Raw genomic sequence first — 246,634 nt, forward strand, 5'->3', positions numbered from 1 at the left:
GTGTTGCTAGCTATATATCGTAAGTTTGTAGCTAGCTATAAAATCTACAAATCTTTAGCTCGTTGATAGCTACATATAAAAATATTTTAGACAGCGGTTATTACGGTATGACGCTATTAGCGGTTATTACAATATGACGCTAGCTACAACAGCCAGTGGGTCTTTAGTTTATTAAGCTAGCTGTCCTCTTGGCCAATTCACTGTCTTTATCGTTACGATTATAGCTAGCTATTCGCCATCGATTTTCCACTCGGTATAAACTACTGTCAAAATGCATAAAAGTGCTTGTAAGTGGCCTTGAAATTAAAAGTATTATATAAACAGAAAAACTATTAGATAACCGGATATTTTTTATATTGACTAAATTAACTGACTAAGAAATTTTGTACAAAAGTCATCCATAATAAAAAAAATTATAAACTAACTTGTTTATTATAATGTGAAAAGAAAAATTTTTAATCAATTTTAGTTTTTCTTATAAGCAAAGATTTATACTATGTATTTTTTATACGTATACCAACGTACTGATGACTAAAAAATTAGTTAGGACATTTAATATTTTACTCGTCTAATTTGTTTTTGTAAATATGAATGCCATCACTGATCTCGAAATATAACTTTTTTATAGATATATAGTTTACATATTTATATACCTTTGATATTTAAATTGATATGTTGAGATCAGTGAAATGTTATGTTTAATTTGCTTTGTGCATTATGCAAATTATGAACACTTTTAGTCATGTTTTAAAGTAGAAAAAGCACATTGTTATTTCAAAAACTTGAAATTTTGAGGTGTCAGGCCACAGTTCGGGTTTTAACATTTTGTTCGACACTCAAACCAACTGAGCTATCCAGCCACAAATGTGACAGCTATACAACACAAAAGTGCACATTCACCTCACTAATAACACAGAACACACTCTTAACGGGTGATGCGGAAGTTATCGGACAAATCCTAATTTCATTATTTGAGCATAATAATTAGTTTTTGTAGTTTTATGCGTAGGCATAAACGTTCTATAAAATATAAACTTTATTATTTGAAACACAATTATTTAAAATGAGGTTAAATGCAGCTGAACGAGAATCTTTTCGAAAGCGACTAAAAATATTTTTTGTAAATAAACCTAATATAAATGATAACCTAAAAAGACTTGAAACTGTTCAATCGTTTTCTGATAGAAAGCACCCTGGTTGTCCGACATCCTGGACTAGAGAAAAGAAAGCCGAATTAACGAGACTTGTCAACAATCGAAAAGGGGTCAGTCAGAGAAAAATAGGTATTAAATTCGGTGTAAATCAATCGACAATTGGTTGTCAGTTAAAAAAAATGAATATTAAATAGATAAAACGTGAAAAGACTCCAAAATACACTATAGAACAACAAATAAAGGCAAAGAAAAGAAGCAGGAAACTAGTTAACCAACTCTATAACACAAAATCATTTCTAGTCATCGATGACGAAAAATACTTTTGTTTTGCAGGGGACAACAAGCCTGGAAATTCTGGATACTACACAAACAACAAAAAGACATTCCCAGAAAGTGTTCGTTTTATAGGAAAAGAGAAATTTCCAAAAAAATTATTAATGTGGATAGCCATATCTGACCGTGGTATGTCCGAGCCATTGTTTCGCACTTCCAAGGCTGTAGCGATCAATTCATCAATCTATATTAATGAATGTTCAGAAAAACAACTTCTTCCATTTATTCACAAGTATCACGGAAACTTTAACTATTTATTTTGGCCAGATTTAGCAAGTTCTCATTATTCTAAAGATTCTCTAAATCGGGTGGACCAATACGTCTATTACGTTGATAAAGAACCCATTCCCCCAAATGTGCCTCAAGCACGACCAATTGAAAATTTTTGGGGACATTTGGCACAGAAGGTTTACGAGGGAGATTGGCGAGCTTCAACAGAGCAAGTTTTGATTGATCGCATTAAACTAAAACTACAAGAAATTGATTTAAACTTTTTACAGTCGCATATGAAAGGCGTCAGAGCAAAATTGAGATCAACTGCAGATGGGGGTGTTTTTTTCATATAAAAAATAACATATTTTTATCAAAAGATAAATGCTTTATTTAAAAAAAATATAATAGTAGTTTGTTTTTTTATTTATAAATAAGTTATTGACGTTTTTATTTTATCCGATAACTTCCGCATCACCCGTTATAAAACACTTATAAAACGAATAATTCTACTAATTAAGCTACACAGTAACAGTTAAACTGTTGAAGACAAATAATATTTTTATTGTTCTTTTGACATCGTTAAATATATCGTAGTCAAAAAACTCAATCAACTTTTTTGTTTCACTATTATTAAAAAGGGAGCTCAAAAATATTCATAAGTTTATAGTATTCTATAATTTATGGTATTAATAACTTTTACTTACTTTGTTTGATTAATCCAAAAAGAAAACTTTTAGTTTTGAATGTTTGAAAATTGTTTTGAAAGTTTTAAAATTGAAAAAGAAGTTGAATGAAACTTAATTAGCTATTTTTATGATAAAAGCGAATCTAAAAAAAAATCCTAGAATTTCAGATAGTATGCAATGGACTTTAACCACATTAGTACTACATAGTTAAATACGCTAGTATTTAACTATGTAGTACTATGTAGTATTTAACTATGTAGTAAACACATAAGTACTACTTAGTTAAATACGCTAAAACAATTTCAATATATATATATATATATATATATATATATATAATATATATATATATATATATATATATATATATATATATATATATATATATATATATATATATATATATATATATATATATATATATATATATATGAAGGCCTCAACGGAAGAACGATCAGAGTCACAAATTTGATTTTTTTGAGTTATTGCCCTTTTATTGTAGCCTTGGGTTCATACTTTGTCGACCTGAAGTGACTAATCGAAAAACGATTGAAGTCTTGAGTTATGAGTTTTTCTACCCATCTCGAATAACAATAAGTAAATACAAGACCTTCGCTTATTGTTTCATTGCATAATAAGTCAACTTCAGCATTTGTAAGTCTTAGTATTTTTTTAGAATGCTGTATTGAACTAGAAATTTTATTCGAGCCGTGCGAAAAATGTTAAGCTGTGTTGGTTCTCTCTCTCTCTCTCTCTCTCTCTCTCTCTCTCTCTCTCTCTCTCTCTCTCTCTCTCTCTCTCTCTCTCTCTCTCTCTCTCTCCCTCCTATCTCTCTCTCTCTAAAATCCTATTCATGCTTAGAATAAGAAAAGGGTTGGCCAGTGTTTTTATTCTAAAGAAATTTCTTGAGTAATTTAACATTAAACTTTTATGTAAGACTAATTATCTTAAACCTGTGTGGAGCATTCTCAGCTGTTTTGTTGATTAATTTATGTGTATTAGGTCAGGGTAAAAATAATTGGGTCAATGATATTAAATTTACTAGTGTATAGAACTTCTGTATAGGATGGAAAGTTCTTTTATTTCTTTTTGGGGATTTTATTATTTAATATAGCAGCACTAGCATATTTTCCATATTCTAGATTATGACTATTCTAGGATCCTGTAAAATAGTATAAATATAGGTTCACCAATCAACACAGGCACGCTCCATCTTAGGCAGATTTATTTTATTATCGACATTGTGTTATAGCCTAGGCTTACGTGTGCTGTGAACTTTGTATATTACTGTAAGTTAAATTTGGTATAACTGTGTTTACAGTTATACCAAATCGTGTTTACGAGCCATTTTAAAACTAATTAAAATTAATAACGCGGTAATAACAGATTAAACATAATTTTGTCACACAAAAGGTATTAATTGTAGAGCTAAAACAATGCCTTATATTAGATATCTGGCATTAATTTTGTAAACATCCTACTAAATAATAATAACATCGAGTAAAAAAATAATGCACTCTTATTGCTCTTGATTCTTGAAAACAAGTGAGCTGATTTTTATTTAAAGGTAAAAGCAGTGGAGAGGCAACAACCTCGCAAAGATGAAGAGAACGCCAAATTCAGGGACTTATTCTATGAGTACAAGGTCCGATTTATTCGAGCTGGTGTGCCGTTTAAAGCAAGTGTGTGTCACAAAGCATTCATTGCTCTGTTTGGAATAACAAGCAGGTGGATTCAAACTATAAAATCTGCTCTGTCAAAGACTGGTAAGTTTTATTTTATTTGTTATAAATCTATGTGTCACAAAGGTTGTGAAATAATGGTGAGTGATTGGTTACTCGTTTACTTTTTTTTTAAACTGTAACTTAAAAACAAAAACTATATAGACTTATGCTGTGTTGGTTTTTCAAATAATAATACTATTTAGATATTGCTGGTTTATCTGTTTTACCACAGGACGTCCACCTGTAGACAAAAAAGGGAGACATTCAAATCAACCTCATCGACTAAAGCTTGAAGAGTTGCAAGCAGTGATTTACCAAATCGGATCTTTCCGTGGCAGAAAGTCATACTATGCCATGGGTGCTACAAATAAAAAATATTTGCCAGAGGACTTGAATGTTGCAAAGATGCATCAAGTGTTTGATTTTTAAAATGCCCAGCACGTGAAGTTTCTTATGAAAAATATAGACATATCTTCAACACTACATTTAATATTGGATTTGGATATCCAAGAAAAGGTACACGTTTCGTCTATAATGAGCTGAAGTAGAAGATGTCACATGAAGAGCCAGAAAACAAACCAGAAAGTGACAGAATGAACCAAGAACGGGAACTTCATCAAAGAAAAGCTGCAACTTTCTACAAAAGAAAACGCGAAGCGAAATCTTGCTTAGATAGATAATTTTACAAAGGTAGTCGTTTTCGATTTTCAGAAAAATCTATGCACTCCCAGCAAAATTTCCAACGATGTTTATTACAAGCGTCAACTGACCTGTGTCTTGTTTAATGTTCACATGCTGTCAACAGGTTATGTATACTTTTACGATGAGACTGTTGCCAAAAAGGGTGCTGATGATGTGTGTTTCATGCTTTATTACTTTATATAGACATACATCCCGCAAGTAGTGACAAGATTGGGTTTGTTTTGTGATGGGTGTGTAGAGCGAAACAAGAATTATACTCTACTAAGATATATGCATTGGTTGGTAAACACAAAAAGGCAATTTGAGCGCATCTTAAATATGACCGTGACATGGCCCAGATCAAACAGTCAACAGATCTGGATCTTCCCAGCCAGTGGGTTCAAGTGTTCAGGAATGCACGTGTCAAGCCATCTCCCTATACAGTAATCCCCTGTGACCAGAATATGTTCAAGGTATTCAAAGATTTCCTAAAGCCAGGCTACAAGACATCTCGTCCCTTTAAAACAAGACCTTTACGAGAAGTCTACATCGAAGCCTTTCATCCGCAATACATCAACTTTAGAGATTCCTGGAACGGCATCATTAAAACTGCGGTTATAGCATTGAGACCTAAAGGTAAATAAACAATCAACCTTCTGAAAACAAGGGCATTTGAGTGTTTATACACTGCCCCGATACCAATTAGTCGGGAGAAATTCAAGGACTTGCAGTGTCTGAAAAAACTATGCAATCCTGTGAACCAGGAATTCTACAACAATCTTCCAGTTGTTGGACCCTCTGATTGTGAAGATGGTTCTTCAACAGACACGTCATATTATGCTGATGATTGAATCAATCAATCTATAATTATGGAGTTATTGCAACATAAACATTAGTTTTTATTATTTCCTCCTACTTTTTTTTATTCTTTGGTTTTGGTTTGGTTTATTATTTCCTCCTACTTTTTTTTTGGTTTGGTTACTTTGGTTTGGTTTTTTTTGTTTTTTTTTGGTTTTTTTGGTTTTTTTTGGTTTGGTTTCTTTGGTTTGGTTTATTATTTCCTCCTACTTTTTTTTATTCTTACCTGCAATAAAGATGAGACTCATGTAATAACAGTACTATTGTAAAGCATTATTTTAGTACGTTTAAATTCTTTTGTGTTTAGTATGAATAGTAATCAATTAAAAAAACCTGTTATGAGAATGAGTCTCTTGGAACTAACCTGTGGAATATTTTGGCTTGTATTGGAGTGATGCAACGGAAAAACGATCAAAGTCCGAACAGCAGTTCCCTCTCTTACAGTATCAGTATCAAGAGTATAAATCAATATTTTCACTTGAAACTTTGAATTGCTATATTGAGAAATATATGTTTTCTAAAATAAAATGATTTTTGGGGTGACTTTAATTCATTAAACTACATAATGGTGTTTTAAATCTTAAAAATTGATTTTCTCAAAACAGCAAAAGTGTGACTCTGATCGTTCTTCCGTTGAAGCCTTCATATATATATATATATATATATATATATATATATATATATATATATATATATATATATATATATATATATATATATATATATATATATATATATATATATATATATATATATATATATATATTTATATTAAGGTGGAGCGATTTGCAAAATTTTTGAAATTTGATTTGCCTGAGCAGCAAATCAATATCTTTTGGTGAAAAAAGAACCTTACTCTTTTTTTTTTAGTTTAGATGAGTTCTTGAGGTTCCTCTTTGGATTCTAAATTTTTGATGGGTCCTAATATTGTTTAATTTTTTTTTTCTAAACTATATCAACTTGATACTTAAAAGAAGCAAAATAATATGCTGATTTTGAAAATAATATTTGTTTTTATTAAAAAATTAAAATTAAAAAAGTAAAGCTGTTTTTTTCATTAAAAACCCCGGTCTTTAACAAAACGGGGGTTTTAAGGTATATTTTTGCAAGTATTTTTTTCACTAAAAATTTTTTTTAATAAAATAATTATTTATGAAACAAGCATTTTTTTCTGCTTTTTTTGAGTCCAAGGTTGATATGGTTTAGAAAAAAAAAAATTTAAAAATATTAGGACCTGTCAAGAATTTAAATTCCAAAGAGGACCCTCAAGATCTCATCAAAATCAAAAAATATTTTTTTTACTTTTATCTTATAATTAATAGACATTGATTCGTGTCTCAGTAATATTGGTTTTTAAACTCTTTTTTTTTTTGCTATGAAAATCGCTCCACCCTAATATATATATATATATATATATATATATATATATATATATATATATATATATATATATATATATATATATATATATATATATATATATATATATATATACATATATATATATATATATATTAGGGTGGTTCTAAAAACAACTTTTTTTGAAAAAGACTGCTGGCACCCCCTGAATATGTTGTGTATAATAAAAAAATGCTGGATTTGAAAAATTTTTGAATATAAAATATTTTAAGGGGTTGCTACGGACCCTCGAACATTAAATAGGACATAATATTATTAAAAAAAAAGTTTTTCAAAGTATATCATGTTGGGTCTCAAATGAAATTATATAAAAATTTCAAAAATATGAATCATTTTATAAAAAAACGCAGATAAAAACAATTATAGTTGAAAAATCTTGTTAAATTCCCTATTTTTCATTTTTAGTTAAAAAACGTAACTTTTTGTTTACTAAAATCTAAAATAAAAATTTAATTATAAAATGATTAATATTTTTAAAATTTTTATATAATTTCCCGTCATTTGAGACCCAACATGACATACTTTTGAAAAACTTTTTTTTTAATAATATTAGGGACCTATTTAATGTTCGAGGGTCGGTAGCAACCCCTTAAAATATTTTATATTCAAAAATTTTTCAAATCCAGCATTTTTTTTATTATACACAACATATTCAGGGGGTGCCAGCAGTCATTTTCAAAAAAAGTTGTTTTTAGAACCACCCTAATATATATATATATATATATATGTATATATATATATATATATATATATATATATATATATATATATATATATATATATATATATATATATATATATATAAATTAGTAAAAAACACTTATCTAACTTTTTTACTAATTTTTTACTAATTTATTATTGTTCTGTTCTTTAAGAACATTGAGCACTCTATTTGTAAAATACACTAACATAATTTACATATATATATATATATATATATATATATATATATATATATATATACAACAATACAGCATATAAGCTGATTTTTGACATACAAACTACATATACTACGCTACCATAATTATAGCATTTCACTTTTTAGCAACTTTTTATATTTCACCAGAGGTAGCAGAGTGAAGGTAGCAGAGTGAGATAAAAGTACAAAAGGACATAGTTCTTTTGTACTTTTATCTCACTCTGCTACCTTCTTTTGTATTCTTTTTGCTTTTTAAAGGCGTTCACTACTCGGTGCCGCTTCACTAAATTGAATTGCCTTTACTAAAAGTAAACATTTAAATTTGCATACTTGTTTCATGAACATTATATGTATCTATTATAGAGATTAAAAAATTTCTAATAAAGATAACTTTTCTCGTTTAAAAAAGAAATTGATTTTTGGGAAAAATTCAAAAATCAAAAAAGCAGAATTTTGTGCTTGTTCATGTTTGTAGCCTAATTAAGTGAAAGAAAATTTGTTAGAAAAGAATACTACTGTAATTAAAGGAAAAAGTTAATTAATTAATAATTAAAAATTAAATGTAATTACTAAAGATAAAAATTGTTAATGTCTTGTAAGCTCTTTTTATTTAAAAGTTGTGTATCACTGCTAAAATGCAATGAGTGTAACAGTACCTTAACAGATAATCTTACATCTGGAATGAGGTATTGTCATTTTAATTAGTTGTATTTGTTGTGAATGATTTTTCATACGTATCATTAAAATTTTTAAAAAGATGATGCATCTCAAAAACAAAACGACTATGAAGCTAAACCTGTGTTTTTGAAGCTGAACCTGTGTTTTTGAAGCTGAACCTGTGTTTATACTTTTCGTGAGATAAGAGAAGGTTTTAGTAGAAAAGTTTGCAAAATGCATAAACATGTTACAAATAACTATGTGTTTATTTATAAAAAAAGTTGCAAAGGTGTATACATGCAACCATTGTGTCCAAGAAAAATAAAGTTTGTAAAAAATGAGACATTGTTAAAATGAGCCAAAAATAAAATGTATTATTATATATTATATTGATGGTAAGTTAAATAATGTCTTAATTCATAAGTGTGGCAAAATTAAATTTGTCATATCATTTTAGATTTTGTTACCAAATAAGATTGTAAAATGGCAGTATGATCTGCAGTCCTAAACTTTGTGATCGGGAAAAAGGTGTCAGAGAAAATTTGTTATCATTTAAATGTAACAGTTTTGTAGCTGTTGCAAAAACAAACAATTGTTCAAAAAACAACGTGACAAGGTAACTAGTGCGATTAACATGTGTGGATAACAATTCTAAACAGCCTGTTAATTAAATTTTGATCTACAAAAATTTTGATCTACAAAAGAACAAATGGGCTACAATGCTCAGGGAGGGGGTGGGGGTTGATATGTCTATTCTAGTTGGAATCGTTTAAATATAAAAAAAAATTTTGAAATTTTTTCGATAACTGGTTTTTGCAATTTTTTGCAAAATTCAAAACATTATAACTTTAGTTAAACAGATGCTTTTGACCCGAAATTCTCAGCATTTGTTCATTATAGTTAGAAAATTCATTTGTGTCTTGGATGGCATATGATAATGATGATGACAAATGATAGTTTAATGCAATATATTATGTAATAACGTTGATTTTTAGTGCAATCTTTTCAAAAAAATGTAATTGTAAAGTCATTTTGAAAAGGTTTTTGAAAAGATAAAACGCGTTTTTATTTAATCGTAAGTTTTCAATTTGATTTTTTTACTACAGACAATCGTTTCACTGTAGTTTTTATTTTTAAACGTTAGTTTTCTGCATTTTTCCTAATTCACTTTTTTCCATTGCTATTTACATCTCAATTTTTACTTTTTTACTATTTACATTTATATTTCCTCGGTTTGAGGTGCTTTAAATAATTTTGAAGTATTTTTTTTTTTGTATAAATTTGCTTAACTTATACACCTATATTTATATACGTATATATATATATATATATATATATATATATATATATATATATATATATATATATATATATATATATATATATATATATATATATATATATATATATATATATAACGTATTGTAAACATAGTTGGACCTGCTCTTGCAGCGATTCTTTAACCATTATCACATCGTCGTAATGTTGCTTCTCTTTCTCTTTTCTATAAATACTATAATGGGCACTGCTCTTTCTTTCATTCTCATTCTCGTGTTACTTGTCATTCAATTAAGTCTTATCTTTTTTCTGTGGCTGTTCCTAAGTGCTCTAAAAACTCTTATTTGTCCACTATTTTTCCTCGAACATCAGTGCTTTGGAATTCGTTTCCTTCGTCTTGCTTTCCTAATTCATATAATTTGCAATCTTTTAAGTCGTCTGTCAATCGTTATCTTGCTCTATAAACTTCATCTTTCGCTTCCAACATCTTCGCTTCCAACAAGGCTTGCAGCCTTGTTGGAAGCGAAGATGTTGAAAGAAAAAAATATATATATATATATGTATATCGTCGTGGCGCAGGTAATACCGCCTATGTGACAACTTTTTCAATATTGAGATACAAAAACAGTTTTTCGTCTTTAAGTGACGCATTTGTTGGTATCATCATAACTTTATATATAGCCACCAGAGGCGCTGCAACCGAAGTAATGTAGGACCACCAATGTGAAGATTTGCGCGCAACATCGTCTATCTGAGCCCGTGTCTTTTCTATTTACTTTATTTTTAAACTAAATAATTGCGTTGTGCTTTTAATGAGTTTTGTAATGGCTCATTGACCATATTCTATTGAAATTAATTGTTTTATTGATTTATCCTGAAGACGTAAAGCTTCGTTTTACTGACTTATCCTGAAGGCGTATAGCTGCGTTTGAATTGTAAAAAATATGTTTTTTTTTAAAAAAAAATTATTAATAATGTGAAACTATTATTAAAGCTGTTTTACCATTCGTTTTATCATTGATTATCATAGAATTATATAACTTTAAGTACAATCTGATTTTTAGAAGTCTAGTTAACAGATTATTATCTTAAAAGACTTGTAAGTTTTCGAAACAACGATACAATCTATTTTTGCAAGTAAAAACTGAAATAATTTTTCAGTGCATCTACAATATGGATCATGAAGTATTTACTTACGACTTACTAACTTAGTTTGAAAGTAACTAATGATAGTTTTTCCCTTGTGTTACCGGAAATGATAGAGTCAACATAATTATGCCAGTTCCATTTATGAAGAAAGAAGCAATGCTCAAGTAATAAAGCTGAAATTGTTTCAACACTCAGTAGTGACAACAATTTTTATACAGTGTACAATTTTGATACAACTCAAATGAAGAAATTGAGATGAACACTTTTAACGTAGCTGATAATTCCATTGCAGGGAGTTCAATTGGCAATCCAGACTTAAATTGTGAGTTGGGTATTAATATCGATGCTGAGATTATTAACGAGGTGGAAATCCCTCAAAATGAAGACCCTAATCAGAATGATGAGGAACAACCTCTGAGAAAGGTAAAACTATCATCATTAGATTGGAAAAGAGAAAAAAATAAAAGACTAAGATTGGAGGGCTTGTCATATTTTGATGCTCCGAACCGAAAGGAGAAAATAGTAGGCATGATACATTGATGGGAGGAAAATAGGAGTGGCCTGCACATCACGAAAGTGTGCTCAGGCGAAAAATTGGGACTGTGAAAAATTTACGAAAGAAGATAGAAAAGAAATGTTTTCCGAATTATGGACTGAAATGAATTGGGGTCAACGGAAAGTGTTTGTTGCAAACTTGGCACAAAATGTAGATAAGAAAAGAAAAATGATCAAAAAGAAATTTCTAGATGGGAAGTAAGCAGAGAGTTTCACCTTTTCCTTACAAACGAAAGGGTCCAAGTCTGTAGGACTATGTTTTTAAATACTTTCGGAAGCAAAGCTTGGATAGTGAGGCAGTGGCTTGCTAATTCAAGTGGAAGTGGTATCCACAAATGCAAGGAGGTTCAAAATATAAGCAGGTGAAAAAATCCTCAAAGGAGGAAACCTTCAAAAGACTTGGCACACAAGTTCTTGCAGTCCTTGTCAACTCTTCCCTCTCACTATTGCCGAAGTTTATCGACTAAAACGTACTTAGAACAATATCACACTTCTCATTCTGGACTATACCAGGTATACAAGGAGTTTGGTGATGAAAAAAATATCAAACCAGTAGAAAGAAAACTATTCATGAAAATTTTTCAGGAACTGAATTTGTATGCACCTAAAATGAACAAATGCAATGTCTGTTGCTCGTTTGAAGTGAATCAAATTGACAAAAAAAACTTATGACAGGCACATTGTAAAAAAGAACCAAGCTAGAGAAGAAAAAAAATGACAAAGACAACCTAAATAAAGATAAGACAGTAAAGAAGATTAAACATCATGTGTTTACTATGGACTTTCAAGCGGTGAAAATCTAGCCTTTACGCCAGTGCCCTATACTACAAAACTAAGTTGAACTGCCACAATTTCACTGTTTACAATCTTTCCACTCAAGGAAAAACCTCCTGTGATTTTATATTCAGATGAATGTACGTATCAGGACCGCAATAGCATTATGTAAAATGCCATGATTCATTTAAGTATAGAGTTAAATATTGACATCTACCAGAAATTTTTGGAAAAGGGGCACACCCAAATGGAGTGCGATTCAGTGCGATCCAACGGTGACAAATCTTCGATGTCTATAGTACAAGCCCGATGGAAAATGTTCTACAAACTGGACTTTGAAAAAGATTGGAAACTTCTGCCAAGAAGACCAAAGAAAATTAACTTTCCGATCACTTTCAACCTTCGCCATCAAGACAGGCTAAAAACAAAGCCAAAGAAATACCAGCATTTTCAAGAGCTCAAATACGTTCTGTCGAGTGACTGCCACGCTTTCTATGATAACTTACCTCATTGAGCCTCTATAAACGTGTTTCAACTGCATAGGACCTTCCTTTTTAATATGATATTGTAATATGAACTTGTTTGTAATAGCGTTTTTTCAAAAGTCAAAATATTTTTAGTTCTTATTTTAGCAAAATAGTGTTATAAAATGTAAGCCAGGAAGTTCCGTTAAGAACTGGCATTTTCCATTCACAAAGCGTACTGACATGTCAATAAAACAAATTTTCATTTAATGTTCAAAATTTTGTTATTCTTTTTACCCTAAAGAATATAAAAATTAGGAACTGAACCATTGATAAATAAATTGATTTATCTTGTTTTTTTGAAGAATAAATTTAAACGTTAATCAAAACATTTATATCTTGCAGAGTCTTTTTTACTACTTGTAAATATTACAGTTTTGACAGAAAATAGGCAGATATATCCTTGAAGTTCGTAGTAAATAGTTTGTTTTGTTATTGGTAGTAGCAACTAATTTAATTTCAAATCTAGAAAACTAGTTTACATAGAAATTTAATTCAAGGCAGTAACGCCTATGTGATATAAAATAAGGCAGTATTGCCTAAGTGACACAATTTAATAAAAAACTCACTTTCTTAAATATATTTTACATAATAGTGTTGTAATACATATTTCACATATAAGTAAGCAGCTTATATGCCTTTGGAATGAAAAATGCGTCTGTGATTCAGTTTTTTCTTCTTCCTGTAAACTTTGGAATTGATCACATGGGCGGTATTGCCTGCGCAACGACGATATATATATATGTGTATATATATATATATATATATATATATATATATATATATATATATATATATATATATATATATATATATATATATATATATATATATATATATATGTGTGTGTGTGTGTATATATATATATATATGTGTATGTATATATATATGTGTATATATATATATATATATATATATATATATGTGTGTGTATATATATATATATGTGTGTGTATATATATATATATGTGTGTGTATATATATATATATATATATATATATATATATATATATATATATATATATATGTGTGTATATATATATGTGTATATATATATATATATATATGTATATATATATATATATATATATATGTATATATATATATATATATATGTATATATATATATATATATATATATATATATATATATATATATGTGTGTATATATATATATATATATATATGTGTGTATATATATATATATATATATATATATATATATATATATATATATATATATATATATATATATATATATATATACCTGTATTTATATAATAAGATATAACTAAACGACGGTTATATTTTAAATAGATGAAAGGGTTTTAAAAAACTTTAACTTTATTATTACTTTTAAAACTTGAGTATTTTTAGATCTTGAGTATTTTCAGCTTTCTCTTATTTTTTTCAAAACCGAAAACTGCACTTGGTTTTCTAATCTGTTTGCTACTTTGGGATTAATTTAATTTTTTTGTTTTAACAATAAGCTAAATTTGTGCTGTAAAATATTAAAAGTTATTATATGCTTTTGGGCATATAACCCATGCTCGCTCAACAGGCAAAAACTTGATGAATTAGCTGCCAGATTAAAAACAACATCTAAAAACGTAATCCCGGATATAATCTTTATCGCAGAGACTTGGTTTAATGAATTTTTACAAGCAGAATTGGCAGGTTATAACCAGGATTGACATTATTTGGGGCTCTCGCGAAGTTGGTGGAGTAGGCACAGTAGGTCATGTTTCCTAAAACTGGCATAGTGATACGATTTTTCAGGATAGCCTTGTGGATAATCACCTATCACAAGTAATAATTTTTCGATATATATACACTCCCTGCTAAGCGCACCAAAAAATATAGAATTGTATTGTCGACATCAAAGAGGAAACACTACAGCAAAAAAACAAGAACACGGCTTAATCTCGGGCATTTTTAAGACCATGAGCGTTGAAAAAGGGCAACAATTAAGTACACGGACATGCTATTTATGGAATAAAGCAGAGTACAAGGAAATATAAAAATTCATAGAATCGCTCGACTGGAAAATTTTATTTAGTGGCCTCTCAATGAACAAATGTTACCATGTTTTTTGTCAAAAGAGAGAATACACTTGCAAGCTTTAGTTACCAACTACAAACAGTCCTTTTGTTAAAAATACTAACCCATGGTAAACACAGACAATTATAGAGGAAAAAGTAAAAAAAGAACTCTGAGGGCAAAGTACCAAGCGGTTTGGTGCTTTACGCACGAAATTCTTCGTAAAAAATATAACGAATCTTGCAAACAGGTCGCGAAAGAAGTTAAAAAAGCAGTGCTAGAGTACGAATCAACAGTAGTTCAAGCCTCAAAGAATAATCCAAAACTGATTCACGTCTATATTAACAAAATGCAAAAAGTTAAACACTAAATACGAGTTTTAGAGGACAGTACAGGTATAAGCACAGTTGATTTTTTTAAAATTTCATTTAATTCGCCGTTAACAATATATAGAACGTACAAATATAACAAAAGGAAATGGATGGACCAAGAAGAAGGCATCAATTAGCCTTATCACCGAGCCCCATTACAATCGTATTTTACAAATCCGTAAAATATTAAAAAATCTTTACAAAACGTCAAGTATAAGAAGTTAAGAAACAAAAAGTACTAAAAAATTAAAAGTAAACCTAGTTAAGAAAGATATGAAATCCATAACTATATATGTGTATATACATACACACATACACACATGACACATACTCACATACATATATATATATATGTTGCCTCGTATTGTCGTTTTTATAATAAAATGAATTAAATTCCATCCACAACAACATAAAATATAGAAAAGTGTCAAAAGTAAAATAAATATAAGATAACTTACAAAAAGATACTCCATGTTTAGATTAAATGAAACAAAAAAATAAAACTTTTTAAACTTCAAGACTAAATATTCAAGAGTAAGCATTTTTAAAGAAGTGTGATATAGACATTGATATTCTTAATTATTGTGATTACCAAGATAATGTAAAATCTGAATATAAGGTTTTGGTCAATACCCAGAATTTCAGTTGTTTGTTTATATGCTGCAAAAGCACGCCTTGAGGTATTGCCATCATTACTTGTTCCAGAACCACCACTTTTAGGGAAATCAACAACAAGTCCCATTTTGTTCATAAAATCAGTCTGAATCTTTTGTTTAGCTACAGATGCCTTTTCTTTGTGTTCTTTAGATCTTGCTTGCCACTTTCTTGTTTCTTTTTTATATGCAATGTGCAATAACATCTCAAAAAATCGAATCCATGCATGAAGACTGGAAAGACCATATTTGAACTCTCTGTTAGTATAATCTATATTAAGGATATCAAGACTATTCATATTTTTTGGAGAGACACCACACACTGAACAGCATTGGTACGAGTTATTTTTTTCAGATAATATTGTTTGAACCTTCCCATCAATCATTGTAAGTTCAATAATACAATTCACTTCAATAGAAGATCCGCAAACCTCTAATAAAATCATACCCAAGCTTTCTATCTCACTTTTAATGTACTGATCTTCTTCAATCACAGATTCCTTGGATTCCATTTTGTATGCAAATCTTATGGGTCTACAATAGGCTGTGGAGGACGACTTTTGATTTCTCCAAATAGGCACCTTTTCGTTGCTGTTGTTAAATCCAGTCAAATCCAATGGGACAAGACAAGTAATAAATAATGATTCTTCACGCTTTAAATCTCTGTTAATGTCGGGTTCTGATAAAACTTGTTTATAAATGCTTTGGCCAGTAGCACCATCAAAACCAGCCTTACACGTTAGTGTCATTGTTTTTATTACTTTGTCGTTCAATATCAAGTGCCTTAGCACAGGCTCCTGAACTGCACAGATTCTTTGCAAAGTATGAGTCATTAAATCTTTTAAAGGAACTGAAGCTGAATAGTCCTCCACTGTTATGTTTGCAGGATAACATTTCAATTTTGCATCTCTGACATCATTGTAAGCAGGGTAGATGTTATATTCTTTCTCCAAGGCTCCGCTTCTAATCAATTGATAGGAAGCTTTTGTCAGACTTGCATCAGTTATTAAAGCCAGTGCTTCGTCTGCTGAATATTTAGTTGCTTTATCTGTATTTGATATATTTAAAACATTCTTGGCAGCAATAACAACAGATTCATCTCTAAATTTTTTATTAGCAGCAAAAAATAATTCATTGGATGAATGAGATTCAATTAAACAAGATACACGCCGTTTTTTAGTTTTATTAGAACTATTATCAAATGCAACTGGTTTTCGACCACGTCTACTTGCAGTTGGTTCATTGTCTTTTTTTCTGACAATTAAATATTCATTAAGCCAGTTCACAAACTTCTTTTCAAAATTTTTCACAGTATAGTTTGCAGATTTCCACTTTTTTTTATAAATATTTTATAAATATTTCCACTTTTTTTATAAATAAATATAAGACAACACATGGCAAATTGTGGTAATTATTAGTTATTGTGCGGCAAAAAATAAGTTTCTTAAGAAATTTTTTTTTTTAATCTGTGATTTTCAAAGTATAACTGAGATAACATGCTATAACAAATTTATTTCACACATTGGTTTTTCTTATCTCTAAATACTCTAGAATAACATGTACTAATTTTTTGTTTCAAAAACGTAGATGTAATTGAAATATAACACAACGTTGATGTCACCGTTAATTACTTATTTATAATTTTTTTTTATTTTTATTTTATCTCAATATTCAAATGCTTAGAGTCCTGGTAACTAAGGGATTTAATATAAATAAATTATCAATAGATTTCTCCTAATATATGTAGATACTAAAATTAAATAGGTTTTCAAGATTAGACAACTAAAATTTTTCCCATTTTGTCCACCTACTGGCCCACTGTGCACTGATGAGGACGCCATAATTGATGAGGAGGAAATATGTCGAATTTTAAATGACTACTTTCAATCGGTTTTCGTAATCGAGCCGCAAGGTCCTATGTCAGATTCCAAACCAAAGACGGAAGTGAAATGTACGGTGCAGTTTATCACACGTGATAAAGAACAGAAAAAACTTGAAAACCTTGACGGGAACAAGACAATAGGCATCGATGGCGTCCATCCAAAGCTACTCAAAGTGTGTGCAGTAGCGTTTGCCGTTCCATATACTCTTATTTTTCAGACTTTATTTTCTAAAGGGAAAGTGCCAGACGATTTGAAGCGCTCAAGTATTACACCGATATTCAAGAAGGACTCCAAACTAAATGCATCTAATTACAGACCAGTATCACTCACTAGTATCCCTTGTAAAGTTATGGATTGTTTCGTTCGAGACCAGATTTTAAATCATTGTATTATAAACGGTCTCATATTAAAAAAGCAACACGGTTTTGTTTTCAAAAAGTTGTGCTTGGCAAACCTTCTGGAAACACTTGATCTTTTAAAAGAAGGTATAAATAATTGAAAAAATTACTTATACTAAATTGTTTTTTCACCAAGGATACGCTACAGACGTTATCTTCACGGACCTGGCCTTTAAAAGCCTTTGACAGAGTTCCACTCAATTGACTTCTCCTCAAAATTCAAAACTACGGAATCAAAGAGGAGCTTCACGCATGGATTAAGGCATGGGTCATGGAACGCTAAACACTTCTTAGGGAGGATGAAAAAAACTTTTCGCAGCCGTAGTTTTTTATTGTGGAAGGAACTGTACGACACGTATGTTCGCCCTCACCTTGAGTACGCTATTCAAGCGTGGTCACCGTACCAACGGGCAGACATAGAAGCGCCAAAAAAAGTTCAAAATCGTGCTACAAAAACCATTTCTGAGAATAAGCATCGCACCACTGAGCAGCGAAGATTTATGTTAGGTCTTACGACACTTGAAAAAAGAAGAAAAATAGATGATTTACTTCTGATGTTCAAGTTCATGCGTGAAATCGATGAAATAAACGTACCATTCAATTATCCTTTGTCGTCAAAGTATATTATGCGTGGCTATAATCAACGATAGCTCAGCGAAGAGTACTCAATTTCATGCTAAGAGAGAAATTCTTCACAAACCGAATTGTGCTGCTGTGGAATACCTTGCCGCAAATAGTCTTTGATTTCGGTCAATATGTTCAAAGATCGACTTGATAAATATTTAAATTAGTTAAAAGAGAATTTTTAAACGATAACTGGAAATAAACTCTCTTTACTTATGTTTCTAGTTTTCTATAATGTTCTTAAAGTATGGTACTTTCGTCGCAGATGTGCACGAGTATCTTAAGACTGTTAGTATAGAGATGCTTGATGCAACACATCTCAGGGCCGACAACACCGGGGGGATGGAGCACTCCCCTCCCCCCCCCCCCACTTTTTTTCTAAAGGACTTTTTTTTTAAAGAAAAATCTAGGACTTTTCTAAAGGACTTTTTTTTTACAAATTGATGATTGTGCCACCACTTCGAAACCCATGTCGTCGGCCCTGCATCTTCGTTTATAATCTAAACATAGCGAGCATTTGTGATTTGGCATACTTATATCTAACAAAAAATATTTGTTGTAAATATTTTAAATTATTTACCACTACAATAAACTAAACTATATTATGGTTCTCCTTTTATAGGTGTTTATTTACGCGCAATAAAAACAAAAATTCACTCAATTTGAACAAAAATTCACTCAATTTGAATAAGTTAAATTTTTTTCCGCAGACAAAATTTCAAAATTTACATCACTGAGTACCATGTGTAGGTCATTTTTCCAGATGAGTAGCGTTTTTGGGTCAGCTAGGTTGACATTATCAGGATCCATGATAACCGTGAAAATACAATTTAGTTTAAGTAATTTTTTTAATTATTTATATGGCTCATTATATTTATGCAATAAATCATTAAAAATACATCGAGATAAGAAGGCTGTATGCAACTTTTCGGTTATATTCTACATAAAATTAAAGTTTTATCAGAAGGGAAAAATAGATCATACAACCATGTTACTTATAAATTAGTTAAAAATCTACTATAACTAGAGTATAGCCAGGGAATATAGCTTCGTAAAAATAAGACTAAATCTAAATTTCATATGAAAAGCGCGTATATCCACAAATTCGCGTATTTCCACAAATTGACATTTTTTATATGAAATTTTGAAATGAGCATACATCGAGACCTGAAAATAACACAGTATACTATGTTATTGTCCCGATTATGTTCAATAAGCTCTCAAGAGTGGTTTTACTACTAAGGCTTTTAGTGGAGCCAGAGCCAATAAAAACTACACAACACCTGCTAAACACGTGCTTTGGTAATAATAAAGTTCGTGCTACAACTAACTTCCTGTATATTTGTTTTCTGAATTTTTTAACGATTAAATGGAAAATTTAATAAAGAGAAAAAAAATCAAAACAAAAACATTGTTGTATATAAACTCAAAAAATAAATGTGTTATAAAAATATTTCACTTATAAATTTGTCTAACCAAAATAAAATTTTGTAAAAAATATACAAACAAATATAAAAAAAAATATTCTTGTTTTAAAAAAGTTTATTAAATCAATTAAAGTCAATGCAGTGTACATACTAACATATTCAGACTGTAATAAATGTAACATTTCTTAAATCTTTTTTTAAAATTAGGATACTATTAAGGTTCCTTTTTGAGATCTGTTAGAGAAATTATTATTTCTTGAACACATGTAGTTATATGTTCCAGTTTTAGTCATCTTAAACAATGCTCCTTGAAAAGAAGCCGGAGCATTATTAAGTAGATTATCCATGTTTGGTCCAGCTTCCAAAGACTGAGAACATGTTGATGTCTGGACACACATAAATTTACCTGACGTAGCAAACATTACCGAACAATCCATAGAATTAAAATTTTTTAGCGAATCTGTTGTTGGATATAAGTATGTCCAGATAAGTTCGGCGTTGTTGCAAAAAGTTGTCATATTTTCAAAAGGCAAAGGATAGTTTGTCAAGCGGTCGCCAATGGATAACATGTTGTTGCGATCAGTGCCTGTTAAAAAAAAAAAAAATTTGTTTTAAAAAAAGTTCAGAAAATCTCTCAACAACAAAACTTCTATTGCTGAAGTTTGAAATCTTGGAAAATAGCATCATCATCTTGGAAGATTGGATCAGAAAAATTATCAAAAAAATTCATCATTTATCAATGCTTTATAAAAATCATTTCTAATAATGGTTGAAACCAAAAAATTATTGATTTAAACATAAAAAATATGCAGATTAGACCTTTGATGAATGTATCTACAGTTTTTAAACATTTATGTTGATACTAATAAGTGTTAAACTTTTTTTGTTTAAATAGACTAGATTAAATTAGAAAAAAATTTAAGTTTAATTTTTTAGATGTAGTATTGTTCGAAACATTATTATATAGTTAATAAAGAGATAGTCTAAACACTAAAATTAGTCGTCAAGATTGATACATAAAAAACTTTACAGAAGCATGAATCTCGTACTTTGCAATAAATTAAATTCAACTTTGAATTTATGATCATCTTGACATAAGAACATACATATGTACGTACGTAAACCAGTGTTTTTACTGCGTCAGTACATACGCAGTAAAAACACTGGCTTAAGACCTCCGCCCCCCCTCCTTTTATGTACCTGTATGCTTTCAACACCTCTTCTGCATACATACACATCATTTATCACAAATATAAACTGTTACTACAAAGACAAATACTATAAATGCTATAAAATTTAGTAATGAAAAAGTAAAAATTTTAATATATCACATAAGCTTCTTTTCTTTCTAATAAATTTTGACATAGATACTTGGCATAGACTCAATGAGTTTCATGCATGATTCTTTTGAATTGGATTGTTGAATCATGCATGATACTCTTGAAGTGGATCATCAAGTTAATTAGACCATTTAAAAAGTATAAGTATCTTTGACTAGATGATTGCTGGTAAATATGTTATCAGTCATCCAGCCATCCAAGCCCTTCCACACTATAATAGACCTGAACCTAGTGATTGAGTATACCAAGAAAATGTTGTCATATGTTTTGTTTCAAAATACTCTTTATTGAATTTGCTGACAAGAATTTATATGTAAAAAATTGGTTCTTGATCCACCATGAAATTTAGATATGAATGATTTCTAACAAAGTTTTAGTGTTAGTTAATGAAATAGTTTATTATAAACATTAATCTACTTTATATTGTAAAATAACTAAAATCTTTCTAAACTAAAAATCTAAAACTAAAAGCTACTTTAAGACTGCATATAATTACACTATATTTATGCTTGATGTAAAATTGCATTTCTGATTTATTTGATTAATGTTACAATAAATTCTCCTGCAATAATGATAAAGAAAATCTGTTTTTGAACTTAGAACACATTTTTTTGTTCATTTTGTTCATATTTTTTATAGACCTGCCATGTTTTTTTATAGACCTGTCAGACCTGGATGTTTCATTGGTTTAATATATATACTTTAGGTTTATGCAACCCATGTTCATCTAATACATGCTCAACATCTACTATATTGGAGTTGCTGATAATTGCTCCTTCCACAAGCGCATTATTTTCCAACAGGTTTTTTTGGAAATACCTTTTCTGACCATTTTATTTAATGAAAATTGTGAAAAAACCACTTTTATCTATAATAATCTACAATCTACTTCTACAATTCAATAAACTTAAAAATAAGCACAATTCTTTTTGTAAGAATTTGGTCAGCAATTCTTTTTCTTTTTAAATGACAGTCCAAAGTTGATCCATAAGCAAATAAACAATACAGATAAACTAGGATATAAAATAACAGATGTTACACATAAAAAAAGACAATAAAGAAATGTCAAGTAATAAAATATAGCTATGCTTCTTACGCTTCTATACTGCGCTTCTTATTCTAAATTCTAAACCAATATTCTATGCTTCTCAAGTATGAAATGAAATTAATTAGTAAATATAACAAATCACTTTTTTACAATTTTATCACAACTTTAATAAAAAAAAAAACTTTTGAAAAAAGTAAAGAAATGTTGCATAGTCTTAAAAATTAGTACTAAAAACAGTATATCTAATTTTTTGAATATTTAAATACTTAAATTTACCTAAAAGTTAAAGAAAAATTACTAAAAAAAAACAAACTAATAAAATGTTTATTTAATAGTTTTTTAAAAATGCACCTGTGGTCCCTTCGCCTGCATCACCACCTTGGCCATCACCACCTCCATTATTATTATGTGTGTTTGAACCTTAAGAGATAAATTCAAAGTTATTAACTGATTATATTCCAGTTTAATCAAATATATATATATATATATATATATATATATATATATATATATATATATATATATATATATATATATACATATATATATACATATATATATATATATATATATACATATATATATATATATACTTATTTTTTTTTTTAAACATCTTCGCTTCCAACAAGGCTGCAAGCTACCACTAATTAAAGTTGGAAGTTACTGAAAGAGAAAAGATGAAGATTGTAGACCAAGATAACAATTGACGGACGACTTAAAAGATTGCAAATTATATGAATCAGGAAAGCAAGATGAAGGAAGCGAATTCCAAAGAGCTGATGTTCGAGGAAAAAAACTAGACGAATAAGTGTTTTTGGAGCACTTAGGAACAGTCACAGAAAAAGGATGACACTTAATTGAATGACGAGTAACACGAGAATGAATTATAGTAGATGGCACAAGAGACGCTAGCTCTTTAGAGCAGTGCCCATTATAGTATTTGTAGAAAAGAGAAAGAGAAGCAACATTACGACGATGTGATAATGGTTGGAGGTTGGCTGCAAGAGCAGGTCCAACAATGTTTACAATGCGTTTTTGCACCTTGTCTAAAAGAGAAAGGGCATCATTAGAAGATCCGCCCCAGATATGGCAACAGTATTCTATACAAGGCCGGATTTGAGATTTATAGAGATAGAGAATAGAATCCGAAGTAAGAAAGTGACGAGCTTGATAAAGAGATGCAACCTTAGCAGATGCTAATTTTGCAAATGATTTGATATATGGTTTCCAAGAAAGATTGGAAGTAAGAGTTAATCCTAGAAGATGAAGAGTAGGTGACTCATCGAGTACATCACCGTTCATAAATATAGGAAGATCTAAATTATTGCGATAACGATTGGCTGAAAAAAATTGAGTTTTATCTGAATTAAAGTTCACCAGCCACTGTGAGCCCCATGCTGTAGCAGAAGTGAGATCCTTTTCAAGCTCAAATGCCCCCTCCAAGCAATCAGAAGGTGTTGGTTTCTTATCACGACAAGAGTAAATGGTAGTATCATCAGCAAACAATGCCACCTTAGATGTGAGAATATCTGGAAGATCATTAATGTAAATTAAAAAGAGTATAGGGCCAAGGATAGAACCCCTGAAGTTACAGAATAAGAAGAAGAGTGTTGTCCATCAAGGACAACTTTTATGCTACGATTGGAAAGGAAGGATTCAATGATCTTAAATATGTTGCCGGATACACCATAAGAACAAAGCTTATGGAGAAGACCAGCATGCCAAACTTTATCAAAAGCTTTTGAAATATCAAGAGCGATGGCCTTAACCTCTCCACCTTTATCTAATGCACGATAAAACCTATCAGTTATTACTGTTAGCAAATCAGCTGTAGAACGAGAAGATCGAAATCCATATTGATGGTCAGAAAGTAAGTTATTAGATTCAAGATGAGAAATTAAGTTTTTGTTAATTAAAGATTCAAAAACCTTGCTTATGATAGGAAGAAGACTTATGGCACGGTAGTTAGACGAATCGAATCGCTCTCCAGAATTTTTGAAGATAGGGATAACAGATGCCGCTTTCCAGCAGGCTGGAAAGCAAGACTATGATAAGCACTTGTTGAATAGTTTTGAGAGTATAGACGACAGCTCTGGAGAGCACTTCTGCAAGACAATAACAGGTATGTTGTCCGGGCCACAAGCTGTAGAAGAGTCTAGGCAGGAAATCACTTTAGATACAGATGCTGGAGTGATATGAATGTCAAGCAATGGATCAACCTGTTTGTTGGCAATATCAGGTAGAACGCAACTAGTGGAATCAAGAGATGATATTGATGAAAAGTTTTTAGCAAACAGTTCGGCTTTGTCTTTAGGTTAGGTGACAAAGTCTGAACCATACAAGAGAGGTGGAATTATAGATTTGCCCTTATTATTGATATTATTAAAGATTCTCCAGAAGTCACGAGAGCCTAATTTTTGAGATGAGATACGAGATTTCATGAACTGAGAATAGCGGGTTTTGGCGTTAGACAAAACCTTTTTACAATTGTTTCTAGCAGTAATAAACAGATGTCTGTTTTCTGGAGAATCGTTTTGCTGATAAATATGGAAGTAGCGGTTTTGATTGGCAATCGCAGCAGCACAGTGTGAAGAAAACCATGGAGGAGAGTGAGGCTTGACCTGGAATCGTCGAGAGGGAATAAAAGATTCCATGCCAGCCTGAATCCACGAAGTTATGTAAGAAGCACATTTGTTGACAGGAAGACGAAAGATTTCTACCCAAGGGCCATCACGAAGAAAATCACAGAAAGAATCCCAGTCAGCTTTACTGTAGTTGTAAGAGGTACGATAATAGAGGGATTCAGGTGATGAAGAAGAATGAGATATTAGTTTTAGAGAGATCAAACTGTGATCAGAAGAACCTAAGGGTGAATGTGGAGAAACTGAGCACTGACAAGGATCAGAAACAAGACATAAGTCGAGTAGAGAAGGTGAATGATTCGGGTTGTTTGGAAAGCGAGTTGGAAAGTTGACTATTTGAGTTAGGGATTGAGAAAGGCAAAAGTTGTGGGCTTTAATGCCTGCGAATCACTGACACTAGAGCCAAGCCATTCAGAGTGGTGAGCATTAAAGTCACCAACAACAACTATATTAGCTGATGGATAAAGAGAGAGGGCTTGGTCAATATGATCAGAAATAACATCAAAAAGAGTGCAGTCTTGAGATGAAGGAGAGCGATATAGAACAAAGAGAAAGGCAATAGAGTGAAGTGGTGCTAAACGAAAGCACATAAAAGAATAGTCTGTGGATTCAAACCTAGTTTCATGACAAATGGGTGAATTCTTACGAATGTAAATGCCGAGGCCAAGCATGTGACTATTGGAGTCTTTACGAATTAGAGGAAGATAACCATCAACACTAAGATCACAAGATGAGACAGCCGAACTCAAATTAGTCTCACAAAGAGCAAGTAGGTCTGGTGAACTTTGCAAGAGATAAGACTCAACAGAAGAAAAGTTACTTCGAAGACCACGAATATTAGTGAATGATAGGTTTAGAGAACTTGGTGATGATGATGGTTTTTTGTGTTTTATGGTTTTTGGTACTTTATTCATTTTAAATTAGATTGAAGAACTTGACTCAAAGCATAGATAGTACTCAGAACACTGTTTAATAGCCCAAGCAATTGCCTCATTACTACTAATAAACCCTAAGCCGTAACAAAGGGCTCCAAATGTGGCCTCCGCAATGCACACCAAAAGTACAAACAGGGACACCATCCATGCGCAACATGGCACTGTTAAATACTTTGATATTTTTCAGCTGTTGATGGAATCAGCCTCTCTGAGAGCTACCTCAGAGTTCGGGAAACCTGACTATCAGCCGGCCTCAGAACCATAAAACTGAGTTTTAGAGCTGTACCCTCATAAGGAGATAATAGAATGAGTTGCCTAGTCATAAAAACAGAGACACAAGCAAACCCATGCATTGAGTCAAGAAGATCCAGCATTCAACATCCTAAACTGGAAACAATGTATTAAAATACATCTGCGCCAGCCTAATAGATGAAGAAGGGGTGCGAGGCTGGTCAACAGATAGAATCTGTTTACCCCTTAAGTCTTTGCCTAGGAGGCCTTCTACAAGACAGTAGCTGGGTGCATTTAACATCTGCCTAAGATGAGTATTTTTATCGAGACACCATCTCTAGCCTTTACTCAACCAAGAGCCCCAAGGCAGGGGGTGTTTTAAATCGAAGTTGGCATCTCCTAGCCTTTGCCTAAAAAGGCGTATCCTACAAGGCAGCAGGACATGAAGCAGATTGTACTGGGTTACATGTTACCAGTAGCAGGATAACCTGATCTGACTGAGGGCTGATATATATATATATATATATATATATATATATATATATATATATATATATATATATATATATATATATATATATACATATACACACACACACACACACACACACACACACACACACACACACACACACACACACACACACACACACACATATATATATATACAGCCCTCGGAATAAGGGTTGACATTCAGCAATGCCGACCTAACTACCGAATCTTAAAGTGTTTGAGGTCGACATAAATTGCCGACCTTGTTTCTGGTTTTTATGGTAACTCCTTTGTACTAAATTCTTTTTGCCGACCTCTAACAGTGTAAGATAAGCAATAAATTGCTAATCTCATTTTTCCGAATTCCGAGGGCTGATATATATATATATATATATATATATATATATATATATATATATATATATATATATATATATATATATATATATATATATATAAGTATAAAACAAAACACCATAAATATCAACACTTCAATTTAAAGTTGAAGTGAGTTCTGAAATGATCCTCTGTCTTTAAATTTAAATTTGTTGAGTTGATTTTACATATTAGTTTATCAGATTTGTATTAAATTTCTACTGCTTATACCGATGAAAATCTCACATTTAAATAGCTATTATATGCTACCATTCCCTATTATATGGTACCAATTGCTATTATATGTTAATAATGATTCTAAAGAATAAAAAGACTAATTTACAATAAAAGAGTTTTTTTTACAAGTGTTAATAGTTTTTATATTTTATATTTTGATTATATACATTTAATACTTAAACCAAAATATCAACATAAAAAAATCATTTCTAGTTAAAAATTCAAGGAAATAATAGGTAGAAGATCAATCAAAAATTTAAACTTTTTAATTTTTAAAAACCCATTATTCCTATTCTTAGAAACATTTCCTGCAAACCAATTGAAACTGATTTACAAGAACCCAATACCCATTAGTATTGTTACAGATTTACAGAGTCAAAATTTTGTTTTTAATAGAAGATAGTAAACTCCTAACATCAACCCTGTATCACTAACACTTTTATTATGAAATATTACAGAAAGTTTTATATATAATCATATATAAACTTTGTGCTAACACCCAATCTAATATTCAATGTTCAACAAGATTGTGCTTATAAACAAGGTTTTAAAACTCATCACAACACTAATCTTATCATGCTGGTGTGATACATACAATCTTTGTATAAGACTTTTTTACAAATCTTCATATATTACTCATATATACTTAATCTTTCATATAAATTTTTTGTTCGTGTCAAAGTTATTACTATGCTCATTTGTATACTCGTAACGTAATTAAAAATTGATTTTACAGATACAACTAAATAATATACTAATAATATACCTGTCCATTGTGCATGTATGTAATCAGCTGTCTTTACCTTCAAATCAGTAGGTACGAAGTCATATTCAACAGCTGGGTATGTTTGTACAATGTTTCCTCGTTTACCACGAACATTCAAGTTCCATATGTTCACTGTATTGGCTACACTTGAAGGTCTATTTACTAAATTAAACATATGCGTCCTATCTTCAAATGTTCTTCCATATTGGGCTGTGTTAATTGCAAGCTGCAGTGGTTGGTTTTGTATACCAACATCTACCAGTGGATTTTGTTTTAAAACGTTTCTTTTGTAAAAAAACAAAAATTTTTTTTACTAAAAACAAAACTTTTTGAGGATATATAATTTAAATACTATACATAATGTAATAATACTATAATGTTATATATAATACTATATATAATGTTTAAAACATTTAATAATATATGTTATTTCTATACATTTAATAAAAAAAATCTTACGGATCATTGTTGCTTGCACTGTTGGTATTATATGGATCATAATCATCAGTTGAAATATTGTATCTGAGAAAGACAAAACCTTATTAAATTTTATAATACTTAATTTCTGGTTAGTTCTTGATATCAAGAACTAATCAAAATGGACAAAAGAACAATTGAAAAAGTTTGTATTTTATTTTTAATGCAAAAACTATTCCAATCTCATCGTTATAAAAACCAAATTTTATTTTTTCATAAACAAAGCATACAAAATGTATATATTTCAACAACTTATTCCCACAAATATAATGTTTTAAATATTTTCCAGTACAAATATTTAACTTTAATATTGATATAAGACAATCCAACAGTTTCAAAAAAAACTGATATATCTTTGTAAAACGATGTATTAAGGTTAATTAATTATGTTTATATTAGTCAAATTATCAAAAAATATACTAAATAAACAGATACTATTATAAACAGAAATTATATATATATATATATATATATATATATATATATATATATATATATATATATATATATATATATATATATATATATATCTATATATCAGCCCTCGGAATTAGGAAAAACAAGGTCGGCAAAAAATTGCCAACCTAAAAACCGTTTTTAAAAAAAATGGTCTTGGCAAAAATTTTTTGCTTTTTTAAATGCTTGCTTAAAAATTTGAAAAATAAACAAAAGTTTGCCAATTTTATTTTAATTGTTTTATTTATTATTAATAAAACGTTTTTTTTTTCTGTTTTTGTCTTAATTCTTTTGTTTGCAATTCAAACAAATAATTGCTTTTTGGAATTTTAAAGTAATGTTCATTTTGCCATTTTATTTTTATTGTTTTATTGGGAACACCAAAAAAAAAAACATTTTTATTGTAATTTTTTTATATAGAATTTAAATAAAAAGTTTGTTTGCTTTTTTATTTTAATTTTTTTGTTGTTGAAATTAAAAAAAAACAATATTTTTTTAAATTTTATTTAAATTATTGCGTTTACAATTTAAATAAAAGGTTTGCATTTAAAATTTAAATAAAATGTTCGTTATGCCAGATTTTTTTGGGGTTATTTTATGATTTATTTATTATTTTAATTAAAATTAAAAGTTTTTTAATTAAAATCAAAACATTGCTTGATGCCATTACATTGACTGAGGGTTAGGGTTGTTGGGCTTCGTTTTTTCTACTTTTTCTCAAAATTTAAAGCGTGCATTTTAAGAATTAAATAGTGCAAAATATAACCAAAATCTTAGTGACATTAGTAAACCCTTAGTTTATTTGACACATCACCTATATGTGTGAACAAAAAATTAATTGTTTCTAAAACAGTCAAATTACCTTATACGCAAAACACACTGTTGTGGAGTGTTGCTTGGAAAGTATGGTAAAGTCCATGTGTAGTTTAACATGTTAAGGTCAGCTCCATTGCCAAGATGGTTGGCACGAGAAAATTGAGCTTCCTTGCAATCTGGTTCCTTTAATTTAATCAAACACTTTTTGTCTTTGCCATACATTGGGCGACCCCAAAAGTAAGTAATGCCTGAATTTCTTTGAGCATTATTTTTAGCAGAGCAAGCATTTTCACTAGATTCTGTGTCAATTTCTAAATAATTATTAAACTCTAACCATTGTTTACCTGCTGCCTCACAATCTTTCTGATTATTGAATTTAGAGTAATGTTTGACATTTTTTTCATCGAACATTTCCACGCATTCATCTACATAAAATTTATAAATATTTTTAAACACAATGTAAGAAAATAAATAATAAACAAAATTTTAGTATCAAATTTAATAATTAGTATCAAATTTAAAAATTGAAAAAAAAATATTAATAAACATCACATTTGGATTTGATATTGAAGCTTTCTGATGTATAGTAACTACACATTGAAGCATTTTGAGCAAGAACAGCAATATCTTTCCAGTCTGTAGGATGCCAGTATGGATAGTAGTCTCTTTCTTCAGGACATTCATATCCATATTGATTATTATTTCCGTTAGGACTCTGTCGTGTGCATCTAGCATTTTCACACTTTAAACTTTGATCAGCAGTAAATAGCCCTAAAATTAAATTTTGATCATATTATACTTGATTATAATTAAAAAAATAATTTATAAGATAAAACTATATATATATATATATATATATATACATATATATATATATATTATATATAGTATATAATATATATATACATAATATATATATATACATAATAGATATTGCCAGTATCTGCCAATATCTATTATGTATATATATATATTATGTATATATATATTAGATATGCCAATAGATATAATTTTAAATGTTCAAAAAGCATAACTTTTAATAATTATTAAGCTAATGATAAAAATACTTATAAATAAATATAAAATATTTTTGGTAATATCTACTGGCAATATCTATTATGTATATATATTATGTATATATATATATATATATATATATATATATATATATATATATATATATATATATATATATATATATATATATATATATATATATATATATATATATATATATATATATATATGTCATAAATACTTTTTTAACAATTTAATGATGTGTAGGGAAGTTATAATTTTAAATGTTCAAAAAGCATAACTTTTAATAATTATTAAGCTAATGATAAAAATACTTATAAATAAATATAAAATATTTTTGTTAATATCTACTGGCAATATCTATTATAAAAATGTTTCTTTATTTAAAAAGATATTATACATTTATACAAAACCAAAGTTCTAGGCGAATTTATGAAACAAAAATTATTTAAAAGAATTTTAATATGAGCTTCATATTGCTTGCACACAGATCATCACAATTTCACAACATCAGTGCCATTCAAATTGTACTTAAACCTACAAATAAATTCTTTTTCCCATTTAAGGACTTTACTTGGCCAACAATTATTGTCTTTAGTTTTTAACATTAATAAAGATGCCTTTGTTTAGGGTGGGTTTGAACCTCGGGTCTCTTGATTGTGAGCCAAAAGTTCTATTACTACTGCGTTATTCCTTGGTACATAATTAAAAATTATTCCTCGGTACATATTTAAAAATTATTCCTTGGTACATATTTAAAAATTATTCCTTGGTACATATTTAAAGTGTCAAGTATGACACTTGTGTGAATCTTCTTCAGTTTAAAATTTTAAAAACTAATTATGACTTCTCTGCTCATTGAATATTGTTTTTATTTTATTCTATTTATGCACACATTATGAATAATGTGTTTCTAATGAAATTTTATGATTCAGGCATAAAAATTATTATTTAATTTCAGTGGATCAAAGTTAAATTACACTATTAACCCCCCCCCCCCTCATCGCTCAACTTATTTCTCAATTGAATGAAATTAAAATTTAGACAATTCAAGGTTAGATGCCCATCCTATTTAATAGTTCAGATGACCACTCTATTCTCGACATCTTTGTTAAAACATGTTTGACTTTTTAATCATGCTTTAATTTCTTAAACTATTAGATTTTACATTTGTTCCACACTTTTGTAATTTAAATATTTTAAATGATTATCTGTTTAGTAAACTTTACAAAATCAGCTTATTAAACTTGTTTACCTCACCTCACAACTGTTACCTAAACTAAACAACTGTTACCTAAACTAAACAACTGTTACCTAAACTAATACTAATATTAATGTACATTTATTTACTCTATTTACTGCATTTTTTAAAATAGCATTCAAGAAGGTATATCAATCAGTTCAATTAGATTAAAACCAGGTTAAAAATAAATACTTAAACAAATCAATAACTTTTATTATTTTTTTCAATATTTTGTACAGAAGCTAATGATCAACTGACTAAAATAATGTCAAATGTTGCTAAGTTATATAATTTTCAGATTTGGTGATAAATGTAGGAAGGCAAAAGTTTTAAGTTTTGAGAAATTGGTTACCCAAAAACATCATCATGATCTCAAGAATATCATTAGACCTTAAGAATATCAACCATATTATGAAAAGAAAACTCCAAAGCAACCTCTTGATAAAGAAAATAAAGCAATTCATTGTTCGAAAAAGCTATATAAAATTTGAAACTGAGAAAACTTGTGCATAATTAAAGATGATGAAACCTATTGCAAAAATAATTTTTTACAATTGCCAGACCAGCAATATTTTTATCAGTTAAAAGATAGATATGCCACCAAAAAGTTCAAGTAAATTCAAACTCAGAAATTTGCTCCCAAGTTTCTTATATGACAAACAATCTGCTACTGTGGTTTGAAAAGAATACCACACATTACGAAAAATTATAGAAATCTGTTAAGTAGTTTTCGAGTAATTAACAATTGAAGAAATTTCATCATGTTCAACCAATACAAATGCTAATACTGGGAAAAGAAGTGACATGATCAAGTGAATAATGAAACATCTTTAAAGTGTTGGAAACCTTTCTATGCTGGTTGTCAGCACAGTTGGTTGTCATATTATATTGACAATTAAAGTTACGTCTGGATGATTTTTTTGGAGGTAATACTAAATCGCCTGATATGTCATATTATTTTCCTAAAGCAATAAAATATTTTCTACATATTGCTAACATATTAAAGCAATATGCTTTAATATGTAAGCAATATGTAGAAAATATGATCTTTACTTTATCAACTTTAAAAATTTAAAAATCAATTTAAAAATCAAACTTTAACAATAGCGGCATACAATTGAAGAAGAATATACTGACATGGAGAGATAACATGCAGTTTTGATACATCTCATTATCATAGTAAAATACTTTTGGAATAAAAAAAAATTTCTCTAATAACTAAGCCAGACGGAACTCTCTTGGCAATTATTTAATTTTTTATTTGCTTTTTTTGATGCCAAAAACCAATAAAATATTAAAACAATGCTATAATTTGCTAAGAAAATAGAGAGTTGAGCTCGGAGAATTTGTGTATAAATGAATTAATGTTCCAATATGGGTTTTATATGGCTCTGTTATTAAGCCACTCCTGTTACTTATCTCCATTATAGCATGCCAAAACTGCTCCTCCAAAAAATACTTACTTGTTAGTTGATCTATCTAGTAATGGATTCACAAAACATAAAAAAAGATTTTTTATGTTTTGTGAATCATCATCATAAACATAAGTTGAGCGCAGTACTACCAGGGAAGTGGTAGGGATCGAACTCCGAACCTCTCGTTTATTAAGCAAATGCTTTACCACTACCACATATATATATACCACACACACATATATTTATATATATACAACTATAAATGCGTGTTTAGATAACTTGTCTGACAACACACTGAAATAGCCTGCTGCCAGAGGCTTTAGTACATACATCAACTTTCTTATAGCCTGCTGCCGCAAAGGAGTGCCACTACATCTACTGAAGAATGGGGCAGTAATCTTTACTTACATTATTTTTTGTTTTTTTCTTCTTTTCCTAAAAAAGCTGTATGCTATAAGGATAAGCAAAACTAGTAAGCAAATGCTGATCTATATACACTAGAGTAGATATATATCACGCCTTCTGAGGAGACGCGTGCAATCGCAACTCTTATTTGACCACGCATATAATTTTTTTTGTTGATAACTTGGCCACAATTTTTTTTCATATATTAAAAATGGCACGTTTTAAAAAGGCGCTGAAACTCCAAACTAAACTAAAGAGAAAATTAAAATATAAATTAAAAAATTAGATTAAAGTGAGATTAAAAAAAAATATTAGGCTTATAAAATAAACTTTAAAAAACAAATCTTTTTTTAATTCTTTTTTTTTTCAACCTATCATTAAGATTTTTCTTTTATAAAAAAAGTCTTTTGTAAAAAGTCTTTCGTAAAAATGATTTTAACGATACAAAAAGACATGAAAGCTAATTTTTTTGTGCTAATGTTTTTTGCTTTGAAGTTTCCGATTCCTATTGTTGCAAAAAATGAAATAACTTTGCAGCAAAATGTTTAAACTTTTAAAGTAATTTTAAATTGAGACATTTCAAGTTTTGAATAAAGTTGTTGTTGTTTATAATTTTTTTTAACGACTTTAATCAATGCGTTGATTAAATGTTCTTTATAAAATTAATCATAGAAATAATTATAAATGATTTAAATTAGTAAAAAAATTTTAAGATTCAGTATAAAATAATGCAAATATTTATGATTTACTGATTGTAGATGAAAAAATAAAAAATAATTAAAAAAAAAGAAAAGGTTGCATCTATTAAAAAAAATGAAAAAAAAAAAAAAGCGAAAATAAGTTTTTTCTGATGAAGCGCTAAATGTTTTTCACATTAAAAAAACGGAAATAAATCAAATTATAGAAATATTTATAAAATTAAATCTATATAAAAAAACATAAACAAAAAAAATAAAAATATAATTACATATATTATATTTTTTACTATTAAAATATATTAAATTGATTATAAGTATATATAATTCCTTAATTTTAATGTGTTTATTGTAAACAGAAGTAAATTGTAATGTTAAAACTTTATTTAAAAGTTTCGCGTAAAATAAAAACATTTATAAAGATCAAAGTTATCTATTAAATAAATATATATATATATATATATATATATATATATATATATATATATATATATATATATATATGTTTTTATTTAAGTTATTTATCCAAACGTAATTATAAGCATAATTATAATTTATAAGCATCATTTCATTTAGATTTTCAGAGCTTTTCTAAAGCCCGCTATTTTTAATAAATGCAAAAAAATCGTGGCCAATTTATCAACAAAAAAAATTATATGCGTGGTCAAATAAGAGATGCAATCGCACGCATCTCCTGATATATATATACACACAACAACATCAAAACACTTATTAATTTTTTGAATACCTTTGTTTCTGTCTCTTACAGCACATTTGTCATAAAATTCAAATGGTTCTTGTAATACTCTATCAGTTCTAACTTTTCCTTTTTTTCGATTAAGGTAATCATTATAACTGTCTGTACCTAAAATATATATACACATATGTGCATTCCACTGCATCAATGGTTAAATTAAAAAATAAATAAAAATCACTTCATTACTTTGTGGATCTTGATAGTCAGGAGTGTCTGTTGTTGTTCCATCTCTTATCATGTCCAGATTAGGATCAGTTATTGAAAACCCTACTGGTCGACACAAATATTGTAAAACAATGTTACAATTCAGCTCATTGGGATTGTTATCTTCATTACCCCCACAACCATGTTGAGCAGTCCATTCAATTAATAACTTTGTTGCACCTTGACTTTTATCACCCATTTGCGCATTTGGAGAGCTTTCAAAGTATGACTAGTGATAGAAACAGAATAGTATATATATATATATATATATATATATATATTAGGGATATGACTTTTTTGCAACCTACTAGGCCTGTATCGTAATTCAATGAACTTTTATGTAAAAAGAACGAATAGATGTTTCATTTTGACATATTTTGAAAAAAGGTCACCCCAAAACCAAAAAATCGAATTTTCAATAGATACACTTTTGTACAGTAAATGAATATTAAAGGCTGAAGATGTTGTAAGAGTCATACTCCTGTTGTTATTTTATTTATTTATGCAACATGTACTGTGATATAACAAAAAACATTATGTGATATATAATTATACAAGTATTACAAAATTAACAGTATCAAAGCGTCTAGTACAACAATATACATAACTGTCTGTGTCTATAGGCCTACTGTGTTTAGTACATGGGTCACATGATGCTCACGTCTCATAAAGAGTCTAGCGCTTATTACTTAGAATGAATCGAAGTTGCAGTTTGTCTTTCTTTCTGCAGGAAGCATACAGGTCTTGCATCACCTTGATTGCACGTTCAGCTATCTGATTACTTCGTGGTATGTCGATGACGGATGGCTCTTTCTTCCAGTGATTTTTGAATGACTGCAATGCCTTTTTGTAAGGCTTCAATACATCAGATAAATTCTTGAAGTCATTGTCATTGTACTTTTGACTACTAAACCAATGTTCTGCCCACTCATATGAAATGAACCTGCAAACCTTCTCCAAATTCTTTCTCGCTTCAGGCATAAGAATGAACGCCAGAATGGCGAGAATGGCTCTTGAGTTCCATCTGGCATTGCTCATATTAGGAATGTTCTGAAAGTGAATCAGAGGGAAGTTTCTTTGTTCTTCATAGAACCTAAACACTCTTGTTAAATGGTACAAAAACTTCATATCGTCTCTCCACCCTGATTTATCAAGAATTTCTACAGTTCCATTCACAAACTTATCCTTCAGTTCATCATACTTATTCAACAGTTCAGACACAAATGGGTATTCAATGTTTGGAGATTTGGTATCACCCCCAAGTTCTTCGTCCATCACCAGACGGAGAATCCTGTCTAGTACGTGATGCTGACAACCGATAAATTGTGGTATTGTGACACCCTTTAATTTAAACATACGTTGCAACTTCACAACAACTCCATTTCTCTTCCCAGTATTGACGTTTGTTGTATCAGTAATGATCATCTTAATTGAATTCCACAAATTGTATTCATCAATAAGTTTGGCAATTTTTTCAGCAACAGTTTCAGCTTTGCCATCTTTTAAACGCAGTGCATCAAGTTTCACGTCAGTTCTTTCATTCTGAAGTACAACTACCTGATATTCCTTATCATCTATTCGTTTGCCGTCAAAGTGTAAGGACCACTGTTCCATTTTAAGTTGTTGTATCATTTCTTTTTTTAATTTACCTGCCTCTTTGAATATGGACTTGTAAATTGCTGATTGACTTGGAGTTGGAATATCAATACCTTGTTGTGATAATACATTGCATATTTTAGCAGCTTTCTTTGTGGAAACTCCACTTGATGTAACCATACTTACAGCAAATTTACTTTTGTAGTGCTTTCTAGTTTTTTTCTGAGTGTCCTCATCATCGTCTTTATCACCGTCGTCGTCTTCATCATCTTCACTCTTACTTTTGCAGTTTTCAGATTCAGTACCACTGTCTGTGGTAGACAGGACTTGTGATGTGGAAGGTATTGCTGTTCCAGACTGGACTTTCCTTCTCTTGGAAGGGTGAATGGTTTCTTTACTTGCCACTTGTCCTGTTGAGTACCCCACCTGTCCTTTACTTTCTTTTTGTAGGTGGTATAGACGTTTATCTTCCGAGGATAACCACTGGCCATTCACTTTCGTGATGTCAAATAATGCATTGAGAACATCATATTTTCCACGCTTGACACATTCATCATAGACCTTCAGCACCTTCATAAGCTTTGCTCTTATCACTTGATCAGACACACGTGAAAAATTCAGTTTATTGTCTCACAATTTTGTAATTTCCTTAGAAATTTGGTCTATTCGTTCTTTTCTTCCTTTAACATATGCTCCGAGAAACTGGTATCTTCCTACGATCTGCAATTGAAGTGGTAATCTGGATTTTTCATCGAGTGAATGTTCTTCTACAGCCACGCTTCCTCTTCTTCTGTGTGACTCTTGAAATCTCACCAAATTTTTAGTCCAAGTCTTCTTGTTCTTTGTTACTGTGGTATGACTTTTCTTGTGAGACATCATATAATATTGTTACGACTTTACGGATAGCTGAGCGTAAATATCCGTTTAATAAAGTCGTTTAATTAATAAAATACTTTAACTGTATAGTAATCCAATTATAGTTCGATAATCCAGTCAATGTTGATAACAGTTCGATAATCCAGTCCGAATCCTAACGATAATGCTACAACTACTTATACTTCGTACACTTACAGCGTCTTTAGTTCGCTCGTTTATATAATTATTTAGAGCTTCCAGAATGTTCTACTAAGTTCTATAATCTTCTACAGTCTGTTACAGTCGTCTATATCACCGTGGTAACACAATGACGTCATCACATAACAGTTCCAAGTATTTGCCGGCACACGGCCGTTTCGTTGCCATGGTAACGTGTGGCGTTATATTTATAAATTCATAACAAAATAATGAAATAAATAGAATTAAGCTGAGAATTAAGCTTAAGATTAAAACATCGGTCAAAAATGAATGTATAAAAATGGTAAATCAAATTTTTATTTTGGGGTGACCTTTTTTTGTTGCAGAAAGCTATTTGGGCCTTTTTTCATGATTTTAGGTAAAAGTTCATCGATTTATGATACAGGAAACATTTTATTTGAAAAAAAATTAAAAAGTCATATCCCTAATATATATATATATATATATATATATATATATATATATATATATATATATATATATATATATATATATATATATATATATATACATACATATATATATATATATATATATATATATATATATATATATATATATATAATATATTTATGTATATATATACATATACATATGTATATATGTATATATACATATGTATATATACATATACGTATGTATATATATAAATATATATATATATAAATATATATATATATATATATATATATATATATATATATATATATATATATATATATATATATATATATATATATATATATATTAGCATGTAATTAAAAAAATTGAAAAGATACAGAAATGATATTATCAATTTACGTATTTCTTAGGATATCAACTCATTGGGTACCTAAATTTAACTGTTTTAATTTAATTTTGATCTTAGTAATGCAGGAATTAGTTAGAAAATGACACTCTCCATCTTGATGGACTCCATGATTATATGTTCTTCTTGTTGCTATTACTTTTTTTTTTTTTAATAATAATTTTTTAATATAATTTTTTAAAACAATTATGATTTTCTCATGTTTAAATAAATTTATTAAATACCAAGAACTATTTAAAAAACCAAAAACACACAAAACACCAGGAACTAGAAAAAACACCAAGTGCCACTCAGTAGTGATGTAGTCCTAAAGAGTTCACTTAAAGCATATGGTGTAGAGATCAAAACCTACTACATTCCAGGAGGTACAAATTGTTTCTTTTTCAGTAGTTTTTTTATTTGTAATCTTTTTCTCATATACTGTATGAAGAAAATCTATAAAGAAAACCAGCAACTCAGACATTTTCTAAAGCTGTGATATCTCAATAGTAATTGGCCTTGTCTCACTTTCTCTTTTAAATGAACTATATAATAAACTCTCAATTAATACCATTAATAAATCAACAGTAAAAAACATAACCAAAACCCATAATGACTGTTAGAAAGTAATTAGTTTAAAATGAAATATTATAAAATTTTTATTAAAAAGTGACCGAGATCTCTCTCCTTGCAATGCAATGCTCCTTACAATGCAATGCTCCTTGCAATGCAATGCTTCTTTTGCAAAAATTTTGAAATAAAAATGTCTAAACCTAAATAAGTAAAAATTAAAATTAAAAATTATCCATTGAAAAAACAAAAACAAAATGTTTTTTTAAATGTAATGATATTTTTTTACACAATTTTTGTGGAACAGATTGAAAGATTAATTTTTTTTTTCAATTATTTCAACATTTTACTTATAAGCATCATCCTACTTTTATTGATCTGTGGTTAAAGCTCAGTTTAGATTAAAATATTCACAACTGTTTATGGGTTTAAAGTTTTATGCAACTGTTACTTTTTAAGTAACAAAAATTGTAACATTTTTTCTTTTTCATTTCTATTTTCAAAAATTAATTTGTCTATTTTGAATAAGTTCTTTAAAATAGGCATATAAAGCAGGAATTATTTTGGTATTATTAATTCCTCTTCAATTAATTTTTCTTCCAATCTTTATACACAAAATATTTTCTCTCAGTGAAACAAATACATTTTGCTGACTCATTTATCTCCATAATACTTAAAACTAACACTTAAAATTATACATGCACAACAAAAAACAGTCAACATTCTTGCATAATGAGTAAATATTATGATAGTACAATATTTACATAAGATTTTCTGTAAACAACCTAATGATAAATATACCTGATTATAAAATACCTGGTTATAAAAGATCTCAATAAGAAAAACATAATTTACAAAAGAATATTACCATTTGATATTGGCCGTCCTTATTATTTGCAGCTGCATCAGTTCGATCTCCTACATTGTAACCACCACGATCATTATTCTAGAAAATGATTAAAAATAAACAACATTTCCTTACAGGGTTGTTTTGATTTATATCGATTGATTTAAATCAGTTGATTTAAATCGATTTAAATCATGATTTAAATCAGACGAATAAAAATCATGATTTAAATTGAGTTTTTTGATTTTAATTATTTTTAACGATTATTTATTGATTAATCAAATTAAAGTAAATTGTACTAGCTAAATATAACTACTGAATAAACTAGTATTAGTTATAATAGTCAGATGATGCATTATAAAATATATATTAGTCATATAAATCATTAAATTTTTAAATTTATTGTAAGATTTTTATCCATATATGTAATTTTTTTTCTTCATGCTTTAACTTATTGACTAATTACATTAATTTCTGTTTTTGTTATTATTTATAAAATAAATATAAATATATTCCTTTTATGAGTATATTCAAATTTTTTTAAATTACAGTATTCATTTATAATTGGTTGTTATTTAGTTGTAAAATAAAATTAATATAACTAGAAACAAAAATGTCTGGTGCCGGTAGAAAAGGAGATGCAGTTTGGACATGGTTTAAAGAACTACCTGCAAAGTTTGGGAAAAAGGGTAATAAAGCTAAATGCAAAAGCTGTGGTGTACAAATGCAAGGTTTGGTTACTCAAATGAGAAACCACAAAAGTGCTGGTAAATGAAATTTTCTGAAAGATGTTCAAAATGACAAAAACATTATTATTTGTCAAGAAAATATCAACCAGACAACTGAAGAACTACAAACTAGTCAATGTTCTGTTAAGAAAACTGAATTTAGTTTGCTGTAGATAAAACAAGTTTTTTGTGTAAAATTAAAAAGGCAGTGATGTTGCTGTTAATTCTATTAACAAGTGTGAAAAACAATTTGGTTGTAAAGTTTGCAGTGTAGTAACTGATAACGCAGCAAATGTGTCGAAAAATGAGACAATAATTGGAAACTCGAGATAATGTTAATGCTATTACATATGGATGTTCCGCTCATATTCATTATTTTGCTGCTGCTACATACAAAGCAAAAGAGGGGCTACAACTTATGTCAGATGGAACATATTGGCTGATTGTCTTGAATATTATTTAAAACACTGGCCGATTCTGTTAACAATTTGTGAAGAAAACAGAACAATAATTGATAAGAATATTACAAATATTATAAATAACCTTGGTGTAAAGCGAAGTGCAGAAGAACTGTTACAAATGCATAAACCAACAGCAGGACAGTAGTACTATTGGTGACAGTATAGTGATATAGAAAAATCTTCAGAAGGAATTAAGTCCTAAGCTTAGCCAAGACGCTAAGAAGAACTTATTCAAAAGAATACAACAGGCAATGACCCAGCTCATTTCTTGGTTAATATTGTTAATCCTAAATACAGAGGTAAAGAATTAACTGATAAAGAAATAGAGATTGAAATGGACTTTGCAGCTTCAAAGAATCCAGATTTTCTTTCACTTTTGGTTAACTTTAAAGCAGAAGCAGCACCATTTTAAAAGTTTATGCTCCATGATAACATTGTTCAAACTATTAAGCCATGCGATTGATGGAAATATCATAATGATCGTGTGAATCAAGAATTACTGAAAGTTGTTGAACAGTTACTTACTGCTGTTGCTTCATCTGCAGGAGTTGAAAATATTTTCATCATTTGGTCTTGCGCATTCAAACATTAGAAATAGACTCAAAGTTAAGAAAACAGGCAAATTGGTTTTCCTATTCAAACTATTTAATCAAAAAGCATAAGAATCAATAAGTTTAATTGATTGAATCTTTGAAAATTTGTAAATAATCAACATTAAAAAAGATTTTTCAATGTTTTATATTAATTTAGTTATGATTTCATTATATTTTTAAAAACAACTTGATTAAGAGTTTATTTTTCCAAAATCCGATTTAAATCAAAAAAATCTGATTTAAATCAAAAAAATCGATTTTATTTCAAAAAAAATTGTGATTTTTATCAACTCTGCCTCCTTATTCTTTCTGGCAGAATTTATTACAAGTGGAATAAATTTATGCAGAATTTACGCTGTGGATTTACGTTAGGAGGGTACTAATGTATTTTACATACTCTTTAATAAAAGAAAATGAAAATGAAGAAAAAAAAGAGAGTTTTACGATGACATCAATGTTTCATGCATAGCTATATTCACATAGATATTTGTGTGTGTGTGTTTATATATACATATATATATGTGTATATATATATATATATATATACACATATATATATATATTATATATATATATATATATATATATATATATATATATATATATATATATAAAGAGAGACTCTTCCTGATGATCCAGCAATGGTGAAACTTCAAGTCGAAGATAAAAGTTAGATAAGTGTTTTTTACTAATTAATTATTGCTCTGTTCTTTAAGAACATTGAGCACTCTATTTGTAAAATACACTAACATAATTTACATATATATATATATATATATATATATATATATATATATATATTATATATATATATATATATATATATATATATATATATATATATATATATATATATATATATATATATATGTATATATAAACACACACACACAAATATCCATGTGAATATAGCTATGCATGAAACATATACCAATACCCAGGGCCCTCAAAAATATATTGAATGAATTATATAGTACATAAATAGCATTAAACTGTTTATTATTTCCTTTTGTATCTTCAATTCTTTATTTTAGCGCTATGGCTTTTATATAGCCCTGTTCTAGAAATCCCTCATGCAGAATTATTTTCCAAGAGATTTTTGAGACCTGTTTGAGGGGGTACTAACCATTGTTCATTTTTACTAAAAAAAAGAACAATGATTTGTTGCCCTTTTCTAGCAGGTCTCAAGAACAGTCCAAAGGGTGTATATATATATATATATATATATATATATATATATATATATATATATATATATATATATATATATATATATATATATATATATATATATATATATATATATATATTATACACACACACACACACATTGAAATGAAATATATATACAATGAAACTCACAAAATTTCCAATAAATGATTTTAATTTTTTAAATAAAATTGATTAAAATTTCAAATAAATGCTGATTTTAACTGTTGTTTTTATTTTTCAGATTTGAAATTATTAATGAATAAAAATCATTAGTTTAAAGTTAGGATTTTATATAGAGAAGTTATATAGAGATAAAACCCTACAAGAATGCGCAAGCCCACTTCTGCAGACAGTTAATTTCAACACTCATCCTGGAAAATCCCAGATATTCTTATGGTATCACAACTTTTAAACCTATAAACAGTAAATAAATCAAGCACCAGAAGAGGTGCTTAAGAGGCCAAAATTTTCAATGTATTTAGTTTTAATAACACACCGTAATCGAATTAATGGGTTTTGTTTATTTTGGAATATATATATGTATTATTATTAATATTATTATTATTATTATTATATATATATATATATATATATATATATATATAAATTAGTATTATATATGTTAGTGTATTATACAAATAAATATACTATTATATATGTATATATATACGTATATATATATATATATATATATATACATATATATATACATATATAATATATATATATATATATATATATATATATATATATATATATATATATATATATATATGTATTACAGAACTTTAAATATGTACATATATATATATATATATATATATATATATATATATATATATATATATATATATATATATATATATATATATATATATATTACAGAACTTTAAAAATGTACATCTATATATATATAAATATATATATATATATTTATATATATATATATATATATATATATATATATATATATATATATATATATATATATATATATATATATATATATATTACAAAGTTTTAAATATGTACATATATATATATATATATAATATTTATATATATATATATATATATATATATATATATATATATATATATATATATATATATATATATATATATATATATATATATGTATATATATATATATATATATATATAATTAGTAAAAAACACTTATCTAACTTTTATCTTCGACTTAAAGTTTCACCATTGCTGGATCATCAGGAAGAGTTACTAAATCTCAAAAAAAATTCAATTTATATAAAAAAATATTTTACAGGAAGTTATAAATTATTATAAAAAAATTTTTAATTACTATATTTTTTTTGTTAACGGGAAGTTACAGAAAGTAATTATGAAATAATTTTCTTTGGAATGGGGATAGTTAAATTTGGTCATTTGTTTTTATAATTTTTTAAGAGGTATTTATTTTCGTGCCTACATTTAGAAATTATTTTAGATTTTTTATTTAATAAATTTTCTTGATTTAAATTTAGATAAGTGTTTTTTACTAATTAATTATTGCTCTGTTCTTTAAGAACATTGAGCACTCTATTTGTAAAATACACTAACATAATTTACATATATATATATATATATATATATATATATATATATATATATATATATATATATATATATATATATATATATATATATATATATATATATATATATATATATATTACAGAATTTTAAATATATACATATATATATATATATATATTACAAAATTTTAAATATGTACATATATATATATATATATATATATATATATATATATATATATATATATACATATATATGTATTACAGAATTTTAAATATACATATATATATATATATATATATATATATATATATATATATATATTACAGAATTTTAAATATGTACATATATATATATATATATATATATATATATATATATATATATATATATATATATATATGTATATATATTACAGAATTTTAAATATATACACACACATATATATATATATCTATATCTATCTATATATATATAAATATATATATATATATATACATATATATATATATATATATATATATATATATATATATATATATATATATATATTACAAAATTTTAAATATGTACATATTATATATATATATATATATATATATATATATATATATATATATATATATATATTATGACAAACCTGGGAATTAAATACTCTTTTTGCATTTCTTCGAGTAGCTGTGTTCTCATTTAGCCTATTATTTGAACCACGTGGATTTTGCATGTAAATATCTCCATTTACTCTCCACAAAAGCACAGAAATAAATAGATAGAAAGATTTTAACATCATTTTTAGTTTGTTACTTTATTATTGGAGTTGTAAGCCTAAATAAAAAAAAAAATTAAAGTTACTAATTTATAAGTAAAATAATAATGTTATGTTGAGGACAGGAATGTGGGTTTTCAGTGAGTGAGATCACTATAATGCAACTGTACATAATGATAAAATCCCAAATCCTTTAAAGTAATTAGGGGTGAGTAGTTGGTAACAGTTACTATGACGATATATGAAAATGTCACAACAGCAATCAAAACAAAAGAAGACATCAACAGTTTAAAATATGTCAATGTGTATCCAGATTTAGTGCTCAATTCTTCATTCAATTAAATGTTTAGTTTTTAGTGCTGTTAATTCATTTTAGTGCTCAGTCTTTTTTTTAGATTTTCATTATTGTTTTAAAAGCTCTCTTTAAAGGGTTTCTTCTTGATTTTCCTTGGAAGGTATTCTAGGCAGATGATTTACGCTTAATTGAAGAGGCAGGTTAAGAAATAATAAAATTCCAGTATTGAAAAGATAAAATAGAAGTAAAATAGCTTCTCTGCTCTTAAAAGAACAGAGAAAATGATGATCAGATGGAAGTGTGGTGACTAAAAAAAAGATTTAATGATTTATAGACAATAAGTAGAAACAGTGAAAATATCTGATAAGGTGCATCAGAGAAGATTAATATAGTTTGGGCATGTCAAGCATAGTAATGTAGATGATTTAATGTAAGTACATGCTTATATTAATTATATACCTCTTTTTTATTTAAACTAACTCTACATAGAGTTAGTTTTCATAAATAAGAGGTAGAAGCTCAAAATTGTGTATAATAAAGAAACGGTATTATAAAAAATGGGATGAAAAACTAAAAGCATTATTTTTTCAAAACTTTTATATTAAACCATCATGAGCTTACTTTAGACATTAATAATTATATAATAACGAACTATATTTAATATGCATGGTATTATCTAAAGATTACAATGACTAATAGAATTAAACCTTATGAACAAGTAACAATGCAGTATATTTAACAAGTAACAATGCAGTATATGATATGATTAAATAATGTATTTTAAACATTCGGAAATATTTAACTTTATTTATTTATAACTTATATCTTTATAATTTATTTATTTTTATTTATTTATTTATAATTTATATTATAATTATTACTATTTATAAATAATTTTTCTTTTTTAATGATATTACATATAAAATATAAAATGTTACAAAAAAAATTGTATAAAATTTTACCGCACGAGTTTTTTTTGCTTTTTTTGTAAACCAAGAGAACGTCCATTTCTTTGTGTTTCCGAGAAAATCATGTTTTAAAATTTAATTTGTAAAGACTTGGTCCGATTAACTTTTTTAATATTTTAAAAAGTTGTATCATTCTTGAGACTAGATTTATTGGACACATACCCCATTAATTGTTGAATAATTATTAATAATAAACAGAAAAAACACAAAATACGGACATACTATAATATTATAATGTCTCTTGGTTCTCGGCCGACGATTTAACTAAAGGATGCAATGTAGCTGTTATGTATTTGCAACTTTTGGCACGCTACTATCAGAGGCGGATTTAACAACGTCATGTTCTGCAAGTGACGGGGTAAAAAAATAAATATAAGTATTATGACGTTTACCACCCGCCTTATCTGCCGATCTTTATATTTTTGTATAAAAATGTCTTTTTTTGAAAAAAGTCTACAGAGAAAACAACTTTACAGAGGTTGCAAAATTTATTTTACAAAACTTGCTAATGTATTTTATACTTTGCATTATATGAGAAAATTAAATAAGTTAATAGGTTCCTTGCTGTTAAAAGCAATCTTATTCGTTTAAAAATGATTTCTACAGTGTAAACTATACTTTACAGCATCTGGCATTTTATTAGTTGCAAATGTACTTCGTTGTATCAAGATTTAACAAAAGTATTATCAAAAAAGTATGCGTTCGATAAACGTGAAGAGAAGAATAAAATTTGTGCTTCTAAATTTTAAGATCAAAACATGGCTAATAACTTGATTAAAAATGTATTTTTAATAATTCAAAAATAACTGTAGTGTTTCACCAATTTGAACCAAAAGTAGCTTGTCAAACTTTGTAATTTTTTTTATTTAACATTTTCTGAAAACAAGATTAATATGAATTTTAAATAGAAAGATATAAGTATATTTTATCTTAAATTGAAGCATTTGGATGCGAAAAAAATGTACGGTGCGACACAAATTTAATTTTTTAATTTTTATGTTTAATAAAAATAATTTCTTTCCACATTTGAAATTTTTTTTTAAAATTTAAAATTTTTTATTAAATTAATATAGGGGAACATGGGGTAAGATGACGAATGGGGCAAGATGACAACCTACAGTTATCTCTTAAGCAAAACTAAATATAACAGTTGACTTTAGCTGAAAGGGAAGTAAATTAGTTTTACTAGATTTATCAATGGTTTCTTTTTAATTATTATTTTTGTGACGAAAGTTAAGTATTAAAAAGTTTTTCCGACATTGAGAAAAAAACTTTTTATCCTCGTTTTACTTGATTTATTACATCGCTACATCACCAGCTAAAGGTAAGCGAGAAATTTTTATTTAATTTGATGAAACTGGAAGCCATACAAGAAGTATTAGGCTATGATAATTTGATTATGTACTGATTCTGATTCATTTTAAAGATTGTATTAGCCTGGGGCAAGATGACCGGGGCAAGATGGCTTGTCCGTAATCTATATTAAACGGAAGATTACTTGTACTGTTTATTATTCATGTATTGTTCAGTAATTATTTTATTACGAAATACAATATTTGTTTGACAATAGTTTTATTTTGTTGCGTTGGAGTTTGCTACAAACTGATTACTAGGTTGTTACTGTTTTTTTTTGCATTGACCGATATAAATGTATAATTTATTAGTTTTAAAAGTTACACCTTTATTTGTATTACTTTTTTAATAAAAAAGAATTTGTGATGATGGTTTTTGAGGCGTTTATAGCTTCATAGAGTTTTCTTTTCTTAAAGTTTTAAACTTTGTTAACTCAAATCGTTTAATGAGTTTTTCCTTAGCTATTTTCTACTTTTAGAGTGGTTTTTTGATACATCAGTGACGCGGAATGATTTTTTATCACTTTTAAATCAAGTTTTAATTTTTGGGACAGATATTGACTAAGATACAGGCGTTTTTCGAAACGTTCGTCATCTTGCCCCATGTTCCCCTAGTAGTATAGAAAAGTAATATAATATTAATAACGGTTTAACTCATAAAGTATTTTTAAAAAATTAATATAAACTATGAGAAAGTTTATATTAACTTTTTATCAAATTATTTATAACTTTAAGTCTTTTCTAAAAGTAGTTCTATTTGTCACAATACATGAATGCCTCAGACAGATAATGTCTGTATGAGGCTATTAACAAAAACATGATTTTTTTTGTATGTTGTTAATTTTTGTTGAAAACGTAACAGGTTTCTCAAAACACAAGCTCTTTTAGCAAAAAATCGTAGGGTTTCTTCTAAAATTATCTAAAAACTATAAAATGATAATCTTGCATTTTTTATTAATAAAAACTAAAAAAATAATCAAACTATTATTATATAATAAAAAGAAATTGTATTTTAATGGTTTATTAGCAAAGATAAAAACCAAGGTGTGTAACTAAAAATGAGAGTTTTGAAAAAAAAACGCTTTAACCACAGTCATAACAATAATTCATTTTTGTTTCCTGTATTCATTTTTTTAGTTTTTGATTTTAAAGTTTAATAGTTATTTTAACGGCATTTATTTTAACGGCATTTGTAAGGCTCAAAAAGTTATTTTAACAGCATTTGTAAGGCTCAAAAAGTTATTTTAACGGCATTTGTAAGGCTCAAAAAGTTATTTCATAAATTTTTGGACATTGATTTACTAATATTAGACAATGTCTTATAGACATGGGACGATGTATTTTCAAGTAATTAACGATGAAAAGCTTGCATGAATAACAACAAAACGTATTTTATTCAATTTACTAAAATAAATCACAGAAATTTAAATTTAACGTTAAAAGTAACTCGTAAAAAAGAGATCGGTACTTATACTATAAGACTTTTTTGTTTATTTGATTTACTGTGCACCATCTGTGCACCAATGAGAACGAGTAATTTCATAAAACAACCAAAGCCCTATTGTTTGTTGCGGACTGTTTATTCTTGTGACAATAGTTTAAAGTCTTTTCTCTTTTAAACGTTTTAAAGGAAGTTAAAACTTATCGTTTAAGTGATTTAATAAAATTGTGCAGTGTGAATTTTAAATAGTATTATTGGGAAACCGTTAACAAAAATGAATGATCTAAATGCAGCTAGAAAGTTGACACAAACTATTCTCTGATTTAGCCTGTCAATAGTGTAGAAATGAAAATTAATTACACCCTCTGATAAAATTTGTTCAATTGTAAACAATTTAATGAAGATTTTGTAATAAAGTTGTAACAATATTTTGTATAGCCTCGTATCTCTGGGTCATCCAGTAGTAAAAGCAAGAAAATTTTTAGAAGGAAAGAGTTACTTAGATATTTGGACACAATGTTACCTTAATGAAGATTTTTCTTTTTTGTGTGTGTGTGCATTGTCATCTAGCTTTTTAATTGACTGTTTTTTTTTGGAAGAAAAAAAATGTTAACAATTAGTTTAAAGATATGTAAAGCTATAACCACATATGGTTGATGTCATCGACGGTAGAATATATATCACGCCATTTTTCAAACTATAGATTTTTTAACTACTTTTTCAAACTGTATACTTAAGCTACTCAAAAAGCTTAATGATTCTTTGTTTGTTGCAATAATGTGTTATATATATGACTTATTTAAATAATATGTTATATATATGACTTATTTAAACAATATGTTATATATATGACTTATTTAAATATTTTTGTCAAAGTATTTCTTGATATTCGCAATTTAACATATACCATTTAAACATAATTCTGACCATAATTGGTCAACAAAGGAAGAACTACAACACTTTGACCGTATGTCGGTTAAAGCATGCCTTAAAAATTTGGCCATCTTTGACTATCTGTGCAGAAAACATAGTGATTTTTTATTAGAATGCTAGGGTCAAAAATAAATTAAAATTTAGTTAATTGTGGTATTGTTAAACCCTAAATATTGCTTTCTAGAGTAAAAGGATGCTTTTTATGTGTCCATAGCGAAGAAGTAGTTTAATAGTGTCACCCAATTCTTGTTATGAAAAATACTCAATATTTGTCTTCTCTCCTGGATCAGGATGCAAACGCTTACCCAAATTATATGTTCCTTCTTTTTAAGGAAATAAGTCGTCATATTTAGTGATCATTTATTTAAGAGATACAGGATACACAATTATTTGAATTTTAAATATCAGTTATATATTTTAAGTATATTTAACAATTTCTTACTTTTTTTTATTTGTTAACAGTTTACATAGCAAAAATTGTAATAAAAGTATAAAATGTTTCATGTTTCTATCTTTATAACTAGTTTGCTTAGCATTACAGTATATCATAAAATAAATTAGATAGTAAAAAGCTCTTACCTTTATCTAGCAGTATTGGTTTGTTAATACATCTTTTAGAATCCGCTGTCTCTTTAAATACATTTAAAACAATAAAACATCCTTTGATAATAAGATTTCAGTCTAACAATAGACTTAAGACTGTTTCTGCGGAGGTATTACTTGGTTCCATTAAATCCGAATAAATTCAAACAATTTATAGAATTTAATAAAAAGATATTAGTTAAATTTAATTTACTGCTCCATAAATAAATCCACCCACAATTGCAGCATTGCATGCACATAAGAATGTGCATATCATGTAGGGCTTCTGGCAGCCAATTAGGTTCAATAGATTTAATTTTTGCAGGTATAGCGATTAATTTTTTTTATAAAGTGATTTTAAATAAAAAAAGTTTAAAATTTAAAATATATTTATTTGACCCAGTGTCTGGGCCCAAATGACTTTAGTCTTTAGGGTCGTGGAATTTGAAAGTTCCTTAATTTTTTAACCTTAGTTTTTTTAAAATTTACATTGTATTTAAGGAAATAAATTTACATTAAGTTTTGTTTTTTTTTCGTTTTATTTCATTTTTATTGATTGACAGTTTTGAAAATTTTAACGTTAGATTAATTGTCTTATTTTATGGAGTATTTAATTATCTAAATCATTTTTAAAAAACACAGAAAATAACAAATACAGTAAAAACCAGGCCTTCATCAATCCTAAATGTCAAATACCTTAAAAGTCAATTAAACTGCCCGCATGCTGCTCAATATACAATAATCTTTGTATAAATAATGTTTAAAAAGGAAACGAGTGGGCATTATCCTTTTATCAGGACTCTATATTATTTTTTTATATACATGTAAAAAGCTATATTATGAAAGAATTATGTTTTGTAAGGTTAAAGAATTAAAAAACTTCTCTTTAAAATTTAAGCCACTTTAAACCCATTTGGAAATAGAAAAAAATGAAAGGAATTTAGAAAATATTAATGTATAAAAAAAATACTTCCTGTAAAAAATAAACTTCTTTTTGTAACTTACGAATTCGCATATTTTAAGCAATTTGCTTAAAGTGCAAGTAAATAAGTAATTTGCTTAAAGTGCAAAATTGCTACTATAAGAAAAAATATAATATTTAATAAAAAGATAATATTTAATAAAAAAAAAAAAAATATTATTTAATAAAAATATAATATTTAATAAAAATAAAATATTTAAATATAAACATTTCTCATTATATAAAGGATCTTCCATAAAGTTAGTGAGCAGTCATGGGGGAACTGCCCAAAAATGTACGAATGCGTACAACATGGGTAGGGTATTAAAGGCAACGAGTACGTGCGCGGTTTGACTATCTCTCGTTCTCTCCTAAAACTTGATTTAGGAGATATTTTAAAAAAGATCTCTTTAGATTAAAAAGTCACTGTTATGTAATGTAAGAGAAATATGTCGAGTTAGCTAAAAGTTTTTTTATTTAATGTTTTGAAAAAATTTATGCGTTGACAAGGGGGTATGATTTTATAATAAATGAATCGAACTTATGAGAGGGGGGGGGGGTTGGAGGTAAAGCTTTTGAAAGCACACAGTTGCGTAAAAAAGGGAACGGGTTCTAAATAAATAGTTTTACTGCGTACGTACTTTACGGATGCCTCCTAACCATATTTACAATAACAAAGAAAATGAAATATTGTGTAGGCTATGACACTTTAAAAAGTTATTCTTTGTTTATTTCTTGCTTTTAACACTTAACAACATAAGTTTTAACTGTAATGCACACAGCAAGAGCGTACGTACCTTATTATAAACAAGTTAAAATGAAAATTGTTTGTAAAAAAAGTTTATTGTAGAGTAATTTTTTTCATTTTAGCGTTTTTTTCTCACTTCTTGCTCATTTTCTACTAACTTATTTTTAAAAAATAAAAATAAAATTAAGAATACTTTAAGCGGAAACAATAGTTTTTAAATTTTACATTGTTTTTTAAATTATTTTTTGATTTGGATAAATAGTTGCATCTTTTTTTTTGTACTAAATACTTTAACACTGGCTGATACTTTCCAAATCAAATGTAACTTTTTTTAAAGTTATATTTTATTGATTTGGCTTTAAAACAGCTTTTTTATTTTGAAAGATTTTTTTTAAATAGTTATCCAGGAGATTAGCTCCAAATAGTTATCCAGGAGATAAGCTCCAAATAGTTATCAAGGAGATAACCTCCAAATAGTTTTTTTTATTTTTTTTATTTTTTTTATTTTTTTTTATTTTAGGTGCCCCAAGAAGTCCTAACGGTCTTGTCACAGAGCACCGCGGAAGTGCATTTTTAACCAGGAAGTTCACGCCTCCTTTCTTTCCGTGACGCGAAAATATGTCCAGAGCTCGTTTCGAACCAGGATCTCCTGCTTATAAAGCAAGCGTTCAAACCACTGCGCCACGGCCGCACAATCCAGGAGATAACCTCCAAATAGTTATCTAGGAGATAACTTACTTGATTGTTTAGCTTTTTATTTAGGTAAAATGAGAAAAAGAAATATCACAATTGTTTGGCTTAAAAAGATGCGACCAAAGCGAACTAAAACGCATTAAAAATGGTAGAACATGCTCAACATTACAAATTAACTAGTTAAATATTTTCAAATCACTCTCTGTCATACAAAATTACTCTCTGTCATCCAAAATAAGTACACAAAAAAACCTGTGAAGCTAACCTTGACAAACTACAACAAATACAATAAAATGCAACCCTAAAAATAAAATCTTTAACCAAGATATTTATAATCTAGTAATGTATCACCATGTTGAAACACTTTTGGAAACTTTTTTGTCAAGTTTAAAAAGTCTAACATATAGTTTATACAATCAGTTATTTAATCAATGTTAAAAAGATAAAGTAGTAAAAAAAAAATGTGCAAAAAATAAATTAGTAATATAATTAAAATGAGTTGTAGAGCTTTAAATAGTCATTTAATTGAATTTGGTGGTTTACTAATTGAGAAAAAATTAAGACCAAATATTTTTGATTGGGTTGAAACGCAGTGGTCTGCAAGTATCTTTTAAAATTCTTTGTACTGAACCAGCATTACATACTTTGTAATCTTGAGCTCAGATTTGCTAGAAGATGTGTTGTTTGCTTCTGCCGTACAATTACGTTTTTTGATAGAATACAATGTTTTTTTGGCGTGTTTTTGTTGGTATAAAGGTTAACCCTGCCACCATCTTGCCTTCATTTTTGCTTGTTCTGAGAATTATACTTTTATTATGGTTACTAAGCTTTGAATATCATTTGTAATAAGGTATGTTGACAATGTTACCTAACAGCTCGCAGGTTATCAGTGCTTTTTATGCGTAAAAATTCAGAAACACCCACAATTTGTGGGTGTTTTACAATATAATCTGTAAAATATGTGTACAAAGCAGTAAGTATCTCTGCTTTTGGCGGAACGCTTTATTAGATAAGCTTGGTAAATCTGAAGTCTTAAGAAACTTTGGTTTAATCTGGTTATTTGGTTGATTTAATGTTAATTATAATCATATTTCAACGAGGGAGAAAAAATCCAATACTGCAAAGTGTCTTAACAATGTCTTTCTCTGCAAATTAAAATGCTTTAAAGATAAATTTTCAAATTGTTTTACTAATAGAACTTTAACTGTTTCTTGATTAATTGAGCTTCAACTGCTTCTTGGTTAATTGAGCTTCAACTGCTTTTTGGTTAATTGAGCTTCAACTGCTTCTAGGTTATTCAAGGTTTAACTGTTTCTTGATTAATTGACCTTCAATTGCTTCTTGGTTAATTAAGGTTTAACTGCTTTTTGGTTAATTGAGCTTCAACTGCTTCTTGGTTATTCAAGGTTTAACTGTTTCTTGATTAATTGAGGTTCAATTGCTTCTTGGTTAATTGAACTTCAACTGCTTCTTAGTAAAGCAAAACAATTGAAGCTCCATTAATGAAGTGCTTTCTGTCATGAAAGGTCAAATCACAACACCAAAATCACAAAACATACTATTCATCTCTATCTAGTTAAAAGTTCAATAAATTTGAAAAAAAAAACTTTTCTTTAATGTTTTCCAAAACGAATTGGAGGTGTAGAAAATTAAAGAATCATAAAAGCTAAATGCTTTAAAATAACTACTTTTTACTTTTAACGGTCATTTTAATACCTAATTCAACAGAGAAACAACAAAAACAACTGCATAGTTATAGCATTTATTATCCAAAGAAATGACTGAAAAAGATTAAAAATACTAAGCAACAACAAAATTAGAAACATAATATTGTAAAAAAATAATAAACTAAAAATCTTTTAACGTTTTTAACCAAAAGTGTTCTTTCTTCTTGGTTATAAACTGCCAAATGTGTTCTTTCTACTTGGTCATTAACGTAAAACTACCAAAATTTTTTTTCTTTTCAGAGCAGTTAGTTCTTTCAGAATTAACTGCTCTGCTTAAGAAAACAGCTTGAAGGTTAGTTAATCAAATTTATTTAAACTTGAAAATAAATTTAATCAAACTTATTTTCAAGTGCGTTTAAAAAGAAGAAAAAGTATAATGTTATTATTTTCTATAATTAGCCTATAATCAATAAAAAAAGTTAATTTTCTGACTTATGATCCCAGTTTGTCAACATAAAAGGTTGAGTGCATATGGGAGAGTAATAATGTCTCCCTATGCTTAACTGAGTAAAGTTAATTATTTTATTTCTTCATTAAAAAAGTACACCATTTTATATCTATTACATCCTTTAATGATAATATCTTAATGTTAAGATTATAACCATTATAAAAACCATATGCAAAAATATAATACTAGTCTCTATCAATACTAATTGCAGAACCATAAAGTATTGAAGCAAGCATACGCTTGCTTCAATACTTACCATATATGGTAAAGCAAGCAAATGCTTGCTTTAACATATATGATTTTTTATAATGGTTTTTGTAATGGCTCATTTATATAGATATATAAATACATAAAACTATTTTTACGAACGCGTGGTTCTAATCTTCAGGTTTGTAGTTGCTTTATAAAATTTTTTAGCAAATCCTATTGAGCAATCACAAACCTAAAGATTAGATCCGCGCGCTCGTAATAATAGTAATATGTAATAGTTTTACGTAACTAGTATCATTTGTATAGGAATACTTTAACGGAAAAAAATTGTATTCATCTAATGATTGCAGTTGCATGAAACTTAAATTTGTGAAAATCACGTTGTATTATTTTTACATTTACATTACAGCTCTGACTCAATTCAAAGCAATTTCTTGATAGTACGCACACGCACACCCACACACACACACACACACACACACACACACACACACACACACACACACACACACACACACACACACACACACACACACTCACACACACACACACACACGCACACACACACACAACGGTAATTAACCGTCTATCATAGAATTGACAGTCAATTGTTTTTATTGAAATTTGACCGTCAATTCTAAAAAAAAAAAAAAATTGCATTTTAATTTTTGTTTCACAATTTAATTTCGCAAGTAAATGAATACTTTATGCTATAAAAGTATTACTTTCGACATGATTTTAAATCAAGTTATCGCTTTTTTCAGCGAAGACTCGAAAAAGTTTTACGGTAAATGACTTGTGCTCCAATTAACAGTTTGAAATGTTTGTTTGCCTAAAATAGATTAAGCGCGCTGATAAAAAAAGGTTTTTTGATAAATAAAGGAGGTTTGATAACATCAAAGAAATTTTAGATGTTTAATATTTTTGTTAATTGTATATTAATTAAATTTTTATATAAAACTTTAACTTTTATCTATCTTGTTTCGATTCTATAATATACTTAAACTTTTTTTAAAATTATTAATTAAACATTAGAAAATTTTTATTTAAAAAAATTTTTATAATTTATTACCCCCGAATGGATTATAACTCACGAAGACATTTTTAGTTTTTAATTAATTTCGAGTGATTTCCTTATTTTAAATAGAAAATTCGTTATTTTGAATAGAAATATAGCTGTTGTAAAGAAATTTTAGAATAACAAATAAAACAACTGAAATTGAAAATTCAATTTCAAATTAATTTTTGTATTAAATAGATATATTTCAAATAAATATTCAATTTTAAATATAATTTTAGTACTAAGTATATACAGTCCCTAGCCACAATATTGTGATCACCTACAATTTTTGTGTATTTTTAACTTCAAGGGTTTGTAAAAAGTATAAAAAAAGTACAATTGCAATATTAGTTATATTTATTTGATAAAACATATTTCCTTAATAATAAAATAATATTCTAAAACAATATACACACATTTTAACAAACAATTACTCTTTTTGATTGCAAGTCATAAAAAAAATTAATATTTTGTCATTTCTCCTTTTAACGAAATGACTTTAGCTACTCGGTCTGGCATACTTTTAATACAGTTTATTGCTGCTGTCTTAATCTTTTCATTGTGGTGCCAATGATAGAGTAATTTTTCAATCAAATCCCTTTTTTTTGTTGAAACCTCGGAAGAGATTTCCTTCTTGAGAATGTTCCACAAATTCTCAATCGGATTCAGGTCAGGAGAGTTCCCTGGCCAATCTAAAACAGGGATATTTTTTGTTTTAAGAATTTATTATTTTTTGTGATCCTTTTAGCTTTATGGGATGGACCACTATCATACATAAACGTAAATGTATTGTTGTTTGGAAACCATTTTTGTATTTGGGGGATAAGTTGGCTCTCCATAACCTCTTGATACTGTATTTGGTTTATCATCCTATTGACAATATAAAGTTTGCTTGTGCCTTTACCACTGATAACTGACAACACCATAACTTAAGTTGGATGTTTAACAGTTTGTACAATGCAATCTGGGTGATATTTTTCGTTTGGTCTTCTTCGGACGAAGGTGGCTTTGTCCAACAAGATCTCAAAAGTTGATTCGTCTGAAAAACTCACCTGAAAAAACCATCATAGTGTGGTTGTAATTAAGTTCACGTCAACATTTAAGCACTTTTTTCACAATATTTCATTCAAAATTGATAAACTTACACGTTCCCAATCTCCAATAGTTATATACTTATAATTTTTTTGCCTATTGCAATCTCCTTTTCATCATTGCTGGAGTTAACCTTGGTTTTTTAGCCGGTTTGTGTGATTTTAAACCAACTTCAGCCAGCCGTCTCCTTACTGTGCGCTCAGAAACTTGTATTCCAGACTTTTGAACAAGTTTTGACAGCAAGAGGGATGATTTTTATCTATTTTCCAGACAAATATCTCTTATAATTCTGTCTGTCCTGGGATTGGTTTTACGTTTTGACCCACTCCGTCCTTTACTTTTTGGAGAAAGAGTGATGTCGTTTTCCATTTTTGATTTTATTGACAAATGGTTGCGAAACTTTACACATTTTTCCAATTTTCTGTTGTGAATGCTCTGAATGTTGTAAAAGTGCTTTTACTTCTGAAATTTTGCTTGGACTTATGTCCTTACCGGTACCCTTGTTTATTTTTTATTGAAATTTTCAATTACAACCTATTACACTAAAAATGTTAATAAAATGGTATTATATAGTCTAAGTCTTAGACTATATAATATTGTATTATATAGTCTAGGACTTGCTAATTCTTGCTATTTATAGTAACTTTATAAAATGTATTAAAAATAATAAAACACTTTCCACTAAGAAAAAAAACTGTAATAAATATAAATAGAATGTAATTATAAAAAAAATGTATGTGACAAATCAACAAGGTTTTTTTTTAAATGGACAAAAATTCACATTGCTGACTTAAAACACACCTAACTTCACATTGGTCATGATTATAAAGAAATTTTCTTTTCTATTTTATTCGATAGATGTCAGTATTGTATAATAAGTTAGTGATAATAATATACTCACCTTAAAATTACTTTAAAATAACTTTGAAAACAAAGTATGTGGAAAAACTGAGGTGATCACAATATTATGGCCAGGGACTGTGTTTAATACTAAAATGACACAACAAAAATTACTAATCCTAAAATATTATAAAGATAAATATAAAGATTAAAGATAAAACCAAATTATAATAACAAGTAATTAACTATCTTAAAAATCATCTTTTAAACAAACGCAGATAAAAAGTCATACAAAAAGGAAGGAAAGAAAAAAAAAAGGAAAAAAGAACTTCAAACAAAAAAAAAAAAAAAAGAACACTTAATAAACTTAAAAATAAAATAAAAAAGAAAACAAAAGAACGAAAGTGAAGTAAACAAATAAAATAAAAATTAAATTAAACTAAGAAAAAAGAAAGAAGAAAAAGCAATAGTAGAACTAGAAGATAGTAGTAAAATTTAAGAAGAATTTAGTTTGTTTATTTTATAATATGCTTTTAATTTAATTTAATTATTCTTATTTTTATTTTTTTTAGCTTTGTTTTGTTTATTCTTCATTAGTTTTTTATTTTTTATTTATTGTTTATTATTATATATAAGCGGTGTACCTTGGAGGTGTGTGTACCTTGGAGGCGCATCAATTCTGCTGCCATCTTGAAACATGAATTCAAACTGAAATTTTAGTAGCATGTATTGGCCATTAAAGGCTCATAATAAGTTGTTCTACCACTGCTTAACACATTTGTTGTTGCAATAAAAATAAAAGTTTGTTTTCTTTTTCGTATTCTTTTTTTTCTACAACTGTAGGTATAAACTTTATTTTAAAACTGATTATCAGAATTTGTAAAGCATGTTTTTAGCTACATTTATGCATATTTGAAACTGATTAACTCTTAACCTATAAATATATGGTAGCGATTTTACTAAAACTATGGTAGCTGTTTACCTTGGAGGTATATTGTGTACTTTGGTGATACCACCAAGGTACACACTTGTATGATTTTGTAAATACTATTTTGACTACGTTTGCTATGAAAGTATTTCTTTAATGTCGCTATAGTTTATTATTACTATTATTATTTTTGTTAATTAAGAATTTCTTTAGTATAATATGCGTAATAAGATGTGTGTATTTCTTTGTTACATTATAATTATTTTTGCAATAAGCTTATTAATAAATAGCTTAGTAATTAAAAATAATTAAATAACTGATAAAAGTATTTTCAATTATGCATTTTCCTTATTAAAAACAGTTGAGCGCTCAAGACTTGTTGATAATTCTTTAGAATATTTTTTCCGGAAGACTCTCAGCCACTCTTTTCCAGCCATCTGGTTTTTATCTGGCTTTAAAAACTATGTCCTTCCATTTTGTGAAAAATTAATTGTACTGATATTTGATTGTTTTCAATGTTTTTCATTTATTTTCAGAAAAACCAAAAAATACAAAATTTATTAATTTTGTATTTTTTGGTTTTTGCCTAGAAGTAAAAATGAATTTAAAAGAAAACCTGTACAAAAAGAAGATAGCAAGAGCTGTAAAACTTATAGTGAACAATGAACTGTCTATATACAGAGCTTCTATGGACTTTGACATTCCTGAAACAACCTTAAGAAGACAAAGAAACAAATTCCTTGAATCAGGTTTAGAAAAATTTTGTTACAAGAAAGACAGCAACGTTAAGCAAGTCTTCACGGTAGAAGAAGATCAACTTCTAGTTGATCACATTTTGAAAGTTGCTAATCTTCATTATGGACTGACTTTAAAAGATGCTCGAAAATTGGCTTGTCAATTTGGGAAAGCAAATCAAAAAAAGTATGATGCATCTTGGGATAAAAACCAGATGGCTGGAAAAGAGTGGCTGAGAGTCTTCCGGAAAAAATATTCTAAAGAATTATCAACAAGTTTTGAGCGCTCAACTGTTTTTAATAAGGAAAATGTAGCACTTACTTTTCAGAACTATGAAGTAGCTCTTAGGGTTGAACAAAATCAAGATATTACAGCATTTAATATATAGAATGTTGACGAAACCAGAGTTAGCACTGTCCATAATCTTCCCAAAATCTTAGCAAAAAAAGGTCAAAAGCAGGTTGGCGGAATGACTTGTGGTGAACGAGGATATAGTATAACAATTATTGGAGAAATAAATGTTCAAGGTGGCTATACGCCTCCAATGTTGATTTTCCCTCGTAAGAAGTTTAAAGACTTTATGTTAAAAGCGTCCCCAAAAGGTACACTTGGTGGAGCAAACCCATCGGGATGGTCAAATGAAGACTTGTTTCTAGGATTTATGAAACATTTTGTAAAGCACACTCGTTCAAGTAAGGAAAATCCTTCTATTCTTTTACTTGACAACCATGAGAGTCATATCTCAATACCAACAATCCAGCTAGCAAAATATAATAGGATTACAATGGTAACATTTCATCCACACACTAGTCAAAAAATGCAACCCTTAGACAGAGGCGTATTTAGTTCATTTAAGACATATTATAACAATAAAATGAAGGATTGGATGTTAAAACTAGGCAATACTGGAAACCATCAACAATCTATGATGTATCAGAAATTGTTGGACAAGCTTTTCCATTAGCTTTTACTCAAAACAACATTACGCACAGTTTTTTAGTAAGTGGCCTTCAACCACTGAATAAAAACATTTTCAAAGATTATGAGTTTTTGTCATCCACTATAACAGATTGACCGCAAACTGTGTATGAAGACTAACCTGGAAACAAAAGTAAGCATATTGAAGAATTTTTGAGTAGACCTGGGCCCTCAACCAATACTGAGGTAACTAGCTGTAGTCTTGCTTCTTTTGCAAACCAGATAAACGCTAACATTGTGTCTCCTAATATTATTCTACCTTACCCAAAAGCTTTTGAGCAGACCTGGGCCCTCAACGAAAACAAACTGGACGAGGTTGTCTTAAGAAAAAGTCTTGCATTTTAACTTCCAGCCCCGCAACACTTCAAATTGAAAAAAAAAAGCTGAGAAAATAAAAAATAAATCTGGCAATAAAATGAACGACTTAACTGATAATAAACAACCGAGACCTGTTTTGAAAAAAAAGCTGAGCTTTATCTTGGAGCAAAGTACAGAATTAAAGGAAAATTATCTTGGCAAAAATTCATGGCAAACGTGCTGTAAAAAACTTTGTAGCAGAGGTGCCAGAAGTTGCTGACACATTTTTTTAAAGTTCAGTACTTAAAAAAGGATACAAATTCACAAAGATTTACTAGAGAAGATAAAACTGTGTATGAATTGGACAAATCAGACATGGTATTTCAGTTGCCACATGCCTCTATTACAGGTGGTTCAGAACAACAGCTGGAAAAACTTTCATTTGGTATTACCTTTGATAACCTAAATGTAGAGTAGACAAATACTAAATCAAAGTGAAAGACTTAAATTTACTAAATTTTAATGTAGACTTTTGTTATTAATCTTTTCTTAATAAACTTTATTTCTTATGTAAGTTTTTAATACTAAATTTGAATTAGTTTAAATTTATTATCATATATAGCTATATAAATTAATTAACAGTTTATATAAATTTAACTAGTTTGACTGAAATTATCTTAAATGAGGCTGATGTGAAGTTCAATTATCCAATAAGTAAACATTATATCAAACTTCTACCATGTTGAGTACTTAATCTGTTAAAACAATAATACCTCCAAGGTACAACATACATACCTCCAAGGTACGCTGTAGTGTAAGCTATTTTTTAAAATTAAAAAAAGGGATGAAAAAATATGTCTGGATGTTTAATAAAAAATTCTAACTATAATCATCAAGTTAAAGAAAATATTTTTGTTACAGATCATATTGTAAAGTATATTTTTTTATATTTGTCAAATTTTGAAAATACCTCCGAGGTACACCAATCTCCCCTACTTATTATTATCATTAATATTATTGTTAATATTATTATTGTTATTATTGTTATTATTATTATTATTATTATTATTATTATTATATATAGTTAGTTAATTTTGTTACTTTTTTACTACTAGTTTTACTTAATAACTTATAATACCAAGTATAAACTTAATAATCTATTATTATATATTTTCACTTATTATAACTAGAATATTTTACTTATAATCATTCATAATTTTTCATTATTTTAATATAATTTATTTTATTTTATACTTATAACTTATAATTTAACTAATTATAATTTATTTTTAATATATATTTACGTTTTCTTCCCTAACTTTATTAATAGTATTTTTTTCATTATTTATTTTAATTGTTTAATAAATATTATTTTCATTTTATTATTTTATTAATTTAATTATACTTACATTATTAATAAATACTATTATTATTTTTAACATTTTTGATTATATTGCTGTTCATATTACTGTTTATTTCCTTATTTCACTTTATTCAATCATTTCATTTTATAAACCGTACTACTAAAATGCAAGGGCGAACCCAGACCATGTCCTAAGGAAAGGGGAGGGGGCAATTTTCAATTTTTTTTTCGATTTGGGGAATGCAGACAATCTAGTAAGGAGGGGGAGGGCGATTTTCAGATTTAATGATCTGTATGCAAGCAAACACAAATTTTTTAATTTTATTAAAATTGTAATTTTATTAAGACAGCCTAACTATATTATTTCCGTTTTCAAACAACGCGCTGCGTTATATATAAACTTACAAAATAAAAAAAAATTCAAAACTTTCTAAGGTGGGATGGGGGGCAATCATCCTATTGCCCCCATCCTTCCCCCCATAGATCCACCCTTGCTTAAATGTCTACTCACTGCAAAGATTGTTTCAAAAAAATTAATATGAAAATGACGTAAACTTCGAAGAAAATCCTATTAATTGTAAATATATGGACATAAAATGTTTCAACTGTGCCAACATCAAAAAAAATAATTTTTCTCTTTTTAATTTAAATATAGCGTTTTTTATTAAAAATTTTGACAAATTAAACTCACATTTATCCCTTATTAACCATGAATTCAGTATTATTGGCAAAATTGAAGCTAAACTAAAAAATGACATCCTACCAACTATCTCATTAAATCTTACTGGTTATGTTTATGAGCACACTTCAACAAAATCTTATTTTGGAGGAGCTTAACTTAATATATCTAATACATTAATCTACAAACCTCAAAACAATCTTAATACGCTTAAACCAAAGTTTTTAGAATCTGTGTTTGTGGAAATCACCTTTGCTAAAAAATCAAACATTATTATTGGCTGTACTTATCGCCATCCTAATATGGACATTTCAAAAATATTTTGAAATATTTTAAATCATATTTAATTCCACTTTTTGCTATCTATGGAGAAAAACAAAACTACTTTTTTAATGGGCGATTTTAATGTCAATCTTTTATTAGCGACATCAGATAATTCTGCCTATAAATTTTTAGAACCATTGCTTTAAATAACTTTCTTCCCTTTATTTCATTACCAACAAGAATCACGAATCACTTCAAAACTCTAATTGATTATTTATTTTCTAATGCAACTTTTGCAAATATTTTTGCCGGTAATTTTATTTCTACGGTATCAGATCACTTACCCCAGTTTTTAATACATCCATTTTATAGAACCAAAATTAATCCTCGTGTAAGCTGCATTTTTTGTCGGAATTTAAAAAAAAAAAGTTGCAAGGAATTATGTAGTGATTTCTCAAAAATTAGCTGGACTAATGCAACCAATGTCGACGAAGTGTCATTGTGACGAAGTGTTAAGGCGCTGCATCTTAGAAGTCTGTCCACGAATAGTCCAATCACAAATTGGCAGTAGTCAGCAAATTCAGAAATTGACGGCGGATAACGGTTGTTTTCGTGTGAAAAGAAACCCTCGACATCACCAACACGATTTTGACTTGCTAAATACATTTTACGAAAGATGTTGGAGTAAGATCAGTGATTTTAGTTTTATGTTTGGAACCTGGAATTTTCAAACTGTGGAACAATTCAAATTTGTTTCTTTTCAAAGGCTCAAGGATTGACTTTTGTCTGGACACAAGACGGTCAGCTACGTACTCGTTGTATTGCTGTTGCCCTTGATCTTGGCTTCTTGAACAGTTTTTTCGGCTGAATTGGACATTATAATCTTATGGTTGTCTGCTGTCTGCAGTAACTGCACCGCAAAAGGATTCCTATCATCGCGCATAGATTTCACCACTTCAGACACGTGATGAAGATAACGAGTCTGAAAACTATTTCTGTCTTCATGATGGCAACGGTGTTGATTACCCAAAGAACCAGAACTGTGAACTTCATTCTCAAGCTCATTGGTCATTCGAGAAATTTCTGGACCAGCCACCATCCACTAAGGAAAAGTAGTTTCGTTATGAAGTATATTGATTGCTCCTCCGTCACTCTTGATCAATATGTTATTCTGTTCGTGAAGCTGGTCATCTGACATGGTGGAGAAGTCTGTTTTAGTTTTCCTACTTGTGAAGTGGCTCTTTTTAAATTCCTAAAACACATAAGGGTGTCGGATAGGTAGCTCTTCCAAGGTCTTGATGAAAACCGACAACTAGCGAGAGTAATTAGTTAGATCAAGTGCGAAGAACCATGGATCTGCTTTAGCATTCGCACGTACTCCTCGAAGTTTGATTCGCAAATACTGCGCACAAAACTCAGTAGCAAGCTCTCCAACTCTATAACGGTTTGCCAATAAAGAAACTAATTAGATTCGTTGCTTTTCCTGGAAATCTACTCTTCCAATGACGCACCCATGTCCTTACAATCTAGCTTATATGCCTCATCACGAAGAATGAAAAGAGATGCCAGGCTCACTTCGTGCGCATATCTTGTTCTCTTTACGTGCGACGATTTAAGCAGCGATTCACTCCTTCAATTGCTAGCAAACTCTGCTTTTAGTAACATTTCAGTCCAACCACTACCCTTCAACAACTTTCCAATCATGTTTTGAATGGCCATTTCAATATGGAGTCCATCATCATAACGACTATTTTATCCTCCCCATAAACACCCTGAAGCTTCCATTGTATATACTTTGCAACTGTGTACACGGGCTGATCATCACCTTGATCACCACAGCACCTTGTTTGTTATTGACAGTACTGGTTATTTTTATTATTACATCCATCAAATGGCGTACTGTAGCTGGAGACTGAATGTGATCTGTTAGCAATGGCAATAGTGTGTTATGACATGGAAAGTTTTCTGGATACATATTTCTTTCTGCATTGAAAGCAGCGAAAGAATTTTTATTTGTTGATGTGTTATACACAGACTCCTGCACAGAATTTAACCAAGGTGTCAACTGCTCAATGGTTATTGGGTTACTAGCAATAGGTGATGCATTCACGGTGGTCATAAGTGGTTCGGAAACAACGTTACCCGTTGCAGGGAGAGTAGTGTATGTATCCAGCAATTTGCTATTGACTTTCCTAGACCAAAGGAGTCCATCTGAAGTGGATTTTGAAGTCGAATAATTTGCACTTTTTATTAGTCAAACTTGATTCAATTTTTTGAACTCGGTCATATAAAATACTAAAACCTATAGAATTCAATTTGTCGACAACTGATCTTTTCCGAGTGCAGTTATGGATCATCAAACCAAGGTACATGGCGAATGGAGTTTCTTGGTTTGCTTGATGAGATATTTGTTGAGATCTGTTGGCTCTGCTACGCTTTACACTATTAAATCGAATTAGTTGCGCAATGGAATAAGCAGCTTCCTGCTCGGGTGCGGGAGCAGGTGAACCATTGTCAATATTGTAGCCTCCTAAAAGAGTATTAACAAAATTTACAAGGGAAGTGGTTCACAATCACGAGATCCAAAGTCGCCTATAAGCGAACCACTGAATTTGGAAACTCTTTAAACATATCTCTTCTGAGAATACAAACTGCCCGAGCAATGTAAATGCCGTCCGACATATCGCTGAACTCGCAAGTATCACGTATGGCATTGTCCACTTCTGGCTCAAAGCTTAAGATGACTTCTCTACTACACTTGTCTTCCCTCAAACCAAGTACTAAGGAAATTATATGATACGACATACGATCTGCACAAAGTTTAGCGATGTCAGACAGCTTAAAAACAGGGGATGATGTACCATATATAAACATCTTTTCCATGTAACTAAACAATTCCGCAATGATAGAGCCACAAGTCAATCGATAGAGATTGTGTCACTATTGCTAAAGGAGCGCTTATGACTGCGGGCCCTGTTGAGAAATCCCCTGTAACAGTCTTTATGATATTTGACTTCGAGTGCTATGAAATCTTGCTATTTTGTTAAGCAGCCTAATGTCCTGCATTTCAATGGCTAGAGCATACACTTTTGAACCAATTTCTTTTGTGCTTGCCTGTACTAAAGGGTGACCTGTCATAGATTCACCATTACAAAACAAACAACAACTTTTTATGTCAACTGCTTCACGTGAGGATTGCATGCACCTAGCAGAGCTCTGGGTGTTTTCAGAATCATCTTGCACATATTGGTTTCTCTCAATAATTCTCTGCAGTTTCTGAGAGAAAAAGGAAGAAAAAAAAAACACTTTATAAAACTAACATGTTAGAGTAAATCATTAGCAAACGATTTTAATGGTTAGCAACAAATAATAAGTAAAACTATATGCACTACATATACTAAAAATTAAAGAAAAGAAAATACCATTACATAACAGAAAATATCATTACATAACTAAATAAAACTAACTTAAAATAAATCATAAAAAATTCATGAAATGAATAACTAACAAAATATGAAAAAGTAAAAACAATATAAAATCTTGTTATGCCGAGCTTTCCCTAAATTTTGAATGTTTCCTTTCCTTTTTCATTCATTTTTAAACTTTTTTTCGTTTACTTTTATTTTCGTTAGTTATGTAGTTTATTTTATATTCTTTCAAATAGTTCGTTCTTTTTTCTTCTTTTTAGATACTTTGTTTTTTCTTTATAATTGATTTTATTTTTGAAAAACTAAAAGAAAATTTCTCCTGATTTATAAATTTTTCTTTTTCTTTTTTCACTCTTTAAAGAATTATTTATAGTCGTTAATAAAAAGCGTCCACCATTTGCGATGTCATTGCAAAGTTCAATCATTAACAACATGTTATGTTTGTATTTTTATTCGTCCGTTATTTGTCCGAATTCGGTTAATATTACGATCGTAACGTAATATAATGGTGTCAACAAGACCAGTGGCGGCGCTTGGGTAGGGCCTGGTTGGGCGATGGCCCAGGGCGCCGAATATAAATGGGCGAAACTAATTGGTTATTTTACTCTTAGCCTTTTTTTTGAATGGGGTTAAATTGAGCTAGGGGCGCCGTAGAAATCTCGCCCAGGGCGCTGGTAGCGCTAAAACCGCCACTGAACAAGACACAAATCTTTCTTATCTTTCTTATCTAAACAAATTTTATTAGCTTAACGGTTTGTCTCGATTGTTTTACATACAGGAATATATTACCTTTAGTTGTGCAAAAGAGTTTGTTGGTGTCCAGCAGTGAAATATTGTTACGTCAAAAAACATAAACCAACCACACTACAGATTTTATCAATATTTAACCCGTTTCTATACTTTCTTTTTCTTTGATGTGGCCCGAACAAATGTAAAATTCCCGGGCCGATTTAAAGCCTCAGTCCGCCCCTGCTCAAGGCTTCAAGTAGGGTTTTTCAAAAACAGTGGTTTTGAAAAAGCAGCTGTTACTGTTTTTCAATTTCAAAAAAAAAACAGCTGTTAACAGCTGTTTTTACTGTTTTTTAAAATTTTATAAGAAATTAAAATAATGACACAAGTTAAGGAGCAAAAAACGTCAATGTCCTTATATTTGTCAATGTCGTTTACAAAAATAAATTTAGAAGCTTTACTTGAAGAAGACTAAATAAATAAAGCTATTAAAAAACGCAGTTTTTGAATTTTATTAAAGGATGAAAAACTTTAACTATTTATTTAGCTATTCGAATACAAACTACAATTTTTTCTTCATTTTTTATAATAAAATTTTAAAAAGACAAGAGCTTTAAGTGACTCCTCGGACAAACGCGATCTAATTTTTGTGCAAAAATTTGTGCAAACTGAAAAAACACGCTCAACGTCAGTTGATGTGTTGGTTTAATACATAAAAGTGCATTGAATAATTTTTGAAGGTTTTCTGTACATTGTTCAGTGTTCTAATAAAGAGTGAATTCCGATTTTAACCATTTGAAATCTGATCATGTTGTTGTTGTTGTATGTTCTTTACAAAGAAGCAAGTTTAATTCGTCGTTTAGTGATAGACTAACATTTTCAGATTCGGATTGTATCGACTCATCTATTTCAGTTTCTTCATCAAATCCAAACAATCGAGAAGCAAGACGACCGGCAAATATCAATGTTGCTTTTGTTGGAGTGTTTGAAGGATCTTTTAAACTCTTTAAAAGATTCATAACATCCTTGTTCAATCTTTCATCAGTACGGATTTTCAAGTTATTGTACAATTCTTCACTGATTTTGCTGTTGATCATTGACAATTTTTTAAACATAAACTCCAAAATTATTTCAGCACTTGCTAATGTTGCATCTTCCTGACTTAAACGTTGAACTGCAAGTTTTATCGGTTCCATAGCATCATAAAGATTACGAAGAGCAATAAAATCAATTGAATCCAAAATGTGTGTCGTATTGAACTCAAATAAAGTCTCTCGAATTGCCATTTCAGTTTTAATAATCGAGTCCAACATGGTTGGAATTGAATTCCAGCGAGTTTTTACATCAAGGTGTAGTTCAATTTCACGTCCTGTTAAAACTTTCACTTTACTCAAAAAAATGTTGTTGCAAACTGTTGAATTTTTTATGAATTTGACAAGCTTTCGAGAATTTTTAAGCAAATCGTAATAACTAATTTCAGATTGTTCAATGTCGTCATCATTTAGCAAATCAAGGCAATCATCAAAGCAATCACTTTCATCAGATTCATCGCTATCAAAATAGTGTTCCTCAATTTCATTCTCTTTCTTATATAAAGTATCGCAGACACCCAAATGTAAAGCATGGTTTAGGCAAAACTGGCCAACTATATCCACAAGTTTAATGAATTTTTTATTCACTGCTGCTCCATCCTGAGTTGAGCCAACAATATCTTTGTTCATGTCAATTCCAAATTCAGTTAAATGTTGTTTCATAGCGACAACCATGTCTTCAGCAGAACAAGATCCAACAATGCGAACAAGACCAGTTTTAATAGTGACTTTATCATCGCTGCTGTGTATATTAATTCCAAAGAATTGTCTTCCTCTTATTGTTGTATATTCGTCTACGCACATACTGAATTTTGCTCCATTAGCAAGTTTTTCCTTAATTATTTCAACAACTTTTGCTTTCTTCTCGTTAAAATCTTCAATAAATAATTTCATGACATCACGTTCATTAGCTGGAAGCTTGTAACCATCTCGTGATATAGATTGACGAATATAATTGTTTCTAGTTATTGCTCTAATTGAAATACCACCAGTTGCCATATCTGTAACTATTTCTTTGAGAGATTTTTGATTGAAAAGTTCAAAAATTGATTTTGTTCTTTTCTCTGATGTTGGTTCTTCGTTGGATGTGCCAGCTGTTGACCTATTAAAATCAATCCCATGTGTCTTAAGATGTGCTTTCAATGTAATTGTAGAATTTCCAGAACAGACAATGATTTTGTTGCATCGCGAGCATTGTCCTTCGAGAGATTTTGTTTTTGGATTTTTTCGTTTTGTAGCAAAATCCCATACTGACGACATTGCTGAAATATATAAGCATTGTTATTGTATTCTTAAATCAAATTAAAATGATTTAATACGTACTGTTAAATGTGGTACTTTTAAAAACAACCAAGATTTTACTTTCTTCTCTTTGAAAAACACAAGGAAAAACACTAACTTATCACCAATACGTAATATTTTTTAAACATGAAAAAGTCGTTAAAAACAGTAAAAACAGTTCTGAAAAAACAGCTGTTTACTGTTTTTCATTTTTGACCAAAAAACAGCTGTTTTACTGTTACTGTTAAACAGTAATGAAAAACCCTAGCTTCAAGTATAACACAAATATCTTTTTTTTCATGTGCCTAGATTGAATAAAAACATCTTGGCCCTCTTTAAACTTTAAAATTTTTCTAATCACTAAAGTCGCGAAAGGTAACAGCGTTAATAGAGTCATCCAAATCATAGCAAACAATCGTTGAACTGCAATCTGGATTTTAACATTAATCATCTTCAATCTAAAGTCTACATTAAAATAAAAAAATTGTAACATTCTTACGCAAGTGATGATTTCTTGCTGAAATCATTTTATTTTTTTAAGATTTATTTTTCTATATTATAAGTCTCACTGCAAATTTTGGGCTATTTATAAAAAAAAGATAGATGATAAAAAATCAACTTCAATAATAAGATTAATAATATTATGGATAAACAACAACAACAACAACAACAACAACAACAACAACAACAACAACAACAACAACAACAACAACAACAACAACAACAACAACAACAACAACAACAACAACAACAACAACAACAACAACAACAACAACAACAACAACAACAACAACAACAACAGCAACAATAACAACAACAACAACAACAACAACAACAGCAACAACAACAACAACAACAACAAATTAATTTTATATTTAAAATTTTTTACATATATCGTCAAATTCCAAAATCGTAGATAAAAATCGGTTGATAGATTTCGAAAAAACGAAAGTGAATAAATTTACCGCGAACTTTAGTTTGTTTATTTTTATTGTTTAACCAGAATAAAATAATATTAACAAAAGGTTTTGTAATATAGATACAGTAATTACATTATATTAGGTAGATACAGTAAATACATTATGACAAAGTTTAATGTTAACATAATATTTGATCTACTTATAACAGTTCTAACGTGTAAGTATTTATAAAAGCTAGAGGTGTATATGAATTTGCTATTAATTTCTCATATGCAAACTTTTTTCTGTTCTTTTTTTTTTAATAACGAGTGTTGTTTCTTTATCTTATTCCCAAAGTTTCTTTATTTTATTTCTAAAACATTAAATTTACGTATTTGAAAATTTAATACAAAAAATAATAGATCTTTGTTAACATCAATTACAAAACAACTAAAAATTTTAAGAATGAGTTGGTTTCAGAGACTTAAGACAACAACATTAATCTGTGTTCCCTCACCATGTCAAAAAATAACCTATCAAAATGCCTTTCTTGTAACTCACTTGTGGGCTCTGGTTGTGTGTCTAGTTACTTGCTTAGTTTTTTTTTTTTTTTTCTAGATTAAAATTTTATCTTTATTCTTTTAATAAATTTTTATCAAACTAATATTCAACATTTTAAAATGGTATTTGTAGCATTTGATGCAAAATTTGTTTTCTTTTTTTTTGCTTACTTCTTCTGTAGACATGGTTCGGCAAGGTATGTTCTTTCTGTTTCTTCTTTTCTTTGTTTGGTTTGCCAATTAGTACTTTAACTATTCAAATAGCCCTCTCTGACAAATAATTGACCATATTACATTTAATACTAGATCCAAACTCAAGTTAAAGATCATTGAACTCCCAGAACTGTGAGGGGTTTATAAACCACTGCTACTCATCTTTTCCATGACTAATCTTATCAAAGATGAGTCAATATTGCTCAGATACTAAAGAACAAAGGGAAAGATTCAAATCTTGTGAAAAGTCTAAAGAGTGAAGAAGCTATTTGTAACATGTTCAAGTGGATATATTTTTGGTTTGGAAGAAAGTGAACAATGCAATGCTTTGACAATAATTTTTTCTGCTTCATAAAAGCACCAAAGCAAGCAAAACTAAAGTAGAATCAAGGTACCAGCTGTGTCTGTCAAAAGATTTTATTGTTGAAGTAGCTCAAAAAAGATTTATATCCATGAATTTTTTCATCTGCCAAATCTTAAACAATATTTTAAGAATATTTGATAATTTATCAATCAAAAATGTAATCAAATCATTTTTTGTGCTGTGTTTTTTATTTATTATTCATATTTTAAATCTAAAATGGGTCAGCAATACTACTCTAAGGAACTACCAAGTCTAAATGATGCTGACAAGCATAACTGTATCATGAATGTTTTTTATATTTTCCTTGGATAAATTTGGTTTCCAATAGTAAATACATTTTATTTATCATGCAGGATTCATGACAAAAGCCGTATTGATGTTCTCTACTGTATTATCGTTTTTCAAAAAACTACCATCAAAGATAGTTCAGCTACCTCCAGATAATCCTTTCTTGATTTATCATCCTAAAATTAAAGGATTTAGTTTTGAATATTATGATCATATAAATCAGGTTTTAAATTATTTTTAACAATTTTAACAAACTACTGTTGAAATCAGTAGTATCTAAGCAGATACATGTACACTCTATTTAATGACTAAGGTTATATTAATCTTTTAGATTATAAACTATATGAAGCTGCTTTTCTCCAACACCTAACTCAATATAAAGAATGCATAGTAGTTTTCCCATTTACTTTTACTAGTACTAATCTGTCTTTTGTCACTGAAGCTTTATCTGTATATACTTTAAATAACTTTCCATAAAAGTGAAAAGAAGTCAGCTTATATGTAGAGTTAGTCAAGTCTTTTATATTCTGTCTGTTTTATTGAGCTTCTGAACTTATTACTTTATCAACAGCTAAGTGTGAGGATGGTTAGACACAACAAATTTTTTTTTCTTCCTCCTGATATAGCTATAACATCACTTATGATAGCAGTTTGCTGGTTGACAGAAAATCTTTCTCCTACAGCAGTTCTTGCCATAAATTTTGAATATCTTTAGGTAGTATTGTTCTTTATTTTTCCTCTTGAGAATCATCTTAGATCAATTGTAACAGTGATTGCATTTCAAGCCTAAAGAAATATCAGTAGCATCACTTTATGAGCTAAAGGACTGAATCTTTTTTTTTTTTTTCTTTCTTTAAATGATTCTCTTTTTAGATTTTTTCTTTGTAGATCATTCATTAGCTTTTTTAAAGATTAAATCAGAAATGACAAACTTATCTTATTTCTTTTTACATTTTCAAGAAAATAATGTCCATACATTTTCTTTTGTCTTTTTCCATCTGTTGTCATTTTATCAGTTATAGATTTTATGTAATGTCCCAACCAAAATATTTACAAAAATTCAATTAAGAAGTTACATCTATTCTAGACTGCTCTTGGTGTTGTTCTGTTTTAAGGGTATGCAGCATTTTGTCTTTAATTTTGGAAGAAAAAAAGTGGATAGTAAGCTTTATTCTTTTTATGTTATGCATTGTGAGAATATACAGAAAAAGAATTGAATTAAATGATGCTTTAGGGTGGCACACACAGGGTTGAAAACTGTCAAAAAAAGATAAAATTCAAAAAAAACTAAATTTCGTAACCCATGTGCCAGCTTTAATCTTTTTTTAAATTAAAAAATCTTATGAAACAAATGCACAAATTTTAAGCTTCCACTCTAGTCCAACAAAAATTTTGACCTAAATATGAACTACTCAAGTTAAAACACTATGCAGAGGCATATTGACATTTAAGTAAATTAACATTTCCATTAAATGTTAATTTCCATAACATTAGATATTAAATTGTATTTTATATGTATTACACTAATTGTATTTTATTATTTTAATATATAAGAAAATGGTACGATCATCAAGGCGGCCACATTCTTTACTGTCTAATTCATTTCAAAGTGATAGTAAGTAAATTATATATTTATGATTTTAAAATAAAGTTCTATATATTTAAAGTATATATGTATTGATTTTTTCAAATATGCTTAAATACTTATCCAGAGCCAGCAACACTTATCCAGAGCCAGCATTTTAATATAAGGAGGAGGATAGGAGAGGTGCAAAATTGTCAATTTCTAAATAAAGTCTATACCTTGAAATTTCTATACCTCTTTACCTTGAAATTAAAGGTTAAAAAAAAGATATTTTATAAAAAAATTGCCCATGCAAACTCTCTGCCCTCCTGTGGGGACTCATCCCCCTACCCTGGATGTGCCCCTATATTCCAAAAAGCACAAAATCAGAAAATAAGCCTTAAACTTCTAATTATAGTACATTAGTTTTAAAAAAATTAAGCTGCTCTTAAAATTTTTAATAATAAAAAAAAATTCTCCTATTACTTATCTATTGGAAATTCTAAAATCAATATATAATTTAAGTGAATGGGGAACCATTCTCTCTTTATGACATAATAATAATAATCTAAGACATAATTGTATCTGGTCAAAACCTGTTAATGTAAATATCAATAACTTTAGGAAATAAAAGATCTGTTTTTATACAAATTGTTGAATGAAGAAATTTGATCAGAACTTCATTGCATAAGTTAACTGTGTAAATACAACAAATAAAAATATGCTTTATATTTTTATTTGTTGTACTTATACAGTTAATTTGCACAATGTACTGATCTATAAGCAGTGTAGTTTTGATCTATATATAACATAAATGTTTTCTGTATACATGTTCATACATGTTGTACAAGATTTTAATCTTTTATTTTTATTTTTTTATTATACACATAGCCTTTAAGGATTGACCAGAAATCTTCAATAAGTCGTATTTCTGGGACACAAACCAACTTATCAACTTAACATAACAGATATTTTTTTCATCTGGGTAATTGGTTATACTTCTGGCATAGTGCACAAAGGCCAAGCCAGGCAAAAATATATAATTACCATAATGATTGATAATTAAAGGAATCAATCATTTGATGATGAAGTTATTTTTATACACTTTTTCCAGTTAGTTTCCAGTTCTACTTTTTTGTTGTTAAATAACAATATTTTATGAACCAAATGAGGTATCATCCTGAAATTTTGTACATAGACAGTCTACCACATGGCGGATACAAATTTCAAATTGAAAATTTTTTTGACCACCATAATTACATGTAAATTAGATAATAAAGGCATATATTTTGGGGTATTTCAACAGTCAAATGGTGATGTCACCTTGGTCATTTTTTTGAGGCATTAATTTTTATTTTATTTACAGACCATATAGTAATTATTTAACATTTATTAATTAGTTAAGTAAATATAAAAATTCTGCAAAGTAACACGAAACTAATATTTGGGTAATTCCACATCAAATCACCCAGTCCATTGAACCATGTGTCTTCTTTTTGTGATATAAATAAATTTCAAGGTTATTATTACCCTCAAAAAGACTTTAACAATATCTTTTTACAACATAAAGTTAAGATATAGCTAATTTTGTCATAAATAAGTTAGCAACAAATTTTATTCTCACTCAGCATATATATAAGCTTTACTTAAAAGGCTGTATTTAGAAAAGTTGAAAAGTGCAGTAATATATTTTTAATTAATAGTGATGTTTAATACCTAGATTGTAAGTTATAACAATGCCTCCCAAAAAATGACCAAGGTGACATCACCATTTTGATCATCGAAATACCCCATAATATATATCTTTATTATCTTATCTACATGTAATTATGGTAGTCAAAAAAATTTTCAATTTAAAATTTGTATCCGCCATGTGGAAGATTGTCTATGTACAAAATTTCAGGATGATATCTCATTTCAACTTGGAAGAAATGCAGTTAAGTCATTTTTTAATATCTCCAAGTATAGCAAAAACTATATAAACTCTCTATTTAAAGTTCGGAAGATATCGACTTACATACAACAAAATAAAATAAACCTAATTATCCATCTATTAAATGATAAAGTAACTTTTGAAAACATCAATTCTCAGCTTAACTATTGTTCATTAAAATATTCATTTTTAGATGATATGAAGGAATTATGTAAAATAAATATGAAAAACTTAATTCAGGATAAGAAGAAAGTGAAAATTAATATTTCAGAAAATATAATTCCTGAAGACACTTATTAAATTTTAGTACAGGCAATTCAATGTTGGAATGCAAAACAACAGCAAACAATTTTCAAAAATACTCTTGAAGAAAACATTCCCAAGTGATCTACACGTGATCTCTCTATACATCTTAAACTATTTTTATGTATTTTCAGCTTGTAAACACATTTACAGAGGGTGTTTAATAAAATAATAAGAAATAAATTTGGTTCATAAAATAATGCTATTTAACAACAAAAAAGTATTTTTTTTTGTTGTTAAATAGCAAAAATGCTGAGTCAGCATAAATAAGAAAATTGAATCCTGAATATCTCAAGAACCGTAAGGGGTTGGAGGTTTCAAATTTCAGATTTAAATAATTTTCATAAACCCTATAACATATAAAAAAATTAGCAAAATCCAAAACATGGGGTAACATGAGCCTGCTGATTTGACATGGAATTACCCTCACAAGAATTTTTTTTTAAACTTGCTTTTGTATTTATATTTTACATTTTTGGTGCATTTTTTGGACTGAGTAAAATCCAGTATTAGATTTTATATTTTTATGTTTGTCCCTGTACGCTAAGTCCCTGTTTTTGCAGGTGAGCTTCATATGTAAGAAGTGAGTTCTCATTTGATTTCAACATTAGAAGTAAATTGAAATGTTCAATTTTGTGGCGTTTGTAAACATGCTGATCAAGTTTATCTAAACCAATACCTGTTCCGTACTTATAGATATGTAAACTGGTTCTAAATCTTAGGTTATTAGTTTTCCCAATATATGTTACTTTTTCATCATATTCATTTCACCATAGAAAATAAATAATGCCTTTAGAACTACATGATATTTTCCTGATAATGTTGTAAAAATGGTTAACAAACTGAAGAAACATAGTATATTACTTATTACTGCATTTTAATGTGACTTTAAAACTTTGCATTCATTGTTTAATGAAAGCTGGTACCCTATTGAAACTTGATGTATTTATGTGTCTTACCCCTATAACATTTTAAAGTTACATTACGTCTCAATCAGTTACAATTGGTAACAAGGTTACATTCTCTAATTATTAATTAAATATTAAGTTAATACACTTGAAAATGCTGTAAATGTTTGTTCATCTATGCCGTTTTGCTAAATGCTATTTTTTATTTTATTTTTATTGTTAATAGCTTCATCTCAATTGGTTACTTAGTCATGGAAAAAAAAAAGTCTCAATTCGCAATGTTACCTCTTAACTATTTTTTTTTTCGAAAAAAACTTTTCAAAGTATAACCAATTGAGATGTAACCCAACAACTAAATCTAGATTTGAGACGTAACTAAATTACATCTCATATATAGATTTTTTTAACGTTACATTATGTCTCAATTAGTTAAAAACAAAAAAAAAGATGTAATGTAACATAAAAAAAATTATATTTGTAACATATTTTAGTTACGCTTCAATTCTTAAATGTTTTACGTTATGCTATGTTTCGGTTGGTTATACTTTTAAAGGTAATAAGTACCTTAGATTGCCTAAGTACCATAAGTTGTTTTAACTTTTAAATGTACTTTTTTTTTTTTTTTTTTTAGGTAAATACAACTTTTAAAGCTTTAAAAGTAAACGATGATAATTAGCAGTTTTAAAAAATATTTTTTAGTTATAGAAAATTTATAACTAAAAAATATTTTTTAAAACTGCTAATTATCATCGTTTATTTTAATTGTAAAATAGATATTAATTAGTTACTTTTTTTTTTGTAGCTAATTTGTCACAAAAAAAAAAAAAAAGTTTCAATTTTCAAAGTTGTCACAATTACTTTATTTAAACCTACAAAAGTGTAACTTTTGTAGGTTTAAATAAAGTAATTGTGATTAACTAAAAAGTGTAAACTAAAACATAACTTATCGTTAACAAAAATCTATATATATATACAATTTTTTAACTCATTTCTCCGCACAGCGGCCATGTTCGTCAAGGTTCGTGTTTTGGAGTTATAGAGTTAAGAGAGGGTTATACCACAAATAAGTAGCCTCCTCGTCTGTAGTGGCCTTCTCGGCCTTGAGGAGGTGAATTAACAAAAAAAAAAAAAATAATAACTATATTTTAAAAATCAATTAGTTTAAGCCAATTATGTGTATAAATTGTGCTTTCTGTCTATACTTTCTAATTTATCTTTCTGACTTGACTTCACTCTTTTACTAACTTATGGTTTTCTTTTACATCTCTCTCTCTTTCTCTCTCTCTCTCCATATATATATAAATGTTTATATGAAAAAACAATAAAATAGAAAGATACAATAGGTTACAATATTACATGTTATTAGATCAAAATGTTACGTGTTCTTACATAAAATTTTACACTTAGCGTTATGTTAAAGTGTTACCTATTGTTACGTTACAATGTTATGTCTCGTTTATGTAAAAATAAGGGACCTTTTGCACATAACTTTACGTTACACTGTTATGTATTGTTACGTAAAATGTTATGTCTCGGTTACTTAAAAATAACGGACATTTTGCACATAACATAACAAATCTTGTTTACATTACAATACGTAATGTAACTTTAAAATGTTATAGGGGTTTAATTATTATTTGATTAGCTTGATAGTACAATAAAGATGTTTACAAAAACTGATTTTGAATTATTGTTTCAATAACTAAGTTCAATTTGTTATCTAAAACAATATATTACCATCTAATTTATCATAATTGTAACTATTTGTAGTAATATCAAATATGTAACTATTTATCAAATGATCAAAATAAATATTTGTAAAATTTGTTGTTCTAAAAGTATTAGATTGTTCTGTTCTCTTTTCTAGGGTGCTTATCCCTGTGGTCAAGCTTTAATAATTCTATTAATAATGACTTTAACTAGATAGGGGGATCAAACTAAAAACCTTTTGAGTTTTGTGTTGTAAAAGTTTCCATTTTTGCGAGGTTAGGAAACAAAACAAAGAATGTTTTGTTTTTTAATAACTACATCTCAACCAGACTGCAAGCAGTTACTTTTAAGTTAGGAGTTGCTAACAAACAAAGAATTTGTTAAAATGGAAGGAAATAATTAACAGAAGATTTGTAAAGTTGTAGGTTGTATGAATTATAAAAACTTGAGGATGGTAGAGTTCCAAAGCATTGATGTGCAAGGAAAAAAACTAGAAATATCTTAACATAAGAGAGATACAGTAAAAGAATGCAACTTTGCTGAACGATTAGTCAAGCAAGATTAAGTTTTGGTTAATAAAACTAGTAATGATATTATTTGTAGAATAGAGAAAGAAATATAACCTTACTACAGTGAGACAGTGGTTCAAACTTGGCAGATAGAGCAAATACATATTCAATTGCATATTTTTATATTGGAATATTTAACTCATAAGTACATGGAAGTGGAGGATAGATTTTCAATTTATTGTTGGTCATGTTTTTAAATTTTATTCAAAAAGACTATTTTAAGTCAATAGTCAAAGAACTTTTACAGTTTTCATGAAATGTAAGCTAAACAACACATATATAATTTACGTTTTTTAAAAGTTTTATTGAAAGGCTGATTATTATTGTTTTTTTATTAAATAATGTACACACATTAAATCTTATGTTTTTAAATGAAGATTCTTTGTTAGGCACATTTAAATTAGAGCTGTAATATGTGCAAGAAATATTTACAAGAGTTTTGTGTAGAGGTGAATCATAGGAACTATCACCAGAATTGACAGAGCAAGAGGATATGGCATAACATTAACTTTTTTATTCTTAAAATCCTTTTTTTTTTTTTTTTGATGTCATAATTTTATTAAAATAAACTTACTTAAAATAAAAAATTCATTAAATTTGAAATAAATAAAATATAAATTATTATTAATTAATTTTTAGAGTGTGATGTAAGCATACATTATTTTTCTACATTTTTATTTATTATATATATTTCATTTTATCATTAAGTTTGTTTTTTTATTCACTTAAATCTTACAGCATGATGCAAACATTATTTTTTAAATTTTGTTTAGGCAGTTATTTTGTTAGGCAATTATGTTAAAAATTAAATTATTAATATAAAACAAAATTATAATAATAATAAAGAAATAAAGTAAAATAAAATAAATTTTGTTAAATACACAATAATTGCGTTTTATGATTTTAACAAATACTTCTTATATATCTTACTTGATTTGTTTGCTTTTGCTTAACTAAGGTCAATATATTTTAATCATCTTAGGATATATATATAAATATACATATAAATATATATATATATATATATATATATATATATATATATATATATATATATACATATACATATATGTATATATATACATATATGTATATATATAAATATATATATGCATGTATATATGTATATATATGTATGTATATATATATGTATGTATATATATACATATATGTATATATATACATATATGTATATATGTATATATATACATATATGTATATATGTATATATATATATATATATATATATATATATATATATATATATATATGTATGCATATATATATATATATATATATATATATATATATATATATATATATATATATATATATATATATATATATATATATATACACCCTATACATATATATATCTTTTAAAAAAAACATATTTTGATCATTTTAGGAAAGAAGCAGAAGATATCTGATCTTGCTGATAACCCACTTTGTGTTTTAGCCACAAAATGTGGTTTTATTTTTTCCGATCATATTAATCAACCAAATGAGCTAGGTTTGATCATCTAATGTGTTATTATGAAATGTTATATAATTATGATTTTCAAATTCAGAATAGGTAAACTCATAAAATCTTGTAGCTTTGTTTATTTATGAAAAAGCTCTTAAAACTAAAGTGAAATTAATAAGGAAAATAATGTGAAAATGGAAAATAAAGTGAAAATGTCTGAGAAAAAAGTAATGTTAAAATATGTATACATAAAATGCGTTTTAAGCTTTTAAAACCTTTTTTTTTTTTTGAAGTTTTTTTCTTTCATCTACAATTTATATCATATCAAAACTTCTGTTTTTACTAGTTTTTACTTAGTACTAGTTCTTGTTTCTATTTTTGCTTTGTTTTTTAGAAGCTAATTTTAAGTTTTATCTTATTTTTTTGTAAAGATTTTAAAGACAATTGTGCTAAAATTTTTAGTTAAAAAATAGATTAAACATTCTTATTTAATATTATGTTCAATCTTCATCTATCCAAAAGTATATTTTCATATTTGATATAGGTTTATGATTTTTATCCACTCATGCATTAGGTAAAGACATTTCAGTTAGCTGACTGTCAGGCAACAAACTTTCAAAGAACTCATTTTTAATCTATAATGTATACACGGTTTGTAGATTTGGGGTCCTAATATCAATGAAATACCCTATGAAAATCTTTTTAAGGGGTGATAGTGCATGTCTATGGTAGCCCAAAATAAAGGGTTTTGATCCCTCATTAACATCCAAAGCATAATTTTGGTCAAGAAGTTTATAAGCTTTTGCATACCATATCGCGATCTATTTAAGTGCTTAAAATGCTACAAGACATGCTTTGTTTAAACAATATATATAATATAAAATGTAATGCATAAAAACAAAACTTTTTTATTTTAAAATTTTTTATCCAAATATGCATCTTATTGCTGTTCCGATGTATCAAGATAAATTCTCAAGTTCGAACTTTGCTCCTCGGTTAAAAAATTACCGGCCAATAATTTTTTTGGGAAATGGCAGTAATTATTCAAAGAAGAAAGCAAAATGTAAACACAGTGAGCGCTTTTTAAATAAATTTAAAAATGCCTACATTTGCAAAAACTCATGAAGATTGCAGAAAATCTGTTTGTGTTATATGCATGAAAAAGGGTGATCAAGAGTTGACTGAAAACTATAAGTTGAAAATTCTTCAACTGATTCAAACAGACATAGATTTCAGTGATGAAAGAGTGCCTTTGGCTACTTGTGTTTCATGCAGATCTCAAATTGGAAAACTTTGTGCTGGAAAAATCAATCATGACTTCAAGTTAACTTCTATCAAACCTACAACCAGAGTTTCGTCAGTTTGTGAGTGCCTTTTATGCCAAATTGCCAAGATCAAAGGAAAGGAGAAGCATCCATTTGACAAATTCAAAGAATCCGAGGAAAAAATTCCAAAGCAAACTTCTCAGAGTTCTGAAAAGCGCTGCACAAAGTGCTTGTCAATTATTGGCCGAGGACTTCTTCACAACTGCACTATTGGAACTCGCCATGAAAACCTGAGAAGAATGGCCACAGATGATCCCGTAGGTGCAGAGCAAGTGGCTGCAGCAGTCTTAGCATCCAAAAGCGCATCTCCAAATGGCACTATTAGACTCAGTCAGCCTTGTGGAAAACTTTTGCCATTGAGGAGAGGTAATTACTTCTATTGTCTAGTTAATTATCATAGTATCATTATGCTAAATTAAAGGCATTCAAAATGTTGATTCACAAACATTTAATTTATGACCTGTAATAATTAATTATGAGAAAAAGAAACAAGAATGCTTTTATATTAATTAAAATGCTAATTGCAACTGCTTTTATTGAAAATTCATCTCTTAATTAATTACCCTGCTTCAATTTTATTTCATCAACCTAATTTTACTTTAAATCATCTCATTGCAAGAATAAATTTTTTTTTCCTAATGGATGTTATTTTATTGTTTTCAAAGGTCGGTCATCGGCTCAGCAGCTATTCAAAAAACTACTCACAACAGAAAATATGGTTCAAATTCAGCAAAATACAGGACTTTCAAACAATGGCATGCGAAAACTAGGTTCAGCACTAAATCAAATCAGCCCAATTAGATTGGTGGAGCCAAGTTTTCTTTTGAAGTTTGCTCTAGCCATCCAAAAACTTAATGATCAGTTCATGGTCAGCAACATCAGATTGGCTGAGAATGGTCAAACTTGTCAAGTTGTGCACTGCTAGAGCCTCAGCAATCTCAGTGATGTTTTCAGAGCATCGCGAAAACTATCAGAATCTTCTATTTTAAAACTTGGGATTGATGGTGGTGGATCATTTCTGAAAGTGAGCTTCACTCACATTGTGTTGGAAGAAGATGAGCCCCCACACAGCTCAGTACAGAAGACAATCAAGCTGATGGCACCAGCATCAACCAAAAAAATGAGTGTTAAGCAGCAGATCAAGACTGTCTCAAAACACTCCTGAGAGTTAGCAGAATGTGAAGGCCATTTTCGACCTCATTCAAGTCAAAGAAAAATCCCAAACAGGTTCTTTGGTTGTCTCTTGTGACCTAAAGCTGGCCAACATTCTTTGTGGCATTCAGTCTCACAGTAGCAAACACCCTTGTTGTTGGTGTGATGCTGCATCTCCAGGTCTTGAAAATTGTGGACAACTTCGGACCTTTGGCCAGATTAGAAGACAGCATTCTGAATACATCCAGGCAGGAGGAGATTCAAGAAAGTCGAAGGAATTCAAAAATGTTATTCATGTACCTTTGATTGAATTTCAAGATGACAAGTTTGTCCTTGAGGCTATTCCACCAATGGAGCTCCACTTATTACTTCGAGTTGTGAACCACATCTTTAAAAATCTTTGCGACCTGTGGCCAAGGGCCAAGGAATGGCCTCCATCACTTCATATCCCTATCCAGCCTTACCATGGGGGGCATTTCAATGGGAACAATTGCATGAAGCTTCTAAGAGGTCTGGATAAGCTTCAACAGCTTTCAGAAAAAGAAGGTTTCAGTCCAGCTCTTGGCTTCATTCAAACACTCACAGTATTCAAAACAGTGGTCACTTCGGGCTTTGAAAAAAGCCTGGACCCTGACTATGAATCCAAGATTGAACAGTTCAAACTTAGCTACACCAACCTTCCTATTTCTTTGACTCCCAAAGTGCATGCAGTATTTTACCATGTGCCACAGTTCATCAAGATGAAACAAACTGGACTCGGCCTCTTTAGTGAGCAGGCAACAGAAGCTCTACATTCCAACTTCAAATCTCACTGGGAGAGATTTAAGAGAAATCCATTGCACCCAGATTATGCCAGTCACCTTTTAAAATGTGTCATTGACTACAACAGCAAGAGAATTTAATTTTTTTAGAAAAGAAAATTTTCTTCAGAACATGCCCTTTCTCTGTAATCCATTAATGTAAATCCAAGGTTGTAACAGAACTTGAAAACAAACTCACTTAGAAAATAAATTAATTAAAGAATATTGGTTTGAATTTTACAGGCTAATATGTTGTGTTTTGTAAAAAAAAATGCAAAAAAAAATTTTTTTCAACAAACTTTTTGGGCTACTCATAGCCTAAATGTATGAGTATTTCGTAGTAAAACATTCAAAGCTAAATAAGTCTGTTGGATTTTAATCCAGGATTTTCAAATCACTCATTTTGTGTTCCATATGACATGCACTATCACCCTTTAAAAGGGTTTCCATAGGGTATTTTATTGATATTAGGACCCCAAATCTACAAACCGTGTAGAATAGAACTGTAAAGTATATTTAAACCAATTAAACACTAGTTAAAATGAAACGCAATTAACATAAATACTGTTTAATCTAGTCATTTTTATGTCCAGTTGGATATTGCCATAAAAATTGGGTTGTTCAAACATAATATACGTAGCAGATCTGTCAAAGTATTTTATGTCCTAAATATTTTCTATTGACATGCTTTGACAATTTTTTGTTTAAATTGTTTTCTGCCAACATAAAATATGTTCGATATATTTTATGTTGGCTATATTTTCTATCAATTTTATTCTTTTGATTAAAATTGATAAAAAATTTTAATCAAAAAAATCAAAAGAATAAATGTTTTAAGATTTAATTTTTCATTATGAAAACTTTTGTTTTCATAATGAAAAATTAAATCTCATAACATTTCATGGGATATTACGAGAGTCTGTAAAAATTTTTTGTTATTGTTAATTTTTTGATTTAAGTTTAAAAAAAAGTTTTTATATCAATTAAATCCAAATTGTTTTTTACCACCATGATGGAGTTTAAGAAATCAATTGAAATAGTACATAGACGGCTACAAGCCAAAGAAAATCCTGAGAAATCATGTTCAACTTTTATATTGGAGAATGCTGCAATCTCAACTACTTGCAGTATTTTTATCAGGCTGATTTCATTTTGTTTTTTGATTTTTCTTCCAGTACGCAAGAGTATTGAATTTAATGTTTAATGTCACTTGTGATTCATTAAGAGCCCATTTTAAAATTTTCTAATTATTTTTTATCTAAGATGATGATGATGATGATGATGATGATGATGATGATGATGATGATGATGATGATGATGATGATGATGATGATGATGATGATGATGATGATGATGATGATGATGATGATGATGATGATGATGATGATGATGATGATGATGATGATGATGATGATGATGATGATGATGATGATGATGATGATGATGATGATGATGATGATGATGATGATGATGATGATGATGATGATGATGATGAGCTAAGCATTCGAAACTGTTATGAAACTGTTATACTTTTTTGCATATATAAAAGAAAAAATTCCTATATTTTATATTCCCTATTATATCCTTGATGTTTGATAGTGCGTTACAATATGAAAGAAATGTGTTTGAATTTAGAAATGTATTTGGATTTAGGATATATTGAACAAATAGTTGATAAAACCTTAGGCATATTTACTTGAGAAGCTTGACAGTTTGGCAAGATTTTGGCTGCATAATTGGAAAATGTCCAAATGATATCTACACAACCTGCACAGATCATGAAAAGAACATGACATATGCTTCAAATATTTTTAAAATGCACAAGATCAAATAACAATTAGTTGGATCATTCTGTTCAGTCATGTTTTGTGGCACACATGTGTCAGCAAGCTGCCAATGACACATAGTATCATTGTTTGAGGATCTAATAACATCAGAAAAGTTGCTAAAGAATCCAAAAAAGTAGCATATATTCAAAATCTTGCATGACATTACACCACCCTGGGATTCCACTTTTTTGATGACAAATGGTTTCCATACCAATACAAAAGCATATCAAAGCCTAATATTATAGAGAAATCACACAGTTGATCAAAATCCATCAAAAACTTTGCACTCAACAAAAACAAAAAAAATTCTGATGAATAAAAAATGATGATGACGATGATAATGATGACGATGATTAGCAAAGCATTCAAATTAATTATGTAATCATAGTGCAATAGTAAATTATTTTTTTAATAAACTAATCATAATTATTATTGTCATAAGTATATTAATTGTAATAATTTATAAATTTTAACCTCTTTATAAAATGAATTGAATGAGCTGAATATAATTTTTATAACAAATATATCAAAATCTTTCAAGTTCTTCAGTTCAACTCAATTTAATTTGGTGTAAAAGTTTTAAAATTCTTTTAACCAATTAAAATTTTTTAACCTATTAAAATTTTTTAACCAATTAACCAATTAAATAATTGTCTTTTAAATAAGTTTAATTAAATTTACTGTCTCCATAACAAATCAAAGACTTATCAACTAATTCTCTTAAAAGCTTAAAAAAATGACATGATAAACAGAAATTATATTTGTGTATGAGATAAGTATTTAAAAAAAAAAAAAATTTTTTTTTAAAAAGCTTAGTAACAATATAATAATTGTGCTGAAAAAACTCTAATCAAGAGAATTAAAATAAATTTTAAATAAGTTTTATTAAATATTTTATTACTTATCATAATTAATAAGCATATTTAATTCATTTTTTAGATTTAGCATAAATGTATTTTATACTGAAAACAATAAACATCATTTTCAATTTAAATTGCAAAGTTTAAATTGTAAAAATAATACTATTGCTTTTATCTAAGGTTCAATTTTTTTGTTCACAAAATCTTTTGCGATCCAATTTTTCAACGTGGAAACTTTTGATGTTTAACATGATGTTTAACTTTTGATGTTTAACATGATGTTTAACTTTTAGTTAATAATTATTAGAAGTGGTTTTTTTTAATTTTTATCAAAAGAATTTAAGAAATTATTAAGAAGTTTTAAGTTTAGTCATATTAACAAAAGTCACTTTCTTTAATAAAAATTATATTTGAATTTTTATATTCTAATAAAGGAAATTGCTACTATAGGAGTCTCATTGAAATTGAAAAAAAAACATTAGCCATTTTACTTGAGCAAATTATATTTTCTATTAATATTACTGCTGTAATTCATCAACCAATACATCATTTACATATTATTTAATGTTCTGTATATAAAAACAAGCTTTGCTGCTTTTTTTACTCCTATCTTGTTTCTTAACTTGAACTGAACGAGCCTAAAAGTTGAAATATTTCTTTCAAGTCCAGCACTAGAAGCTGGTGCGTTTAACAAACCTTCAATATTCATGATATTGTTGCAGTCCAAAGATTTTAGAGATTTCCACTATTCTATTGTTGATACATTTTTAAAAATAGATTCACTATACAAATTGCTTTTATCAAATTTACTCCATCTTGATGATTATTTTGTATATATTTATTATCTGTGTAACATGCTTGCTCACATTTTCAATGTTAAGATCATTTGCTAAAAGATTTAGCATACAAGCAGCACACCAATAAGTAATTATTCAGATACCTCCTTTAGATGACAATGCTTGTTGCATTAATTTTATATTAGCCACATTGTCAGTCACAAAGCTTTTTACTGTTTACTTTTTACTTTAAGCTTTATTGCTTTTATTATAAAGAGAATTCTATTGCTTCTCTTGTCAATTGTGTAAGATATAAAATAACGGTTACTTCATAAAAGTTTTAATTAATTTTAGCTATTATTGAACTTTAATGTCTTGAATGTTTAAAAAATCCATTGTAAATGTAACTTATTTAATGTACACAATTTTTATTATATAAATATATATATATTTTTAATCATTAGGTTTACTGTAATTATCTCTTTTAATTAAAAGGTGCCTTAAAGCATTGTGAAAATTATTAACCTTTAGTTTAAGTTAAATGAATAGAAATATTTAAATCCAAATGAAAATTAAGATAATAGTAAATATGTATGTTAAATGTTTTGATTCAAATAGTCTATATGATATATTATATTATATATAGACAATAATTATTTGAATATATACATAATATATTATATATAGATATATGTATTTTATTATATTACATATATATATATATATATATATATATATATATATATATATATATGTATATATATATATATATATATATATATATATATATACATATATATATATATATATATATATATATATATATATATATATATATATATATATATATATATATACATACATATATACATATATATAATATATTATTAAATATAGACAATAATTATTTGAATATAGTATATATATATATATATATGTATATATATATATATATATATATATATATATATATATATATATATATATATATATATATATATATATATATATATATATGTATATATATATATATATATATATATATGTATATATATATATATATATATATATATATATATATATATATATATATATATATATATATATATATATATATATATGTATATATAGAAATGCCTTTTACGACAAGATGCTATTTAAAAACAACTCCTTATCTTTGGATAAAACGGTGAACACAAGCAAAGTGATATCTAAGAATCATTGTCATGGCACCGGTTTTAACTGGGAGGGGAGGCTACTAAAAGAACACACTCTCACCCCCTCCCCCTCCGAATAATTAAAAAAGAGTTTCCCTAAATAAACTTTAAAATCGTCACTGATATATATATATATATATATATATATATATATATATATATATATATATATATATATATATATATATATATATATATATATATATATATATATATATATATATATATGTATATATATATATATATATATATATATATATATATATAAACAACACTCCTAGCATGTTCTTCCTATCTACTCAGTCAATCTATATATATAATAAATTCTACATGTATATACCCGTTGCTGCATTTAAAAAACAAATAGGCAATACCAAATAAATAACATACTGTAAATTTAATATATATAAGAAACTATTTTTCAGAAGCATCTTTATAATTTTAACATCTTTATGGTGTTAAATAAGTGCATTCACATTTACATGAAAGTGTTTACATGAAAGATATAATTCTATTTGAAAACACATGCATTGATTACTTTCTTGTTGAATTTTTAAAGTTTAAAAAAAAAATAGTTTGGTTTAAATGAATATTTTTTTGATTGGTTTAAACCATTGGTTTAAACCATGGTTTTAACCATTGGTTTAAACCTATCAACCCTGATATGAAATAACTAATGTTTTATTTTTATGGTTTAAAATAAAAGTTTTAAGAAGCCTCATTATTTGAAAAAAAGCAAAAATTTGTTGTTTTCATTTTATTATTCAAATTAAATTTAAATTTTTAAATAAAATAAATTTTTCTTAAATTTATTTTATTTAAAAATTAAATTTTTCCTTTATTATTCATCTATTTCATTTTTATTTATTCGTTTTCATTTTTATTTATCTACTTCATTTTTTTTATGTTTTTTTTTCTATCGTTCTTCACATTTTTTTAATTTTTTTATCTTTAATTAATACTATTTGCAGGTGTCGATCAAATTATGTTTCAAAAAGATTTATCAAAAGCTTTAAAGAATATAAATGATGAGGTTTTATTTTTAATTCTTTCCTTTTTTCTTGCAATAAGAATATTGTGAAATTTATCAGATTTATTGGCTCAATGCACATAATATTTGGGTTGGCTATGATCAGGTTTTGATTATTTGATTGATGTTGATGTAGAGTAGGCATTAAGAAAAATGGAAAGTGTTAGCTTATTTGTGTTGTTACAATAGGAAGATTACCATCCTTGGTTTACAAGCTCTTCCTACCCTAACCCACAATTAAATCGGGGGTTTGTATTGGAGTTCTTCTGCCATGTAAATTACTTTCACTTCCCCAATAAATAATAAATTTATTTGTAATACTTAGACGCAATGTTTCAATATATTACTTTTAGAGAAATGTATTACAATTATTTCAATGATAATAATAACAAATGTTTCAATGTTTTACTGGTGATAATAATAATAAATAAAAACAGTATTGTAAAGATTAAGTGGAAGAAATCATTTAAAAGAATACTTTATTATTTTGAAAAAAAATTTATTTATCTTTTTTAATTTGAACATGTTCTGGCTGGATTATAATTTATGCTTGTGTTAAAAAATTTTTTTGTGGTGATTTATATTAAATTTTAAATAGTTTTATTACATCCACACTGTAACTTTTGATTTTTTTAATTATGTTTGTTTAAACTAGCAAACAACTTTCATTATCAACATATTTATACAAAATTTCAAGGATTAATGAGAGGAAAAAGAAAGAAGTCAATTGTAAGGCTTGTAGGTCTGTATACCTGCTTAACTCGCCTTTAAACAATCTACATACAAACTACTATCTAATTGCAGTGTTCTTTACTATTACTTCTATGTGACCTCCTCTAGAGGTAAAAACTTCAAACATGTTAACTTAAACTTTTCATGGTATTCAACAACAGAGCATGTTATCTGCAAAGTTAGAGAAGTTTGTAATTTAAATACAAAAAAGTACCGCTTACACTAAAAAATTATAAATTTTTTGAAGTTAGCAGGTTTCAGTAATTACTTGAATTCTGAGAGAAGCATAGTAAAAAAAGTTTTCTCAATGTCAAATATATTTTGTGCAACAGTAATAACTTTTAGATTAAAAATGAAGTTTCTGAAAGCCACAAAAATAATTTTTACAATATGTTAAAGTAGTCTTTTGACATCATATGATGTCATATGATTACGTGATCTGACATCATATGATGTCTTTATTGGTCCTAAACCTGTTGAGAAAATTCTTTACACTGATGCATCAGTGCAAAGAATCCTCTTTTGAAGTCGTTTTTGTAAATAAATATGTTGTTGAACTAGATATTGATTTAGATTTTGCAGCCATAAGTTTTTATCTCAATTTAAAATATTGATTTTTTATGAATCAAGCAGAAACAGTAGTCATCAGTTTGGAACAGCATGTTTTAGTGTAGAAAGGGAAATAACCAGGGAGGGTCTTAATGCAGCAACAATTTCCACAGTGCTGTTCTCAGTATTCAAAATCAAACTTTTTTTATTCTAGTATAGTGAGCTATTTCTTTGAGAATATATTAGAAAATTATCTGTGAGAATATATTAGAAAGCTAAAGTTGAGCATTGAATCTATCAGAAAGAGTTGTTACAGATTTTCAGCAGTGAAAGGAGTCGATACACAGTAGAGGATATAGAATGATTATATTGATTTAATGGCTAAAAAAAATGTTAGTTGTACATTTTGTAAAGTTATTAAGCATATTGAGGAGGACATTAGATAGACAACTTGTAAAGGCAAAGATTTAGAATCTAAAATTTTTAGAGATATTCTGTATTGTATTATATCATTGAAAACTTGGTACAATTCACTTTTGATTTAACAAACTAAACTTACTGTATTTTTCATCTTTTCCTAAAGCTTGACATCATTGGTTAAGAATTTTGCATATAATCTAGTAAGTTTAAAAAAAGGTATTTTTTAAACTTACTGGAGGTAAAAAATCATCTGATTTTTTTGCCTTAAAATCTTCTTAACTTCAATGTTATCTATTTAAATGGATGCTTTTTGCCTGGTTTTTCTGAAGCATGAACCATTCTATTCTTCATTTCTTTTTGATCAAAATATAAGCTCTTTTGAAAGTTACTATAATTCTTAAGGAGTTTTTTTAGTGTTAAATTTAAGTATTCACATATTTATTTATGCTGATGTTCTTCAACAATTCAATACCATTCCAAATGGCAGATATTGCAGGCAGTTGTAAACCAAGCTTTTACATATAGATGAATTGTGAATATGTTGGATTTTGTGTTTTTCTCATTTTGTCAGTCTGAATTGATTTCTCAGCATTCAATTTTTAAGACCCTAGATTACTTTTGTCATTCACGCTGCTAGATGGAGGCTGGCTGGTGTTTAATATAACCCCTTTCCCCCAGTAGGAAGGCTATCTAAAAAATAAAAGTCAACTCTAAAAATTGTTTATAATAATCACGCATTTTCAGTAAGTTCATATCTTTGGCAATGTTAGAGACACAGTTGTATGTGACATTATCAGACACTGTAAATTGATAGCTAGCTTTATCAATGGTACTCCATTTGCTCTCAAGTAACTTGTAAATCAAGATATCACTTTTCCATTTTCTGTTCAAGAAGAATGCTTGCACCAGTTTTCATTTCAGAATTTACTGAAGTTGTGTTAAAAGATAAATATTTTTAATTTTTATTACTTTGTGCAACCACAGATTCATTAACTGTTAACAAACATGCTTCTACAGTTCCAGATAGAAGCTTTGGAACAGCAAAAAGTTGATCCACACCTTTGGCAAACACTGAAATCAGAAGGCTGTCTACAATTACTGCTATTGTTTTGCTGCAATTTACTGTCCTAGTGGATGGTCAGCGAATTATAGTGAAAAATTTTAAAAAAGAAAATGAAATTTTCTTTTTTAAGATTTTCTGCAACTTTTTTTCTAATTTAGATTTTTAATATTAGTCAGTCTTTTTCAATGAAAGACTGAATGGTTCTAAGGTTCGACAACCAACAGATTAAATTGTTGGAATTAATTTAATTGCATCTTTATTTCAATGTTTACTTCTAGTATGTCAACTAGTATTTGAGTTTTTTTGGTTTTAGAGTTGTTGGTTTGCTACTTACACTCATAGCAGAACCCAGAAATTTGTTATCGATTCTAGTGTCACTGTTGTATCAGCACTTTCATCATTTTCAAATGATAAATGTGTTGACAGAGTAAATTTTTTCTTCACAAATTCTTTTTTCTTTTTTTACTTTTTTCTGTTCTTCATAAACTTTTTCATTTTTGGTCAATACCAAATTTAAAATTCCAGACTTCAGTTGTTTAAAAAATTTTCACTAATGATCTGCAAGCTGTTGATAACTGGTTATATCAATCATATTGCATCAAATGATCAACAAACTTTTGATAACTGATTATGTCGATCATATTGCATCAAATGATCAGTAAACTATTGATATCTGGTTATCTCGATCATATTTCATCAAATGATCAGCAAATTATTGATAACTGGTTATGTCGATCATATTGCATCAAATGATTAGCAAATTATTGATAACTGGTTATGTCAATCATATTGCATCAAATGATTAGCAAACTGTTGATAACTGGTTATGTCGATCATATTGCACCTAAATAATATTAGTAAAAATATAAACAAAATTAGAAAAAGCTTAAAAACCTATGATGGCAAAACTAAAATGTAAGACTATTTATTTAGAAATAACATTGTTAATAAAGAAAATATTCTTTTTGGAATTATAACTGACCCTCAAAAGCTTGTATGTGCTCTGAGACTCTGCAGAATTATATGGTCAAGAAATGATTGTAACTTTTTAAAGGGATCTGCTGCTGAGGTCGGACTAATGTCAAAACATGGCTTTATTCTTTCTTTATTGAAATCATGAGAAATGATGCTTTCTTTCAACACTAAAATTTTGTTTGGAGTTAGATAAAAAAATTAAAACTGAATTTGTTTCAAAAATTTAAATGCAAAAGTTTTGTAAACTTTTTGTAAATTTTTACAAAAAATTTTGTAATAGTTTTAAGTTTTTTAAAATGTCGGAAAATATTCTATTAAACAAAATTATTATTCAAAAATATTTTTATTACAATTAGCTGCATAATTAAACACAAATTAGTAATTACAAACTGTAATTAATAAAATGGTATATACTATAATGTTATAACTATACTACTGTTATAGTATGCAAAATTTTTTAGTTGATTTAAATTTTTGAAAGGAGTTTAAAATTTAAATCAACTAAAAGATGAAAGGAGTTTAAAATTTAAATCAACATAAAATTTGTAACAATTTAAGTTTCTAAAAAACATTGAGTTTTTATATTTCAATCAACAACACCATCATTTTTGTTTAAATGTTGTTACATATTACCTTATATTTTCATTTTTATATCTATACCTTACTTTTTTTTTCTTTTTTTATTATTTATGAATATGATAAACTTTGTAAACAATTGCCAAGTTTTGAAACATGTTGAAACATTTTTTACATCACATAGAAAATTATCTTTATTGTTACATTACTATTGTAATGTAACTAATAGCATGCGTAATAATAATGAAATAGTTGCATAATTATGAAATAGTTGCATAATTATGGTATAATTATTTATAAATTGTATAGTTATTGATCAATGTTTTATTGTATAAAATATGTATAATTTATTGTTATGTACTAATGTGTTTATTTTTATTACCTTGTAATTTTTACTAGTTAAAGTCTAACCTTATCAATGGTCTTATGGATTTGTGGAAAGACCACAAAAGGTGAAAATATATTTATATCAAATAATTATACCAGTTTATTTGAATTAATTTGGTAATAATACTTAATACTCTATTTATGTAATATTTTTTTTTATAAACTTAAATTAAAGTTTGCTACTTTTAATTATAAATTACGTAGTGTTGAATATATGCAGTGGTCATTAAAAATGACCACTGCTTATAATGATTAAATTTCAAATGATTTTGAAATCTTTATAATCAAGAGTTAAATTAGGAGTTTCATAGAATTTAAAAAAACAAACAAGAATTTACCTCATATGAAACTTCAAAAAAGGGAAATCTCTTTCTGTTATATTATTTTATATTTTCTGTGTTGCTTATACTTTTTGGCATTTTAATTTTGAATTACTATGGTAACTAGAAAGTAAAGAAAAAGAAAATATAAGAGCTCAATAAAGTAAAAGAGCAAAAAAAAAACAGAAGTTTTCAAACATTTTTGATGTTTGAGAAAAAAAAACTTGATGAATATAAGCTTTGTGAGCATGATGAATCAGTTGCAGTAAAATGATACAATGCTGATTAATTATCAATCATGCAAGACTGTAAATATCTTTCTATTCTAATTTATTATCTTTTTGTCTGTTTGAATTGACTTCTTAGTATCCTTATTTTAAGAGCGTAGTTAACTTTTGCTATCTCTTATTCTGGTTGGTAGAACAAGATGATAGTTTTCTTGAGCAGTGATCATGTTTGTATTTGTAAAAAGAAGAAAGAGATGCGAAAATAAAAAAATACAATAGACTGGAACAATTCTTTGTAGCTTAGTAAATTGTTGTCTGTTCCTTTAGGTAGCTGACTGATTTTCTTGCTCAACAGTACAAGTTTTATAGAGTATAACAATTTTGACATCCACCTTGCATTGTGCAAAGCACCTGGTCTATAAAATCCAGAGAAAATCACATTTTGCCTATTACTTAGATACAACAATGTTAATTTAATGAGTTCTCTATAATCACCTCTGTTGAAACGCATTGCTTCTTGGCAAAGATTGGTAATGAGATCTTTTTTGTTTATCAAAGACTGTAAAATTTGAGGGATTCAAGGTCTTCAACATTTTGGCTAATCAGAAGCTCAAAGTTTTTCTTAAATCAAAAAACCAAACAATTCAGTCAATAATGCAGATGTCATTTAATTTTAAATGTTAAATAAAAATAAAATATTTTACTAAATTGTATTGCTATAAAATACCAATCTTACAAATAGATTGATAACCTACACACTGTTTCATATATGAGTTTTTTTAGTATTATTTCTCATATGTGATGTCTGTAAGGAAGCTAAGAAATGGCTTGTTCAATATATTTTGCTTCAAAATACAGCCTGCAGTTATAGCCCCGGTGTGTAATGCTGTTGTGTCAAAAACTATGCCTACCAAACAATCTATACAATTCCACTCTTCCAGTAGTTCATATGTTGCCTTAGCAATCATTGGTCCCATCTTCTCAGTGGATTTTTATGGCAGCGCTAGTACACTCAGTAATTTTATACTTGAATATAAATAATTTTTGAATCAGAACCAATTTTAATTGAATTGATAATAAGCATATTGACTTGATAATATGTAAGTTATTTATTAGTTCCTAATAAATTGAGAACTAGTAAGTGACCGGGGCTATGGCCAGGGCCAAGTTTGATAACACATAGCCGCGACCGGGGATGAGTTTATGATCAGTACTGCATTAATATTGATAGATCCTATAAAAATAATATTTTTAATTAAAATTTATGATATGAGTTACAATTAAAAACAATACTTTTATAGGATCTATCAGTATAAATGCAACCCTGGTCATAAACTCGGCCGGGGCTGCATTAAAATTGATAGATCCTATAAAATATTGTTTTTAAATAAAATTCATACCATAAATTTTAATTAAAAATAACATTTTTATAGGATCTATCAATATTAATGCAGCCCTGATCATAAACCTGGCCCTGGTCATGGCTATGTGTTATCAAACCTAGCCCCCACCCTGGCCCCGGTCGCTTAGTATTGAGAACTCACTCAAATTTTATTTCATATGTACCTGAAAGAAGAATTGGAAGCCTTTCTTCCCTAACATTTTTGTTGTCAAGCCAATTCATTAAATCTCAATTAAAAATACCAACTTTTGGGGCTTTTTATCTAATCTGCACACATTCTATTTTGTTTCTAAAAATTTAAAGTAAAAAAATGCAAGATTGCTCTAGCGTAGCTCAAGTAGACTCTAAAAGAATCACCTTACGTAATAAAGAACTGAGTGCAGTAGGTGCTATCTTGTTCCTAACTTTCAATAATTTTTGGTGATTTCAGAATACTATGTGGTATAAACACAGTTTTACCAGTTTTCAAGGTTCTTTTGAGAGAATGCTGCTTAGATTCATAACTACATCCATGTTCATTTAAATCATAATCAAGACAAGCTTCATCTGTTTCCATTAAAGTGTTGTTAGAACATCTCAAGATATTTTATTGCCAATCCTTTTCTTTACTGATTCTTTCTTGTTTAGCAACTTTTCTGTTATTACACTTTTTTTCCACAAGGTTATATTTAAGATCAACTGAGCCCATGGATGCCTTCCTATTAGTCATCGTGCTAATCAGAAACTGTTTATCCTCTGCATCAACCAATTTATCTAGCACATTTTGCGGCCAGAATTTGATTGTTTTTGTAAGTTTGTCTTTAAACCCAATAATTTTTTGTGTATTCTTGTCAGTGTTTATATAGGTACGGTCAATTTTCAGCAGGCTTTTTAACTCATGAAATAATGTCATGATTTTCTCTCCCATTTTATTTGGTATAATTGTTTGTATTCTTGCTTGATGATAAAATGGTAGAGTTGATTTAACTTTCATTTGCAGCCTCTCTTTTAGTTTTTGTGGTGAAGTGTGCAAAAAAACATAAAAGTACTTGACAAGCAGTTGGAAGATCTTTGTATATCTTGTCTTATTCAATAGGGATAGTTAATTATTCTAGTTATATAGTTTAGATATTCTAGTATAGAATATCTCTATATTACTCTATATTACTATAAACTCTATATTTTTTTTCTAGTATGGAATATCTTGGGTCTTTTGATTTAGCTATTTTTACCCACCTAACTTGTCAATGTTTTAATTTTTATATATTATCTAAAAAAAATATGGAATAAGTTAATAGTGTGCCTGTAAAATGGCCACAAACAACAGCACAAATTAAAGGAGAAAAAAAACAAGAAAAGTTTTGGATAAAACTGTTTAACTATTTATTTTATTAAAAGAAATTTCTTTTCAGATTTTTGGTAAAAATAATGTAAGGGAAAAAGAGCATTAATTAATATAATATTCCAATTAACATTCTCTTAGGTTAATGCTTTTTCCTATTTATTGACAAATTTTGAAAAAGTGTCAATCTTGAAGCTACTATTGAAATCTGCTACCACTAAACATTGTCCAAAATATAGAAGTTATCGAACACCAGTGAACAAAATCCTCATCTAGCACTGGGAAAAAAGAACACAGCTTACCAAACTAACTTGATAAAATATTATTGTATAACAGATTAAATCAAAAAGTATATTATAAAAAGGTTTAAAAATAGAAAACAAGTTTGTCAAATTTAATTGAAAAACTGGTTTTGAAAAACTGCCAAACCCTATTAAAGAGTATTGAGGAGAACATTCCTAAAATGAAATATGAAATATAGTAATATGCGATTGTTAGACAATACCTTTTTGCTCTTTTGCAAGAAACGATAAAAGAAACAATTGCAGTTAAAAGCAGCTGCACAACCAATAGAAAACTGAAGCAAAATATAACCAAAATAGACTTAAACTTGACTTGAAACCAGAAGGAAAAAATTTTTCATTCCTGTCTGAATCCAAGAGATTACATAGAAAGCACAGTTTTCAACAGAATAATAGTTAAATAATAGATGATTAAAATGTTGAAAGTTTAAAAAATTTTTAAACTTTCTTTTGTTAAACTAAAAGTTTAAAATTTTTAGATTTTTTTTAGTTTCAAGTGTTTTAAATATTTTATCATTAATATTTTTTAGTTTAAAGTGTTTTAAATATTATATCATTAATATTTTTTAGTTTAAAGTGTTTTAAGTATTGTGTCATTAATATTTTTTAGTTTTAAGTGTTTTAAATTATTAATTTAATATGTTAAAAATTATAGTCAAAACAATATTTAAAATAAATAATTTTTTTTTAAATAAAGTTCAAAAATGTCAATCTTTAAATGCTTTGAGCTCTAAATATTGACTTGTTTAGATTAATAAATTTATTTTAATTATTTTAGGTTATTTTTAAAAACTTTAAAAAAATGAAATTTTTAAAAATACTTTCGATAGTTTGAAAGTTTTATTTAAATGTCACATTTAAAAAAAAAAATTTTAAATTTAAAACTTCTCTTTACCCTACCCCATTTTTTAAACGGTGTCAGCTGGTTTAGCAGGTTATAATTTTTTTAAATTTATGAATGCAAATAATAAATTTACATTAAAGGCTTCAATCCTGGTGAAAGTGTTGGTTTACTACTCTGTGTGTTGATTTTTTTCCAAAAAATGTTGGTTAATTTACATAAGGTGTTTTATACTTCAAACCTTCTTCTATCTGATCAACTACATTTGCTCCAATTGCGTGTGTAGCATCAAAACCAACAAAGTGGAAAACAAGAAAAATTTCCACTTTTTCCAAGTTTCTGTATATATACTAATAACAATTGTTGTATGTACTTTATCCAGAGTTGTTTGTTGTTTGGCCTAAGTAAATTCACAAATATAAAATAACAACTTTAAGGTAACCATTGCACATAATGAGTGTTTTTTTTATAATTTATTACTTTGTAAAGTATTAAAATCTTTCCTTACTCAAAAACTTTTTGTTTTTTTGTTTTTATTTTAGATTTGAGTAAACTCGAAATTGTTTATGGCTTTATGCCAATACTTTATACATCAGAAATCATAATTATATATGCTGATATACAGAAGCCATAATTTTTTTCACTATGTGTTTTTTACACTATTAAAAACATTTCTGACATCATGCTTAAATAGGGATCGGCAAATGAATAGGATAAAAGACATATTTAAATGTCACACTTGAAAAAATTTTTATAATATAAAACCTTTCTTTAGCATGCCCCCCCCCCCCCCAAAAAAAAAAAGTTGTAATGGTGTTAGCTAGCTTTTAACTGTGCTTTGTGTAGTTTGAATTTTATGATACTATGTGCTATTGATATATATATATATATATATATATATATATATATATATATATATATATATATATATATATATACTGTAAATTATTGTTTTTAGATTTTGCTTTAGCTTGTTGCCAACAATTTCAGCAGATATATGTGTTAATAGGTAATTTTTTTAACGTATGAACATATTTTGTTAAACAGTTATTATCTTTAGTAATGACTTTCATAAAGAAGTTTAATGTTGTTTCAATTTGCATCATTTCATCAATTCATTTCATTTTAATTTACATTATACATTGCATCATTGTATTTTGTATTGCCATCAAGCTATTATATCTTATAATGTGTTTTGCATAATGTGGATATCTTTTGAAGCGGCATTTAAACCCAAAATTGCTTTCTCTAAAAAGCAAGAAAAAAGAAATCAAATTTATACTCCTGTCATGTAGCAGAAATTTTTTTTTGGAGTTTGTCCTGTAAAAACTCTTTCTGATACTTGACATGAATAACTTGATTGTATAGATGTGTTGAAAACTTTGAAGAGCTGTCTCCATTTTCTACTCTGAAGTAAAACAGCTTTCTTTTTAAAATTTTTTCTAAATTTGTTTTATTTAATAGCTCAAATTTATTTTTTGGTCAAAATTAGTTGTGTGTTTTTTTTAGTTAAATTGCCAGCAACATTCTTTCCTTCATATCGCTTGCTCTAAAGTCATTTAAGTGTAAATCTTTTTCAAAAGATGACATGTTTTAGGATTTTATCAATTGGAGAATCAGAACAAAATTTTATTGGATGGATGGTGTCAGTTTCATTTTCAGAATCAAAGTAGTTGCTTTTTTAAGATAAAGTTTTGGGGTTGATTTCATCAACTATCATATCTGCTGATAATATTTATATATATATAACTATATAAATAAATATTATCAGCAGACAATCTAAAACAATACATTGTCTCAATTTATTTGTTTTTGTCAACATAATCTTCTCTAAGAGTGAAGCTAAACATTATTATAAGCTATACATTATCATAATTGATCTGATGTATATATGTGATAAACAAAATATTGAAACTTATTGAATTTGTTAATCATAACAAGAGGCTAGTCTAACTACTCTTTCTCACCCTCCACTCGTAACAACTATAAGAGTCTAAGTTATTGTCATTCAATTGTGTTATTATTATACTTTTGGTATCAATATTTATTTTGAGTATCCGTTTTAGAAAAATTCACTTTAAGTTTGATTTTGTGTATAGCAATGCACAGAATTTTTTTAAAAATGACTGTTTCTGATTGACTAATTATTATGCAACAATTTACAAAAATAATTATGGATAACTTTTTTTATTATAAAAATTATAACACATTCTCCATTATATAGTGGAAAGAAGTCATTAAATACCATTAAATTATATTGTCAGCCACTGTCTTGAATTGAAAAATAGTTAATCCTAAAGTCTAGTTAAAAAATGTGTTAAAATACATTCTTCGGTTTCTATTGAGTCTTGCATTAGTTTTGAAAGCAAAATAGTTCAAGGTATCACATTTCTGTATTTTTTTTAAAAGCAAAATAGTTGATTGTCAAAGTATTGCATTTTTGTATTTTAGATATGTTCTATTTCTTTGAATTCTAAGTATAAGTTTTTAGATATGTTCTATTTCTTTGAATTCTAAGTATACGTTTTTAGGTATGTTCTATTTCTTTGAATTCTAAGTATAAGTTTTTAGATATGTTCTATTTCTTTGGATTCTAAGTATAAGTTTTTAGATATGTTCTATTTCTTTGAATTCTAAGTATAAGTTTTTAGATATGTTCTATTTCTTTGAATTCTAAGTTTTTAGAAAGTAAAATGAGCAAATTGATGAACAAAATGATTTAAAGCCTCAGAAAAAAAACCTGACTCATAATGAGCCTCAGAGTGAAAGATAAAATATATTGGGATATAAAGACAAAAAGGAGGAGTACACAAATCTGTTTTTTAATAAATGTATGTTCGAGAGAGCTATTTTCCAAGAAATATAAAACAAAAATGTATAATTTTTGTTTTATGTTTATATTTATGGGACAATATAAAAATTTTGGTGTCAAATGAATATATACAAATGTTATCATCATAAATACTATAAGGGTCATAGCAGAGTTTTTTAGATCATTTGCATTCAACAAGCAATGCATTTATGTATCATTAAAATTAACTGTAGTTAGGGTGAACATTGTCCCAGCCTTTAGGTAGGAGAGCACAGCACTAAAATTATTAATTTTAAAATTTTTGCAACCCTAACTATAAGTGAAATCACTATATTTATAGCTGTTTAATAATTAAAAGAGATAAGTTTAGATTAACAACTACATAAATACTTGTAACTATATACAAATATATAAAGCGATAAACTTTTACTTAAAAAGCAAATGTTTATTAAATGGTTCAATTAGTTGAAAATGTGTATTTGTGTGAAACTTTGTACTTGGGTGAAAATGTGTTAAGCACTTATTAAAACATTGCAAAACTTTTTTTTTTTTTGTTGTTGTTTCACCTCCCCAAGGCCAAGAAGGCCACTACAGATGAGGAGGCTACTTAATTATTGTTATAACCCTCTCTCAACTCTATAACTCCGAAACATGAACTTGACAAACAAGGCCACTGCGCAGAGAAACAAGTTGAGCGTGGTACTACCAGGGGCGTGGTGGGGATCGAACTTGGAACCTCTCATTTATAAAGCGAACTTACTGAAACAAAATTTTTTTTTTATAATTTCTGTATTTTTATAGTTCTCGTGGTAAACAACAGGAAAGTTTTGTTCGTTTACTTCTTGGGATTTCTTATTTGCAGGTATTATTTATTTGTCACAGAGAAAAGCTTTTCTTAATTTTCAATATCCCATCAATATATACATATATACATACATACTTTGATTTGCTCTTGATTTGCAAGAGTGGTTTTGTATATTTTTTGCATACATTTTTATTTGGTGAGACTAAATGAACAAAGTTTTTTAAAATTTAATTTAATCTAATGAGGGGAAGTAGACTCCAAAATCCTATTTCAGAACCAAAAAAATTTTTGTTAAGCTTAGAGTTTAAAGCTTTCTTTTTTTTCCAATCTTGAACTTCTATGTTTATTTCATATTCAATTCTACTATAAATGGTTCAACAATACATCTAAAAACTATTAATAAGAAGTGTTGTAATGGTGCAACATATATAGTTTATTGGGGAGGGGAAACATAACTGATTTTAGATTTACTCCCTCCCCATTATTTACCAAATTATTTCCTAAATGCCTAACTTGATTTCACTAAGGAGACATTTTGTTTAATTTAGCCATTATTATAACACCCCTGTGAATATTGGCATTTTCTTGATAAAAAATATTTATTTTCATTTGTAAATGGGGACTTTATTCAAAAAATTTTTATCCAATAATAGAATAATAAATAGAGGTTCAAATGGTTGCAATATTATTCAGAGTTTTTAGGCTTTATATAATCAATTAACAAAATAATCACTTATAATTAATTAACAAAATCCCTTTTGCATCCTGTCAAACTAGTGGCATAACCTTTTTTGCTAATCATTTGCAAGACAACCTACTTCAGTACACTGTAAACACTTTTGTTTCAGTTTAGATTTATGATGATTTAGTCAAGCTATCATTATAACATTTGTGTGATAACATTCATGTTACAAAATTTGTTTTACTTTGCTTTAAATGCTCCAAATTAATAAAAATTTAAAATTTGTTTTTGATTTTATTTTCCTGAAATGTCAAAAAGTTCTTTGATTAAAAGTTGGAAAGCTTTATCAGTATTTACGAAAGCTATAACAATAGTTGTTTTTTTTTCTATATAATACTCTGACCTCTCAATTTCAAATGGATTATGAATAAAGCATGAAGTAACAGATCAAAATAGTAAAAATTAAAGCTTGAAATGACAGATTAAAATATTATGTGTTCAAATGAAAAATGAAATGTTAAAATGCCTTATAAATTTTGTATAAAATTTATAAAATTACTTTTATAAATTTTTATATATTTAAATTACTTTTTTTGATTTCTATTCTGACAATGAATTACAAAAAAAAAAAAAAATACCAAATACTAGTAATATATAGATAATGGGTCACCCATGAATTGTCACACAACTTTAAACTGTTTTTGATGACTTAGTGGTTTTATAGGGTGGTAATGTCTACAAATTGATGACTTAGTGATTTAAAGGGTTGTAATGTCTACAAATTGATGGCTTAGTGATTTTAATGTCTATAAATGGGATGGTGTAGTGCATCAGTTTGTAGATTTTGGTCGTTTTGTTAATGGTCACAATATATTTTTGTTCACTAACAAACTTCTAATATCTTTAGTCTAGCAATTTACTCTCTGACAATACAGATTTCAATCCTCTTGTTCTACTCATGACAACCTTTACAAATGCATGGCATATCAAATGTTCTTGACATATCATAGGTATTTGATAAAGTCTGGAATGCTGGTTTTTATAACATTCTTGCTTCATAAGGTGTATCTGGGTAAGTTTTTAAAATTTCTAATTGTAGTATTAAAGTTGTCCTAGACATCCATTTCCTGTAAGTTCTGGGATACCGAAAAGTTTCACCCTTGATCCTGTGTCCTTCCTTATCTATATTAATGAGCTTTCTCATAATATTCCTTCTAAAGTGACTCTGTTTGCAGATCAAACAACTATATACTCCAGTCTTTATTAGAAGTCATCACTTTGGTGGCCTAGAACAGGAGCTAATTTTGAATGTGACCACTCTTTTGTGACAGCTTGGGGCCTGCATTGGCTGGTTAGTTTTACACCTAAACAAAACTTTTTACTGCTATAATTATCAGAATATTGTTGATAGAATATTTATGACATCACTCTTACTGAGTCCTCTACATCTTCTCTGACTATCATTCGCTACTAAGATCTCATGGAAACCATATATACAACCAACTTCAAAAGTTAGCATCTGTTAAGGTTGCTTATCTTTATTGTACTCATCCATTCTCTAACTCTATAAATCTAATATTCCTCTTTCTATGGAATACTATTATAATATTTGGGCTGGTTCTCCTAATAAAACTTTGTCTTGTTTAGATAAGGTCCAAAATTGCATTTTAAATGAGGTTGGAATAGCTCTAGCTGCCAAGCATGAGTCTCTAAGTTACATCCTTTTACTGTAACTGTTTCTTCATTTTCAAACAAATTTTGTTCATCTAGTTTTTTCCTCAAACATCTGTGCTTTGGAGTTCTATCTTTTTTTTATGTTTTTCTGACTTTGCAGTTTAATAAATCTTCTGTCAACTGCTTCTTGCATTTTATTTGCAACTCTTTTCTTTATTTTTCTGTAAACTTAAATGTTTGTATTTTTTGTACTTAAATAGTTGTTTGTAGTTTTTGTACTTAAAGAGTGGGTTGCTTGTAGTTTTGTTAGTAGTGAGTTCAATTAAAAAAATGCAAAAATATTTTTCTATTTTTTTGTAAATAAGTTCATAAGAATTTGATATTACTCAGATTCTACTAAGAGGTTATTAAGATGTTGCTAAGATTATAACAGTTATTAATTTGACATTAATGTATGCTCTTTAGCATGTACTTTATTTACATTTGTTTTGCATGAAATGAAACATTTTTTTATTATTTTATATTTAAATGTTATTTATATTTGCATTTTTTTTAGTTTACAATGATACAATTATGTTTATTTAATATTTAATTACTAGACTCCGGTAGCAATTGCTTTACTTGAAAAATTGCCTGAGATAAGCATAGACGAGGAGCTGATAAAGACAGCTGAGGAACTAGGTGATATTAACCTTCATCAGAGAATGGTTGACCAATTACGTTGGTTAGATAAAATATATGATAGCAAGGTTGGGAACAGTTTTTTTCTTTACTTTATTTTAAATTACTTAAACAAAATTACATGTATACATACAAGCATGCATGTGTTCATACATAATGTATGTATGTATGTATGTATGTATGTATGTATGTATGTATGTATGTATGTATGTATGTATGTATGTATGTATGTATGTATGCATGTATGTATGTATGTATGTATGTATGTATGTATGTATGTATGTATGTATCTATGTATGTATGCATGTATGTATGTATGTATGTATATGTATGTATGTATGTATGTATGTATGTATCTATGTATGTATGCATGTATGTATGTATGTATGTATATGTATGTATGTATGTATGTATGTATGTATATATGTATGTATGTATGTTTGTATGTATGTATGTATGTATGTATGTATGTATATATGTATGTATGTATGTATGTATGTATGTATGTATGTATGTATGTATGTATGTATGTATGTATGTATATATGTAAAAATGTATGTATGAATGTATGTATGTATTTATGTACGCTTTTGATTTTCAGAAGAAGTTTTATAAAGAAAAAAATTTATTAGTAGATGAAAATCTAACAAATTTCCTAAACTTCAAATACATCATTAATAGTAAATATGTGTAGCCTGCATCATTACATATGTGTAGCCTGCATAACCTGTCATGTCTAACTAAACTTTGTTTAGAACTGCAATTTTTGTCACCATTTTATCAGTAGTTTATCCTTGATAAATCTTATCAGATACACTCACTATTCCTATTTTTTGTTTAAGATTGTTGCTTTTTTTTTATGTTTAAGAGTACATCCAACCATCATCTTTTTAATTCTTTATAGATGCTGGACATCATTAACTTTTATTTCCCATCATCCACTGCCATACATCATAACAATCTAGACAAATTGGGTGTAAAATTTTCTTTTAATTTGCATAATGATGCAGGTCTTGCTATTAGATGTAGATAGGTATACCTTACATTTGCCCTAATTATTTCAATCACTTTGACTTTTACTCAATATTCAATAACATAGTAAAACATATAACATAATAAAATACATTTTTTTACATTCAAAAAATATTTAAGAGCACCTTGTACTACTTCTCCTTGTATACCTCTGCTTCACCTGGGAACCCATTACTTATAAACTGTACAAACAGTAGAGTTCTTTAACTCCTTTTCTACACGCTCCATGTGACCATTCCCAGTATTTTTTAGTTACTCATTTTTAATTTTACAATGCATAACTTTGCTTAAGCATAACAATGCTTTTGATTTCTTTATGTTTATCTTAAGCTATTTTTCTTCCATTCTCTTCAACACGGAAATCTTAATATTATTTCTTTTGTCTGCATAAGTTATCTGTTTAAAATAACTAGCATGATAAATCAGAATTTTTTAGAGAGTGCCTCTAAAGCAATAAAAAAAAAAAACTGAACACAGAATCTAGATGCATACTAACCTTTACTTTAAAACTGTTGCTGTTTTTTTTCTTTTTAATTGACATTTTTATATGTATCCATGAAAACTGTTAACAACCATTCATCGTCTAAATACCTCAAAGTTTATCATACTACCTTTCTTGGCACTCTAAGTATTTCAAGATTAAAAAATGTTATCCATAAATTTTTTTCTATTCCAAAAATTTTCTTGAACAAATGTGTGTTGTTTTATATTTTACATTTTAACATATCTTACATTTTTTGAAACTTTTTTTCCTGGTCTGAAACAAAACTGAATGTTATTGATAAATACACTACATTTTAGTTTGTTGGTGATAATTATTTTTAAAGTATTTAAAAATGATTATTTCCAACTTTACCTGGGTCCTCTGAATAGCTGATTTTACTTCATTACAGGGTAGCAGTTCTGTTGGTCTGCAAACCTTATTTACTGCTAAAAACTTTTTTTTTTATGTCAATACACTCTTCATATAGCAATTTTTTAAAATAAGCATTTTGAACATTTCTTTGCATTTCTTTTGTCCTCTAAGTTTAGAATTTCTCCAAGTACTTTCTATTTATCTAATTGAGCTTTGTATACAGCTTGTTTTGTCTTGCACTTTGCCTAGCCATACAAGAGCTTGGCTTCTTCATTCTCAGATTTCTACATTCAACCACCCTGATTTTATTTGTCTTTGAAAATCTGTTTTTTCTTTTTAGAAAAATCTTTAACTTTTCTTTATCTTTTTGCATTTCTTTGTTTTGATGCAATTTCTGCTCCCAGAACCTTTTTCTAAAAGTATGTACTCCCTCAAAGCCATCTGTGGCTGAACCATGCAATTAACCTCTCATTTTCTCTAACATTTTTAAAAACATTAATAAGAACAATTTAGAATTCTCATTTATATATATTTTTCTTATATTTGTATAGCCTTCAAATTCTCTATATTTGAATCTTATTTAAAATATTCAGCGCATTAAAACCAGGGTTGCTCTTGCAAAAGCAGCAAAATAATATATTACTGAAACGTGCAAAATATATTGCTATAACATTTTAGTACCAAAATGAGTATTAAAATATCAATAATGAGTAGGTCCACCTTTATTTTTAATTACTTCAGCCAACCGGGCATAGTGTCAACAAACTTCTTGCAATCAACAGCAGTAATTCTAGTCCAAGCAGCAGAAATAAAGTCCCAAAGTTCATGGGGTTCAAATCCGGTGACTGGGGTGGCCAGTGCAAGACTTGAACACCATTAGCAGATAGAAAATCTTTAGCCACTTTGGACGTGTACTTAGGATCATTGTCTTGCTGAAAGATCCATGGAAAAGTTGCAGGAAACAATGCTGTTGCTGAAGGTAGCAAATGCTTTCGCAAAATATCTCTTTACATGGCACCATTCATGATTCCTTCCACCTGATGCAACTGGCCCGGCCCAAAAGATGACATACAACCCCAAACCATGATGCTACCACCACCATGCTTTACAGTTCCCTGCAAACATTCCGGTTTATATGATTCATTTTGACGACGCCAAACAAAAATACGTTGAGAATCATTACCAGCTAAATTAAATTTGGACTCATCAGACCACAACACCGTTTGCCAATCAGTAACACTAAAATGCAAAAATTTGTGTGCAAATTTGAGACACTTCTGCTGATTAATTTTGGAGATAAAAGGCTTTTTAATAGCAACACGACCATTCAAACCTTGTTTATTCAAATGACAACGAACAGATTTTGGAGATATTAAAGGTCCACCAACATCATGCCACTGTCGAGACAAAATTTTGGGAGAAAGGCGACGATTTGTTAGGACCAGGCGTTTTAAGGTTCTATTTTGATGTAAAGTTGACATTCTAGGACGGCCACATCTGGGTTTGTCCGTGGATGTATTTGATTCCAAATGTTTCTTATATGCATTTTGTATAGCATGGCGACTTTTTTTCAAATTTTTGGCTATATCATTTAGGCTTAAGCCACTAATTTCCTTCAAAGCCACCACCTGGGCCCGAACAGTTGAATCAAGGCTTTTAGCTTTGCCCATTTCAGAAAATATTTTCACTTAAACTCTAAAATAAAAACGAAAATAACATTAAATACATTATCTAACTAGTGTACACATTCCAAAAAGTAGCATAAATAACAACTGAATTAACCAAAACATTGATACGAATACATCATAAAGTTACCAAAATATGTTAAAATGTTCAAAAATTGGCTATAAAGTTAAAGAACTCATGAAAGTCAATATTTATATTTGGTTTAATACACAATTATTCATGAAAATCAATAGATTCGTACCTTGTCAAATTACTATATGCATTGTTATGTTTATAATGTTAACCTCACCATACTTATGCCGCAAAATGATGAAAAAAACAGGTGGTTCTAAACTTATGACCAGTACTGTATATATATATATATACATATTATATTATTATTATTATTATTATTATTATTATTATATATATATATAATAATAATAATAATAATAATAATAATAATAATATAATATATATATATATATATATATATATATATATATATATATATATATATATATATATATATATATATATATATATATATATATATAAATATATATTACACGTTAGCAAAAGAGAAAATCAAACAAATAAGAAAAATCATGAAAGCAAAACAATTAATAATTATTAAAAAGCTCAAACTTTTTCAGTGTCCTTGCATTTCAATGAATTTGAAAGATGTAAAAATTTTAGAATTTCCACGGAACAAGTTTATAAAGTTAAGCTCATATGGGTCAAATCTAAAGAAAAAGTTATTTTCTACTTTTTAGTCTGAACTGAAGAAAAAGTTATTTTCTACTTTTTAGTCTGAACTGAAGAAAAAGTTATTTTCTACTTTTTAGTCTGAAGAATTTTTTTAAAAAGATTTTTTTGATTATTATTATTTTACACTTTTTAGTCTTATGAAAGTTTATATTGATGAAATGCAAATGATAATTTATCTATACTTATACATTTATCATTCACAACCGAACTTAAAAACCTGTTACTTTAATGGAACACATGCAGTTGTGGAAACCTAAGGAAGTTAGGAGAAAAGGTTTTATTAGATTATATTGAAGTTACCTAAAACTATTAAAAGGTGCTAAACAGATGTCCAGTATTAAAGTAAGAAATTCAAGCAAAAACTCGTTTTTATTAATTTCATCATTAATATAGTAGAACAAAGACTGAGCCAAATGTTAAAAAACAGTAGAAAATGGGTAATCTAATTTAAAAAGCTCCATGGAATTGGGGATAAAAAACTCACTTAATAGAAAGGTAATATGAAGCATGGCTATGTGAAAAATATGTTGATGGCATAATTGAAACATTAAAAGTATGTATATGTGTGTGCTTCTTATTTAGAAAATAAACTGGAGGCTTAAATGGTATAAGAAATCTAATGTAAAGAGATGTGTATTTTTTGAATATATTCTTTATTCAAAATCATACCACAGAAAGATGTATATATATATAAATATATGTATGAAATATATGTTTGTTATATATATATATATATATATATATATATATATATATATATATATATATATATATATATATATATATATATATATATATATATATATATATATATATATATATATGTAAATACATATATATATATATATATATATATACCATTTATATATATATACCATCTTTTATAGATGTATGTAAATATAAATACATCTATGAAAGATGGTATATATATATAAATGGTATATATATATATATATATATATATATGTATATATATATATATATGTAAATATATATATATATATGTATATATATATATATATATATATATATATATATATATATATATATATATATATATATATATATATATATATATATATATATATATATATATATATATATACAGTATTGTGAATAAGTTTTAGACCACTTACATTTTTTTTTTAAATCCCGGAGAATTCTTCTCTAAAATTTAAGTTTGTAGTTCTAAATTATAAACTTTTTAAAACAGATGTATTTCACTCAAAATATGGAACAATTACAAACTTTTTAATGTCAAACTTCATAAAAAACTCTTAATATTTACTATGTCCTCCTTTTGCCTCAATCCCAGCCGATATTCGCCAGGGAATAGATTCATACAAATTAGTTATAAAATCCTGGGGTATGTTGTGCCATTCTCTTTGAAGTACTTCAAAACATTCTTCAGCATTTCAGGGAGCATGTTTGACCTGCTTTCTGTCCAGGTAATCCCAAGTATGCTTAATTATATTCATATGGACTCTGGGCAAATATGCTCAATTATATATCAATATGGGGAGGCCAGGTCATCAATTCCAGTACTCCTTCCTCTGCCATTTCATTTAAGTAATTTTTTGCCACTTTGGAACAATGTTTTGGGTCAGTGTCCTGTTGCAGAATAAAATTATGACCTATTAGTCTCATTCCGGATGATACAGCATGGTGCCTTAGTATATCCACATAATGTTCTCCAGTGAGTCGCCCCCCTATTTTGATCAAATCACCTACTCCAGATGAAGATAAACAGCCCCAAGAGTGTTTAATAGTATGGTTTAAACACTCGGGCTGATAGGCTTCTTCAATTCTTCAAACATATTGGCGTTCTTTCAAATTCCAAAAATTTCGAATTTGGATTCATTGGTGTACAGAACCCAATTAAACATTTCCTGAGCCCAGTCTTTGTGTTATTTTGCATATTTAAGTCGTTTTTCTTTATTTCCACAACTTTGGTTTTTAAGTAGTTTAGTAATTATACAAACTCAAAAATAAAAACGACTAGTTGAAATTTAATTTTTAGATAAATATACCAGTAAAAAGTTTGATTGCTATGGGAGTAACTAAGCAAATTTCTTTACTCAATTAATAAAATTAATTTTTCAACTATATTTTGTTATTAAAACCATATTATGTTATATATGGTTGAAAAGTTAAACTTTATAAAAAGTTAGCTAATAAAATAAAAATAAATTTTTTTGATGGAAATCGCAAGGTTCAGGCTTTCACCATATCCAGGACTTGTGATGAAGAAAATCGTCAAGCGTGTTATATCGCGCTTGTAAAATTAGAATATGTTTTCAACGGGCGTGATTATGTGCGCTCGAGATAACATCGGCGAGCGCGATCATGAAAATTGCTAAAGGCGATACTCATAAAAAGCTTTTTCTTTTTTATATCTTTTTTTATTTTTTACATAATTCTTTCGTCAAAAAATGTTTGAATTAGTATCACACTTATGAAACTACTTCAACGAAAGAGATTTTTATACTCCCAAACTTCTTGTATATTGTCAGATCGCAATTTTATTTTTAACTATTTATGTTATAAAAAAATAATATCAAACAAAAACACAACTTCTTATTGATTTAGTATTGAAGTATAATTTAGTGACTTAGTTTTGCTTTGTTGTTTTGATATATGTATTTTAAAATGTTACTCTGTAAACTTAATTAACGGTTAATGGTTTTTATAATGGTTTTATTCAAGTTAATTATTTAATTTTTTTCTAAAATTTCTTTTTTAAATTACATTTTTTTATCTTAAAAATATAACACAAAAATATTTTGAAATAATAATAAATAAGAAAAATAACTTTTCATTTAATAAATATTGACATCATTACTTAGTTTTCTTTTCGAATGTCCTTAATTGCGAACATTCTAAACAACAGAATCGTTTTAAATTTGAGTTAAAATAAATAATAGTTAATAAAAAATCTATACTATTAACAAAAACTAATTTTAAAAATTACTCTATTATTAATATTTATTTTTATTATAAACGATGTGTGGAATATTACAAACAATAAATCAAATAAATTTTACTTGATATTTTCACAAGATTAAAAATACTCTACGGTTTTAATTTTTTTATAATAATTTTCTAATTTTTTATTCTTATCTTATTTGCGCATTTTTGTATTCACATTGTGTTTCCATGTGCACATTCCATTATTGAAATTAGTGACGATTAACGACTTTAAACTGCTCATTCATTACTTTAGTGCAAAAGAGAACGACGTTGTGCTTTTTATATTTTATATCAGTTGTTTGATAACAGAATATCTTTAATAAAAAATCTTTTTTAAATATTTTATGAAATTAAAAAAATAATCTTGAACTATTGGACGAGCGTTATTTTATGCGCTCGTTATAAGCTGAACGAGCGTTGTTTATTGCACCTAGAATGTTTGAAAATACCGTTTATGGGCGCGTTTTACGAGCGGAGCGCAATCGCGCTTGCTTTATCACAAGCCCTGATATCAAAGAACTCATATTTAACAGCAACATGTAATATGTTTTGTAAATCTTGATTGTTTTTTATCATAATAATTTATATTTTTTATATTTTTTGATATAAATTAATTTTTTTTTTTTTGAAAAAAGGTACTTGTGGAAAAAGTCTTTGAAATAATATCTATCTCTGATGTAAATGTTCAACGTGAAATTATTTTGTGTGTGCCAGATTTTATGGATGAAAGCAACCATGAGGAAGTGGTTGGTAACCTTCAGTAAGTTGTTAGTGATTAATCAAAAAAAGCTCCATGTTTTGCTGCTAAAACTTTTTTTGATGAATTTGTATCTAGTTAATTTGTCAAAAACCTTTTGTCCTTAAAACTGGTTCTTGCAAAATAACCTAGCAATACACCTATCAAATAAGATTTTTGTTTATTTTGTTAAAATCAGTTATATGGACCGTTTATTTTGAAAGTGGTGTAAGTCCATTTTTCAAAAAAAGTTAGAAATCACATAACTTACATTTAACTTAGTGTGCACTTTTTATTTATTAACAATTTACAGTTAGTATTTAAACATATCCATATGCTTTGATCAATTTAAAATTCGTTAATATATGAAATTGCATAACAATTGATTATGAAAATGGTGTAAGTCCATTTTCTTTAGAATTACTCATTAAGCGCTTATAAAAAGTTTAACCGCAAAAGCGTAATTTGACATGGATGAACATTAGGATGGAACAAAAAAACTGTTAGCCACAGAAGTGCTTAATATTGCATGTTTTAACATGTCCCAAGAATTTGCATAATTGCAAATCAGCAAAATGTTTGTCTAAAATGCATTGTTATCATTATTAGTTTGACAGTATCGAAGTGTAGTCCCGATATTTAAATTTAATATATTTTTTACAATTATTTACTTTTATTCTATGAAAAATGGATAATTTCATGTTAACATCAGATAGTGATACAGGTAGGAAGTAATAATAAATCATTATTTTACTATAGTTTAAGATTTTATTTTATTCTATTGTAAATATAAAATCACACAGAAATAAAGCCCATGAATATAAAAAAAAGAAAAGTAATTCGGAGAATGACTAATAAAAACACATGTTTAAAGAAAATTACAAAAAGAAGAAGAATTATAGAGCTAAAATGTACATCAGATGAGGATGATGTTTCATATAGCCAAAACTTCGATTCTGCAAAAGAAAAAAAGGACAATATGCCGGAAAAATAAGTAAAATTAAGTGAAATTCCGGACAAGAATATTGTACAAAAAAAGTAAAATTATTCCAGAAAAAAAATTTCAAAATAAAAATTGTAACTGTTCGAAAAATGTGTAGAATGTATTAATGAAGCAAAACGTAAAATAATTTTTCAACAATTTTGGAATATAAGCGACTTTGATAAACAAAACTTATTTCTCTATGAAAGTGTTCATAGTTATCCTGTAAAAAGGAGAAGGCCAAGAAATTATGCGGGAACTTTGAGGACTAATGTGTATAAATTTCACTTGAGCACTCCTCGTGAAAACATTTTAGTATGTAAGAAATTTTTTATAAATACATTTAATATATCTACGGGACGGATTGATCGCATCTTAAAAGCAAAAAATACTCCAAAAGATATGCGTGGGAGAATAGATGGTTCTTGCAGGAGACCTAGTAAACTTGCAATAAAATTTGTTAGAGAACACATAAAAAGTTTTCTGGCTTTTGAGAGTCATTACACTTGATCCCAAAATCCAGAACGAAAGTATTTGAACCCTGAATTGAACATAAACAAAATGTTTAATTTATACTTAGAAAAATGTGCGGAAATTAATGAAATTGCAGTTAATGAATGGACATACAGGAAAATCTTTAAAAGAGATTTTAAGATATATTTCCATCAACCACGCAAAGACATGTGTGAAAGATGTGATTTCTTTAACATGAAAATTCAGACAACAAACAGTGACAAAGAAAAGGCGACTCTTGTACAAAGACAAGATGTTCACTTAAAAAATGCTGAATTAGCAAGAAAAGCTTTACAAGAAGATAAAATTCTAGCAACAGAAAATCCAGAAAAGTATTTTGCCTTTTCTTTCGACAAAAAGCCTTACCATATCCAAAATTATCTGTTTCGATTGCATATTATAAGCGGAACATGTATGTTTTAAACAAGGGATTCCATAATTTACACGAAATTACTGCTTCTAGGGGATCGCAAGAAATTGCATCTTGTTGCCTGAGACATTTACAAAATGTAATGACCCAAAATCATGCTATAGCTTACAGTGATATGTGCACTGGGCAAAATCAAAATATTCAAATGGCATTGATGTGGTTAAGAGTTGTCCAGTCCTCGAAAAATAACATTGAAATCATTGACCATAAATTTTTGCTTTCTGGGCATTCATATTTACCAAACGATGCAGATTTTGGTGTTATAGAAATGGCATTACGCAAAAAGAATTTCTTGTACAGTCCTGAGGATTATTATGAGATTATAAAACAATGTTGACTAAATAATAATTTTAATTTGTACAAAATGTAACGTGAGAATTTTATTTCAGCAAAATATTTAGAAAATGCAATTCAAAAAAGAAAAAAAAATACTGAAGGAGAAAAGGTAAACTGGCTGAAAATATGTTGGCTGAGGTTTTGTAAAAGTGCACCATATACTGTTTCATATAAAATATCGATGGAGGATATGGAATTTAAGACTATAGACTTATCACCAACTGTTCGAAGGAGACCGCCAAAATTTGAAAGAATCGCGTTAAAGTCTTTGTATATAAATGCCAGACCCATTACACACGAAATATAAAAGGATATGATGCAGTTATTGCCTTGTACATCATAAGTATTTCAAAACACTTTCAGATAATGAGCCTACATAAAAACCAGTAACTAATGTTAAGCTCGTTTAACGTTGAGAAGAAACTATTTTATTTCCTGTTATTATTTTTTTTATAAAGAAAATCAGAACAAAACAATGTATTTCAAGTGAAAATTAATTTTTGGTTATTGAAATTTATTAATTTTTACAATTCAATAATTATGAAAGTGGTGTAAGTCCATTTACGACCCTGAAAGAGTATGTTATTTTAGTTAAATTCACATGCAAGTCATTTATGTAATCAAATTACACATTTCTAAATTCGTAGAGACATTGCCAAACTTAGTACAATTTATGCATATTTATTAATCGACTAAAATGCTAACCTTTAAATATCTCGAAAGCAGAAAAAATGGACTTACATCACTTTCAAAATAAACGGTCCATATTATGAACCAATTTGTAATTTGTAAACTATCAATTTTTTTTTTAAAGTAGAAGATGTTGATTAAGCTTTTATGTCATATGGTAATGTGATATAAAAGTTTTTTAAGACTCAAAATTTTTTTGAAAATTCAAAATTTTGATTAAAGCATATAAAAATAATTTGTTGATAAAAAATGCATAATGATAACTTTTTGATAAATTTAAAAAAATGATAAAGTGCTTATAATTATTTAGTTTCTAAAATATCTAATCCTATCAGTGAAAAGGCAAATAAAATTAAAATCTGAAACATTGGTTTTAGACCATTAATTCTTTTTTTAATTATAGATATAAAATCTATAAATTTTACTGCTGTTGAATTTTTTTTCTTTATCTCTCTTTTCTCTCTCTTCCCTATAAAGTCTCCCACTTTTATAAATATAATATTTTAATTAAAAACTGTATCTTTTTTACTATATTTTATTTATGAAATATAAAATGTATTTCATGATCATGAAGGATATTTACTAAATACTCTAACCTTCACTAATATTGTTTTAAGAAATGTATATGCATATATTCAAGACTAAAATTATATATGAAGACAATCAACTTGTGCATTTTTTAAAATTATGCTTTGTTTTTAAAGGAACTTTTTTATTAACACACAGTTTCAATTAACTCTAAATAAAGCAAAGTTTCAGACAATCTGTTATTTTAAAAATTTTAAAAATTCCATTGCTAAAATAAAAATGTCATTAGACCTGTATGTGTGTCAAAACACCAGACCAAGAATGCTTTGAACTATATACTGCTATATTTGTTTTATAAGGTGTTCATTATAAGTTTTTTAATAAAGATATTGTTAAAAAACATTTTTAAAAAACTTTTTATAATAATATTATATATAACAATATTTTAAAAAGATTGTTACTTATAAATTCTCTATAAAATTTCACTTCTTTAGAGGCCCAACATGATGTACTTTGGAAAAAAAAATTTTTTGGTAAAATGACACCTACCATGTCGCCAGGTGTTTTGGTGCAGGAACATTTTTTTAGAACTAGCTCTAATAATAGTTTATAAATAGTCAGGTCACAAAAGTTCATCATTTGTGACCACAGAAGATACAAAATTTTGCAAAAATGTTTTTAGTCATAACCCTAGTGTGCATCTTAGAAATAAAGGTTTACATTTTTGTGTGTGTGTTTTATATACAATTTGTTACAATAATGAAACTGTTATTTTCAGTAAAACTGTTGTTTTATACTTCTTAATAATATCAAAATTATGATATAAATATAAATAATAACAAAAATATAAATAATAATAAAAATTTAAGTAATAATAAAAATATAAATAATGATAAAAGTATGAATAATAATGAAAGTATAAATAAAAATTTAAATTAACAGTAAAGTATTAAATTCTGTATAATAGTAATATACTAAATACTTTTTAAAATAAATTTGTGATTTAAATTTGAATAAAAAATGAAAACAATAATATTTTGTCCTTCTTTTTTTAAAATTATGAACAGTGTTTGTATAAAAAAACAACAAAAACATATATCTAAGATAAACATTTAAAAGATCAAGTTTGATTAAAATTAAAAAACAAAGCAAAACAAAAATCTCAAATAAAGTTTTATAAAATAAAAGACTTAATGTAGCTGTATTATCTGAGTATTTTCCTCTGAAATATTTTCAAAATATATTTATCTTCAATTTATTAAATAGTTGTTGCAATAGAGTATTTGATATATAAAATATATCATTTTATATGGATCTTAAGACAAACTTGTAAACATAAAATATAAAGAAGTAAACTTTTAAAAAATACGTAAGTTCAGCATACCTTGAGAATTGTTCAAGATATTACAGTCTTTCTGAATATAATGTAAAATGTATTTATTAAATCTTTCCTATGAAAGCATTTTAGCAAATAATATTATAAATTCATTAAATTAAATATCAAAGTAAATTATTAAGTTATATCAATAATGTATATAAAATATTTAGAAAAAAAAAAAAAAAAATTGGTTTGATTCTTGTAAGCATCAAACTTAAAGAAGTAGATTAGCTGTGATTAGTGGGAACTGTAAAATTTAATCAGTAACTCAAAAAATTAAATAAATAACTTAACTTTCGAATCTTTTTAAATAAGTCTATTAATCTGTTTCAGAGTTTGGTTTGTTATTGTCACCTTTTTAATCATCTTGAAAGAGCCAGTACCATATATAAAATTATTAATAGTTAATTATTAACGAGTATTAATTACATAATTTGATCTAGTTATTAACAATAAATCAAAAAAAAAAGTTAAATTCATCTAAAAACAATTTTTTAGTCAATTTATTTTTTACTAATTTTAATTGCCGGTCTTGTGTTCTCTTTTATGTGAAACTCATTGTTTTTTACACAAAGCTCTACATATATCACTCTAAATCATTGTTTTTTATACAAAGCTCTACATATATCACTTTAAATTATTGTTTTTTACATATATCACTCTAAATCATTGTTTTTTTACACAAAGCTCTACATACATCACTCTAAATCATTATTTTTTACACAAAGCTCTACATATATCACTCTAAATCATTGTTTTTTACATAAAGCTCTATATTCTCTTACTAATTGTTTCTTACATTATCAACCCTCGGAATTAGGGTCGGCATTCGGCAATGCCAACCTAACTGCTGACCTGAAAGTATTTGAGGTCGGCAAATTATTGCTGACCTCATTTTTCCTAATTCCGAGGGTTGCATTTTTTTTTTTTTTTTGTTGGTGTTTTAAATAAAATAAATCTAAATGTAAAAAATTTTGGACTGTGTTTTCAGTCTTTAGTTTTTTAACAAGCGTTGCTTTAAAAAATGATTTAAAAAAATTAAAGTTATAATAGAAACTAGATAAAAAGTCAATTAAATATAAATTGAAAGCTTTTTGATGATAAATATTTGCAAATTAATACACTTTATCAGCAATTCAGCAAAATAGTGTATTTTATATAATTTATTGCTTTAAGATATAACACACATCATTTTATAAACCTCCATTTACATATTTTTAGCCAATTGCTATGCAGTAACTCTCAATTGACATCGTCTCTTATGGAAGCATTTAGTTGTATTAACTTAAAGACAAATCTTCTTGAACAAGTAAGTCATTTATTTAATAGTACAGATCATATACAGTTTTCAGAAAAAATAAATAAACTTATAAAACTCCTGGAAAATTGTTAGTTTACTATCTGAAATTATTAAATTAATTTTAAGTTTTTAAATGTTCTTTTTATTTATCTTAATATGATTTCAACTATATTTCTAATTATAATACACTCCTAAGAAAAAACTGTGAACCGTAAACTAATAGAGAAATAAAAGCAGTTTGTCATGCAAGGAAAGAGGAAAGTTTGTCAAACTTTTTAACTGTGGATTAATGAGGGTGACAAAATGTACTGCAATAAAGATTTTTCACAGTTGCCCAGTCATGAATATTATTATCATTCAAAAGGTTTCTATGTCAGCAACAAATTTTAGTATATTCAGATTGAAAAGCTTGCTCCAAAGTTCCTCCTATGGCCATAAGAGTGCTCCATTCCAATTTGCTCCTGTGGCCATAAGAATGCTCCATTCATCAATCGAAACACTTTGACTTCCAATTTGTACATCACTAAATGGATTCAAAAATGCTTTTGTTATTAACAAACAAAACAAGACAATTATCTTTTGGCCGAATTAGGTAGCGATCCATTAGTCGAAGAAAGCAATGAAGTGGTACAACCAATATGACATCAAATGACAAAATTGTCCCAAAAGATGCAAATCTTCCAAACTGCCATGAGCAGCGCGTTATCAAGATTTACTGCACAGTTGTAAAAAGAATCTTTATAAAGCAACAAATCAGCAAAAGATAACAAAAAATTTAAGCAAAAATAAATAGGAGCATCTAAAAAGGTCAGAAAGCAAGATCCAGGCAAAGATAGCATCTACTCATAAAAAAATTTAATTACTTTTTAAGCCTCCTCTGAAATCTGTACAAACTGATTAAAAACTTTAAATGATAAATATTAAAATAAATTTCATTAGGGAAGAATGGGGCACCATGAAAAATTGTAATTGTGGGGGCATCTTGTGTCAACCACTTTATGTTATCACAAGATGCCTCCAGAGTTGTGAAAACCACTCTCATATGGTGAAATAGTTTCTATTAGAGCTATGTTTTGACAAAAAAAATTATATCATTTGATATCATCAAGTCTGCAAGGAGTTAAATTTTGTGTTTTTTTGATGACAAAGTAATTTATTAGTTTTTAAAGTTGCTAAGTTTTAGGGTATGCTGTTCATTGTGTCTATCAGTAAGTAACATTATTTTGTAAACTGCAATCCATTAAACATACCACATTAAACAAAACTATTGGAAAAAAAAAAGTTGATACTAAAAATAAAGCAATTGTTTTTTAATAGCAAGTATGGGGCAACTTGATACAGTATTTTGAAGGGGGCCCTAAAACTATATAATAGTATCTAAAATTGTAGAATACTCCATTGTGTCATAAACAATTCTAAAAATCATTTCTTTGAATTTTTACATTCAATTTTTAAGAGATTTATGTAAATATAATACTAAGAGTAGGTATATCAAGGTGTATCAAGGCTCCCTATTGGTTGGGTACTTTGATATGAATTTCTAATTTTACTTTAAATTGTCTAACAAGTTTAACCTGTTATATTTTGGTAATTAATGAATTCAATTTCTACAAATTAAACCAATTGCCTAAAAAAAGGCATATTAAAAAAGTTGTTACAAAGCAAAAACCAAAATTGTATCATGGTGTCCCACTCACTCCTATGAAAAAAAAATTGAAGGTTATTCTTTAAGTATTTCTTGAGTTATTGCTGAGTATATCCAGCCAAAAATTACTGAGCCCAACCAATATTTTCCCCAACATTTTGCCCGTGTAGACTGACTTACACAGGTATTAATGGGGTCACAGTTTATAGCCTGAAAGAACAGAAATTCTGTTAATTATCCACTCTCCATTTATAAAACTTTTTTTAATGAAGTGGAAAGCAATCATTAAATGAAAAGGTTTTATACATAGTTATAAAGACTAAACTAATTATCACCGCCTGTTGGTTTCTTTATTTAGTATATTATGAAAATGGTGAAATTTGTTTATGTTTATAAAAAATTATGAAATGTGTTTATTGCTGTTCCACAAGTTATTTATCATTAATGAAGTCAAGGGATTTATGTACATTTTAAAAAAATTTATAGATTTCCCAGAGACAAAGAAAAGAAAACACGTTGAATAGAATGTTTACCTAATGCGAGTTTTAAAATGTCTAGCAACGCTAGAAGTATACTATTAGTATATGGTCTGGTTTGCATCAAAATTTCAAAAAGGTTAAACTAAAATAACATTTTGCACAATTTTACTCTCAGATAGATTTTTAGTTTATTCTAAAATTGCAAGGAACTTTCTACTACTTTTTCTTTCTACTTTGAAAATTACTAACTATTACTCTCTTTGACAAGGTGTATGTTACAAAAATATTACTGTATCAGGAAGTTTCTGTTTTTGCAAAACCAATGATATGAATTTTTTTCAAAAAGTGTTTTAAATGTTATGAGAACTTGTGATACAAGCTGCATGTTTGATGGTCTTAAATTTCTTTTGAAAATCTTGTGAAAACCTGTAAACAAATAAATTCCTATTTTTATGTGATCAAATTCATTTAAGTCTAGAATCAGTAAGAGAGTCAAATAGTGAAGCAATTATATGTGATAAAAATCTAAATCTAAACCAAAGGCAATTATATGTGATAAAAATCTAAATCTAACTTTTTATGAAAAACCTTGGTTAATTCTTGGAATTATGGAACTCTTTTGTTGCTTGACTTTTGTCCACATTATCAAAAACATACGAAATAATGGACTTATACGAAATAAAAGCAAAGGTTTTTTTCTGATAATACTTACAATGCTCTTCTTAATCACCCTGAAATCTAACATCTAAAACGTTATCAAGACTGGTGATTTTGTTAAACTTGCTGTCACATAATGGAAAACTTTCAATCTAAAAAATTGTGGGCATATATTTCAGGTTTAATGATCAACAAGCTTCCACAAAGATCTAAATGATAAATGAAGAAAGTTTGTTTTGGATTTTGGCAATACAGGATTATGCATAAAAAAAATCAGAAAACAGCCATAAAATATCAAGGTCACAATGTCACAAGGCATTTCACAAATCAAACATGTGAAGAAATAGTCTAGCTAATTAAAATGCTATTAAAAAAAAACACTTTAGTTACAAATTCTTTACATTTGGAAAATTTGTTACAGAGTTACTTAAAAAAGAATTTAGAAATTTAAGAAAACTATCTATAGACATTTTTTAAGTGTTCTTTGAAACCAAAGATGTCTCTTTTTTACATTAAAACGTATTTTGAAATTATGATTCGCTTAACGATATGAAATTTTGACCAGTATAATGTTTTATTTTTTAAACTTTGGTTGATATGCAAAATCATTTTAAATAGGCGGATTAAAAAGTCTTTTTGGCAATACTGTTCAATGGCTTTTCTTCAACTTGATTAAAGATAAAGTTTGTTTGACTTCCATATTCAATACTTTCATGCTTTACTGCATTACTTTATTAAAATTGAGCGTTATCATCACAATATGCTTTCCTATATTATTTTATCAAAAACCACTGAAAACTTTCTACACCAATATCAAACAAAGAACTGTCATTTTAAATAAAGAACCATTACATTAAGTTTATCTTGTTATGTTTGCATTTATTCATTGGCACTTTTGTTTTTATTATTTGCTGAGATTTATTAATTGCAGCGTTGTTAATTGTGTAAAACATGCCTGAAGTTTGCTGCTTTGGGATTTTAAAAGCATTTACTTATTTATTTAAAGCAAAATATTTTTATTGAAAAGTTTAGTTACTTTAGTTCTATTTTTTATTTGTTTCTTTTTTTTATTATTGGACAAAAAGTTTATTGTAATAAAGTAATGAAGTTTATTATTGATTTAAATATATAGATAAATTTATGTGATATTTTTTTGTGCATTATTTGGCATAAATACATTGACTGGCAAAAGAAATACCAAGAATTAAAATGTAAATACATCAACTGAGGATATGAGTTCGGTAATGGTTTTAGCATTAATAAAAAGCATGATAAAAAGTCATAAAAGGCAAGTAAACAATTATTTCGTTAAAAAGTGTTCAATTTAACTGGATGGTTTTAACATCACGTAAATCAAGTAATGTTCTTCCGCTCTAAATGGACACGGAAAGAGAACAGTATTAGGGAACCTCATGTATCATTCACTATAAGCCACTGTACATCCAAGGCTGGCGCAAATGGTGTATGATTCCTTCCTCCCCCTCCCCTTCCCTTCCCCCACCACCACTTATCAATGAATTTTAGTTCATTAAGTCATTAATTAGTAAATTAAATTTAGCTCTTTTAGACCAGCAAGTTGACATATGTAGATCACATAGTACAGTCGGTAAACTGGGATTTAGTATTGTCGGGAAATGTGAAAAGCAGGATCTTTTTTTTTAGATGCAAAATTTTTTTTTCCCATTTTGCTACAGCCAATAAAAATCCTGGATCCGCCCCTGATATATATATATATATATATATATATATATATATATATATATATATATATATATATATATATATATATATTTATATATATATATATATACACACACACACACCCACACTTTTAGAATAAATAAATTTCTTTTTTTTAACAGGTTCGTGATTCAGCTATAAAAATTTTAGATTCTGCTGACATCAGCAATATTGCAGGAATTGTCAAATTTTTGCAGCAGTCTCTAAATGATAAAAGTGTTCATCAAGTAAGTTAAATTTTCACTATTTATTTATTATTATTATTCATATAAGTTAAATTTTCACTATTAGCCAAACTGAATGTTGTCTTGGTAGATAATCAAAGTTAAAATGCAAACTTTCTGCTTCTCTAATTCTTTTATATAAATATTCTATAATAAATATAATGAAATAATAAAAGTTTCTTGTTTATTAACTCTTGTTATTAACATAATAAAATTTTGAAAATAATTTTTTATTTTACTCTACATATAGTTTATTCAGGATGAAATAAATTCTGCAGTTTGGATGAGTTTGGAAAATTAATATTTATACATAACTTTTTTTATTTAAGTTTAAATTTGTTTTTTTTATATTTGTTTAAAATTTCTTTAACAACACTTAGATGTTAATCAGCTTATAGGGATCAGTCCAAAATTCTACAAGGGGGCTTCAGCCTTTGGAATTATGGATGGCATTCGGCAATGCCGACCTAACTGCTGACCTAGAATTGTTTGAGGTAGGCAAAAAAATCGCTGACCTTGTTTCTATGTTTTATGGTAAAACCTTTGTATCAAATTTTTTTGCCGGCCTAATGCGGGCCTCTTACAGATTAAGGTTGCTCAACCTTAACTTTCCTAATTCCGAGGGCTGGGTCTTAGTCTATCCAATAAGAAAAGTATATGCAGCCTGTGTGTGGTTCTAAAAACAACATTTTTTGAAAATTTCTGATGGTATCCCCTGAATGTGTAATAAATTAATAAAATATATAATAAATAAAGTATGTAATAAATTAATACTACATTTAAAAAATTTTTGAATAAAAATCTTTTTTAGGGGTCGCTAAGGCTCAAGACCCTTAAACATCAGGCGGGTCCCTAATAATGAAAAAAAAAGTTCTTCAAAAGCATATCATGTTGGATCTCAAAAGAAGTGAAATTTTATAAAAATTTCAAAAATAATAAAAAAATTTATGAAAACACAAATTAAAATAGTTTATTTAAAAAAACTATGAAAGTTTGTACTTTTTTACTTTTTGTTAAAAAACAATAGTTTTTAAGCCATTAAATTTAAACTATTAATCTTTATATAAAATGATTGTTTTTGGATGTTTTATAAAATTTCACTTCTTTTGAGACCCAACATGATATGCTTTTAAAGAACTTTTTTTTCAAAATATTAGGGACCTGTCTGATGTTTAAGGGTCTTGAGCAACCCCTTAAAAAAAAGTTTTATTCAAAAAATTTTTAAATATACTATTAATTACATATTACAACACATTTAGGGGGTGCCATCAGACATTTTCTAAAAATGTTGTTTTTAGAACCACCCTAATGCAGTTCATATGAGGCCATTGTTTGTATAAGTGGATGATCAATATATATATATATATATATATATATATATATATATATATATATATATATATATATATATATATATATATATATGTATATATATATATGTGTATATATATGTATATATATATATGTATATATATATATGTATATATATATGTGTGTGTATAAATATATATATATATATATATATATATATATATATATATATATATATACATCAATGCTCAATGTGGCACAAATGTAGTCCACATAATTTGTGCCATATAGGTATGCCAATTAATAAGATATAGACTTTATTTACTCGCATTGAAAATTAAATATGGCTATCATATGAGCCGAATGTGAATTATTCCACTGCCTTTAAGATTATATCACTATGTGATATAATCTTAAAGACAAGATATGTGGAATGTATATGTGGAATAAAGACTGAAATTATGATTGAGTTTATGATTGATTTATAGTCTGATGATCAGTTTTCACACACACACAGAACACATAATGTAGTTCATATAACTATGCCACTTAATGTGGTATGATCTTTAATTAAATATAAAATACATGATCTTGCTACATTTCAAATTTTTATAATTTAACTGCATTTTAAATTATAAAAATAGAAAATTGCAGAGTCTATAAAAGTATAACAAAAATAGGGGAAAAAAAAAATATATATATATATATATATACACACATATATATAATTTATAAAGTTATAAAGGAATGCAAAATTTATAATATCTTTAAGTTTTTTTAACTAATATGTGGTTTTGCATCTGTATTTGTATAAGAATATATATATATAAAATATAAGTCATTTGACTATCATTCTTAGTGTGGTGTTCGGTGGTATATACATTATAGTCATATATATAACGCACCAATGCCATCTCATAAGAGTGGTAATCACATGGCTTACATGTGTATTCCACATGTAACCCACATGCTAAGTTTTATGTTACCACATAAAACTTACATGTACCAATAAAGTGTGAGGTTCATTCAGCTAATTTAGTGTGGTTTTAATGTTATAACACATGGTCCACACATGGACCATGTGTGGCTATAACACCTATAGTATTAAAACCACACTAAATTAGCTGAATGAACCCCACACTTTATTTGTACATGTAAGTTCAATACTCTTAACACTGATGTAATCCTATAAAAGAGAATCATACATATATAGTTAATGTGCAACTGTCATATAATGTCCACATTAAAATTTCTTGTCAAGTAGTTTATTTCTTTTCTCATTTTATTCTATTTATTAAAATAGGTTAAGTTTATTGCATACTGTAATAATTTTTACAATTACATGATAAATAATTATAATAAGTTAATTTAATAAAACAAACTTGTAATTTTAATTATTTTATGTCTGTATTAAAAAAAAAATTTTCTTTAGTTTCATTATTATTTGTCAATTTTTGCTGAATCTGTCTTTGTTTATGTTTTTCATATTGCATATTTATTGCTGCGTTCTGGAATAATCAGAAATGACTGTTTTTAGAGAGTTAATGATTTAATCTTGTAATAATTTTTATTGAAAAAAAATGTTGCTATTAGCAATATCTACATTATATAGGTATTCCTCAACCCAACAAGTCAAATAGGCTGGATTTCAATAATTTATTAAAAAATATATTTGACATTGGTGTAAGAGATATTCTCAAAGAAAGGGGGAGGTTTTTTTTTTAACAAAAGACAAATCAAAAGATTTAAAAGAGTTTATAAAAATATTTCCAACACTTACTTTTAGATTGTTGCTAAGATACGTGAAAAAGTTGACTTTAACTCATCAAGCTTAAGATATACTCCAGCTCATAGAACTAAAGGAGAAAACAAGTAAGTTTTAAAATTGTCAAAGATGGGAGAAGGAGGGCTGCTAGTAATGGTAAGGATGAAATCATGAAGAATTTGAATTAAAAGAAATGCTTCAGTTCCAATCACAATTTTTTATAAAATAGTTATGAATTTATGATTCAGTAATATCATGTATTATTTTGAATTCATTTAAAAAGAATTATTTTCAAGAAGAAAAGAAACTCAAACAAGCTTGATAACTTATTATTATATATATAGATATATATATCTATATATATATATATATATATATATATATATATATATATATATATATATATATATATATATATATGTATATATGTATGTATATATGTATATATGTATGTATATATGTATATATATATATATATATATATATATATATATATATATATATATATATATATATATATATATGTGTATATAAGTATATATGTATGTATATATGTGTATATATATATATATATATATATATATATATATATATGTATATATGTATATATGTATGTATATATGTATATATGAATGTATATATGTATATATGTATATATATATATATATATATATATATATATATATAGTGTATATATGTGTATATATGTATATATGTATGTATATATGTATATATATATATATATATATATATATATATATATATATATATATATATATATATATATATATATATGTATATATGTATATATGTATGTATATGTGTATGTATATATATATATATATATATATATATATATATATATATTGATATATATATATATATATATATATATATATATATATATATTGATATATGCTATATATTGTTGTATCAAGTATATTGATATATACTTGATAGTATTCAAAAGTACTTCAACAATGTTTGAAAACCTCTTTTAATGTAAAAAATTCAAGAACGTAACAAAAAGTAACATAAATATAGTAAAACATAAAGTTAATAAAAATAAAACATAATATATTTCAGTTTTTGAATGTGATCCAAATTTTAAATAAGGCTGCTCATAGAACTGTGTTGAAAAACATATATAAATATTGACATACATAAATATATGTACACATGTTCCAAGTTAGGTTGTCTAAATAGCTTATTTATTTTCATATATATAAATTACAATATTAAAATTATATAAAATATATAAATACATTACAATATCATCACCCTAATATATATATATATATATATGTATATATATATATATATATATATATATATATATATATATATATATATATATATATATATATATATATATATATATATATATTAGGGTGATGCAAAATGAGGGTTAGAAAATTTTTTTCTTTAAATGTTGTGGGATATCCCCTCATTTGTTTAAATTTGTTATAAAAACACTGTGTGAAATTGTAGGTTAAAATATTAGTATTTAGGAGGTGCGTGGGCTAATAGAATAAAATTATAGAATTTCAAATATTTGAGTAAAATTATATTTAGGAAATTTGATGATTTCCTTGACACCTGGGAGGTGCAGCAGCATAACTTTTTTACTTTTTTATAGTGGAAGTTCCCTAGAAGAATTAAAAAAACCATTTTCCTGTTTTCTATTTACTGAAACACAAAGTACAAAACAATGGAAATTTTCAAAATATATCTTATAAGATAATGGTTTATAAAACTTATACTTTAGGCCTTATCTTCGTGCCAAATATAAAAGACTTGTCTTAGATTCGTCCTAAAGATTCCTCTGATAATTTAATACAACTTGTAATAGATATTGCTTCTGATGCTCATCATTGTTGATTAATTTGTTGTCATTTTCAATCAACTTCACTACTCTTTCAGCAATACCATTAACAACTTTCATTTTTCACTACATTTTAAATAACTCTCATTAAGAGGCCATTCTTCTACTGGTTTGCTTAAGAATGCTGAAAACAATCCAAGTATACTAAAAAAGAGTTTGTGTTAGTTGTTACAAAATCTTCAAGCTGTTTAGACTCAATAGTTTTGATATCCATTTCTGTCTTCTTTGGAGGATCTGTTTCCAAAGGTTTTGTAATAACATTCTTCATTTTTCTTTTGGTGTTAAAGCTTACTTTATCATCAAAGAATGCAATCAACTCTTCAGAGTGATACCACAAATGATTCTTGAATTTGCCTAGTGCAGCATTTGCTAATTCTTCATTTGTACTTTTGTAGCTGTCAAGAATCTTGAGAAATTTGAGGTTATCTCATGGAGCACTTACTGTGCAGGGAGCCAATAACCGATGCTTAATGTATATTGTTACAGAAAACAGAAAAATTTCTTTTAGTTTTTTTTTCTTCCATAGCTGTTATTTTAAACTTTTGAACATCCAGATTTTCATGGAACGAATGTCTTTCGCCGTCCAGCGTGCTCTGTGATAAGCCCTAGGCTTTCTGAATTAAATTCCAGTCTTTGAACTACGGCCAAGCAGTACAAGTGAAAGTTCCAATAGTTCTTTTTAATTATTGTTTGGTTGATCTTATTTGAGTTTTTTTACTGCAAATTTTATGATTTGTTCTTTTTCTTTTTGTGGATAATTGTCTAATTTATAGAATGAAGTTTGATCAATATTACTTCAGTTTTTTTTTAAATTTTCAGATAAGTGAATGTCAGGGCCTGATGATGCTGACAATTTTGTGGATACCACTGCTTCCAACACAATTTCAAGGATATGATGTTGACAAGGACACCATAACAAATATTTTTCCATATCTTATTCAAATAAGAGACAAGCTCCGTTTTTGCGACCAGTGTTTGATGAAGTTGTTTCAAAGCACATGCCTTTTACATTATCTTTTCAAATTTTAGTCTCTTTCAAATTTTCATTGAAATTCTTTCTTAATTTTTGTCTTGCCCTTCGTATCGATGAATGGCTCACATTGTAATTATCTGGATCTTCTCCCAGATTTGCGATTGTTGGAATCATTATTAAAGAGGCTGATTGGTCACTGATCTTACCAACATCCAATGAGGAAAGCAGGTTTTCATCCATAATCTTTATTTTTTTCTTGAAGTGTCTTTTCGATGTTGATTCCTGTTCAAGATTTATTTCTTCTGTAGATGCAGGTGAATTACTGCAGGAGCTGCTGCTGCTGCTCACAAGCATTACTGCTTCATCTAATGAATAGGATTCATGTGATCTTTTCAAATACATTTTTTGTTGTTTCTTTGCCATTTCGATTTGACATTTTTCTTCATTTTTATCAATTCCTATCATTTTTCCCTCTTGACCTTCCCTTTGTTAACAAAATCTTCCTCAATAATTAATAATTCATTTGCATTTGCATGCACTATATCAAAGTGTGTATCTAGTTTTTCTTTCCATGTATCCTCTTTCTCTAAGGAGAACTTTAATTTTTTTTTCTTTACTTTTCTTTAACAATTTCCATTAAGTATACAGTTTATTTAATTTCTATACAACATTTTAGGGGGTATTCCTGCTCTAATCCTCACCTCTATTACATCATTAACAGTAGAAGTTAATGCTTCTCTGTCAGTTTCTTTGCAGACATTTTTATAATGTATCAATAAAGCGATTACTTCTCTTTTTAATGGTTGACAAGTTGGATTCAATTCATATATTTGTTGACCTATCAGCCAAATATCTTTTGTATACTAATAATAAAATAAAAGCAGAAAAATTCACACTCATAAAACGTGATTTTACTCTATTTTTTTAAGATGGCACTTATTTTTAATGTAACGGCCTAAGGGGTTGACCCTAATTGAACCCTAGTTGACCCTAATTGTCATCCCTATGGCTCAAACTAAGCAATATAAAACAAACAAGGGTTAGTATACAAACATGTTGGCCTATTATTAATTGTGTAAAAATAAGTTTATAAAAAATGGTTTTACTCAAATTTTAAAATTATAAATTTTCAATTGACTAACGCCAATTGAAAAATAAATTAATAATAGAAAAAAGTTAAATTTTTTTTTCATTATCTTTATTTTATATTATAATATTTTGTTTTTGTTTTGTTTAATTTTTATTTTATTGTAATGATTGATCTTTTGCTTGAAAAATGCTAAATACTTCAAGCTTGAAGCAAAAATCATTAATAAATATATAAATTAATTCTGATAAAAATTGATTTATTTTAAAACTAATTTAATAAAAGTATATAATTTTATTTTGAAAAAAAATATAATTTAATTTTGATTTAAAAAATATATAATTTAATTCTGATTAAAAAAATATATTTAAGTTTTATAAAATAAAAGTTTATACTTGAGTTTAACTTAACTGGTGAGTTTATTTAACAATAGGCTTGCTTAATGATTTCTTTGACATATTTAAAGCTGTGATCTCTCGTTTGAGTTTGTTGAATACTAATTTTTTTGATTGTTTCCAAATCATTAAAACCATTGAAGAATTTAAAAATTTGAATCATGTCTCCTTTTTGTCAAGGTAATCAAGTCGAGAGCTTTTAAATGATTCTCATAGTTGATTTTTTTAAGTGATGGTAATTAATTGAGTTGCATGATGTTGGACTCTTTCTAATAACTCAATTTCTCTCTTTCGAATAGGTGACTAAACTGGTATTGCAAACTCTAACAGTGGTCACACAAAAGAAACATAAAGTATTCTCAGCAGTCTTATATCTAAACAAACATAGCATTTTCTAATCCAACCCAACATTTGGTTGGCTTTGCCTACGCATATTATTGCATGATTTTTCCATTTCAGATTGCTTGAGAAGATTACTCCAAGATCACTTTCAGATTCTGTTTTATTTAACTTTTGTTCATTGATATATAAGGGTGTTTTTTTGTTATTCCAGCCAAAGTGAATGACCATACATTTGGAAATATTAAATTTCATATGCCAGTCTTGAGTCCACTTTAAAGCTAAATCAAGATCTGATTTCAAAGAAAGAGTTGATGCACTGGAAAGCATTTCATTCAAAATTTTGGTATCATCTGCATACAGCTTGTTTAGGTTTTTTATAGTTTCAGGCAAACCATTTAAAAATAGTACAAACAAGAGTGGTCCAATTACTGACCTCTGTGGTACACCACTGGTAATTTCTGCCCAAGAGGATACATTTTCGCCTATCACAACTCTTTGTTTTCTTTCTTTTAAAAATATTTTGATCCATTGTATTGTCAGACCAGATATTCCATAAGCTGTAAGTTTAAGCAACAATCTTTTATGTGGCACTGTATCAAATGCCCTGGCGAAATCCAAAAAAACAACATCAACAGGTTTACCATTTTCTAAGGCAGTTGAAATAAATCAAGTGTTTCAAGTAGTTTCGTTGAGCATGATTTATTTTTAACAAAACCGTGCTGTTGCTTGATTATTAGTTTGAACTTATTTAGAGATATTGAATAATTAAGAAAAAAAAGTTTAGAGTTTATGTAAGGCTTATGTAAGGCTTATTTATATACTAGTTTGCATATAAGCAAGTAAAATTTAAGATAACTTCATCAATTGATTTTAAAAAGTATTTAATTTTTGCTTGTGTTTTATCCATCAGAAAACCTTAATGTGTGCTATGGCTCCATTTCAATGTATACAAGATTAGCAGTTCCAATAAAAAATATTCTGCTAACAGCATTCTAGTTTACTGAGGTCTACTATATTTTTGTTAAAAAAAAAAAAGTTACCATGAAATAGAAGTTTATTTTATTGTATTAATGAAGTTTTCAGGTACAAGACAGAAAGCTTTGAATTTTTTTTTTTACAATACTTCTTACAACATCAAACTCGATAAGGTTTGATTAATGGTGAGAAACAAAATCTTGGGAAAAATTTGCAGTAAAGAAAAGGGAAATTTTTGCAGTGAGGAAAAGGGAAAATTTCGCAGTAAAGAACAATTCTTTATTTTAAACCTTTTATTTTAAATTTTGATGAAGTATAAACTTTAAAGTAATCATGTTAAGTGAGTAATTAAAGAGTTTTTTTTTTTTTAATTTGTAAGCAAAAATATTTAAACACACAAAACATACTCGAAAAATATTTTGAAATAAAAAACAACCTAGTAACTAATAAAATCAAATCAAAATTTCAAGGGCATCCTTCTTACTTAAATATTTTAACTTCAGATTTTGTGTTCTGCAAAAGTAACATTTATAAAAAAAAGTGAATAAAATTAACTTATAAAAAGTAATTACTTTTTGTTTATTCTTTTTTTTTTTTGTATTAGACTTGTATTAAATATAAATTTTGTATTAAACTCTATTAAGTATAAATTTTTCTGATGATTCTTTTTAAATAGTGAAAAACAACATATGGACGGCATCTTTAATGCTATTAAAACTGGAATTTTGTTTCAAAAGATAATTGCTGATGAATGGGTTAAGGTGATTTCTGACAACTTTTTAATTAATGCTAAAAGGAATTATAAAAATTATATTATATAATTACATTATTTGAATCATGTATTTATAAACTACTTACATTAAACATACAGGGTGGGGCATAATCAAGAACAAGTAAATTTTACAATTTGCCAGTTTTAAAGATGATATCACGCAAATGACGTCCGTTATTGTCAATACATTGTGTCAGTTGTGTCTGGAAATTGGTGTTGACTCTTTGCAGCATCTCAATGTTGGCGATGGCTTAACGAATGTTATTCTTGAGATGGTTTAGGTTGTTGGGTCTGTCATGGTACATGACGGACTTTAGATGTCCCCACAAGAAACAATTGCAGGGCCCAAGATCAGGGGATCTGGCTGGCCACTGAAAATTGCCCCTCAAAGAGATCACATGCCCAGGAAAGGCTTTGTTCAAGAAAACCATGGATGCTCTTGATGTATGTGCAGTTGCACCATCTTGCTGGAACCAAACATCGTCCAAGCCCATCTCGTTCAGTTTTGGCAGGAAGAAATCCTGTAACATCGTCATGTAACGCTCAGATGTCACCAAAACTGTCCTCTCAATTTCTTCGAAGAACCAGGGACCGATTATCCCAACTCGGGATATTGCGCAACAAACAGTCACATGTTGCGAGTGTAGAGGTTGTAGGTGAAGTTCTCGTGGGTTTTCAGCGCTCCAATACCACATGTTCTGCTTATTCACAGCCCCAGAAAGATGGAAGTGCGCCTTATCACTAAAGAACACAAGCATGTCATCAGGCAAGTGGAGAAGGGCCCTACACGCAGCCTCACGAGTATTGAAGTCCTGAGAAATCAGTCCCTTGGCAACAACAATCTTGTAGGGATGGAACTTCAATTCCTTATGAAGGATTTGTCTAACAGAACGAGCTGATAACCCAAGAGCTGATGCATGCTTGCAGGCAGATTGTCAGGGAGACCTCAAGATAGATTGCTGCACCGCTTCAATGTTCTGCGGAGATCTTGCAGTCCTTTGGAGACCAGGCTTCTTCTTCACATCTCCAGATTTCCTGAAGTTCTTCACCCACGAAACGATTAACTGTTGTCGTGGAACACAGTCACAAGGTGCAACATGGAATTGCCAACGAAATGCACGCTGTGTGGCGATGATTGATTTACCACAGGAAAAATATGCCTCAACTGCAAAAGCATGTTCCACGTTCGTCCATTCCATGACTACTGCAAAGAAAAAAGAAAATAAATTAATGCTGCTCATATAAACAAAACTTTACAGTTTGCGCTCTTGATTAAGCCCCTCCTTAAAGTTATTGTAGCAAATCACACTTTAAGAAGGCTAATTCAAATAAGCAAGTTCCTCTGCCCCACCCTGTATTAGGTTAAATGATGTTAATAGTTAAAAACTATTAATATTTATTTTGTTACCTGCAGGTTCTGGAAACAATATCAAACAGCAAAGAGCAGAAGGTTAAATATTTTTTCTAGACTTAATTTTGAGGCAAATAAGGGAATTGTAATATATTTGAGTTTCATAGCTAATTCAAGATGTATTTTAGATGAATTTTGTAGTTGAATCTTTTTTTTATTATTATTTAAGGTTTTAGATGTTTTTGTATTATTGGTGCTTGTTAGAAATAAAACAAAGTGTAAAGTCATTGAAACACTTATGCGTACAAAGATTAAAAAGAAAATTTTCACTGAGTGCACTATCGGGCTTGCATTTAAAGAATATTATAATGTAATATATTTTTATATAAATTATTTATATTTTTATATAATATGATTTCTCTTTTTAATAGTTAGTTTATGTTATGTTATTATGTTATTAGATGATTTTTAAAAATATTCTTACTATTTGCGGCAATTTTTTTAATTTAGCAATTTTTTAGTAGACAGTTATTAGATTTGGTGATTATGCTGGTCTTTCTTTTAAAAAATATAGCATTGGTCTTTCTTTTAAAAAGCATATCATTATGACTTAAATTTGGTTTGTCACTAAACTTAATAATGACATGGTGTAGTCGATTTTTACTAAATGTCTTATTTTTATAATACTGTTCATTAATTTTTATAACATTTTAAATATTGTTCATTAATTTTTTTTATAAAGTTTTAAATAATTTTCATTACATTTTATAACATTTTCAATACTGTTTATTACATTTTTATATAATTTTCAATGCTGTTCATTAAAAACATTAGTGTTTACTTAAAAAGTTCTGTTGATTCATTGAAAAATGATATTTATTTTCATGTTTAGTAAATGACACAGAAAACACCTACATTCAAAAACAGTTGCATTCATAAACACCTGCATTCAAAAACAGTAACATTCATAAATGCTTGCATTCAAACTAGATCAAATTGGATACTATTACTATTATTGCTATATACTGCTATTCAATTTAATTTAGATTTAGGGCAATTTTTTTTTATCTAATTACTTGAAATTAATTAATAAGTGATAAATATCTTATAGATTTTTAGTGAATATCTGCACGAAATCCTGTACTTGGCGGAATCATTTATTAGATCACCTGAAGCTATTGTTTCAAGTTATGGAACCTGTCTGTACACTAAATCTTTTATATGTTTTAATAATGAGTCTAAGCAGGTGAGTTGATATAAATAAAAGCGTTAAATGAGCTCAAATAATAGTTACATTAAATCCCACCCTTAAAAAATATTTTTTTTAAAAAAGCAGAAGTAATCAATTCTAAAAAATTCTTTTTATAATAGTGTCAGCATATTCCACAAATGTGTGAAAATTTATAGTAAGACATTTGCAACTTCCTGTAATTTAAATTTTGGTATAAATTGAAGATTTATTAATTTGATCATTCATTTCTAATTAGTCTTTATTGATGAAACACAGTGTTAAATAAAAAAATTTATTAAGTGATTTTTTACTAATTTATAATTGCTCTGTTTTTTTAAGAACATTGAGCTCTCTATTTTATAGAATTTGTTTTAAAATTGCTTTTTTATACATATATATATATATATATATATATATATATATATATATATATATATATATATATATATATATATATATATATATATATATATATATATATAAATTAGTAAAAACACTTATCTATCTTTTATCTTCAACATAATGTTACCTAGTACGCTACGACTATCGTAATATGCTTGTTTTTCAATAACGGCTTCTTAACTTTAGTATAAAAAGTTTAAACTTTTATTATTGAAACCAAGTTAAAAAACAATAATATATATATATATATATATATATATATAAATATATATATATATATATATATATATATATATAATATATATGTTACTGTTACCCGCAGTACCAGGAATTAGCTAAATGCTAATGTTTATAATATAATTTAATATTAATTCAATATTAAATTATATTATAAACATTACCATTTAGCTAATTCCTGGTATTGCGGGTAACAGTAACATATATATTATATAGCTCTAGTTTATCTATTGAGCACTCTTTCAAGTATACAATATTATACATGATAATATAAAGATATTTTCTTTATTCATATATATATATATACTAGTGAATCCAAATCCGGATTTCAGAATTTCGGAATTCCGAAATTCCGTCATATTTTGAATTTTTAAAAATCCGGGATTCAAAAACGCAAATTCCGGATTTTTCGAATTTCGATTATTTAATTCTTATTTTATTTTTGAAGTTATTTAGAACTGTTTTTATAAAAATTTCAAAAAAAACTTTTGTTTTGTTTTTATATTATGTATTTCTTCCGTTCTAAAAATTTTAATTTTTATTACTAAAAACGTTTTTCAACAACAAAGTTGTCATCCTCAGTAGTATAATACAACAGTTTTTAGTAATAAAAATTAAAATTTTTAAAACGGAATAAATACATAATATAAAAACAAAACAAAAGTTTTTTTTTGAAATTTTTAGAATTTCGAATTTAGAAGATCTTTTACTATAGATGGCAGCATTGTGTACTTTCATTGTTATAAATTCAAAAAATTTAAATTTTAGTAGGCTTAGGCTACTGCAAATGCATTAAAATTTTTTTTTTTAATGAAATATTAACATTAAGAAATTAAATTGTATGCAGAGCAGAAAAAGTAAGTCATATTAATTTTATGTTTCAAAAATTTTGTAGACTTACATTGTTATTGTTTTAAATCCCAACCCAAGTATGGTAGATAAATCTGAAGAAACTTTTATGGACATTTTAAAAAGAAAGCTCATCAAATTCAGTGTGGAAATATTTTCTACGAGGGAAAACAAATCAGGTGGCGAAATGCATGCAATGCAAGCAAGTTTTAAAGATATTGGGTGGATGTACAACTCCCATGCACACACATCTTCGTTCTAAACACAACACAGTTTTGAATAAGCGAAAGTTTGATGAAAATACAACATCTACATCTACATCTGACAGTTAGACAGATAGTGTTGTGAGCACAACCAGAAAAACGAACACGATCATTGAGTTTTTCAAGTCAAAAAAAGATGAAACTTTTCCTGCCGTAGTAGCTAGAATGATTGCTTCTGATGGTTTACCTTTTCGTGTTTTTGTACGTCAAACGATTTAAGAAAATGTTTAACAATGCGTGGATTCGGTGATATTCCAAAGTCACCCACCAGCATACAGAAAGTCGTGATGGATTATACTAAAAAAATTAAACAATTGCAAATTGCTGAAATTAATCAATTAAAAAAGAATTTATGCTTTAGTCTAACATTTCAATAAAAAAGGCAATAATTGATATCAAAGCGGATACATTTTTGAATGATTCAGAATGGAATATAATATCTACAGTTTCTAGAAATTTGAAGCCTATAAAATTAGCCGTAGACGCGTTATGCCATGCTGATGCAAATTTACTTTCTGCGGATGCAACATTTACGCTTGTGTTAGAAAATTTTGATGAGAATGAAGAAATTGGCCGTGAAATGAAAAAAGAGTTTGAAGTTCAAATTAATCGAAGAAGAACTGTGGTATCCGATATTCTTCAATATTTGCATAATGGGGGTAAAACCAAAATTCACAAGAACATTTTGCGTCGCTCGAAAACTGAAATAACCAAAATTATCATATCCCTAATCCAAAGACTTAGTGGTGAAGTAGCATTAGAAATAGACCCAACAGTATCTGAGTCTACTAAAATGGATGACGATAAACCTATTGAATCATTGGAAACTCAGTTATCCTTGCAGGAAATTCTTCAGCAAAAGATAAAGGAATCACTCTCGGAATTACGGTCAAAAGTTCTACAAAAATCATCGATTCATTCCGAAATTCGCAGTGAAATGAAATTTTGGGATGAAGGGGGATCCCGCGGAATGCTTTTGGAAGATCTTTACAAAAGTTTATTAACAATTCCACCAACTAGTGTGGAGTCAGAGCGCGCTTTTTCCGCTGCAGGAGCATTTTCAACAAAAATTCGATCAAGGCTCAACGACAAAACATTGGATACTTTGTGCTTTTTAAGAAGCTTTTTCAAAAATCAAAATGAAAATTGAACTTTCATTTTGCAATTTTATTTATGTAGTTCAAAAATATTTTAATATGAAATATTTCCTTATTTTGTAATTTGTTTTGATTTTATTGTTTTGAACTAAATACATTTATGTTAAAAAATAATGTACTTTCTTTTCTTTATATTTTTTAAATTCTTCTATAATAATTCCGGAATTAAACCGGAATTCCGGATTTCATCTCCTGTAATTCCGAAAATCCGAAATTCAGTTTTTTACAAAAATATTGATTCTCTAATATATACACTTTATTATATTTATATATATATATATATATATATATATATATATATATATATATATATATATATATATAATATATATAAATGCTTAAATCTAATGCTGAAAGATCAAAAGCTTATAGAGCAAAAAACAGAAAAGCCTTGAAAAAGAAAGAGATGTTTTCGTCTTTTTGATGCTTTTTTTTTTTTTTTTTTTTTTTTTTTGTCTGTTGATTCGAATGAAAAAAAAACTTGAATTCACTACTAGCATCGATTTAAACTTTACGCCTGATAATTCTTATAACTGCAAATTGTCAATGAGAAGGGCATTAAACAAGTATTCAATTATAAACTCAAATCAGTTGATTGCTACATGTACCTAGGAATCCTAATAAACAAAAATCCTAACTGGGATGATCAATCGATAAAAGTTAATAATACTATTATGTCAGTACCCTACTTACTAAAGCGCCTTAAAAAAATTGGTCACACTCAATTAAACCTACTTTAAATTTATAGATCCTACGCACTCACATTCTGTACAGCGCCCCTATACTCTCGTATTGCAGTATTGCAGCAAAAAAAGAGCTACAACTATTCCACAAACAATCACTCAAAGTTGTTGAGATCGATGTCATAAACTCACACCAATTCAATATCTGTCACAATATCAAAGAGCTTATTGATAAAACAAATATAAAATTATTTAAGAAAATCCTATCTAACCCAGCACATGCAATAACTTCAAAACTCAAACCACAGGCAGAAACTCTGACAGATTATTATATAAAACCAATACTGCTAACACTACATTGTATCAAAAAATGTTTGTTCAGAAATATTTATGTATACTTTGAGATGATATCGAAAACCTATACCTTTATAAGTAATTCACTGTCAATACATTTATTCTCTTTCATAAAAGCATTTTATGAAACAGGAGATATATCAATAATTTCTCCTGGAAGAAAAGATTCTATTGAGGGAGAAAAGGTGCTATTTAGTTATGAATTTAAAGGAGCTGCATGAACTATATTGTGAAGAGAGTGCCAGTAAAACATTTAAATTGACTAAGTTTTGTGAACTAAGGCCTAAATACATTCTTACATGCAAAGACACTTGAATCATGTGGTTGTGTTTATCATAGTAGTTTTACTTATTTGTGTGCTTGTCAAGTAAAATATATTTTCCATTGTATTGCAATAAATGGTTAGAAAATTGTGTATTGTGCAAGCTACTTAATGTTGGAATTTTTTTCTATCGGTAAAGTAGCAGTTGATGGTCTTGGAGAATCATTGAAGCAATTTGTTTAGAATAATGTAAAATTTTGTAAACTGTTTGTCTTAATGCTAAAGACTTCTTAGCATCAAATTGGTGCAAAGCTTATGTTAGGCAGATCAACACAGATGATATTAATCTAAGGAGGGCCTATATAATCGAATAGAAGAAGTGAAAGCCATAAAAAAATATTACAAAAGTGGCAAATTTTTGGCAAGTAAAAAACTGAAATTCTTGGTTTTAAAACTGTCTAATATTTCTAACCTGTTAAAATATTTCTAACCTGTTAAAATATTTCTAACCTGTTTAAATATTTCTAACCTGTTAAAACAATTTTAAAATTATTATTTTTACTTTTTTCAAAGATTTTTTAAATCTATGTTAGAAACAGGGAGCATTATGGGCATCAACAATTAAATTAAAAATTTAATAAAGTTATAAACTATAAATAAATATAGCATCCAGCCTGCGATTGCTTATTTCAAAAAAAACAATCCCAGTATCTAAAAACTATAATTGGAAACTTTGATAATGTTGTAAAGTGCATTTTTTAACCCCTTAAGGACCGATATTTTTTCAAATAAATGCACCAAAAAAATCAATTTTTTTTTATGCTTAGAACTTAGATATTGATATATTAAGAATAAAAAAAAAGTCTGTTATAAATCTAAATATTATTAATTTGATTGATTCTTAGTTGATTTAATATAATAATATTGTTATAAGATTATTTTCATGAATTATTTTGGGCTAATACATAATGAAACATGAAATATGTGACCGCCCGAGTTATCTCGGGCGGTCACATATTTCACGTTATATTAAACATAGTTTACATGGTTTTTATAATCATGCATCTTTTTTTACATCATTGATTGTGTCATTTATTATTTGTTATTTTTTAATACTGGACTTTTCCTTATGACCATTACAACAACAACAAAAAAATAAAAAAAAATGCTTGTAAAAATTCAAATAAAAACTATGAAACTCAGCATATAATAGTATCAATGTGCGCTAAATACATGTAGCAATCATTATTTTTACCATGTCATTTGCTTAAAACCTGACATTGTTGTTTTGTTCAGAACAACTTTTGTATACTAAATTATATGATAGTATTTCACATTTCTGGAAAAATGAAGTCATTTCCATTTTTGGTTCATTTTTAATTGCTTAAAGAATGTCAAGTGTTACGATCGTCACTCTTGCGGAATTGCCCATATATAGCTGTCTGGGGCTTCAGTACATAAATTGACTTACTAATTATGGAGAACATGCAAGGGAGTAGTGCTACATCGACTTTTTATTTTTTCACAAGTTGCCTTTACTATTTCCACTTCCATGGCACGACCATAATTCAAGGCTAGAGTATTGGGTTTAGTTATTGTTGTTATTCCTAATGTTTTTTGGTTAAGCGACAAGTTGTGGTACCCACCAACAGTTTTTTTAAATTTTCCATATTTATTGATACCTTGTGAGCTTTAAAAGGTGTTACCTCTTTTATTTTAATTGTTTTATATTCTCTTCATATTTACCTTTAAATAGAAAAATTCAATGCTTGATGAAGAGGTAAAAATTACATTGTCAATAATTGGTAAGTCAACTGGTGGCTTTAAAAACTGCAGTAAATAGAATGCTTATTGGTACACTTTTCTCAATAGTAGCAACAATATCATTGATATTTAGTAATGAAACTTTATTATTTGATAAAATATTATATTTCTATTTTTGATGTTTTTATAAATATTTGCTACTTATCACTTCTTTAACCAAAATCTTTCAGACTAAACTCTCGGTCTTTTAGGTGCTTATCTATTTTTTCTTTTTACTTCTTTTCTTGTTAGCCATTCATTCATTTAAAGTACTTTTACATGGAGGGTTAAACTGTTAAACTGTTTCTTGCAGCAGCTTTTACTATATACATGCATTTCTGCAGCAACATGGTTACAGTTTTTACCCATGTCATTGCGTGTACTTTCATTTTTACACTTTTTTCATGCAAACTTTTATTTTAACACTTTTTTCTAACAGTTTATGACATGTATCTAATAGTTTATGACATGTATCACTAATAGTTTGTGATCTCTGATATTCTGGTTTAAATAATTGATTTTTTAATCAGGTGTATACTATTGTTGAAAAAACATTTTGATAACATTTAATAGTAACATTAAAAAAGTTGCTAAAACTGCTAGCATGTTTGCTATTTTGCATGCCCTCTTCTTCAAATATTTGAACCTTTCTATGCTTCCTTCTATCCAAATATTCGCCCCTTTCTATGTTTGCTTTTATCCAAATTGTTGACCCCTTCTATACTTCATTCTATCTAAATAGATTAACATTTATTTGTCTCCTCATCCAGATAATTGATTTTTTCTTTTTTCGTTATAAAATTTCAAAAATTGAACAATAACTTGTTTAAAAGGTTTTAGGAATTTTTAGAGTAACTATAATTAAGATAGGCTTTAAATATATGCAGGAATTATTATGGAAGTAATAATTCCTAAATAAGTAATATTATTTTCAGAAAATTGTTGAAGCTTTAGTCACACATATTACTGGGAACACTCACAGTGCAGAGCTAGAGGTCGCTATGTCCATACTTTGCTATCTAATGTCTGAACATTACGAAAAGATTTGCTCATTTGCAGCTACAATCAAGGTAATATGTTCAAAATACATGAATACAAAAAAAAGTATAACAAGGATTATACTTTAATTTACTTTAGTTAAATGCATAACAGAAATTTTATTTTTTATTATTTAGGGAATTATTTAAATCTGTTATAATTTTAGAAAATTGGAGAGTTTATTGAAAATATATCTGTGTCACAAATGAGAAAATTGTTTTCAGTATTAGCAAAATTATCATATGGATCTGTTAATTGTGATTCAAATGATGATCTTCAAGAGATGATTTTCAGAAATCTATCAAGTTCAATATGGCGTCTTAAAAGAATTGGTATAATTGGAGCTATGATGGTTGTTGCAACTCTTGGTAAAATCGCTTTAGAATTCACTAACGAGAAGAGTACACTAAACGAAAGTAGATTACTGGAAAAAAACACATTTAATAATAAAAAGGTTCAGACTTTGTCTTTATTCCGATTTTTATGTTTTTAATATTATATTTTTATTTTTTTAGTTAATACAAGTTGTTGTTTTATATATTATACATGAAATGTGGTATGATTTTTTTGTATAATTATTATAATGATGATTATGATAATCATAATGATTAACGAGTGATACAGAAGTTATCGCACAAATCTGAGTTTAATTATTTGAGCATAATAATTTGTTTTTGTGGTTTTATGTGAAGGCATAAACATTCTATAAAATATAAGCTTTATTATTTAAAATTATTTAAAATGAGATTAAATGCAACTGAACAAATCTTTTTGAATGCGACTCAACATGTTGTTTGTAAATAAACCTATAAAAAAATATTAAAAAAAAAGAAATCGTAAATCATTTTGAAAAGGAAGGATTTGCTCAAAGTACAATATATGATAACCTAAAAAGACTTAAAAACTGTTCAATCCTTTTCTGATAGAAAGCACCCTGGTTGTCCAACATCCTGGACTAGAGAAAAGAAAGCCAAATTAACAAGGCTTATCAACAATCGAAAAGGGGTCAGTCAGAGAAAAATAGGTTTTAAAATGTAAATCAATCAACAATTGGTCTTCAGTTTAAAAAAAAATGAATATTAAATATAGAAAACGTGAAAAGACTCCAAAATACATTATAGAACAACAATTAAAGCCAAAGAAAAGAAGCAGGAAACTAGTTAACCAACTCTAGGAAACTAGTTAACCAACTTTTGTTTTGCAGGAAACAACATGCCTGGAAATTCTGGATACTATACAAACAACAAAAAAACATGCCCAGAAAGTGTTCATTTTTATAGGAAAAGAGAAATTTCCAAAAAAATTATTAATTTGGATAGCTTTATATGACTGTGGTATATCTGAGCCATTATTTTGCACTTCCAAGGCTGTAGCAATTAATTCATCAATCTATATTGATAAATGTTTAGAAATACAACTTCTTCCATTCATTCACAAGTATCATGGAGACTTTAACTATTTATTTTAGGTTTAGCAAGTTCTCATTATTCTAAAGATTCTCTAAATTGGATGGACCAATATGTCTATTACTTTGATATAGAATCCAATTCCCCACATGTGCTTCAAGCACAAACAATTGTAAACTTTTGCTGACATTTAGCACAGAAGGTTTACAAGGGAGATTGGCAAACTTCAACAGAGCAAGTTTTGATTGATTGAATTAAATTAAAACTACAAGCAATTGATTTTAATATTTTACAGTTGCTTATGAAAGACGTCAGAGCAAAATTGAGATCAATTGCAGATGGTGGTGTTTTTTCATTCAAAAAATAACTTAATTTTATTAAAAGATAAATACTTTATATAAAAAAATATAATAATAGTTTTTTTTTCATTTATAAATAAATTGACATTTTTATTTTGTCCGATAACATACGCATCACCTTTTATGACTTAATATTTTTTAAGGAAGGGGGAGCTTTAAATATATTGTATTTATTTTTTAAGGCAATTCAATATTTAACAGTGGCTCAAGAGAGTGTTAAGGTCCAACCTGAAGCTTTGTCTTTATTTTATGATGAACTTGCAAGTATCGTCTTGAGAGAAAAACTGGATCCAAAATTGTTGGTAGAATCAATTTTTAAACTTTCTTGTTCAGTAATATGTTTTATATATAATTTTAATATTTTTTATATTTAAAATAATTAAGAAAGCTTTTATTATAGTAAATAATAAATTAAATAAAACTATATTGGAAAAAAAAATTTAGGCCTGGATATCTGAGAAGACTTTTATAGATTTTCAGAATGAATTCCTATTGGATGTTGAATTTATAAAAACAAGGTATGTTTATAAATAGGAGATTTCTTTTAACTTGTTGTTTGAAATACTTTTAACTTGTTTTAATATTAAAAAAACTGGTAGGTGTACAAGGATCCTTTTCACAAGAAAATTTTTGTCCATAGGGCTTTTGTAATCGATGTCATTTTTATCATTTCTAAAATAAATCTGTAGTAATAGTGATGTAGGTCCCACCTCTAGTATAGTGGTGTAGGTCTCACCTCTCTGGTGTAGTGGTGTATGTAACATAAAAGTAATCTTAAACATAAAAGCAACCTTTTAAGTTATAACTTTGATAATAACTTTTTCAATTAAATTTTAATGATCAGGAAATGTACAATTATAGTTATGGATTTTGAAATTTTAGAGGTTAGATTTCCTTTTTTAGTTTGCATAATAAATGGTATTTATCTGCATAATTGATGGTATTTGAGTTATTGAAATGTTTGGCTTATTTAAGTCATTTAAGAAGGTAAAAAATAATAGAGAACTTAAAATAAAATCCTGTGGTGTACTGGTAAGTACTTGCTTGTTCAGAGAAATTAAATCTCTACAAATAACACAGATTGACTGTGTTAAAGTAAATGAAACCCACTCGAATTTGTTATTCATATTTCCAATCAATTTTAAGTTGCTCAATACTATGTTATTGTGTTAAATGCTCTAGAGAAGTTTATAAAAATTGTTTCAAGTGTCAAAAAAATTTTATTAACAAAGCAAAATACACATCTAACTTCATTTCCAAGTTGTAAAATTACACACTTAAATACTGGATACAAATTAGCATGTAATCAAATTTCAGACATGAAAAAATATCCTACTTACCTAATAAAGAATGCATAAAGTAATATGAAATGGTTTCATAAAAATTTTAATCATTGTTCATCTTTACAAACACTTCTTTCTGTTTGCAGAGATCAAGAGTTTCTCCTTAGTCTGAGGGAGGTAAAGAAAAGAAAATATTTAAATTTATTGTTTGTTTTTTCTTTTGCATAAAGGGTTTTTCTACTTTACATAAAAAGATTATAAATTTAAAATAACTTTAGAAAAGAATAATTAATATAAAACTGAAAAAGTACTTAAATTAAATTCATTTCTGAACATTTAAAAACACAAAAGTAAATAAAAAATATAAAGCAGTTTGAGAAAATGGGCAAGTATGGAGAGTATGAGAGAATAAGGGAATGTAATAAGAATAAGTAATAAGTTATTGAGGTTTGTAGAAAGAATCAGTTCAATATTTTTTTTAATTACATTTTTAGCAATGACCACCAGATGCAGCTTTCTTTTGATTTGGATCATACAGAGGAAGGAGGAATCTCCATCAACATACTTCCTTTAATTATTAATAAAATAATGGATAAAAATGGCGAAAAAGTTAGGTAAGTTTAATGATGTTTTACTGTTTTAATTTGTCTACCCCAAATATCTTTTTCTGAAATAAAATTTTTCTAAAATATTGTTATTGTGGTAATGACTGTATTGTTGCTGGTGTCGGTGTGTCTTCTTGTTGTTGTGCTAATTCTTGCTGAATCTTGATATGATATTTCATAAATACACTGAATACTTACGGTGTTTTATAAATTGACTGTATATTTACTTATTTCATAAATACACTGTGTACTTATTTTTGTTTCACATTCAATCTGTATGATTTATTGTTTCCTTATTAATTTTTACAACAGCTCGCAAGCAAAAACAAAAAATAAACTCATTTATTTACATTCTCATTTTCGTTTGATACAAGTTTGTGAAAAGAAACAAAATGGTAGTTTGGATGGTATTGATGCTTTACTAGGTAAAAATAATAGTCAGATTATTTTTAAAAAATCACCATCAGAACAGCTCTTATTATTAAAATTTTTTAGGCTGTCCATTGGTTCTTTTTGATGAGCGTACACTAGAAACATTTCCAATTATGAATGAACAAGATAGAATCATTGTTTGCTCTACATTTATAAATGCTATTAACTGGTTACGTGAGGTTGTTTTAATAAGTTTTAATATAAAAGTCTAACCTGCTTATATGAGGTTGTTTTAATATTAAAGTCTAAGCTGCTTATATTGGGTTGTTTTAATATGCTTTAGTGTTATAGTCTTAAATGTTTATGGAGGTTCGTTTAATATGCTATTATTATATTATTATTTTTGTTATTATTATTATTGCTACTATTATTGTTGTTGTCATTATTGTTATAATAATACAATAATAATTATTATTATTACTATTATTATTATTATTATTATTATTATTATTATTATTATTATTATTATTATTATTATTACTATTATTAGTTTTTATTGTTACAGTGTAATATGTTATTTTTATTATTATAGTGTATTTATACTAATATATAGTATATAGGGATTTTTAAAAAAAGTTATCAATTTTTTTCAAATTTCATAATGGTTTAAATTAATCTAAAAAATATATATATAAAAAAAAAAAGTTTATTTTGTTGTAATAGATCTCTTTCATTTTTTTTTTTTTAATATTTATCTAGACTTTTTTTATCTTCAGCTCCACAGCAGTTAAAAATTTCTTTTTTTATATATATCTAAACTTTTTTATCTTCAGCTCCACAACAGTTTAGGATTTCTTTTTTTTTAATTTTTGCAACTCTCTCTCTTTCTCTCTCAACCCTAAATTCTAAAATAAAAACCAAAATTTTAAAATAAAAACACAAAACTTGTTTAAAACACAAAACTTGTTTAAGACACAATAGTTCTTGATTAACTTTTTTGTTTAAAAGAAAAATTGAGAAAGACGGTGAAGGGATGTCAACAGAATATTATCAGTTTGCTGGGTATTATCATATGATTGCCATTTTTATTTGAATAATGTCATTTATTATGAACATATTATACTTTTAATGACTAAATATTTGCATATTTAATTATCATATTATGGTTATAATTGTTAATTTGTCATCATTATTATTTGTATCATTTAAGTGGTGTCACTAGGGTGTGACACCACTGGAATGATACAAATAATAATGATGACAAAATCTCTAAATTGTGAGCTAAGTGTTCCAACACTTGTCTACTATTGCATTCAACCGCCTCCCCCCCCCCCCCTCCTCGCCCCCTAAAATAAAAACAAACAAATAACACAAAAAACAAAAAAAATAATAAATAAATAAAGGTATAAAAGAGCAGGTTTTAAATTTTTCATGACTTCTCAAGTACATGTCGATGCCTCAATATTTAATGTGTTCAAAATTGTTACTTTTAAACAGCAGACAAAAACTGCATATTTTTGGTACAGTATTGATATGATTTTTTTATGAAATGTGACATTTGTCAATGATCTAGATCTATGAAATTTGATTGTTTGAGTAAGGTACCATTCAGGCACTCTGTAAACCTTAAATTAATACAAATATTTAATGGATGTCAAATGGATATTTTGCTGAAAAGTAATTTTTTTTAGATTCTGGGAACAAAGAATTTTTGGGAACAATGATTTTAGGGGAAACAATGGGAATTTTTGGGAACAATGATTTTAGAGCACCAATCGCAAATAAATGAGTAAATTGAAAAAATTGAAAAATATTTTAGTAGTTAAGCATGATATTGAAAAAAATGAGAAACAGAAACCGCTTTCAAAATTACAAAATTTTAAAAAACACATTTAAAAAAGCAAAACAATAACAGTATTGTAATCAAGTAATGATAGCAGTTGTCAAAAAACATAAAAATGTTGTTAAAGCAAGTTGAAAATTGGACATTCAAATTCATAATATAAAGCTCAAATCTTGCACATTCATGAAGAAAATCCATCATAGAACTACGAGCAAGTCTCAAAAACTATTAGAATTCGTCTATCTACTGCTGGAAGGGTTATAAAAAGTTATAAGAAGACTTTATCCATCGAACAAGCTAAATGATCGGGAAGAAATTTTTTTTTTAACAAATCAGTGGTAAAAAAGTTATTTTTTTTAAAGAAATGCTTATCTAATAAAAAGAGCTTAAAAATACAAAGTCTTTGATTTTTTGGTAAGGAAAGTGAAGAAATACAACAATTACAAGTCTTTCCAAACAATTAAATACCTAAATCATTCTGACAAAATGCTTTTACTGAAACATGAGCATGCAAACTTACACCCAAATTTTAACAAAATTTATTGGCTGCATTTTTATGGGTAATGAGACTTAAAATGTGACTTTAGTCACCTTCTTGGTGACAAATGTTTGATTTTTCATGGCAGTGTGAGCAACAAGTATAAATACAAATTTGTGAACAAATATGGCAAAAAACTTGTTCTTATGGCAAGCATGTTTTTGGTCTGACTTAGATTTGTGGCGCTAAGCTAGGAAAACATAGGTATAAATTGAGAAAGAGTAATTTTGTACCAAAAAAGCTCAATCCACCAAATTGTTTAATCATATTCAGATGTTTATATTCCCCTCATTTGGAGAAGGTGGTAGGGCCACTTTATTTGGAGCAGGTGATAAGTTACCAAGGTTGAAATTTGACTGGGACCAGATCCAGGTTTGTGACTGGGGTTGCATAAACATTGATACATCCTAAAGTATATTTTTTTTATTCGAAATTCATGTTATTTTATATATATATATATATATATATATATATATATATATATATATATATATATATATATATGCATGTATATTTATACATAAATATCATCATGATCAGCATGGTGATAATAATGATAATGATCATCATCATCAACAATATCATCAAGTTCTAGCTTTCTTCTTTTATGTTATTTCTCTAATATAAACAATCTCAAGCATTTTATTTACTTAACTAATGCTTGTTCATATGTAATGCACTCTCTCCAAGTTTTCTTACTTCTACCTCTATCATTTTCTCCTGAAGCTGCTAAAGTCCTTCTGAAATTGCCACAAGCATTCAATGCTTGACACTGCTGTCTCTGGCTATACTCTCAGTTAAAAGTTTTTTATGTGATGATGACTTTAAATCACAGTGAGAATCTAGCTTAATGACGCCAAGCGGCACTTTAAGAAATCCTTTTAATGTTTGATGCTAATTTCTTCATGCAGTGACTTGACACTCCTTTATTTAGCTGAACTTGTATAAAATCTTCAGTTTTAATTCTTGGTTCAAGTAAAAAAATACTTGAGCTTCTTAAAAAAAAAACATTTTTAAATATCTTTTTGTTTAAATTTAAGTTTCACAATGAATGTCATTTTATACCTGTCTTAACCTTGAGAGGTTGACCACCTTTTGGTTGTGATTTTTTGAAAATAACTCTTGGATTTGAAGGTTTGGAAGAGATTACTGGAGTTGCAATTTGTTCTGCAGCCAGTGGATCTGCTGTAGCTAGTTGTTTGAGATTCTTCTTAAATGTGAAATAAATACACTGATGTGGCAAACCTCTTTCAACAAGACTCAAGCAGTTACCACATCGTTAGGGAATATTGTCTTTCTCAGTTTGGAATAGTCAAAAAGGGGTCTTTTCATTCATCTTTAAAAGTCCAGCAAACGATACAGTTGCAATCTTGATCTCATGTTGTTAGCTTGACTTTTATCGATAAGAAAGCAAACAAAGGTGGAAGGGTAACATCTTTTCCTCCATCTTTTCTCCTTCATCTTATTCCAACATCATTTCTCGACATTGGTCTCTGATCCCTTTTGGCAATCTTCTTTTTTTGTGGCATTTTGAAAAGTTTGTATACACACTTGACAAATTCTTCTTCTTGGACTGTACATTGCCAATTTCTGGAATTTTTTGACTAATACAAGTAGTTTTTTGGATGCGCAAAAACATTTTTGTTTGATGAAACTTGAAAATTTTAGGTAAAAATTTTAATTAGAGCAAAAATAACCATATTTGTCATTTATACGTTTAGATGTAAAAAGATTTTAGAATGTTTTTGGATGCTGTAAAAATGAAAAATTTAAAAAGGTGTCATTTCGCCCTATTGTAAATTGTCATTTTGCTCTATTGCAAAAATGGTTACAACTTAAAATCAAGTTTATTTTCTTGAACGAAATAGCTAAATTTCAAATTTTACATTTTTGGAGTCAGGAAGCATTATACTTTCACTTAGTCAAAGCAGTCTGAGGATCTTCAAACACTAGATTTAAATTAAAGCGATTTCAAACAATTAACTTGTTAAACTCTGAAAACAATATCTCTTTCTGTTTCAAACTGATTTGACCTAAAGTTATGAAAACTTTGGAACCTTTGTATCTTACAAAAATATTCGCATTGTTTATGAAGAAAGCTTTATAATTTTATTTAGTAGAAAATAGCTTTTTTTTTTTCCCTTTTTCTATTTCATTGCCTAAATATATATTTTTTAGAATGTTAACCGCTAATGTACCCAGAACTTAAACAATAGGATAGTTAGAAGTTTGTTTTGCAAAGGAGGTGGTAATAAAAAATATTTAAGTTTTAAATTACATTAATACTAATAATATTTTAACTAACATAATTTATTAAATACTTGTATACCTGTATTTAAGAGTGAAGGTACCAGGTTCTTTGATTCCTTTTCAAGGTAGCATTCCCATGATGCATATCTTCACCAATAACCTATAAACTTTTTTTTTTATTTTCCCTGAAGTTATTACATTTCTTAAATTTTTTTTTTTTTTTTTTTTTTTTTTTGTGTTTATTTCTATTTAAAGATCTATTTCATAATGAACTTAATTCAAATTAATTTTAAAAAATAAACATAATATATAGAACCTAAGATTTTATTAATTGCCAATTTGCAAATTGTGCATTTTTTGCAGCTCTTACTGAATTAGAAATCACTTATAGGTTCTTTTGCTACATTTCTATTTAACTGATGTTGGAAGAGGTTTTCCAGCTTTAGAAGGACACAAATTTACTTTACATGTATAACAAAATAAAATATTGTAGTTAGGTACTTCATAGCTTTAACATTTTAGTCACTGTGACAATGCTTTACCAGTATACACTTGGTATATGAACCATATACTGGTATATACACCAAGTGTATACCAGTACTAGTAAGTAGTATTAAGAAAAAATCTTCCTGCTTGAGATGATAGGGACAATGATGAGGGCAATGAAACTGCGTGTCTAAAGAGTGGTATTCATGGAGGTCATGGAGAAAAATGGGTGCGCTGTGGCAGTTTAAATGACTTTCAACTAATAACCTCCAGCTTTCATAAAGCATATATTTATTATACATATTTACTGGTATACACCTGGTATTTTTAGTTAAGCGACAAGAAAATTGAAAAGTCAATAAGTTTATGATATTTTTTAAAATGAAATTCAATTTCTTTCATTGACAGTAAATGAAGCATTATGAATTCTGCATGTAATTTTATTAGTACAGGTATCAACAGTAAATTTAAGGATATATAAATTATAATTAAATTAATTTAAATTTTAGACTTGTTAACTTACTTGAATCTAATTATTTATCACCTTATAATTAGTATTGCTAACTTAATCTAAATTCTTGTAATAAAAATTCATTTACTTTAAGATTTTACCAAAATATTTTTACATTTTTATTTCATTTGGGGTGGTGGTTTTTCAGTGCCTCATAAATGTTGTATTTTCTGTTACCAGAATCTACAAAAAACTGATGTTTGACAAAACATTCTCATTTAACATTAGTAAAAATATGTATAAGGCCAAGACTTATATCTTAAATAGAATCTATAAGAATTTGGGGAATATTGCAAAATCAAATTGAAATGGTCAATTTTTAACCTGTGTATTTAAATCTTTTTTTTTTTATTTTTATTTTTTTATTTCAATTTTTAAAATTTAGGTTATAAATGCTTTCACTATTGAGTCTGCCAGTTATGAAATACAAGTAAAGATTGTAAGTCGCTTGAAGACCCTAGTAGCGTTAACAGAGACTTTGCAGTTGCATTTAGTTAGTAAGTTTCATTTCAAAAAATACTAATAAAAGTTATTTTGATATTAAAAAAGCAACACTTATGTAAATATCTGTTTAATAAGCAATACTTTTTTTTTTGACATATCTTAGTGATATATCTTAATTTTTGAGAAAAAGACTAATAGATCTAAGAACAATGAAAAAGCAAATTAAAAAACAAGAAAGAAAAATTAATTTAAAAGGTTGATAAACATAAAAATAAAATAACAGTATCTAAATAATAAGAATTAGCATTTAAGAAGAAAAGACTTTTTAAAGTTTTTAAAACTTTTGTATTTTTTAAAGTTTGTTGGTTGTTTGTTTGTGTCGTTTTTATTTTCATTTATTTTCATTTTTTTTTTTTTTTATTGTTATTTTATTAACATTGTTTTTTAATTGTTTATTTTAAATTTTATTATCTATTATATCAGATGTCAAGTGTTTAAAAAACCTTATTATCTATTATATCAGATGTCAAGAGTTTACTTCAAATTTGTTTATACTATTTCTAAATGATCTCACACTTTTTTCAAAAATTGTATGTTGATTGATTGTTACAAAAAAATAAAAAATGGTACTTACTACCAAAAAAATATCCATTAATTAAATTTAGTACTGTATACGTACTGGCAGTACTTATACAACCAGGTTAAAGGTGACACAAAATCAGCAACAGAATTTATAAAGGATGTGATTTCTGAAACACAATGTGGTCTCTCAAATAATCTCACTGCTGTTCTTTCTTACAATTGTTTCAGCTATCGTAGTCAAAATTGAATTAGAAAAAAACTGTAAATGAGTATTTTTATTAATAAAAAAAATATTTTTTCTTCAATAGAATAATAAGGAAATCTGTTATAAAACCATATATAGTATCTTTTTTAAATGATTTAGAAATTTTTTAAACATGGTTAAAAAATTTCTTAATCATTTTATGCATTCATTATGCATTCATAGTTATTGTATTCGTAGTAACAACTACATGAAACACTAATATACATTTTTAGTTTTTTAGTTGTTTGTTAATGATAAGGAGAAGAAAAATTTTCATATTTAAAATTTTTAGAAAATTTAAATTAGATTTAAGGAAAATCATCCTAAGAGCATTAAATTGATAACATTTTTTTTTTTATCAGTGAAAAAAATTGTTTTTCCTGTTTGTGTATACAAATATAGGGTTTGAAATAAGGAATATCATTCTTCTGGTTTGACTGGCACATTTTTTCACCTTTTTTTTTGTCTATCGTGATCAATGTTTAAGAAGCAGTGTATTTATCAATAACATTCAATTTGGTTATAAGCCAGATGTATTTATTGTAAAGCAAATTCGAAAAAATATTTAAAAAAAATTTTTTTTTTTTTTTGAATAACATTTGGATACCTTGAAAATGTTATCAAAATATTACCAAGAAAGGCAGTTTGATAGACTTTGAGGTTTTGAAGAATGATTAATACCAGTTATCTTAGCTATGTATAAAAATGTCATTGCATCAATTAAAATAAAACAGTGACAAATTTTAAGAAAAGGTTGGTATGCATTAGAGTTAATTGTTCAGTTATTTGCTTTTTTCCGAAATTCTTTTGGAGGTTTTCCTTAAACAGTTCCTTATTGGTTTACATTGGTCAAACTTTAAAAGTTTTAAAGTTATTCCAAACTTATGAGTTTACAGTTAAATACTTGTAATTTTGTAGCAAATGAAAAAAGTATAATAATAAAAAAAAAATTTAATTATTTTTAGCTTAGTAACACATGCACAAACATTTTTATATGCACTTATATATATATATATATATATATATATATATATATATATATATATATATATATATATATATATATATATATATATATATATATATATATATATATATATATATATGGATATGTATATATGGATATATATATATATATATATATATATATATATATATATATATATATATATATATATATATATATATATATATATTCATGTATTTTGTTATTTTTCATAAAACAGTTACTCCTAACTTTAAACTCCCACTGGTAGACTACAGCATTGATGATGATCTTTTGTCTAGTATAAAGTCAATCAAGGTTTTAGCTGATGCAAAACTATTCAAAAAACCTAAAAAAAGGTATTTTTTTATATATATTTTGTTATTATTGTTATTATTATTATTTAGATATATTTTTGTTACTGTTTTTATTATTTCATGCTTTCTTTTTTACTTTTACTTAGAATAAAACTTCTAATTAAAGTTTATTTCAACTTTGAAAGTAAATACAAAAAATAAATATTTAACATTGCAATTGGCTTTTTTTTGTTATCCTTTTTGTCATAAATATTTATTATAAATTATAAACTTTGTGTTTTATAAAGTATGACTTTAATTTGATTTCTTCATAAATTATAGTTAATTGATTACAAATTACAAAGAATTACAAAAATAATTTTAATGTGATTTCACTCAATAATAAATGAAACATAAAAAATAGCTTTCTTGAAGTAATAAATAAAGCAACTGATAAACTATAAAGAAGAACTAAGAGTTCAAAAAGGTCAAAGACCAGAACAGTATTATTAGAATAGTAGGTTAGAAATAGAAAGTTAGATGGTTAACATTTATAAAGGAGGCAAAGATAAATGTCAAGGAATAAAAATACTTGAACAGGTATTAAAGAATTTAGAAAGAATTATTGCTAACAAAATATGCATTTATTAATAGTATTAGGTTTGGTTTTAGGCCAAGAAAAGAAACAGCAGATGTAATATTTATTGTAAAGCAAGTTCAAGAAGTTGTTCTAGAAAGTGCAAAACCCGTTCTCATTTTTTCGTTGTCATCATCTGTGAAAATATTTGCATAGTTTGTGATTATTACAAGTTTTCTCTCTGCTGTGTCATTTGTGCTTTTGAACAAAAATGTTAACTTTCTTAAAGCTGTGATTTTTTTTGCATTGATCTAGTGATTGCAAGAGTTAAGAATTTTCTAGAAGAATAAAAAGAGTCCAATAAACTGGTGAAACAAATGAAGCCAAAGTACTGTTCTTTACTTGCATTGATGTTCTTGGAAGTGTAGACATGACGGGCTTTCGAAGTTGGAATGTTAAAAGTTCGCTTGTTTTCAAAATCTTTTGAATTATGGCAGATTTTACCTTTAATGGTATTGAAAGTAGTCACTTCAATGTTGCTTTGGCTTGTTTAGATGTTAATCCAGGGCAAAATTGCACACATTTATAATATAATTGAGCGATTGGTCTTGATTTTTAAGTGTAGCATAACCACTTATACTTTTCTTGACAACTTTATCCCACTTTGTTTGTAGGCTCTTAAACAATGAAAAATAAGGTAACTTATCTTTTCCAGACAACAACTAACATAATTCTTTAATCGTGATGTCATGGGAATAATGTCTGCAAGCAATTCTAGAATATTTTTAGAGTGTTTAGATGCTTTTCTATGGGAATTGCAGTGCTTTAAATGAATCTAGTGTTTGTTGACATCTAATTGGCAACAAACACTAGATTAATGGGTAAATAAATGCGGTAGTGGTGTAGTGGTAGAGCGCTCGCTTCATAAGCAAGAGGTTCCGAGTTCGATTCCCACCACGTCCCTGGTAGTACCGCGCTCAACTTGTTTCTCCGCGCAGCAGCCTTGTTTGTCAAGGTTCGTGTTTTGGAGTTAGAGAGTTGAGAGAGAGTTATAACCACAAGTAGCCTCCTCATCTGTAGTGGCCTTCTCGGCCTTGGGGAGGTAAATTATAATAAAATAAAAAAATTGTACAAATAATTGTTATTTCAACATTCGATTGTTGTTTTAAATGCAGCACTCTTAAACAAATGCATTCATTTCTTTATGAGTCAGCTGTTCTTGATTTAAAGTTTTGAATTCCAAATATAATTCTTAGAATTAAATTTTTTTTTCCTTATAGACAGTCTAGGGTGTTTCAAGTTTTGAATTCCAAGAATCTTTCCTTGTAGACAGTCCATGGTGTTTCCTGAAAGCTTAATAGCAAGTCTGTTTATTAGTTTATCTTCAGTATTTACAAGATTTTTTCCATCCTAGTGAAGAACTGAATACTTTGGTGGGAATAAATGTTGCTTCGTTATTGGATATTTTAGCTCAATCAACTGCTGCAACAAATTCAGGGTCATCAAAAATGTTTGTTGGAAGAGTTAAAAAAACAATTTTAGATGAATCATTTTCTGTTTTTAAAATTTTCTTGTCCTTCATCTTGAGTTTTTGATGAAGCGTCTGATTGGCACTTTAATTGGATTTAAGGTTAAGGAAATCCCAAACCTCCAAGACATGTTGCGTTCATATTAAAGAGAATGATAAAATAAACGTTTGGGCTAAATTTTTTTGATTAAATCAAAAGAATAAATGCATACCAAGAAAAACTTTTTTAATTTTAGTTGAAGCTCACTTTCTCTATTTTGTTGAAGGCCAAAAAGTCAGCATAATATATGCCACAATCTACAGACTTGATAATAGTAAATGACCATTTACTATTATCAAGTCTGTAGATTGGTTGATATTTGACCTGGGCCAGGTTTGATAAAATATAGCCGGGGCTGGGTTTGTGACCGGGGCTATATAAACATTTATACATCCTAAAGCTTTTTTTTTTTTATTTGAAATTTTGTATATATATGCATATATAAATATCATTATGATCAACATGATCATCATAATCATCATTATCATCATCACCATCATTATCATTATCGTCATCATCATCAACAGCAGAGAAGAGGAAGGCCTGACAATGATGATGATGGTGATGATCATCATCTTCTTTATTATCATCATCATCATCATCAGGCTTTAGCCTTCCTCAATTAAGCTGTTTCTCTAATACAGTCTAGAGCTTTTTTTTTCCTAACTAAAGCTCATTCATACAATATGTAAGGCACTCTCTACAAATTTTCTTACTTCTACCACAGCCATTTTCTACTAAAGCTGCTACCTCTCTACATGTTGGTACCTAAATTACTTTAATCTTCAAACAAACGTTGTTTGATACAACATTTTTTCTAATCTGTCTAAGATTATGCCTCCTTTTCTTGTCTTGCTAGAGTCACACCACACATTCATCTGATCATCTTCTCTTTCGGCAAATACTACACCATATAATACTAAAGTTTATGTAACAATGAAAAGATATTGTATGCCTGCATCCAAAATGAATAGCAAACATATATCTGTATATCCATAATATGTATGCATAAAGTGCATCTTGGAAGGTTTTATTCCTTCTCGAATAAAAGTTTAGAAGCTTTTATTACTTCTCTTCAGTTTTAAGTCAAGCCTCATTCTACTCCATATTTTTCAACATTAATCTTTTTTCCATGCTTTATTTAAGGTTACTTTCTATATATATATATTTGTGTGCCACAAAATTTGAAATCAATTTTTGAAAGCTTTTTTCTCAACCAATTTTGCTCAAATTTTGCACACTTAATCATTTTTGATGACAATACAAGAAAATGGAAAAATTTGACCAAAAAAAGTTAATTAAGTTAACAAAAATTTAATTTATATTTCCCCATACATTTTATTTATTTGATATGAATTGCGTATTACGTCACAAAAATCATTGATTTGCAAATTATTTGCAGTTTCGAAGACATTAAAGCGCAGCGATTCAAAACCTATTGTTTTTTAAGTCTTAAGTTATTAAGTTAAAAAACAAAAATTCAAAACGCTCTACTTTTTCTTCCATGCTTTATATAAGGTTACTTTCTATATATATATGTTTGTGTGCCACAAAATTTGAAATCAATTTTTGAAAGCTTTTTTCTCAACCAATTTTGCTCAAATTTTGCACACTTAATCATTTTCGATGACAATACAAGGAAATGGAAAAATTTGACCAAAAAAAAAAGTTTATTAAGTTAACAAAAATTTAATTTGTATTTCCCCATAAGAACACTGAATTAATAAAAAAAAAAATTTAAAAACGTAACAGTAATTTTTCCTTCTACAAAAGATAACTAAAAAAGAATTTCTAGGCCCAATAGAATTCTGCTTGCATAAAGCATGGATTTGAAAAAAGAATTTTTTTTTGATTTACTAGTTTTTATCTTTTTTATATGAATATCTCTCTTAAGATAATAATAAGAAAGACTAATGTCTTTTTTATTATTGCAATAAGCTATTGTATAAATAAAGTCCTGTCTGGTGTAAAGCTCTGTTATTCTCAGTTTACTAAATCTTGTATCTTATCTCAGATGTTAGGTTCGAGAGACTATTGGTTAGTTTTAAACAGTGTCATTAACTAAAGTAAGTCTAACATTTAATATCAATTCATGGGTCTCATCTTTTTACTTTTCCCCAGTATAAAGCAGAGTTATTTGCAAAGAAATCTTACTCTAATTTAACTCATGAATATAATGGCCATACTCTTCCTGACAGTTAAACAGATTAACCCATTGCTAAACATTGATATTACTATGGCTTCCAATACTAAAACTAATTCTCAGTTAAACACTTCTAAAGTTTGTGCTTCAGACAAGATTTCCATCATAGTCTTAAAAAAGTGTTCTCCAGAACTCTCTTCAATAAGCGGTTCCAATTTTTCAAAACTCTAGAAAACACTTTGACCTCTCTAAGTATCCTACGGTTACTCTCCACTCTGTTATTAGTTTCTTATAAGTTTCTATATAAAGGTTTTGACGTTATTAAACTATTTCTTTCTAACTGCAGTAGTAAAGTTATTCTTGAAGGCCTACACTTCACCTACCTACCTATCTATCTTCAATGCCTACCTATCCTCTTCTTTATTTCAAGTAACTTTAAGAGTACCACAAAGTTCTATCTTTGCTCCTGTATCGTTTCTTATCTACAATAGCGATCTTAATGAAATCTAAAGTGGCTCTATTTGCTGATGACTCAACTTTATACTTTTGTCTTGACAAAAAATCTTCATTTTTTAATTGCTTAGAACAAGCAGCTGATTTTACATTTGATCTCTCTTCCGTAACAGCCTAAAGCTTGCAGTGGTTTATGGATTTAAATTCTGAACTTTTGTTAGACAAAACTCATTTATTTACTGCAAAAAAGTATTATTGGCATTCCTATATTGACAAATAACAACTCTCTTACTCTCAGAGAAAGTCTAAAAGCGCATTGTAAATGTAATTAGACCTGCTTTATCTGCCAAGCTCGAGCCACTCTCTTGTTGTTATAAGGTTGCATTTCTTTCGAAAAAATCTTATAACTCTTACCCAACTTCATGTTTTCCTTTTTTATACAAATTACAACTTTTTATGTCTTCAGTTATACATTTCCTAGAATTTTAACTGATTCTCTATTTTTAAATTAACTCATTACTTTATAGTGGTTGCTTGCAATTTTGTGGGAAGTAAATTAGAGTTTAAAAATATATAGATGTATACCAGTATTTAATAAATAGTAGATGTAAGCATAAAATTATAATATATTAAGTATTGTAAATTTTTTTTCTAGCTCCGGCTATCAACCCCTGCTAAATCTTATAATTTTGCCGGGACCAGGTTTGCAAAAAGTCTCATTTCTAGCAAGGGCTGGGGCCCAGGCCACTTACTACTTGACAATTTATTCAAGCGTGTTTTATTCCTATGAGTTTTAGTACATGACCTCATTGATTTTTTTGTTTACATAATCGATCTTTTACACAAACAAAAAAATCAATGACATTGTGTACTAATACTCTTAGGAATAAAACGCGCTTGAATAATTAAAGTCTGTAGATTGCGGCCTTTATTATGCTGACTTTTTGGCTTTCAACAAAAAGGAGAAGGCAAGCTTCGACTAAAATTAAAAAAATAGTTTTTTATGGTATGCATTTATTTTTTGTTTTAATCAGAAAAAATTAGCTAAACATTTTTTTTTAATCATTTTCTTTAATATGAACACAACATGTCTCTAAAGTTTGGGATCCCTTTTAGGTTATTCATTTCTGAATATTTTTTCCTTGTATACTTTGTGAGTACCTCTTGTCTGTTTCTGTTCCCAAGTACATCTTTTTAGTTGATCTTTGATCCAGTAAGTCAATACCTTCTTTTTTTGAGATAACAGATTTCAACTTCTATCACTTTGAAATGTCTCAATAGCATCATCAGCAGAGAAGTCACAGAGCTTAACGTTCTTAAAATGTACCAAAATATGTGACAAATTCTAACTTATGCTTTTTTTTTTCATTCTGTGCTTGTTCTTACTTTCATTGATATTTTATTGATTATTAAGTTAATAATTTTTGTTAACATGTAAAATACACCATGTAGTTGTTACAATATGTAATATATGTTTATATAAGCATGGCTTTTTTTATAAGAAATCTAGTTGACCGAGCCCTTTTTTTTTATCTTTCAGCTAATATCGTTGTTGTTAGTGACTTAAATGTACACTAAATGGCTTGGTTCTAGTGTCAGTAACTCTGCAGGTGTTAAGGTCCACAACTTTTACCTTTCTCAATCTCTAACACCAATAGTCAACTTCCCTACTTGCTTTCCAGACAATCCTAATCATTTACCTTCTCTACTTGACTTGTGTCTTGTTTCTGATCCTAGTCAGTGCTCAGTTTCTCCACATTCGTCCTTAGGTGCTTCTTATCACAGTTCAATCTCTCTAAAACTATTATTTCATTCTTTATCATCAGAATCCCCCTATCATCGTACCTCTAATAACTACCTTAAAATTGACTAAAACTCTTTGTGAATTTCTTCATGATGGCTCTTGGCTAGAAATCTTTCACCTTCCTGCTGACAAATGTGCTTCTTATGTAAATTTTTGAATTCAGGCTGGTATAATATCTTTAATTCTCTCTTGACAATTCTAAATCAAGCTTTGCTCTTCTCCATGATTGTGCTGCTGCAATTGTTTTTCCAATCGTAGTCATTATTTTTTTTCCTATCATAATCATTACTTCCATATCTATTGCTAAAACAATTCTCCTGTAAAACAGATGTTTGTTTACTATTGCTAGAAACCATTGTAAAAAAGTTTTGTCTAAACCTGAAGCCTGCTATTCGCAGGTCACAAAATCTCCTATTTCATCTAAAAAATTAGGCTCCAGAGACATCTGGAGAATCTTTTACAGTGTCTATAATAATGGAAAAGCTATCATTCCGCCTCTCTTGAATGGTTCAGAATTTGTTACCTCACCTAAAGATAAAATTAAATTGTTTGCTAAGAACTGTTTGCTAAGAACGTTTTAGTACCGCTAGAGTGGTATGGGCACCCAAAAAAAAGCACCCAAAAATCATTTTTATTTTTTAACTTTTATTTTGCTTTTTTATTAAAAATAGAAAAAAATTCAGTTTTAAATGCAGTAGTATATAAATAGTTTTCAGTTAATTTTAGCTACCTCATTTTTTCTTCATGTCAATAAAATAAGTTAAAAAGAAGTTGCTTTTTTATGTAATAACGTGTCATAACTGTCCTTTGGTTACTAACTGAATATTTTTTTTAAAAAAATGAAACTTAATTTTAAAAACTTGTTGCAAAGTTTTATATCAATAGGTTGTATAAAAATTTGCTATTTTGAAAGAAAGATTTTAAAATACCCATTCAGAGTAAAAATAACTTTTGTTTTTTGCCAATTAAGAGTAAACTGCTTTTAATAAAAAATAAACAAAAGTAAAAAATTTCAGTCATAATAACTATTGCGCAAATTTAATTTTTGAATGAATGAACTTTTGATCTTAAGCTTGCTATTTTAGTTAATGTGAGGAAAACGAAAAAATGAAACTAATGCTTTTTCCATATTCTTTTTAAAATAATAAAAATAATGATTATAATAACTTAATAAAAGTTTTACTAAGATCTGTTTAAAATAACCAATTGTAAGTGTATCTTATTTATTAAACGTAATTTTTTTAATTATACTTACTGATGAAAAATATTTATTTTTTTTTAAATACAAAATGTTTTTTAAAATATATTATGTTTTTTAATCAAAAACATTAACATTTTTTTGTTAATGTTTTTGAAAATGTATAATAAAAATAATGTAACATTTTTAATTAATTATAGTAAACATAATTAAAAAAATGTAACATTTTTAAAATTATGTTTACTATAATTAATTATCTTTAATTTAAAAGGCTAATTTAAAACTAAAGTAACATTGTCCACCAGTAAATTCTTGTATTCAAAAAAAATGCCCTTAAATCAAGTCCTTACCTTAGAATAAACTAAACAAGATAAACACAAATGATTAAAATAATGATTGAAAAAATGAAGATAAAAAATTGTCGCGCCACCAGTTTTAACTAGGGGAGGATTCCCGAATAAACTCTGGGTTCTTCACTGATATATACATATTTTTGCTTTATATATATATATATATATATATATATATATATATATATATATATATATATATATATATATATATATATATATGTATATATTTATATGTTTTTGCAACTATTTTGTTTAGCAAACTAAAAAAAAAAGTTCAGGTAAATGATGAAAATGAAGATCCTGAAAAATGTTCTGACAAGGTAGGCTTATTTATACAAAACAACATTGTTTTTCTTGTTAATAAACTTTACAAACTTTATTTATACAAGACTAGTCCCAGTGGGCACAAGACGTAGTTTAAACGTCTAAAATATGTGTTAATGCATTTTAATACGTGTTTTAGACGTTTTAAACACGTCTTTTGCCCACTGGGGTTGTTTTGTATAAATAAAGTTTCTAAAGTTTATTAACAAGAAACAAACTTCTTGAAAAACCTAACATAGGATAACTTAATTTTATTTAAGGTACTATGACAAATAGATTGCCATTTTTTATTTAGTTAAAATAAAATAAAGTATGGAGAATTCACAAATTATCTTAGTTTTGTTTACCATTCTTTTTGAATGTATCACCTCTCCAAGGATGTGCAAGAGACTACTGGAATGGCTTTTTTTTTTCTTTTTTTTTTAAATTATTGTTTTCTTTCAAACCTTCTTTTAAACCTTTTCAATGAATGAAAAATAATTTGAGCATATTGTTATCATAAAACTGCATATTGCATATTTATCTGAGAATTTTTTATCTAGATTTTTGAATTAGTTTATTTTAATTTATTTGCTTAAAAGTTTCATGTTCAACTTCAAGTTCCATGTGTAATTAACCATCGTAATAAATTACCCATTAACCATCGTAAAATAATAATATATCCCAGGCACTGCTTATTATTTGTATAGTTTTTTTGCATAATAAATATATTCTTGGCTAAAATTTAATAAACTCAGAGAGACTCAGCTTACAATTAAGCTGTTTTTTTTTTGTTTTGTTTTTTGAGGTTACCATTTATTTAATCTTTATGCTCTATGATTGATATGGCTATTTTTGAAATATTTTTGTTATACAGAATGTTTTGTTATACAAAAATCTCTTATATATAGCATTATGTATTATCTATCAGATAATTTTTATCAATTAGAATTGTTGTTTATAGAATTGAACTTTAAAGAAATTGAATTTTTTAACATGGGTATCCAAGTACTAAAAAGTTGCAAATAAAAAAATTCACTTTCAAGTTTTGCAAATCACCTTAAGATAAGAAAATTCAAAGTTGACTTTTTTACAAAATGGTTTAGATGCCTCCAAATATCAATGAATAAATATTTTTGAAGATTTATGAAAAATTTCATAAAAATTATTATTAGTTTCAAAAAATGTTTTACAAAAAGTTTCTCCTAATAATTTTAATTCATGTTTTTCTTGAAATTTTAAAGCTTTATTTAAAGAACAACTAATTTATAACTGAATAACTTGGCTTGGCTTGTTGTATTCTTCAATAAATTCCTCAACAAAAAAACTCTGAATGGACATAATACCAGTCATGATTTTATCATTTTCATGAAAGTGCCACAAGTTTTGTGTTCCATTAACAAAATTAATGTTTCTTTTAAAAAAAGTTCAACCAACTGATTGCTATATTAAATAGATGTCCTAAAGCTGCTTTATCTTACACCATAATTCTCTGCTAAAAGAATTAACTTTGTAAGTATTACTAAAAATTTTGAACTTCTTCTTTCATTTTGTATCCGATACAAAGAGGGAGCAGGAAGATTAACCAGTATTAAACTTTTTGAAGTATTGAAACATTAATTGGTGTAAAAAATTGTCCGAAAAAAATCATTTAATTTAAAAAAAATCAGGAAAAAAAACCAGGGAATTTTATATAAGAATCTTACTCTAAATAACCTAAATGTACCCTAATAGTAATGATCACATATATGTGTGTATATATATATATATATTTATATATATATATATATATATATATATATATATATATATATATATATATATATATATATATATATATATATATATATATATACATACATAAATACATACATACATACATACATATATACATACATACATACATACATACATATTCATACATACATACATACATACATACATACATACATACATACATACATACATACATACATACATACATACATATATATATACATATATATATATATATATATATATATATATATATATATATGTTATAATAATATATTAACTACATTTCGCTGACCTATTGTGGTCAGCGTCATCAGGTTATGAAAAAAATATCACGAAATAACATAAAACTAACCTTTTAAAAAAAAGACATTAAAAAGCATAAAATATAAAAATAATATAATAGTGACATCAGTTAAATTTTTTTCAAAATTGGTCCCCAAGTTTTTGGTTTAACATTATCCCCAGTCATCTCGATTTAGAACAGCTTGCCCAATACCTAACTCCTATTGTTAGGAATTAGGTATTAACTCCTAACAATAGGAGTGTTAGGAGTTAGTGCATAATACCATGGCTCGTAAACTTGACCATTTTTGATTTTTACAGGCTCCTTAGTGTTTCTTTTTTTATTGTGATTCAACCCTCTCTCAACTCCTTAGCTCTGAAGCATAAGCCTTGACAAATAAGTTAAGTGTAGTACTGTCAGAGACATGTTGGGGAACTTCTTGCTTATGAAACAAATGCTATATCACTACACTACTGTTGCATTTTACATGCTAAGATATAGATATTTATATATATATATATACATATATGTGTGCGCTAATATATATCTTAGCATTCTTATCTTTGCATAAAAGTATTATTGCTGACATCATACTGATATAAGGAGTTGCAGTGCATACATCAACTGAGGGTTTAGAGTATTATCTAGATATGAAGGACTTATGTCAAATAAATAAAAGTTTTTTTTTTACCTAAAAACCTAGATTTAGGTCTTCATATCTGGTCTATATATATATATATGTACACACACACACACACACACACACACACACACACACACACACACACACACACACACACACACACACACACACATATATATATTTATATAAACTACAACTATAATACAGAATTTGTACAAATAACTATTCTTTATTGAAAGTAATTGTTCCATTGACTTCAATTATCTTTGTTTTCAATTCAATCTTCAGTTTGTGATACATTAAGGGAATTGAAGCTAAGGATGTTTTCAAACAGTTTTGATTAAAAAGCAGAAAGACAGTGTTAATGTTTTTCCAACTGAGTTGTAAAAAAATTTATGAAGCATGGCATAATAGTTCTGCAGTTCTTTTGACTTCTTAGAGCACTCCTCCAAGTGCAAGATTATTTTGGGGTCATAAAGACTTGAGAATAAAGTTTAAATGTAAAAAATGTGCTAAGATGAATGAATATATAGTAAAAAGATAAAATAATGTGATTTAGGTAGTAATACTCAAAGTGTAGATGAGATTTGTGGCTTATTGAGTTCGATTAAATCTGGAAGATTTTATAGGAATATATATATATATATATATATATATATATATATATATATATATATATATATATATATATATAGAGAGAGAGAGAGAGAGAGAGAGAGAGAGAGAGAGAGAGAGAGAGAGAGAGAGAGAGAGAGAGAGAGAGAGAGAGAGAGAGAGAGAGAGAGAGAGAATACAGAAATTGTATGTTTTTAAAAAAAACTTATTTATGGTCTACTACTTCAGGTAGAAAAAAAAATCAAAAAAATAATGATAACAAATAAAATAATGTAAATGATGTCAATGTTGGTTGTCAGTTAGTTCAATTAAGGGTTTAAGCCTAATAGAATTACTTGACATCAGACATTAAGAGTCCAAATTAAGTATAAACTTCATAAAAAGTTTGTTTTTCTGGATAGAACATGAATTTAATTTTAAATTTAAAGAATCTATCTGGGAACTCTAAAGCGTATAAAAAATGCCAGAATTAATGATAGGGTGGCATGTTTTATCTTTTAAAAATGAGCTAAAAGATTTGCAATTTAAGGTATATACTCCAAACAGCAAGATACATAGCCAAATAAAGAGAAAATAAGAACTTAGAGAAAGTTATTAAGTACATTGTACAAGATCAACAATTGGTATGTGATATTAATAAAAACATTGGCAAAGATATAAAAAAGTTTCTCCACAAGTGGGACTTGCTTTTCTATTAAATTATGGTTTTACTGAATCTCAGTACATAGCAATAAGACTGGAAAATAATGAGGGAGGTGCAAATATTTATCTGCTTTTCACTGATAATCTATAAAAAAAATCTAGACCAAAATGATCACTCATTTTGAAACTTTTGACTGACCTTTTGAAATTTTGACTCAAACATTCACTCATTTTGAAACTTTTGACCTGATTTAGGCCGGCCCAAACTTATACCAACCTGGGAATTCTCACAGTGCTTCCTGGGGCCAGTCCGCCTCTGTGTATTGGTCTAGATTTTTTATAGATCTATATATATATATATATATATATATATATATATATATATATATATATATATATATATATATATATATATATACACATATGTATGATATATTTGGTACAACTTCAAACATAGGACTGGTATGTTTTGGGCAAGCCCAACTTCTAATTCTGTTAAATTCTTGTTTTGCAGACCAATGATCATGAATAATGCTTATTAAAGTAGAGAACTTATTCTCAAAAACAAAATTTTTTTGTTGAACAACAAATAAATGAACTTCCTGATTTTATAATACAGCTGTCAAATAGAAAAGTTCTGAATATCAAAAACTCTTTATTTTTAACAGCCATCAATGGAAATGTTGTTGCGGAAATCGCTGATACATCATCTTATCAATCATGCCCGCTTTACATGCAACATCTACTAAAATGAGTCACATTGAAAAATATGAAAAAAAAGTTATGAGAAAATACTTAAAAAATATTTTTACTCTTTGAGATAAGTCCACTTCATTGCTAGATTCATTTTATGGATATTTCCTTCAAACCTAATCTAGGTTGGTAATTTCCTTCAAACCTAATCTAGAAGGCAAACCTTTTCTAGATTGCACTGGCTCATCTTATAATCGTAATACTGCACTGCGAGATTTTTCTGATCTAAATTGTTACCAAGAATTTTGGATACAGATATAAATATTATTGCTCTTTTAAGAACAATCGTAATATCTTTGTTATGCCAAATTCTAATTTGCCAGTTGGAACTAGGGTTTCCAATCCGGATATCCTAATACCTGATTATCCAGATAATTCTCCTACTTTTGACTATTTGAAAATCCATTTCTAAAAAATATTCAATAATCCCGATTATCTAAATTCTGAGACTTTCAAACAAAACATTATTTTATTTTTGCTCTAAAGTAGGAAAACAAAGCAAACATTCTATAGCAGATTTTCAGTGGAATTATTTGGAGATTTTAGGCGGTTCACTGTAGTTTTGCTCATTAGTTACTTAGTAGACCATTAGTGGCAGTTGGCAAAGGTTGCTAGCCACTATATTATTGTTGGAAAGTTGTCGGCTCGTCACTTATAGCGGATGCCACTAATGGTCTACTAAGTTATCAATTAGCAAAACTCCAATGAACCACTTAAAATGCTTATACATCCACTGCTAATCCGCTACAATAATGTTAGCTAGGTGTAAACATAAAAGATAAACAACTCATTAAATGATTAGATGGAAGTATATCTTTTATTCATCATAAAAGATAAACAAGTAAAATGATTAGATGGAAGTATATCTAAGATGGAAAGTTTAGTATTATAGTTATTTAAAACTTTCAAATAATTTCATTATATTTACCAAAAGTAAAATTTATTTTTATGATGTTTAATGTTTTTTTAAGAAGCAAAGATCAGTGGTTCAAACTCCAGCTCTGGGTAAGTTTTGCAACATTGGTTAGGAAGGAGGCATGAACTTCCAATTAAATACTCAATCAATCAATTCATATATATTCTGAAATAGTTGTTACATTCACGGAAGTTTACAAATAGTACATGTACTAATCTTAAGTAAAAACCTTGTAAATAAATGCTACTAAATATATTGTTAATGTTAATAGTAATAATCGTCCACAGCTGTAACAAAGCAAACATTAAAAGTTAAAGGAGTAAAATACTAATAATGATAATAATAAGAGTGGTAGTAGTAACAATACTAACAATACAATGATAAGAGTATAATGATAATAATAAAAATAAAATGACAACAATAAAAATAATTACAATAATCATAAAAAGAATAATAGTCATTTAGTATTAGTCACACACATACACCTTTTATTAATGTGATTTATATTATTATCATATTTTATTAATGTGATTTATACTATACTGTGATTTACAAACTCAAATAGATAATCAAATATATTAATAAAGTTGGTTATATAAAAACCTTACACGACAGTAATTATGAAAATATTAGAATATAAAATTATGTTCATACACACATTATGTTACATACACACATATATAGACACATATATATATACACACACATACATACACATATACATATATATACATACACATACACACATATATACACACACACACATATATAAATGCATATATATATACATACATACATACATACATATATATATATACATATACACATATATATATATATATACATACATATACATACACATACACACACACACAAATATATATATATATAAATATACATACTTACATACACACGCACACATATATATACACATATAAATATATACAAACATATACATACACACATACACATCCATGTATACATATACACTTACATACATATACACTCACACTTATTCACATGAGCTTATCACAAACACTTATACATATATACACATATCATTGGATTTATAAACTGTATTTGATTAGGAAGGAATGGAATAGGTTACTCTTAAAAACATAAATTGAATGAAGAGCTTTTAGGTCATAGGGAAGGTTATTCCAAGATTTTATACTTTGGTTTTTTATGGACTTATATCCATAAGTAACAGAACGATGATTTAAGACTGCAAGATTGAGATTATCAGTTGATCGAAGATAGTATCGGTTATTTGCATTTTTTGGGAAGAAATTGTTGAAGGTAAGAGGTAGGTTTTTGTGTTGGTGGTTCCAGACAAACTGGCAATTCAAGAATTGAACAAGGTCACATAGTTTAAGGATCTTAGAAGTAAGATAAAGCACATTAGGATTGGATTTGTAATTCTGAAAATGTATTATTTTTAAAGCTTTGTTTTGAAGATGAGATATCCTTAAAACTTCTTGCTGTTGAGATTGTCCCCATATTTGACAAGCATATCGTATATACGAGCCAAAAATGGCATGATATATGTTTAACAATGCTTTCAGATTGACATAATGGCGAACTTTAGCCAGCATTCCATTTGATCTGCTCAATTTTAAGGCTAAGTCTTTGAGGTGGGATACAAACGATAGGTTGGAATCAATTATAATTCCAAGATATTTGATTGAGTTTACAGGAATGATTTTCTGGCCACTTAATCTGAAGTTTAAATTTTTATTGATTTTTGTTTTTTTAGATTTGAATATGACCAGTTCAGTTTTGTTACAGTTGAGGGAAAGCTTATTTGAGCGAAGCCACTGAATTAAATTGGCAAGATCATGATTAATGTATTTGTTAATTTTTTTTAAAGATTTGTTGATAATGAGCAAGTTAGTATCATCAGCAAAGTGGTAAGGAGTTGCATACTTAATTGAGTTATTGAGGTCATTAATATAGAGAAGAAAAAGTAGTGGTCCTAATACTGAGCCTTGAGGAACACCGTTGGAACATTTTATTTGAGTAGATTTTGAGTCACCGACTGAGACAAACTGAGATCTGTTGTGAAGATAGGAGGTAAACCATTTAAGAGGTATTCCTCTGATTCCATAATATTCTAATTTCTTGAGTAGGATAGAATGATCTACTGTATCAAAAGCTTTTTGTAGATCTACAAAGACACCGCATGCAAAGTTTTTATTATCAAGAGCTTTTCTAATTGACTCAGTTATTTTTATAAGTGAGTGAGTCGTGGAATGATTAGCACGAAACCCATACTGGTGTTTGTAAAGGCATTTAAATTTATTCAAAAATGCATACAAATGCTCATCTGTGATGCTTTGTGATAAGACTGTAAGGACTTCTTGGGGCACCTAAATAAAATAAAATAAAAAAAAAAAAACCTAAGAAGAATTATAAAAATAATATCATCCTCTTCTGTCAAAAACAACATTTTACAAGGAAATGTTAATGAAGAAGCAGGCAAGGCAGTTGATGTTTATAACTTTTATAAGTCAACTCAGTGGAATTCATTGAAAATCATGCTCAAACAATCCTTCAAATAAATGGTCCTATAAATAAAACTTTAAATGAAATAGGACAACAAAAGATTTTATTGGAGAAAATAGCCATCTTAAAAGAACTATTAGATTCTTAATAACGCTAGAAACTGCAATAAAGAAGTTAAGAAAAGTTCTGCAACGCTTTTAACCGCTAAAGGTGATTATTAGAAAATGGTGAAAACTGTTACAAACAAGTTTAAGTAAAAACTTATTATAATCAAATGGATAAACCTTGAAATACAATCATTAATAATGACATTAATAATCTTCTTAGAAACAGGCAATATTCCACATTCTAAATTAATATTTTGAATATACTTCAAAATTTGTCGCTATTGCCTTGGCAGTAGAAATGTTTTAAACGGTTTCATACATCTAGTGGTAACAGTACTAAACACAATGAGATCGTGGAAGTTGTAAAAGAATATCCAAAAGAAAGTTTGAAAGTCAAAATGCTAATAATTTTCTGCAGCAATAACTGAAAGCAGTGATTTTCTCAATTACCATGTTGAAGGTAAGAGCAGCATAATTACTACATTGTTGAAAAAGATTTTATGCTTTTAAAAACAAAAAAACAATAAATAATTTTAAAATATTGTTTAACGCACTTCTAACAATAAAATCAACATTTACTGCAACAAAGTTTTTTTAATTGCAGATCTAACTAGGACAAAAATTAGAACACACCTAAAACTTCAATCTTTCAATAATCTTTTCCAATAATTTTTCAAATAGATATTTTTAAAAATTAAATAAATTTAAATAGTATAATTGTTTTATAATTTTTGAGATTTGGATTAATAATGTTTATAAATAAAGTACGTAAGTTAAATTTAATTATTGCGTTAAAAACATCATGAGTATTAAGTTTACCATTTAAATCTACCATCTTCATTTTTTTTTAATTTGTATCTGGATATATATCTGAATAATTTGAATTTTGAGTATTCAATATCCGGATAGTCATTACTGTCGGATAATTGGAAATCCTAATTGGAACTAATAGGGAGTTTGATATATCGACTTCTATATATTGATATATCGACTTCTCTATATGCAATATATCGACTTGTATATATTGATATATCACATTGAAATAAAATAATTTAGTTAAAATAATTTAAAACTATTAAATGAAAACAGTATTTTGATTTTCCACATTTTTTCGAATTTTGCAATTTCAAAATTTGGATGTTCACAGGTGTGGCTTGAAAAATAAAATAAAGGTTTAAAATGATTGCTTTTTTACTAAATAAATTTTCTTCTAAAAATTACAACTTTGAGCAGCTGGGAAGAAGCGCCTGGTGGTCTAAAAATTATGCAATAGTCTTGCATGTCTAAGAAAGTCTATAGCCTGCATGTCTAGTCTATAGTCTTGTCTAGTCTAGTCTATAGTCTGCGTGTCTAAAAAAGTCAATAGTCTAAAAGATATGCAATAGTCTTGCATCATATCTTTTTATATTGGATTTTAAGAATTTCGAGAAGAAAATCTGAAATTTTGCCATAAATCTTAGAAATCTGAAATTTCGCCACTTTTTAATTATTTCCGATCACTGTGCAAACTTAACAGTATGCAAAAAATAAAAATTTTGCCAATCTGATGTCAGCTAACTAAGGCATTTTTTTGATGACCTGAAATCTTTCAGATTTTGAAAATGAAATTATATATTCTGATATTCCAATATTTCAAAACTATCAAAACAATTTAAAATTAAAAAAAAAATTCATATTTATATTTTAGGATGATAGACTTTTTGAAAATATAGAAAAAGATTCAATCAATCAGTCAATATTGTTATCAAACTTTCCAGCATCTTTGAGGTTAGCAGTGCTTTGATTTTACATAAATTTTAATCATTTTTTGAATATATTTTGAATTTTTTTGTGTGTAAGAATATATCTATTATCTTGTACATTATATATACATATTTTGAAAACATTTTAAAGTAAGTTTAATTTCAAATTTAAATAAATTTAAATTCTATATTAGGTTAATTAAAGAAATTAATTTTTCAAATAAAAAAACTTAAACTTATGTTGTATATGTATAAAACTGTAAGTGAAGGATAAAAAAATGGGTAATTTCTGCCTTAGAAGTAGATTCCCTAAGAAGGGTAATGTGTATTAAGGGTGCTAATTAGTTACTATGATTTTTATAATTTTATTCAAGGGGACGACTGAGTAAGCGTGAACACATAACTGCAAAGCAGTTGCAAAAACTGGCACAAGTGCAAACTAGCATAAGTGTGCTGAATAAATTTGCAAACATTGGCATAAGTGCAAACTGGCATAAGTGAGAATTGGCGTAAGTGCAAAATGCCAATTTGCACTGGCATGTTAATATTTGCAATTTTATTCGACGTACTTATGCCAATTTGCATTTATGCCAGTTTTTGCAATGTTTCGCACTTATGCCAGTTCGCACTTATGCCAGTTCGCACTTATGAAATTGAAATTTCTCACTTATGAAATTGAAAAGTCTCTCATATTCTAGTTCTCAAAAAATTATTGTCATAGCATTTTATTTATTTAGATAAATAATTTAGTAATGTTTTCTTTTTTTAGGCCTTTGGATTTAGATATATTTTATATTCTAACATATAAAAATGTTTTACAGTGCTTTGCAAACAAAATGAAGAAAGATAATGAGAAAGTAAGATATTAAATAGTTAATTAATATTTACCATATATTGTCTTCATTCATATTTTCATTTGCTTTTTGATTTACAAGTTGTTAAAATAAGATTAAATTAAAAAACTCTACTAAATTTAAAATTTTAACATATGCAAATGTAAGCTTTTTTTGTTTATAAGTTTTTGGTAATATTTTTAAAATTATTTTTAACATAATTTTTATTAAGTTCTTGTTTTTATTATTATTATTCGTTTATACTTTTTTTAAATGTATTTTAGGAAGTCCTTTCCTCAAATGAAATAATTTTTTTGTTGAAAGATTTTCGAATGAAGCTTGAACATGCTTTACAATCTAATAATCGAAGTTTATTTTTAAAGGTTTATTAAAGTTATTTTTCTGAATTTTTAACATTGGTATTTAAGTAGTATGTTGTGACTTTTATAATCAAATTTTTATATTTTGTACATATTATATTTGACATTAAGAACATTAAGGATGTTTGAATATTTTACTTGTTTTTAGCAATCCATCACTAAGTTAGTTGGGTTTTCAAATTTACCATGTGCTACAGATGTCATGAAGTTTTATATGAAACTGCAACCTTCTTTGTTTATTATTTTTAATAAGTGTTACAATTATTTCGAGGTATTTATTTAGTAATATTTAGTTTATTTTTTTTTAATGTAAGGAGTAAATAAGTTTTTAAAATAATAAAGTATTAAAAAAGGTTTTACAAAAAAAAAAATTTTGTGTCATCTTTTTTTTAGAAAATTCTATCAGATAATGATGGTGTTATAGATTCTAAAGAAATGAAATCTCTAGATACTAGACAGATGCAGATGATATATCAGCTGCTTTTTGACTGTTTGCATATTGTTTTGCAATGGTCAGTATTATTGTTTACTATTTTTAATAAAATAATTTTAATATACTGTTTTTTTGTTTTTGTTTATGTTTACAAGTTTTACTTGTTCAATAGCTTTAAAAAGCTGAATTAAATATACTTAAAAACTTTTTAAGAATTTAGACCTAAAACTTATTTATTATACTGGTACATATTATGCTGTAGTGGTTCCAAAAGCCACACCTTTTCCAATGATAATATTTATGATAAGGTCTTGATTATTTATCATACAAGCTGTGTTGTATGTTGTGTGGAAAGTTTGATTGCATCAAATCATCTTTCTATACTCATCGATGCTTTTATAACTTATTATGGAGTGGTTTTAACATTTTCTACTTTTTTGAGAGCATGTGACATATTTGTGATTCTATGTTAAAGATAAGGTAAGGACTTTATTTTTAAAAAGTAAACGCTAATAGAAACCTGTTTTATTTAAATAATCTGTTTGCTGAGGTTGCATATTATCAGTATAGATTTTTTAACATACATTTTGGGTGGGTCTAATAGATGGTCAGGATGTTTTTCATGAGAGACTTAAGTTTATTGATTGACTTATTAGGAAACAAAGTTTTTTATTTACAACAGATTCTGGTATAAGATAATGTTTCCTTTGACCTAATTGTATTTGTGACTGGATATATGATCTGTGGTTTGCAATACATTAGTTTTTATATATTGTTGTTTGTCTTTGTTTTTCTAAAAAATGTCTCTTTAATGAAAAAAGTGTATGTAGAATAATTCTTTATATATATTGCTTGTTTGTCTTGGCTTTTTTTAGCCAAGTTAGCAGAGTTATTTATATCCCGATTTTTGCAGAATATTATACTTTTCCATTATTATTTATAGTTTGATAATAATTTTTTTAATTTTTTAGTCGTGTTTCTTGCAATTGTCTAGTCTCTAGATCTTTTTTTTTTTGTACTAATTGTTTATTGTTGTTGTTTTTACCTGCATGTTATTATTAAAGGGATGGTTTTGAAACTGAGCTTAATGAAGAAAGTTTAATGGTGATACTTCAATGTTTTACAAAAAATAAATCCAAAAGTCAACTTCAAGATTCAGCAAGGTCAGTTATATTAGTTTATTAGTTAAAGTATAAAAAGAACACTTTAAATGGCAATAATGTAATAACAAAAATTCTTTACTTATAATTACATTTTTAAAAAATTTAAATTTTAAAAATCAAATGTTTAGTAAAAAAGTAGGTGTGAAAAAGGAGCTGGTAAGGAGGTGTAAAATAAGCTGATGAGGTGAAAAGAGTGCTGGTAAAACTAGTCATTTAATAGTTTGTTGTTTTTTTTTAATTTAATTTCAATTTCATCTATATCTTCTTTAAAATGTTCACTGACTGTGAAAAGTTTTATGAGCAAATTTTAGATTATCTTATGCATCACATGTCACAGTTAACACATTTGAGTTTATAAACGTTTGATTTATTATTTCTTGAGAAATATGCATATCATATTTCAAATCGAAGTTTGATTTAAGTTTTTTTATAATTGAACTTTTGTCATTAAAAAAGTTTTTTATATCTTTTTTTATAATATTATTTTTAGTAAACCTTAAGTGTAACAAATATATTACACTCAGCCAAATTTCCATAGTTTCATGTAGTTATTGGAGATTTTACACAATGTTTTTAAAAAACTAACCACTAGAATTATCTTTACTAGATCTATTGCAAACAAATGTGTTTATGACAATTTTATGTGCTTCTGAAACAATTGAAACTAAATTTTTTAGAATATTTTTAAAATCGGTATATATACGGGAGAAATTTCCATAGTTCCATTAGTTTGTATTGAGCACTTAATAAGAGTTGGTTGAAGTTTGAGTAAGATTTTGATTTGTTTGTTCTATATGGAAGTTTTGTATATTTTTAATTAACATTTGTATTTAATTATTATAATGCTACACGGAAGGGTGTTAAATGAGGAAGAAAAAGCAAAAATTGTTGATTAAAATTTTGCCCAATGGACAAATTGCAAAGAAATTCAAAAGGTCTTTTCGTGCAATAAGTTTATAAGGATCAGTTCTAGGACCATTATTATTTGTTCTTTTTATCAACAATTTTCCAAACAACATTGCGCATCACATCAAATTGTATGCAAATGATAGCAAAATTATTGGCATCATCAAATCTAATGATGGCTTTTTGATTTTACAAGATGGCATAAACAAAGCCATGGAGTGGTCCAGAATTTGGCACATGTCATTTAGTGAGGCAAAGTTTGTCTTTCAGTGTCTTTCAGTTTCATGTCTTTCAGTTAGGCAAAGTAATGCACATAGGCCGTGGAACCAAAAGATCAACACAACAATATTCAATGTGCAGCAATGATGGATCTCGAGTACAACTTGCAGTTACCAAGAATGAAAGAGACCTTGGCGCCATGGTCTCAGACTTAATAATAATAATAACAATTTAAAAAATCAAGTTGAGACAGCAGCCTCAACAACCAATCAAGTACTTGGTAGGCTGAAAAAAGCATTCAACAGTTGGTGTATTGTTGTCTAGTGAATATTGTATGCAGCCTATATTCTTCCACATCTTGAGTTTGCGGTTCAGCCTGGTTGTCATTTTTAAAACATGACATTGAAACACTGTAAAAAAAGCAGTAGCGTGCGACAAGAACGGCTGTACCAATAAAGCACTTACCATACACCCAAAAGACTGCAAATATTGGGTTTAACGATTCTTAAAGACGCAGAACACGAGGTGACCTAATTAAACAATTCAAGATCATTTAAAACATTGACAAGGTCCATTTTCACGTGCCACAGACACAACACTTAGCTAAATTGATTAACAATCTTCAAGGTCGCAGTCAGTGCCTTGATAAATAAAGAGTAAATCATTGTATTGAAAGAGAACAGTTTTTTACAAATCAAATTGTAGGTCACTGGAACGCTCTCTCGCAAAAGATCATTGATGTGCAAAGTGTCAACTGCTTCAAAGACTTTTTTATTTAACTATAGCTGCTTTATATGCAGCACAAACTGTCAGAACAGAGGAGCCTGGTAATTTTTTTATCAATTACTGAATAAAATAAACTAAATTATATATATGTATATGTATATATACATATATATATATGTTATATATATACATACGCATACATATGTATATGTGTGTGTGTATATATATATATATATATATATATATATATATATATATATATATATATATATATATATATATATATATATATATACACACACACACACACATACACACACACGCACACATCAAGATTCAACTCTTTAAATTGCAATGAAGAGTGCATTTTTGAGACATTTTGAAGAAAGAAGGCATTCTTGTAAGCTTGTATAGATATATAAATATATATTTTTTTAGAGAGTTCTTTCAAAGTATTGTGTCATTCAGTGCAACAGTAACATCAATTCATTTGGCAGCCACTTTGCTGAAAATTCTACATTTGACTTTAAAATGGAATGTTGAGAAGGAGACAATAAAAAAAAAAATTAGTAAGTAAAATCCCAAGTTGTTTTTATAATTTAAAAGCAGTTAAGTGTAAGGAAGAGAACAAAAATTGGTAAAAAGTAATATTAAAAACAAAAAAAGTTTAAATTTTCAACTGTTAATGTTTTGACAATCAACAATTTTTATTTGGCGTGAAAAGTATTTACTTTTCTATACAAATAAATTCCTAATGTTATATATGTTATTTTCCTTTGTGTAAATCAGAACTCCTTCACTTTATTTATTTTTTTGTTTCTTTAACGAAAATGTAAAAAATGAAGATGGTTAATAGAATTACTATGATTAAAAATGCTTTAAAATGTTTTAAAGGGTTTGAAATAGCTTGATCAATAAATGAAAAATTTATTAACAATCAACTAAGCTGTTGTTTGTTTTGTTTGGAAACTGATTCTGTTGGTTAAGTTTAGTCTGAACATTTTACAAAAGACATTGCGCTTTCTTGTGATACATTTATTGTGGTATTTATCAATCAATTTGATTATCTTTTGGTTAAATTGCCAGACATTCAAAAACATTACACCTTAAACAAAGCAAAAAACATTGACTTTCAAAATATGTGGAAATACCAGTTAACAACAATAAAAAAAACAGGAAGAGTTGACAATAAAAGCTTCAAAAAAGCCTAAAGTTCGACTTTTTTCATTTAGTTTCCATGCCATTGTTAACAGCTCTTGTATTTGACCTGCAATGTGTGTGAAAAAGGTTATGATTTTCCAAAAATCACAAGAAACCAATTCAGTCAGTTAAAATATTTGCACCTGGTATGAGAAATAACCTTAAAAACACTTTTAAATTCTTAGTTTGAAAACGCTTTTCAATTAGATTGGATAAGTACAATTCTTTGAAAAATTACAGGTATGCAAATATTAATATTTATCAAAAATACACATACTGGAACCTGGGCTTTATTCAAGTTTCTGGATCTCTTCCGTTTGAAATAGGTGCAGCAGTTGTCGCATAAAAAGTAGCTGAATTTGAGTTGAACGTTGACAAACACCATTGTCTGCTCAGTTGTAGATGGAACTTCCATGATGGTTAAGTTTGAAAAACTAGTTCCAGCTAACTATCAACTGTGTACATGAAAACATTTACATTCCAAAAGTAAAAGTGTGTTTGCAGTCTGTCATCACAAAAGTTATAAAAATCATCAAGTTATTTTAAAAATCTCTAGTCAAAAAAGACATCCTCCAAGACCAAATCAAGGAACAGCATGGAAAGGAGGTTTTGTTTATCTTTGACTGCAGAACAAGATGTAACATTCTACTGTTGATGATTCAACAGTTTCACAAATTTGAAGATTCAATTAATAAAATACTAAAAGACATTTCTCCACACTTTGCAGTGATGATGAAGTAAACATCTTGTACAACATTGTTGCTGCTCTTAAACCACTAAAATTGGTAGCAGAAGCCCTTTGCTGACAGTATGCAACTCATCTTATTGGTTTGGGAATTTTTTAACTTTCTTGTGAAATAACAAGATTCAACCCTTCGTATTGCAATGAAGAGTGCTATTTTCAGGTTCTCTGAAGAAGACAGCAATCTTGTAAACTTGTACAAATACTTTTCCAATCCAGAATGTTTAGCCGACATTGAAAAACATAAAGTTTTCAAAATGCCTTCAGTGTCTGTACTTCAAAAGACTGCCAAAAATTTGCTGTCTAGGCTATTACCAACAAATCCAGTTGACTTCATTCTAGAAGTGTGTGGCTCAGAAAATCTTGACAATTTCATGCAATTCACCATTTTGCCAAAAACAGCAACAATTGAAAAAATGAGTTCAAATTTGTTTCTAAAGAAATATTGGTCTATAAGTTACTGGAAAGAAAACTGCTAATCTTGAACTTTTGTTGCTGCACTGGATGCTATCCCTCCAATAAGTATTAAGTCTACCAAGTCTTTTCTGCTGCTGGATTGTTGCGACAAAAATACAATTAAAAAAAAATGGCGACTTATTTGATACACTTTGTTTTTTCAAAGCTCATATTTATAAATATAATTATATATATTATAATTATTATAATTATCTAGAATGATATTAAATCTAAATCTTATAAATTCTTTATTTTAAAACAAAATAAAATATGTTTTCAGTGATTTTACAATATTTAACTGTAAATTATGCTTTTTTTAACGATTTACCAGTAAATTTAAACGTCATTAAAAGCTCAACTTAAATGGTAATTGCTAAGCAGATTATTATTTTAGTCACAATTTTTTTGATGATTTTTTTTTACAGGAGATATTGCTGTTTCATTCCTGGAAAAGTCTTGGTTTGATAGTAATGGAGAAAAGGATAAAGGACCACTCTTTAATACAAATCTTTCATATCTTATCAAGTATTACAATTTTTTTTCACCTATTTTTGAAAATTTTGTTTTCTGTCTAAACAGGTTCATTTAGAAATGCATAAAATACTGCAAGTAATAAACGCAACAAATTAATAATGAGAGGTATGTTACATCTATCACCAAGAATATCAATATCAAAATTCAAAATAATCTCTGATTAGAATTTGTAAAATTTGCACTAATTTTAAGTAACTTTTGTGTCTGTATTACCAATGGCAACACTTACTAATAATTCAATATTTCTTCTAAAAGTAGCTTTTGTTTTTGATAATGGAGTAAAAGAGTTATAAACAAACCAAAGTTAAAAAATAAACTTTATAATAAGGTTTATAAATTTCTTCTTTTTGCAACTTTTTTTTATTTTTATGGTGGAAAACCTTTTTTTTAATGTTGTTTTTAAGTAAATTGTAATTAATATAAAATAGTAAATAGTAAGTAAGTAGTAGTTAATATTAATTTTTAATTTTCATTTTTATAAGTCTCTTTATAACATGAATAACTCTTTATTTAGTCTATGTTTTGATGATAAAGCTTTATTGATTCAAACTTATTTTTTGTTATTTCTTGGTTAGGCTCAGCATAACTCTTTCAGAAGAACCATTAACCGCTATTAACGATATATGTAACAATGTTTGCAATGGACTAATAGTGGACCCAGATAAGAAAAATATTGATGTGTTCATAAAAAGTTTACCTTCATTGACAAAGTAAATATATATATTATTTTGTTCATTTATTTTTTTTTTAATTCTGTTTTCAGGCATATATAACATTATAATATATGTATGCAGGTCTGTATATATATGTTTGTTGGTGTGTATATGCATACACACATATATATAAGTATGTATGTGTATATATATATATATATATATATATATATATATATATATATATATATATATATATATATATATCAGATATGTCAATTTCCAAAAAAGACTCCCAATTTGAAATTCACAAAATGATTGTTTGTTACTAGTTTTTGGTATCCAGGAGCTCTAAAAATGTAAAGAGGCTTAAATGAGAGACTGGACTTATATATATATATATATATATCAGATATGTCAATTTCCAAAAAAGACTCCCAATTTGAAATTCACAAAATGATTGTTTGTTACTAGTTTTTGGTATCCAGGAGCTCTAAAAATGTAAAGAGGCTTAAATGAGAGACTGGACTTTAAAGAAGCTTTGGGAAAAAAATTAAGGCCAAGTAACACCACCACTTTTAAAACATGGAAACAACATAATACAAAGATTTATAAATTTAAACACATACAAATGCATTATATGACACTTAAAATTTATTAAAAAAATTACTAGTTAAGAACATTTGTAAATACAACAAGTAAAATATTGTAAATATTTAAATGTAAATATTTGTATAATATTTGTTAATCAACATAACTTGAGAAGCATGTTTATCAACATGCACATGAAAAGCTTTTTGAGATAAACATCAACTTTATCAAAAGTTTAACCTTGATTTTTATGTATAATAATTGACTATGCTAATCTAACAGGAACCTGACAACATTTAAGTGTAAAAGGTAATTTTGAACCTGATGGAGCTAATTGAAGCTGAAGCTGAAACTGAAGCACCTGTTACAACCTGCTCTAACAGGAGCTGAAGCACCTGTTAGAACTCCTATATAAGGATGGTAGTATAACAACACAACCTGGTCTGAAATTAAGATTATTTCCACAATTATTTACATGTTTACATAATGTATTGAGTTTTTTACTTTAAGGTGCTTCAATCTTGACATAAGCATCCCCATGTAATTGTTGCACACCATCAAACTGGTTCCATTACAAAGTCAGACTTTAAAATCTAAATTTCTAAAGTAACATTATAACAGCACCAATTTTCAAATTTAAACAATGAACAGGCATACCTGTTCATAGAATCAAACTGTTTAAAAAAACAACTGAAAAATTAATAATTTCATAATAAACATCAGTGTCAATGCTATTTGTACTTATATAACTTTTAACATAATCTGGTAGACAACCAAGGAATACTTCATTTATTGCCAATGAATCAACATTTGTTGGCATTAAAATAGCACTAATTACATAATCTGCTTTCTGCACACTACCAAAAATTTTTTTCCCAATACATTTTCATTAATAAAGTACTGCTCAGGTATTTCAATACACCCTCACAAAGGATTGTCAGGCTTGATAGGTAATATTCTTTGTTATAATGATGCCAATAATGAAAACATTTTTACATAATTCTACTCTTCTAACTTCGAACTCTCCTCATAATTAGAGTACTCATCTCTATATAAAAATATTACTTTTATTTTATTTTGGCAAAAACTAATTTTTCCACTTCTATTTTTTCATTGTGACGATTTTTTTAATTTCATCTGCTATTTGACATATTTAGCATAATTAAGTTTTAAATTTAGTTTTGCTAATCGAAATGTATATATATATACACACAACAAATACTGCCACTACATCATTTGAGTACATCATTACATATTTTTTCATATTGTATGCACTCGTCTAATGTTAGTTTAATTAAAAATATTTTTTTGTATTCTATGCTTTTTAATATTATCTTTTTAACAATTTGGTTATACTTTGATGAATTTCTTTGTATACTTGATGACGCTAATAATTATAAAAAAAATGCATGGTTAAAATAAACATAATCAAAAAGAGTTTATACAAAAGTAACCCCCTTGGTCTTAGGAAGGTGTCAAATAAAAATACTATATGTAAATATATATATATATATATATATATATATATATATATATATATATATATATATATATATATATATATATATATATATATGTATATATATATATATATATATATATATATATATATATATATATATATATATATATATATGCTATAATATAATTATTGATTTAAGTCACAATAATATATCTTTTTTATGTAATATGTCTGTGTATGAGTTGCATGATTAAGGTGTGAGTAGTTAAAGGAAGTTGAGTGAAAGTTTTGTGTGTTTTGAACCCTCCAAAACCTTTTGAAAAAATAACTCCTACCCTCATCCAAGAGTAGGTATCATCTTTTGACAAAAGTAAATTTATAAAGCCTAAAAATAGCTTAAAATAAATTTGCTAATGTTTATTTTTAGAAATACTTTACTAGCTTGTTATAAATGCTTATTTGAGGAGCTAAATTCTATTACTAAACTTAACGTTTCAACAGTGCTATCAGATGCAGTAATGGCACACATTACAGCAGATGCAGTGAGTTACAAGAATTTATCTTAACTTTACAAAATCCATAAATATTTTTATAAATTTCTAAATCAAGTTTTTAATCTGTTATTTAAATGATTTTAGAATTTAATGTTTTAGTTTTTTGATTATTTTTTATTTTTATAGGATATTGTGGAGAAAATGGTTAAAGTAGAAACATCAATAAAAGTGTTTCATGTTCTTGTTGACATTGTCAAGGTATACAATTTAATCCATATTTAGTTCACCTCAAGGTACAACAAAATATTTTACTTTACACTAAGCAAAACAAAATTAAATTTAAAAAAAAAAAGTATACAGTTGTCTGTGTCATTTTTTTACATTATATTTCTTCATTTTCATTTTTAGAATTAATGAGTAGTTTAGATAAGTTTAGGTCGAAAGCAAAGTAACAAAGTGCAAATAATAGGTATGAAGGATTGCTCAATGATCAAACTATAGGTGGCATTCTATGTCATGCAGGAAATTATAAAAAAAACTGCAAAGTATGAAAATAGTCTTAAATTTTGTCAACTAAGAGCCAATCTGAGGTTAAGTTATTTATTAAGTTACTAAGTTATTAACTACAGTCGTCCCCCGGTTAACGAACCCCCCTGTTAGCGAACTTTTGGTTAACGAACCGAAAGTTTGCCCAAAATCCTCCCCCGGTTAACGAACCGGAACTCGGTTAACGAACCGGGAGCGCCAAATGGCGTGCACACGCGCGTGAAGGTCGGGCGCGCCGTCCAGCATTTCCCCCTCAGTTTTGTGAGTGTCATGGAAGCCTGGGAGGTGAATGGTTGTGCTGGGTGTGCTTTTGTTGTTTCATTTTTTTCTTTTCTTGTTTCACTAATATTTTTCATGCATTTTTGTGCTTTTTTCTAGGTTTTTTTCCCACTTGCAATTTTTTCGATTTTGCGATTTTCTTGTTGAATTTTCATTTTTTGATAAGCAATGTTCATGTTCAATTTTTAGTTTTTTCTAAAACTTTGACCAGCAATTTTCATGCACAATTTCAATTTGTTTCAATTTTTAAAAGTGCATAAATCTCAGGTTTCAATCATTTCACCTTTGCCTATTTTATTTATCAAGTTGCACAATTTTTTGAATTTTTTCCCCCATTATTTCGGCAAAATCCACCAATTAAAAATTTTTTAATGGCGGCCTATGGGAAAACGCGTTTCGGTTAACGAACTTTTCGGATAACGAACTAGTTCGTACTCCGAATTAAGTTTGTTAACCGGGGGACGACTGTACTCAAGGAAAATTGCAAAAAACGTATTTTTTCAAATACAGCTAAAAAAAAAATTTAACTAAGGAAATTGATGTTTATGCAGCTGTTAGAAAACCTTACTGCAAGAGAACAGCTCACAAGCTTAAAGTGGTGTAAGAAGTGGTGTAATTTTTTTAGTGATGAAAGTAATAAATAGAATAAGCAAAAATCTTGTTAAAAGATTTAAATCAAAAAAATATATCAATTGCTTTGTTGTACCAAGGTTGCAATGTGGCAGTGAAAGTGTTGGTTTTTGGCGCTGCTTTGATTTTAACGGAGTAGGTGTAAGTAACATTTATACAGACCATATTAACCAACATACATATATAGAGATGCTAGAGAACTGCATGGTTTCATTCTGATTGATCAAAAAACTTTAAGTTTCATGCTATTGCAATTATTATTCTCTCATTATTTATTATTCTATCAGTGGACATGATGATTGATCAAAATGAATGGCGGCAATTTCAACAAGATTTTGGCATCTGCCCACACAGCTTGTACAGTAAAAATATGGATAAAAGAAAACAAATTCGATTTATTGCCCTGGCCAGTATGATCACCAAGATTTGAATTTAATTGAATCTATTTGGGCTTGGATGGGCAAATAATTAGTCAAGATACAAATACGATCCGTATATAGCCTAAAACAAGAATTAGATACTTTGAAGAAGAGTTCCTAATGAAGTTTGCAACAATTAATCCAAAAAAGATGTGTTGTTTGCAAAAAAAGCAGATATTTTAAATACTTGTTTAAATGTTATTTTTGTTGCTTATTTTTCACATGCCATAGTTTTTTCATTGATATTTTTTGTAATTATGTTCAAACACGTTTTTATATACAGTTTTATGTTTTAATATGTCAATCAAGATGCAACATTTGTTTAAAAATGATTTTTATTGCAAATAAAAAAAATTTAAATAATATTAAATCTTTAGTTTTAATTTTATAGTAGTTTAAATATACTTTAAGCAACAAAATTTAATCTTTTTCAAAAGCACTGTGTATATATATATATATATATATATATATATATATATATATATATATATATATATATATATATATATATATATATATATATGTATGTATGTATCAAAATCTTGAAGAATAATTGTTTATATGCAATAAACATAAGATAAAAAATCTTTTGTAGAATGGAAATAAAAAAAATAATAATATTTAGAAAATGTATATTTACATAGAGGTACATAAATGTATGTTTACATACATTTATCTTAATATAGCAACATCTCTATCCTTGCTGTCTAAAAATCTCTTAAGTTGGCGTAGAATAATTTATGTATGAAGTAATATTTTGTAATTTTTTCAAAAGTTTTGATTTTTTAATATTCTATAACTTCTGTATATTATCTGTTTTCAAATATAAACTTCCGATTTTTACAAATTGAAACAGTTTAATTAATAATCTATCAAGTATGCAAGCAATTTAACTGTTTTTAATGGCATATCTATTGGGTTAACATTAACATACATTTTCAGTGTACTTTAGGAGCTTTATTATATTATTCAAGGATACTCTGGATACTATGGATGAAGATGCAACACCATTTATGATTTCATTAGTGTTAAAAACAGCTGCGCAGTTAAAAAAAAATTTGTTTATTTTTAATAAAGTTTAATCAATTTTAAGCTTATATAGTTACAGATATTGGGAAAATTCTAAATATTAAACAGATTCATTAACTGATGGTTACTTAACTGCATTCCCCTTGAGTAATGTGTAGTTTACATAAGAACGAAAAATATCTCTGAGAACAAAAGTATCATCTAGAACATGGAGTTATTTTTAAAGTGTTTGAAACAAAAGTTGTTTTTTACCTTTACTAATAAATAATTCAAATGCTGTTTCTTATATTTCTTTTTTAAGGAGAAATGTTCTAAATGTTTTTAATAAACCAATACGGTAGTGGTGTAGTGGTAAGAGCGCTTGCTTTGTAAGCGAGACGTTCAGAGTTCGACTCCCACCACGTCCCTGGAAGTACCGCGCTCAACTTAGTTTCTCCGCGCAGCGGCCTTGCTCGGCAAGGTTTGTGTTTCGGAGTTGAAGAGTTGAGAGAGGGTTGCACCACAAATAACAACTTAAAAAAAAAAAAAAAACACAAAAAAAATATGAGTAGCCTCCTCGACTGTAGTGGCCCTCCTCGGGCCTTGGGGAGGTGAATAATCTAAAGAAAAAAAATACTATTGAAACATTAATTTACTTTGTACTTAGGATTTAAATAAACAAAAAAGAAACACACTAAAAGCAAGAAAAATTAACAGCTAAATTGCTGTAAATTATATAAATTAGGAAAGAAATAATAAGGCGAGAGAATTTCAAAGTGTTGATAACTGCAGAAAAAATTGGATAAATAAAAGTTCTTTGAGCAAAAATAACAACATGAAATGATGTATTTTAACAGAATGATGAGTCAGAAAAGGATGCATTTTTAGGAACAAAAAATTGTTTGCTTAGCAACAAAGGTTTGTAGAAAAAAAAGAAACAGAGATTCAACTAAGTTCAACTACATTTAATAAGAATTCATTTTGTGGTACAAATAAAAAAATAAAAAAAATTTGGTACAAAATAAAAAAAGTTTGTGGTACAAATAAAAAAAGTTTAAATACCAAAAAAAGATTAAAAAATTGTTTTCATGATAACATTTAAATATTAGTTCGCATTTTTTGTTTAATAAATCTTGTTTTTTTTGTTGTTGTTTTTTTTTTCAACAAAATTATTAGTTATTTGTATAAGTTATTTGTTTGTTTGTTTGTTTTTTATCTTTATTGCATTTTCATGCAATAAAGATAAAAATTATTTTTTAATCCCATATATACTTTAAAAGCAAGTTGTGTTAGCGAGTTTTTGCATTGTAGTTATCTCTTTTTTAACTTGCCCTCTATTCAACCAATATGTTTTGTTAGATGTTTTTTTTTTACTTGCCCTCTATCCAACCAATATGTTTGTTAGATGTTTTTAAGGATGCTGCAGTTTTAGTGGAATCAATAGATACAAATCTACCAACCAAAGCAGTCCATTATAATGTCTGAACATTGTTAGGTGACTATTTTTTCTTCTTCTTTGTCGAAAAACAGAGGGTAGGTTTGCATTTATTTAATTCACTAAAACTGTTGTTAGTTGTGAAATGGGCCTTGACCAACATGGCAGACTTATAGTGATGTGCAAAAAATCTGGCACACAAATAGAGAAAGTTCAAAAAAATACAACAGAAGGTTTTAAAACAATCAACTTTTAATTAGGAATTGAGATAAATCTATCTACCTCAAACTTTCTAGACATAACTTTTAACCTTGAAAGAAACTTATATCATCCTTTCAAAAATCTAAACAACCAACTACTTTATATTCTAACCACCTCTGCAAACTATTAAACAAATTGCAATCTCTATTAATGATAGACTGTCCAAAAAAAAATTTCATTTTTCAACTCAATGAACCCAGAGTATGATTTCAATTCAAAATACAACAAAGAAAAATAAATATAATATATAACCTAGTTTAACCCACCATATAAAAAAAGTATTTTGACAAATATAAAGAAACTTTCTTACAACTAATAAATACTTTTCATCATCATTTCATAAATTGTTCAAATTATGAAAATGATGATATTCAATACAGCATTAAGTTAGCTACAGCTGTGCCAGAAAACAGCTACAGCTTTGACAGCAACAGAAAAAATCATAGCAAAAGTATTTATGTCAATATACCCAATAACAGTTTTTCCTTGCCATTGTAAATCAGGTGAATTTGTAAATCATGTGAAATTTGCCAGGTGTAAAATGTAAATCAAATGTACTTTACAGAGGCATTGCATCATCCCCAAAAAAACCTAACAATATATATATATATATATATATATATATTGGTTCAAAAGATGGCAAGTGGATAAAGGTAATTACAAACTAATTACAAGCAACCATTCAAAAACAAAAAACTCACCAATACAACTATGTCTCAAAGTATTTATGAGGTAAAACTTTACTTAATTTATTATGGCCCTTCCTTTAAAAGACCTTTAAAATTTAAAAATCAACTTCACCTTTTTTTCAGGCAAAAAAACAAAAAGAAGAGAAATAATGAAGAAAATTAATTATAACATCATTGTGTTTCGTAATTTTTAATTTGTTTCCTAATGTTAAATAACTATTTTAAAAATTAAATTTTGTTTTTATAGAATACAGAGAGTCACGCTTTATTGGGTTCTGCATTAAAAGTAAGTTATTAGCTTTATTATTTTTGCTAAAATTCTTGGTGTCAAATACTGTTTTAAGCTCATATAAGTATATATCATATTACACATGTATCAATATAAATATTTATATTCATCCAAATATTTTTAAAAGTTTGACAATTAGGGTTGTACTGCATTTTATTTTGTTTCTGCTAAAAAGATTGTTTTAGCTGTAATTTCATGAACAACATGTCTTATAACATAATTTATATTATTGAACAACATGTCTTATAACATAATTTATATTATTGAACAACATGTCTTATAACATAATTTATATTATTGAACAACATGTCTTATAACATAATTTATATTATTGAACAACATGTCTTATAACATAATTTATATTATTGAACAACATGTCTTATAACATAATTTATATTATTGAACAACATGTCTTATAACATAATTTATATTATTGAACAACATGTCTTATAACATAATTTATATTATTGAACAACATGTCTTATAACATAATTTATATTATTGAACAACATGTCTTATAACATAATTTATATTATTGAACAACGTGTCTTATAACATAATTTATATTATTGAACAACATGTCTTATAACATAATTTATATTATTGAACAACATGTCTTATAACATAATTTATATTATTGAACAACATGTCTTATAACATAATTTATATTATTGAACAACATGTCTTATAACATAATTTATATTATTGAACAACATGTCTTATAACATAATTTATATTATTGAAGCAGAGATAACAGAGATAAAGTATCATAATAAATAAATTTCAGAGATATAAATATATAATAAATCATTATTTTCATATAAATATATCTCATTTACAGAGCCGACTACATGGGGGTGGCTAGGGGGCACTTTAACATTTTGACTGCTCTTCTGTTTTTAATATAGTTTTGTTAATTTTATTGTGTACAATTTTTTCACCTGTGTTTGCATTATTTTTTACAGTACTCTCGGATTTATCTTGAAACATTTTTAAAGTATGCAATGCCTTTCCTTGAAAAGACTCTTCGTTCGCAAAAGGTACTATATATATTTTATTGATTAGTCACGCTTTTTTTAATTAAAGGAGACAAACAGTAATAAAAACCAGTAGATTGAGCGAATCACTTTCTAATATGAGTGATGTTTAAAAAGTATTTCAAGTTTTATATATTTTCAGCAAGTTCTCTATAGAAAAGAGATTTCCTATACATTTTTTAAATGCATATAAAAAAATGTGTATGTTAAATTAGATAATTTCAAGCAGTATCAAGTTTTTTGCAATCATCTTTCACTATCAAAGTTTTAATTTTATCACAATGTTTTACTTTTTAGTGACTGTGATAAAATTAATTTTTTTCATCCAGCTATTGCTAATCCTTGGCCTGCAGTCCAAGTTTTTATTATAAAAAAGCTTGTATAAGTCACCATACAACAGTTTTCTGCATAAAAAAACTTTTTATCTAAAATTATTTGGAAACAAGTTTCCAAATAAATTTAGATAAAAAGTTACAATTAAGTATTTTTTGATTTAAAAAAATTTCTGCTCGAATTATTGAATGCATAAAATTTTTATTTTTACTTAACTTTTTGATTACTTTTTGAATAGAAAAGTGAAACGACCGACGCTTTTGAAACACTTTCATGAATTATAATACTTTTTAATTAACAGGTTCATAAAAACACTTTTATAAGTATTTTATAATTATTAAAACGTGTTTTTGAATTATCTTTAATTTACTGGGAACTTTGCATTTTTAACTTTTATTCCTCACATCTGCTTTTGCCCTTTTTACAAATGGCGGACTATATTTATAAACAAAAAAAAAGCGGCTTCATTTTTTGTCCAATAAAATCCCGCAAGTTAGACATCTAGTTAATATAATATATCATTGGGCATAAGATATAACATGCGATAAGATATAACATAAGACATAACTTGCGATAGGATATAACATATGATATAACATGTGATACATAAGGTATAACATGTGATTTTGTGTTTTGTTTTAATACAGGACCTAGTTCATGCAATTTTAAAAAATCTTCAACAAAGTACACGCTTATTGCAACACCTGTGTGGTCATACAAAGTTTGAAAAAAGCTCATCACTAACTGCATTTGTCCCAGCCCTAAAGAAATGTTTGGAAACCTTCGTGTACAGAGTAAAAGTAAGTGAAGAAAAAAAACTCATTTTCAACGCTTTACCAGAAAAGCACTTCTGGTATAGCGTTTTTCTGGTATAGCGTTTTATTTGCTTTTAATATTTATAGGCCTTGCTTGCCTACAATAATTGCGAAAATGCATTTTGGCTTGGCAATCTAAAAAATCGTGACTTAAAAGGCAACGAGATCTCATCTCAGGTAGAAAGCAGCATTGCTGATGATGAGTCGGCAACTGAGGTATTTAAGTTTTAATTATATTTTATGTAACACAGAAAATAAAGTAAATTCAACAATTTCTATATTAAAAATGTATAATTCAATTTTAAGGTGGATGAAGAAGAAGTAATGGAAGAGGGTGATGAAAACGAAAACAGTGAAAGTTTTTAAACTTTTGTTTTAAAGAAATAACAATTAATAATCTATAAAGATATTAAGTTACCATTTTTTATTGAAAAGAAACATTAAGAGACTTGAAAGAAATTATAACATGTTAAATATTTATATTAAAAAAATATTCAAGTTTATATTATTAAATTACTGAAGATATTATTTATTCTGTTTTATTATTTTAAATTATCTATCGAAACTTTGACTAATAAGTAAAAATACCAAAAATTTACATAAAAAAATTTAGTTATATGTATATGTTATCAAACCTGTTATGCCTTTTGATTTGAATGTTACCAAAGCTATCGGTTACAACTTTTTATTTAAATGTCAAAACCAAAAAACGCAGCTTTTTTTAGTGACTGAGGTTCACCCTCGCCAAAATAAAGTATTTCGATATAAATTCTTTTTGGCCATCTTGATCATAACTTTAGAATACTAAAATAATATTAGATGAAGTTTGAATACATTAATAGCGATAGTATAAAATTTAATAACTTGTTTTCCTCACATTTGAGGTTACGGAGCGTGCAGGTTTTGTGGCTTTTTTGTTCCCAGGTTCTAGTTAGTGTTATATTTTTATGAAGCATTCTCATTTGGTATAAAAATAAAAATACTTTAACACCGATAAAAGCTACCGCGATCCCTTTTTTCCCGATCCCGACATTTTTTGATTGAAATGTCACCAAAGCAATCAATCTTTTGGAAATCAACAAAAAATATGTATATGGTATTTTTGTTACAACAATTTCTTCTCAAAAAAAATTAGTTGCCTAATTTATGATTATGAGGGTTAGTGCCGGCGCCGGTTTTTTGATTATAAAGGTTAGTGCCGGTGTTACGAAATTAATCTTCCCTATGATAAATTTACCCCCCGGCTAAAAAATACTTTCCGGAATAAAATTTATTCCGAAACGATATGGGGAATATTGATTAATTTTTCCCTTATATGAGAAATAAATTTTTCCCCGTGTAATAAGTTCCCTTTACATATTTATAGAATTCAAATTGATAAAATTTCATGACGAAAAGTTATAATGTTATAATATTGATTTTATTATATGCAATCTGCATAAATTTTAAATTAACTAATCGTTAGATCACAACTTTTTGATTGTATCAACCGCTAAAAATATTATATTCCCCCTGCAACACATCGGTCGCTAAAAATATGAGTAAACTAAGTTTAAAGAAGTAGATAATCTATATAAAAAATTAAACTATATTAGAAATTGATAACATGTTTATATATAAAGACATTGATTACATCTATAAGTGAGTAATTACTAATCTACTCATTTAGTTGTTGTCGAAATAACTTCATGCAAATTTTAACTTTAAAGCAAAAAGTTTTGAAAGTAATAATTAGTTTGTCTCATATCTATTTCATCTGAGTAAATACCAAAGGTTCATTGGTTTTCGATTTTTGTAGTTTTAATTTAATTCTGTTTAAAAGGCCGGCGTCTGTTGCAGAAAAAGCTTTCAAAAAAAAAACATTCGTTATACTCACTTAATAACTAAATTTTAAAAAGTGTATTTTGAAGAGCTAAGCAAACTTATTTAAACCAAAAAATTTCCCAGATTTTTTTAGTCTCAATGACAAGATAATTGAGGTCAAAGTTTTTCCGTATATAGAAACCATATACAATATAGATATATATATATATATATATATATATATATATATATATATATATATATATATATATATATATATATATATATATATATATATATATATATATATATATATATACATATTGGGCAAAACAGTTATATATGTATATATTCGTTTTTGCCCAATATCTATCCAACAATAATTTACCGAGACTTGTAAGGGCAAAAAAGGATTTTGAGAAAATTTCTGAATTTTTTGAGACAATAAAATGGAGTAAATTTGCCGGCTTATCAGCAAATGATTGTTACGAAATTTTAATTTAGATAGTATTGTGTATGTTCGATATATACCAAAAACTCTAAATTATTTCTAGATGACAAATGATGTAAAAGCCACTACTCGACTAAAATGAGAGTTCTTGACCAAATACTAGTCTGCTGTAAAATTTGCTCACGACAAATTAAAGTTAGAGCATAAATCAGCTAGTATGTCAGTAAAAAAAGCAGTTTTGGAATATGAAGTTGTTCTAAAAGCAAGATCAATTCTAAAAATACTCCATTTTTATGTTCCAAGAAAAAGAAATGCAAGAGACTCCATCCAAGTTTTGAAAAACAATGGTGGAATAATCATATCTAAAGGCGAATCTATTTGCAGAGTTTTAAATTAATTCTTTTATTTCGTTTTTGTTGTCGAACCATCAGATAGACTATTATATTTTAAGAATCACATCGACGTACAATGCAAAAAAATCCCTGATCACTTTTTTAATCAATATCAAAAGAAGACTTGAAGCACTTGATTCAAATAAGTCCACTGGTATTGAAGGTATCCCCCAACATGTCCTCTCAAATCGCTCATCAAAGTACCTTGGAAAAAATTTATGATCTTTCACTTAATACCAGCAATATGCTCGATAGATGGAGGGAAAAAAATATCGCGACAGTTTTTAAGAAAGGCTATAGGTTACTGGCTTTGAACTACAGACCAGCCTCTTTAACATCAATTCCTTGAAATTTTTTTAGGAGATCATCATGCATCACTGAGAATCTACAGGTATCATCTTGAATTCGGATTTGTGTTTAAAAAGGCATTTTAAAATTTATTAGAAACCCTTGGCATAATCACAGAGGTTTTACATCAAGGATACCCTGTTAACTTAATATTTACAGACTTTGAAAAAATCTTGTATACAGTGCCGCACAGAAGACTACTGCATAACCTTTATGCATATGGTATATGTGGTCAGCTTCTTATATGAAATAAATTATGACGAAATAAAAGGCAGCAACGGATTAAATTAGAAACAAATACATCAGACTAGAAAGATGTCATTAGTGGTGTGTTACAGGGATCAGTTCTTGGACCCCTTTCTTTTTCTTGTATATTAATAACCTGCCAGATTGTTTGACACACACTATAAATTATATACGCTGATGATAACAAAATCGTTGGGATCGCCAGCTCCCCATCTAGTGTTGATTTTTTACAAGCAGATATTTATAAAGTTATTAAATGCTCAAGCGTTTAAGTGATGAAATTGAATATAACTAAATGTAAGGGTATGCTAATCAGTCCAAAATCAACTAAATTGAATTGTAATGACATACAAATCACATTAACTGTTACCCATGTTGAACGAGATTTAGGTATACTCACTTCGGATCACCTAAAGATAAAACACTAATAGATTCTGCTGTTATAATCAAACCAAACCCAATCAAATACTTGGAATTTTTAAAAATTCAAAGCATTTTTAAAGATTCACAGAGAGAAATAAGTCTTTGGAAGTTGCAATATACAACATTAGACCGCACTTAGTACTTGCAGTTCAATCATGGTCACCAAATCAAGAGGAAGATTTTCGATGCATTCAAAGAAAAACTACAAAAGTAATTTTTTCAATATCAAAACTTTCATACAAAAACTTAAAACACTTATCACTTAAAATAAAAGTCATTAACTAGCATCACCCACCTAAGTTGCTTCCCTTTCTTTTCGTGCGATGAACTAACTTGTGGTACACGTGGTCATGATATGCGAATAAATTGTCAACTTGTAAAGCATTGCAAACAGAGGCAAAAAATTTTCACGAATTGTATAGAATGACACTAGAACTTTTTGCAAAGGAAAAATATTGATGCTCCAAACAGTCTTTACCCATGTCCAGCATAAGCAGTCCTGCGGAGCCAGGGCTTTTGGAGAGGCTAGCCAACAAAAAATTATTATAATCTTTTTAAATTTTTTAATGAATTATAAAAATAAAAACAAAAAAGTAGAATAGACTCATTTTATTTTGTTTTTAAATCTTTGATCTATTTATTATTATTTGTTTATTATCATTATTTGTTTAGAATAAAAAAACAAAATGTATAAAAACATAACTACAAATTTTTTTGTATGCATGTCAGAGAAACAAAGTTTGTCTGCTGCATAGTGCGTGTAGTATGTTTTTTTGAAGTTCCTAGTTGTCAATAGTGTTTATATATTTGTATATATGAACTTTCCGTTTAAACTTCAAAGTAGTCTTAAAAGAGCTGAATAATGACAAAACGCACTAGCCAAACATGGTAGTAGAAGCTAATAGATTTTTAAAAAATTGGATAAGCAGTTAGTCATCAAAAGTACAACTATGGAAAGGTACAACAAAAAGAACAAAATGCTTTAAGCGGTTGAAATTGTTTTGACAGCGGTCAATGAACGTTATAGCACTCTGTACTGACGAATTCGGAAAAGAATTTTGAATGGCATTAACAAGTACCCTGCTGAACAGAAACGAAAAAGAGCGCGAAAACACCAACATGACAAACTGACGTCTGATAAGGTTTCAAATTGCAAAGAAGTATGTCTGTCATATTCATCTTGCTAAGATTGCAAAATAAAGTAGCAGTTGCACTTCATACGCAAATATTTTCACAAAATGGCCCAAATTTTGTGACTTAATATCACCGGAATAAATGGGAACTTTTAAAAAAAATTAACCAATGGCCAACTTTAATTGTTTTCAACAAAATATCTTAAAAGAAGAATGAAAAAAATGATGTGAGCTAATAAACATTTAAGCAACTGAAATTAAGAAACACATTGCTTATTTACATCCAAGACATGGATGTAAATAAGCTCTAAGTAACTATAATACTAAAGCTTAAACTAAATATTAAATAATCTATTTCATTTTTAAATAATTTGCCGAACAAGAAAGCAAAATTAGTTAAGAGAAAAGTAATTACAAATGGTATGTATGAAATGATTATTTTAGATGTCGATAAACAATCCTATATATATTTATACGAAAAGACTGAATAAATTGAACCTAAGTGCACCATAATGCAGCTCTAAGGAAACATATCGTACACCCAGATCAAGGGTGCCACAAGTCAAAAAGTGTCAAACTGAGAAAATCAGGGTTGAAGTTTTAAGTTTTTAATATTTTTTCCAACTAAGAGTGCCATTTGTATCTGTCATTTTGTAAACATTCGGTTTAGACTTGTGGCATTTTGTCACCATGTAAAATACATAACATACTATCAAATGACATTCATAACACAACATCCATAATTTTTGACTTGTGGCACCCTTGATCTGGGTGTACGATATAAACGTGTATTGGTATAAATATCAGAATAAGGCCATGTGGCCAAATATTATTTGAATTATTAATATTCAATAGCTGAAAGTATTGAGCTTATAAATACAAATCTGAGGACCGTTCGAATAAGAACCTTAAATAATGCATCCACTGTTGTAAAGAGAATGTATAATAGGGTATGATCATTATGTAGATAACCTTAACAGTCCTACTATGCTTTAAGAATTATTGGAAATGTAGATCGTTTCTCACACACTAAACCTCTATTCATTAAATTTAATATTCTCAACGTATTTCAACTAAATCTTTATCAAACTTTTATTTTTATGTTCAAAGTTAATAAAAAAATAGCACCTATTTTATTTAATTCTTTTTTGGAAAAAATATATCATCTATACCCAACACGATTTTCAGAAAACAATTATGTTCAACCTATTACTCTGTTACTAAGTTCTCAATTGCTAACAGAGGTCCTAAACTATGGAACATGCTATTAAATAATGAGTTAAAAACTATTTCTTCTATTAAACAATTTAAAAACAAACTTAAGCAAAAGCTTTTAATAAATGACAACGAATTAAAATTTTTATGAAGCCTTTGATTAGGAGTAATCACGTTTGTCTATTTCTTTATAAATATGGTTTAAATATATATTCTATATACAGTTCAATTTGTACATTATGACGTTGTTTTTTATCTGATATAATAAACTTTACATATATAAAAGACACATTATGATACTAAAAATGTTTTTAAAAAATGTTTTTTTGTTTTTTTTGTTTGTTTGTTTGTTGTTCGTGTATTATCTGTTATTTTATGATTTAAATTCAAAAGGTTGATAAATCTAAAACCAGTTAGGAAAAAAATAATTTAATTAAAATAATTAATTAAAAAATCTTCGTATACTTTTGGATATTTTACACTGTAATATAGCGTAAAATGTTTTTTAGTTTTTATTTTTCGTTATTTTATTTTAACGCAACGTTTTGTTTAACGTTTATTTAACGAGTTACTTTGTTTTGTATTTTTATTATTGACATTTTTATTTAAAGGGGCTTGGTGATAAGACAGAACTTGTCTTCTTCTTGCCCCAGCCATGTATTTATATATTTGTATTGCATAAACTTGTAAACTTTTCTTATCGGCGAAATACATAATAATAATAATAAATAATAATACTAGGGTGGCCCATTTCAAACTTTTTTTGAAACTTTAATCGGGGTTTTTACAAGTTATAACATTTAATCTAAAAACGCTAAATACAAAAAATTTCTTATTTAGGTTGATTTTTAGATCCCCCACAAAACATTGGAAGTTAGAATAACGGATTGTACAAGTGTTGAGCAACATTTTTATCAACTACATGTTATTGTTACTAAGTGGGATTTACACAATTTAATTACTAATCATTAGAAAATAATAATACAAAATTTCATAATAATTTACAACTACTAGTACATATCCCACAAAGATTTATTAAAATATTAATGAATATACAATTAATAACGATAATGTTCTTTATTAATAAATTAATAAAGAGTATATAACTAAAAAAATCAACTTAAATAAAAAATTTATTTCAATTGATTTCTTTAAGTAATATGCTCCTTTAAAAATTTTTAGACGCTTTTCCACAACTTGTGCAAATTGTTCTCCCCCTACTGTATCAAAATATTGGTTTTAGATGTCTCCTATAAGCTTGATACCTCGCCCTGCAATGTCGTTGACACGAGCAAGATTACATACAAGTACAAATTTTTTGCAGCCTTGAAGCCCTCGAATTTGTTAGCTAGACGTTCCCGATGGAAAGTTTAGCCATTCTTGGGATCTGTTTAATTTTAATAGATGAAAACGCCATGACGATTTGCCAATGAGAGACGATAAAAAAGGTTGTTTTTTTTGTCGCGCCAAATAATAATCGGAGGCTTCGGCTTATAAGGAGTTTAGGTCTCGGTAAGTTTATAAGTTCCTGATCCATCGTAGTCTTTTCTGCATAACTCACAAAGTTGTTGAACAAGGAGAAGACTACTAGTTTCTCAGATAAATATCCAAGGTGTTGTTCAAAAGACTTGATGGTTTCTTCTGCACTTTCAAGGTCGATTGATTTAAATTTCCTCATTAAAAAAAAGAAATGCAGATCATTAGCTGGAGCATCAGCAGTAATAGAAAATTGAAAGTATTTTCCGTCAAAAAGGCAATTATACTCGACTATCTTGTCAACCTTTTTTGCTCCTTCATCACTAAATTGAAAAATACAAAATAGTAGGAATATTTTTGTATAATAAATGGCTTTTGACATCCAGTGTTGGCTTATCATCACAAGAATAAATGGTAGTATGATCAGCAAACAACCTTAGACGTGAGAATTTTTTGGAGATCGTTAATGTAAATTAAAAAAAGCATAAGGTCAACAATAGAACCTTGAGGAACTCCTGAAGTTACAGGAAATAAATACTTAAAAATGTTATCTGACACACCGTATGAGGAAAGCTTATGGAGAAGATTAGCATGCCAAACTTTATCAAAGGCTTTAGAAATGTCGAGAGCAATAGTCTAAGCCTCTTCGCATATATCTAATGCACGAGAAAACTTATCATTTATTACCGTTAATAATTTAACAGTAGAACAAGAAGATCAAATCCATATTAATGATCAGAAGGTCAGTTATTAGATTTTAGATAAGAGGTTAAGTACTTGTTAGTAAAAGATTAAAAAACCTTGCTTATGATAGGAAGAAGGCTAATGGGACGGTAGTTAGACAAGTCAGATCGCTCTCAAGAATTTTTGAAAATAGAGGTAACAGATGCTGCTTTCCAGCAGACTGGAAAATAAGACTGTGATAAGTACATGTTAAAAAGTTTTGAAAGTATAGACGACAGCTCCGGAGAACACTTCTGTAAGATTATAACAGGTATGTTGTTCAAACCACAAGCTGTAGAAGAGTCTAAGCAGGAAATCACTTTAGATACAGAAGCTGGAGTGATACGAATGTCAAGCAATCGATTAAACTGTTTGTTGGCTATATCAGGTAGGATGTGATCCGTGGAATCAAGATATGAAATTGATGAAATTTTTCAAGCAAACTATTTAGCTTTGTCTTTAGGTGAGGTAACAAAATCTGAACCATACAAGAGAGGTGGGATAACAGATTTGCTTTTATTATAGACACTATTACTAAAATTCTCCAAAAGTCTCTGTAGCCCAAGTTTTGAGATGAAATACAAGACTTTGTGACCTGAAGATAGCGGGCTTTGGCGTTACACAAAACTTTTTTACAATTATTTCCAGTAATAGTAAACAGACGTCTGATTTTTTCGGTGATAAATATATAGAAGTAATGGTTACAATTAGAAACTGCAGCAGAACAATAAGAGAAAAACCATGGAGAAGAGTGAGGCTTGACTTGGAATCGTCGAGAGGGAATAAAAAAATACATGTTATCTTGAATCCAAGAAGTTACATAAGAAGCGAATTTGTCAGCAGGAAGGTAAAAGACTTCTACCCAAGGGCCATCACGAAGAAAATCACGGAAAGAGTCCCAGCCAGCTTTAAAGTAGTTGTAAGATGTACAATGATAGGGAGAATGATGATGAAGAAGAATGAGATAATAGTTTTAGAGAGATCAAACCGTGATCAGAAGCACCTAAGGGTGAATGTGGAGAAACTGAACACTGACTATGATTAGAAACAAGACATAAGTCGAGTGGAGAAAGTAAATCATTCGGATTGTCTGGAAAACTAGCTGGAAAGTTAGCTATTTGTGTTAGAGATTGAGATGGTTGTGGGCCTTAAAGTCTGAAGAGTCACTGACACTATAACCTAGCCATTCAGTGTGATGAGCATTAAAGTCACCAACAACAACTATATTGGCTGAATGATAAAGAGAAACGGCTTTCTCGACAAATGGGTGAATTTTTACGAATGTAAATTTTCAAGCTAAGCATGTGACTATTGGAGTCTTTACAAATTAAAGGAAGATAACCATCAACACTAAGTCCACAAGATGAAACAGCTAAATTCAATTAGTCTCACAAAGAGCAAGTTGGTCTGGTGAACTTTGCAATAGATAAGACTTAACAGAAGAAAAGCTACTTCGAAGTCCACGAATATAAGTGATTGATAGATTTAGAAAACTTGGTGATGACGATGGTTTTATAGCTTTTGATTCTTTAGTCATTTTTTAAATTGATTAAAGAACTTGATTTGAAGCATAGATAGTACTCAGTACACTATTTAATAGCCCAAGAATTGCCTCATTACTATTAATAAACAGTAAGCCGAAACAAAGGGCTCCAAATGTGGCCTCAACAATGCACACCAAAAGTACGAAGAGGGACACTATTCATGCACAACATGGCACTGTTATTATTCTGTTATTTTTCAGCTGTTAAAGGAATCAGCCTCTCTGAGAGCTCCCACAGAGTTCGGCAACCTGACTACCAACTGGCCTCAGAACCAAAAAACTGAGTATTTTAGTTGTGCCACAGTGGTCCAGAAATGTCACTTTTGAGGCAAAATCATATTTTCGCCGATTTTGAAGCTAAGGAGCTAAAATTTTCGGTGAATGTTCATTAAACTCTGGCCAACAATAACTATCATTGTAATGTTAGTTGTCATACCTCTAAAGGACACACCAATAACACGAAGCCAAGGACAAAGGAAATAACGATTAATAAACATGTGATACGTATTTCATATTTAAATTTCAACTTTCTTTTAACTATAGATAGTCACCAGCATGTATGAAACATTTTTATTGAATGAAAAAATATCGTACATGTGCAGAAACCATGAACACATAGCGTAATAGCTTATATTTAAGGTACTTATTTTAACATAATTATTTTTGGAATACTTTTTAGCTAAATATTCTCTGGAGGACAAATTACACATTTATTACATCTTGATAGATTGCTCAAACATGAAGAGTAGCACACCAAGGACAAAAAGTAGACAAACCATTTGACACAAGGGCAAAAAGTAGATACATGACAATATTTAAATTAATTTAATAATTTCCATGATTTATGGTACACTTACGAATATTATTGTGTAGAATAAACAAACTCTAAAATAATACACCAAGAACACATGACATAACATGTGACATACTTTTTGCATTTACATTTTTTTTTAGATCTATATGATAAAACTTATTTCCATAATACTGATTTTAATAGTTTGACTTTCTGGTCGATTAGTAAACAAAATCATCAAGGACACATATTTCATAATTACCTAGACATGAATATTTTATGCATATGGGAGCACAACAAGAACATACGACTACTTAAAAAGAACATTTTTGGTTTTACACTGAGATTATAAATAAAAACGAATTGTCTTTAATATTTATACATTTTTTTTTTACTAAACTGAGATATTTAAAAATACATAATTATATAAGGTTTGATTTTTTAAAAAACAAAAATAAAACAGGTGTCAAATCCCTACTTAAAAAATAAATGTGCTAATGTAAACATGCAGCTTTTTACAGATTTCTTTAAAAAAAGTAAATCTATTTAGGACCTGAATTATCAATACTACAATTAAGAATACAATAAAGAATATAATTGTATTAAGAAAATTACAAAAGAAGGTCTAAACATTCTGCTGGAAGAGCAAGTTCCTTCTTTGATTCAGAACTTCGCCTCATAGAAGTAATAAAGGGATCTGATGATCAGAGTAATTTTTGCATTACATCTTTATTTGTAATTTTTCTAGAAAATTTTCTTGTAAAATGTTCTCGAAAATTTTTAACATCTTTGTTTCTACTTTCCTGGGCTTCTTCAGATAAGAGGCCAATTGGAACTGGCTTGTCTCTTACAACCTGGTGTGAATGGACAATCATCTTGTGCACTCCAGCAGGCATAGGATACCATTATTTATTTATCTGGATCAATTGGGTGCTTACAGGACAATACACAAAGAATAATGAAAAATCTTTTAACAAGATCCTTATCAATTACAAGTATTTAAGCAAACGTTTCATGGCTTCTAAATGCCCTTCTTGCTGTGTTTCCATCATTGGATGTACCAAAGCCACCACTTGTTGGTACATCATCAATAAGTCTGAGTGTATCTTTTATTTTTTTCTGAATTTCTATTTTTTCGATTTGCAACTACTTTTTTCTTTTCAGGAGTGTTTGCATGAAAAAATCCACAATCATTGTATCCTGGTCTTCTTCTCTGTCTATATGTAACAGACATTCAAAACAATGAACCCAGAGATGGAGAGTGTGAATTCCAAGGTCCAAAGTCATTTGATTTGGTTGTCTATTGTAAGTCATTACAAAGTCATTCATTTTTTTAGGATATAATCCACATATATTGCAAACTTGATAAGAATCACTTAATGGAGAAAGAAGAGTGGAAACTTTCCCATCAATCATAGTACATTCTAACTTGTGCTTGACTTGAAATAAGTCTATGGTTGTTGCTCTGAGTTCAGTTGACATAAAAAAATCATATTCTGCTTTAACAACTTGCTGATTTTCTTTAACATATTGTATTCGAACAGGGCGAAAACATTGGGTTGAGGATGTTTTAGGGTTAGTCCATAGAATAACATTAGTCTCCTGTATTTTAAGTTGCACAGGTACTGTACACGAAAGAAATAGAGATTCTTCAACTGTAACTGGCAATCTGTCCTCTTTATCTTCGGTTCTCTGTTTATAAACAGACTGTCCAGATGAACCATCGAATCCAACTTTGCTTATAAGAAGTAGAGTATTGCAAGGCTCAGGTAGTTTCGATTTATCCATAACTTTCCGAATTCAGTTTGTAGTATGATCCATTATTCCTTAAAGATTCACAGAAGCACTGTAGTTTGATGTGACAATTCCGGAATCTGGAATGCAATTACTTTTAGCTTTCACAATAAAATTGTAGGCAGGGTATAACATGCAGCCTTTATCTAAGGCCCCCTGAAGGATAGTTTGATAGTTAATCCTACTCATTCTACAGTCTAACATTAAAGCTAAAGCTTCTTCTGCTGAGTAGCTTTTAGAGCATGGTATAAAACAGGATCCAACAGTTTTACTTTCCATCAAATGTTTGATAACTTTGGTATCTTTAAATCGACCTTCTTTATTTAAGTTAAGAATAAGGGTATGAAACAGACTTTCAGTGGTAACATCTAACTTTTTAGTTATCTCTGAAGATCTTCTTTTCTTAGACCTTGTTGAGAGATCTTCAAATGATTTTGAAGGTGCACCTCGTTGTACATTTTTTATCATAACTTGCTGTTGAGGTTCGTTTACAATAAACTCCATATTTAACCATTTCTCGTAACGATTTATAAACCTTCCCTTTAGTCTACCTGTTTCATTCCATTTCTTTTTAAAGTTTTTCATAAATTTTTCGGTTAACCTCATCTGATTGTAGTTCAGATACATTGAGAAAGCAATTACAAACTTTGGTTTTTGCTTCCTTACTAATTAAACTTTCATATTTATTTTCGTAATTTCCTTTAATTAAGTAATCGAAAACGTCTTTATTTCTCATATTTAAAATTAGTATCACCGCTAAATAACTATTGAATATATGATTTGATTATTTTGTTTATTCGATTTTGTTTATTTGATTGCTTTATTTATGTTTTGTTTGGTCCGCTTTTATACTTTTATATTCCGCTCTATTCATTATCACGGTTGAAACTCATTAAAAAACACCGGGAGTGAGTGTGGAAGCCGCATTTTAATTTAAGTACGTCATGTTTGGAATGACCCAATAGATACAAAAGCAAACAAAAGCAGCCAAAACTTTTCCAAAAATTTTCTATAAACAATACATTTTCAAACGCAAAAAATTTTAAGGTGGGTAAACCTGGACGAAAATTTTCCTGGTAGATCAAAGTTTTATTTTCAAACAATTTATAATAAAAATGTAGTAAACATACGGTTAGTTGAGCCTTTTTTATAAAATTGTACATTTTGAATTATTTTATATTGATTTTCCATATTTTATAAGAATATTAAAAAAAAAATGATTTATCTATGACATCAGCTGGAGTGAGCTTGTATAAATGTTGGTAGACCGATTTTCGCCTGAAAAAATGCAAATTTCTTCAATTTTTGAACTTCGAACCCTCCCGAGACAAATTTTTTTTTTAATTAATTTGAATCTGGTTTCCACATAACATATAAAATTTAATTTTTTAATTGGTTTTATTATAAAACAAAATTTTTTTTTGTATTTATGGCATGGTACTGGACCACTGTGTGTGTCCTTATTAGAAGGTAATAGAATGAGTTGCATAAAAAGTAGTCATAAAATCAGAAACACAAGCAAAACCCATGCAACGAGTCGAGAAGATCCAGCATTCGACATCCTAAACTGAAAAAAATGTATTATAAATATATTAACGCCAGCCTAACAAAAGATAAGATCGCAATGGGTTAACAGATTTTATCTATGTATATAATTTATGTATATAGTTTTTTGCTTTACTTTTCTTTCATGTCTTCTGAATAGATCATTTGATGCGCGGTTTTATTAGAAATAAAAGATCCCAGTTGAATGATGAGATAAATTTTGATATAGAATATTAATCACCTTTGTTGTAGCTAAACAATTGAGGTTTACTTACGGGAAAACGATTCTAAAACTTATATTCTCCAAGTGATACCAAAATGAACCTTAGTGTTATTACCTAGGATTTACTTAATTTATCACATCAGGAAACAAGTTTAAAATAGAATTACTGCTTTAGGTAAATGGCAAGTCCAACATATTATTTGAGGAACAATAGAACGTCTTGAGACGTAGAAAATGTGAGATGTTATGTCAAGAAGCTGTTTCGCTATATATTCCAAAAATCATACTCGGTATGTCGTTTGGGTTGAATATATTAATAACTTCATTTGACCACTATATATTCAGAAAGTTAAAACCCTCAACAATCAAGCAAGACTTCCTTATTTAGGTATAAGCTAATTTGAAGGATTCAATAACATATTTTATCAAATTAAACCTCGTCAAAGTCAGAGTTTAACTCTAACCCCCGTTAACTAACACAGATACCCAAAATTGTTTGAACAGATTAAATTCAGGATAGCTAATTACGTCAGTAATTTAGATAGCTACACCATCACCTCTACGTCTGTCTTAGCGATTTTTTTAAAAAGCAAGTTATTGTTTTACTACAGTATAGTATTGTATAATCGATTTTTTTTAAATCAAGTTATTGTTTTACTAATGTAAAATAATAACTTGCTTTGAAAAAAATCAAGAGTAAAGCTGATGTATAAAAGAGCTTTATTATAACACTTTGCCTTACACGTTACGACACTTAAAAACTATCAATACTTGCTACTTAAAAAAATTTGTATACTATTTAATATTTTATGAGTTAATGCAGTTCGTTTTAATTTTGTTGATGTAATTAAGTAAAAAAATGCTCACTATTTTAAGTATTATTTATTTTAAGATAATCATTAAAGCTAAAAATATGGTCTGAAAAATGTTTTAGTTCTTAGCTATATAATAATAGTAAAAGTTGTTAATGTTGTTACACTTATAAAACATGCATATTATTTTTTAGTGACATCTTTAAAAAAAAAGGCCTCTCTGGGCCCCCGGCGGCTGCGGGCCCTTCGCTGCGCTACTGGCCTGCGTATAACTTTTTTTTCAGTATATACTTTATTATATTTAATTATATACAATATATATATATATATATATATATATATATATATATATATATATATATATATATATATATATATATATATATATATATATATATATGGGGCTGTCCATAAATCATGTCAGTGATTTTTCTCAATTTTATGGCCCCCTTTTCCCTTTGTCAAACTCTGTCACTTTTTGGCCAATCCCCTTTATATATGATGTCAGTTTTTGTACACCCCCTTCCCTAACGTAACATTAAATGTATGCCTAAACACCATTAAATTTTTTCTGGTTAAATTATACGTTTATATAGTAGTAGATCTCAGCAAGCTATATTAAAGAACAGTTGATACCTTATCAAATAATAAACAAAATAATCAAAATTTTATTCTTTATCAATAATATAAACTTACTCATCATCTCCCCATGCGATATTGAAATAATCTTCGATAATAATGACAATTGTATTTAAAATAATGACAAATGACATTATGTGTTTGCTTTAAAGCACATTTTATAATCCGATAGGGGAGCGAATAACGATTGTTAAATTTATATACAAATTGTTGATATTTGTAAATAATTAGATTTTCAGTCATATGGTAATACAGTAACAAAACGATGGTAAATTTTAAATTTATTTAATGTCTCTGGGAAACTTATATCGAATTCCCCACAAAGCAAATATGCCATTTCTATACCACATTATAGATGTAAATACCTTTAAAATCTGCTCATATAAGCTTAAATTTTCTTTTTTTAATTGACATCATTTTAGTCTCAACGCCCCCTCCCCATTGTCAATTCTTAATAAACTTTTCAGTACCCTCCCCCTCCCCCCGCTATATTTACTGACATCATTTATAAAAAATTATATATATATATATATATATATTTATATATATATATATATATATATATATATATATATATATATATATATATATATATATATATATATATATATCAGAGCTGGAACCAGCTTCTTTTGGTCTTTGAGATATCTAACTAAATATGGAGCAAACGCCAAACATTTATATGTTTATACTTATGTCAAAGAAGGATGCTTTGCAAAAAATTGCGATGATTGGAGGCTGAGAACAAAAAAGCCCCAAAATTTGTGTCCCCCTGCCCCAAACGTGAGAGCAACAAGTAGATTAAATATTTTTTGTACTATTCTCAACTAAACTTATATTAATTGATAAATTTTAAATTTCATCGTAAAATGTTTTAGCTTTCAAAAATTATGACCATATAAAGTTTAAACCCCCCTCAAATTGAGGGGGTTGTAAATTTTATTTAGTCATTATATTTGAACGCTGAAAGAAAATACTTATCCAAAGAAATCCCGTAATCTAAAAAAATGGATTTTTTGCACACCCAGAGAACTTGCTTCTTTCAATGATATCGAATTCTCGCCCACATGTCAGAAAATTGGGACTATTGCGAATAATGAAAGCAAGATCTTTAATAAAAGCCAACATTCGACAGTTTTCCATACCCGAAATCAATTTTGAAGCAGCAGATTACGTAGAGTTTATTGATTGGCAAAAATACAAACTCACTGAACCTCCGATTACAACTTGCATCTCAGATGAATGTCTTACAGAAATGGTAACAAATGGCCATGTCCCAGAAGTTTAACGTTTTCCATGTCATACTCAAGGAGTAGAAAGATGCATCAAACTCGTTACTGAGGCTTCTGTTGAAGCGTATGGTTATGATAGCAGAGATGAATAGATTCGAGCAAGACTTGCTTCACGACAAATAATGCCTTTATTCAACACTAAGAGTCAATTTCAGACAAAAAAAATTGTTTTGATGCTTAAACAATGAATAATATTGTCATATTTTGTTCAGTTTCCAGTACTTAAAACTTAAATTTTTAAGTGTTTTGTTGAAAGATTTTTTCTATTTCTTCTTTTAATTGTTTAGCTGTTTTAATTATTTAATTTCTTATGATAATAAGTGAGTGTTATAACTTTAAAAAAAAAACAATAATTGATAAAACAAATATTAAAAAGTGCAAAAAATAGTTTTTCCAGAAATATTCCTCTGTTAAAAACTGAAAACATTATTGTTTTTTGCTGTAAAATTGGCATTATTAATATTAAATTTGTAATTATTTAGTAATTTTAGCTCATTTTTCACTTTATTACAAGTCTGATATATGCATGAGACATGTAACATATTTTGCTATTTTTTACTAAAATTGGTGAATAATATAATATTTTGTAAAAAACAGCCCTCTGGAGGCAACTGAAGACATTTTTTTCTTCAAATTGTTACAAAATTATATTTTATAAATGATTAAAATGACTCAATGTGTTTTGTGTTATTTTTCCACTCTATTACAAATTTGATATTATGTAAGGGATTTACACTGTAGACTTTTTGAGAAAAATTTTGAGAAAAATTTGTTTTTTGTTACATATCAGCCCCCTGGTGGCAAACTGAAGACATTAAAAGTTTTTGTTGGAATTTTTCCCAATTAATAAATGACTCATTGTGTCATTTTCCCACTCTATTACAACTTTGACATATGAAAATATGCATGCCTCTTATCGCAACATATTTTGCAATTTTAATAAAAAAAATTGAAAAAGTGTGTTTTTGTTCAAAATTAGCTACCCTGGCGGCAACTGAAGACATCACAATTTTTTCTTGTAATTTTGCCCCATTAATAAATGACTCTTTGTGTCATTTTCCACTCTATTACAACTTTGATATGAGTAAGGGACTTGCGCACTTTTGTTGTCAAAAAACTCGAAAAAAATAAAAAAATTGTTTTTTTTGTCAAAATTCCGCCCCCTGGCGGCAACTGAAGACATCAGAAAATTTTCACAAAAATTTGCATAATTAATCACTGTCTGGTTACACAACTTTTCCGCACTATTACAACTTGATATTGAATATATATATATATATATATAAATATATATATATATATATATATATATATATATATATATATATATATATAAATATATATATATATATATATATATATATATATATATATATATATATATATATATATATATATATATATATATATATATATATATATATATATACACTTTAGGTCAACAACCTAATAAACTTCAACTCAATAAGCTTTAAGCGAAACACTTTTAAAACATTCAGTACGCAACAAAATTTACTTTTTCTACGACAATACTTATCCTCATTGCAAAGTTGAAGCGGAAAAAATATTATCTGGAAATGTCGCTTATTTTGCTTTGATCAACGATTTGACTCTCCATCAGCACCTCAATAGCTTCTTTGATTTAAAGTCTAAAGAGTTCTATGCCGACAACATTTGTTCTTTGCCTAAGCGTTAGCAAAAGGTCAATAAAGTGCATATATTGTTGAAGATTAGTTATGGAATCAAATATAAATAAATAAATTTAGAAAGGTAGAGATTTCTAAAACCCTCCCTAAGTATATCTATTTTTTGAAAACCTCCTACTTCTTTTATACGTTTTTCAATATTGATTGTTTCGCTTAAATTTTTCACAAATGAATAAAAAAAGAAATAAGTTATAGAATTATTCAAGTCCAGAATCCACGCCACAGTTTAGCGCGGAAATGAGATAAAAATAAAAATTAGATTCAAAGAAATCAACAAAATTTCGGGCTTTTGACTCCCTGTTTAGACTTTTTTAGAAAAAAACTGCTTATAATTGAAGTCTCCAACTTAGATCCTCTAAAATAATTACTAAGCAATTTTATCATTTTCGCTTACACTTACAAGTTATTATTAATTTCTATCGTTGTCCTACATATTCAAAATTTTTTTGAGACAAGTTATTTTTTTTGTTTGCTTGATGAAATCTGTTTAAATTTTAAATGCTTTTAAATATTCATATTAGCATAGATCGTATTTTGACGTTGAATCATTCTATTTCAATGGAGGGTTATTTAAATTAAGGAATATAAGAGAGAAGACAAAGTGTTTGTATGTTAATTGTTCTCGTTTTTTGTTGTCAATTGTGTGTAATTAAAAAAGATGAAATTATAAATAGGTCTAAATAATGTTTTAATAAATTCATGATTTTTTTTTTTAATTTTAATATTTTACTTTAAAGATATTTTTTTATATTATCAAAATTATTATATCATTTTTATTAAATCATTGTCTTAATAATTTAATTAAAATTTTGGAAATGTTTAATTGTTTTTTTCCTCCTTTTATATTCTTAAAGAGCTATTTTTATATACTGGGCAAGTGTTTTGTTTTCTTATCATTATAAAATAAAAACATGTTATTGTTATAATGTAAGGTCATATTATATACATACACACATACATACATACATACATACATACATACATACATACCTATGTATGTATGTATGTATTTATGTATGTGTGTATGTATGTATGTACATACAAATGTGTGTGTTTGTATATATATATTAGGGTGTTTCATATTTTATCAATTTTTGAAATTAAACTCGCGAATCGATTTATAAATTGACCATTTATATGAAAATAAGTTTGAACAAAAAAAAGTATGTTTGTACAATTATTAGGGTCCCCGCCAGTTCGATTTTGGGCAAAAATGTTGGGTGTTTTAAACGCCTGGCGGGGAACTTAAAATTTATCCTATAAAATTTTTTATTCTTTTAAATAATATATGTTGGATTGGATATTAATTACATAAAAGGAGCATGTTGAAAAAATTAAGATACGCCTCCGAGTTATTAATATTTACAAAAACCTATTTTATAACTCGGTGGCGTATTTTATAACTCGGAGGCGTATTTTATAACTCGGAGGCGTATCTTAATTTTTTCAACATGCTCCTTTTATGTAATTAATATCTAATCCAACATATATTATTTAAAAGAATAAAAAAATTTTTTTGTTCAAACTTATTTTCATATAAATGGTCAATTTATAAATCGATTCGCGAGTTTAATTTCAAAAATTGATAAAATATGAAACACCCTAATATATATATATATATATATATATATATATATATATATATATATATATATATATATATATATATACGCATACATACATACATACATACATACATACATACACAAACACCAATACACAGTATTGTTATTTGTTGTTAATTTAATTATGACAGGGTATAAGTATTATATATTATATTTTTCAATATGTAATTTTACTTAAATGTTTTATAAAGATTTTACATATCTCTTAAATCTCAGTATGTAATATTAACATATTATCAGTGTAAGTTTTCACACTATTATTAAATTAGATAAATTTGTTTATTGAATTCTATATAATGCAAAAACACTAGCTTTAAAAATTAAAAAAAAATTTTTTAAGGTTGGTTAAGACCCTTAAACATCGGGCGGGTCCCCAATACTATTGAAAAAAAAATCTTCTAAGTTATGTCAACCTGGTACTCAACAGAAGCGATATTAAAAAAAAGTATCAAAAATAATAATCTTTTATAAAAAAAATTATTATCAAAAATCTAGTTAATATTGAATTTTTTTATTTTTAGTTAAAAACAATAGGTTTTAAGCAATAAAATGTAAAATAATAGTTTTTTTAAAAAATTATTATTATTTTTGAAATTTTAATTTAATTCTGTTTCTTTTTGAGAACTAGGTTGACATTTTTTCAAGATTTTAGTAAAAATGATTTTAGGGACCCGCCTGATGTTTAAGGGTCTTAAGCAATCCCTATAAATTTTTTTTTTTTTAGGTTTTTAAACTTAGTGTTTTAGTATTAGAATAGAATGTTTTAGTATAGTACACATTTAGAGGTTAAAAGCTGATTTTTTAAAATTTATGTTACAAAGGCCACCCTAACGCGCACATGTGTGTGTGTGTATATATATATATATACACACACACACATATATTCATGTTTAAACAATGTCATATATTTTTTTTTTAAAGTAACAAGTCTATATTTTATTTTAATTAATTGTGCCTAGGCGCAGTGGAGTGTACATACATTGAATAAGGGTTTTGAATTTGGCAAGCACTATTTCAAATGAAAGAAACCATTTTATCAAGTTAGTTTGTTTTACTCTGTACAAAATTATGAAATTTCACTCTGATACAAATTACCAACAAATATACAAAATACATTTCAGAACAGATCAGTAGGTTGGTTTTTTAAATCAGTCGGTGTAGTAGATGTAGTAGATCGAATAATCATTCATTCAAAAGTTTATTGAAAATAGAGATTGAGTATGCTGATAAATTTAGTATCAGTATGTTAATTAAAATTTTGTTTTTAGTTGAGTTTTTATAATAGGAAATCTATTTTCAATTAAATCAACTATTTGATTTTTCCAAGACTAATAATTTGGACTAATTTGAAGAAAAGATTGCTGCCCCATCCTAAACCATCTGTCGGTGTAGTGGAACTTCTTATAAGGTAATCGTTTTTTTTGCTGAAGTACCTGGCAGCAAACTATTTCAATGTGACATCACAGTGATTATCTAAACAAGCATTGATAGTTCTCTCTTTCTCTCTCTTTCTCTCTCTCTCTCTCTCTCTCTCTCTCTCTCTCTCTATATATATATATATATATATATATATATATATATATATATATATATATATATAAATATATATATATATATATATATATATATATATATATATATATATATATATATATATATATATATATATATATATAATTGTGTTTGTATGTGACTGTTACAAAAATCCTGCGAATAGTTGATTATTAATCGGATATGTATGTGATCAGCTAAAGTCTATATATCATTAGTATTATTAATAATAAATATATCATCATCTCAGGATTTTAGGTGTAATATGTAATTCATTGGTAGAATAAACTTTTTTATATGCAATTACATTGTTGCGATAAAAAAATTTAAAAACTGCAATTTAACATAACAAAACAAGACTGTGATGCTCATGTGACTTTTTTCCCTTCCCTTTCCTGTTCTCATAGGATGAGTGGAAACTGACCTTTAAAGTAGTTAAACACTAGTAAGGTCAGAGGCGTGGTGGCCCCAGAGGCTAAGCTGGATTCACACATGGGCTTTTCACTTTTTCATCTAAATATGGCCTTTTGGCAAATTTTAATTGTTTCTACATTTTAAAGAAATTCCTCAATCGTTTAAAATATTTATGTAAGCACAATTTAAATTTTATTATTCACTTGATATAAAGTCTTCGACTTTGAGCGCAATTATATTAGTATTTTGCATAATAATAATATTGCTCTGAAAACAAAGATGTTTTGAGACTAGTTATGATATTTTTTTTAAGAGAAAATAATGAACCCATAAACGGTTTTTAACGATCGTAATGTTGACAAAATAAATTTAAGAAAGTCCGAAGACCCAACAATAATAATAGCTATTATAATACGACAATAATAATAGCTTAAATTAACTTAATTTAAATTTTAACCCCAAAACATTTTTTTTTTAATAAATTAAAACGCAATACAATTACTATATAGTAATTGTATTGCGTTTTAATTTATTTAAGAAAAATGTTTTGGTGTTAAATTTTAAACTAAGTTTTATATAAATAAGGATCGAACTCATGTTTTGCATTTTTGTAACGTTTCGAAACAGATATAAACTTCTTTAATAATAAATAAAAAATTTTATTTTCATACAGTTTATATTATTGTATGTAAATAAAGAAATCACTCCCTAATATCATGTCCTCAGACAGACTAAAAAAAGGATGATGAACTCCTAAATGAAACTACATTATAAAAACTTTTATGTTTAAACTATGTCAATAACGGCACCATTTTAAGAGCAGCATTTTTACTGTTATGAGTTTATGCGAAAATGTTAAAAAAAGTTTAAAAACCGAATTAAACAAAAGCATAAACTAAAATGAGTTTTCTCATAAAATAAAAAGAATTTCTTATTTTTCAAGATTTTCAATATTTATTTTAGAAAAAAAATTATACATAATTTAAAAAAATGTATATTATTGTACAATAAAATATATATCATTATATAGTAAAATTATAGAAAAATTAAAATCTTTGATTTTTAATTTTGTGTTAGGCTATGTTCTTCAAACAATAAAATACTAATCGTATTTGCTTGCGGTAAAGTTGTGTTTTAAGAAAATCAAAACAAAAACGTGGTTGCTGCATTGTGTTGTTACCATTTTTATTTTGAAGTATTACAAACAATAAAATAAATTATATATATTTTTTTTTTTCGTATGGGCCTTTATATCAAGCATATATGGTAAAATCCCGCATATATATGCCTTTTAATATCTATAATATCGTACAAATATCTATGTTCATTTTATTTTATGAAAATAAACTTGAGTATGTCATCAAAATTTGAATAAATAAGTTAGGATTTTTAATTTTATATATAGATATAGTGGATGGTGGATGTTAGCATCAAATTTGATACTTATATTCATATTCAAAATCCAGTTTTAAGCCATCAATTTATCTATGAATCTAGCTATCAAGCTATCTTGTTAGTATCTTAAATTGTAATTTACAGTTTGAAAATGTAATAGCTCTGGTTAAATAGTTTATTGCCTGATGTTGCATTTAAACATTTGTTGCATCTCAAAATTGCAAAAATGATTTATCTTGAATATCTGATTTGTATAACAGTCTTGGAATTAGGGATTTATCTCAAAATCATTGTAGAGGAAATCTTCTCGAAATTTTGTTGAATATCTTATTTGTATAATAGTTTATTGAATATCTGATTTGTATAATAGTCTTGGAATTAGGGATTTAACTCGAAGTCATTGTATAAGAAATCTTCTCGTAGTTTTGTTAGAAATTTTAACTCAAAATAGCTTAATCGAGAATTTGATTTCAGAAAAAAAATAATAAAATGAAGAATAATGAAAGAAAAGATTGCTGCTCCATGCCAAACCCTCAGTTGATGTAGTGGTACTCCTTTGCGGCAGCAGGCTGTAAGATAGTCGATGAATGTACTGAAGGCTTTTTCAGTATGATTCATTGCTAAAGCAATTTAAACTGCATTTATTTAAAATCATTTTACAATAATGAAAAAAATGCATTATCATCATAAAAAAATCCCAAGTGATCCATCAAACTAATAGTTTAATTGAATTTTCTGTTTTATATGGTTTTCAAGATTTTTGTTTTCATTAATTTAGTTTATTTTTTCGATCTTAGTTCTGTCAAATCATTTTCAAGATTAATTAATGATTTTTCATTTTGGTCAGATAAAATTCGAGTTAAATTCATTTTTCCATATAGGCTTACTTTCCCAAATATACTTCACAAAAATTAAAGAATACCATATTGTATTTGTATTTTCATTTCAGAAAAGTAATAAATGGCTGCAATTCGCAAGAAGTTAGTCATTGTTGGCGATGGTGCTTGTGGTAAAACTTGCTTGTTAATCGTCTTCTCAAAAGACCAATTTCCTGAAGTTTATGTGCCTACAGTTTTTGAAAATTATGTTGCTGATATTGAAGTAGATTCTAAGCAGGTTGAATTAGCATTATGGGATACAGCTGGTCAAGAAGATTATGATCGTCTACGTCCTCTTTCTTACCCAGACACTGATGTAATATTAATGTGCTTTTCAATTGATTCACCAGATAGTTTGGAAAACATTCCAGAAAAATGGACACCTGAAGTAAAACACTTTTGTCCGAACGTCCCAATCATACTCGTTGGCAACAAGAAAGATTTACGTAATGATTCAAACACAATTCACGAGCTTGCAAAAATGAAACAGGAACCAGTGAAGATTGAACAAGGTCGTGAGATGGCTGAGAAAATAAGTGCATATAGCTATTTGGAATGCTCTGCAAAATCAAAAGATGGTGTACGTGAGGTGTTTGAAACTGCAACACGTGCTGCTCTTCAAGTTAAAAAGAGAAAAGGCAAAAAATGTAATATCTTATAAAATCTAAATGTTTAATTTTAATGTAATAAAAATACTATTTTTTTATAATTTAAAGCTGGCTAGCTTTACGAGAATAGCTATTTCATCACTTATGTTCATTTAATCAATTTTAGGTAGCCTTTTTTTAAAAAATTCTTTCATATCTACTTTAGAATTTTTAAAAGTAACTTATTTGAATTATTCACTTTTTTTTTTAAGCAGAGATCTATTATATGTTGATTTTTCATCAGGTTGTTTGTAGATTAGGATAAACCATATAACTTTTTTTTTAACAAAAATCATTAAATGTATTAGCTATATAAATTGTGCTACAACTTTTTATTATTTCTAAACATTCAAATCAAATAAAAAGTCTTATTATTGTCGAAACAACGTGTTTGATGTAGTTTTTATATATAGCTTTTTTCACCAGGGCTTCTGTCCAACGCCAAAATTTTTTAACCATTAACGGGTTTGCGTGCAAAAAGACGTAAGTACGAACCTGTTTAGGTGCAAACTCGTCGCAGAAACTGCCATAAGTACGCCGAACAATGTTACAAACCTAATTTTACTGGCATAATTTAGCATAGACTACTGAGTGTAGCTAATGCTATTTTTTCAATCGCTCGCTATTTTTTTGTTCCCTCTGATAACGCTAAATTTTTCTGGTCTTCAATATAAACAGTCATAGGAAATAGATTTATCAAGGATCATGATCTATCTCTTATATAATCTCTTATACTGATATAAACGAGTTTAGATATTTAAAAGTAAACGTGTCATAAAAATTGGAATAGATTGCTTAAGGTACTTACAAAAATTATTGAAATCAAATCTTTTTTGTTAGCTAATATTACTTTTTATGTTATAGCTTATTGTAGTCATTTTTTTTTTTTTTTTTTTTTTGGTTTTTATACAAGATGTAAAAATTTAGATTTCTTTAGAAATCTATAGTTAAATAAGATCAATTTAAAGTTATTAAATTTAATTATTAAATTACAATTATACGTGTATTTCATTTAATTATAAATGTTTAATTAAGTTTCCCCCGCTCATTTTAATTAGAGCAGTGTGTTTTATGGAACGCAGTGGGTTAGTTACATACAAAAAGGATTTAATACCTGCACTAAGTTTATTATTACTTACAAAGAATTTATATATGTGCAAAATCTTACATAATTTTGATCTCTAGTTTTAAGAAACTTAACTTTATTTAAAGGGAAGTAGCCATTTGCGTTTCGTTTTTCCCCCTCCTCCTCAAAGTATTTTTTAAAAGGTCAAATGAGTAATTTTTAAGAAAAAATCGCAAATAGCTTGTTTTTTTAATTAATTTCTTTGAAGTTATTTGTATTTTTCGAATAAATAATTTTGCTTTATTTTTTGTTCTAAACATCAATAACTTTTACGGCGATCTGTGATTAGAAGTGAAACAAAAAATTCTGATTTTTGGAAATATTTTTACCACAATAATCCAACAAATTTGCTCACGTAAGACTGAAATAAACAACTTGCGTTACGCAATACTGTGCAAAGCGTTAAAAATAAATCTAACGTTTAAGCATTTGATTTGAAGTGAAAACGAAACTGAGATTTGAAACGAAACGAAACTGACTTGTTAATTTTTGAAAAGTTTACATTCCTATCTATTCCATGTTTAAATACTAAAATGAGTTAAACTTAAATTTGAAAATGACAAAAAAAATTTTTTTTTATTGGAGTAATAATTTTATTACAGTAGTTAAAAAATTTTTCTCGCAAGACCGAAGTATAACACAAAACAGAAAAAAAAAAATTAAAAAAAAAAATTGAATAAACATGTGTTTTTAGATAAACTACATAAATAAATACTTCAAAATATAATCATAATAAAGATTTTGATTTTATCTAAAGTTTAGGAGTTTATTAAAATAAGTTATAAAACATCAAAAAACAGCATCGTACTTATTTTTCTTTTTCTCTTTCATTAAATTATATAATTTAAGCTAGTAATTGACATATATGTAATGACGTAGCTGCGTCACAACTTATATCGTGATTCCATTGAGATATTTTTGTATTCCGTCGAGATATTATATTCCGACGGGATATCATATCCCGACTATTTTTTTCAACTACTATGTACACTTATTTAAAAATATATAACATTTGAAAAAAAAGTATAACTTAAAGGTAATGAACATATAATTATATATAAGTTCATTACCTTTAAGTACAAGATCTTTAAATTAAAAAGTATATTCTTCCAAAAAAAGTTACTGACTTTTTAAATTAGAAAAAGTAAACGTAAATACAAATTGGGTTATATATAAATGATATGTAAACTAATTGAGTTTGATTAGTCTGTAAACAAAAATACAAGATTCACCCACTAGCCTAAAGTTGCTTGTAGAGTTGCTAAAGTATTTTCATTTACTATTTAATTATTAATTCAAATTTATCATCATGTTCCAAATTTCATTTAATTATTAGTACAAAAAGAACACTGAATTCTCGAAGTTTTTGAACGTATAAAGTTTTTACCCCCATCAAAATGAAGGGGTTATAAATTTTACATGGTCATAACGTTCGAACGCTTAAAAATAATTAATTGAAATATCAAACTTGTGGATAAATTCGAACTTAGGAGAAAATAGTTAACTTTAATAATTTATCAACTAGTTGCCCTTATTATTCGGGAATTTCGGCAGTAAATCTGTTGTAATATTTTTGTTCTCAGGCACCAATCACCTTCTTTTTTTTTTTTGTTGCTAAATACTCTCATTCAACATAAGCATTAACATACTTAAAGTTGGAATTGAAAATGTCTGAAATTATCATATTTAAATCAATAAAAATCCTGGATCCCTCACTGATTACAGATGCAGAAAAGACACTTTACAAAGATCTTGTTTTAACATTTTTAATAAATTTATTAACTTAATTGATTTTAATTATAATTTTATAGCTGGACTTACATTGATAACAGAGTTGTAGTAATTCTGAGTAATTTATCCTCGTCAAATAAAAATAAAAGAAATAAAATAAACAATTGTACTATTACTACGTCTGTTTTATAGCTTCACTAGAGTTAAAATGCTATATTACTTTTAATATTTTTTCATATTTTGCCCTACTTTTACAAAAACATTCAAGTTTTTTTAAAAACCCTAAACTAAAACTAGTCTCATAGACCGTTCCATAAGTTCATATGAGTCTGCTATTAATCAAGGTTTTTATGTTAAAGAAATATTTAATAAAGAGTTCTTTATATTCTCCATAACAGTTCGTTGCAGCGGTGGCCAAGAAGATTTTTTGTTTTTTATTACATAAAAATTTTTATACAAATATATAAAGTTAAAAAGTTTACAAATGAAGATTATGTTAAAATAATGATAGAAATTAAATAAAAATAAAGAACGTGGAAACTCAAAGAAGACTAAGAGGTCTTGTCATGAGAACCGCTAAAGTTTGACGCGTCAATAAAAGTTGATGTAAACTCATACAATGCAACTATCGCATAATTTATTGGTAATAAATATAGTATTTGAAGTTTTTCTTAAATTAACTCGAAATATGGTAGGCTTTACTAGGATCATTATTCTTTGGATTTTTTTTATTTTTTTTTCTGCATAAAGTACCTTTGCAAATACATTATTGAATAGAATAAGTTTATCTTTCCTTTTTTTTTTAAATATATCATGATTGTCTTTGTCGAATTTTGTTTAGTATATCACGATTGCCTTGTCGAATTTTTAATTACAAGATTTTTATTGTCATGTGACGAATATTTTCCACTTGGTGATTTGTAAAAGTTCTTCTTTCACCAACGTGCAGCAACTTTGAACAATTTCAGCCGTTTAAGGCAAGTAGGTTAGTTTTGAAGGTCATACTAGTCACTCACGTGTATGTACATACACAACATCATATGTGCATATAGAACATTTGTATGAACACAAGTAAACACATAGACATATATAAATAAAACACATAGATACATATTACATATATACACGCATACAAAGTATTTTTCAGAAAAATTATTTTATTGTAAATATACATATATACTCATACATACATACATACATACATACATACATACATACATACATACATACATACATACATACATACATACATACATACATACATACATACATAAATACATATATACATACATACATACATACATAAATATATAAACATACATATACATATAGACATACATACGCACACACACATATATACAAATACACGTATACTCATACTCAATATATTTTACAAAGTATATTTCACTAAACTATATGTAACATTATTCAAGAAAAAATTTACAGAATTAGTACATAAGAACACAGTATATGTTTACAATATATAATCACTTTACCAAAAAAGTATTTATCTGGAAAACACAAAATAAGAAAACTTAAAATCAAAATTTTAATAAAACATAAATATTTCATCAATTAAAAATACAAAATTTTTTAGTTTTAGTTTAAAGAATATACTAGTTTTAGTTTAAAGATAACTACATTTCTTAAAAATATCAAAATTCTTTAAAATTATTTTATTCCACAGAAAAGCTCCACGAAAATAGATGCAAAACTTTCCAAAATTTGAATGGTAAGAAGGTTGTTGAATAGCTTTATCATTTCTTAAGATATAATTGTTCTTTTCTTTCAAAGTAAATAAATTTTGAAAGGGTTCAGGAGATAAACTGTTTTTACATTTATACATAAAACATTGAAAATATTCAGCTCGTATATACTAAAAACATTCATGTCAATTAGGAGAGGCTTGGTATGAGTAAAACGATCCCTAAAATTAATAAGGCGTGTAACATGTTTTTGTTGACGATATAGAGGTTCAAGTTTACTTTTATTTGTACTACCCCACGCAAATTTGAAGAGCTACGTCAATGTTTAAAAAAATGTTGGTTCAAGATCCTTATATCTAATTAGTTTTAAAAGATCCAGAACTGAAGATTTTTGTTACCATTTTTCTTTGTTTGTCTCAATTGGAATAAAAGCTCCAAAATGAAAACATTTGTTCAAAATGAGAGTTAAAATCAGTAGGATATTGGTCAACAAGTTTTTGTACGCTGCAAATGATCTCCGAGATATCCATGCTGCGGAGATTCACAAGAAAACCAAACAGAGAGCAGTTTTGAGCAGCCGTAGTGCAGTGGTTAGCGCGCTTGCCTCAGAAGCTAGAGTTCCGTGGTTCAACGCTACCTCAGAAGCTAGAGTTCCGTGGTTCAACGCTACCTCAGAAGCTAGAGTTCCGTGGTTCAATGCCACCTCTTATAACATTGGTATGGAGGCGTGAACTTTCTTTCAAATGCTCTTCCGCGGTCTTATCACATAGCAATGTGATAAGACCGTAAAGACTTCTCGGAGCACCTAAATAATAAAGAAAAAAAAAAGTCCGAAGGCCTCTGCTTTCTGAGTAAGATTGCCGTTAAGATCAAGAAGAGCCGTTTATATAGAGAATATTTATTAATAAGTATGCACAGTCTCAAATAAAATATATTTTTATTTGGTTTCCTAATTACCATGTAAAAAGAATAACTCTTTTCAAGGGCTAAAAAAGTATCAGCAAAAGCTGACCAACGAGTTTGTAAGTGAGTCTTGGGAACCTTAACACGTGTTCCAGAAGGGAACTTCAACTTTAAGACATCCCATCGCACAGTGGGACAAAATGTGCCAAAAAACCAAAAAATCAAAGCCGGCATTGCACAGCGAAAATTTGTCATAATGGTGAAGACATGTTCATTAGAGAAAATATCTAGTTAAAAAAACGTTAAATATTGATTTAAGCGTAATTTTATGCGGTTATTTACACATTTATTTGACATGTGTTCCAAAACGCTATTTTGCATTTTTTATTTATCAACTTCTTACGCTACTATTGTTTTAAACTAACTTTATTGACTTTCATTTTAAAATATATTATTTTAATTAACAATGTTTTTTTCGCTCAGACTTTTAAAAACAATTTAACATAAGTGTATTCATTAGTTTTTATGCATCGAAAACAGACAGTTTTCGATATTTTTTTGCTACTAACCTTTACTATTAGGTATCAGATAAACTATCCTCCAATATCCTCCAAACATTTGACTATGTAAACCTCATGCTAAATGTATGTAAACAGCCATGCATCATAAATATTTTGCTACTTTTTGCAATAAAAAAAGCTATAACAAAAGATTGGTCTTCGGTTAATGGTCAGTTGATGAGAAATACTTAACATGTAAAAAAGATGTTTTGTACACAAAGAATACCTAAAAAATCTTTCATTACTGATATAATATATAAGTTCTGTAAATATAAATCTAAAAAAGTTATGTTATGACAAATACATGCATTGAAAAGTAATATTTTTAATGTTTAAAACTGATAAATATTTTTCACCAAAATAATTAATTTTTTTAATATTTTTTTTTTACATTATATAATTACATGTTTATTACTTTATTTATACATTTTATATATAAATATAGCTATTCTAATAAAAAAAACTACGAAAATAATTTTTAGAAAAAAATTGATTTTGTCCCACTGTGCATCGATGAGTTGATACGGAAAAAAAGTTATAAATTTCTTGACAATTGACGGGTTCGTTGGATTCCGCGGCACTTACACCTACGAGGTTCATAGAGTGGGCAGCACATAGAATGTATTTGGCAAGAGCGTTGATCTCTTTAATTCTTGATTGTAAACCAAAGTAGATTCCAGACATATTACTGGGATTGTTGTATGACTGGCCAAGGCAATTTGGTTTGACAAGTTGATCACATACAAAATTAACTTTGTGTGGGATCAACTGCAACATCGAAAATAAATTAATTAATTGAAAATTTTTAATCAGTATTATACTAATTAACTTTTATCAAATTTTTAACTTTTTCTTTTAATTTTTTCTTTTCCTAGTTTTAAATCGAAAAGTAAATCAAACAGATTAACTTGCTATGTGTAGAATTTAGATCTTTTTTTTCAAATTTCCGCTTATATTTTTAAAAAATGATGTAAATTGTAAATAAATTGTAAATTGCTTTTGTCAAAAAGTTCTTTCAAACTCGCGGTCGCTGCGTTTTGTTGTCAAAATCAGACAACAACTTCATGGTCTCCCTTTCTAAGTCATCGAATTGTTTGTTTATATTTAAAATAAACTCGTTCAACGATGCAATCTATTCTGAACAAGTTATTATATCTTTATCATTTTCTACATAACCATAAACTTTCCGCTAATATTGCTCGCTTTATCATACAATTAAGATCTACATATAGAAAAGTATAATTTGCAATCTTTGGTCAAGAACTTGTGGGTTGTTTGAATCAAATATTCTCCGGTGTGACTTCTTATTCCGAAAAATTTAACAAATTGCTCTGTTAGCTTGACATTTTCAACATACCTTAGGAACATTCTAAGTTGATCTATGTGAGTTATATCAGGTGTAGAATCAACAAAAATTCAATAGTAAAAAGAAGATTTCACATTATGGATTACAAAATTAAATATGGATTACAAGATTACATATGAATTACAAGATTACAAGAATTAATTCCCCATCAAATAGACTATCTTTTTAAATACTAACTTTGACAGAGATGAATTTTTGAATAATTTGCATTGACAAATTTCTTTCAGCAATTGTCTGAATCAGTGACAACTCTTTTCAAGAATTTACGTCAGTAGTTTTTCTTATTTACAATTTGATTTAGTATTTGGTTTGGATGGCAATTTTATGCACGTCAAGTGGTTTATAGTCAGGCAACTGGTTCTGTGTTCTGCAGAGTTTTCATGACTTTTCAGTGCATCTGATACACTTTTCCAGTCTTTGAATCTAGTTGTGACCAATTGAACTAATGATAAGTAATAAATTTTACACGTAAAAAATAATCAGCTTAAAAAGATGGTAAATAGAGTAACCATTCTCGTACAAATGGTTTGCCATTAACTTTCTTTGAGGAAAATAAAGATTTGTTACAAAAACAATTTGTATCTTTGCACGACTGTAGTGACTTTTCAAAACTAACATTCCAATGTTGACATTCAGTTGGTCCGTTTTAGACCCAAAAACGAATATCGTTTTCACTCAAACGAGTATAAAAAACCTGCATCGTATAATCTGTTATTGTGACACTGGGTTGTTGCGAAAAGAAATGTGCGCAATATCTAAATAATCTTGATTTCAAATATCAATTAAGTAATCTTAATTTGCTCTTGATTTTCCAGTAATATTTTCCTATGTTTTAGTAAAAAATGAACATATATCATGAAGTTGTCTTATTCTCGCTTCAATTTCCTTTTTTCGTTTTCCTTTTTGTGCGTGCGTTTGTTAAATACTTTTGTATTATTTTGAATCAGGTTATGATTCGAATATGTTTTTTTAATAATATGATAAAAAATTATTGAAAAATTTATTTAAAAAAATCATACATTGTGGAGCCCAAAGGTGCTTGTGCTTATGCTATGCAGTGCCTATTTTGCCTACCAGTAAATCCAGCACTACCCTTATGGGATTGTAAACTCCCGAAACAACACCTTTAATTCCTTTAAACAGTCAATCTCACTAATTCACCTAAATAATGTTTTTTAAAAAATTCGGATAAGAGTTTACTGAATTGACTTCCGCTTTTATATCCTTTTTTTTCGAATATATCCCGGCATATAAATTACTTATGCCCATATTTTCCACGTGGTATTTACTGTTGCTTTAAAAAAAAAAAAATTAGAATTGGCTTGGTTTCAAAAAGAATATATATTGAAAACGTTTACCACTGGTATCAAAAAATAATTATATAAAGATTAGACAATAAGATAAAGCCGTTTTAATGATTAGTTGAAACTTGTATACATTTATGTTTTTAAATCTAAGTTTATTAAGTCATCAAATTTCTACATTACTATAACTTCGGAAAAGTGACTTAATTTGAGTTTAGCATTCCTAATCTTAATGGAAAATTAAAGGCCTCTAATAGCTAAAGGTTAGTTAAGGTTTCTTTTTTTCTATTAAGAACATTTAGTACTTATTGTAATAGCACTAACTCAGTTTAATATATATATATATACATACATATATATATATATATATATATATATATATATATATATATATATATATATATATATATATATATATATAATATATATATATATAATATATAATAAATATATATATATAATATATAATAAATATATATATATAATATATAATAAATATATATATATATATAATATATAATAAATATATATATATAATATATAATAAATATATATATATAATATATAATAAATATATATATATATATATAAATATATATATATATATATATATATATATAAATATATATATATATATATATATATATATATATATATATATATATATATATATATATATGAATATATTTATATTTATATATATATATAATATATAATAATTTTATATATATATGTGTATATATATATATATATATATATATATATATATATATATATATATATATATATATATATATATATATATATATATATATATATATATGAATATATATAATATGAAAAATAAGAAGAACATGCAAAAAGTGGTGCTATATTGACTGATACATAATTAAAACATGCAAGAAGTAATGCTTCATTGAATGTTGAATAGGTAAAATCTGCAAGTTTTTAATTTTTTTCCGGTCTTCTAAATTAATTTGTATTTATATATGTATACATATATATATATATATTATATATATATATATATATATATATATATATATATATATATATATATATATATATATATATATATATATATATATATATATATATATATATATATGTATATATACATCTATAGTATTACTTATGGGGACATTAGCATTATCGGGGACATTTTTGTGTATGTGTTAATACTTTGTCCCCGTAAGCATCCTTTTTTAAAAATAAATTGTCCCTGTAAACAACTTTTATAGAGAGCCAAAAGTACATACATTGTTTATCAAATAGCCTGATGCGCAACAGAGTGCTGCTACGTTGACTGAGGGTTTGGTTTGGGTCAGTATCAAGGTCAGGTCAAAAATTCAAAAAAATATATAAGTATGATAAAAATAGTATAAAAAAAGTAAAAAAAAGTACATATATTGTTTACCTATTATATATTGTATATGTTTAAATATAAACTCTATTTTAGATGTATAAGATATCAGAGAATAATTTAGTTGGACAAACTGATTGCCCCTCCTGTATTTCAAAGCCAAAAAATTGCATATATATGGAAATTTGATTGAGAAGCCACTGATGAATTTTTCAAAATTATATAGACAAAGCAGATATTAGGAAGATATCATTTCCTTTTACAATTGGGGAATATTCCTAGACCAAGTTATGTTATTAAAGAAATCTCAATTAAAGTTTATCAATTAAGGAATAAAATGATGATACCATGTTTTACAGAGAATTCTGTGCAATCAAAAGTCAAGTTTTCTATTCAAAATGACAAATTTGTTATTAAATCAACAAAAAAAGGCGTGTGAATAAAAAAAAGCAATTGCTTTTGCCCAGCGTTTTTGGAGTAATTGTTTAGCTTTACGTGAATAAGATTTTTTATCTAACTCACTCAAATTTTTATTCAAGTAAAGCTAAGGAATTTACTCTAAAAACGCTGAGTAATTATTCAGCTCTACGTGAATTAAAGTTTGAGCAAAATTTTTGAAGTTTTTATTCATGTAAAGGTGACCAATTATTGAGTAAAAGCAATTGCTTTTTTTATTCACCTGACCTAAAGTATAAATAAGAAGACAAGTGTTATAAATAGCTGGGCTAAATTGACTTATTGCCCAAAAATGCTAAATTTAAAAATCTAGAAGACAAACTCTTTTAAGAACTTCAGAAATCTTCCAATGAGTGCAAAGATCAGTGCAGTATTGTGACAGAGCCAATTACAACACATCCACGAGACCTGCCACCTAAAAGAAAAGAACTTGAAACAAATTATAGTCAGTTGTTTGATGTACAGATAATTCTAGTAGTGAAAGTTCAGAAGATAATAGTATAGTTGATGATTACACAATCTTATTGAAATGTGCAAAGATCAACAACTAGACGGTAGCTAAGGTATTTGATAAGTTTTACGGCAAAGATTGTAGAAGCTATACTCAATGCAGTTGATGAGACATGAATTTGCAGATTCGCAATCCAAAAAGCATCTACAACACTCATGTGTTGTAGATGCTTTTTAAACATCTATATAATTGTAATTAGTGGAAATAATTGCATTATATATAGACTGTAATTAGTGTAAACAACTGCATTGTATATAAACTATTATTGTGTTCCGACAGAAGGAACATTGTGGTTGCATCATACATTACATTGTATATAACGTTTATAATGTTTATTATACCCTTGGGGGTATTTACAAATGTATATATATTGAGTAAAGATATTCACGAAGACAGTGAGAAAAACAAATATAGATTTATTATTACAATAATAGAGGCGTGCAATTATATTTTAGATCACTGCGCCAAACCATGTTTCTCTTGCAGAAGAAATGTCGATATAACAAACTTAAAATTGGCATTAACTGGTAATTGCCTTGAGTGTTTAGAAAGACACTGTAATATTTGGAATGAGTGTCTATTAGACAATGATTACACAAATGAAGTATGCGGTCGCTTGTGAAAATTAAATTATTTCTTTAAAGAAACGTCATGAACTTAAAGGCCAAATTCCTAAGACACTGTAAAAAACTTTGATCTGCCTATGTGTGTTATTGTAATAAAATAGTTTGATGTTTGAACTATATTTCTATATTTACTTTATTTACATTTATTACTACATATATATGTATATTACTATATTTACTTCCATGACGCAATTTTTAAAGACTTATAACTAAAAATTATAACTCAACAAACAATATCTTTACCCCAAGTTACATAGATTTTTATACATAGTTTGTAAGCATGGAATTCCCTTTTTCAAATTTAGGGGTCTTTTTCCAAATATAAGGATTTTTTTTAGTAATATAATGCCTAGTAATATAAGGTTGTTAAGATTTTAATGCCCTATGACAGGTTGTAATATATATATATATATATATATATATATATATATATATATATATATATATATATATATATATATATATATATATATATATATATATATATATATATATACATATATATATATATTTATATATATATATATATATATATATATATATATATATATAATATATATATACATGCAGATATATATATGTGTGTGTGTATATATGTATGTATATATATTTATGTATATATTATTGCTCTGTTCTTTAAGTTTATTGTGCACTCTATATTGTTTAATACATTTGAAATTATTCTTATATATATATATATATATATATATATATATATATATATATATATATATATTATATATATATATATATATATATATATATATATATATATATATATATATATATATTAGGGCCTTGTAAATCTCCATTAAATTTACTCCCAAGAGTCATTTACTTTATAAAATATTTAATAATATTTTATAAAGTAAATGACTCTAGGGAGTATATTTATTGTTTAGTTGTTTAATTTTAGTTTTATAAAGTTTACTTGTTGTAAGTTTAATTAGTTTCTTCAATAAAACTTAATGGTTACTACATAAAGTGCCATTTTTAAAGTCAAAAAGTTGTTAAGAGCTGTTTTTTTACCATAAACATTTTTATTACTATAGTAAAGACTAGTAAAAATAATATATATATATATATATATATATATATATATATATATATATATATATATATATATATATATATATATATATATATATATACATATATGTGTGTGTGTGTGTGTGTATATATATAATATATATCAGCCCTCGGAATTAAAAGTGAGGGCGGTAATAAATTGCCGACCTTAAACTGTTAGAGGTTGGCATTAGGTTGACAAAAAAAAAATGACACAAATGGGTTACCATGGAACATAGAAATGAGGTCAGCAATTTAATATATATATATATATATATATATATATATATATATATATATATATATATATATATATATATATATATATGTATATATATATATATATGTATATATATATATATATATATATATATATATATATATATATATATATATATATATATATATATATATATATATATATATATATATATATATATATGTAAGACAAACTTTTTAATTAATAAAACCATTTTATTAATTCTAAACAAAACAATACATGTTTCAACTATCAATAGTCATCTTCAGTTGAAGTTTAATTTTTAAATTTGTTTAAATACCTATATAGGTGATTTTTTCAATACCAATACAAAATGTAATTATCTGTGTACAAACCATTAATTTAATTACAAATTTAAAAATTTAATTACAAATTCAACTCCAAAATTTTCTAAGGAAACTAAAAGCAAAAGATTTTTTAAATGATTCCACATACAACAGAATTTATCCTTCTGGATCTCATCCTGCTCGTATCTATTGGGTTCCAAAGATGCACAAGTTAACTTCCTCCGAGACTACCATAAACTTCAGACCTATTGTATCATCTATTGGTATCTACAATTATCAAATAGCCAAATTTCTTAGAAATTTGTTATCTCCATTAATAAACACAGAGTTTTGCATTAAAGATTCATTTTCCTTCGTTAAAGAAATAAGTCAGGTTAATCTACATAAACTCTGTAGTAGTGCTCTTTAAAAGCAACTACAGTGTTAGGGAAACACCTTAGAACTATCAGTCTATGTTTTAGCGCTGTAACCTTATTAGGAGATAACAGAATGAGATGTATCGCTGCTTTCTTTTATCTCCTAACATTAATGTTCTTTGATAAAATTATTAAAAATTACAATTAAGTTTAAATAAAAGTTTAATAAAAAAAATTTGAGTTTTATTGTTAAATATAAACACTTAAAAGTCTATAAAATATAAAAGCAACTGTAAGTATATAAAATAAATATAGAATTTTATAAATTTATTATATAAATAAACATAGAAAATGCAAATTTAAAACAACAATAGTATTATAAATATATGTCCATAAAATGTAATTTCATTGACAAATATGTTATTATTTTATAAAAAAAATATATTATATCTAATATATTTTTTTTGTAAAAGTGTGCATTCGTATTTACTTCTATACTCAAATGTAAATTCTTGGTTGCTTGCTTTTTTAATTTTTTTATAAGCATTAAACTTTATTCCATATTTAAATAAGTTAAGTTTAAAAAGCTTAATAAAAACAAAAGGCAAAAAATAAAAAAGACCAAATAAAGTTTTAAAACTCATAACATATTTTTCTTTTATTAATAATCTGCCTGTCCAAACCAAAATTATGATATGATGTACCTACACTCACTGCACCTACAGCTTAGTTTTATTTTTATTTTAAACTTATTTGACTTATTAAAAATTATTTAATAACGAATATAATTAATGTTAAACATAGGTAACTGTTAAAGTAGTGCATAAGTTAGTTGATTTATGTATAGCAGTAAATAAATTAGCCTACATTTACTGTTCCTATTGTTAAATTTATTCAATAAATGTATTTTTAAATATACATCAAAAATAAAAATAAGCAATAAATAAAAAATAAAAATATAAATAATAAAAACTGCATGAAACAATAAAAATTTATTATAACAATAACTTTGTTGTTGTAACATTAATTTATTAACACTGAATGAATAAGGGGTGAAAGTTTGTAGATATGTAGCAATATTTATATTTTGTAAACTTATTTTTTGGTTATAGATAGAAAAAGTGCTTCTATGAAGCATTATGAAACATGGATAATCGTCTCTTACATCTATTAACATCCAGTGATTCATCAGAAGTTCAGCAACATGTAAATATGTTTGTTTACTCTTTAAAATAAAATAAATATGCATTTTTAAAGTTCTCTTTAGTACTATTGTATTTATTTCTCAAGGTTTATTAAAAATTATTTAATAACTGATATAAGCAATATATAACATGAGATAACTAAAAATCTGGACAAATTTTAAAAATTTTATAATTTTTTAATGATATGATCAGTTTTATTATTTTAAAAGTATAATAAAAAAAAGTTGAAATCAAATAAAATTATTTATTATATTACTATTTAAGTGATGATCTACTATTTAAGCTGATGCATCGGCATCAGTCTTAGTAACCATGGACTGGTGTCAATTATTTTGAAAAATCAGATTTTTTATTTTTGTGTTACTATATTGTATGCAAAAATATAATTGTTCTATAAATCAAAATCCATGTATAAGCCTAAGTTATTATATAGACATCTGGAACCACTAAACCTTTAAATATTTTTTGAACTGTTTTTTTTTTCAGGAGCTCCCTGCATTTAGTGTCTTTTTATTATTTAGGAAAGTAATTATATGACATTTGGATCCAAACTATACAAAGAGATATAATTAAATCAAGAAATGTAAATGGGTCATTCCATATGAGATGAGCCAAATTTTCCTGGATGACCATCTCAGATTTTCTCGAAATTTACACCCCTTATAGGTTTTATGAAAAAAAAAAAAAATTTCCCCAATATTTCAACTTGTTATCTTAAAGCATTCTAAAATTATGGCAATTTGAAAAATTAATGTCTTAGACTATTTCAAGCAGTTTATTGTTTTTTTCAAAAAAGCCTTATTTTTTATAAATAAAATACCATTTTTATTTATATGGATTTTAATTATCTTAAATACTTAAAAATCAATCTGATGGCAGTAATCTACCTCAACTTTCGAAAAAATAAAAATTTATTTCACCAAAGTAATTATTTTTGGCTATCTCGGACTTAAAAATTATTAAAAAAAACACTTTAATGAAAAAATGATTAATATTAATAAAGCAAATGAAAGCAGAGTACACAAGCAAATGTGAAGATTATATTATTTTGTGAGAATATAGGTGGTAGCCATCATTCATGATAAGTTCTGTAACATTGAATTCAAAATTATAGAAGTTACACCCCCCTAAAAATGCCTCCAGCCTTAAAATTTAAAAGTTAGGTCGATTTAAGGACTAAAAATTAAACAGGTGTCCAGTAAATTTAACACTTAAAAATTATAGGAATGTATCTTCAAAATAAAAAGAAAAAATACAGAAAAAATAATTTGGGGATGTCTTGTAGCTGCTGAGATAATTGAACTTAAACTTTCTATCAAAATAGGATTTCATAAATCAAAATCGGTCATTTTGAGTTTGTTATAACCAATAACTCTAAAAAGGATCAGCATTCAAACCTAAAAATTATTTTTTATTATTTTTGAATTTGAAATTAAAATTTTAGAATACTTTAGTATACTAAAATTAAATTCAAAGTATTTTTAAGTGGTGTTAACAAAATGGCCAAGTATTACTATTTTATTAATTTTGATAAATGAAATAATATATATTTTTACATTTAAATAAAAAACAACATGTTTCTTAAAACTAAGAGTTAAAATGAGTTACAAAAAATGTAATATTGAAGATTTACTAAACTTTGTTGTCATAAAACTTTGTTTACTCAAATGGTTAGCGAAAGAGTTATTTAAAGCTTTACCGGTGAAGAAAAAACAAAAGCTTGCTTGGAGAATAAAAATTGTCTTACCAAATTTGACCTTACGTTATTAATTTAGTGATGGAGCAGCTAGCCTATACAAAACTATAAAACTCTTAGCAATCTATGTCATTATTTTTAAGACCATGGAATGCGTTCAGTGGCATTGTTTGCAACAAGTCACGGTAAAAGTCCATGTGATGGAATTGATGGGATCTTAAAATGACTTGTAGCAAGGACTAGCCTGCAAATTAGCCAAATATTATCTGTCACTGAAATGTTGAAATGGTGTACTGAAAATATAACAGATATTAAATTCATTAGTATTTCTGAAACTAATATAACAGATCATATAGAAAATGATAAACTTGATGACTGCTACTCTAATTTTGAAAGATTTCAAGGAATGTGTTTACATCACTGTTTTATACCTTGTAATGATGGGAAGCTGGATATCAAACGTATATCATACATGTTTTACAACAGTTAATGCAACTAGTAATGAAGAAGGCTGGACTTTAAACCACATAGGTGGTTTGCACGCTGGAATATATCTTGCACGTGTCTATGATAATGAGTGGTACACTGGAATTGTACAAGAAATTACAGAGGATTCAGATATTTATGTAAAATTTACGCAACAAAATAAAGTAAACTTTAAATGGCCCAGGTGAGAAGACAAATGTTGGGTTCCTGTTGTAAATGTTTTAGCAAAAGTAAATACTCTGGTTGCACAAAGTCAATCATCAAGAAGCTATCAAATGTCTGAGCAAAAATTTGAAGAAATATTAAATTTTGAAATGTTTAACAAAAATATTTAGACTATTATTTTGAGAACGAGAATTTTTTTTTTTTTTGAGTTTTAAATTTGTTTATAAAAATATAAGCCTTTATGTACAGATATCTTTACTTTAAAATTTATTTTTAAATTCCTTGTTCAAAAAAGAATAAATAAACAAGTTTTTACATTAAAATGTTTATCAATTTTAAAGATATTGACTATATAACAAATGGCCAATTTTGAATTCCAGAATCCTATTTTGATAGAAAGTTTAAGTTTAGATATCTCAGCAGCTACAAGACATCCCCAAATTATTTTTTCTGTATTTCTTCTAATATTAAAGATATATTCCTAAAAGTTTCAAGTGTTAAATTTGCTGGACACCCATTTAATTTTTAGTTCTTTAATGGACCTAATTTTGAAATTTTAAGGCTGGAGGCTGTTTTAAAGGGGTGTAACTTCTATAATTTTGGATCCAATGTTACAAAACTTATCAGGAATGATGACTACTGCCTATATTCTCATAAAATAACATAATTTTTACACTTCCTTGTGTTCCCCTTTTATTTGCTTTACTAATATTGATAATTTTTTCTTTAAAGTGTTCTTTTTTTATAACTTTGAAGTCCACAATGGCCAAAAACAATTGTTTTTGTAAAATAAATTTTTATTTTTTTGAAAGTTGAGCCAGATTACTGCCATTTTGATTTTGATTGATTTTTAAGTATTTAAGATAAGTAGTTTTTTATTTATTAATTTAAAAAATAAAAAATAAAAATAGCTTTTTTTTAAAAAAACAACAACAATAAGTTGCTTAAATTAAGCTGAGACATTAATTTTTCAAATTGTTCTAATTTTAGAATGCTTCAAGATAATGAGTTGAAATTTTAGGAAAATCTTTTTTTCCATAAAATCTATAAGAGGTGTAAATTTCAAGAAAATCTGAGATGGTCACCTGGAAAAATTTCAAAAAATTGGCTCATCTTAAATAGAATTACCCAAATGTAATGTAAAATATAAAAAAAAAAATTTCTGCAAGATGTTTCAACTCTTGATATTTTTATTTTGCAAAACTTACAATAATGCTTCGATCGTTTATTTTCATCTATATTAAAATAGTCTATAAAATATATATTTGCTTTGCTCATTGTATTTTTCTTATTTAATTTTATTTCTATACCAATCGGCATTGGGCAAAAGTAAGCATCAGTGCACCCCTAGTTTTCATGCAAAAATGATTTACAATGAAGCTTTTATTCTCATCTGGATTCAATCCAAAAATGTGTACACTTGTTTTCTAAGCAAATTTTTATCATAGGCCTTTTTTTTAATTTTTGATTATGACTAAATAAAAACTTTTTTTTACTAATACATACAAAAAATTAAATTTGTAACAAAATAGGATTGATTTTATGTTAAGCTATTCCTGAAATTTTGTCCAGAAATTTAGTTATCATGCGTGCAGTTGCACACCTTATATGACCATGCATATAATATTTTGTTTTTACAACTTGGCCACAGCTTCTTGCATGTTTCAAGTTGGTGCATTTTTAAAATGCACTGAATAAACAAATGTAAACTTAAACTAATAAACAAACCAAAAAAAATACATAACTAAAGAAATTAAAATCTTAACAAATGATAAAATGAATAAAAAATAAACCAGAAAAAATAAAAGCATAAAATTAACATATCTTTTTATTTTAATTTAAAAGTGTTTCACTACAAAGAATTTAGAAAAAATCAATGTTGCATAGTTATTTAATCCTAGCTTAAATACTTTGAAACTTAATTATTTAAAAATTTGATATTTTCTTATTAAAAAGAATATATAAACATTGTGTTAGTGGGAATTGAACCCTCATCCAATGCCAATATAATAGTTGCGTCTCATAAATGATACAATTAATCAACCTAAGCGCTAAATCAATGTGGTGATATAGGAAAAAATATTAGCTTTAAACTATTAATTGAAATGCTTTTAATTTCAATTAATAGTTTAAAGTTTGAACTATTGATTGAGAAGCTTCTAAATTAAATATATTAAATGAATAATGGTTTTAATTTCTCTGGTTTATTTTTTATTTATTTTGTCATTCATTAAGTTCGTTTCTCTTTTCAGTTTATGATTTGTATATTTTTAATTTTCCCTTTAAATTAGTTTGGTTTTTTCAACAAAAAAAAAATTGTATGTGTGATATGTATATATATATATATATATATATATATATATATATATATATATATATATATATATATATATATATATATATATATAAATAAATAAATAAAATGTGTTACCACCTGTGTCTCCTGAGAAGGGTTGATATATATATATATATTTATATATATATATATATATATATATATATATATATATATATATATAAGTATATATATATATATAAATATATATATATATATATATATAAATATAAATATAAATATATATATAAATATATATATATATATAAATATATATATATATATGTATATATATATATATATATATATATATATATATATATGTATATATAAATATATATTTATATTACGGTGTCCCAAAAAACAACATTTTTGAAAAGTATATGCAGAGACCCCCTTAATGTGTTCTATCTAATACAAAAACACTAGATTTAAAATTTTTTTGAATAAAAAATATTTTAAGGGGTCCCTCAAGACCCTCGAATATTTAATGGGTCCCTAATATTTTCAAAAAAAAAGTTTTCTAAAAGTATGTCAAATTTAGCAAAACTATATAAAAATTTCAAAAATAATTTTTAAATTTGAAAAATTTTTAACTTATTTATCATAATTGTCATAAAAATACATAAAAAATGCATTTTTTTGTTTTTTGTTAAAAAACGTAATTTTTCATGTAATAAAACTAAAAATAACAATTCTATATTTGAAATCTATATTATTTTTGAAATTTTTATATAATTTCGCTTCATTTGAGTACCAGGTTGACATATTTTTGAAAATTTTTGTTGTTGAAAATATTAGGGACCCATTAAATATTCGAGGGTTTTGAGGGATCCCTTAAAATATTTTTTATTTAAAAAAATTTTAAATCTAGTGATTTTGTATTAGATAGAACACATTAAGGGGGTCTCTGCATATATTTTTCAAAAATGTTGTTTTTTGGGACAACCTAATATATATATAAATATATATATATATAAATATATATATATATAAATATATATATATATATATATATATATATATACATATATATATATATAAATATATATATATATATATATATATATATATATATATATATATATATATATAAATATATATATATATATATATATATAAATATATATATATATATATATATATATTTATATATATATATATATAATATATATATATATATATATATATATATATATATATATATATATATATATATATATATATATATATATATATATATATATATATATATATATATATATATATATATACCAGGCTGTTACATGTAGTGCATGCATTTAGAAGCCTTGTGGTACACGCAGAAAATATTACCTTAATACAACTTGACCACAGCTTTTTGCATCTTTTAAAATATTAGGTGTTTCAAAGATTCGTGCAACAAAATTATCCTTAACTAAACATAAAAAAAAATAAAAATAACTATTAACTAAAGAGAAAAAAAAAACAAAAAAAAAAAACAAGAATTTGAAAATAACAAAAATAAAATTTAACTCAAATAAAAATAAGTCTAAAAGGAAATTATTTTAAATGTTTATAGTTTACATTTGGAATACTTTGAAACTTTGATTTTTACTAACGATTTTATATTACGCGAAACTTTTTAAAATAACAAGTGGCAAGTTACTTTTGATTAATGTTTATTGTGTTATCAAAATGTTTATTTAAATTATGAAAGAATATTATAATATAACTTATTTTTTATTTAAAAATATGTATTTTTTATAATGAATAACTTTGATATTTCAAAATAACTTTTAATTAATAACAAATTACTTCAAATGATTATTTATAATGAACTGATGATTTTCTTGTTATTGCCTCCAATGTTAAAGAATTAAATTTATTGCCTAATATTTGTGTGGATTATGGTAGAAATTACCTAATTCAACAGAAACCCAAAAAATACAATTTATAAAGTTTGATACAAAAGCAAAGAATAACAAAAAAGAAAATATAAAATATTTGTAACACTGCGATTGACCAGATAAACTCAACTGAATATTTTGGAGTAATCAATTGTGATGTTTTGTCACATGCTGGAATATCAGTTTCAATACTTTCTAAACTTTTAACCAGCATCCCCATCATCACGAGTTGGTTGATGAATCTTTAATTAATGTTATAAAAACCAAATGTATTTTTTTAATATTGATTAACTAAATTAAGGTAATATTTAATTTAGTTATTCAGTATTAAAAAAATGCATTCCATAATATATTTATATAATAGAGTTAATTTTCCTCATTAAAAACTCATTTTGCAGTAATTTATTATATTGCAGTAGTTTAAAAAAGTTAATTTCCTTAAAAAAAAAAACAATAAAGAGAACTTAACAATGTCGAATTCAATTTAAGCGTTATTTTTGTGTTATTTATATTTATTCAAAACAAGGCCTGCTAATGCACTATGTCGTAATTTTATACAAATGGGTGGCCAAAAATAGTAACTTTTATTTAATTTTAATCAAATAGGCCAAAAGTAATAACTTTTATTTAATTTTTTTTATCTTTATGTCATTTAAACTAATTTATTAACTTACTTAGTTCAAACACCTGGACGGCGCTGCGTTTTGACCCAATTTTAAGAGTTTTTTATAAAAGTACAAATTTCAAATTTTTTTTTTTAGTTAAATTTAATGAAGGAAAAATTTTTAAGATTTGTTGGGCTCTGTGTTTTTTTAGGAACAACTCCAAACAACTAGCCGCACCACTGATTATATTATTTATTAATAACTATATTGTTTCGTTGGAGCAGGTAACTTGTAAACATTACCCTCACAGACCTAATTAGTAAACTGTGTAGGCCATAAATACCTAAGAGGACACTAGTACTTCTACAAAAAGGTGCAAACTTGTTTTAATTTTTAAAAAGAGAATATTTAAAAAACTTTCTTCAAAGTGATAATTTTTCATAATTTTTACTTTTAATATTGCTATATTTATTTCACACATCAATGTTTGCATCTTCCAAATAATCTTCATTAGTAGCTTCTAAATCGTTCATTATTTCATCTTCTAAGTTAATAATTTCTGTTGGTTTCGATAATTCTAAGTCTGAGGATTCTAGTTCTGTCAGTTTTATTGATTCCTTATTGTCCACTTCTAAAATTAAAAAACTCTTTACTTTTTTTGGAAGTTTGAGCACAACTTTCTTTGTCTGTCTAGATTCCAAGGAAATAAAACTGATAAGAGGATCCAATGATCTTATTGCACGGTTAAAGAAAATTAGCTTGTCTTGAACATTTACGAGCATATAGTTCACAATGTCGTCTGTAATATTTGTTTCGGCATTCAGATGCTTCCATTGCTAAAACTCCCAAGGGAACTGGCCAGTTTATCATTATTTCTGCTCTATGTGCAAGAAATTTGTTAACTGTTGACAGCATTTTATACCAATCATACAGATCTAAATATCGACGGTATACTGTTTTACAGTATAGCTCAAATAACTGTTTTATCAATCCCTAATATTTCGCTTAGTTCTTTTGGGTCAGAGAACGCTTTTCTGCAAACATTTCCGGTGGTAGATGTTCCTGCTCCACTGACTGCGGGAAAATCAACTCGGAGATGCTTCCTTTTGAACATTAATGGATAAATTTCTTTTTGTTGATAAATTTCTGTTTGCTGGATAAATTTCTTTTTGTTATCGTATACTGTCTTGAGTTCTTTGGTTACTCTCCATTTTTTGAATTCAAGTCGGTATGAAATACGTAAAAGACACTCTAGAAATCTTATCCAAGCATGTAACGGAGATATCCCATAGATAAGTTAACCTTTTTTTGCTCTAAATCCTCTTAGAAAGTTCTTCAAACAAATTATTGCAGTTGGTATAGCTCCGCAAAGACAACAGCACTACGTTGACGATGTGTTTGTTATAATTGCTAAAACCTTTATCAATCATGCTCAAAATAAAATTGAAATAAATAATAACAAATTTTCCATTATACAATTCAATATTCACTAAATGCAAATCCAAAATTTCATTTTCTATTTGATGTTTTTTTTCCTAAAACAATTTCGGCAGTTTCTTTGATGAAATGAAGTTCAATTGGCCTACAAAATCTTACACCAAGAGGCATTAAGTTGGTCCATAAAAAGTCATTTTTTGAATTTGACACACTAAGCCTCAAAGGTGTTGTTACAACTGCAAACGTGCTTGAATCTTGACTGTCAACAGAATCGGAAAACGCTTGGTTATACAATACCTGCCCAGTAGATCCATCCATATCCCAACTGTTTAAAAGCAACATATTTTCACTTTGTTACTAATATCCAAATAATCCATTATTTCTTTTTGCCTCATTTTTACAATTCTTTCAGCGGTATGATTCATAAGTGCTTGTAAATCTACTTTGACTCTTAAATCACTGACTTCTAAGTGATTATCCCGTGGACCACATAACTTAAGTGCTTTTTCAACTGTTGAATAAGATGGATATCTTATTTTAGATGCCTGTTGGATTCGTTTATAGCCAGATACGCTAAGATCTATGTCAATTATTATTGCAGCCGCTTCTTCAACTATCATTTTATCGTTGTCATTTGTCAACTGAACAAACATATGATGTGGATCTTTAAGATTTTTGATGACATGTGTTAACACAATGAATAATGAAAAATCTTTTTTAATTATACTTTTCTATGGGCTATAAGCAATGATTTTTCAATTGAATCAAAATTTGAATTTGTATGCTCTACTGCGATTATCCAATGTTTACTTCATATCATCAAAATCTCTTTTTTGACAGCCTTTTATATTTTGTGCCAATTCCAATGATGAAAATTCTATTTCAAACTTTTGATTTAACCATTTTGCGTGTTTCTTTTTAAAAAAAACTGTGTTTCTTGATGAATCTCTCCAAAATCTTTGGTAATTCGATTCAACTCCATTTAACTTTTGTACCAAGTTTTCTTTTTTACCATCACTCATACAAACTCTAGAGGTTATGAAAAGTAAAGCATTGTTTATATTTTCTTCTTTTATTGAATATTTGAAACAGCTAATAATATATTTAGTTGTAAAATCCATTGCTTTTAATTTTAGTTAAGTATATAACGTTTTGTTCTTTTTTTTTTTTTTTTTTAGTTATGTTAATTTCAAGCATGAAATGTTAATTTTAAGGATAGGATAATAACACATATGCAAATAATTACCTAATTAAATGTCAATTATCAATAATAAACTAACATTTTCAATTGATTATTGAATACAAAGTCTTATGTAGACTTTTGATCAATTAACACTTAGGAAAACAAAAAATTGAAAATTGGCTATAATCCAGGTAGCGCAAACTTCAAAGAGAAATTTCTCGCATAGTCGCAAAAAGTCGCAGCTAATTTTTTAATTTCTTAAATATAAACTCAATTCCACGTTATTCAATAATAATTTGGTAGATAACTTTTGATACTTTGTTTTTTGCGAGTTCACGGAAGTTGGAAGTTATGATTTAAACTTTTTTTTTCGGCTTAAAACATGAAAATTGAAGAGGAAATTTTTTTTTTTTTTTTTGAGCATCTTAAGACTTATATAATTTGATACTCTTTAATATATAAACAAATTAGCAGAAAAAAAATTATTCACGAAACACTGCAAGAAAAACAAAAACATAATTTTTTTTGAAAACTTAAATTTGGCAACCATTTTTGACTTTGATGGTCACTATCTCTGGGATTACTATCACCAGGGTAAAAATATTTTGTATTTTCCTTAATCTGAGTATTTTAAAGCAGTGGGAATTTAGTTTTCAAAAATCTGAGACAACTTTTTTTTGTATTTTGGCCACCCCAAAACACATAGTGCAATGGTATTTTATTCTTTCAGGTACATTCAGTTAAGTGTGGGTACCTTTCCCTCATAACACAAACTGTGGCTTAACAACAACACTAAAGTCGCTAAAGACCTGAGTAAATACAGTTATTCTTTTACATTTAAGTGAATAGTTCTCCTTAACATAAGTGTTATAACCCATAATATTAAGTAATTTCTGTAAGGCACTCTGATTTTGGTGGAGGGGTGTTTTATTTTGGTGGTGGAGTGATTGATTCTATAGCTATTTATTATCAAAGGATCAGCGACAAAGTTATCAAAAAATATTTTCTCACATTCCATACGTTTTTAAAGTTGCAAAACTGTTTTACATTTCAAAATTATAAGGCTATACGGGAGGGGAGAAAGCTGGAAGGGGAGAAAGCTGGAAGGGGAGAAAGGGGCAAGAGAGAAGTAGGCAGAGAAGATTGATTAACAAATTAATCAATGTTTTCCTCGCCCCATTTATTCGGCAGGTAAGATTACTTAGCTTAGAGATGATGTTGTCTAATTAAATTTTTATCTACTTTCAAATGTTTTGTTATTTAATTAGATTCTCAAATACTTTGAAGAGTTTAAAAAACAAGATCAAGGATGGCAATTATGTGCCAATGTACTTGAAAGCAATATCTATAGGTAAGTGTTCATTACTTTGAAAGACATGATGTGATTTTTTGTTTACTCTTTTTATTGTTGAAAAATACAAGACAAGGAATTCAAGAAAAGTTTCTTTTTGTAAAAATCTTTTTTTTTTCAAAAATGTTTCTCAATATTCAACTCAACTCTAAACCACCTAATGATTTTTTTGTTATGACTTTTTTAAAACTAATTCACTCCCAACATGGCTGCAAGCAACAACTATTAAGTTAGGAGTTACTAGAAAAAAAAGAATATTGTTAAAGAATAAGGAAACTGGTTCCAGAAGACTTGAAAAATTGTAGGTTGTATGAGTGAAAAAAACATGGGAGATGAGAGGAGTTCTAAAGCATTTTTGTTTGTGGAAAGAAACTAGATGAGTAAATGTTTTTAGAGCATGAAGAGAAAGATACAGTAAAATGATGCGGTTTTTTTGAGTGATGAGTCAAGCAAGAATGAGTTTTGATTGATAGAGCTGAAGATGATAGTTAGAATGAGCAGTAACTATTATACTATTTAAAGAAAGGAGAAAGAGATGATACCTTACAGCAATGGGATAGTAGTTCAAGCTTGGCGATAGAGCAGGTCCAATTACATTTTTGAGCTTTGTCTAACAGAGAAAGGGCATCTTTAGAAGAACCAGCAAAAATATGACAACAGTAATGCATACAGGGAAGAATAGAAGATTTGTATAGGTAGAGAATAAAATTGCAAGTAAGGAAATCGCAAATGGTTTTGTTGTCAAGACTAGTGTTTATAGTTGTGTCATCTGCAAGTAGAACAATTTTAAATGTACAATTGTCAGGAAGATCATTAATGCCTGTTTTCTGCCTAGGATGATAATGCTGGATCTTCTTGACTCTTCTTATGGGATTTTGGTTTTGCTTGAATGATACTGGCTATGCAACTCTTCTTGTTATCTCCTAATAAGACACATCACTAAAACTTAGTTTAATAAATATCAGGCTGGCTGGAAATAGGGTTTCCTGAAATCTGTGGCAGCTGTTAGAGTGGCTTTATCTATCAACAGCAGTAAAATATTGGAATGTTATAAGTGCCTTCTTCTTAACTCTGCACTCTTTTAGCTGTTATTTCTGATCAAATTAATTACGCCCTTATTTTTTACCCCTCTTCCAATATTGTTGTTATTGGTGACTTTAGCGCTCATCACACTGAATGGCTTGATTCTAACACCTGACTCTACTGTCACTAAAACTTATAAACTTATTGTATCTCTCAATCTCGTACTCAGATAGTTAACTTTGTGATTCATTTTCCAGACATGTCTAATCACTTACCTTCACACCTTAGTTTGTGTCTTGTCTCTGACCCTAGTTTTTGTTCAGTTTCTCGTTGTTCTTCTTTAGGGGGTTTGGAACATTCTATGATCTCTATAAATCTTTTATCTTTAACTTTTTCAGACTTCCCTATCATCACATTACTTACTTCTATCTTACAGTTGACTGGGATTTTTTTTGTGATTTTTTTCATGATAGTGAAGAAAATCATGAAACACTGATTTTGTCTCACTGCTCATAATTATGCTTTCTACATTATCTCCTAGATCCAGACAGGTATTGCAGTTTTTATTTCTTTTTGTTGGTTTAAAGTCAAGCCTCATTCACTCATTGTTTTCACCTTGC

General features: G+C 27.3%; 6 protein-coding genes across 13 annotated transcripts in view; 5 read left to right on the top strand and 1 right to left on the bottom strand.

Moving 5' to 3' along the window:
• Nucleotides 1-17,906: 17,906 nt before the first annotated feature.
• On the top strand, nt 17,907-18,371 carry LOC136090969 (uncharacterized). Its single transcript, XM_065817950.1, has one exon. The coding sequence runs from the start codon at nt 17,907-17,909 to the stop codon at nt 18,369-18,371; it is 465 nt and encodes a 154-aa protein (XP_065674022.1).
• A 1,920-nt stretch (nt 18,372-20,291) lies between these two features.
• LOC100212741 (protein DD3-3) lies at nt 20,292-51,912 on the bottom strand. Of its 3 annotated transcripts, none has more exons than XM_065817579.1 (11): nt 51,650-51,912; nt 45,956-46,140; nt 40,789-40,866; nt 35,876-36,122; nt 35,681-35,797; nt 30,689-30,907; nt 30,183-30,561; nt 28,847-28,909; nt 28,388-28,671; nt 23,061-23,129; nt 20,292-20,907 (listed from the first exon to the last, which is right to left on the bottom strand). In XM_065817579.1, exons 2-11 carry the CDS (start codon nt 46,103-46,105, stop codon nt 20,525-20,527), a joined length of 1,989 nt encoding a protein of 662 aa, XP_065673651.1. In that variant the 5' UTR covers nt 46,106-46,140; nt 51,650-51,912; the 3' UTR covers nt 20,292-20,524. The 3 variants fall into 3 exon arrangements, with proteins under 3 accessions (XP_065673651.1, XP_065673653.1, XP_065673652.1); XM_065817581.1 differs by lacking the exon at nt 51,650-51,912 and adding an exon at nt 47,567-47,633; XM_065817580.1 differs by lacking the exon at nt 51,650-51,912 and adding an exon at nt 47,339-47,610.
• Nucleotides 51,913-61,563: 9,651 nt separating this feature from the next.
• On the top strand, nt 61,564-62,058 carry LOC136090970 (uncharacterized). Its single transcript, XM_065817951.1, has one exon. The coding sequence runs from the start codon at nt 61,564-61,566 to the stop codon at nt 62,056-62,058; it is 495 nt and encodes a 164-aa protein (XP_065674023.1).
• A 13,008-nt stretch (nt 62,059-75,066) lies between these two features.
• On the top strand, nt 75,067-194,457 carry LOC105844068 (Fanconi anemia group D2 protein). 2 transcript variants are annotated; one of them, XM_065817679.1, is made up of 41 exons: nt 75,067-75,143; nt 81,924-82,028; nt 90,914-90,975; nt 95,687-95,739; nt 101,046-101,096; nt 103,701-103,761; nt 106,660-106,809; nt 114,671-114,795; nt 120,850-120,937; nt 125,572-125,676; nt 128,771-128,856; nt 135,083-135,167; nt 136,593-136,628; nt 136,759-136,899; nt 137,641-137,775; nt 144,706-144,840; nt 144,975-145,262; nt 146,756-146,875; nt 147,018-147,091; nt 148,351-148,470; nt 148,774-148,886; nt 148,957-149,072; nt 154,847-154,958; nt 156,958-157,075; nt 165,365-165,428; nt 175,342-175,421; nt 176,166-176,253; nt 176,514-176,612; nt 176,758-176,880; nt 177,003-177,121; nt 178,107-178,205; nt 180,495-180,625; nt 182,880-182,979; nt 183,564-183,698; nt 186,122-186,236; nt 186,375-186,446; nt 191,703-191,741; nt 192,710-192,784; nt 193,762-193,914; nt 194,017-194,145; nt 194,236-194,457. In XM_065817679.1, the coding sequence occupies exons 1-41, from the start codon at nt 75,086-75,088 to the stop codon at nt 194,293-194,295; spliced, it is 4,218 nt and encodes a 1,405-aa protein (XP_065673751.1). In that variant the 5' UTR covers nt 75,067-75,085; the 3' UTR covers nt 194,296-194,457. The 2 variants fall into 2 exon arrangements, with proteins under 2 accessions (XP_065673751.1, XP_065673752.1); XM_065817680.1 differs by lacking the exon at nt 136,759-136,899.
• Nucleotides 194,458-212,969: 18,512 nt separating this feature from the next.
• LOC100200732 (ras-like GTP-binding protein Rho1) lies at nt 212,970-219,361 on the top strand. 4 transcript variants are annotated; one of them, XM_065817071.1, is made up of 4 exons: nt 212,970-213,093; nt 215,071-215,151; nt 215,397-215,519; nt 218,421-219,361. In XM_065817071.1, exon 4 carries the CDS (start codon nt 218,432-218,434, stop codon nt 219,008-219,010), a length of 579 nt encoding a protein of 192 aa, XP_065673143.1. In that variant the 5' UTR covers nt 212,970-213,093; nt 215,071-215,151; nt 215,397-215,519; nt 218,421-218,431; the 3' UTR covers nt 219,011-219,361. The 4 variants fall into 4 exon arrangements, with proteins under 4 accessions (XP_065673143.1, XP_065673142.1, XP_065673141.1 ...); XM_065817070.1 differs by having other exon boundaries at nt 215,439-215,519; XM_065817069.1 differs by lacking the exon at nt 215,397-215,519.
• An 8,190-nt stretch (nt 219,362-227,551) lies between these two features.
• LOC100197199 (exportin-T) overlaps nt 227,552-246,634 on the top strand; it is an 82,174-nt gene continuing 63,091 nt past the window's right edge. Inside the window, exons 1-3 of one of the 2 annotated variants that reach the window (XM_065817073.1) lie at nt 227,552-227,955; nt 233,752-233,845; nt 244,909-244,991. In XM_065817073.1, the coding sequence (XP_065673145.1) occupies nt 233,786-233,845; nt 244,909-244,991 (143 nt within the window). In that variant the 5' untranslated portion in view covers nt 227,552-227,955; nt 233,752-233,785. Of the gene's footprint in view, nt 227,956-228,505; nt 228,624-233,751; nt 233,846-244,908; nt 244,992-246,634 lie in introns of those variants that run through there. The other variant, XM_065817074.1, reaches the window with a different exon arrangement.

Source organism: Hydra vulgaris, chromosome 14 (assembly GCF_038396675.1).
Source record: "Hydra vulgaris chromosome 14, alternate assembly HydraT2T_AEP".
In the NCBI taxonomy this organism is placed as follows: domain Eukaryota; kingdom Metazoa; phylum Cnidaria; class Hydrozoa; order Anthoathecata; family Hydridae; genus Hydra; species Hydra vulgaris.

Coding starts and splice junctions, on each gene's coding strand:
- LOC100212741 (XM_065817579.1), bottom strand. CDS start 46,105: ATGATGTTAAAATCTTTCTATCTATTTATTTCTGTGCTTTTGTGGAGA. Junction 40,867..45,955: donor AAAGAGTATTTAATTCCCAG/GTTTGTCATAAT, acceptor ATCATTTTCTAG/AATAATGATCGTGGTGGTTA. Junction 36,123..40,788: donor AGGACGGCCAATATCAAATG/GTAATATTCTTT, acceptor TTCTATCACTAG/TCATACTTTGAAAGCTCTCC.
- LOC100200732 (XM_065817071.1), top strand. CDS start 218,432: ATGGCTGCAATTCGCAAGAAGTTAGTCATTGTTGGCGATGGTGCTTGT.
- LOC105844068 (XM_065817679.1), top strand. CDS start 75,086: ATGGTACGATCATCAAGGCGGCCACATTCTTTACTGTCTAATTCATTT. Junction 95,740..101,045: donor TTGTGGAAAGACCACAAAAG/GTGAAAATATAT, acceptor TATTGTTTTTAG/ATTTTGCTTTAGCTTGTTGC. Junction 165,429..175,341: donor CTGAAAAATGTTCTGACAAG/GTAGGCTTATTT, acceptor TTTATATTTTAG/GATGATAGACTTTTTGAAAA.
- LOC136090969 (XM_065817950.1), top strand. CDS start 17,907: ATGTCAGATTCCAAACCAAAGACGGAAGTGAAATGTACGGTGCAGTTT.
- LOC136090970 (XM_065817951.1), top strand. CDS start 61,564: ATGACTTGTGGTGAACGAGGATATAGTATAACAATTATTGGAGAAATA.